This window comes from Mustelus asterias, chromosome 9 (assembly GCF_964213995.1).
Source record: "Mustelus asterias chromosome 9, sMusAst1.hap1.1, whole genome shotgun sequence".
Lineage (NCBI taxonomy): Eukaryota > Metazoa > Chordata > Chondrichthyes > Carcharhiniformes > Triakidae > Mustelus > Mustelus asterias.
Window position 1 is genome coordinate 16,531,151 of NC_135809.1, and position 251,936 is coordinate 16,783,086.

The following is a 251,936-nucleotide window of genomic DNA, read 5'->3' on the forward strand; positions in this document are numbered from 1 at the left end:
TGAATCCAGGTCCCTGGCGCTGTGAGGCAGCAGTGCTAACCACTGCGCTACCCTCCACCGTGCGCCCCTCTATGAGAAATAAATCCATTCTAACAAATCCTGGGTCAAGAGAAGAAATTTGAGATCTAGCTGTTGAGCAAATGTAGATTATAATGTGAAAACACAAGGATATGCACAGAAATCTGGTTTTATTGGTGGCACAGTGGTTAGCACTGCTGTCCCACAGCACCAGGAACCCGGGTTCACTTCCCGGCTTAGAAACATAGAAACATAGAAAAACTACAGCACAAAACAGGCCCTTCGGCCCCACAAGTTGTGCCGAACATATCCCTACCTTTTAGGCCTACCTATAACCCTCCATCCTATTAAGTCCCATGTACTCATCCAGGAGTCTCTTAAAAGACCCTATTGAGTTTGCCTCCACCACCACTGACGGCAGCCGATTCCATTCGCCCACCACCCTCTGTGTGAAAAACTTCCCCCTAACATTTCCTCTGTACCTACCCCCGAGCACCTTAAACCTGTGTCCTCTCGTAGCAGCCATTTCCACCCTGGGAAAAAGCCTCTGAGAGTCCACCCGATCTATGCCTCTCAACATCTTATAAACCTCTATTAGGTCTACTCTCATCCTACGTCTCTCCAAGGAGAAAAGACAGAGCTCCCTCAGCCTATCCTCATAAGGCATGCCACTCAATCCAGGCAACATGCTTGTAAATCTCCTCTGCACCCTTTCAATCTTTTCCACATCCTTCCTGTAATGAGGCAACCAGAACTGAGCACAGTACTCCAAGTGGGGTCTGACGAGGGTCTTATATAGCTGCATCATTATCCCCGGACTCCTAAACTCAATCCCTTGATTGATAAAGGCCAGCACACCATACGCCTTCTTAACCACCTCCTCCACCTGCGGGGCCGATTTTAGAGTCCTATGGACCCGGACCCCAAGGTCCTTCTGATCCTCTACAGTACTAAGAGTCTTTCCCTTTATATTGTACTCCTTCATCCCATTTGACCTGCCAAAATGGACCACTACGCATTTATCTGGGTTGAAGTCCATCTGCCACTTCTCCGCCCAGTCTTGCATCCTATCTATGTCCCTCTGTAACTTCTGACATCCCTCCAGACTATCCACAACCCCACCAACCTTCGTGTTGTCGGCAAACTTACCAACTCATCCCTCCACTTCCTCATCCAGGTCATTTATGAAAATGACAAACAGCAAGGGTCCCAGAACAGATCCCTGGGGCACACCACTGGTGACCAACCTCCATTTAGAAAAAGACCCATCTATACCCACTCTCTGCCTCCTTTGGGCAAGCCAGTTCTGGATCCACAGGGCAGCAGCCCCTTGGATCCCATGCCTTCTCACTTTTTCTAGAAGCCTTGCATGGGGGACCTTATCGAACGCCTTGCTAAAATCCATATAAACCACATCTACCACTTTCCCTTCGTCAATGTGTTTAGTCACATTTTCGAAGAACTCCACCAGGCTTGTAAGGCACGATCTGCCCTTGACAAAGCCATGCTGAGTATTCTTGAGCATACTAAACCTCTCTAAATGCTCATAAATCTTGTCCCTCAGGATCTTCTCCATCAGCTTACCAACCACTGAGGTTAGACTCACCGGTCGGTAATTTCCTGGGCTATCCCTATTCCCCTTCTTGAAAATAGGAACCACATCCGCAATCCTCCAATCCTCCGGCACCTCTCCCGTCTCCATCGACGACGCAAAGATCATCACCAGAGGCTCTGCAATCTCTTCCCTCGCCTCCCACAGTAACCTGGGGTAAATCCCATCCGGACCCGGCGACTTATCTATCTTGATGCCATTCAAAGATTCCAGCACAACCTCTTTGTTAAAGTCCACATACTCAATCTTTTCAGTCCACCGCAAGCCCGCATACATCCACCCAGGTCCTTCTCCTCTGTGAAAACCGAGGCACAATACTCATTAAGCACCTCTGCCATTTCTACTGGTTCCGTACAGATTTTCCCGCCTTCACCTTTTATAGGCCCTATTCCTTCATGTCTCATCCTTTTATTCTTCACATATTTATAGAACGCCTTAGGGTTTTCCTTAATCCTACTTGCCAAGGCCTTCTCGTGACCCCTTCTGCCTCTCCTAATTTCCTTCTTTAGTCCCTTCCTACAAGCCGTATACTCATCTAGATCCCTATCTTCGCCAAGCTCTCTGAACCTTTTGTATGCTTTCCTTTTCTTCTCAACTAAGTCCCGCACAGCTTTCGTGCACCACGGTTCCTTTAACCGACCAACTCCTCCCTGTCTGCTTGGAACGTTGTCCTGTAGAACTCTAGACAGACATTCCTTGAAAAACTGCCACCTCTCTTCAGTATATTTCCCCGAGAATACCTCCTTCCAATTTTGAATCGCTGTCCTTGTGGAGTGTGCACGTTTTCCCTTTGTCGACATGGGTTTCCTCCAGGTGCTCCGGTTTCCTCCCACAGTCTGAAAGACGTGTTGGTTAGGTGCATTGGCCATTCTAAATTCTCCCTCAGTGCACCCGAACAGGCACCGGTGGTGATTAGGGGATTTTCACAGTAACTTCATTGCAGTGTTAACGTAAGCCTACTTTTGAAACTAATAAATAAACTTTAAACTTTATTTAAGGCTTCAACATCACAACATGGTACTGTTGATGTGTACCGTTAATTTATGCAGTATAACTTTGTCGTTATACCGAACTCATGCAAAAAAAAAACCAACAGTAAAGAGAACAAGTTAACAGTTAAACAATTTCTGCTGCATTCTCCATGGCAACACCTATAAGACCATAAGACATAGGAGCAGAATTAGGCCACGCGGTCCATTGAGTCTGCTCCGCCATTCAATCATGGCTGATATTTTTCTCATCCCCATTCTTCTGCCTTTTCCCCATAACCCCTGATCAATCAAGAACCTATCTATCGCTGTCTTCAAGACACTCAATGACCTGGCCTCCACAGCCTTCTACGGCAAAAAGCTCCACAGATTCACTACTCTCTGGCTGAAGAAATTCCTCCTCATCTCTGTTTTAAAGGATCATCATTTTAGCCTGAGGTTGTGCCTTCTGGTTCTAGTTTTTCCTACTCATGGAAACATCCTCTCCACGTCCACTCTATCCAGGCCTCGCAGTATCCTGTAAGTTTCAATAAGATCCCCCCTCATCCTTCTAAACTCCAACGAGTACAGACCCAGAGTCTTCAACCGTTCCCCATACGACAAGTTTTAATTCCAGGGATCATTCTTGTCAATCCTCTGTCAAATCAAAGTCCACTTGTCAGCCAATCAGCACTTTCTTCTCATGCGGTATAAATTGTTCCTTTTATCTTGCTGTGCTGGCCTGATGAGTGCAAGATGAAAAGCTTTGATAGCATGTCTCTTTCTTTTCCAGCGCCAGTATAACTTAGTGAAGCTATCACAGAGAATAGAAGTTCAATCAAAGTTTAATTATGCAAGGTCCTGGGTTAAATCCTCATTTTCGATTTCATAAAACCAAGTTTTGATTGTCACATGTAGCTAATTGGGGGTGGATTGGAGTGGCTAACCTTCCAACATGCTATCACAGAAATTTTACATACCACGCTGCACAAATTATTTTTCTAATCTCAACCGTGGAGATTAACCAAGCAATGAGAGACTACATTATCCCATACTTTTCACTATATGCTCATGCAGGTGACAATAATAAATCAAATCAAAATCCCCAGGTGCAAATGTAGATTATAAAGGGCTGAATGGGCTTTATTTATGCTGAATACGTCTATGGTTAAAGTATCACAGGCTGATAGAATTCTGCCACAGAACCTCTGGAGGCTGATTATTCAGCAGCTTTGTTGGAGACCTAATAGTCAGAAACCCACTTTTGGCGGTGGATAGGGTGTAATGCATCTTCAATGAGAGGGACTCACATCCCTCATCAACGAAGAACTCCAATTGTGCAATTATTTCTAACTTCAGAGAATCATAGAATCCCTACAGTGTAGAAGGAGACCATTCGGCCCATTGAGTCTGCACCAAACACAATCCCACCCAGACCCTATTGCCGTAACCCCTCACCTCCAAACACCAGGGTTAATTTAGCAAAGCCAATCAACATAACCTGCACATCTTTGGAGCGTGGGAGGAAACCAGAGCACTCAGAGGAAACCCGCACAGACATGGGAAGAATATGCAAACTCCACACAGACGTTGATCCAAGGCCGGAATTGAACCCGGGTCCCTGGCACTGTGAGGCAGCAGTGCGAACCAATGTGCCACCATGCCACCCCATTGTGGAGGATGTGGGCTGTTTGCCTCATCTTGACTCATATATCCAGAAGCATGGTGTCCAATTGCTACTTCCATGTTTTTGCCTTCACTGCTGCACCCAGAAGTACATTCCATGTGTAAGTCACCTAGTGTTTGAAGAATTGCCATTTCACAAAATTGAACCTGTCGACACAATTTATTTTCAAGTAATTTTACGGACCGACTGAATCTTATCCATACTGGTCACCATCATATATCTCTAGAACATTGCCTATTAGATGCCTCCTTTCAAATCTAAAGTAGTTTTATTATTCCAGTCCTTTTTATATTCCAGTTTTCTGATTCTAATGGCTCATGGCTCTTCTCCAAACTTCTGAGTTTGCTATTTCTCTCAAGACTGGGCACAGTATTCAAGATGTAATTGAACCTTATACACTATATAATGGGAGCACAGATTCTATGTTCTATTGTTGAAACTGTATAGTTTAGTATTGTAATTGGTTTAGTGATTACAGTTCTTGTTTCGTAGAAGAATCGTAGAATCCATATAATACAGAAGGAAGCCATTTGGCCTATCAAGCCTGCACAGACAACAATCCTACCCAGGCCCTATCCCTGTAACCCAACATATTTACCCTACTAATTTCCCTGACACTAAGGGGCAATTTAGCATGGCCAATGCACCTAACCTACACATCTTTGGAGTGTGGGAGGAAACCAGAGCACCTGGAGGGAAACCCACGCAGACATGGGGAGAACGTGCAAACTCCACACAGACAGTGACCCGAGGCCGGAATTGAACCCGGGTCCCTGGCGCTGTGAGGCAGTTGTGCTAACCACTGATTGGACACGTTGAAAACGAAATATACTAAGATTCATGGGTGGGATTTTCTGGTTGTTCCCGCCAGTGGGATCTTCCAGTGCCACCACCAACTGCAACCCCTTGTCGTGAATTCCCCAGCAGCGGAGGGTGTGAACAACAGAAAGCCCCATTGGCAGCAGTGGGACCGGAAGATCCCACCGCCAGCCAATGGCAGGCCACCTTCAGCATCACAAAACACACTGCGGAGGGGTGGAATATCCCATCCATATGGCGGGATTTTCCAGTACTGCCCGCCATGAGACCGGAAATGCCCATCCGAGGTCAGTGGATCTTTCAACGGTCCGTCAAATTCCTGCAGCAGGTGGGACCAGAAAATTTACCCTTTATTTTAACCCAACCCTTTGCTTTTTCTATATTATATATGCAGGATCATCTATTTCACGCCCAGTAAACGACACTTAAATTTGATCTGCCATTGTTTTGTCCCGTTGCATACTGCATTTCGTAAACAGCCCTTTTTTGCGCAATCAGAGACACAGGGCGGATTTCTCCGGCTGTGCTGGTGCAAAAGCCAGAAATTCCTGCCCGACCGCCAATGGCATTTCACATTGTCCACAACTTGCCTGCTAAAATTCCAGTGGTGAGTGGGATGGGAGAATTCCTGCCATAAATACAAATTGCCCAGATTTTGACAAGTGCTTTTAGTCTCCAGTTTCTGCTCAACATCATTTTGATATTGCCGAACACAAAATCCATTGTGAACCAGCACAACTGGGCAATCTTTTAAAGCATAACTTAAAGAAAAATTGTTTTAAAAGTTATTCTGTGCTTGGTGACTTGTTGAGGTTTGGTTAAGACAGCTGAAAATGAAGTTGTTACAAAAAATAAGCAATTCAGTCAGCGCCAATCACTACCGGTGTAACCTGACTTTAAATGAATGAATATGAATTTAAAATGTACAAAAGCATTTGCTAGTTTTGTTGTGACACAGTGGTCAATTTCTTAGTAAATTAAGAAAAATATTCAGAAGCTGTTAAAAGCTTCTCTTAGTGTCCCTGCACCATTATGAGCCAGCTTAATTTTTAGTGGCCTCAAAAGGCCTGCTAACGAGCATAACTAATATTGTCATGAAAATGCTCTTTATCCCAAATTATTATTTTTAATCCACCGGCTAGAAATCTGAATTGAACTTTTAAAAACAGACTTTTAAAAAATACAGAAACTAAAGTGATTTGAACTCACAGCCCAGATGGCAATCCTAATTTGCATTATTCTACATTCCTCATATGGGCGGCACAGTGGCACAGTGGTTAGCACTGCTGCCTCACAGTGCCAGGGACCCTGGTTCGATTCCTGGCTTGGGTCACTGCCTGTGCGGAATGTGCAAGTTCTCTCCAGGTATGCGTGGGTTTCCTCCGGGTGCTCCGGTTTCCTCCCACAATCTGAAAGATGTGCTGGTTAGGTGCATTGTCCATGCTAAATTCTCCCTCAGTGTACCTGAACAGGCACTGGAGTGTGGTGACTCGGGGATTTTCACAGAAACTTCATTGCAGTGTTGTGACATTAATAAATAAACTTTAAACTTTCCCATTTATTTGAATGGAGTCAGTCTGTCTGCAAAACCCAAAGTCAATGACTTGAGGGGAGTGTGAATAGCTCACATCTCATTAGCAAGACATGAATGGCAATCACCTGAGATATTCCACTGTTGGTAACGAGATATTAAGATCAATTGTGCAGACTATGGGATCACAGCTAAATTAGCTTCCAGATATGAGCTAAGCAAGTCACTTTTGGATAACACAATGTGTTTTATTTATTTCCCATGGCAGTTGGAGAAGGAAGGTCACATGACAAGCCAAACTTTTGTATGTTTTAAACACAAGTTTTCTCAGCAGAACTGTGGACAAGTAGCTTAGAGAGAAGACTTAAGTGAGGTCTCTCCTGCCTCCTATTTTCTGCAACCTACCTGGTCAACTTTGAACCCTGTTTGCTGACTCTGACCAACCATGGATACCCTGCTGCAGACAGAGATTTCTTAAGTAAACCAGCACTGCCATGTCCCAAAGACAACCAACTCGGTCATCTACATCTTTAAATTGGAAGCACCAAGATAATCTTCATATGAGGAGCTCCAGATTGACAGCATCAAAACCCTGCAAACTTTATTCTTTATTTTATAAAGCTTATCTCTGCAGACACTATGACCAGAATTTTATCATCCCATCCGCCACGGGAATCGGAGCAGGCGAAGAGTGGACCATGGAAAGGTCCGTTGACCTTGGGCAGGATCTTACAGTTTCGGGATGAGCGAGGGTGTAAAACCCTGCCCTTTTTGTCTGTCCTTTGTTCATTTGTTTGTGCATGTATGTGTGTGCGTGCTGAAGTATTTTTAAATGGGATAGACAGTTCAACCTCCAGAGTACAATTGTGTGTTAACAATCGAATTCAGCCTGAAATCAACTGAGTCACCAAATTACACTCTGTATATTAATTTTATTTTTTTTCAGTGGAATCTAATTTGGCCGATCTATCCTTATTTTTATTCTTTCATGGGATGTGTGCATCGTTGGAAAGGCCAGCATTTGTTGCCCATTCTAAATTGCCCTTGAACTGAATAGCTTGCAAGGCCTTTTCAGAAGGCTGTTTAGAGTCAATCACATTGTGAGAACTTCAAGTACGTATCAATGTGTGTGCGTGAAAGTTGGTATTTTATTATTTTATTTAGATCAGTTTAAGTATAATAAAGCTAACCCCTTTTTTAAACTCAAGATAACCTGTCCTATTGATTCTTTCATGATCACAGTTAGTGGTTAGCACCGCTGCCTCACAGCGCCAGGGACCCGGGTTCGATTCCGGGCTTGGGCCACTGTCTGTGTGGAGCTTGCACGTTCTCCCCGTGTCTGCGTGGGTTTCCTCCGGGTGCTCTGGTTTCCTCCCACAGTCCAAAGATGTGTGGGTTAGGTTGAATGGCCATGCTAAATTGCCCCTTAGTGTCAGGGGGACTAGCTAGGGAAAATGCATGAGGTTATGGGAATAGGGCCTGGGTGGGATTGTGGTCGGTGTAGACTCGATGGGCTGTATGGCTTCCTTCTACACTGCAGGATTCTATGATACTATGGATTCTATGATTCTTTTCAACCAAAAAGAGAGGTCGAAGAGGAGACTCCTCCTCACCTGGTAGTAACAATAGAAACTCCCAATGGTAATCGATCCATCCTGGAAGCTTGGCCAACCTTGACGTTTTTAACCTAGTGCAAAAGATCACAGAAGCTCAAGTTGCTCTGAATGTCATTTGGACTGAAAATTCCATAATATCTTGTGCTGGTTCTGTTGATTTCAGGCAAATTGCACCAAAAAGAAATTCTGGGGACCAAATGGAAACACCAGACTGGTATTTCCTTGGAGTAACCTTTGAGAATCATCAGCTGCCATACATGGGAGGTAAATTTAATATATGTTAGATACGTTAGAGAGCTATGTTTAATCCAGAGATGTTTTATTATCAAGTGGGAGTAATGAATTGCTCTATCTGTCTTCCCTCTATTACAGTGTTGGCAACCTATGGCCCGGGGGCCACATGTGGCCCATCTCTGTTCTGAGTGCGGACCATGAGACATTTTGTTGACCGTTGCCCAGATGCAGGATTGCCACATTCTGCTGATTTCTGTCCACGTAGTCTTTTTCCTACCGGTATGACTGAAGTGATACGCATGTCAAGCAAGGGCAAGTGAAGTGAGGCGCGTGCTGATTCCACACTACATAGACTGTCAGAACTCTGCGCTCCCTTTGCATCCAAAATGTAACTATTTAGAGTCATAGAGATGTACAGCTGGATACAGGCCCTTCGGCCCAACTCATCCATGCTGACCATGTTTCCTAAACTAGACTAGTTCAATTTCTTTTGCTTCTCCCATTTGAACTTGATGATAGTATTATTAATATATAAATGATTAATCATTTTCTATAACTCATGTATTAAATGTAATTAATATTATTCATGGGGGTCATGGTTAGTGAACAAGTCCGATTTCAATCCCCCCGCCCACTGAAGTGAAGGAGGGCCACTCACCCAGGTTGCCCAACATTGTCCAATTAGCTCCCTTTGACTGTCTATCCAGTTCCTCCTTCTCCTGGAATTTTAATAATCATGACTCCAAAATGTCCAGTCCAAAAACATGCTCAAACATAAACTATATTCATTGAAATAATCTCATCATTATTGACACCATTGTTTCCTCCCATGATAATATGTATACCTGTTAACTCGATTAATAATGTCATGGATATCAAGACGTTTACACTATCTTCTCAGAGCACTGCACCAAGAAATTTAAGTAACTCTAATCCAAGAATGTTGAATATTTATTACGATCACTCTTTATATATACTGTCGTTGTTAAAGTATTGTCTGTTCTGTCAGAGTAAAATAACTAAGCGCTACAAAGTAAAACAATTAACTCACTGGCAAGTTTCCACTGTAAGTACATGGAAATGGAGATAGTGCTTTCATACCCTTAGAACTCCCAAAATGCTTCTGAGCCAATGAGTTACCCTGAAGCACAGTCATTTTTGTAATGTAGGCAAATATAGCAGCACAGCAGTCTTCCAAGCAGCAATGAGTTAAATGAAAGAATAATGGGCGGAATTCTCCCATCCCACCCGCCACTGGAATTTTAGTGGGCGGGTTGAGGAGAATGTGAAACACCATTGACGGTCGGGTGGGAATTTCTGGCTTTTAGACCAGTGCAGTAGGAGCATTCCACCCAATGTGTTTCAGTAGAAGTGGTTGAGGACTAAATGTTGGCCAATATTGTGGAAGAACTCCACCAATTCCTCTCCCCTTCTCACCAACTGCTCATCTTCAAATAGTGCCATGAGATGCTTTACAACCACCTGAGAGAGTAGAAAGGCCTCATTCAAAGTCAGCGTAGCATCCTCAGTAACTGTACTGAAATGTCATCTTAGATTAAGTGCTCAAGTCTCTAAAGTGGGGCTGGAACCCTTGAGGCAAAGGTGCTACCGCTGAACTGAGGTTGACACCTATAAAATTAAAACAAAAGATAAAAAAAAGATTTCAGTAGTATTGTCACTGTAGCGTTATATAATTCTTAAAAGTGTCAAGAATGAAATGTTCCAATGCATACAGACTCACTGTACAGCAGGTTATATAACCTCTGGTGATGTTGGCACTATGGAGTTAATTTTATAACTATAAGGGTTCATTTTCCTGTACATTGTTTACATTGCCAGTTTTGTATTGCCAGTAGTTTGTTGAATTTAGCAAACATAACATGCAGTATCAGAATGTCCTATCAGCAGGATCAGGTCAAGATGTCCCTTTCGTGCTGAACCAACAGAGTTTGCATGTGAAGGTTACAGATCAATACTGTTGATGCAGAAATCAATTCTTCACAGTTCTTCCTCAACACAAATATTAAAATATCTATAAAATGCATTTTCACAGGAAGAGGATAAATAAGCTGCAAGATCGGATGCTGATTTTAATTACTTGTTGATATTTCCCCAGTTGTCATTTTGTTGGGCTTTATGTAGAGTTCAATAGAAATGCAGCATTTTCATAAATTGAGTCGATGAAATTTCTTTGAAACTCAAATGATATCAATTTTTTTTAACACGTGACAGCTAAGATGTTCCAGGTCCGAGACTCTGGACTTGGGAATCTGGATTTTGTCATGCTCAAATGACACATGTAGAACCTTCTTGGAAGAGTATTTAGTTCATTCAGTTTGCATTTTGTGGCATGGGAAACTGGCAGAGAAAGGGAAGTTGTATTTGGTGGCCACCAACGTGATAAACAAATTATTAATCAGGCCACAATTCAAATCTCATACCAGAAGAGCTAGCTTTACCCCCACTACTCAACTCACCGCACAAAATGAGCAAATGATTAATACAAAGGCTTGCCTCAAGCTAAATTAATATTAAGATTCTGACTTTTTTTCATTGCAGCATTGAATCTTGGTTGTAGATTTAACTTCAGTTGCTATGGAGGTGCCATTTATGCACGAATATTTTCTTTCCCCCCAGAGGATTTTCCCCAATTTTCTTGGCTTGTTGAAGTTGCAGCAATTAAAATACTTAAAATGGAAATTACTTTGAGGGGATCTCACATACAATCATAAAATCATAAGATATGGAAGCAGAATTAGGCCATTCGACCCATCAAATCTTCTCCGCCATTCAATCACAGCTGATAAGTTTCTCAACCCCATTGTCCCGCCTTTTCCCCGTAACCTTTGATCCCCTTACCAATCAAGAACCTATCTATCTTTGTCTTAAATACACTCAATGATCTGGCCTCCACAGCCTCCTGTAGCGATGAACTCCATTGATTCACCACCTTCTGGCTGAAGAAATTCCTCTTCATCTCAGTTATAAAGGATCTTCCCTTTACTTTGAGGCTGTGCCCCCGGATCCCAATCTCTCCTACTAATGGAAACATCTTCCCAATGTCCACTCTAACCAGGCCTGTCAGTGACAACATGAGGAAGATAAGTTCACGTTCGGACACCAAATGCAGGTGCATGGTGTACTATCTACATTCAACAGTATCCTACAGCTTGCATTCATAGACACTTGTATCTAGGCATGCCAGATGAGTTATGTCTTTGTTGCTTCAACTTCTGGCTTATCAGAAAGTTGCTATTCCTCATATTGCCTCTCCAGGCTGACCGGCAGGTAACTTTTATTACAGAGAAGGCTCTCCACATAATTATGGTTACCATAGCAATAATATTTTAATTCTGCCAGATACTTCCACACCACTAAAGTGGACATCTGTTAAATAAGCCAGTCAGTCAACTCCAGATGCACTATTTAAGGGTAATACTTTCATCATGTTCCTTGTGAAAAGGCAACATCATCTGAACAGAACCTCCCCCATGAGGGAAGGTTGCCGAGAGTCTAGAGCTCAGGGGATGTGTATCCACATACCTACCAGGACTCCTCACGACAATCATATTGCCCACGTGAGCAGAAAGTGATGCTGTGCAGTTAACACTAAATTGCTGTGTGACTATAGAAACGCCATGATAAGTGAATGCGAGACGCACCTATGTTGGACTTGTACTCACCAATTCTTCAACTTAACTCAGAATCCCCTTTCCATGTACAACACTTGACTGAAAGAACAGCAGCTACTGTTTATTGCTGGCTGTTTAACTGAAATCCCTAATGCGTGTTCAAAATGGAAGAGTGAATTGTGGAGAACAGTGGAAATACAGGAAAAAGGAGCAGGAGAAGGCTATCCAGTCCTTTGAGTCTGCTCTGCCATTCACTATGATCATGGGTGATCCTATATTTCAACACCATAACACCTTAGCGTTTTTAAAGTCTAGAAACCTATCTATTTCCTTCTTAAATATATTTATGATGTAGAGATGTCGGCGTTGGACTAGGGAATGAACACCGTTCGACAATCACGCCTTCCTGTCGGGGAACACTTCAGCAGTCAAGGGCATTCAGCCTCTGATCTTTGGGTAAGCATTCTCCAAGGCGGCCTTCATGACACATGACAACACAGAATCGCTGAGCAGAAACTGATAGCCAAGTTCCGCACATGAGGACGGCCTCAACCGGGATCTTGGGTTCATGTCACACTATCTGTAACCCCCACGACTTGCAAAATCTCACTGATTGTCCTGACTTGAGACAATTTATACCTCTTTAACCTGTGCTTAACCCTCTCTCCATTCGCATTGTCTGTACCTGTAAAGACCTGATTCCTGTTAAGACTCACATTCCAACCATTATCTTGTAGATTGAGTCTGTGCCTATATATGCCCTGTTTGTGAACCCAAATCTTCACTCACCTGATGAAGGAGCAGCGATCTGAAAGCTTGTGCTACCAAATAAACCTGTTGAACTTTAACCTAGTGTTGTGAGACTTCTTACTGTAAATATATTTAGTGACTTGGCCTCCACAGTCTTCTGAGGTAGAGAATTTCACAGGTTCAGCACCCTCTGAGTGAAGATGTGTCACCTCATCTCAGTCCTAAGTGGTCTACTCCGTATTCTGAGACTGTGACCCCCTTGTCCTAGATGCCCCCTCTCCAGCCAGAAGAAACAACCCTGCATCTAGTCTGTCCAGCCCTGTCAGAATTGTAAACGTTTCAATTAGATCCCCTCTTATTCTTCTAAATTCCAGTGAACACAGGTCCAGTCAACCCAATCTCACCTCATACGACAAGGTGTTTGCTGCACTCCTGTATGGATCTTTTCTTATTTAAGGAGACCTAAGCTGCCACTACTTAAAGACTGCATGAACAAAAAAAAACAAGGTTTCTGCTCAATTTAGGTCAACTGCATCAAAACATTGACAAATGTGGCTGCTGTTCCAGAGAAATAGTAAGAAGTATTTGTCCTATTAGGCACTTCAAGATACCTGCAGAGTGGTGCAGAGCATGAGGAAGGTGAGCACACAAAGTGTCAATGATGTCTTCTGGGCAACGCCATGGGAGAAAAGGCACAAAGATGTGCCAACTGAAAAACAACTCACCCCACAATTATTTGTCATTTGGGCATTGTTTTGGTAATCTAAAATACTGCAGTTATTTTGAGGTCTTGAAAACTTCAAATCACAAAATTATCATTGCGTAATGTAAACTGTTGACTTCTTGCTGCCAAACAGTGATGATGCCTTTTATTTACCTTGTTTACCACGGGGTCTTGATAAAGCAAGTTCAATAAATTCACCAAACCACTTCAGTGTTACTGACGCACATTGAAGTGACCAGCTCCAGTTACATCTGTGCAGTCAAAGCAGAAATGAAGTGGCTGGCAATATTTTTTGTGTCAATTTATCTTACAGAATCTGTCATCAGGTGAGTGGTTTCTGAATTTCTTAAAAGTTATTAAAGTGAATGCAGCGTCCTGTGACAAATACTTATCTTGAACTATTCATTTGAGTGGAAGTAAGCTCACTTATGGAACTTTCCAGAAGAATGGATGAAGTCTGATTTTGAAGGTATAATGAACTTAGGAGTTGGTAGTTGATATTCTTGTCTTGTTTCCATCGAGATCATTAATGCATTTCTAAAAGCTCCGAGGTTAAACTGACTGGCCTGCAGTTGTTGGGTTTACACCATTTTTGGACAAGGATGTAGCATTTGTAATTCTTCAGTCCTCTGCTTCCATATCCAAGGAGGAAATGTTAGAAGAGGAGATGGAAAATCTCATGTGGTCCACGGGGTATACAGTTAACAAATCCAAATAAATAGTCGTAAATAGTTGTAATATATTACTAAAATATTTCAGGACTGCTGGTGTTTTCATCTCTTGTATGAGTGTAGCAAACATTGCGCTGATGAGATTAAGGTTATAGTGGGACTAGTGGGAATGGAGGGATACAAAAGAATGGTCTAGTTTGGACCAGGGAGCGGCGCGGGCTTGGAGGGCCGAAGGGCCTGTTCCTGTGCTGTATTGTTCTTTGTTCTTTGTTAAGATGTGGGGCAGAATTTTACGATAAGTTGTCAGAGTGTCAGGCTCTGACTGAATACTGGCCTGTTTCTCTCCAGATGCACAGCCGAAATTTCTGGCACTCCATGCAGACAAAATCGGGTTGCGGTTTACTCAGGTGGGGTGAGGGCCTGATAGAGCCAGCAACGCCGGCTCCACAGAGATTGGAGTGCCATCTTTAAAGGGCAGCCTAATCAGTGCTGGAATTAAACTCACCCCTCTCCCACACCTCAACAGACACAGAGGAACCCCCGTCTCCCACAAGCATCGCGGCAACCTCCACCACAGTACAGAAGCATTGGGGGCTCTCATCCCCACCCAGACGCCCACAACCACACAAGCATTGGGGGCTCTCTTCCCTGACCTGTGCCAGGGGCACTGCCCAGGCATATCCCTCTATACTTACCTCGGTGCCCCCAGCAGGGTCCCCTCGACTGAATCTCGTTCTTATAAAGCTGTTGTAAACTTCGCCGGCATGATGTGACGTCAGCGAGGTATGAATATTCAGCAAGGGGGCAATTATGTGGTGAGTGGCGAAGGGCTGGGAAAAGCTGGAAACGAGGGGCGGAATTCTCCAGCTGCGCTGGTCTAAAAGCCGGAAATTCCCGCCCGATTGTCAATGGCGTTCCACATTCTCCGCAACCCGCCCGCTAAAATTCCAGCGGGATGGGAGAATTCCAGCCGAGATCTAGCCGGTGAGAATCTTGTTTCCCGACTCTCGCAGATTTTTGCGCCCAAGTCGCTGTTTACACTTGCGGTGGATGCGAGCTCAAAATTGCACCCGTGATGGATTTTATTTAGACCTTACTGAGGCTGGCGAAAGGAAGCAGATCATCAATAGGCAGAGAATAAACATTATGTAAAGTGGGATTCCTACTGAGAAAGCCATCGTGCTGCCTCAAATACTGGCTTGATAATTCTCTGGGAAAACAATGTTTTCTAAGTGTATTGTATAAATCAGGGCCCAAATATAACGGTAACTAAATTCCGATACTTGGAACATTCTCATCTGAGTTGCCAGCTGATGCACTCAAATCCCACTGTGTTTACAAATCAGTGAACAAGCATTACTTAGCAGCCTCAACACATGGGTGAGAAAATCAACAGAAGGAACCGTAGCATTAAAATTACAACAGGGGACTGGATGTGAGAAAGAGCAAGACAAGGGTTTTAAAGATGATTTGAAAAAAAGAGACTGAATAAATCAAAGGAACCTACGGGAACATTCAGAGTTTTGTTATATTGCTGAAATTACCTACACTTTTCATTCAAATCAGGATTCATATACTATACAATGATTTTAGACTCAAAAGGTAACAAATTTGGAAATCGATTTTCTGGCTGTGGTGCTTCTTTTTTCAAGAGTATTTATGCTTATAACAAAATGATAAATTTGTGTGCTTATAAGTAAAACCAGATGTGGTTCACAGAATTTTGTATTTATTCATGGGATATGGGCATGACTGACTAGGCCATCATTTATTGCCCATCCCTAATTGCTCTTGAGAATGTATACATTTAAAATCTAAGTGACTGCATTTAAATTCTTTTTTGCCATGTTGAACTCTTGAAGTAAAGTTAAAGTTTATTTGTTCGTCACAAGTAGTCTTACATTAACACTGCAATGAAGTTACTGTGAAATTCCCCTAGTCGCCACACTCCGGCACCTGTTCGGGTCAACGCACCTACATTAGTATTCTGGGGTAATTACTCTAAAGGAACAATTTGATCCTCACATTTTGCTTTAAAACCTTGGGGTGATTTTGCAGCAATGTTACAGAGTCTGTCACGCTTTTAAAAGAGAAATGTTAGTGAAAGACGGTTGGCCTATGTAGTAAATTCCTTATACATGGGTTTGTGTGAAGATCTCCTGAGTCTCTTGTGCCAGCTGATTATGAGAATGAATAAGGGAGAGAAAGATGGAAAATAGAAAAATGTCAACTCTGACTAGACGTGCCAAGATATATGAACACAAGGGGGGTGTTTTCCCATCCCGCCCGCCACAGGAATCGTAGTGAGCAGTGGACGGACTTTGTAAAAGTCTGTTGACCTCGGGCAGGGTTTTCCAGTTTTGGAGCAAGTGCGGCTGGAGGTTCCTGCCCATATTGTCCACATCAACGCCTACCTTTTCAGTCAAAGAACGGGGTGGTGGCACAGTGGTTAACACTTCTGCCTCACAGCACCAGGAACCAAGGTTTGATTCCCGGCTTGCTTCACTGTCTGTGTGGAGTTTGCATGTTCTCCCCGTGTTTGTGTGGGTTTCCTCCCACAGTTCGAAAGACGTGCTGGTTAGGTGCACTGGCCATGCTAAATTCTCCTCAGTGTACTCGAACAGGCACCAGAGTGTGGCGACTAGGGGATTTTCACAGTAACTGCATTGCAGTGTTAATGTCAGCCTACTTGTGACGAATAAATAAACTTTAAGATGGCGGTACGGTGATGCAGTGGTTAGCACTGCTGCCTCACAGCACCAGGGACCCAGGTTCAATTCCCGCCTCGGGTCACTGTCTGTGTGGAGTTTGCACTTCCTCCCCATGTCTGCATGGGTTTCCTCTGGGTGCTCCGGTTTCCTCCCACAATACAAAGATGTGCGAGTTAAGTTGATTGGCCATGCTAAATTGACCCTAGTTTCAGGGGAATTAACAGGGTAAATGAGGGTTACAGGAATAGGACGTGGGTGAACAAAGAACAAAGAACAATACAGCACAGGAACAGGCCCTTCGGCCCTCCAAGCCCGTGCCGCTCCCCGGTCCAGGATTGAATCCTGAATCCAGGATCCCCGCCCAATTTTCCAGCCTATCTACATACCAATATCCTATCCACCGAGCTGTCCCTCACAGCTACGATGCTTTGTTCATTACAACCTATTAACTCACCCCCACCCCCCCATTTCAGACCATGTGATCTCCAGGGAGAGGCGAAAACCCAGAGTGAAAAACCCCAGGGCCAATATGGGGAAAGAAAATCTGGGAAATTCCTCTCCGACCCCCTGAGGCGATCGAAACGAGTCCAGGAGATCACAATGGCCCCGATCGGAAAATGCTTCCCAACCCTAGTCATTTCCACTTCCACGAACACCATATGAATTCCCTGCCCCCGAGACAGGTTCCCAACTATCCGCAGTCTCGCTCTGTACTGGCACCAGCAAGATGATCATAGAATGAAGCCTTGAAAGGAGAAACAAGGAACAATTAGCCCGCGCCGCTCCCTGGTCCAAACTAGACCACTCTTTTGTATCCCTCCATTCCCACTCCGTTCATATAGCTGTCTAGATAAGTCTTAAACGTTCCCAGTGTGTCCGCCTCCACCACCTTGCCCGGCAACACATTCCAGGCCCCCACGACCCTCTGTGTGAAATATGTCCTTCTGATATCTGTGTTAAACCTCCCCCCCTTCACCTTGAACCTATGACCCCTCGTGAACGTCACCACCGACCCGGGGAAAAGCTTCCCACCGTTCACCCTGCCTTTCATAATTTTATACACCTCTATTAAGTCTCCCCTCATCCTCCGTCTTTCCAAGGAGAACAACCCCAGTTTCCCCAATCTCTCCTCATAACCAAGCCCCTCCATACCAGGCAACATCCTGGTAAACCTCCTCTGTACTCTCTCCAAAGCCTCCACGTCCTTCTGGTAGTGTGGCGACCAGAACTGGACGCAGTATTCCAAATGCGGCCGAACCAACGTTCTATACATCTGCAACATCAGACCCCAACTTTTATACTCTATGCCCCGTCCTATAAAGGCAAGCATGCCATATGCCTTCTTCACCACCTTCTCCACCTGTGACGTCACCTTCAAAGATCTGTGGACTTGCACACCCAGGTCCCTCTGCGTCTCTACACCCTTTATGGTTCTTCCATTTATCGTGTAGCTCCTCCCTACATTCTTCCCACCAAAATGCATCACTTCGCATTTATCAGGATTGAACTCCATCTGCCATTTCCTTGCCCAAATTTCCAGCCTATCTATATCCTTCTGTAGCCTCTGACAATGTTCCTCACTATCTGCAAGTCCTGCCAGTTTTGTGTCGTCCGCAAACTTACTGATCACCCCAGTTACTCCTTCTTCCAGATCATTTATATAAATCACAAACAGCAGAGGTCCCAATACAGAGCCCTGCGGTACACCACTAGTCACAGGCCTCCAGCCGGAAAAAGACCCTTCCACTACCACCCTCTGTCTTCTATGACCAAGCCAGTTCTCCACCCATCTAGCCACCTCCCCCTTTATCCCATGGGATCCAACCTTTTTCACTAGCCTACCATGAGGGACTTTGTCAAACGCTTTACTAAAGTCCATATAGACAACATCCACGGCCCTTCCTTCGTCAACCATTTTGGTCACTTCTTCAAAAAACACCACCAGGTTAGTGAGGCATGACCTCCCTCTCACAAAACCATGTTGACTATCGTTAATGAGTTTATTCCTTTCTAAATGCGCATACATCCTATCTTTAAGAATCTTCTCCAACAACTTCCCCACCACGGACGTCAAGCTCACCGGCCTATAATTACCCGGGTTATCCTTCCTACCCTTCTTAAATAACGGGACCACATTGGCTATCCTCCAATCCTCTGGGACCTCACCTGTGTCCAGTGACGAGACAAAGATTTGCGTCAGAGGCCCAACAATTTCACCTCTCGTCTCCCTGAGCAGCCTTGGATAGATTCCATCAGGCCCTGGGGATTTGTCAGTCTTTATATTCTCTAACAAACCTAACACTTCCTCCTTTGTAATGGAGATTTTCTCCAACGGTTCAACACTCCCCTCCGAGACGCTCCCAGTCAACACATCCCTCTCCTTTGTGAATACCGACGCAAAGTATTCATTTAGGATCTCCCCTACCTCTTTGGGCTCCAAGCATAAGTCCCCACTTTTGTCCCTGAGAGGTCCGATTTTTTCCCTAACAACCCTTTTGTTCCTAACGTATGAATAAAATGCCTTGGGATTCTCCTTAATCCTGTCTGCCAAGAACATTTCGTGACCCCTTTTTGCTCTTCTAATTCCCCGTTTGAGTATTTTCCTACTTTCATTGTACTCCTCCAGAGCTCCCTCCGTTTTTAGCTGATTGGACCTAACATACGCCTCTCTTTTCCTTTTGACCAGTCCCTCAATTTCCCTGGTTATCCACGGTTCTCTAATCCTACCCTTCCTATCCTTCTTTTTTACAGGCACATGCTTGTCCTGTAGCCCTAACAACCGTTCCTTAAAAGACTGCCACATACCAGATGTGGATTTACCCTCAAACAGCCTCTCCCAATCAAGAGTTGCCAATTTCTGCCTGATCCCAATAAAGTTAGCCTTCCCCCAATCCAACACCTTACCCTTGGGACACCACTCATCCTTTTCCATCACTATCCTAAAGCTAACAGAATTGTGGTCACTATTTGCCACATGTTCCCCAACCAAAACTTTGAAGACCTGACCGGGCTCATTCCCCAGTACCAGGTCCAGTATAGCCCCCTCTCTAGTTGGGCTGTCCACATATTGTTCCAACGAACCCTCCTGTACACATTTTACAAATTCCTCCCCATCCAGAGTCCCTGCCCTCAGCGATTTCCAGTCTATACCAGGGAAATTGAAGTCTCCCACTACAACAACCCTATATTTCCTGCACCTATCCAGTATCTCCTGACATATCCATTCTTCCACTTCCCTTGGGCTGTTGGGGGGCCTGTAGTACACCCCCAACATAGTGACTGCGCCTTTCCTGTTTCTAAGCTCCACCCAGAGTGACTCGCTACACGACTCCTCCGAATTGTCCTCCCTCTGCACCGCTGTAATATGCTCTCCAACCAATACCGCTACTCCCCCACCTCTTTTGGCCCCTCCTCTGTCTCGCCTAAAACACTTGTACCCTGGAATATTCAGCTGCCAGTCCTGTCCCTCTTTCAACCAAGTCTCTGTCACCGCAACCACATCCAAATTCCTCGTGCGCATTAAGGCCCCAAGTTCGTCTGTTTTACCTGCTACGCTCCTTGCATTGAAGTATAAGCACTCCAGACCCCCAGGCTCAGTGAGGTCGTCCTCCCCCAGAGTGCTCTTCTTCTTTGCCAGCCTTGTCCCAGCCCCAAGCTCGTCCCCAGCCACCACACTTATAGACCTAATAGTTTGATCCCCACCCCCCTGCCATACTAGTTTAAACCCCCCCGAACTGCATTAGCAAAGCTCCCAGCCAGGATATTTGTGCCCTTCCAACTTAGTTGTGACCCCTCCCTCTTGTACAGGTGCCATCCTCTCCTGAAAACCTCCCATTGGTCTATGAAAATAAAGCCCTCCCTCCTGGACCAGTCCTTTAGCCAGGCATTCATTTGAACCAACTCCCTATTCTTAGCCTCACTGGCACGAGGCATTGGGAGCAGCCTAGAGATGGCCACCCTAGTGACCCTACTTTTTAACCTATTTCCCAAATGGGTGGGTTTGTGGTCAGTACAGACTCGATGGGCCCAATGGCCTCCTTCTGTACTGTAGGGATTCTATGATCTCAGGGCAGGGAGAATACTGGAGATCAACTGGAAATCTGAATTGGTAGCATTTTAATATAAGTGAAGAATGAATTATTGTGATCTGTAATTTGCATTTGTCCAAGAGTGATGTATTTAACTGAGAATTTAATGCATATTACAGGATTCCTCTAATCCGTTTTAAGACAATAAGAAGAGTCCTGAGAGAACGCAACAAACTCGAAGAATTTCTCCTGCAGCACAATTCAGAAGCCTTTGTCCGCAAATATAACAGCTGTTATCCTTCTGAAGTTTTCATGATTCGTGATGCTGGCATCACCCATGAGCATTTATCAAATTATATGGATGTAAGTTATCGTTAACATTGACTGGAGATAAAATGAGCTGTAAGTGCCAAAAATCTAAACTAAAGACAGAAAAATGCTGGCAAGAGCAAAATTTCAAACAATCTGTGTGGATAAACCTCATCAGGATCTGGGGCAATTTAATTTGGAAATGCCGGCGTTGGACTGGGGTAAACACAGTCAGGAATCTAACAACGCCAGGTTAAAGTCCAACAGGTTTATTTGGTAGCAAACGCCACTTGCAAAAGCTAGTGGCGTTTGCTACCAAATGAACCTGTTGGACTTTAACCTGGTGTTGTTAGACTCCTTACTGCAATTTAATTTCCCAGAGGTGTCCTAAAACAAATATAGACCTTATCATTAGTAGTGTATGTGGAAGGGAATTAACATCTGATTTAGAGCCATCCGAGATGTCTGAAAAACAACACTACTCAATTTCAGATCAGGTGGCTTTGAAGTGTCCTTAGGCTACAGGACATTGATCATTGACACTGGCCCTTGTTTTCCTATTTTAAGCCATTTTTATCCCCAAGCTCAAAAGACCAATTTCCTCTGGCTGTTCACAATAGGCAAGAGGACAAACCATTCTTAATGTGCCCATGGTTGCAAAACCCAAATCAAAACATTTACTGTTAAATGTGATTCCAAAATTGGGCAGCACTTGCTGAACAATGCTGAGTGTGCCAATAGCTACATTAACAACAAATTTAAGATAATCAGTTGAGCTCATAATGTGGCTCATTTACTCAAGCTAGAAATTACATAATTCTCTGCAAACAGCTTTATTCAAGCCTTACACCATTTTTTGTATTACATGGAAGAATGAAGAGCTTATAGTCCCCCATTAGCTTTCTTCATGGCAATATCTCAACCATCAGAGTCAATTGCCAACAAATCAGCACCTCCTTCTCCTGCAGCATAAATTGATGTGATTGTTTGAAATTTTACATGTTTGTCTTTATCCTGATGATAAGAGGAAAAGCTTCAGCAAAACATGCCTCTTTTCAGCAATAAGGGTTACAGTGTGGGACTCCATACCACAAGGAATAGTTGAGATGATTAATATAGGGGAAGTAAATGAGAACTTTTAGAAAGATTTGTTGATGGCCTTTGATGAAAAAGGATGGGAGAAAGGTCATGTGGAGCATAAGCATTGGCATGGACTGTTGGGTTAAATATGAGCATGCAAAATAGGAGCAGAGGTAGGCCATTTGGCCCCTCATGCCTGGCCCACCATTCAATAATATCATAGCTGATCTATTTATGTTTCCAGTTCCACATTCCCATCTATCCCCGCTGATCTAACCTCTGATTCCCTTGCCTAACAAGAATCTATCTACCTCCACCTTAAAAATATTCAATGACTCCACTTCCACCCCCTTCTGAGGTAGTGGGTTCCAAAGTCACACAACCCTCAGAGAAAAAAATTCTCATCTCTGTTTTATAAAGAACAAAGAAAATTACAGCACAGGAACAGGCCCTTGAGCCTACAAGCCTGCACCGACCATGCTGCCCGACTGAACTGAAACCCCCTACCCTTCCAGAAAGAACAAAGAAAAGGCAACAGCTAATTTTAAAATAGTGCCACCATAGCTCCAGACTCACCCACAAGAGTGAGCATCCTTTCCATGTCCATCTTGTTAAGACCGATCAGGAACATATCTACTTCAATCAAGCCACCCGTTGGGTGTTTCAGCCTGTTTTGTGTTGTATATACTTTGTAAAGAGAATTAGTGACCGTAACTAGTTTTACACACAGTCTATGTACAGGCTTCTAATGCAGTAAACATTTCCCTCTCATACTGTGATGTGTTGAATGTGTTGGAGACAAAATAAGTTCCAGGTCATCATGCTCAAGGTTATAATGTAGATGGTGCCATTGAATTACTTCTCTGTTTCACCCTGGAGTCAAACTTACTCTCAAGGTGATGTGGGATCTCCTCAGAAAGGATGTCCTCTATCACACCCAAAGAAATTAGTGCAAAGTTTGATAGCAAATTTGTCAGAAATCATAGGGGAATTTCACAGTAACTTCATTGCAGTGTTAATGTAAGCCTTACTTGTGACCTTTAAAAACTTTAAAAAACATTTAACTGGTTTTCACTATTGAAATGACATTACATATTCAATGAAATGTGTACTATGTGAGGTCTATGGGAGGACCATTTTCATGGTGTAGTTGCATACTGATATTTCAAGAACCATTCCTATGGAGAGCAGCCTATGTTCACCTCGGACTTTGGTGACTTTACCTATTCACATTTCCAATTGAATACATAAGGCTAGCAGTTGGCAAGATTCCAGTGTATATTGTTTTCACAACACTCCAGTTTGGAAATACCCTGCACCTACAAAGTTATCATGGTCAATATTAGCCTATATTTGCTGAAACATTTCCAGAGAAAATATTATGATTTGAACCAGCTTAGTGGGCAATTGACTTGGAGTATTATGCCAGTTTCATCTCACCTAGGATTCTCATCAGGCAGGGTATAACCTCAGCCTGAAGCATTGTTTCCATAACCTAAGGACATTATAAACTTAGATTTCAATATTTTTAACGTTAGGTGTGAGTAATATTGTGAGCCACAAATAATTCAACTCACTGAAGAGTGGGGATCTGTGAATGCGTGCAAATCAGAGCTCGTTGTTAAGTGTATTGTACAACTTGAGCTGATTGATTGCATAACCACACTGTCTAGATCAGAATCTTACAGGATGCTGTATATATAATAAATCGAAACATCTTGCACATTAGCTAAATTATATTCTCAGAGCTATTATCTTATTTTGCGCAACTGGTTAGGATTGCTATGTATCTGAAGGGAGGCAGTAATTTGATGACCATCCGTTATTGGGTTCAAACCTGATGACATTCTGGAAGTGACCAGCCTTGAGAATGAGGGCAGTAGCACTAAGACATTGGGAGAGCTTTCCTGTTCCTCTCCAATGCATATAAAGGTATTTTCTATAAACTTAAACCTTTTCCTCCCAACTGAAAACACAGACAAACTAGGAAATGAAGGGTATCAGTAAAAATTGTCCAAATTGGTCTTGTACACCTTACTGGTGCCAGAATTATTGATTTTTACTGGGATTTGAAAATTTTGAATGGGTTTTTCCTTCTGGGTTAGGGATCTCCTGTGCTACGGTGTAGCTCCCAAGAAAGCTACCCTAAAGTCATAACATAGGGAAAGAAATTATATTATCTTACACTAATTTCCTGGGTATGAAACAGACAGAGAGGTCTAATTAGACAGCCAATGTCCTCCACCAAAACAAAACATGTCTGACTCCACAATGGTTGTGGCATAGTACAGCCTCCTAAAACATATGTTAAGCTCCTTGAGTCTGCCAATTTGCTCCTTGAATCTGCTTATTTTGGAACGCAGTTTGGAAACTGATTTGTGCTGAATGGAGCAGGCATTGGGTCTATGCACACACAACAGTTGTTGTCTAATTTTAACCAAACAGCCTTGTCCTCCAGAAATTTCTTTACTGTATATTATTTGCAAAGCTCTAATCTGTAAAGTTATATTCAAGTTACTTTATATTTAGCTCACCCTCTTTTGTGTCCAGCTACTGTGTTCAGTTACCAGGATCCTGTGCGCACCTACTCTCTACAAGGGAACTGGGCTGCTTAGTTTGATCGGTGGTAGCCCTAGCGTAGACAGAGAGCGGTCTGGCAGAGGTGAGGATTCAAGAAGCACTTAGGATGAAAATAGATTGCAGCTGGTTCAACAGTCTAATCAGGAAGTTGAGGCTCTTGAAGTGTGTGTGAAGACAAGGGAATAAGTTTTCAGTGATGCCCAAGCATAAAATTGATCAATGAAGATCAGCTGCCCAATTTCCATTTTCATTTATCCAATTCACAAAAGCAATTTTATATCCAGCTGGCAATTCCAATGAATTAATCTGAGAATGGGAGGTAAGTGTAAATAGGGAGTAAAATTAGGAAACCTGAAGGTAGCATTTATAAATGATTTCCAAATAGAAGGAACAGAAGCCAGCATGGGAGCAGCTCAGTAGCATCTAATAAGAGATTATTAGGTGTTTTGAATATTTAATTTACTGTCAATATTTAAAATGTTGCCATGGTTTAATGTGTTTTTTGAACACTTAGGCCCAATATTATGGAGAGATTAGAATTGGAACTCCACCACAGGCATTTACTGTAGTATTTGACACTGGCTCATCTAATCTCTGGGTGCCTTCATCCTACTGCATCAGCGAGGCATGCCGTGAGTAAAACCAAAGTTACATTGATTCATATCCTACCAAACTAAATGATTCTATTTGATTTAAAACAAAAATGTTTAGAGTTGCAGCATGTTGCTGGTTTCAAGCCAACAGCACACGTGGCAATCCTGCTTTTCATTATTACAGAAACAAATCTGGATTCTGTTTAGTCATTCTGGGGCTTCACTGAGCAATGACCCATAGAATTCCTACAATGCAGCAGGAGGCCATTCAGCCCATCGACTCTGCATCAACTCTCCCAAAGAGCGCCTTTCAGCTCTTTGAGTATTAACCTCAACATTTAGTGTTGGCAGACAAGCCATTGTGAATGGCATCATAGCTGAGTTCAATCCTATCCTCATGCTATGTCCATGCACGTACACTTTCCAGCAGCTATCACTGGATAATGATCAAATGATATCCCTGGTTGCTATTTTCCCCCTATCCCAGCTCAGGACACTAAGGCTAATTGTAGTGTCTCTGGCTGAGATCAGCAGACTGGCCAATGAGATCATCAAACTGAGTAGCAATCCATAGTTCTATGGAATGGAAATACTAGTCTCCACATTATAATTGTTTCTTGTTTCTTCATAGAATTACATCAACGTTTTCAATCATTTTTCTCATCATCATATTCTCCCAGAGGAGACTCTTTTACCATACGATATGGCACTGGGCAACTTATGGGAGTGTTAGGTAAAGATAAAGTCACAGTAAGTTAGAATACAACTGTTATTAACTTGTGAAGAATCTCAATAATTACAACAGGAGATAAGCATAGTTTGTGTAAGTCCTGTACATGGATCTTAACAGAGTGACCCAAATGGACCAAGTGTCTTTTCTTATTCCTACGTCTTTATTATCCTCAATTAACAGGTTTTTATTTAAAACAAATCTAAACTGGAGAATGTGGACTATTAGATAATTGAAATGTATCTCCACAGTACCTTCACAGCTGTACTTATTTAATGAATGATGATAAATTTCTTTGCTGTCATATGTTAAAATGTTTTTAGTTTAAAAGTATCATAATCCACAACAATAAATTAACTTTTGAACCATCGCAAATGACCAGAAACTTTTATACAGGTAATTAGAAGGGACTATTAATTGAATATTAAAAGAATCTTGCTTTTGGACTTGTCTTTGCAGAAAAGAAATCATCAATACGGTAATGTTTAGAACATGCCCAGTGCTACACTGCATGATAGTCAAGGAATTTAGCCTAAATTAACTAGCATATTGCATTGGTGTTATTTCATATCTGCATATCTCCACAAGTACCATGAAGTCTCACTAATGCACTCTCTTCTGCTTCTTTATCCCTCTTACTCAATTTCATTTAACTTTATTAATTACCTGTACCTTTTCTGTTTCCCTTTGTTTTTTTTGTTTATGCCTCCCTTCCTCATTTATTGAGTTACCTTTCATAACTCCATCTACTTTGGAACAGTCTATTTTATTTTACTGTTCAGGTTCAACACAATGATTGTGGGATTGCAATTGTACCTCTTGCTAGTTACACTGTTACTGCCATGTATTCTATGTAGAAACATAGACATAGAAACATAGAAGATAGGAGCAGGAGGAGGCCATTATGACCCTTCAAGCTTGCTCCATCATTCATCATGATCATGGCTGATTGTCCAACTCAATAGCCTAATCCTGCTTTTCCCCCATAACCTTTGATCCCATTCGCCCCAAGTGCTATATCTCGGCATCTCTTGAATATGTTCAATGTTTTGGCATCAACTACTTCCTGTGGTATTGAATTCCACAGGCTCACCACTCTTTGGGTGAAGAAATGTCTGCTCATCTCCGTCCTAAATGGTCTACCCTGTATCCTCAGACTGTAACCTCTGGTCTGGACACACCCACCATCGGGAACATCCTCCCTCACCCTGTGAACCTGGACATTATTCTGCATATAAGGTGAAAATTGCATGAAGGCCAATGGAATAAATACCAAGATGGCATTTTCAACCAACTTCACCAATGTTTCTTTTTATTTAAACACATTAGTATGGTTGTTACTTCAAACTATTATATAGACACAATGACATGTAAGCAAAGGGTCTCCTAATGATTTTTTTCAGACTCCAACAACACATCCTTAAAAGCATGAAATAAAACTTGATTTCATGTAACATTCATGACTTGAAGGTGAAAATACCTAGCAGTTTGCAGGGTTCATATTTGTTGCATTTCAGCCTTACACACCTGTTATTGTTCCATTTTATTCTTTATAGATTGGAAACATTACTGTAAATGGACAAGAATTTGGGGAATCTGTCTATGAGCCAGGTTCAACATTTACTCTAGCACATTTTGATGGCATTTTAGGGCTAGGATATCCTTCTTTGGCTGAAGGTGGAGCCATTCCTGTGTTTGACAGAATGATGCACCAGGGACTGTTGGAAGAACCTATATTTTCTTTTCTAATAAACAGGTTTGTTTTACAGTTTGTTCTACATCTTATATAAAAGCAAATCCTGTTTAATCTTTACCGCAAATAAAATAAAAATTTGCATATGCTATCAAATTGCTCATGGTTTGCTGATGGATATGTTAATTTCTCTGAACATGAAAGCAACAGAATTGGCAGAAAAGCTTCAGAAATTTACTCTATGTAATCACCTAGTGGCCAGAGGCTGTAACACACTTAATGCAAAATTGAAAGGGAAGTCTATTGTTTAGAGTGTCTTCCTAAAACTGATTGATAGACATCAGAGGTTTTTTTCTGTCCATAGTACAATAAATAGCAAGATAATTCACACTAATATAATTGATTGGTAATACAGAACTTGAGCATTGCTGAAAAAAGAGACGTGCTGTCAAAATTTATCGTCTTGCACTCATCAAGACAGATATTCGCAAGAATACCAATTCTAAAGGGAACAACAATTTATACTGCACAAGAAGGGAGTGCTGATTGGTTGACAAGTGGACTCTGATTGGCAGAGGTGTTGCTATGGTGAATGTGCCAAAGCATAGTGAACTGCTAAGCTTTTGTTTAAATTCAAACCAAGCAGGTCAACTCTGATTGGTCAAGGCATTGTCATGGGGAATGAATCAGGGAATGGCTCTGAATCACATCAACTCAAAACATAGGATCCAACATTTGATGCCATTCCACAATGGGACAGTACTTGCTAAACAATCCTGATTGTGCTAAGAATTATACTGATAACCAATATAGCATTATCAGTCGGGGTCACAACATGGCTTACTTATGCCTGTGAGAAGCTACATATATTCACACACAGGACCCTATCGTTTGCAAATAGAAAGGGTATGTCTATGCATTGCGCCTTTTTCAACTAAGCAAAAGCTAGGAGACAGCCTTTTTCTCTGGTTCATTCCCTGTGACAATGTGAACAAAAGCTTGGCAGTTAGCATGCCCTGGTGCATTTTCCATGGCAATGTCTCCATCAATCAGAATCCATTTGCCAAACAACCACACTCTCTTCCCATGCAGTATAAATTGACATTCTCGTGAATATGTCCTGATGAGTACAAAGCAAAAAGCTTCAACAGCATGATTCTTTTTGCAGCAATACTAATATGCCATGGCTATTGTTAATAATTTCTCCATATGACAGCAAAACATGCATTCGCATGTACCCAAAGCAGCTCCAAACTGTATCTGATAGTGAGGCAGTTCACCTACAGGCAATAATAAAAGCACCTGCACATCATGATCCTGAAGTTACAGACAAACAGGCAGAAGAAGAATCATTGCAAACATGATCAGAATGACACTGATATGTTCTTATGAACCTCAAACTGCTAGCTATCTCTGCAAGGCAACAAATAATTTAATCTGCAATGTTGAATAATGATTTTGTTTTCTCTCAGGAAACTCATCATGGGAAATAATACCAGCGATTTGGTTTGGTAGCTGCAATTTATTTCCCTAGTCCTAAATTAACTCTTCTCCAAACTTAAATCTTAAATTTCTATCTTAGCAAGTTCTGTTTCCACAAGCCAGCCCTATCTTCCATACTGGTAATGGCAATAACACAAATGGTGCACACACATAGCATTTACACTCTTACTCTTAATTTAAACCAAATAATTGCGCAATGATGTGGAAGTTTGAGAGGGACCTTGACAGCATTGAAAATAAGAGCGGCACAAGTTTCTGAACCAATTGTACAAAGCAAGTTTGAGTCATGCTAATATAGAAATTCTGTTGTTCCATTTTTCACATGAAACTTTTTTTAAAAATTCTACGCTAACCCCATTTTTTATTTTTCTAGAGAAGCTGATAGTGAAAATGGTGGTGAATTGTGCTTGGGAGGCATCAACCACTCCAGCTACACAGGCTCAATTAATTGGGTCAGCATCTCCCAGAAGGGTTACTGGCAAATAGAAGTACAAAAGTAAGTGGCTGTGAAAGCACAGTGCCATTAATAATCGGGAAGGTGCTACAGTTGTGGGCAGTGTGCAATTATTGTTGATACATATCAATAGTATCTGGAAACTTCCACAATTGTTATTGTTAAGGAAGGCCATTTAACCTCTATAATCAATTGAATTATCCAAATGTAAGATAGATTCTTACTATTACCATAAATAGAAAAGGAACAGTGAATCCGAGTTAGGTTAGTCTTGGGAGCTTTCCATACATCTTTTTCAGTGCAAATGGAGTGACTACTCTGATATGTTACTCAGCCTAGGGATACAGTAGCATAGTGTTGATGTGGCTAGACTCGTAACCTAGAGGCCAGGACTAATGATCCAGAGACAAATCCAATTGCAGCAGCCATAGAAATTCAATTTGATCAATTAACTAGTTCTGGAATAAAAGCTAGGTCTGGATTTTTGCTCCTGGGTCAGGAGCATAGAGTCGGGACATTTCCGCCTCCACAAACCTGACCCGGGAGAAAGCAGCCTGGAAAGACGGATTTTTTTTCTGGGGTGGCGGGGTTCCCTGCAAGTCCAGCCCTCTGGTTGTCCAAATGAATCAACAAAGTTCAGACCTGCCCCTACCAGATCTAATCTGTGCATGTTGAATTTTTGTAAAACACGAATACACCCGTTCCGCCCCAGGCCCATTCCTATCCCTGCTGAATGGTAGGTGCTATATTGAGGGTGAGACTTCTGGGCTCAAGCATCTTCCACCATTTTCACCATGATGGAATGGCTCTCTCTCTCTCTATCATGATAAAAATCAAGGTCCTAGTATCAGTAATGATAACCATAAAACTACTGGACTGTCTGTCATGAAAACCCCTCCGGTTCATATTGTCCTTTAGGGAAGGAAATCTGTCATTCTTACCTGGGGTCTGGCCTACATGTGACTCCAGTCCCACAGCAATGTGGTTGACTCTAAACTGTTCTCTGACACAGCCAAACAAGCCCACATTACTACCTGTTCCACTAGTGGGAGAGATTAAAAATTGATATGAGGAGGAATTTCTTCAGCTAGAGGGTGGTGAATCTGTGGAGTTCATTGCCACAGAGGGCTGTGGAGGCCACGTCATTGAGTGTCTTTAGAACATAGAACATTACAGCGCAGTACAGGCCCTTCAGCCCTCGATGTTGCGCCGACCAGTGAAACCAATCTAAAGCCCCTCTAATCTACATTATTCCAATATCATCCATATGTCTATCCAATAACCATTTGAATGCTCTTAATGTTGACGAGTCCACTACTGCTGCAGGCAGGGCATTCCACGCCCTTACTACTCTCCGAGTAAAGAACCTACCTCTAACATCTGTCCTATATCTCTCACCCCTCAATTTAAAGCTATGTCCCCTCGTGTTAGCCATCACCATCCGAGGAAAAAGGCTCTCACTATCCACCCGATCTAATCCTCTGATCATCTTGTATGCCTCTATTAAGTCACCTCTTAACCTTCTTCTCTCTAACGAAAACAACCTCAAGTCCCTCAGCCTTTCCTCATACGATCTTCCCACCATACCAGGCAACATCCTGGTAAATCTCCTCTGCACCCTTTCCAATGCTTCCACATCTTTCCTATAATGCGGCGACCAGAACTGTATGCAATACTCCAAGTACGGCCGCACCAGAGTTTTGTACAGTTGCAACATGACCTCATGGCTCCGAAACTCAATCCCTCTACCAATAAAAGCTAACACACCGTTTGCCTTCTTAACAACCCTATCAACCTGGGTGCCAACTTTCAGGAATCTATGCACATGGACACCCAGATCTCTCTGTTCATCCACACTACCAAGTATTTTACCATTAGCCCAGTACTCTGTATTCATGTTACTCCTTCCAAAGTGAATCACCTCACACTTTTCCGCATTAAACTCCATTTGCCACGTCTCAGCCCAGCTCTGCAGCTTATCTATGTCCCTCTGTAACCTGCCACTTCCCTCCGCACTGACTACAACTCCACCACTTTAGTGTCATCTGCAAATTTACTAATCCATCCTTCTACGCCCTCATCCAGGTCATTTATAAAAATGACAAACAGCAGTGGTCCCAAAACAGATCCTTGCGGTACACCACTAGTAACTGAACTCCAGGATGAATATTTCCCACCAACCACCACCCTCTGTTTTCTTACAGCTAGCCAATTCCTGATCCAAACCACTAAATCACCCTCAATCCCATGTGTCCGTATTTTCTGCAACAGCTTACTATCAAACGCTTTGCTGAAATCCATATACACCACATCAATCACTTTACCCTCATCCACCTCTTTGGTCACCTTCTCAAAGAACTCAATAAGGTTTGTGAGGCACAACCTACCCTTCACAAAACCGTGCTGACTATCCCGAATCAAATTATTCCTTTCTAGATGATTATAAATCCTATCTCTTATAATCCTTTCCAAAACTTTGCCCACAACAGAAGTAAGGCTCACTGGTCTATAATTACCAGGGTTGTCCCTACTCCCCTTCTTGAACAAGGGGACAACATTTGCTATCCTCCAGTCTTCTGGCACTGTTCCTGTAAGAAGTTTAACAACACCAGGTTAAAGTCCAACAGGTTTATGAGGCACAACCTTTAACCTGGTGTTGTTAAACTTCTTACTGTGTTTACCCCAGTCCAACGCCGGCATCTCCACATCACTGTTCCTGTAGACAATAATGACACAAAGATCAAAGCCAAAGGCTCTGCAATCTCCTCTCTAGCCTCCCAGAGAATCCTAGGATAAATCCCATCCGGCCGAGGGAACTTATCTATTTTTACCATAGAACTATAGAACCATAGAAAATTATAGCTCAGAAACAGGCCTTTTGGCCCTTCTTGTCTGTGCCGAACCATTTTTTGCCGAGTCCCACTGACCTGCACTTGGACCATATCCCTCCACACTCCTCTCATCCATGAACCTGTCCAAGTTTTTCTTAAATGTTAAAAGTGACCCCCGCATTTACCACTTTATCCGGCAGCTCATTCCACACTCCCACCACTCTCTGCGTGAAGAAGCCCCCCCTAATATTCCCTTTAAACTTTTCTCCTTTCACCCTTAACCCATGCCCTCTGGTTTTTTTCTCCCCTAGCCTCAGCGGAAAAAGCCTGCTTGCATTCACTCTATCTATACCCATCAAAATCTTATACACCTCTATCAAATCTCCCCTCATTCTTCTACGCTCCAGGGAATAAAGTCCCAACCTATTCAATCTCTCTCTGTAACTCAGCTTCTCAAGTCCCGGCAACATCCTTGTGAACCTTCTCTGCACTCTTTCAACCTTATTTACATCCTTCCTGTAACTAGGTGACCAAAACTGTACACAATACTCCAAATTCGGCCTCACCAATGCCTTATATAACCTTACCATAACACTCCAACTTTTATACTCGATACTCCGATTTATAAAGGCCAATGTACCAAAGGCACTCTTTACGACCCTATCCACCTGTGACGTCACTTTTGGGGAATTCTGTACCTGTATTCCCAGATCCCTCTGTTCAACTGCACTCTTCAGAGTCCTACCATTTACCCTGTACGTTCTACTTTGGTTTGTCCTTCCAATGTGCAATATCTCACACTTGTCTGCGTTAAATTCCATTTGCCATTTTTCAGTCCATTTTTCTAGTTGGTCCAAATCTCTCTGCAAGCTTTGAAAACCTTCCTCACTGTCCACTACACCTCCAACCTTTGTATCATCAGCAAACTTGCTGATCCAATTTACCACATTATCATCCAGATCATTGATATAGATGACAAACAACAATGGACCCAACACCGATCCCTGCGGCACACCACTAGTCACAGGCCTCCACTCAGAGAAGCAATCCTTCACAACCACTCTCTGGCTTCTTCCATTGAGCCAGTGTCTAATCCAATTTACTACCTCCCCATGTATACCTAGCGACTGAACCTTCCTAACTAACCTCCCATGAGGGACCTTGTCAAAGGCCTTGCTGAAATCCAGGTAGACAACATCCACCGCCTTCCCTTCATCCACTTTCCTGGTAACCTCCTCGAAAAACTCTAATAGATTGGTCAAACATGACCTACCACGCACAAAGCCATGTTGACTCTCCCTAATAAGTCCCTGTCTATCCAAATATTTGTAGATCCTATCCCTTATCACACCTTCCAATAATTTGCCCACCACCGATGTCAAACTTACTGGCCTATAATTTCCCGGATTTCTTTTGGAACCTTTTTTAAACAACGGAACGACATGAGCCACCCTCCAATCATCCGGCACCTCCCCCGTGAATACTGACATTTTAAATATGTCTGCCAGGGCCCCTGCAAGTTCAACACTAGCTTCCCTCAAGGTCCGTGGGAATACCCTGTCTGGTCCTGGGGATTTATCCACTCTGATTTGCCTCAAGACAGCGAGCACCTCCTCCCCTTTAATCTGTAAAGGTTCCATGACCTCCCTACCTGTTTGCCCTATTTCCGTAGACTCCATGCCCATTTCCTCAGTAAATACGGACGCAAAAAAACCATTTAGTATCTCCCCCATCTCTTTTGGTTCCATACACAGTCTACCACTCTGGTCTTCTAGAGGACCAATTTTATCCCTCACTATCCTTTTGCTCCTAACATACCTATAGAAGCTCTTTGGATTTTCCTTCACTCTGTCTACCAAAGCAACCTCATGTCTTCTTTTAGCCCTCCTGATTTCCCTCTTAAGTAGCTTCTTGCACTTTTTATACTCCTCGAGCATCTGATCTGTTCCTTGCTGCCTGTACATTTCATACAACTCTCTCTTCCTCTTAATCAGTGTTACAATCTCCCTCGAGAACCAAGGTTCCTTATTCCTATTTACTTTGCCTTTAGTCCTGACAGGAACATACAAACTCTGCACTCTCAAAATTTCTCCTTTGAAGGCCTCCCACTTTCCATTTACATCCTTACCAGAGAACAGCCTGTGCCAATCCACACTTCCCAGATCCCTTCTCATTTCATCAAATTTGGCCTTTTTCCAGTTCAGAACTTCAACCCGAGGACCAGATCTATCCTTATCCATGATCAGGTTGAAACTAATGGCATTATGATCACTGGATCCAAAGTGTTCCCTCACACTCACATCCATCAGCTGCCCGAACTCATTTCCCAATAAGCGATCCAATATTGCATCCTCTCTAGTTGGCACCTCTATATACTGATGTAGAAAATTCTCCTGAACACATTTTACAAACTCTACCCCGTCTAAACCTTTAACAGTATGCGAGTCCCAATCTATATGTGGAAAATTAAAATCACCTACTATCACAACTTTGTGTTTCTTGCAGTTGTCAGCTATCTCTCCGCTGATTTGCTCCTCCAATTCTCGCTGACTATTGGGTGGTCTATAATACAACCCCATTAACATGGTCATACCTTTCCTGTTTCTCAGCTCCACCCATAGGGCCTCTGTAGACAAGCTCCCTAATCTATCCTGCCTGAGTACCGCTGTAACATTTTCCCTGACCAACAATGCCACCCCCCCACCTTTTATCCCTCTGCCACTATCCCGCCTGAAACATTGGAACCCTGGAACATTGAGCTGCCAGTCCTGCCCCTCCTGTAGCCAAGTTTCACTAATGGCTATAATGTCATATTTCCATGTGTCTATCCACGCCTTCAGCTCATCTGCCTTCCCCACAATACTCCTGGCATTGAAATAGACACACCTCAAAAGATTATTTCCACCACACTCACGCCTTCCATTTGTGATTTTGCTTGAACTAACCTGTCTTTTTACCCCTGCTCCACTATCTGCTCTGGCACTCTGGTTCCCATCCCCCTGCAAATCTAGTTTAAAAGCTCCCTAATAACGCCAGCAAATCTCCTTGCAAGTATATTGGTCCCCTTGTAGTTTAGGTGTAACCCGTCTCTCTTGTACAGGTCCCACCTGCCCCAGAAGAGGTCCCAATGATCCAAGAATTGGAAACCCTGCCTCCTGCACCAGTTCCTCAGCCACGTGTTCATCCGCCCAAGCATCCTACTCCTGCCCTCACTGGCATGTGGCTCAGGTAGCAATCCTGAGATTACTACCCTTGGGGTCCTGCTTTTTAACTTCCTTCCAAGCTCTTTGTACTCACTCTTTAGGACCTCCTCACTCTTCCTTCCCACGTCATTTGTACCGATGTGTACCACGACATCTGGCTGATCACCTTCCCACTTTAGAATGCTGTGCACGCGATCAGAGACATCGCTGACCTTGGCACCTGGGAGGCAACAAACCATGCGGGAGTCTCTGTCCCGACCACAGAACCTCCTGTCCGTACCTCTGACCATTGAGTCCCCTATCACTACTGCTCTCCTCTTCTTCATCCCACCCTTTTGCGCTTTCCAGAATTGCTAACACCTCCTGTTTATGAACCTCAATCCCGTCCAGTCCAACAGCCTGCATCTCAGTACTCCCCTCGACAACACTGTCCCTCTCCTGTGTGAATACCGATGAAAAATATTCATTTAGTGCCTCTCCTATCTCTTCAGACTCCCACGCACAACTTCCCACTACTGTCCTTGACTGGCCCTAATCTTACCCTAGTCATTCTTTTACTCCTGACATACCTATAGGAAGCTTTTGGGTTTTCCTTGATCCTACCTGCTTCTCATGTCCCCTCCTGGCTCTGAACTCTTTCTTTAGGTCCTTCCTGGCTAACTTGTAACTCTCAAGCGTCTTAACTGAGCCTTCACGTCTCATCTTAACATAAGTCTCCTTCTTCCTCTTCACAAGAGATTCAACCTCTTTAGTAAACCACTGTTCCCTCACACGACTGCTTCCTCCCTGCCTGACAGGTACATATTTATCGAGGACGCGAAGTAGCTGTTCCTTGAACAAGGTCCACATTACAATTGTGCCCATCCCCTGCAGTTTCCTTCCCCAACCTATGCCACCTAAATCTCGCCTAATCGTATCAAACTTTCCTTTCCCCCAGCTATAACTCTTGCCCTTCGGTATATACCTATCCCTTTCCATTGCTAAGGTAAACGTAATCGAATTGTGGTCACTATCACCAAAGTGCTCACCTACCTCCAAATCTAACACCTGGCCTGGTTCATTACCCAGTACCAAATCCAATGTGGCCTCGCCTCTTGTTGGTCTATCTACATACTGTGTCAGGAAGCCTTCCTGCACACATTGGACAAAAACTGACCCCTCTAAAGTACTCAAACTATAGCTTTTCCAGTCAATATTTGTAAAGTTAAAGTCCCCCATAACAACTACCCTGTTACTTTCGCTCCTATCCAGAATCATCTTTGCAATCCTTTCCTCTACATTTCTGGAACTTTTCGGAGGTCTATAAAAAATTCCCAACAGGGTGACCTCTCTTTTCCTGTTTCTAACCTCAGCCCAAACTACCTCAGTAGACAAGTCATCATCAAATGTCCTTTCTGCCAACTTAATACTGTCCTTGACTAACAATGCCACACCTCCCCCAACTTTTACCACCTTCCCTGCACTTACTGAAACATCTAAACCATGGAACCTGCAACAACCATTCCTGTCCCTGCTCTATCCATGTCTCCAAGATGGCCACAACATCGAAATCCCAGGTACCAACCCATGCTGCAAGCTCACCCACCTTATTCCGAATGCTCCTGGCGTTGAAGTATACACACTTCAAACCGCCTTCCTGCCTGCCAGTACACTCCTGAGACTCTGAAACCTCATCCATGACCTCACTACTCTCAACCTCAAAGAACAAAGAACAGTACAGCACAGGAAACAGGCCCTTCGGCCCTCCAAGCCTGTGCCGCTCCTTGGTCCAACTAGACCAATCGTTTGTATCCCTCCATTCCCAGGCTGCTCATGTGACTATCCAGGTAAGTCTTAAACGATGTCAGCGTGCCTGCCTCCACCACCCTACTTGGCAGCGCATTCCAGGCCCCCACCACCCTCTGTGTAAAAAACGTCCCTCTGATGTCTGAGTTATACTTCACCCCTCTCAGCTTGAGCCCGTGACCCCTCGTGATCGTCACCTCCGACCTGGGAAAAAGCTTCCCACTGTTCACCCTATCTATACCCTTCATAATCTTGTATACCTCTATTAGATCTCCCCTCATTCTCCGTCTCTCCAAGGAGAACAACCCCAGTCTACCCAATCTCTCCTCCATAGCTAAGACCCTCCATACCAGGCAACATCCTGGTAAACCTTCTCTGCACTCTCTCCAATGCCTCCACGTCCTTCTGGTAGTGCGGCGACCAGAACTGGACGCAGTACTCCAAATGTGGCCTAACCAGCGTTCTATACAGCTGCATCATCAGACTCCAGCTTTTATACTCTATACCCCGTCCTATAAAGGCAAGCATACCATATGCCTTCTTCACCACCTTCTCCACCTTCAAGGATTTGTGGACTTGCACACCTAGGTCCCTCTGTGTTTCTATACTCCTGATGACTCTGCCATTTATTGTATAACTCCTCCCTACATTATTTCTTCCAAAATGCATCACTTCGCATTTATCCGGATTAAATTCCATCTGCCACCTCTCCGCCCAATTTTCCAGCCTATCTATATCCTGCTGTATCGCCCGACAATGATCTTCGCTATCCGCAATTCCAGCCATCTTCGTGTCATCCGCAAACTTGCTGATTACACCAGTTACACCTTCTTCCAAATCATTTATATATATCACAAATAGCAGAGGTCCCAGTACAGAGCCCTGCGGAACACCACTGGTCACAGACCTCCAGCCGGAAAAAGACCCTTCGACCACTACCCTCTGTCTCCTATGGCCAAGCCAGTTCTCCACCCATCTAGCCACTTCTCCTTGTATCCCATGAGCCTTAACCTTCTTAACCAACCTGCCATGTGGGACTTTGTCAAATGCCTTACTGAAATCCATATAGACGACATCCACGGCCCTTCCTTCATCAACCGTTTTTGTCACTTCCTCAAAAAACTCCACCAAATTTGTAAGGCACGACCTCCCTCTTACAAAACCATGCTGTCTGTCACTAATGAGATTGTTCCGTTCTAAATGCAAATACATCCTGTCTCTAAGAATCCTCTCCAACAACTTCCCTACCACGGACGTCAAGCTCACCGGCCTATAATTTCCTGGGTTATCCCTGCTACCCTTCTTAAACAACGGGACCACATTCGCTATCCTCCAATCCTCAGGGACCTCACCCGTGTCCAAAGAAGCGACAAAGATTTCCGTCAGAGGCCCAGCAATTTCACCTCTCGTCTCCCTGAGCAGTCGAGGATAGATGCCATCAGGCCCTGGGGCTTTGTCAGTTTTAATGTTCCCTAAAAAACCTAACACTTCCTCTCTTGTAATGGAGATTTTCTCTAACGGGTCAACACCTCCCTCCGAGACACTCCCGGTTAACACGCCCCTCTCCTTCGTGAATACCGATGCAAAGTATTCATTTAGGATCTCCCCTATTCCCTTGGGTTCTAAGCATAATTCCCCTCCTTTGTCCCTGAGAGGTCCGATTTTCTCCCTGACAACTCTTTTGTTCCTAACGTATGAATAAAATGCCTTAGGATTCTCCTTAATCCTGCCTGCCAAGAACATCTCGTGACCTCTTTTTGCCCTTCTAACTCCCCGTTTGAGATCTTTCCTACTCTCTCTGTATTCCCCCAGAGCTCCATCTGTTTTCAGTTGCCTGGACTTAACGTACGCCTCCCTTTTCATTTTAATCAGATCCTGTACGCTGGAGCTACAATTCAGGTACCCACCCCCCTGCTGAATTAGTTTAAACCCTCCTGAAGAACATTAGCAAATTTCCCCCCCAAGATACTGGTACCCCTCTGGTTCAGGTGCAGACCATCCTGTTTTTTGAGGTCCCACCTACCCCAGAAAGAGCCCCAATTGTCCAGGTATCTGAAACCCTCCCTCCTGCACCATCCCTGTAACCACGTGTTCAACTGCTCTCTCCCTCCCTATTCCTCTCCTCACTATCACATGGCACGGGTAACAAACCAGAGATAACAACTTTGTTTGTTCTAGCCCTAAGCTTCCACCCTAACTCCCTGAATTTCTGCCTTACATCCCCATCCCTTTTCCTACCTATGTCTTGAGTGCCTATGTGAACCACAACTTGGGGCTGGTCCCCCTCCCCCTTAAGGATTTCGAAAACACGATCCAAGGCATCGCGGACTCTGGCTCCTGGGAGGCAACACGCCAACCGCGAGTCTCTCTCGTTCCCGCAGAATCTCCTATCCGTCCCTTTAACTATGGAGTCCCCAATGACTAATCCTCTACTCCTCTCCCCCCTTCCCTTCTGAGCAACAAGGACAGACTCTGAGCCAGTGACCTGTACACCATGGCTTACCCCTGCTAAGTCGTCCCCCCAAACAGCATCCAAAAGTGTACTATCCCCAATTTCTACTACATTTCTTTTTTCTCTCCCCACTTGAACGGCTCCCTGTACCATGGTGCTGTATCAGTTTGCTCATCCTCCCTTTCCCAACCCTTCTGAGCTCCCGGGCCGGACTCTGCACCGGAGGCACGGCCACTGTTGCTTCCCCCAGGTAGGCTGCTCCTCCCAACAGCACTCAAACAGGAGTACTTATTTTTAAGGGGCACAGCCACCGGGGTACTCTCTAGTACCTGACCTTTCCTCTTCCTAACTGTGATCCATGTGTCTTCCTCCCGTGGCCCCGGTGTGACCACCTGCCTGTAACTCCTATCTATCAGCTCTTCATTTTCCCTGACCAGACGAAGGTCAGCGAGCCGCAGCTCCAGTACCATAACGCGGTCCCTTAGGAGCTGCAGTTCGATGCAACCGGCGCAGATATGGACGTCCGGGAGGCGAGCTGACTCCAGGAACTCCCACATCCGACACCGAGAACAACAAACTGGACTTTCACTCATAATTCCCCTTTCTTCAAGTACACTGGTAAAACTATGAGATGAACCTAACATGCCTCGCCTGTTTCCGACTAAGCCCTTTGAGCCAAAGCCCTTCAGCCCTCACTCTGCTACCTGCTCACTCCGCTGCCCGCTAACGACGCTGCCCGCTGGGTAGTGCGGCCTGCTCTTAACCCTCCCACACTGAAAAAGAAACCTACACCCTTCCCACAATACCCCGCGGCTACTTCCCATTTGTACTTTAAAGTTTAAAAAAATAAAGCCCGCAAATAAAGTAACGTTAAAAGTCGATCTCTTACCCCAGACCCCTGCAACAAATCACTCCTCTTTGCCTCGCTATGGATGAACAACAAGACAGAGATAGATAGGTCCTTGATCGATAAGGGGATCAGGGGTTACGGGGAGAAGGCAGGATAGTGGGGATGAGAAAAATATCAGCCACGATTGAATGGTGGAGCAGACTCGATGGGCCGAATGGCCTAATTCTGCTCCTATAGCTTATGGTCTTATGTTCAAGGGCAATTAGGGATGGGCATTGAATGCTGGCCTTGCCAGTAATGCATGCATCTGTGAATGAATAAAAAAATTATAATTATCAGAGATGCAGATTTATTTATGATAATCAACTTATCTGAACATTTGACGAAGTGAAAGAATATGAGTTAAAACACAAATTGAAGATTTTCTTTGATATAGAAGCCAGGGTGTATCTATTACTGCAATAAGATACATTGGCATCAGTAAGCTTTTCTGAAGTACAACTGAATCCAATTATAAATGCCTTCAATTTGATCCATCCTGAATGAAGAATGAATGGTACAAATTAATTAAGAAATACTCTGGTGATGTCGCCAGATCATTGAAGTTGAATGTCTCAGCTGCTCTCGCAATACTAAGAAATATATTTTATTGAACAAATTAGGCAATGTAGCAATTTTTGATCTGTACCATTTCCTCCCCAAAAACAAATCTTTTCCTCTGGGTATAGGCTCTGCTCCTGCCTAAAGTAAAACACTATGGGCAGGACTTTAGTCCAGATGCAAATTCGATACACAAGGACTGTTTTGACTTTGGGAAATCTGGAGGGTTTATTGAAAGTCCTGCAGTTTAGGAGCTCCTAAAGTTGGGGGTGGGGGGGGTGGGGGGGGGGGGGGGGGGGGGGGGGGGAGGGAGAGGTGTTGTATTTCATCTCCATTAAAACCAGCAATGAATGGATTTGAGTCAGGTCCCTCAGATTTGTAATTTTTAACCTATATCATTATGCCAATTCACCCATTATTGGTAGTTAAGATTCAGCCCTATGATTTGTCAAGTACCAATGTGGAATCAAAACCTGTATCTGAATTAGTAGACATATTGGATGAATAGAGGTCCATATCCAATGCCTATGATTCAGAGATTACTTACATTTTGCAATGCTTTCTATTCAGTATAACATTTCGAGACAAAGTGATCTGTAGGAATAGGTGCACTGCAGTAGTTGACACTGGAACCTCTTTGATCGCTGGTCCTTACACCTCATTAAGAAAAATGTTTCCTGATCATCCCGAAATGGAGCTTGGCATGGGAGAGGTATGAATTTTAACCTGATGCTTGACCATATCCATTTGATTTTACAAGGCATAGGAATATAATTGTTCATGCAAATCAATACAAAACTTAAGTGATGTTTGAAGAATATGATATTTTGCAAATGGAGAGTTACCATTTTTTGAAGTATAACAGAAACACCAGTCTTAAACATTTATCTGCACTTTAATTAAGTTTGCCATTCAAACAATTTTCAAATGTAAATATAGATTGTGATGCTAGTTATGAAATTATTAATCATTTCTAGTATTTTTGTTCTTGGGTACTTAACTGTGGCATCCCCAACAAGCCTATTGATTGATGATTGTTCAGGATACAATCAACTATTAATCAGTTTTCAGAGCTTTAGTCAAATTCAATTGTTTTCAAGCCAATTAATATTGTATTTCTGGATTAAAATATGAATAGATATCAGGCTACTTAAAGGATGGCAACCATTGGCAGAAATGTCAATATTGGCTATTCACAATAGATCTGTAAATAAGTGTTTTGCATTGTGTGAAATTGTGACACTTAACTAGACAGATCCTAGCTGAGTTGATTTACTTATTCTATGTTATCGTCTGTCAATTTATTGTCAACATTTTTGCTGCTTTAATATAATACAACTTTTAAAAACCCAGTGCTTCTTGCTGTTTGCCATTAGGCAACAGCATTACATGGGTAATATCAATTATTTCCTTCAACTGAAGTTCCTGTTGTTAGTGGAATGTATTAAAGATTCCATAATATTTACTAACATTTTACAGACAACATATCAGCTTGAGGATGTAAAAATCATGGACAAAGATGGGGGTAAAGACCAGCAAGTTCATTTAGCCTCTCCTACTCTGACATAATGTCTTCACCTCCCTCCTTTCCCACCCACATAGACACACAACCTCCTGGATGAAGCAAGAGGGAAAAATAAATTGTGAGACAATTTGGGGAAAAAATCATAGAATCCCGACAGTGCAGAAGAAGGCCATTTGGCCCATCGAGTCTGCAATGACCACAATACTACCCAAGCCCTATTCCCGTAACCCCACATATTTATCCTGCCTGACACTAAGTGGCAATTTAACATGGCCAATCAACCTAACTTGCACATCTTTGGAGTGTTGGAGGAAACCGGAACACCCATGCAGACACTGGGAGAATGTGCAGACTCTGCACAGACAGTGAACCAAGGCTGGAATTGAACCTGGGTTCCTGGCGCTGTGAGGTAGCAATGCTTGCCACTGTGCCACCCATAATCTCTGTAAATATCTTTAAGATCTCTGAAGACGATCAAATAAGACTTATGGTGCCTGAGTATTACAATCCCCAGTGACCGACCTACCTTCTACATATAGATATCTTTGCCACTCTGAGGAATTTGTCCAGTGCTCACAGCAAATTGGCATGTGACAGAAATTTATTTCAGGGATCAATGATTTTCTGCAAAAAGTGCTTCCTCACATCATGCCCTGTTCTATTTATAGTTCCTATCTATATCACCCTAACCCACCTAGCTTTAATAACCTATCCACTAGTATTGTGTCTGGTCTTTTCATTTTCTTAAAGATCTCAATAGTATCTTCTCTAAAGTAAAATTCTCCATATTCTTAACCACTTGTGTCCTCACCAAGTATGTATGGGTGAAAGCACAATATTTCTTGCTTTATAATTAAACATTCTGGCAATAAACCCAAAGTGTTTTTACAACAGCCTTGCAGCATCCATTATGGAGTTTCAATGACCTGTGGACTATAACCCAAAATCCATCAGCACAAACAATCTTAAACTGTGTACTTGTGCTGGAGTTGTCCCTACACAAGTGGGACATACTTGACCATTGTATCTAAATTCTCTTGCCACCAATTATTTTCATCCATGGTCCTTACAGACACACATCTTTGTGTCATCTAAGAATTTGCGGACAGTTTTCAGACATCTGCCCCTAGATTTCTGGGTTAGAAAGATTTCTGCCAGATTCCTTTAGTGACTTGTCCCAGACAGAACCATTTACCAGTAAGAGCGACTTTTTGTTCACAGGAATGCATCAGTTCCACATCCAACAGAAAATCTGCCCACCAGTTGCACAGGACTCAATCTCATGCTGTAACCTTCTATGTTTTATCAAAAGCTTTTTGAAAATCAAGATTGATGATTTCAACCTGACTTCCAACTTTGCAATTTGCACAAAAAAATCCAACGATTCAGTAATCACACTGAGCTTCTCTAATAATCCTTCTTTGTCGAGGAGATTGTACAGTATACCATTAATGGTGCCCTTGCACAACTTTAATATAACCAAAGTTGTGTTCTTTTGAACAACTTGGGGTGAATTACGAGCCGGCAGCCCGATCTCTTTTATGATCAATAATTTTAGCCAGGATTATATCTGTGTCCACTTTGATAAAAATATAGACAGAAGGAAACTCTATCCTAAGTAAAGTTATTTAAATAGTGTAAAGATCTTTGAAGAGAACATTTTCATGCACAACTTGTTTCTTAATTGTCAGATTATGGCAGATTGCAAAAGACTACATATGCTGCCAAGTCTGACTTTCACTATTGGAGGAGTCGAATATACATTAGAAGGAGAAGACTATATTAAAAAGGTAGCTTTTTCATGTGGATTAATTTGCATTTTATTTCCATTAGAAAATATTACTACAAATAAAAATTGTGCAGTTCCTTGTAACATGTTCACTTTGACTTTTTGTTCTTCTATCACACAAGTTTCCTGACGAACATGCAGTGTGTCTATATGGAATCCAGGCAATAAATATATATTCTTCTAAAGGACCTCTTTGGATTCTGGGTGATGTTTTTCTTGCAAAGTTCTACACCATTTTTGACCGGAAAAATGATAGAGTGGGATTTGCTAAATCTCGTCATTCATTGAACAGAGAAGATTAAAACATCAGAAGTGACTTGTTCCTATTTATCTTTAGTAAACTTATCTTCAATTGTTCAGTACTATAATGCAATGTTTCATAGCATTTTTCAACAGAAAAATTAGTGACTCTGTTTTACTGAAATAAAACCAATCAATTTAAACTCTCAGGTTTCAGAGACTGTGTTCTACAGATAGATACAAAAAACATGGCTGAAGCACTTATAACCACCTTCCATCCAGAAGTGCCAAGTGGATGATCAGATTAATCTTGGTCTTCTCCTGAAGTGCCTAGCATCACAATGTACCAGACTTCAAACAGTATGATTCACTCCAGGTGATATCAAGAGAAAGCTGAAGGAACTAGATACAACTAAGGCTATGGGCCCTGACAACATTCCACTTGTAGGATTGAAGACAGAACTAGCTGTGCCCCAGCCAACTGTTCAGGTACAATTCCAAACTGGTATCTATCCAACAACGTGGAAAATTGCTCAATTATATCCTGTCAGTAAAAAGCAGGACAAATCCAGTTCAGGCAGTTACAACCCCATCAGTCTACCCTTAATTATCAGTGAATGGACGGTGTCATTGACAGTGCTATCAAGGAACACTTACTCAGCAATAACCTGCTCACCTATGCTCAGTTTTGGTTCCACCAGGGTCATTCATCTCCAGACCGCATTAAAGCCTTGGTCCAAACATGGACAAAAAAGCTGTATTGAAGAGGTGGGTCGAGGGCGGCCCTTGTTATGCAAAATTCTCCACTGGTTGGAGTCAATACCGAGCACAAGGAAAATGAATGTGCTTGTGGGAGGCCAAAATCTCAGTCCCAATAAACAGCTGCAAAAGATCCAAAGGATGATATTCTAGACCCAAATAGCTTCAGCTGTTTCTTCAGATGAGCTTATTCAATCATAAGGTCAGAAGTGGTGATGTTTTCAGGTTATTGCACAGTGTTCAGTGCAATTCAGAGTATTCAACTAACTCCTTTTGATATAAAGATAGGGATCTAGATGAGTATACGACTTGTAGGAAGGGACTAAAGAAGGAAATTAGGAGAGCCAGAAGGGGTCACGAGAAGGCATTGGCAGGTAGAATTAAGGAAAACCCTAAGGCGTTCTATAAATATGTGAAGAGTAAAAGGATGAGACGTGAAGGAATAGGGCCTATAAAAGGTGAAGGCAGGAAAATCTGTACAGAACCAGTAGAAATGGCAGAGGTGCTTAATGAGTATTTTGCCTCGGTTTTCACAGAGGAGAAGGACCTGGGTGGATGTACTGTGGGCTTGCGGTGGACTGAAAAGATTGAGTATGTGGACTTTAACAAAGAGGTGGCGCTGGAATCTTTGAATGGCATCAAGATAGATAAGTCACTGAGTCCGGATGGGATGTACCCCAGGTTACTGTGGGAGACGAGGGAAGAGATTGCAGAGCCTCTAGCGATGATCTTTGCGTCACCGATGGAGACGGGAGAGGTGCCGGAGGATTGTGGATGTGGTTCCTATTTTCGAGAAGGGGAATAGGGATAGCCCAGGAAATTACTGACCGGTGAGTCTAACCTCAGTGGTTGGTAAGCTGATGGAGAAGATCCTGAGGGACAAGATTTATGAGCATTTAGAGAGGTTTAGTATGCTCAAGAATACTCAGCATGGCTTTGTCAAAGGCAGATCGTGCCTTACGAGCCTGGTGGAGTTCTTCGAAAATGTGACTAAACACATTGACGAAGGGAAAGCGGTAGATGTGGTTTATATGGATTTTAGCAAGGCGTTCGATAAGGTCCCCCATGCAAGGCTTCTAGAAAAAGTGAGAGGGCATGAGATCCAAGGGGCTGCTGCCCTGTGGATCCAGAACTGGCTTGCCCAAAGGAGGCAGAGAGTGTGTATAGATGGGTCTTTTTTTAATTGGAGGTCGGTCACCAGTGGTGTGCCCCAGGGATCTGTTCTGGGACCCTTGCTGTTTGTCATTTTCATAAATGACCTGGATGAGGAAGTGGAGGGATGGGTTGGTAAGTTCGCCGACGACACGAAGGTTGGTGGGGTTGTGGATAGTCTGGAGGGATGTCAGAAGTTACAGAGGGACATAGACAGGATGCAAGACTGGGCGGAGAAGTGGCAGATGGACTTCAACCCAGATAAATGCGTAGTGGTCCATTTTGGCAGGTCAAATGGGATGAAGGAGTACAATATAAAGGGAAAGACTCTTAGTACTGTAGAGGATCAGAAGGACCTTGGGGTCCGGGTCCATAGGACTCTAAAATCGGCCCCGCAGGTGGAGGAGGTGGTTAAGAAGGCGTATGGTGTGCTGGCCTTTATCAATCGAGGGATTGAGTTTAGGAGTCCGGGGATAATGATGCAGCTATATAAGACCCTCGTCAGACCCCACTTGGAGTACTGTGCTCAGTTCTGGTCGCCTCATTACAGGAAGGATGTGGAAAAGATTGAAAGGGTGCAGAGGAGATTTACAAGGATGTTGCCTGGATTGAGTGGCATGCCTCATGAGGATAGGCTGAGGGAGCTCGGTCTTTTCTCCTTGGAGAGACGTTGGATGAGAGTAGACCTAATAGAGGTATATAAGATGTTGAGAGGCATAGATCGGGTGGACTCTCAGAGGCTTTTTCCCAGGGTGGAAATGGCTGCTACGAGAGGACACAGGTTTAAGGTGCTGGGGGGTAGGTACAGGGGAAATGTTAGGGGGAAGTTTTTCACACAGAGGGTGGTGGGCGAGTGGAATCGGCTGCCGTCGGTGGTGGTGGAGGCAAACTCAATAGGGTCTTTTAAGAGACTCCTGGATGAGGAGTCAATAGGAACACCACCAATTGCAAGTCACCCTCCAATCCACTCATTGGACTTAATAGGATGGAGGGTTATAAGTAGGCCTAAAAGGTAGGGATATGTTCGGCACAACTTGTGGGGCCCAAGGGCCTGTTTTGTGCTGTAGTTTTTCTATGTTTCTAAAGAGCATTATCGCCATTGAGTCCCCCATCATCGACATCCCTGGGATGACCAATGGGATGTTGGCCTATATTGCGAAGGGCATAGAATATAAAAGCAGGGATGTCTTGATGCACCTGTACAGGGCATTGGTGAGGCCGCAGCTGGAATACTGTGTGCAGTATTGGTCCCCTTATATGAGGAAGGATATATTGGCATTGGAGGGAGTGCAGAGAAGGTTCACCAGGTTGATACCGGAGATGAGGGGTTTGGATTATGAGGAGAGGCTGGGGAGATTGGGTTTGTACTCGTTGGAGTTTAGAAGGATGAGGGGGGATCTTATGGAGACTTATAAGATAATGCGGGGGCTGGATAGGGTGGAGGCGGAGAGATTCTTTCCACTTAGTAAGGAAGTTAAAACTAGAGGACACAGCCTCAAAATAAAGGGGGGTCGGTTTAAGACAGAGTTGAGGAGGAACTTCTTCTCCCAGAGGGTGGTGAATCTCTGGAATTCTCTGCCCACTGAGGTGGTGGAGGCTACCTCGCTGAATATGTTTAAAGCGCGGATGGATGGATTCCTGATCGGTAAGGGAATTAAGGGTTATGGGGATCAGGCGGGTAAGTGGTACTGATCCACGTCAGATCAGCCATGATCTTATTGAATGGCGGGGCAGGCTCGAGGGGCTAGATGGCCTACTCCTGCTCCTATTTCTTATGTTCTTATGTTCTTATGTACCAGACATTTAACTGAACCAGCCATTTAAATACTGTCAGTACAAGAGCACATTAAAGGTTAAGAATTCTGCAGCTTGTAACACACTTCTTGACTCCCTAAAGCCTGTCCACCATCGACAAGGCACAAGTCAAGAATGTGATCGAATAATCATCCACTTGTCTGGATGAGTCAGCTTCAAAACACTCAATAAGTTTAACATCATCCAGGATAAACATTGACCTGCACCCCATTCACCACATTAAACATTCATTCCCTCCCCCATTGATGCAGCAGTGTGTACCAGCAACAAGATGCACTGCAGCAACTTGCCAAAGCTCCTTCAACAGAACCTTCCAAACCCATGACATCTACCATTTAGGACAAGGGCGGCAGATGCACGGGAACACCACCAACTGCAAGTCACCCTCCAATCCACTTACCATCCTGACTTGGAACTAAATTGTTGTTCCTTCACTATCTATGAGTCAAAATCCTGGAACTCCCTCACTAACAGCACTGTGGGTGTAACTGGAGCAGCTTAAGAAGGCAGCTCACCACCACCTCCTCAAGGGAATCAGGAATGCCAACTAATGCTGGCATTGCCAGCGACACACATCCTATTAACAAATTGAAAAATATCCATTTCTTGAAGAAAGCCACTTTAGATTCAATTGCCAACTATTTTTGCTTTTGAGAATTTAAAGTGGATGGCCAAGGTCTATGGTGCAGGATACAGTTCCTACAGCAAAAAGAATGAGAAGATAAGGTAAATTATAGAAACATAGAAAAACTACAGCACAATACAGGCCCTTCAGCCCACAAAGTTGTGCCGAACATGTCCCTCCCTTAGTGATTACTAGGCTTACCTATAACCCTCTATCTTACTAAGTTCCATGTACTTATCTAAAAGTCTCTTAAAAGACCCTATCGAATCCTCCTCCACCACCGTTGCCGGCAGCCCATTCCACGCACCCACCACCCTCTGAGTGAAAAACTTACCCCTGACATCTCCTCTGTACCTACTCCCCAGCAGCTTAAACCTGTGTCCTCTTGTGGATTATAATGAAGTAATAATAACTGTACATGTGGTAGGAAACATCTGTGGACTGGGATCAAAGCAATGGTGGACCTCATCGACCACTTTATCTGGTAGTCATTTTCACATTCTAACCACCCTCTGAAGAAAGGAATTTCTGCTTATCTCCATTATTTCCAAACGTACTCTGTCCAGCCAGCCCATTCATCATTTTAAATATCTCTAAGACCTTCTCGAAGTCTTTTTTCAAAAGGAAAAAGCCCCAACCTGCCCAATCCTACCCAATAACTATATTTGATCAGTTCTGATACAATTCTTGTAAATATTATTTGCGCACCGTATTCTATAAGTAGGTGGCACAGTGGTCATCACTGCTGCCTCACAGCTCCAGGGACCTGGGTTTGATTCCCAGCTTGGGTCACTGTCTGTGCGGAGTCTGCACGTTCTCCCCGTGTCTGCGTGGGGGGTTTCCTCGGGCGCTCTGGTTTCCTCCCAAAGTCCAAAGGTGTGCGAGTTAGGTGTATTGGCCATGCTAAATTGCCCCTGAGTATCCCGGAGATGAGTTAGTTAGAGGCATTAGTGGGGTAAATGTGTGGGGTTACGGGAATAGGGGCTGGTTGGGATTTTGTTGGTACAGACTTGATGGGCTGATTGTGCTGATTGTGTACAGTCCTTCTGCACTGTAGGGATTCTATGAAAGTGTGGCCTGACCAGAGTCCAATAACTTCACTATTTATTAATTTTATAGTCCAAGAAATAACGAACAGAACTTTGTTAGAATTTTTAATTGCTTTGCTGACCTGTGATGCTGCTTTTGATGATTTGTTCATCTGTATCCCAGGATGCTTTTGCTTTTTACCCCATTCAGTTTCTTATTTGCTGAGGTTTAGATGATAATTCTGTTTTTCTTACCGAAGTGCATCACCTCACATTTATCTGTGTCAAAGTTAATTTGTCACTTAACTGCCCAGATTGCAAGTTTTCAAATATCTTTTTGTAACATGGACAAAGGAGCTGAACTCCGGAGGTGAGATGTGAGTGACTGCCCTTGGTATCAGGGCAGCATTTGATTGGGTGTGGCATCAAGGAGCCTTCATAAAACTGGAGTCAATGAGAATCAAGAGGAAAACTCTCGGCTGGTTGGAGTCATACCTAGCACAAAGGAAGATGGTTGTGGTGGCTGCAGGTTAATCATCTCAACTCCAGGACATCACTGCAGGGCTTGCTCAGGGTAATGTCCGAGGCCACCCATCTTCAACTGCTTCTTCAATGACCTCCCCACCATCATATGGTCAGAACTGGGGATGTTTACTGATGCCTGCACAACATTCAGCACCAATCATGACTCCTCAGATACTGAAACAGTCCATGGTCCAAATGTAGCAAGACCTCGACAATCTCCAGGCTTTGGCTGACAAGTGGCAAGTAACATTTGTGCAACATAAGTGGGTAGCATGGTGGCACAGTGGTTAGCACTGCTGCCTCACAGTGCCAGGAACCCAACTTCGATTCCAGCCTGGGTGACGGTCTGTGTAGAGTTTGCAAATTCTCCCTGTGTGTGGGTTTTCTTCGGGTGCTCCAGTTTCCTCCCACGCTCCAAAGATGTGCAGGTTAGGTGGATTGGCCATGCTAAATTGCCCCTTAGTGTAGGTTAGGGGGATTAGCGGGGTAAATACTTGAGGTTATGGGAATGGGGTAGGCCTGGGTGAGATGCTCTTTCGGAGAGTCAATGCAGACTCAATGGGCCGAATGGCCTCCTTCTGCACTGTAGGATTCTATGATTCTATGAAGTGCCAGGCAATAGCCATCTCCTTCAAGAGTGGATCTAACCATCGTCCCTTGACATTCAATAGCATTACCATCGCTAAATCCCCCATTATCAACATCCTTGGCATTACAATTGACCAAACACTAAACTAGACTAGCCATATAAATGGCTACAAAAGCAGGTTAGAGGCTTGGAATCCTGCGGCAAGTAATTCACCTCCTGACTCCCCAAAGCCTGTCCATAATCTACAAGGCTGCTTTGTCCTAGATGTGTCGAACTTCTTGAATGTTGTTGGAGCTGCATTCATTCAGGCATCCACTTGCCTGGATGAGTACAGCTCCAACAACATTCAAGAAGCTCGACACATCCAGGACAAAGCAGCCCAGTTGATCATTACCCCTTCCACAAACATTCAATCCCTCTACCACCGATGGAACAGTGGCAGCCAAATCTATCATCTATAAGGTGCGCTATAGAAACTCACCAAAGTTCCTTAGACAGCACCTTCGGAATCTATGACCATTACCATCTAGAATGACAATGGCAATAGACTCATAGGAACACCACCACCTGGAATCATAGGATCACAGAATCCCTATAGTGCAGAAGGAGGCCATTCAGCCCATTGAGTCTGTACTAGCTCTTTGAAAGAGTATCTTACTGAGCCCCACCGCCCTGCTCTATCCCATGGCTAATCCATCTAATCTACACATCTTGGGACACTAAGGGGCAATTTACCATGGCCAATCGATCTAACCTGCATGTCTTTGGACTGTGAGAGGAAACTGGAGCACCCACACTCCAATCACTCATCATCCTGACTTGGAAATATACCGCTGTTCCTTCAATGTTGCTGGGTCAAAATCCTGAAATTCCCTCCTTAACAGCACTGTGGGTTTACCTACACTTCAGGGAGTGCAGCAGCTCAAGAAGGCAACTCACCACCACCTTCTAAAGGGCAACTAGGGATGGGCAATAAATGCTGGCCTAGCCAATGATGTTCACATCCTGTAAAAACGAATTTTAAAAAATTATGAAGCATTCACCCTCAGCAATACTATTTACTAAAGTGAGAACGTTTCTGAATATGTGAAGAAAGATATAAAAAAGTAAGAATAGTTCCCTGAATGTAATGATGTGATTGCACTCCAGTAATTACCTACTTCTCAACTTCATGTGTCTTGAAGATAATTGTAATTCTTTTGGGATCTTTGCATACTGGTAATGCATGTTAACCATCTGCTCCCGTTTATGTTTCCACTTCATTTATATGCAGATGTAAACAATAGTACTTAGAAATAAACAGGATTACACCATTTTCCTCAAACTAATTCTCTTGAAACACTAATCCAGTTTTCTACTTTTAAACCATGTGTCTCCCATTATCAGGCCTCTGTTTTTCTATATCTACCAACAGTCACATTTTACCCTGCTTTACTTCAATGGAAATGAACAGATAGGGTAGATAGAAAAAAACACTCCAGAATTCTACCGCACTGCCCACCACAGGAATCGGAGCAGGCAAGGGGTGGACAACGCGAAGGCCCATTGACCTCAGGCGGGATTTTCCAGTCTCAGGTCGAGCAAGCCATAAAATCCCAGCTATCTCTGTTACTTGGGGCATCTTTCCTCCCAGTGGGCTGTTTTGATGATGTGCAGTGGCTCCATCTAGTGGTTTGGCCAAACATGATGATGTTCACAAAATGTTGGGGAACATTTTTTCTTCATGACATGTTTTTAAAATTTATTTACTAGTGTCACAAGTAGGCTTACATTAACACTGCAATGATGTTACTGTGAAAATTCCCTAGTCACCCTGCTCCGGCGCCTGTTTGGGTACACTGAGAGAGAATTTAACATGGCCAATGCACCTAACCAGCACGTCTTTCGGACTGTGGGAGGAAATCGGAGCACCCGGTGGAAACCCACGCAGACACAGAGAGAACATGCAGATTCCGCACAGACAGTGACCGAAGTCGGGAATCGAACCTGGGTCCCTGGCGCTGTGAAGCAGCAGTGCCAACCGCTGTGCCACTGTACCGCCATATGAGGAATGAGAGATGTAGAATAATGCAAATGCCATCTTGGGCGATGAGTTCAAATCACTTTATTTTCTGTATTTTTTAAAAGTCTGTTTTTAAAAGTTCAATTCAGATTTCTAGCTGGTGGATTAAAAATCATAATTTGGCATAAAGAGCCAATGACAATATTAGTTATGCTCATTAGCAGGCCTTTTGAGGAAACTAAAAATTAAGCCGGCGCATAATGGTGCAGAGACACCAAGAGAAGCTTTTAAAAGCTCCTGAATATTTTTCTTAATTTACTAGGAAATTAACCAGCATGTCTTTTGGACTGTGGGAGGAAACCCACGCAGACACAGGGAGAACGTGTAGACTCTACACAGACAATGACTTAAGTCAGGAATCAAACTCGGGTCCCTGGCATTGTGAGGCAGCAGTGCGAACTACTGTGATACCGTGCTGCCCTGTGTAAACCCATTTATAAAGCACAGGTTTACAATCTTGTTAAATATAATGCATGGAATAAATCTTCCCCCAGGTGAGTTTTCAAATCAATTACATCAAGCTAAATCATTCTAACTTGTATTTCATTGTCATCCAAAGCCCATAAGAAGTAGGCCATTTGGCCCATCGAGTCTGCTCTGCCTTTCAATGAGATCATAATTGATCTGATATAATAATCTTCATCTCCATTTTCCCACCTTATCTCAATAACTCTTGATTTCCTTCTGGACTAAAAATCAAAGCATTTTCAAATGTGATTTTTAAACAACATGGTTTTAACTAGAGCAGGACGTAGTTATTAAAGCTTTTTAAAAATTCATTCGTGAAACATGGGCATCGCTGGCCTAATGGGTGATGACCTTTATATCTAGAGGAATACAGAATCACAGAATTGTTACGGAACAGAAAGAGACTATTTGGCTCATCGTGTCTGCACCTGCTCTCCAAATGAGCGTCATGACTTTGTGTCATTCTGCTGCTTTTTCCCGTACCCCTGCACATTGTTCCTATTCAAGTGATCATCTAATGCCCTCTTAAATGCTTCGATTTAACCTGCCTCCACCACACTTCCAGGCAACGCATTCTAGACCCAAACGATTTGTTGTGTGAAAATTTTCTTTCTCACATCACATTTATATCTTTTGCAAATCACTTTAGATCTGTGCCCTCACGTTCTTGATCTTTTTAAGAGCGGGAACAATTTCTCCCTATCTATTCTGTCCAGTCTCCTCATGATTTTGAACACCTCTATCAAATCTCCTCTTCGCCTTCTTCTCTCCAAGGAGAACAGTCCCAACCTCTCAATCTATCCTCATAACTGAAGTTTCTCATCTCTGGAACCATTCTTGCAAACCTCTTCTGCATTCTCCCCAGTGCATTCACATCCTTCCTATAGTGTGGCACCTGGAACTGTACATAATATTTCAGCTGAGGTCTAACTAGTGTCTTGTGTAAGTTCAGCATAATCTCCTTGCTCTTGTTCTCTTTGCCCCATTAATAAAACTGAGAATATTATATGCTTTATTAACTCCTCTCTCCACCTGTCCTACCACCTTCAATGATCTATACACATATACAGCCAGGTCCCTCTGCTCCTGCACCTCTTTAAGAATTTTACCCTTTATTTTATATTGTCTCTCCATGTTCTTCTGACCAAAATGCATCATCTCCCACCTCTCCACATTGAACTTCATCTGCTACCTATCTGTCCACTCTGCCAACCTATCTATGTCCTTTTAAAGTTCTACACTGTCCTTTTTACTGTCATCCTCAAACTTTGAAACTGTCCCCTGCACACCAAGATCTATATCATTAATATATGTTAGGAAAAGCAAGGGTCCCAATACTATCCCCTGGGCAACACCACTACAAACCTTCCTCCAGCCCAATATATATCATAGAAGCCCTACAGTTCAGAAAGAGCCCATTGAGCCTGCATGGACCACAATCCCACCCAGGCCCTATCCCCATAACCCCACTTATCCACCCTGCTGGTCCCCTAAGGGGCAATTTACTATGGCCAATCAACCTAACCCACACATCTTTGGACTGTGGGAGGAAGCCAGAGCACCCGGAGGAAACCCACGCAGACACGGGGAAAATGTGCAAACTCCACACAGACAGTCACCCGAGGCCGGATTTGAACCCGGGTCCCTGGTGCTGTGCGGCAGCAGTGCTAACCACTGTGCCATTTACCATTACTCACTTTTCCCTAATATTCAGCCAACTTTGTACATATGTTGCTCCTGTCCCTTTTATTCCACGAGCTATAACTTTTCTCACAAGTCTGCTGTGTGGCATTGTATCAAATACCTTCTGAATGTTCATGAATAGAATACAAAAGGTAGAAGTCATGCTTCAGCTGTACAAAGCCCTGGCCAGACCACACAGAATGTACTGTCAGCAGTTCTGGGGATGACATTTTAGGAAAGACTTATTGGCGAGAGAGTGTAGCATAGATTTACCAGAATAATAACTGGATTCCAAGGGTTAAAGTACGAGGACAGATTACAGAAACTCGGCTTCCCTGGATTCAGAAGATGAAGGGATAATTTGATTGCAGCTTTCAAGATAGGGTAGATGGAAATAAACTATTTCTGTTAACTGGGGCATCTTGGAATAGGGACATTGTTGAAAGATTAGAGCCAGAGCTTTCAGGAGAGAAATTGGGAAACATATCTTCATGCAAAGGGTGGTAGAAGTTTGAAACTTGCTCCCAAATTGCCAAATGGCAATTTGTTTTGTGGATGTTGCTGGGCCAGAATTTATTGCCAATCCCTAATTGTCCTTGAGGGTTTAAGGGTCAACCACGTTACTGTGGACCTGGAGTCACATGTAGGCCAGACCAGGTAAAGATTGCTGATTTGCTTCCCTAAAGGATATTAGTGAACATGATGGTTTTTTATGACAATCGTTTCATGGTCATCATTAGACTTTTAAATTGAATTCAAATTTCACCAACTGCCCTGGTGGACGTTGAATCTGGATCCCCTGGGTCTCTGGATTATTAATCCAGTGACAATACCACTATCTCACTGCTTCTCTTGATTGATGCTAGATTAATTGTTAACTTTAAAAACTGAAGTTGCTACATTTTTGTTCGCAAAGGCATGTGTATGGTGATGGATAGGTCAGAGACCAGCCATGATCTCACTGAATAGTGGAACAGGTTTGAGAGGATAAATAGTCTACTTCAGTCCCCATGTTTCTATCAACATGCATATTTTCCAATTTATATACCGCAATATGATTGTCCATTTCATAAATCATTAACACATCATAATTATAGAACACAAAATTTTGCGCCAGAGATTATTAGCTAAAATTGATTTGGAAGCATGAATATGAAATTAGTTGGGAAATAATCGAAATCAGGGATTTGGCATAAAAGGCCAATGAGGAGACGGCGTATTTGGTGAGTAAATTGCTGATATTTTTGAAAGACTGAAAGCTCACCAGGAGACAAATCCAAAGTAGGTGCAAAACTGGCCGACTGCATGCTGGCCTGTGGCTCAAGTTAGATACAGTATTATGTCTTGTTTAAATGCTGTCAGTGAGCTGTGGCTGAAGTTCATTAATCAGGGATAAAGGCAGAAAATTGGCTGGCTGCCAGCCTGAGCTGGCCAGCAGGTCAGACCTGGCCTCGGGAGGAGTGAAATTGTATCCCGGGGTGAGCTTCCACCCAGCTGGCAGCAGTCAGAGTTCATGAGGAGTGTTTCTGGTATGTTGCTTTGAATGGCTCCCTGTGTCTCTTCAAGGATCACTGGTCGTCCAATGCCTGGCTCTACTAGGCAGAGTGTGCAAATCCACTGCACTCTACATTTGCATCTGAATTTCTGCTTAACTCTGCTCAGTTACAAAATAGATGGCAGAAATCCCTGGGCTATTCTACTGGCTGACATAATTGGAGCACATCTGGTTCATTTCTCTCCTGTGTAATAGTACCGCATGATAATTACAGAGGAATCCTTCAATGACTGTTTTCATTATAAATAAACAAAGTGGGCTGAAAATAACAAAATGTCACAGACAAAAGAGTAACTATTTTACACAGAAACAACTTCCACTATTACTTTCTTCTCGCTTTTGCCTTTGGGTTTCATCACTCACCATTAGTTAGCTGAGATAGTTGGCAGGCAACCAGCTCGGAGGCCTCTGCCAAGGATCAGGAGTTGATTGCTATGAGCAATATTCCTGCAGCTTAGGCTGAATTGACCTGGAATTTTCCTTTGCTGTGTGCCTGGAAGCACCTGATCTCAAATCGGTTCCTCCTTTTAATTGCACAGTCTAAACTAGGATCTCAATCTGCAAGAAGTTGCATTGGTATTAGTCATGAAAAATGAATGTGAGGTAATAAATTCAAGATAGTAACAGTAATAATGAAGTTTAACTGGATTATGAAAAGTGCTGGAACTGAGATACTGAATTCATCCTCAACATTTGTAGCACACAGTTGCTGTCCTCATGTTACAGAATTTATAATTTATTTTTGAAAAACATTTCTAGAAGTTATATACAGGTAGGCTGATGTGTGTAGAGGCAACAAGCCATCAATGAAATGGTAAAAACAATGAGTGGTTATAGAGGAACTGATGCCATGTAGCACTATATAATGGTATACAGCTTTAGTTCCTTCCTGTGTTACAGTTTGGCAGTGAATTGCCAGAAGAAAAAGTAAAATCCTTGCACCTCAAAATGAGAAGGAAAGGAGAGGGTGCAAAATATAGTGTTACAGTCTTGGCTAGGGTGTAGAGAAAGATCAACTTAATCTTAGGCAGGTCCATTCAAAAGTCTGATGGCAGCAGAAAAGAAGCTGTTCTTGAGTCGGTTGGTATCTGATCTCAGACTTTTGTATCTTTTTCCCGACGGAAGAAAGTGGAAGAGAGAATGTCTGGCATGCGTGGGGTTCTTGATTATGCTGGCTGCTTTTCTGAGGCAGCAGGAAGTGCTGACAAAGTCAATGGATGGGTGGCTGGTTTGTGTGATGGACTGGGCTACGTTCACAGCCCTTTGTAGTTTCTTGTGGTCTTGGTCAGAGCAGGAGCCATACCAAGCTGTGATACTTCCGGAAAGGATGCTTTCTATGGTGCATCTGTAAAAATTGGTAAGAGTCGCAGCGGACATGCCGAATTTCCTTAGCCTCCTGAGAAAGTAGAGGCATTGGTGGGCTTTTTTAACAATAGCGTCAGTGTGGAGGGACCAGGACAGGTTGTTGGTGACCTGGACACCTAGAAACTTGAAGCTCTCGACCATTTCCATTTCATCGCCTCAGTGATGAAGTTCCTCATTCAGTTTCTCATTTCCGGTAGTGTCTTGGTTCCCTAGTATTTCTGGGAGATTTTCTGTATCTTCCTCAAGGTAATTGTTTAGATTCTCTGCCATTTCCCTATTCTTCATTATAAATTCTCCGATCTCTGCCTAAAATGGAACTCAGTTTGTCCTTGATAATCATTTCCTTTTCACATACCTAAGTGTTTACGTTACTCACTAGCTTGCATTCATAATCTCTTTTCTCTTTCATTATTAGTGTTTTGGTCATCCTTTGCTGGATTCTGAATTGCTCCCAATCCTCGGGCTTACCACTTTTACCAGCAACCTTATAAGTCACTTCCTTTCATCTAATGCAATCCTTAACTTCTTTCATTGTCCATGGTTAATTCACCTTTCCTGTTAGTTTTTTTCTGTCTTAGTGGAATGTATATTTATTGCAGATAATGTAATTCTTCTTTAAGTCCTGGCTATTGCCTGTGTACGGTCAAATCCAAGAGTAGGAACTAACTACAGAGCAGTGATTGAAGGAGCAGCACGCCCAGGAAAGACAGAGCTGCTCCTCCATTCTCAGATTCTGTCTCTCCCATGCTAACTATTCCAATCAAAAACTCCTTCTCTTTTCATCTTGCTGCTTCTCCAGAGGCAAAGGCTGGAATTTTCCAGCCGTTAATGCTGACGGGATTTTCTGGTCCTGCCGACAGTGCACCCCTTCCATGGGTTTCCCGGCAGCTAGGGGTGCATTCAGTGGGAGCTTCTTTCAAAACAAACTTTACTTAACAATACAGTGTAACTATAACAAATGAATTAGCTTAACTTTTAACAGTTCAACAATACCTAAAATGAAAGGAAAAAATTCTAAATTTTAACTTAGCACTATGTCAGTTCCAATCAAGTGATATTTCTCTTAAAAAATACTTTAAAAACATTTAGCAAAACACAGACATGCTTGCTTTAACCTTTGTTAATAGTTTCAGAACTTTCAGAGAGAGAGAAAATCAGTTTCAGCAACTTGCAGAAGATCTCTGACTTCAAACAATTCCCAGCCAGAACTCTACTCTAAAACTAGTTAGCAAATTCAGGGTTATGAGGAGAGATTGGGGAAACTGGGGTTGTTCTCCTTGGAAAGACGGAGGATGAGGGGAGACTTAATAGAGGTGTATAAAATTATGAAAGGCATAGATAGGGTGAACGGTGGGAAGCTTTTCCCCGGGTCGGTGGTGACGTTCACGAGGGGTCATAGGTTCAAGGTGAAGGGGGGGAGGTTTAACACAGATATCAGAAGGACATATTTCACACAGAGGGTCGTGGGGGCCTGGAATGTGTTGCCGGGCAAGGTGGTGGAGGCGGACACACTGGGAACGTTTAAGACTTATCTAGACAGCTATATGAACGGAGTGGGAATGGAGGGATACAAAAGAGTGGTCTAGTCTGGACCAGGGAGCGGCGCGGGCTAATTGTTCCTTGTTTCTCCTTTCAAGGCTTCATTCTATGATCATCTTGCTGGTGCCAGTACAGAGCGAGACTGCGGATAGTTGGGAACCTGTCTCGGGGGCAGGGAATTCATATGGTGTTTGTGGAAGTGGAAATGACTAGGGTTGGGAAGCATTTCCCGATCAGGGCCATTGTGATCTCCTGGACTCGTTTCGATCGCCTCAGGGGGTCGGAGAGGAATTTCCCAGATTTTTTTTCCCCATATTGGCCCTGGGGTTTTTCACTCTGGGTTTTCGCCTCTCCCTGGAGATCACATGGTCTGGAATGGGGGGGTGGGGGTGAGTTAATAGGTTGTAATGAACAAAGCATCGTAGCTGTGAGGGACAGCTCGGTGGATAGGATATTGGTATGTAGATAGGCTGGAAAATTGGGCGGGGATCCTGGATTCAGGATTCAATCCTGGACCGGGGAGCGGCACGGGCTTGGAGGGCCGAAGGGCCTGTTCCTGTGCTATATTGTTCTTTGTTCTTTGTTGTTCTTTGATACTTGCTTTGACTTGTGTTAACAGCCCTGAAGCTTTCACAAAACTTCTGGAGAATGCGAGAGAGAGAGCCTCTTTTTTTCCCAACAGCTCCAGGCAGCAACTGGTTTTTAAAAAAAATGAAAATGAAATTGTTTTTCCTACATGCCTAACTCCTCCCATTTCTGGTAACACACAATACTGTCCCTGTGTACCTAACTCACCTTGTTAGTTTAATTTTAAAAACTCATTAAGACTCTGCTAAATAAATACTTACATGGCTAAAATGGGTATTACTTCTGAATGTTATAGCATAAGATTGACCTTGTAGACGGTTTTACTTTCTGAATTAGTATAATAAAGTTTATTTTGTTTGTTTAAAATCATGAGATCTCGTGGCTTTATTCTCCTAATTGGTAACTAGGATTTCAAATGTTGTGCATTTTACCAAAAAGTCATTGGCTCCTAACGGGATCATAACAATTTTGATTCAATTTATTATTGTCACATATATTGATATACAGTGAAAAGTATTGTTTCTTGTGCGCTATACAGACAAAGCACACCATTCACAGAGTACATAAGGGAGAAGGAAAAGAGAGGGTACAGATGGGTGGCATGGTGGTACAGTGGTTAGCACTGCTGCCTCACAGTGCCAGGGACCCAGGTTCAATTCCAGTCTCCTGTGACTGTGTGGATTTTGCACATTCTCCCCATGTCTGTGTGGGTTTCCTCTGGGTGTTCTGGTTTCCTCCCACACTCCAAACATGTGCAGGTTAGGTTGATTGGTCATGGAAAATTGCCCCTTAGTGTCAGGGGGACTAGCAGGGTAGACATGTGGGGTCACGGGGATAAGATCTGGGTGGGATTGTGGTCAGTGCAGGCTCGATGGGCCAAATGGCCTCCTTCTGCACTGTAGGGATTCTTTGAATCTATGAGTGTAATGTCATAGCTAGAGTGTGGAGAAACATCAACTTAATATAAGGTAAGTCCATTCAAAAGTCATGGTAGCAGGGAAGAAGCTGTTTTTGAGTCGGTTGGTACGTGATCTCAGAAATTTGTATCTTTTTCCTGACGGAAGAAGGTGGAAGAGAGTATGTCCGGGGTGCAGAGGGTCCTTCATTGTGCTGGCTGCTTTTCTGAGGCAGTGGGAAGTGTAGACAGAGTCAGTGGATGGGAGGCTGGTTTGCGTGATGGACTGAGCTACATTCACAACCCTTTGTAGTGATACATCCAAAAAGGATTTTCTATGGTGCATCTGTAAAAATTGGTGAGAGTCGTAGTGGACCTGCCGAATTTCCTTAATCTCCCGAGAAAGTAGAGGTGTTGGTGGGCTTTCTTAACTATAGCATTGATGTGTTGGGACCAGGACAGGTTGTTGGTGATCTGGACACCTGAAAACTTGAAACTCTCTCCCCTTCATCCCTATTGGTGTAGACAGGGGCATGTCCTCCACTATGCTTCCTGAAGTCGATGATGATCTTCATTTTATTGACATTGAGGGACGGATTATTGTCGTTGCACCATTTCACCAGATTCTCTAACAGTATGCATAATCCAGATTGTACAGTATGTATAATTCAGATGTATATATGTTACATATAAAATCTATACATGTAGGTGTTGTATGTACAAGACGTGGGTGCAATTTAGATGTGTATAAATGATACCTGTAGAAATTGTATATCAACTGTCCTTTAGAGAAGGAGATCTGCGTTCTTACCTGGTCAGGCCTACATGTGATTCCAAGCCACAGCAAAATGGTTGACTCTCGGGCAACTAGGGATGGGCAATAAATGTTGGCTAGCCAGCAAAGCCCATGTCTCACGAATGAATAATAAACAAAATAATTCAGAAATGAACATATACTGAACAAGCCAGAGCCAGAGACATTTGTTGAGGAAGGAGATATTGGCTGTAAAAGCGAATTTCCGTGGCCTGATCAAGCAATGAAGGTAATCCATGTGTGAAAAGAGACAAATGGAAATCCCATCGAAGAGCAGAACTTCTTGAAGGAGGGTTTTGTAGAAGAGAAAGGGCAATGAATTAAAAACGAATACAAGAGCAAAATACTCTTGGAAATCTGAAATAAAAATATACTCAGTAGGTTTGGAAGTATCTCTGGAGAGAAAAAACAGAGTTAGTGATGAACGAAAGTTCTGAGGAGGAGTCATTGACCTGAAACGTCAACTATTTTTTTCTCTATTCAAATGCTGCTGAATATTCCCAGCATTTTCAGTTTTTAATTAATATTTCTAGCATCCACAATATTTGACATATTAAAACTACAGGTATGGTCCTGCGCAACCGCAGAGGTGCGAGACTGCCAGTACTGCGCAGCCGTAAAGGTGGGGGGGGGGGGGGAGCAGTCGGCACTGCGCAGCCACAGATGTGGGGGAGGGTTAAAAAAACAGCCGGTACTGCGCAGCTGCAGAGGTGGGGGAAAGAATCAGACGGGATTGCGCAGCCGCAGAGATGAGGGGGGAAAACAGCCGATAATGCGCCGCGGGGGCGGGCGGCCGGCACCGCGCAACCACAAAGAAGGGAGGGAGGGAACAGCCGATACCGCGCAGCCGCAGAGATCGGGGAGGGAAACAGTTGGGAATACGTAGCCGTCGAGGGGGAGAGCCGGCACTGCGCAACCGCAACGAAGGACAGGAGGGAAGAAACAGCCGGCCCCGCGCAGCCGCAGTCGGTGGTTGGAGGTGTTGAAGTCTCGAAGCCGGGAGGGGAAACGGCGAAAGCAGGTGAAGGAAAGTTGAGTGTGGCCGGGATAACGATAGCGCGTCCGAGGTGAAAACACAATTATTGACTGCAACGTTGACTCTGAGATCCCCCCTCCCCCGCGTCGGTTTACGGTAAAGGTTTATTGTTTGGCAGGTGTCAGGTGAGGGAATGGCTGTGACGTTAAATGAAAGGTGTTTTTTTTTACCTGGAGAGTCCTGTGCAGCAGCATCCGCAGGGCCCTGTCCCTCTCGCGGATCCCGGGACCTGCCGCGCGCGCGACCAACGGTTTTAACGGTGCGACGTTCCATTCTTTTCCAACCTGGTTCCATCCAGGGGGAAAGTGGCGGGGGTTCTGATTTTTATGAATGGATCGAGTTGAGATGCCGCCAGCAACCGAGCCTTGTCAGCCCTTTGGGTGGAAAAGCCTCTGCCTCGCATCTCCTGCCGGCCTTATCTCAGCGGTCAGAGCCGCACTGCTGCCCGCTGCAAATTGACTGTCAGTTTATTGATGGTGCATCAGGTTGAACAAGCCATGTTTTTTTATATACCCCAGCGGTTTTTAAGAAGGAATCTGTTCTCTATTATGATGGGGGATTTCTTGTGTTTGTAAAAGCAGCCTTGATGAAAAGAGAGTATCACCTGCAAAGGATTTGCAGTTAATACTGTACGAGTTCTGGGATTTTGCAAATCTTTCTGTACATTGGCAGAGTGCTGCAGGCATCAGTTTCTTCATGTTGCAATCAGTTCACTGCAAACAAAAAAAACATACCCAGCCACTGCACATAATTTTGCATGCAATCACCGCACTGTTGGCAAATGTGTATGATGTATTAACAGTAGAAGTCACTGTACTGCTGTGTTGACAAGAAATGTATATGATATATTAACGGTATAAATGCAGTCACTATTGCTCTGTTGACAAGAAATGTGCATGATGTATTAACAGTATACATCCAGTCACCACTGCTCTTGACAAGAAATGTGTATATATTAACAGTATACAATTTCCTTTTGCTTTGAGTAGCTAACAGAATACTTAGATTGCTGGGTCATCCATCAATTTAACATATTCCCTTACAATGCAGTTGTGGTGTTTTGCATGTCCTTAAGTCCTTGCATACTCGTGGGAAGGCTTCACAGCAGTATTTGTTGACAAACCATCTGGTTTTTGAATTCACTCGATCTTTATTTATAAACCTCTTCCTCACGGCATGGAAGTACTGCCTGCTGTCGCATCTTTTCTCACAATATTCCTGTAGTTACTACCCATATTTATTTCTAATATGTTAGAATAAAGATTGTGTAACTGGGCTTTCATTTGTTGACGCTAATGTGGAACGCTTTGGCAACATATGTATGTATGCAAACTAAATTACATTCCAGAGCCCTTTATTTGTCCTTTATGTAATAGATGTCTTTGTATGTTGTATAAATGAACAAAAACTTAATAGTCGAGTAGAGCTGAAATTACATTGAAGGTTTGTAGAATTACATTGAGGCTTGATTCAGTGGAGGCAATAGGAGTGATGAGATTATCGCATTGCAATCTATACTGTGAATTTCCTTGTATTGGAATTGTAGAATATGCACCTTTTTTTGCTATTATTTGTAGTTTCTCTCATTGTGCTTCTGGGTCTTGTGTGATTCAACAATTGGTTACTTGGTAAGTTAAGTAAGAACCCTGGAGTTCAGGTGATGACTTTGTGAAGTTGTAGACCGTTTTTGATTACTGTGGTTGTCGCAGCAAACATTGATCTGTTAGAATTTAATGATTGCATAATTACTTATTACTAGGAAGTAATCTAAGCAATATTTGAGCAAAATATTTTAAGATATGTTCTAATTGGAGATTATTAATTTCTTCAAGATTTTTGGCCATAACCTCAATCAGGTTTCAGGTTGCCTTCTTGAAAGTGTGTATCCAGTCTTCGTGCCTTTGCCAAAGATTCTTGTGAAAAATAATTGCTGATCTAACTATATCTGTAGTCCAGTTGAATTTAATCAAAAGAGCCTCCTACCTCATTTAAAATAACCTATTGTTTTGAGGCAAGAAACATATTCTTCTTTAGTAGGAAATCATCAATAAAAAGAACATCAGTGTTATGTACCAATGTTCTACTGGAGTCTCACCTCTGATTCATTTTAAGAAATGATTATTCTGTACTATTATTGAAATTTGGTCAGATTTTAGTCTGGGTAATCAAAGGCAAAATAGGAAATACAATTTCATAGCAGGACAAACACCTCCTACATTTTCTATTAACTAGGAAGGCAAATGGAATATTGGTATTTATTGCTAATATTTGGGGTTGAAGTATGAAAATAGGGATGTCATGCTACAACTGTATATGGCATTCGTGAGACCACACCTAGAGCATTGTGTACAGTTTTGGTCTCACTTGAGGGATATACCTGCATTGGAGACAGTTCAGAGAGAGTTTACTGGGTTAATTCCCAGGATGAAGGGGTTATGAGGAAAGATTGAGCAGATGCTGTCTGCAGTCATTGGCATTTAAGGAGTGAGAGGTGATCTTATTGAAACAGATCCTGAGGGTGCTTGACAGGGTGGATGCTGAGAAAATGTTTCTTCTTGGGGGAACCTAGAACTAGGGGGAGCAATTTAAAATGAGGGATTTTGCATTTAAGATGGAAATGAGTTTGTTCACTGAGGGTCATTATTTTTTTGAAATTCTCTTCCAAAGACAGCAGTGGAGGCTAGAAATGTTTGATCTACAGGAAAATTGAGGGTTTATGAGGGCAGGCAGGAAAGTGGAGTTGAAACCACTATCAGATTATTCATGATCTAATTGAATGGTAGAGTGGGCTTGAGGGGCCATGTGACTGGTCCCTGCTCCTATTTCTCATGTTTTATCGAATTCGCGTCACAATGGGAAATATAAAAAACCATTACCTTTCTAGCAGTAGGATGTATTATTGGCTCTAAAAAAAAATTATATTATGAATAATATACTCCACCTTCATTATGGTCTTTTAAATATTAAAAAAAAACTTGAAGTCATTCATCCCATCTAGGACAACTGGTCTGAAGCCTGGTTAAAAAGTCTATTCTGTCTATCGTTGCCAGAGAAACAAGTAGCTGAAAAAGGATAGCTGCAGTTTTTCCCTTTCACTTTTCTGTATAATGTTTCTGTTTCATACAAATTTCAAAAATTGTTTTTGGTGTTAGGTTAGAATGTATTTTATTCTAAATTGCAATTTGCTTAATAGCCTGTCACCCTCTATAACATATGTATTTATATGAATGTATGTTTAATACTTTTTTTCCTTTTAATCTCTGCTCCACAGCGCCAGGGACCTGGGTTTGACTCTGGCCTTGGGTGGAGTTTGCACATTCTCCCCATGCGTTCCCTCTGAGTGCCCCGATTTCCTCCCACTGTCCAAAGATGTGCAGGTTTGGTGGATTGGCCATGCTAAATTGCTCCTTAGTGTCCGAAGATGTGTAGTTTAGGTGGATTAGCCATGGTAAATGTGCAGGGTTGTGAGGATAGAGCGAGGAGCAGGCCTGGGTAATATGCTGTTTCAGAGACTTGGTGCAGACTCAATGGGCTGAATGGCCGCTTGCACTGTTGGGATTCTTTGGTTCTGTTTTCGAGCCACTAATGCCATCTCTCTACGAGACGACTGTCTGAGAATGATACAAACCCTTGGTATCATAGTTTTGTATTTGATTCCTCCAGATGAGCTTATGACCACATTTGTTCTGCAACCCTGGCTATCAACTTCCATCACCATAACATTGCCCAACTCTGCCTTTCCTCAGTTTATTGGCAGCTTGAAACCTCATGCATGCCTTTATGCTTTTTGTTAACTTCAGACAAAACAATTCCAGTACTCTCCTGGTAAACTTCCCATCTTTGACTCTGTAAAAACTTGAACTCGTCCCAAACACTGCCCGTCTTCTAATATGCACTATTTCCCATACTTCAATTTTAATATTTTCATCCTTGTTTTAAAATTCTTCCATGGCCTCATCCCTTTCTATCTCAGTAACATCCTCCAACACTGTAAATCCCAGATCTTTGCATTCCTCCAATGTTGTCCTTTTAAGCATCCCTGATTTTAATCACTTCACTATTGGCTGCCTTGCCTTTCGCAGCCTCTGGTATCTAGGCTCTGGAATTTATTACTTTTAGCTCTCCAACTCCTTTCTCCTTTAAAACCTTCCTTTAAAAAGCATGTCTTTGACCAAACTTATGTGCTATTTTTCTTTTGTGGCTCATTTGAGGCTTTGCTAATTAAAAACACAAACCAAATTTTAAATGTGAAGTATGTTTTGCTGCTGGTAACGTCACTCTCTTCACTCCGTTCCTTTTAATGAAAGCTGGGAACTAAAAATTACAAGCACTGTGGCACTCCTGCTAACTGTGGTTTTACGTAGCAGGCTGCAGCTGCTCTTTCCTGGCGATTTGCAGCTTAAATGTGTATTTTTTTGGGGCAGTGATCGTCTTGATCATGTCTCACTTCATTAGATTTAGAGAAGGGTCAAAGGAGATGGGATTGATTTCTCGGTTGTTTAATATTTAATTTTGAAGTACCCCCCTGAGGAACTGTATATCTCTCTATCGACCTATATGCTTTGTATCTGCATCTATAATAAAAATCTTGGATTACATGCACTTTGTCACCTGACCTGTTGTATTTTTGCCACAATTTTTATTAAAACTTTCTACTGTAATTTTTAGTGTGCACATTTATAATGGATAATACTTTTGTAGGCTTGTCATAGTCTGATCACCACTGGCATGTAGTTGTCATTATGTTAGTGTGAAAAAATGTCCATTGGCAGTTACCAATATTTGTGTGGATATCAAATTTATAATGGAATTGTAAAAATAAGGCCAGAAGATGTAACTTAAAATTGTAGCTGGAATACACCTGAATGCTCTGGTCCAATAATCTCCAGCCCTCTAACTGTGCTTTACCTGAAGACTGTACTTGCTCTTACTTCCAAGGTGCACCATCATGGGAGACTTACTATTAATAAATTGAAACCTTGGAAATTCTGTAAAGGTGGTGGCACAACACCTTGTCTGAAGAGTTTTCTTTAAAATAAATAGGGACAATCACTTCGGAATGGTCCATTTTATAAAAATAACAAATTACTGCCACAGATACATTATTTTGAAGATATATCCTTTATGGTTTTGTTTTAATTTGCCAATATCATTTTGAAGCTGCAAGAATTGACTGCAGGTGATGGAAATGTCAGATTGGGCAACAACAAGTCATAAGCTGAAAATCTGATACTGTTGGAGCAGTGTAAAAGGGAGTTGTAATCTGCATGTCTTTGGAGGAATGTTTTATATGTTTGGAGGGGTGTCTTATATGATTTTAAGTGCCATTTCATTTCCTTTGGAATGATGTCTATCTACTTCATAAAACTTACTCAAAACATCCCTTTTTTCCTGTCAATTGTCACATTTTCAAAGTTTTTCCTGATCTCACACAGAAACTAATTTTAATTAATTCACACTGCTTCCTAAGTACTGTAGTGGTGAGATGTTTTCTATCTTGAAAGGACTATTTGCATTTGTAAACAGTGGTTTCTTTTAGATTCTAATTTTGCATTTGGTAATTGAGTGTTTATGCCAATGCTTTATACTGACTGTAAATAATTTATTTTCTATTCTTTGTGCTTTTAAATAAATAAAGAAGGCATGTAAGCTTGTATGACAGCTGACATTTGTAACATGTTGAAAGCAGGCACAGATAATGACTTGCAAATATTGGTTTAAAAAGTGCATATGATGATGAGAATTGATGTGTTTTGATACTTTGAAATTAGTATCATTAATTGCTAAAGTCGGTGTGTTAATTTTTTTTAGAAGATTCATAGGATTAAAGAGTAAATCAAAGCAAGTAGGGAAGAGATAGGAGATAGCAATTCAATTGTACTGTGGAAAATGTCCATTAATGGGGTCTGAGGGATAAAAGTAGAATTGCTACTGGAAGCTTGTTATCAGGAATGCAGCCAGCACTACTCTCATTATATACTGGCTGCACACTTGCATGAGATACTGCCTGTCACAAGCAAGCTGATAAGAGGGTGGAATCTTTTTCTGTTCATAAAATGTATCAAAACGGTGATAGGGCATAAACAAGGCATTGTGGGTGCAGTCTATGATATCTGGCAATGTGGAGAAGCCTGTCCCTGCTTCCCTCTATAAGGAAAAAGTTGTTTGTGTTCCTCCTTATGTTGTAATTTCTCTATTACAATGAGTAACAAACTGGGAGATGTCACTGATGTTGCCTATCTATTCTGAAAAGAGCCTGTTACATTAAAGCTAAAGGCCTTTGCAGACATAATGTGATAATATATGTTTCTGTAGAATGTTTTAAGATTTTATTTTCCAGTTAGTCAGTTTGTCTCGGAAACGTTCAGCTCAGATGCTGGACAGCACGATAATTACTCATTTTAGCCTGTGTAAGATTAATGGACTGTTGTTTATAAATGGAGATTTCCCCTGGGTTTTAATTAAAGAAATGGGAAGAGCTAGGTTTGTAGCAAGGAAACAGCTTTGTGTTTTCAGTTTGAGTTCAGTTGCTGACTGGAGCTGCTTCTCTCTGGAAGCTCCAAGGCTATTAACCCAAGTTAAAACGAATATATACCTGATTGTTAACTATATTTAGAAACATAGAATCCCTACATTGCAGAAGAAGGCCATTTAGCCCATCGAGACTGCACTGACAACAATCCCACTCGGGTCCCATCCCCATAACTCCACGTATTTACCCTGCTAATTCCCCAAATTTATACGTCTTGGGACACTAAGGGGCAATTTTATCATGGCCAATGTGACCTGCACATCTTTAGACATCTTTTTAAGTGGGTTTTATGTCTATAGACAGAATGTAGTTTATTTGGAACTGGAATAGTGATAAGTTAGAAATTAGAGTTGTTTCTTTTCATGTTTAAAGATTGTTCAACTGTCCAGAGTTAAACTGCCTCATTTTGTTAAAAGTTCTGCTTAACCTGTGTTGGGAGCTTGTTTTGATAAAGGATCCCTAATTTGTCAGTGAAATTACTCCTGGAGAGAAGCATCCTTTCCTCACATTTATGCCAAAATAGAAAAATTGTTGGGATCTAGTCTGGCTTCATAATATACCTTGGGGGTTCTGGCCTGAGACCCTAACAATTGGCAGTGCACTTATTCAAGGCTCTAGTTTTGACTGCAATACATGACATTACTTGGTGGTAGCCTCTTTCATGAAATAGAACTGCTGACGATGGTGGATGTGTTCACTGAAGACCTGTGTATTTATGGCTTCCTGTGCAGGCCCCTTGTCGTCGTCATCCTCCTCCTCCTCTTCCCAGTTGTGTTTGCTGCCTCCTGGCCATGCATTCTTATCCACCAGTCAAAATGGCACTATTACCAGATCATCCAAGACTGGGAAATGTTCTGTTTCCCAATTGTTATGAACTTTGCCTTTTAATTATTAATAATATCACAGACTATTGTGTGGAAATAAAGTATGACTTTAAAATCTGGATTGAATTATGTCGCGCACACCTTGGTCTAATTATCCCCTTCCTTTAACCCCAGCTAACATGAAGACCTCCCATGAGAAACTGGGATATCAGTTAGTGTATTGCGCTCATTGTCACAATGCTCAAATTCAGAATAATGCTTAGGAATTTAAAACAAAAACATGGCCAAGAATTCCGGTTGTAGTCTTGTGTAAAATAAAAATACTATAGCAGTTTTCTGGACCAGTTGTTGCATACCAATTGATGTTAAGTACATACATACTCCTCATCATTTACTGCTAGGGGGGGTGCGGTTTAAGATGGAGGAGAAAGGTCAAAATCGAAAGTTGCTGAACTCACTGACCAACTGGAAGTTGAGATGTTGCTCCTCCATCTTGCGCCGTGCTTCACTGGAGCATTGCAGCAGACCAAGGGTGGACATGTGGGTGTGAGAGCAAGCTGCTGAATTAAAATGACATGCAACAGGAAGGTTGCAGGTATGCTTGTGGACTGCGCAAAGCCATGATCTTATTGAATGACGGTGCAGGCTCAAAGGGCTGAATGGCCTACTGCTGCACCTAAGTCTATGTTCTTTGGTTTCTTGGATTAAAAACTTTCACAAAGCTGTTATTAAAAAGGCAGACCGAAAGGCCCTCCTTTTTAAAAAAAGTTTATTTATTAGTGTCACAAGTAGGCTTACATTAACACCGCAATGAAGTTACTGTGAAAATCCCCTAGTCACCACACTCCAGCGCCTGTTCGGGTAACTGAGGGAGAATTTGCAATCCACCTACCCAGCACGTCTTTTGGATTGTGGGAGGAAACCGGAGCACCCGGAGGAAACCCGTGCAGACTCCACTCAGACAGGATCCAAGCCGGCAATCGAACCTGGGTCCCTGGCGCTGTGAGGCAGCAGTGCTAACTACTGTGCTACCGTGCCTATGTTAGGTGTCAGTGCATCCAGAGATGCACTTCATTTATATTTCAGGTCCTTCCAGACAGAGCAAGTACTGAAACATAATTTTGTGTAAGTCAGGCCCCTGAAATCGAGTTGTAAGTTTCATAAATAGCTATTCATGAAGATGGCTAAGAGGACAATAAACATGTGCTTTCTTGAGTAATAGACATTTGAAGCCTTTTAGTGTTATGTTGCTTTCTTGTGTCCTGAATAGTTTGTAAAGACGCACAACAAATAATCCATAAAACACTGAAGTAACCTGGTCTGAAAGCAGACATTTGGTAAATATAAATATGTTAATGGAATGACATGTTTAATAGGCATTGAGCAAATTAAGAGTTTTGATATCTGCAATGAGTAATATAAGTACCTAATCAAGGTGTTTGAGAATCCATTAGTGTTAGGTTTTAGTAACATGAATCCTAAAATTAGATTACAGTTTTGGCTATTCTTGCAAAAGTACTGGTTCAATGGAATTCATTTATAATAGCTTGATCAGAATTTGAATGGGATAATGTAATCATAGAGTTCAGATTACTTTATTGCTCAAGCTCAATATTGAACCTTATGATCACCTGCACACCTCGTAATTACTTTCTCAGTGTCTATAGTGTTTGCAATCCATCTGGTCGGACAATGTACTGAACATGAATAAGGCAACATGTTTATTTTGTTTGCAACATTGTACTTTCAGCTCTTGTAATTTTGACTAAATTGAACTAATGTAAACACTTTTTTTCCTTCACTTTTCCTTTCCTGTGTAACTCATGCTGATGAATGGCGTCATGGGTGTTGGCCGCCCTTGATGACCTTGCCCAAGTGGTTATTCCTTGTTTAAACTAAATAATGAGTGTATTACAATCGCCTGACAATCAAACTTAATCTTGCCCTCAGCTGATATCAGTGTCCCCTCTTCAGTAGGTATTATTCAAAAGGAAGATAATGGACTGCAAAGCATTTTGACACTTACTGAGGCTGAGAAAGCTACCGAATAAGTGCAATTTTTTTCTTACTTTATACCAGTTGGATCTGTCATCAATTATGCCACAGCTGAGATTCCATCACGCTGTACAATTTAGGGATTGAAACTTGGAACCTCTTGGCCTATACCTCAATACCACACTAGAAAATCTGCTTACCCACTGAACTATTAGGGTGCACATCTTTCCATACGAATCACCAACAAAGCTGCGTATGTCCTTATTTTAATTGAATTACTTTTTTTTAATGCAATGTGAGCACACTGCTGAAAATGCCTGTATTTGTTGCCCAACCCTAATTGCCCTTGAATTAAGTGGCTTGCTAGACTATTTCTGACCAATGGGTAACCATATTGCTATGGGCCTGGAGTTGCATGTAGACTGGATAAGAATCACAGACTTCTGTCAGATTGCCTTCCCTAAAAGACATTGACCCAGATGAGCTTTTATGACAATTGATGACCGTTGTCATGGTCACCATTACTGAGACTTGTCTTTTAAAGTCTAGAATTATTACTTGAATTTAAATTCTACGAGCCGCCAAGGTGAGATATGAATCGATGTTCCCAGAACATGAACGTGAGCCTCTGGATTACCAGTCCAGTGATATTATAACCCCCCCCCCCCCCCCCTTATCTAAATATCATTGATTCACTGTGAACTAAAACGCCTGTGTTGCTGTGCAGTTTTTACAGTTCCATTGTAATACGAGTATTTTTAGGTTGCTGCATTAGTCAAAATCATATAACACAGGGATTCTCAAACCAGGATTTGTGACCACCTAGAGAGCCTCAAAAGATTTGCAGGTTTGCACCAATGTTTAGGCAAAAGTTGCCTGCTCTCCTGTAGATGTTAATTGACCTGTTTTGCAGTAGGTGTATTATTACGTAATTTGCCTTTTTAAAGAGGATGCTTTGATAGATCATGGTGAATTGTGCTGCATTAATTCCCAATCCTATGAAGGAGCTGTGTGATGTGTAGATAGAGCTATTTCAGCAGGAACAAGATTAATTTACAAAGAACAGGAAAAATAATTGTAAATGCATACTATGGCTACCAGACATGAATAACTTGATTCAAACATCAGTATTTTAAAAAACGAGTGATTTTGTGCTGAAGTGGCGATATTGTACATTAGAACTGTCCATGGAATCTTTGAGGCCCTCAGACATAAAATTGTCAATCATGAAATATATAAAGTCAAACAACACTTTGCTTTTTGCATTTGTATGATTAATCAGAAGCGAAGAGGTTGAGAACCCCTACTATAATATATGATCTCAGTATTGTAAAATGTGGAATTTCTACGAAGGGGTTAATTTATAAGCTTAATATGCAATTGATGTCAATAGAAAATATTTCAGGAGTTTTAGTTCATTTATAAAATGTTCATCAAGTAGTAATGTTTACTGCATTTGTACTTTTTAAAATAATTGGAGTCAGCTGAGATGTAATCTGCATGAACAGATTGAAATTTGCTGTTATGATTTTTTTCAGTGTCTGCACTGCGGATGCACTGCTCCGGTTTCCTGACCAATGTCTGACAGTGATTTGGCTTTGTTTAGCTTTTCAATTTACAATCTAGGCAATGATTTGAGTGAGCGAGAGGAGAAGAAAATGCAAGAACTGCTTGACCTTTTGGGCAGAAATGGAGGAGGCAGTGGTATGGTGGTAATGTCACTGGACTAATATCTCATATATGCTAGTGCTGTGGGGGCACTAGTTTGAATCCCACCACAACAGGTGGTGGAAAATAAATTCAGTTAACAAACCTGGGATCAAAAAGCTAGTCTTGATAATAGTGACCATGAATCATCATTATTGTAAAAACCCATCTGATTCACTGATGTCCACTTGACTCATGACCCACAGCAATGTGGTTGACCCTTAATGTCCTTTTGAAATGGTCTACCAACTTCAGTTGTATCAAACTGCTATGAAGATTAAAAGCATCGACCTAGGCATGGAAATGAAAATGGCAAACCCAACCCTGTCGACCCTGCAATTACATTTGAGGGCTTGTGCCAGAATTGGGAGAGTTGTCCCACAGACTAGTTAAGCAACAACCTGACATAACCATACTCCCCTGTGCCAGACACCATCTTCACCAGTAGAGAAGACAGCACAGTTGTATACAGCCAAGCGTTGTCCTGAGAGTCCTCAACATTGATTCTGGATTCCACGAAGTCTCATGTATGCTAACGCAACCATCTTTAGCAACTTCATCAATTATCTTCACTTCATCATAAGGTCAGAAGAAGGAATGTTGGTTGATGTTGTTTGTTGCATTATGTTTATCATTTGTGACTTTGCAGACAATGAAGCAGTCCATGTCCGTATTGCAACATGACTTGAACAGCAATTCGGGCTTGAACCGATAAATAGCAAGTAATACCTGTGCCACACAAATTCCAGGCAATGTTCATCTCCAACAAAAGAGAATCTAACTATTTTCCCCCTGACATTCAAAGATCTTACGATCATTGAATCCCCTACTATCAACATCTTGGGGGTTTCTGTTGAACAGGGTTGTTTTCTTTGCAGCAGAGATGGCTGAGGGGGGGACCTGATTGAGTGTATAAGATTGAGGGGTGTGGATAGGAAGCAGCTGTTCCCCTTAGTTGAAGGGTCAATAATGAGCGGACATAATTTTAAGGTGAGGGGCAGCACGGTGGCACAGTGGTTAGCACTGCTGTCTCACAGCACGTGGGACCCGGATTCGATTCCCGGCTTGGGTTACTGTCTGCGTGGAGTTTGCATGCTGATTAGGTGCATTGACCTGAACAGGCGCTGGAGTGTGGCGACTAGGAGAATTTCACAGTAACTTCATTGCAGTGTTAATGTAAGCCTTACTTGTGACTAATAAATAAACTTTACTTTAAAACTTTAAGGAGGTTTAGGAGGGGTCTGAGGAAAAAGCTCTTCATCCTGAGGGTGGTGGGAGACTGGCATGCACTGCCTGGGCGGATAGTGAAGGCAGGAAGCCTCACAACCACGAAGAAGTATGTGGGTGAGCACTTGGAATGTTATAACATTCAAGGTTATGGGCCAAGTGCTGGAAAGTGGGATTAGTAGACTTTGGGTAGTTTTGTCAGTACAGACTCTGCCGTGGGGCCTCTTATCTACTGTATGACTCCTGAAGAACTGGACCAGGCGCACACATACTGGCTACAAGGGCAAGTCAGAGGTTGGGAGTTCTGTGGCAAGTAACACACTTGCTTACTCCCCAAAGCCTGTCCACTTTCTACATAGCACAAATCAGGAGTGTGAAGGAATACTCTCCACTTGTCTGGATGAGCGCAGCTCCAACAACACTTGAGCTTGATACCATCCAGGGCAAAACATCCCACTTGATTACCAACATCTTGAACCTACATTCTTTCCACCAATGCACAGTGGTGTGAACCATCTACAGGCTGCACTGCATAAACTCTCCATGGTACCTTCAACAGCACCTTCCAAACCTGCACTCTCTATCATCTAGAAGGACAAGGCAGCAGATGCATGGGAACACCACCACAGGTTCCCCTCCAAGCCACTCACCATTCTGACTTGAAATTTTTATCATCGTTCCTTCACTGTCACTGGGTCAAAATCCTGGAACTCCCTGCACTGTGGGTGTACCTACACCACGTGGACGCCAGTGGTTCAGGAAAACAGCTCATCACCACCTTCTCAAAGGCAGTTGAGGATGGGCATCATACAATGTCACAAGTAGCCTTACATTATCACTGCAATGAAATTACGGTGAAAATCCCCTAATCGTCATACTCCGGCACTTGTTCAGTTACACTGGGAGAACTTTAGCATAACCAATGCACCTAATCAGCATCTAATCTTTCTAACTGTGGGAAGAAACCGGAGCACCCAGAAGAAACCCACGCAGATACTGGGAGAACGTGCAGACTCTGCACAGTGACCCAAGCCAGGAATCGAACCCAGGTGCTTGACACTGAGGTGCGGTGCTAACCACTGTGCCACCATGCTGCCCACCTATGCTGGCCTAGCCAGCAACATCCACATCCTGTAAATGATAATTTAAAAAGTTAATATTTTCAGTTCTACTTGGATTTGTGAGGATTTTGCTACCGATTTGGGAGGTTTATTCCAAGAACCTTTGCTCACTGATCTTGTAAAATTCACTTTGTTGGTTTGCAAACCAAGGTGCAGTAGTTATGGTACTTTGAGTAATCTTAAGAACTGAACTTATCCAGAGAGCCCGAGTTCAAACTGCATGGTACAGCTTGAGAACTTAAAAAGATTTTTAAAGTTTGGAAATTAAAAAAATTGGTATTAGTAAAAGTTCCTATGCAACTTTTGGATTGTTGTAAAAAGCCAACTGTTCCACTAATCATTTAGGGAATGCACCTCCTTGCCCAAATTGACCTATGCCTGATTCTATTCCCACGATAATTCTTAATTGCCCTCTGAAATGGCCTAGCAAGCCACTGAGTTGTACAGAGCAATTGGAATTGGGTAGAGCACCAACATTGACGAGATTTTTTAAAAAAGCTGCCTAGTCTGGATTCAGGAATCTCCTTCAGCACTAGGTTGAAATGCCCTATTTGATTTCAAAGTGACCTTTAAAAACAGATATGGACGGCAATCTAAAATCCCCAGAGTTGAACTGCCTTCCATCTTTTAAAAGTACTCCAAAAACTCTCCATTATTTTCAGCCAGAAAATGTGATGTGTTTTGGCTGATTCTTATGATTGAAAAAAGACGAGCTCTGTTTAATGAAATGCTAACAATTTTGGTATTTGAGCGAATTTTTGATTGAATTCAAATTGTTGAATTTTTTTTTAAAAAATGAGTTAATTTATGCAAACACCAAAGATCGAACTTGCCTGCTACTTGTCACTGAAGCACTCCTCCATTGCTGATTTCTCTTTTCGTTCTGACATGGGAAAGCATTTATGCCAATCCCTTCCCTAAAACACCACTGCTAATCAATGTTGTCGTAAACATTGTGGTAGTTACTGGGTTTTCTGTAGCTCTATTTTATTTACGTGGTGGTTATTGCATGCTACTTAAATTTCAAGTAGCTGGATCTACTGGTGTTTGTGTGCATCACGTAGGAGCACACACATTTTAGCTTTTTTAACAGCTTTTTTGTTGAGAAGGCACTTCTTTGAGGTACTTTTATTTTCCGATGCTGATTTATAGAATTTCCAAATAATTCGAGTTAGGGTGTTTGCATTTCACACCTGACCCTTTCTCACTTTTAGTGAAATTTGACTGAGTACAGTAGCATAAAATATAATGTGCTATTTCGGGATTAAAAAGTAAAGTAGAATCTTGATATTTTTCCATTTTAGAAGCTTCAGCTGTTATATTTACAACTTTTCTCTGGGGAAAGGGGGTGGGGAGTTATCTATTGAGGAATAACAAACGTTGTGGAATGTAGACTTTTATTCTTAGTAGCTACTTGAACCCATCGAAAGTGGTTATTCAAAGTACCAGGCTGTTATAGGATAGCATCATAGAATCCCTGCAGTGCAGAAGAGATCGTTCAGCTCATCATGTCTGCACCGACTCTGACAGAGTATCTTACCCAGTCCTCTCCCCCGCCCTATCCCCGTAACCCCACGCATCCACCTAACCTACACATCTTTGGACACTAAGAGACAATTTAGCATGGCCAATCCACCTTTGAACATCTGTAGATTGTGGGAGGAAAATGGAGCACCCGGAGGAAACCCATGCAGACACTGGAAGAATCCACACAGTCACCCAAGACTGGAATTGAAATGGGTTCCTGAAGCTTTGGGGCAGCACTGTGTCACCATGCTGTCGGTCTTGTGCAATGAAAGGTTAATATAAGCTGTAAATGTGGACACATCCAACAGAGTTGATCATTTAACTTGCTGCTACAGCTTTCACTCCTATGCACAGGGCTAAGTTTGATTGTGAATGATCTCCAATGGTAGAGAATCACAGATTATCCATTTAAAAAAAACTTTATTTACAAAGCTTTATATTGTACATTTCAAAGCACTTTACCATGAATAACTTTTTAGAATGAAATGCCTGTTATGTAGGCAAACCAAAGCAGTTATTTTGTGCACTGCACAATCGCCATAACCAGTCATTTATCTCACTACTGTTTATCAGCTTTTTGGTGTTATTTGAGGAAGGAATATTGGTTATCAGGGGAGCTCCTTGCTCTCTCCTGAATCGCAGAATCAGGTCTTTATACTAAACAGGCTTCTGTCTAATGCCTCAAATTAAATATACCAATCTTTCATACATCATTGTATTGGTAAGACTAGATTGTGTTGAAGTTCTGGAGTGAGTCTTCTTCCTTAGAAGCAAGAGTACTGCAATTCAGTTGTTATGATATGATTTTGCAGGTTTCTATTTCCTGTACATATTAAGTAGGAAATTCTTGACTGGATGGAATCATTGTCTGAATCAAGTTGCTTGCTCTGTACGAAAGAATAGCGCTGTGTTCATTCCATCTTGCTGACCAGCTCATTTAAGCCACTGCTGGAGTGGTAATCTTTAAACGAGTGGTTCCTTGCAGAATCAGTGATTTTCTTTTATAAATTTTATTTGACTTCAAATGGCTATTCAATAAACAGTAGACAGTTTACTTTGTAGCCTGTTTCATTCGCAGATTTTGTTTTTTTTATCAGTTTGTTGCATTATTGCTCTCTCTATCCTGCACCATAGTTCTCTGTTGCTGGGTAGCTCTCTTGTGTATCTGAAATTCCATGATGTATTATGATCCCTGTTGCCATTACAGTAACAAACAAAGCAGCTGAGTGGGGAAGACGCTTCTAATGGCTGTTCAAAAAATGAGCCTGTTTTCACTTGCGTGTGAAACCAACATAATTTTAATGTAAAACTTCTTCAAACACATGCTTTATCACAAGAAATGTAATGGGGAATTGTAGGATATAGGTCATGGTTTCTGGTTATTATTACAATTTATAGTGCTGAGCAGCCCATTAACTATAGTCACAAACAAGTTACATTTATTTATTTGCAGTTTTGTCTCCTGTTGGTAAATGCGTAGCCAGCATTTCATTGGGATATGTTCCATTCAATGAGGCATGGGCTAGCAAAACAGTAATACCATGTCACTGATCTTAGTTGATTAAAATCTAGACAGATTTTTGGTATGGCTTAATATAACAAAACTTTTTTAAATTGCTCATAAATTTGTAACCAATTTTTTCAGTGTTCTAAAACACATTACTTCCTCCCTTGTCATTGGAGCTTTAGTGGCTCAACTTTAGATATATTTTTTATAAAAAACTTTCACAAATATACTTTTTGGTTTTGGTGACTGATTCTGATAAGAGGTACAATTGAAACAGAAGAGTCAGGTGATCATATTTTTATTAACTCTTGAATTTGATGTGGAAAGTTGAACATTTACTAATAAGACATTCAGAGAGGAAAATAACTACACTGTCAAATCTCAAACTGGGTGAAAGAGTGATAGTAGCAAACAGTCAAGATTGACAAATTTTACTATTAAATCTGCAATGAACTGTTTAATCCCACCTGGTAAAAATGTATTAGCACATGTATGAAGCAATGTCTTGAATACAATCATCGTTTAGGATCGAATTTTTTAGATGAGGGTTTCCCACTCTGCTACCCAAAGAGTTGGTGGGGAACACATTCCTGCTGACCATGATAGCCCTGCAGCTATTTAATGTTCCATGGAGTGTTAATTGGTTAGAGATGGGGCTTCCAACAATGGAAGTCCCATCTGAGAATTGCCTGGCAGTCCAGTAGTCCCAGCAGCTGCAGTGGCCAGGACTTGAGACTACAAGTAATCCCCAAAGCTCAAGTCCCAGTGTCCAGGATCAAGACTTGCAGTCTGTTAAGTGTGGAGGTGTCTCACTGCAGGGATGGAGATGAGGCCCTGAGAAGTGGAAAGGGGGGAAGGGAGCATCTATGTTGGGTTTGGAGGGGTGGGGGGGCAGGCTTGATGGTGTGGTGGGCCCTTGAAAAAGGAATCCCCCTCCTTCCAGTCCGACACCTGAGCTGGATGACCTGCCAGGCTTCCACTCTTCCATAAACTCCTCCCCCAGCTTCAAAACTCAAGTGGGGTGAAGGTGTGTCCTAGACCTAGTCTCCCAGGACCATTTGGATCTACCCTGCTGAAAAATTCCCAATTCTACTTTCCACTTGTATTTTAATGATTTTGACTACCGTCTGGCTAGAATTCCTTTGTACACTGATCACTCTGTACAGAGACAATTGAGATTAGATGTTACTGATTGGGCAATTTGTGTATGCATATATAAAATGCCGCCTTGTCATACTGTTGTAAAAGACATTATACAGGCTTTAATTAAATTTTAAGTTTGAGTATCCTGGAACCCAAGTATTTACATAAACAAAAGCAAATTACTGCGGATGCTGGAATCTGAAACCAAAAGAGAAAATGCTGGAAAAGTTCAGCAGGTCTGGCAGCATCTGTATGGAGGGAAAAGAGCTGACATTTCGAGTCCAGATGACCCTTTGTTAAAGCTCTATTTATAGTAAGGAATCATCTAATGATGCTTCAGAGTCAATGATCTTCTTTAAAGAAAATTCATCAGGATGATCTAAAATTGTAGGCATGTTCAGAACCATTGGTTGAAAGTTGTGCTTAAAATTGCACTGGTTAGGTTACAGTTCAAGTTTCTATTAAAATGTGTTTGTATAATCAAAAACTTGTAATTTTCCATGAACCAGAACAATGGGTTATTGTAATAGAATATAGTTTTTTTGCAGATATTCCTCTATTTCACAGCATTAACTTGATGCAGTTACATTGGTACAGCTGAAATAAGTTTGTTAAAGAAAACATTTTAAATAGATGTCTAGTGTTCTACTGTGAGTAACCTGATTTTTAAATCACTTAAAATAACTATCTGAACTATTTACTAGTCAATAGTGCACTAGTCAGTTTCTGAGTCACTTGAATATTTAAAGTGTTTTAATGTGCCTAGTAATGTGTGCACTTAAGAAAATAAGCTCAATTTGAAGACCTTTCATCAGCACTCAGAAATGTGCCCTCTTTATGTTTTCATCTGTGGCTGGATTGAATTTCAGAAAATCGGTTTTAATTTTAGAAACTCATTCATGCTTGAGGTAATATGTTTAAGATTACCTGATCTTTCTTTCACATTGTTTGAGCTGATTTTGCCCAGATTGCGCTGATAAAACTAGTGAAACCATGTGTGTTTTTAAAAGTTTAAACCATTAAAATGAAGTTTTTGCTGGAGTTGTTGTGTTTAAGTCATACCCCACTCATATGACTTACTATCAAAATTGAATTTATATAAATCTCGCTAATAGTTTCAAAGCTGTGATTGTAGGAAAATTTAAGCGCTATTCATGACCATTAGCGATTTTATTGAAATGTGTTTGAGATCGATGGAAGAGAAAAGAAAACACTTAGTTTATGCTTTTGTGTGATTCAGTTGCTGTACAACATGCATTTACAACCTTAAGAATTTGACCAGGACCTTCCTAAAGTCAGGGCAAGGTCCATACAGACCATCACAGCACAAAATTAATTTCTAGCTTGTACAGACAGTAGTTACAGCCAAATTTAGAACAGTTGACCGAAATGCTAGCGACTGCAGCTGTTTATTTTTGCCATGCATTATCAAGAGCTTTGGAGAATCTGGCATAACTACTTGGTCCTATTGGTGATCTTAGCTGGTTACGAGGTTGTCTCTGACAAAACCCTTGCTGTTTCCTCATCTTCTAAGTAAATTGAATATAAGAATCAAAATGTGATATCTATAACAATTTGAATGGTGATGTTTGCTAAAACATTGATCTATATTTTTATTGTATCAACAGTATTCTGACTAATAGCTAGCTGACTAATAGTTAGCATACAGAGGGATCTAGGCATGCAGATCCACAGTTCCCTGAAAGTGGCAACTCAGGTGGTCAAGAAGGCGTACGGCATGCTGGCCTTCATTGGTCAGGGCGTTGAGTATAGGAATTGGAAAATCATGTTGCAGCTGTGGTTCGGCAGCATTTGGAGTATCCTGGTCGCCACACTACCGAAGGATGTTGATACATTGGAAAGGGCGCAGAAGAGATTTACCAGGATGCTGCCTGGTTTGGAGGATGTGGACTATGAAGAAAGGTTGAACAAACTTGGATTGTTTTCATTGGAGCGTCGGAGGATGAAGGAGGACCTGATAGAGGTTTACAAGATTATTACAGGTTTGGAGAGAGTGGATAGTCAGGGTCTTTTTCCCAGGGTCGAAGGGTCAATTACTTGGAGGCATAGGTGGAAAGTTTTTAAAAGAGATGTCAGGGGCAAGTTTTTCAGAGGATGGTGAGTGCCTCGAATGTGCTGCTGGAGGAGGTAGTGGAAGCAGATTCTACAACAACATTCAAGTGGCATCTAGATAGATACATGAATAGGCAGGGAATAGAGGGACATGGACCACGTAGAGGCAAGAAAATATTAGATTCGAGAGGCATCTGTGTCAGCACAGACTTAATGGGATGAAGGGCCTGTTCCTGTGCTGTACTGTTTGCTCTAGCTACGATTTGATGTCCTGAAAGGTGACTAATGCTTTAGAACCTCAATAGTGAGAGGAGACATTCAGGAGTGAAGAAAATTAGTCTGAAATTGGCTGTTAAAATTTTAATCTACTAATACTGGAGCTTCCATGTCACAGGTGCAACATTTATTTTTGTAACTATGCATTGGGAGTAGCACTGTGTAGCAGTAGAACTGCATCTTCCATGCATCACATTAACTATAATGATACATTAGTGAATATAAGGGTGGTATGACAGTCTTACAGTTTAGTTGTTGAATACCTTGATCTGCATGCCCTCTTGTAATTCACAAATGGAGAGAATATGACAAATATAGATTAAATTTGAAGAGGGACCCCCATTAGCTACATGAAGAACAATGGTCTTTGTGGTAGAAATACTAGTGTGATTGTGAAAACACATTCTTCACAAGTATTGCATCCCCGAAACCAGCTCAGTTGTCAACCAAGGAAATAAGGAAGGATTCCCTTTAATATACCATGATGTCAGGATGGTGACTTGTTGATTGTACTTTTTTCTATTGTGGCCACTTTGGTCTGTTGCATAATTTGAATTTCTGTTGCTATATCTCTTGGAATACCTTCGCTAATTCGGTCTCCTACTTGTTTGGTGTTTGTTTTGTACAGTCAAGTGCACTACCATTCCAGTATTAAGAGCTTGAAGACCACATTGAAAGTAGTTGGATTTTATCAGTGGCCTCATTTTCTCAAACTTTCTAAATTTACCTTTTTTCTTCATATACATAGGGCTTTATATAATGAACCCACTGCTATGGCAAGCAACACTCTTGAAGGCTTCCATGAAGTGAATTTAGCTTCACCTTCCTCTCCAGATTACTCTGAACTGGCTCAACTAGAGACTACAGAAACTGCCACATCAGGACTCTCTTATCACCCTCACTCACTAGTGAGCTCATCCCCAGTTCAAACCAGTACCCTGATTGCTGTAGACCTTCCAACACAACCAATTTATCCATCCTCTCAACATCTCAGCAGTGGAGAATCAAAAAATGTCAGGTATGTATAACTTCCAGGTTTAATTGTTAGCTTTTACTATGCTGCTGAATTGTTTTTTCGTAAAATCTATGATATTCTTGTTGAGAAAGCATAGGTTTAGGAGGAATAAGGGTGTTTTCTTTAGAATTAGAACTTAACCTTTATTTTGGCTATTTCCTTTTTAGCAGGTACAGTATCTGTTTAGTTTCAATGTCACACATTGATCTTCAATTTTAATGTTATTCTGGACCACTAGTAAAAGGTAACATTTGGCAAGCTTTAATAATGGGTAACTTAGTAAAGTGAAAGTGCAACTAAGACAGAAAGTCCCAGGAATGATCCCATAGGATGACCATAAATTTGACTAGTTGACTTTTAGTATCCTTCAGCAATAGAGAAGAAATGCCAGCTGGTTTCCCACTTTGGATTCTTATCTATCAGCAATCACTTCTATGCATAGCAGGTGAGGACTAGGTGATATTTGGTTGTGATATCCCCGATGGTAAATATAGCCTTGCCTCTAATTGCAAGCATATCGATTAAAATACATTTGTGTGAGGTACCAGATGGCCTTTATGGATCTATACCTTCGTCAATGTCAGTACCTTCAAAAGAAGAGCAGAGAAATTTGGTTTTTAAAAAAAATGGCAATTTGCTGAATAAGTGACATCCCTTTCAGGTCTCCTAAATACTTAGATTCATTACTGCTATAACTGTGCATTGCAAGTGCCTTTCATGCTGTTTTCAAAAGTCCAGGTGCATTAACTTTCTGCATTGTTGGTTTTCATTGCAGGAAGTTCTTTTGGTTCTGACTTTCACATCATCTTGCGTCATCTTAACTATGTTTGCCTATTCGAGACTTGACATTTAGAACATAGACATAGAACAGTACAGCACAGAACAGGCCCTTCGGCCCACGATGTTGTGCCGAGCTTTATCTGAAACCAAGATCAAGCTATCCCACTCCCTATCATCCTGGTGTGCTCCATGTGCCTATCCAATAACCGCTTAAATGTTCCTAAAGTGTGTGACTCCACTATCACTGCAGGCAGTCCATTCCACACCCCAACCACTCTCTGCGTAAAGAACCTACCTCTGATATCCTTCCTGTATCTCCCACCACGAACCCTATAGTTATGCCCCCTTATAATAGCTCCATCCACCCGAGGAAATAGTCTTTGAACGTTCACTCTATCTATCCCCTTCATCATTTTATAAACCTCTATTAAGTCTCCCCTCAGCCACCTCCGCTCCAGAGAGAACAGCCCTAGCTCCCTCAACCTTTCCTCATAAGACCTACCCTCCAAACCAGGCAGCATCCTGGTAAATCTCCTCTGCACTCTTTCCAGCGCTTCCACATCCTTCTTATAGTGAGGTGACCAGAACTGCACACAATATTCCAAATGTGGCCTCACCAAGGTCCTGTACAGTTGCAGCATAACCCCACGGCTCTTAAACTCCAACCCCCTGTTAATAAAAGCTAACACACTATAGGCCTTCTTCACAGCTCTATCCACTTGAGTGGCAACCTTTAGAGATCTGTGGATATGAACCCCAAGATCTCTCTGTTCCTCCACAGTCTTCAGAACCCTACCTTTGACCCTGTAATCCACATTTAAATTAGTCCTACCAAAATGAATCACCTCACATTTATCAGGGTTAAACTCCATTTGCCATTTTTCAGCGCAGCTTTGCATCCTATCTATGTCTCTTTGCAGCCTACAACAGCCCTCCACCTCATCCACTACTCCACCAATCTTGGTGTCATCAGCAAATTTACTGATCCACCCTTCAGCCCCCTCCTCTAAGTCATTAATAAAAATCACAAAGAGCAGAGGACCAAGCACTGATCCCTGCGGCACTCCGCTAGCAACCTGCCTCCAATCCGAAAATTTTCCATCGACCACCACCCTCTGTCTTCGATCAGACAGCCAGTTACCTATCCAATCAGCCAACTTTCCCTCTATCTCACACCTCCTCACTTTCATCATAAGCCGACCATGGGGGACCTTATCAAACGCCTTACTAAAACCCTTGTATATGACATCAACTGCCCTACCTTCATCAACACACTTAGTTACCTCCTCAAAAAATTCAATCAAATTTGTGAGGCACGACTTGCCCTTCACGAATCCGTGCTGACTATCCCGGATTAATCCGCATCTTTCTAAATGGTCATAAATCCCATCTCTAAGGACCTTTTCCATCAATTTACCAACCACCGAAGTAAGACTAACCAGTCTATAATTACCAGGGTCATTTCTATTCCCTTTCTTAAACAGAGGAACAACATTCGCCATTCTCCAGTCCTCTGGCACCATCCCCGTGGACAGCGAGGACCCAAAGATCAAAGCCAAAGGCTCTGCAATCTCATCCCTTGCCTCCCAAAGAATCCTAGGATACATTTCATCAGGCCCAGGGGACTTATCGACCTTCAGTTTATTCAAAACTGCCAGGACATCCTCCCTCCGAACATCTATTTCCTCCAGCCTATTAGCCTGTAACACCTTCTCTTCCTCAAAAACATGGCCCCTCTCCTTGGTGAACACTGAAGAAAAGTATTCATTCATCACCTCGCCTATCTCTACTGACTCCGTACACAAGTTCCCACTACTGTCCTTGACCAGCCCTAACCTCACCCTGGTCATCCTCACATAAGAGTAAAAAGCCTTGATCCGACCTGCCAAGGACTTCTCGTGTCCCCTCCTAGCTCTCCTAAGCCCCTTTTTCAGCTCATTCCTTGCTGACTTGTAACCCTCAATCGAGCCATCTGAACCTTGTTTCCTCATCCCTACATAAGCTTCCCTCTGTTTTGTTTTGTGGAGCTGTCAAATTCTAAAAGTGTGCCCTTGATCTAAGAGGTTCTGAAATTTTGTTCAAAATTTGCTTTTATGTATAACTGTAATAATGTTCCACGTACAGACTGTAGAAGTTTACAGTACTGAGACAGGCCATTGCTATGCTGCAGTAATCTGTTACTAATTTCACTCTGCGATTTATCCCTTTAATTCAATGGTTCTGTACAGTTTTGCACTTGGGCTGAAATCAGTTAGTTCATCTTAGTTCATTTTTAAAAACTAGGTGTTTGTCATTTTTTCATAATGTATTAATGATTCCAGCAATCCATTCTCAATATCATGCGCCACCTCTGGAGCAGTGCATGGCTCACCAAAACAGCAGGCAAGTGATATTGGCAACCATCGTGCAGAGGTGGAGTTTTTACAAGGTGTACTAGCAAATGAAGTGCAAGAAGATGCTGAGGATGCCTTGGGACAAAGCACAGACAGTCTGTCTCATTTGAGAAGTCCATTTGTGCTGGAAGTAAGGGAAAAAGGCTATGAAAGATTGAAGGAAGAACTTGCCAAGGCTCAAAGGGTAAGTAAGGTTATCTTTGCTTAATTGTCAAAGGTCAATTGTCAATGTAAAAGTAAGTGTATTTAAGGATTATTAGAAATGTTAGTCACAAAGTTTTAAGATCAGACTTCAATGCAGCTAATATGAATAGAGACTGAAGGTTTTGTTCATGACTTTATTTTTCTTTCTTCTGAGCATCATTGTTGGCACAAGGAGAAATCAGTAACATAATGATGATGTTAATGGGCTGGTAATTCAGATGCCCAGGCTAATGCTCTGGGGACACTGGTTTGAATTCCACCACAGTGGCTGGTGGAATATAAATTCAGTTAACAAATCTGGAATTAAAAAGCTAGTCTTTGTAATAGTGACCATAAAACCATTGTTGATTGGCATAAACACCCATCCTTTTAGGAAAGGAAATTGGCAGTCTTTAGCTGGTCTGACCTACATTTGATTCCAGACTCTCAGCAAAATGTTTGATTTTTAAATGCCTTCTGAAACGGCTAGCAAGCCACTCGGTGTATCAAACTACTACAAAGCCTATAAAAAGGAATGAAACCAGACGGAACACCCAGAAACGACAACAGCAAACCAAACCATATTGACTCCGCTTACCAATGTTTGGGGGCTTGTACCAAAAATGAGAGAGCTGTCTCAAAGACCAATCGAGCAACAACCTGACAGTCATTTTCATTGACTCATATATGTTACAGACAATGTCCCAGGTACCACTATCACCATCCCTGTGTGTGCCCTGCCCCACTGGCAAGGCAGACCCCACCAAAGTGGCGGCACAGTGGTACACAGTTGAGAGGGAATTGCCTTGGGAGTTGTAAACATCGATTCTAGACCCCATGAAGTCTCCATGGTGTCAGGTAAAACATGGACATGGAAACCTGCTGCTAACTACAATCTCGAGTTCTCCCTCCAGCTAATAAATCGATGGTCCTCCATGTTGAATACCACTTGGAAGAAGCACTTGAGAGTGGGTAGGGCATAGAACTGTACTCTGGGTGGAAGCTTTAGCACAGTGGTGGTATCATTGGGCTGATGATCTAGGGACCTAGGGTAAAGTTCTGGGAACTCAGGTTTGGATCCCGCCACAACAGAAGGTGAAATCTGGATTAAATAAAAATCTGGAATTAAAGTCTAATGACCATGAAACCACTTTCAATTGTTGTAAAAACCCATCTTGTTCACTAATGTCCTTTAGAGAAGGAAATCTACTGTCCTTACCTGTTCTGGCTTACATGTGATTCCAGATCCACAGCAATGTGATTGACTCTGAAATGTCCTAGCATGCTACTCAGCTCAAGGACAATTAGAAGGTGGGCAACAAATGGGGGCCCAGCTATTGATGCTCACATCCCATGAATGAATAAAAAGAAAACTTTAGTGTCCATCACCCAAGAGTGGCTTAGTTGCATCGCCACTGAATGAGCTGGCCGAGTCCTAAAGGACAGAGCTGCTGGATTCCGTCTGTGGCGGGTGGTGAGGGAACCAACAAGAGGTGAAAGCTACTTGACCTCATCCTCACCAATCTATGTACCATAGATGCATCTGTCCATGACAGTGTTGGTAGGAGTGACCACCATGCAGTCTTTGTGGAAACGATGTCCTATCTTCACACTGAGGATATCCTCCATGTTATGTGGTACTTTCATGGTACTAAATGGGATAGATGTCGAATAGATAAAGCCAATCATCTGGGCATCAGCAGCAGCAGAATTCTATGCAACCATAATCTATACCCATGTGACCCGGCATATCCTATACTGTTACCATCAAACCGGGGGGGGGGGGGATCAACCCTGTTGCAATGAAGGGTGCAGGAGGGCATGCCAAGATCAGCACCAGGCATATCTAAAAAGCTAATTAAGTTACAACACTTGACTACTTGAGTGCCAAACAGTGAAGCAGCATGTGAGAGACCGAGCTAAGTGATCCCACAACCAACAGATTAGATCGAAGCTTTGCAGTCCAGAATGGTGGTGGGCAATTAAATAGCCTAACGGGGGGAGAAGGCTCCCTAAATAGCCCCGTTCTCAATGTTCAATTCAGTTTTAGTGTCACAAGTAGGCTTACATTAACACTGCAATGAAGTTACTGCAATGAAGTTACTGCGAAAGTCCCTTAGTCACTACACTTCAGCGCCTATTTGGGTATGCTGAGTGAGAATTTAGCATGGCCAGTGCACCTAACCAGCAGATAAGGGGAAAACTCCACAGACAGGAATTTAACCCAGGTCCCTGGCATTGAGGCAGCAGTGCTTGCCACTGTGCCAATCTCCTGATAGGGAAGCCCAGTGCATCAGTGCAAAAGACAAGGCTGAAGCATTTGCAACTGTGTTCAGCCAGAAGTGCCAAGTTCATCTTTGCCTTCCCCTGAGGCCCCCAATGTCATAAATGCCAGTTTTAAGTCAATTTAATTTACTCTACATGCTATCGAGATGGCTGAAGACACTGGATACTGCAAAGGCTATGGACCCTAATGACATTCTGACAATAATACTGAAGACATGCTCCAAAACTATCTGAATTCTTAACCAAGATATTCAAGTACAGCTACAATACTGGCACCTATCCAGAAATGTGAAAAACAGCTCAGGTATGTCTTGCTGACAAAAAAAAACAAGACAAATCCAACCTGGCCTATTACTACCCCAATCAGTCTACTCTCGATTATTAGCAAAGCGATGGAAGGGGTCATCAACAGTGCTATCAAGCGGCACTTGTTCAGAAACAACTTGCTCACTGATGCTTAGTTTGGGTTCTGTTAGGGCGGCACGGTAGCACAGTGGTTAGCACTGCTGCTTCACAGCTCCAGAGACCTGGGTTCGAATCTCGGCTCGGGTCACTGTCTGTGTGGAGTTTGTATATTCTCCCTGTGTCTGCGTGGGTTTCCTCCGGGTTCTCCGGTTTCCTCCCACAGTCCAAAGATGTGTGGGCTACGTTGATTGGCCATTCTAAATTGCTCCTTAGTGTCCCGGGATGCATAGGTTAGAGGGATTAGTGGGTAAATATGTAGGGATAGGGCCTGGGTGGGATTGTGGTTGGTGCAAACTTGATGGGCCGAATGGCCTCTTTCTGCACTGTAGGATTCTATGACCTGGGTTCTGTCAGGTTGACCTGGCTTCTGATCCAATTGCAGCCTTGGTCCAAACATGGACAAGAGCTGATGAGGTGAGAGCGATTGCCTTTGGCATCAAGGCTGCATTCAAACAAGTGCAACATCAAGGAACCCTAGCAAACCCTAGTCAGTGGGAATCGGGGAAAACTCTCCACTGGTTAGAATCAGATCAAGCACAAAGAAAAAGGACATTGTTGGAGGTCAGTCTAGTGTCCTGAGGCCCAACCATCTTCAGCAACTACATCAATGACCTTCATCCATCATAAGGTGGGAAAGGGGATCTTCGCTGATGATTGCACATGTTGAGCATTATTCACGACTCTTAAGATGCTGAAGCTATACGTGCCCATATGCAACAAGACTGGGACAACATTCCGACTTGGCCTGATAAGTGACAAGTAACATTTGCACCCCACAAGTGCCAGGCAATAACCATCTCCATTAAGGTGTCTTTCAATGACATTACCATTTCTGAATCTCCTTCTGTCAATAACCTGGGCATTACATTGACCAGAAATTGAACTGGAGCAGGGTATAGGCTTGGAATTCTGCACAGAGTAATTCAGCACCTGATTCCCCAAAGCCTGTCTATCATCTACAAGGCACAAGCGAGGAATGTGATGGAATGCTCTCAACCTGTGTGGATCAGTGGAATTCCAGCAATGCTGAAGATGCATCCGGAACAAAGCAACCTATTTGGCACACCATCCGACACCTTCACCTTCCACCACTGATGCACAGTGGCAGCAGTGTGTATCATGTGCATGATGCAATATTATAACTCACAACAGCTCCTTCAACAGCACTTCCTGGACCAATGACCTCCACCACCGAGAAGGACAAAGGTCAGCAGGTGCATGGGAACGCCACTACCTGTAATTTCCCTTGAGCCACACACACTAGTCTGACTTGGAACTATTTCACCATTCCTTCACTGTCCCTGGGTCAAAATCCTGGAACTCCCTCCCTAACAGCACTGGGTGTACCTGCACCACATGCTACAGCGGTTCAGGCAGACAGCTGGCCACCACCTTCTTGAGGGTAATTAGGGGTGGGCCGTATAAATGTTAGTCTTGCTAGTGATGCCCATCTCCATGAAAGAGTGAAAAAGACGATAGATTGAGCAATGGCTGTGCAAATGGGAAGTTTCGTCCCTTTACATTTTAGTTTTCTTTCCAGTACTGGATGAGCAGAAAATTCGTCCAATTAAATATTGGGAAGCTGAAGTTTTTATTTTAAGTCTCTGTTCAAAACTCTGTTCCCTAGCTGCCAACTGCATCCCTCCTCCTCAACAACTATCTGAGACTAAATCAGTCTGTTTGTAACTTGTTTATTTGACCATGAGATGAGCTTCCAAACACACTCACTCAGACTGCTGTTTTCCACCTTTGAAACTTCACCCCTACATCAGCTCATCTGTTGCTGAAACCCTCTATTTGTGCTTTTGTTACCTTTAGTCTTGTCTGTTCCCTAGTACTCTGAGCTGGCCTCCCACATTTGCCTCCCCTCATCTCTGTAAGCTCCTCCAGTTCCACAATCCTCTGAGATATCTGCTCTCATCTAAATCTTGTCTCTTGAGCATCCCAAATTCTTTTTTAATTCCTCCTTTGCCTTCAATTGCAACTCTCTGGCCCTACACCCCCGTGCCTTCCTTTAGGTCACCTGATCTAAATCACCATGTTTTGTTTTATAATTGTCTTGTGAATCACTTTGTGATGTTCCATTATGATAGAGGTGTCATATAAATTTAATATTTCATGGCAAAGTTGCTGTAATTCTTGATGAGAATTACCAGTGTAATGGAGCAAAATAATTGACAGGTGCACATAGCTTTGTTACACTAATATCCTCATGTGTACATGAGTTCATAAAACAATTCTGTTATATAGAAACAGTTGTCACCTTTGAATGTAATTTTTACAGTAGTGAAACAGCCTGGTGCAGTTGATGATTTAATAATGTAGCCATTATAAGAACACTTTTACTGATTAACAAAAGCACATTTCAAAATGGTAATAGTCAATCCAACTTTGCAAATATATAAAGGATGTATATAATTGAAGGAGTTAGCTGCCTGATGTGCCACGCATACTTAGTCGGTACTTGACATTTATGGTTATTTTTATGTTTAGGTTAAGCTAATTAGCACAAGTCTCATAGCCGCAAGGTTGTATTCTCACCTTGGGCAAAAATATCAAATGAAATGGAAGCAGTTTCTTCACCCTATATAATGTTTTGTATGTAGCCCTTCTGCGAATTTGAGGTTAAAATTGGCAACTGAAAAAGACAACTTTTTCTATTGTTCAGTAAATCTACTAATAGTTTGAATTGATTTATTGTCACATGTATTAGTATACAGTGGAAAGTATTGTTTCTTGCGCGCTATACAGACACAGCATACGATACGTAGAGAAGGAAAGGAAAGGGTGCAGAATGTAGTGTTACAGTCATAGCTAGGGTGTAGAGAAAGATCAACTTAATGCAAGGTAGGTCCATTCAAAAGTCTGATGGTAGAAGCTATTCTTGAGTCGGTTGGTACGTGTCCTCGGGAAGTGAAAATCTCCTCTCTTGAACGTTCAAATGTTCAGATAAAGTTATAAAAATTGCATGTTTTTTGTAGTAGGACAGCTTATAAATTATTAAAAGGTAATTATCTGTAATTGCTGCATTACAGGAGTTGAAACTAAAAGATGAAGAATGTGAGCGATTATCCAAAGTTAGAGACCAGTTGGGCCAAGAACTAGAAGAACTTACGGCTAGTTTATTTGAGGTTTGTATTAACCAGTACAAGCTGGACCTTGGCCATATTGAATGGAACTGATTCTATTGAATGTATAATTCAATTTATCCATGCCTTTACAAAACTTCAGTTTTGTGCACTACTGTCAAGTGAAATTGAGTTTCAAATGTGCTTCCCTCCTGCAAATACCTAGACTTGGTTGAACTGATTACTGAGTCGGGACAGTTTTTTTCTAGAATTAGATTTTTGGAATTGACCAGGGAACAGACCTGTTATGGCTAGAGGGATCATCAATAGATCTCCTTGTGGAGTAAGAGTCCCCCTACTGAGCAAGTGGAGGTTCGTCCAAGAGAAAAGGTGCAGCTGGAGTTTAACAGCTATATCTACTATGGCAGCAGCCAAAGAACACGTGGGCTTGACCTGTAGCTGCAGATGCTGTGCTTTATTCACCATGTAAATAAAGGGTGTTGGTAACGGAAGATTGGCCTCAGCAAGATTATTACAGTACCAAATTAGATTTGCTGGTGGATAACAAACTAAAGTAAAACTGGATTGAGTAAACACACAAACCATGGAGAGTATTCAAAAAACATTTGGTACAATCTGTATCCCGAAAAGACACAGGCTCCACGTTTAGTTAAGTAACCAAGGTCAATAATAATGAGGTATGTAACATTATGAAGATAAAAAGCAAATGCAAGGGAAAGTGGATTCGGAGAGCTGTCAAGCCAATAATAGTTTACAATTTTAAGAGGTGCAAAAATGGAAAATAAACTTGTAAGGGATATCCAAACTAACCACAAACATTTTTAGAAATGTATTATGTGAAAGAGAGTGGCAGAGAGTAATGTGGGCCCATTGAAGAAAGATGCGAGACTGTAATGAGTAGTATGGAAATGGGAGCCTAGTTAAGAGTTCTTTGCATTCCTTTTTGCAATGGTGAAAGAAGACAACATACCAGTTGTATAGGGTAAACTTAAAAAAATGTCAAGGTGAGGGATTTAAGATCAGTGGATTTAGTACCATTGAAGAAAGTAATGGGACTAAAGATGGATATTTCCTAAATTGCTTTGAGGCTGACCTGTTTTACCATCTGTTACTTAATATCAAGACCAATAGTGTCCTGACTGAAGTAGGTTCCATGACCAGTTATTCTATGATCATGTTGCACCCTTTATAGATTTCTGAGTCGATGCCTCGTAAATCTCTTCCTGCACGTTTCCTAGAGTTAACTACAAAGTTATTGCTCCCTGTTTTCTCTTAACTGAGTAGAGTGCATTAATCTTGCATTTTATCCCTTTTTTCATTTTATCTGTACCAGACAAAATTATTTCATCTGTTATATTCATTTCACACAAAATGAATAAGAACAAAGAAAAATACAGCACAGGAACTGGCCCTTCGGCCCTCCTAAGCCTATGCTGATCATGATGCCCGAACTTCTGCCCTTACTTGGTCCGTATCCCTCTATTCCCTCCCTATTCATGTACCCATCCAGATGCCTCTTAAATGTTGCTAATGTCTGCTTCCACCACCTCCTCTGGCAGCGTATTCCAGACAACCACCATACTCTGCATGGAAAAACTTCCCCTGCACATCTCCCTTAAACTTCCCCCTCTCACCTTGAACCTGTGCCCTCTTGGAATTGACACTTCCACCCTTGGAACAAGTGTCCCACTCGCCACCTTGTCTATGCCTCTCATAATTTTGTAGACCTCTAAGATCTCCCCTCAGCCTCTGTCTTTCTAGTGAAAACCATCCTAGTTGATTCAACCTCTCCTCATAGCCATCGCCCTTGAGACCAGGTAACATCCTGGTGAACCTTCTTTGCACTCCAAAGTTTCCACGTCCTTTTGGTAGTGTGGTGACCAGAACTACACACACTACTCCAAATGTGGCCTAACCAAGGTTTTATATAGCTGCAACATGATTTGCCAACTCTTGTACTCAATGCCCCGGCTGATGAAGGCAAGCTTGCCATATGCCTTCTTAATCACCTTGGCCATCTGTGCTGCCACTTTTAGGGAACTGTGGACCTGCACGCCTAGATCCTTCTATGTTAATGTTCCTAAGGGTTTTGCCATTTACAGTATAGTTCACACCTAAATTTGATCCTCCAAAATGTATTACCTCGTATTTGTCCGGATTAAACTCCATCTGTCATTTCTGTGCCCAAGTCCCCAATCTACCTATATCCTGTTGTATCCTCTGACAATCTCCGGCACTATCAGCAACTCTACTAATCTTCATGTCATTCCCAAACTTATTAATAAGACCACCCACATTATCCTCCAGATCATTTATATATACTATAAACAACATAGGTCCCAGCACTGATTCATGTAGAACATCATTCGCTACAGAACTCCATTCTGAATAACACCCTTCCACCGCTACTCAGTCTTCTATAACCAAGCCAGTTCTGTATCCATTGAGCCAGCCCACTCCAAACCTATGTAATTTTAGTTTTTGTACCAATCTGCCATGTGGGGCCTTGACAAGTGCCTTATTAAAGTCCATTTAAACTACATCCACAGCCCTTCCCTCATCAATTATCATTGTCACCTCTTCAAAAACTCAATCAAGTTGACGAGACATGACCTTCTCTGTGCAAAATAATGTTGCCTATCACTAACTAGTCAATTTTCTTCCAAATGTGCATATATCCTATCCCTCAGTGTTTCCACCAAAAACAGCCCCCCCCCCCCCCCCCCCCTCAAATGATGTCAGGCTCCTGTAATTTCCTGGATTATCCCTGCTTCCTTTCTTAAACAAGGGAACAACATTGGTTATTCTCCAGTCCTCTGGAACCTCGTTTGTGGTCAAAGAGGATGTGAAGGTATGTTAAAAGGCCCCAGCTATTTCTCCCCTCGCCTCCTGCAGTAACTTGTGATAGATCCCATCCGGGCTGCTTCGATATACTGACATTCTCTAGTGCGTTCACGCACCTACCCCTGACCTCGACATCCATCATGTCCTTATCCTTGGTGAATACCGATCCGAAGTACTCACTGAGGATTACCCACTTCCTGTGGCTCCACGCGTAACTTCTCTCCATTGTCCTTGAGTGGGCCTACTCTTTCTCGTGCTACCCTCTTACTCCTAAAAATGCTTCAATGTTTCCCAATTTGGCTTTTCTACGTCTGTATATTAAAACAATGTTCCTGTACTTTTACCTAACCAGTGTCATTGTTGAACTAAGGCTCTAAGATAACATGGAGTTTTAGAACATAGAACCGTACAGCACACGAACAGCCCCTTTGGCCCACAATGTTGTGCTGAACATGATGCCAAATTAAACTAATCCCTTCTGCCTGCCTTTGGCCCATATCCCTCTATTCCATGCATATTCATGTGCTTGTCTAAAAGCCCCTTAAATGCCCTATTGTATATGCCTATGCCACCACTCCTGGCAGCGCGTTCTAGACACCTACCATTGTCTGTGTCTTAAAAAAACGTAACCCTCACATCTTTAAATGTTCCCCCTCACCTTAAGTGCATGCTCCCTAGTATTACACATTTCAACTCTGGGGGAAAAAGATTCTGACTTTCAACCCTTTCTCTAGAAAGGACTTCGTAGTCGTCTATTCTATCCCCAAGACTGAGCATTTGGCAGGCCAACCTCTTAATGCAGAAATGTTTTCACCTGCTGTTATGTGATCTGACATCTGGGAGGTAGCAGACCAAATGTGACCCAGGGCAGAGCTGCAAAACTGGCTATCCATCCCCTTAATCATAGAATTCTTTACACCTAGGGCCCTATTTTACCATTTTGAGCCTAAGTGCCGAATCTGGGCGTCAAATAGATCCGCGCCTGGAATCCTCTTTCCAGCGCGCCCATACGCGTTTTGCCAGCTCCGGCCAGATCCGCGCTGTGTGTGGGGCTTAGCACTGGTGGACCAATCGGAGCTTTGAACTGCGCATGTGCAGTTCGAAAAAAATCTGACAGTGCGTGCCCGGGCATGAAAGAAAAAAGCAGAAGGCGGCTCTCTGACGTTCATCCTCTGGTTGGGGCGGGGTGGGGGAGTGTGTGACTGGTCATCCCCTGGGGGGAGGGGAGGGGGTGTGACCTCTCATCCGTCTGGTCGGGGGGGGGGGGGGGGGGTCGGGTCGGCTGCCAGTCTGTGGCCGATGCCTCCTGGCACCATCACTGGTACACTACCAGCCACAGATTACTCTTCCCTGCAGGTGCGAGAGAGCGGGAGAGATGGCTGTGGCTGGTAGCGTACCAGTGATGGTGTATCCCTTTACACTGTGGAATCGGCCAGTTCTGCTCCACCTTCTTAGCGAGGAATCGCTTCATCCTGAAGGTTTCGTGGAATGGCATGGCCTCACGTCCACTCTGGCAGGAGGCATCGGCCACAGACTGGCAGCCAACCCGCCTCCCCCCCGCCCCCCCCCCCCCCCCCCCCCCGACCAGAGGATGAGATGCCGCACACCCCCCCCCCCCCCCCTCCCCCCACACACACACACACACACACACACAGGGGATGAGACGTCACACCCCCTCTTCTCCTCCCGCCCTGACCAGAGGATGATCTGGGTCAGAGCCATTGCAGTCTCTGACCCCGCTCTTCGGAGGCTGCAGCGGCAACTTCAGACTTTTATTTTGCAGGTTGGTAACAGCGCAGACGCGGACCGGGCCAGAAGACAGTAAAGTGGTATTTGGCGGTGGAGTTGGGCGCGTGGTTCATTAAGTCTATTTAAATACATGCAAATGCAGTTAAATCGTCGGGCCGCCCGATATCCCCCGCACCCGAATCGGGTGTCGGTAAAGGCGCGAACTGCTCGGAATCGGGTGCAGATTGCGTTAAAGGCCCGACGCCCAACTTTACCGCGGGTGCTAAGTTTTGGTAAAATCAGGCCCCTAATCTTGTTCTTCTCACTAGTATTTGATTTTTCCCCATTGATAACACCTTGCTGATTTGTTGCTATTAATTCCATATTTTAAGGACCAAACAAAAATGTAATTTGCATGTTGGTACAGTTTAGGGTGTCCTTTTGAGTTTGGTGTTGGGACATGAGCCTATTGAGTACCAGAGGGGGCTTGAGGGAATATATGGACAACTGCTTCTCCTCTTTGTTTTTAATGAGCTTTAATAGGACTGATTTTAAGAAGAGCTTATGTTTGTAAGATTTCACAATCTTGATCACCTTGAAATCTACTGGGTACGGACACCCGATGATTTAATTATCAAAACGATTTTTTGAGTTCAGTTAATAGACACAATATGATACATAAAAAACAGCAGTAGTCAATCAGCAGTCTTTGGTTCTTGTCCTCTTTTCTGGATCTTTTCTTGTCTTGTCCTTTCCTGGGACATGCTAACAATGTCCAAAACTGTCCTTCTTTAAGCTCTTAAGGGGATCCAGCAACCTAATTGGTCTATGCTGACATAATTTAGTCCAAAGTTTGTGCAGAGTTCAGCACGTACACCTAGCTTTTTATCTCAGCAACAACCTTAGAGTCCACATTTTGACCTCGGTCATCCAATTTTGGCTTGCTTTGTGACACAGTTGTTGTCAAAAAGCTTAATTCCCTTCATTTTAACAGCATGTATAATATAATAGAGTAAGGTAAGGAAAACACTTGAATAAGCTTTCTAAAAGCTTATTTTTCTGTGCTGTAAATGTTCTACATCTAATCATGCTCTGATGATCCTGTACTGTTTGACGCTAGCATTGGCTTTCTGAAATGGATGCAGTGTTCCATTTTCCAGGGCATGCAGAGACACAAACTCAATTGAGTTTGTCTCTGTATGCCCTGTTTGTGAGCATTTCTCCACTCCACCTGACGAAGGGGCAGCGCTCCGAAAGCCAGTGGCATTTGCTACCAAATAAACCTGTTGGACTTTAACCTGTTGTTGTTAAACTTCTTACTGTGTTTACCCCAGTCCAACGCCGGCATCTCCACATCATGTCTTCCAAGAGGTACAGAAAAGCTTAATCCATTGTTCACTTTAATTCCTAATACTAAAGGTTATATGCTGAAACATATGAGTAATGAACTACATATTTGCAACACATGACACTTCCATCAAATTTGAATCAAGGATGAAAATGCTTTGCTGCTGGTGAAAAAATGTGGATTTTTAAAAGTACTTTTTATGAAACAAAATTAGCATTCTTGGAACTTGTTCTCTTTAAGGAAATAACACATTTAAAAGTCCTCATTTTGCTCTTGCTTTTAAGGAAGCTCATAAAATGGTACGAGAAGCAAATGTCAAACAAGCTGCAGCAGAGAAACAGCTAAAAGAAGCACAAGGCAAGGTAACTGCTTGGCCATTATTATGAAATTTAGTACAACTTTCCAAGGACTGTTTCATAATTGTAAGTTTTTTAGCGATTAATTTTCATATTCATTGGACATAATTTTTAAAACATTTTCATCAAATGTGACTTTTCTGTTCTCTATTTTGGTCTGAGCCTGATTCATCTTTTATGAACTTTTGTTTTTGAATTCATAGAATGTTTGTCAATTATTTTATAAAAATATGTAAGCAAAGTTAAGCTAAAGCAGCCCCATATTTTTAAATTGAAAAGCAGAATACCATGAATGCTGAAAATCTGAACCAAAAACAAAAAATGCCTGAAAAGACTCAATGGGTTGGGCAGCATCTGTGTAGATAGAAACAGGGTTAATGTTTGAAGTCCGTGTTCTTTCACCAGAATTGGGAGAAGTTAGAGACAAAAAGGAGTGAGTGGAACAGCACCTTATCTTTCAATTTGGCACACTACAGCTTTTTGCACTCAACATTGACTTCAACAATTTAAGACCCTAAACTCTGTCCCCTATTTTATTTCTTTGCTTGTTTTGTTTTTTTATTCTTCAGTTAACAGCACCCGCTCTTGGCACACCTCTTGTTTCTTTTCTTGCCCCATCACCTTTGACCCTGGAGGACTAATATTTCTGTCATTGAGCCTCTCTTGTCTTTCACCCAGTTCCAGACCTTCCTTTTGTCCTTGTCCCAGCCCTTGCTTAAAATGACAATGTACTTACAATTACAATCTAATTATCTCAACATCTCTAACTTTCACAGTTCTGATGAAGCATCAACTCTGTTTCTCTACACAGATGCTCCCTAACCTGAGATTCATCCCAGCATTTTCTGTTTCTGCTTGTCCCGTAAATTTGAGCCAACAATTTAATTATTTTGCTTTTATTTAATAGATTGACGTACTGCAAGCTGAAGTGGCAGCATTGAAAACACTAGTCCAGTCCTCGTCACCAACATCACCTACCAAGGAGTTTCAGCCGAATACAAAAGCACATTTTAAAAAAGGACATGCTCGAAATAAAAGTACAAGTGCTATGGCTAGCAACAGCCAAGAGCTGAATGTGATGCAACCTATTGTAAGAGATTGTAAAGAGGTAAGTTGTTTTAAAGTTTTTCAAAAATAAGTTTTGAGTAACATGAGGGTCAATGACTGATGAGTAATCAAATGGCTCCAATTCGATGTCCAAAGTTAATTGTAATACCAAGATTCATGGTTAATAATTATGTTAATTGAAAACTCCAGTCGAATCATGAGTGGCATTACTCAACATGTTGCATGAGCTCTCCTCATCCTTCTTGATCTTTGTGCAACCTTTGGCATGGTCAACCACAGCATCATACGTCAACATCTTTCTTCTGTGAGATGGTTCTTCTCTTGCCTAGCCAATAAAGTCCAGAGAGGTGAACTACTTGACCCCCATAATTTTCTTTACCATCCCTCCCACCTACCAAAATCTATGGTTGGCCCCTTTTATTCTCATGTACACAGTGTTGTTTCTTGGCTGAAATCTAGTTCCACATGTACCTTGCCAACATTCAACTTTACCTCACTATCACCTCTTCAAACCCTCCACTGCCATTCTGTTGTCAATCTGCTTTTCTGACGATCTGTTCTAGATTAGCTGCAATTTAAATGTTAGGAAAGATAACCAAATTGTTATCTTGAACTTTGTCACCTATTCCATTCCCTTTCTTGGGCTGAACCACACTGTATGCAAGATTGGCATCCTATTTTGTTTCACTCATGGGCTAGGGGTATCACTAGCTTGGCCAGCATTTATTGTCCATCCCTAAAATGCCAGTAAAGCCATTTCAGAGGGCATTTTCAGGAGACAACTACATGGGTCTGGAGTAACATGTATGTCCTATGATTTTTAACAACAATTGACAATGGTCATCATTAGACTGTTAATTCCAGATTTCCTTTTTAAGTTCACCATTCTCCATGAGTCCCTAAAGCATTATCCTGGGTCTCTGGATCACTAGTCTAGTGACAATATCAGTAAGGCACCACCTCCCTTATTTGACTGATCTGAGCTTTTGACCCCCATGCCCAGCTCTGTGATATCGCTTATCTCTGTAATTATCTCAACTCATCTATTAAAACCTTCATTTGCAATTTTCTTACCTCCAGAATCAGCAATTCTGTTCCTCTCTTGACCAGCCTTTTGTCTTTCAAACTGTATAAATTTGAATTCTCATAAAACTCTGCTGTCTGTATCAAAACCTGTTCATCCATCATCCATGGTGTTGCTGATTTACTTTGGTGCTCGTTCCACCAATGCCTAATATTTAAAATTCTCATTCTTTGTGTTCATATCTCACCCCTGTCCCTAACTCTGTATTGCTGCTACCCTTCAAGAATTCTCTTATTCCCTAATTCATTCCGTGGTCTCTGTGCCTCTCTACCTGGGGCTGCACCTTTGACTATCTAGAATCCAAAGTCTGGAGTTTCCTCTGAAACTTCTCCTTTCAGAGTTATTAAACTTACCCGTCTTAAAATCTTCTTTGTCTCTGTTTCAACTTTTATCTGATTTATGTTACTGTGAAGCACCTGGGACATTTTTCTAGCTTACTGTAAAAACAAAACTTAGATCTGATCTTGTTCGAGGAAGAAAGCTTATCGAGGAGTGTTTTAATTTTTGCTCAACAAATATAGTCTACCATCCGAGTGCTTTTAGTTAGAATGAAAACCCTTGCATCTATGTGCTTATCAGGATCTTGGCACCAGGTAAATTCCTGTGATTTTCTTTGAATTGTGCCATTTGATTTTTTTTACATCCCATCTGAGAGGACAGACAGTGCTTCATATGAACATACACACAAGGAGCGGGAGTGGGCCATTCAGTCTCAAGCCTGCTCTGCCATTTAATAAGGTCATGGCTGATCTGATAACCCCAAATCTACATCCTGCCAATCCCAAACAGCTTATCACCCCCTTGCTTACCAAGAATCTATCCACCTCTGCCTTAAACATATTCAAAGACTCTACTTGCACAACCTTTTTCAGGAAGGGCATTCCAAAGACTCATGACCCTCTGAGTGAAAAGAAAATTGCATAATTTCTATTTTAAATGGATGATCCCTTATTTTTAAGCAGTGACCCCCAGTTCTAAATTTTGCCACAACAGGAAACATCAGCTTCATGTCCACCCTGACCAGACCCCTCAGAATCTTATGTTTCAATCAAATTGCCTCTTGCGCTTCTAAACTCCAGTGGATACAAGCTTAGCCTCCTAACCTTCCCTCCTAAGACAACCCACCCATTCCAGGTATTAGTCTTGTAAACGTTCTCTGAACTGCTTCCAATGCATTTACACCCATCCTTAAATAAAGTGACTCACTCGGGCCCAGATCTAAGTACAACTGAAGCATAACTTCCTGGTGAACTTAAAAAGGAAATCTGGAATTAACAGTCTAATGATGACCATTGTCAATTGTTGTTAAAAATCATAGGACATACATGTTACTCCAGACCCATGTAGTTGTCTCCTGAAAATGCCCTCTGAAATGGCTTTACTGGCATTTTAGGGATGGACAATAAATGCTGGCCAAGCTAGTGATGCCCCTAGCCCATGAGTGAAACAAAATAGGATGCCAATCTTGCATACAGTGTGGTTCAGCCCAAGAAAGGGAATGGAATAGGTGACAAAGTTCAAGATAACAATTTGGTTATCTTTCCTAACATTTAAATTGCAGCTAATCTAGAACAGATCTAAGTACAACTGAAGCATAACTTCCTGATGTTTGTATTCAATTTCTCTCTCAAGTTGTAACATTCTATTAGCTTTCCTAGTTACTTGCTGTACCTGCATACTAGCCTTTTGTGATTCATGTGCTAGGACAGTGTGATCCCTCTGCACCTCCAAGCTCTGCAATTTTTCATCATTTAGATAATATGCCTCTTTCAATTTCATACTTTCTCACATTATACTCCATTTGCCAGACCTTTGCCCACTCACTTAACCTATCTATCTATATCTTTTTGTAGCCTTGGCTTAACATCTCAACAAAGCAACACCTCAAAATGCAGCACTCCCTCTGGAGTATTAACATAGTTTGTGGAGTAGGCTGTGAACCTGCAATTTCTGACTCTGTGCCAAGTATGTATCACTGAGCTGGGACTGACTGTATTAGTTGAAGTACAGCATAGTCTCAAATTTGAAAAGTGGCTTTCTAGTTTGGATGTGAAATTTACATTATGCAGCTGCACAAAAGCTTTGCTCCTATCCCAATCAAAGTAGCTGCATTTGCTACAATCTTCACACATTCCGTTGTAGTTCTGGAAGTAAATTAAGAGTTGAGTTAACAGTCTATATAGCAAAGTTTAATTGCAACTTCAAAAAAAAAATCAAAGACAGTTTTAACAATTAATAAATAAATAGTTTTGAACTATCCAAAGTTAGGAATTAGCAATTTGCTTTCACTTTTACTGACAGTCTATTGTGTAAATTTGAATAAGGTTGATTCGCTTCTGTTTGGTGAATTTAAAGCATGGAAAGAAGAACCAACAATCGATAGAACTTGCTGCTTTTTAGACCGAGTTTATAAAGAAGATATCTATCCTTGCTTGACGTTTTCAAAAAGTGAGGTAAGAACAAGCACAAATCAACAATATAGTTAAAACTAATAAAGTTAGTAATGTAGAAACTGAAATCAGAGGTGCTTATTTTGTAGGTTGTGCTTAAAGGTGAATCTAGGCTTATTTAGTTCTAATGTATTTTGATCAGAGGGCATCCCAAGTAGAATGATTCTGTAAATGTATTTTAGGTCAGTGGTTTTGTTGCTAGATTGGCAATCTCAATGTTATGAGTTCAAATCCTACAATAGCAAATTGAACTATTTTCTCATTTCTAACTTGTGCACCAAAAATATAATCATGTAATTAAACAGCTGCTATTCACTAATATCCTTCAGAGATCAGACTAAGGCGATCTTAGTCAATTCTACAAAGTTGTCCTCCTCAACATCAATGGACTTATGCTGAAGTTAGGAGCACTGTCTAAGAAAAGACTATTGATGTGTAAATCTATTGACCTCAGTTTTGAAAGTTTCAACTGACTTAGCGCCCCCACAGATTTTTGTGGAGACAGTTCCAGGTGTTTACTATGCAGTCAAATGTTGAATTGGATTCAAATATTCATTTTGAAAAGTTTTTTTTATCGTAATCAAAATTTAAGATGAAGAAATGCTGACTTGATGTAATAAGTTAAACATTTTTTTTTAGATTGTAAAAATGATCTTTCCCTCTTCTGCAGCTGGCTTCAACGATTCTTGAAGCAGTGGAAGGTAATACGCTTAGCATTGAACCAGTTGGATTTCAGCCTCTTCCTGTTGTGAAAGCTTCTGCACTGGAGTGTGGAGGACCCAAGTAAGTTAAACTTGAATTTTCCTACTTTTCATTTTTGAATGTTAGTCCTGCAATTATTTTGATTTGATTGGGGGAAAATTTATGTACTTTTCTTTTTATAAGTTTCAGTAATTGATGGAGGATCCAAGACGTGGTGGCCATTTTTAATTACTTTTGGTCAATAGATATCAGAAACCAAATCAGAAGACAAGAATTCAATGTGTTAAATAATTCATTGAATGTAAAAATGCAGCTAGAGGAGGTTATCTGCACCATCTGAGTTACTTGAAATTATTAATGGAATAATTGGTATTCTTTAATTTTTTTTTACTATTTGATTTTACATTTTGCATCAGGATATTTGTTTAACTTCACCACTGGGGATTGGTGTGAGTAAGATGTTTGGGGATAACCAATACAAAAGAATTTTGTACTGCGCATGGTGGGTTCTTGATGTATTGGACTTTCTTGGGTATCAACTTTTGAATTTTTCATTTTAAAATATAACTTTAATATCTATATGGTCCAATATTAACATTTTTGAATATGTGCACACTACCTTTTGTCAGCTTTTTCCATTTAAAAACATCCATGTTCACATTTCTAATAAAACTATCTATATTGTCATGTTGTAATAACTCTCCTGCCAATGGTATAACTGTGGAACTTCAGTCTTGTTTCCTATCTCCTCAGCCTATACTGTACTAATATGCTCCAACCAACTCTACTTCCCTGCTTCCCAGGTTACTTTAAGGTGTGTTATTTAACTTGTGTCTTTCTTGAAAATGGAAACTGAATTATGCTTGGTCCAACTGTCCTCCGCTTTCTAACACCATCATTCAATGATTACATCTGGTCTTGATTTCCCATATAAAAAGCCACAGTCAATTAAAAATCATGTGTCTGCATGTGGTTCCTGTCTACAAAATTTCCTGTTATGTTTTTCATTAACCTTTTTTCTATTATTGTTACTTACATGCACAAGTAAGTTGCTTATGTAAATGATTCATGGTAATCGTACAATCTGACCATAGAGTGGTCTGCATATATCGCTCAAGATACTTTGTGAAAATTGTCTCACCTGTGTTACGATATTAGAAATGATCAAATTGTATACATCTATGAGACACAGATTCAGATTGCTAACCCCAATGAGACATGGTACAAAACATATATAAATGAAGTTTTTCTTTTATTTCAATTAGGTTTATTTTTTAAAAAAGCATGTTTGGACTTTGTTTGCTTTCAAAATTATTTGAGGGATAAATATGTTCCGTTTTGAGAGATTATTAGGTTATTAACCAGAATGCTAATTATAAAATCTAACTATTGTTTGAAACTAACACTTAACTTATGAGAAAGCTATCTAGTACAGTAGGAAAACTTAGAACTAAGGCAAAGTGTGGAGTGATGCCGAGGTAGAAGGATTCTGGGATGTTATGTCAAGTTTTATAAGCAGCTAAAAGACCTTTCTTGTGTCAGCTTAAAGCAGGCATGTTTCCCTCTGAGATATGAGCCCAGAGGATGTAAAAAGCCTTGAGATGCAGTGGTAAATATGAAGACACAATTGAGAGGTTAGCATCAGCCACACAAACTATTCTGGTTAGTCAGGTAACACATACTAAACTGTGGGGCTAAAGGTGATTGGGTATTGGGAGGGGTTAATTGATAAGAGTCAGGATAGAAGAGGCCCTCCTGATCAGTTTCACATAGTAGTGAAATCTAGAATGAAGAAAACAAGACAAGAGGTGAGGGACAGAGGGGTTGCGAGGAGAGATAACGAGAGAGAGAGAAGCTTGAAGGTCAAAAGCTGCAAGAATAGTAAGTCATTGTGTACCTAGAATAATACAGAAAGTATAAAGCCTGCATTAAACTTTAAATCACTGCCCAAGTTGTTTCCCCAAGAACCTAATGAACATATTCTGACTTTATTTCATTAAAGCTGTCTCACAACTGGATTTTGTGGCCAGTGCATTCCCATAACTATTCGAGACTCGGAACTCCTAAAAACAAAACTGCCGCCTTGAGATTTAAGATGGTTTTGTATGTATTCCTGTACATGTGCTTAGGGAACTTACTGATCCATAGTATTTAGTCGATTTTATTGTTCAAGCAAAGTACCAGTGTATATCACCTCTTAAAGCTTGCAATTAAAATCATCTCCCTCATATGTTGATTCATTTTTAAAATTTTAACATAAGCATTGAACATAGAACATAGAACAGTACAGCACAGAACAGGCCCTTCGGCCCACGATGTTGTGCCGACCTTCATCTGAAACCAAGATCAAGCTATCCCACTCCCTACCATCCTGGTGTGCTCCATGTGCCTATCCAATAACCGCTTAAATGTTCCTAAAGTGTCTGACTCCACTATCACTGCAGGCAGTCCATTCCACACCCCAACCACTCTCTGCGTGAAGAACCTACCTCTGATATCCTTCCTATATCTCCCACCATGAACCCTATAGTTATGCCCCCTTGTAATAGCTCCATCCACCCGAGGAAATAGTCTTTGAACGTTCACTCGATCTATCCCCTTCATCATTTTATAAACCTCTATTAAGTCTCCCCTCAATCTCCTCCGCTCCAGAGAGAACAGCCCCAGCTCCCTCAACCTTTCCTCATAAGACCGACACTCCAAACCAGGCAGCATCCTGGTAAATCTCCTCTGCACTCTTTCCAGCGCTTCCACATCCTTCTTATAGTGAGGTGACCAGAACTGCACGCAATATTCCAAATGCGGTCTCACCAAGGTCCTGTACAGTTGCAGCATAACCCCACGGCTCTTAAACTCCAACCCCCTGTTAATAAAAGCTAACACACGATAGGCCTTCTTCACAGCTCTATCCACTTGAGTGGCAACCTTTAGAGATCTGTGGATATGGACCCCAAGATCTCTCTGTTCCTCCACAGTCTTCAGAACCCTACCTTTGACCCTGTAATCCACATTTAAATTAGTCCTACCAAAATGAATCACCTCACATTTATCAGGGTTAAACTCCATTTGCCATTTTTCAGCCCAGCTTTGCATCCTATCTATGTCTCTTTGCAGCCTACAACACTCCTCCACCTCATCCACTACTCCACCAATCTTGGTGTCATCAGCAAATTTACTGACCCACCCTTCAGCCCCCTCCTCTAAGTCATTAATAAAAATCACAAAGAGCAGAGGACCAAGCACCGATCCCTGCGGCACTCCGCTAGCAACCTGCCTCCAGTCCGAAAATTTTCCATCGACCACCACCCTCTGTCTTCGATCAGACAGCCAGTTACCTATCCAATCGGCCAACTTTCCCTCTATCCCACACCTCCTTACTTTCATCATAAGCCGACCATGGGGGACCTTATCAAACGCCTTACTAAAATCCATGTATATGACATCAACCGCCCTACCTTCATCAGCACACCTAGTTACCTCCTCAAAAAATTCTATCAAATTTGTGAGGCACGATTTGCCCTTCACGAATCCGTGCTGACTATCCCGGATTAATCCGCATCTTTCTAAATGGTCGTAAATCCCATCCCTAAGGACCTTTTCCATCAATTTACCAACCACCGAAGTCAGACTAACGGGTCTATAATTACCAGGGTCATTTCTATTCCCTTTCTTAAACAGAGGAACAACATTTGCCACTCTCCAGTCCTCTGGCACCATCCCCGTGGACAGCGAGGACCCAAAGATCAAAGCCAAAGGCTCTGCAATCTCATCCCTCGCCTCCCAAAGAATCCTAGGATACATTTCATCAGGCCCAGGGGACTTATCGACCTTCAGTTTATTCAAAACTGCCAATACATCCTCCCTCCGAACATCTATTTCCTCCAGCCTATTAGCCAGTAACACCTTCTCTTCCTCAAAAACATGGCCCCTCTCCTTGGTGAACACTGAAAAAAAGTATTCATTCATCACCTCGCCTATCTCTACTGATTCCATACACAAGTTCCCACCACTGTCCTTGACCGGCCCTAACCTCACCCTGGTCATTCTTTTATTCCTCACATAAGAGTAAAAAGCCTTGGGGTTTTCCTTGATCCGACCCGCCAAGGACTTCTCATGTCCCCTCCTAGCTCTCCCCAGCCCCTTTTTCAGCTCGTTCCTTGCTAACCTGTAACCCTCAGTCGAGCCATCTGAACCTTGTTTCCTCATCCCTACATAAGCTTCCCTCTTCCTTTTCACAAGACATTCCACCTCATTTGTGAACCACGGTTCCCTCACTCGGCCATTTCCTCCCTGCCTGACAGGGACATACCTATCAAGGACACCCAGTATTTGTTCCTTGAAAAAGTTCCACTTTTCATCAATGCCTTTCCCTGACAGTTTCTGTTCCCATCTTATGCCCCCTAATTCTTGCCTAATCGCATCATAATTACCTCTCCCCCAATTGTAAGCCTTGCCCTGCCGTCCGGCCCTATCCCTCTCCATTGCAATAACAAAAGACACCGAATTGTGGTCACTATCTCCAAAGTTCTCTCCCACAACCAAATCTAACACTTGGCCCGGTTCATTTCCCAGTACCAAATCCAATGTGGCCTCACCCCTTGTCGGCCTATCCACATATTGTGTCAGGAAACCCTCCTGCACACACTGCACAAAAAGTGCCCCATCCAAACTATTTGACCTACAAAGGTTCCAATCAATATTTGGAAAGTTAAAGTCCCCCATGACAACTACCCTGTGACCCCCACACGTATCCATAATCTGCTTAGCAATTTCTTCCTCCACATCTCTATTACTATTTGGGGGCCTATAGTAAACTCCTAGCAACGTGACCGCTCCTTTCCTGTTTCTAACTGCAGCCCATATTACCTCAGTGTGCATATCCCCCTCAAAGTGCTTTTCCGCAGCCGTTAAACTATCCTTGATTAACAATGCTACTCCTCCACCTCTTATACCAGCTTCCCTACACTTACTGAAACATCTATACCCCGGAACGTCCAACAACCATTCCTGTCCTTGTTCTACCCACGTCTCCGTAATGGCCACAACATCGTAGTCCCAAGTAGCAATCCACGCCCCAAGTTCATCCACCTTGTTCCGGATGCTCCTTGCATTGAAGTAGACACACTTCAACCCATCTTCCTGTCTACCGGTACCCACCCTTGACCTTGATACCTTCCCCAATACCTCACCACCCTCAACACTGACTTCTGGACTACAACTCCTTTTCCCACTCCCCTGACAAATTAGTTTAAATCCCCCTGAAGAGCCGTAGCAAATTTCCCTCCCAGGATATTGGTGCCCCTCTGGTTCAGGTGCACCCCGTCCTGTTTGTAGAGGTCCCACCTTCCCCAGAACGTGTTTCAATTATCCACGTATCTGAAACCCTCCCTCCTGCACCATCCCTGCAACCACATGTTTAAGTGCACTCTCTCCCTGTTCCTCAACTCGCTATCACGTGGCACCGGTAGCGTATCAGAGATGACCACATGTTTTGTCTTTGCTCTCAGCTTCCAGCCGAGCTCCCGAAATTCCTGTTTTAAATCCCCGTCCCTTCTCTTACCTATGTCGTTGGTACCAATGTGTACCACGACTTGTGACTGTTTCCCCTCCCCCTTAAGAATCCGGAAAACACGGTCCGAGACGTCACGGACCCTGGCATCCGGTAGGCAACAAACCATCCTCGAGTCTCTTTTGCTGCCACAGAACCTCCTATCTATCCCTCTAACTAACGAGTCCCCAATAACTATTGCCCTCCCACTCTCCTCCTTACCCTCCTGAGCCACAGGGACGGACTCAGTGCCGGAGATCCTCTCACTGCGGCTCACCACTGGTATGTCGTCCCCCTCGACCGTATCCAAAGCGGAATACTTATTGCTAAGGGGAACGACCACAGGGGATCCCTGCACCGACTGCTTCTTCCCAGCCCCTCTCATCGTCACCCATCTATTTTCATTCCGCGGAGTAACTGTATCCCTGAAGCTTCTGTCTATGGCCATCTCTGCATCCCTAATGATCCTAAGTTCCTCCAACTCCAGCTCCAGTTCCCTTACACGGTTTTGGAGGAGCTGCAGATGGATGCACTTCTCACAGGTATAATCAGCAGGGACACTGACGTCGTCCCTCACCTCGAACATAGTGCAAGAGGAACATTGCACTGCCTTCACACCCATCCCCTCTAGATACCTTGCCAGTACCAGGTAGAAACAGCAAAAAATGAATTAACTCACCCCTGCTCGCCCAAGCCCTGTGAGCCAAAGCCCTACAGCTTTCACTCTGCCTCCTGCTCACTCAAGCCCTGTGAGCCAAAGCCCTACAGCTTTCACTCTGCCTCCTGCTCACTCAAGCCCTGTGAGCCAAAGCCCTACAGCTTTCACTCTGCCTCCTGCTCACTCTGCTGCCCGCTAACGACGCTGCCTGCTCAAAAGTGCGGCCTACTTTTAAACCCTCCAAAAACCTTCCCAGACTCCTGCTGGGCCCACTTCCTGTTTTAAAAAAAACCTCCGATTTTTTACACAAATTTAACTTAAAATAAATAAATAAATGTAGTGAACAAACCAACTGCCTTCTCCTCAGCCTGGTCCTGTGGAACAGTTAATCCATGAGTTTGGTTACAAAAACCACTAATAAAATCAATGAGATTTTCTGGGCCAAGTACTTGGGGAGAAAATAGGCACCTAAATATATTGTTGCTATCATCTTTAACAAAGACGCTTTTTTTAGATATTGGTGGATTATGGGAAGACTTTTCTGTGCTCTATATCTATGCCTGTGATCAGTCATTGGATTCAAAACCATATCCCTATTGATTAGTTCATTTTTTAATTAAACTGGTTTATTGTGGTAATTAAAAATTCAGAAATGCTGGAAATACTTAGATTAGGCAGCATCTGTGGGTTGGGGTGGGAGTGGAAAGGAAGAGAAATAGGACAAATCGCAAGGTCTATGACCATTTGTAAGATAGGAGAGATTAAAATAACAAAAGGGACATTTCCCTCCCTGACACCCTGGTCCACTCCACAAATTCCCCCAACAGCATCTCGCCTTCCCATGACATCTTGCAAGCAAGCGCAGGAGATTCAATACCTGCTATTTACTCCCTCCCTTCTCCACCCTAAGCCTCAAAAGCTCCTTCCAGATGAAATGGTGATTTACGTGTACTTCTTTCAATTTAGTAAACTACATTTATGATCTCTGTAATGGTTTTAATTTTTGAACCTGAAAGCCCAGGTATTTACTAAATGAATGAAGCCATACATTTAAACAAAAGAATCTTGCGACACCAAAAGTCAAAGAGCTTGATCTATGATAAACACTTTGTCGTTACTTTAAAAACAAATGTCTTAACTCCACTTTCCTTCTATACACATTAATCCTGTGTCCCCAAACCCTCAAATTTGATACCAACAAAACTGTCTACAGTTTATGTAGTGTAAATGGGCTGAGATTTCTTGGACCTTCTGTTTACTTCCAGTAGGATTGGCCCTTCAAATCTCTTTCAACTGTTCTAAGGCTCCAAATTCACCCTCCAACATTGGCATCTCTGACGTCTTAAGCATAGCGATTCAGGTCAGAACTCTCCCGATTCTGTACTCTTTCAGGAATTTTTGCATCTAAAACTGTCTCTCCCTCCCTCACCTCAGCTTGGCTATACCAGAAATTCTATTCACTGTTAATAGGTTCTTTTAGTTAAGAAGAGTTTTAGCTCCTTTTGCCAACAGTAGAATTTCGAGCAAATTTTGCCGAAAAACGGTTTCCTTCACTCCAGATTGTTCTAAACTCCCAAACTAATACTGTTTGAACTGAGAACCATCCTTAAGAACTTTTCCTGACACTTAGATTGCTTCTAGTCTGCTCACCTCTATAATTAACTTGTTGACCCTTTTTTTCCCCATTGTTCATCCCCCAGGTCGCCAGGTCCCATGATCATTTACTGAATCCAGCTGTTTTATTTAACCAGAAATCCAATCCCAGTTTTAAAGAGACAAGCAAACCTATTTTTAAAAAAGTTACGTTCCCACCCAAGACCACATGTTCACAATGCAGTTTGCTCAATATTGGGGAGACCAAATGTAATCAGGTGACTGCTTTGTGGAACATCTCCATTCAGTCAGCAAGTATGACCTCAGACGTCTGGTCACCGTGTCATTTTAATTCTTCACCTTGTTCCTGTGCTGACTCTCTGTCCTCAAGCTTCCTGCAGTGTTCAATAAATCTCAATGCAAGCACCTCTTCTTTTGATTAGGCACATGGCACCCTTGCTGACTCAACATTAAGCGCAATAATTTCAAACCGTAACCTCTGTCCCATTTTGTTTCCTTTATCTTGTCTGCCTTTGATTTTATTTTGCTTTTGGATGGCAGCAGTTGATCATTTTGTTGCTTATACCCCAAGTCACCAATCTTGTTTCTTTTCTTGTCCTATCACTGCTTCCTTTGGCCTTCACCTTCCACCATATTGCAGATTTTCCCACCCTCCCCAGTCCCACTGCCCTGGACCTTGGATGCTCTGGCCCATTAACTCTATTTCTCAGTCTAAAGATACTGTGCTGAATATGTGCTGAATATTTTCAGAACTTTGTTTTCATTTCAGATTATATTTGCTGTTTTCATTTCAGATTTCCAGCATCCACAGTATTTTGCCCTTTGTATTAGGTTTCCTGTGGTGTTAGTCATGAGTAGCTCAGGCTAAGAGCATGCATGGAATGCTGAAGAATCTTGATTATGCATGTCAAAAGTCAATGAAATTAAGACATTTAGCATGATTGTACCCTATGGCATGTGGCAAATGTAACCTTTTTAATCTCGTAGATTTGTATCCAGGTTGCATTGGTATATTATGTACAGGAATTTACTTTGTATTCTAAACTGGCTGATTCAGTGAACAATTGATCAACCGACAATTTGATCTCAACTTCACAAATTCAATAACAATTTTAAAGCCACTGTTTTCAAAGCTTATGACGATATTTCTAAATCTGTGTTGTTTACTTAAAGAGCTTGGCATTAAATATAAACATCTGCTCCCTCCACTACTTTGTGTACCTGGCTGCAATGTGTTCTTTCTACAGCATGCACTGTAGCATCCCACCAAGGCTTCATTGGCAGCATCTCCATAACCTGTGATCTCCACCAGTTAGAAGGACAAGGGGAGTAGATAAATTGGAACATCATCCCCCTCCATGTCACATACCAATCTCATGTGGTCATACATCCCCATTTGTTCATTGCTATTGGGCTGAATTCCTGAAACTATGTACCTCAACAGTGTTGTAAGAAGAGCACGTTGATTGCAACAGTTCCCAAACAACTTCCCAAAGGCAACTATGATTAGTCAATAAATGCTGAACTTGTCAGCAATGACCATATCCCAAGAATGATTTTTAAAAATGACATTTATTTCAATCTCCGTGTTGGGACATTTGTGTGTGTTTGTCACTCATCCTATGTTGTATTTTGTAATGTACCACTTTTCACTGCTGCTTGTATTTGGCTATATATGCACTCTTGCTTTACATACATTTGTATAATTTTGCGTTCTATTTAAATATATCGACACCATTTTTAGCAAGTATCCCACCACATGTAGAATCTTTCTAAAAAGCTGAAGTTTCTTAAAGAATCTGCAGAACGAATTTTGATTAACGGAACTGATTTGAGCTTATGATTCAACCTTTCTACAAATGGAATGGAATGAAATAAGACCAAAAAATTAGCCATGCTTAAAGAGATGCATTTTATTTTAGCAAAGATGAATATTCCTTTGATTCGTACAATTTAGAGATTCTGGATAAATGAAAATTTGAGTAAAACCGTACAATTTTTCTATTGCAGTTGGTGAGCCCCAGTATGTCTAACTGACTAGTTTGCATTTCTTTGTTGTTCTGCAGTCTAAAATTAACAAGAAGTCAGTGAGTTGTTGAAAATCTGAAACAATATTTTACATGAACACAGATTCTTCAACAAATGTTCAATAATCACGTGAATAGAAGTTGCCATCTCATGGCAGAAACAAATGTGTGACTTTTTTGTTCACTCTAATGAATAAGGCTTTGTGCTCTTAGTTATTTTTCTAGGGTAGGTTACCTCCCTTATTTCCCCAGAGCAGAAGAGTTCAGTTGCCATTTATTGGTATTCTTTTTACTACCAAATGGTTCAACTGGTGTTCTGAAGATTTTTTTTTTTTGACAACATCAAGGAGGTTTTCTTTGAAGCTTTTCAGATTTGATGTATTTATCAATGTCCTTGGAACATTTCCTGTACGTATTTTAGAGTCCCTTTAAAGCTGGTCTATTCCTGGCTTTAAAGTTGTTGCATGGTACATCGTTAAAAGCATGTTTTTGGTGTCTTCCTTTGTTGCAAAACATTACATCGTTGTATTTAGACTAAATACAGGTCAACCATTTCCAGGATAATTAATTCAATCAGGATGTTGAAGTTTGATTTATTGTGCCCAGATTCAGACATTGCTTAGAGTTTTGCTCAACATCTCTCACTCTAGGTGAAATAAACTGGAAATATTTATGAATAATTGAGGCACAGTCGGGGTCACTCAAGGTTGCCAAGGCAATAATTAGAGTTATACAGGCCAGGAGTGTCCTGAACCTGACTTTCAGCTTCAGTATAAGAATTAGAAACAGGAATAGGCCGTATAGTCCCTTGAGCCTGTTCTACTATTCAGCGTTATGGCTGACCCTCAGCCTTGAGTCCGCTTCACTGCCACTCCCCATGTCCCTTGATGCCCTGAGCAGCCAAAGATCTCCGTCCCAGCCTTGCAGAGCAATAGAGGACCCTCCTGTGTAGAGAATTCCAAAGATTCGCAACCTTATGAGTGAAGAAATTTCTCCTAATCTCAGTCTTTAATGATCAGTCCCTCATCAGGAGAATGTGCCCCCATGTTTTAGATTCCCCAGGCATGGGAATTGATCTTCATGTCCATCCTGTCAAGTCCCTTCAGAATTTTGTACGTTTCAATGATATCATCTCTTCTAATCTCCAGGGAATATAGGTTCAATTTACTCAGTCTCTCATCAGAGCACATCTCATCCCAGGAATCAATCTAGTGATCATTTGCAGTACTGCCTCCACTGCAAGAATATCCTTTCTTCAGTATAAAGACCAGAATTGTGAACAGTCCTGCACAAAGTTTAATTTCCCCAAAACCCTCTACAACTGTAGCAAGATTTCCTTATTCTCGTACTCCAAATCCCTTGCAATAAAGGCCAAATGTGCTATTTGCCTTCACTAGTGCTTGCTATACCTGTAAGCTAACTTGTTCTTTGTACGTACATCCAAGTTCCTCTGAACACCATCATTTACAAATTTCATGCCTTTAAAAATATAATTCTGCTTTTCTATTTCTACTAGAAAAATAATTAATCGCTCCAGATCTGTAATTGTGTTGCCCACTTTCTGCCCCCCTCATAGCTTACATTTCCACCAAGCTTTGTCATCAGCAAACTTTAATATATTACTTTTGATCTCTTAATCTGTCATCAGGGTGGGTTATAAACAGCTAAGATCTCAGCACTCCTCTTTGTGGCACTCTATTTACAGCCTGCCAACTTGAAAATGCCCTGTTAATCCCTATTCTTTGCTTCCTGTCAGTCGACCAATCTAACCATGCTAACATATCCCCAACATGATGAGTCCTTGTCTTGGGTATTAACTTTTTGTGTGACATCTTGCCTTTTGCAAATCCAAATATACTATATCTAATGCTTCCCCTTTTACTACCCTAATAGTTTATATCCTTAAAATATTTGTGAAGCATTATTTCCCTTTATAAAATGCACGTTGACTTTGTCTGATCATACTAAGATTTTCCTGAAATCTGATGTCAGGCTAAATGGCTTCCTGTTTTTTTTTTCTGTCCACTAGTGTTAGGGTGCTATAATTGGTTTCAGAGTCCCTAGCTTTGAGATACCAGTGCGTCCTACGCATTGCCCAAAAGAAAGTGAGCAATGGCATCAGGTTGTCAGATTAGGAAGCAAAACAGTATAACATATGGATGTGGATTAAGAACCATTTGGACCTTTTTCATCAATGCTTCAGAGTCTAATTGCCCCTGCTCGCAGGTAAATCAGTTCCAAAATACATACTGTAATAACATGAATTTTACAGTCAGTAGTGAAAAGACAGCACTTGCTATTCACCTGGCTGCCCATTACCCTTGATGTATTTTGTGGGTTAGAGCGCAGACTTGCTCTAATCCAGCATTTGATCCAGCTTTTGCCCACTGAACAGGAGTATTAATACAGTATTAAAGAATGATCTGACCTGTGAGGAAGCTCACAGGAAGAAAATTGTGCAGGAAGAAAAATAAAGATTGGGAAAAGTAGATGGGATTAATAGAGAGAAATAAAAGAGATGGTAGAATTTAATTTTTGATATATTGTGATACTGTGCCTTTAAGAAATGTATTTGTCATGTTTCTGTGCAGAATGTTTTAGCAGCCCCTTCCATTTTATCAGTGCCATGGGGTCTATATCTGGCAGCCTTATCTTGTTACTGCATCCGCATATTTGCTCCAAATTGCTGAAATATTTGTTTTAATCTGGACTAATACTGTTCTGTTCTTGGTGTTTTCCTGGAGTTTTGCAGAGTAGAGTTTGATTAGGCTAATTGACAAGGAACAAATCATGTGACTGAGTGGAGCTAGGCTTACACAGCAAAATCGACTCAGTTGCTTTGTGGGAGCTGGGGAAAGAAGAAGTAGCTCAGTGTCTCTGGAGACTGGGGTCTTCCAGAGACACAGTAAGAAGTCTAACAACACCAGGTTAAAGTCCAACAGGTTTATTTGATAGCAAAAGCCACTAGCTTTCGGAACAGGCTGTCCCTTCATCAGGTGGGTGGGAGTTCTGATTACAAACAGGGCACAAAGACACAAACTCAATTTACATGAATAATGATTGGAATGTGAGTCTTTACAGCTAATCAAGTCTTAAAGGTACAGACAATGTGAGTGAAGGGAGCATTAAGCACAGGTTAAAGAGATGTGTATTGTCTCCAGACAGGACAGCTAGTGAGATTTTGCACATCCAGGCAGGTTGTGGGGGTTACAGATAGTGTGACATGAACCCAATATCCCGGTTGAGGCCATCCTCATGTGTGCGGAACCTGACTATCAATCTCTGCTCAGCGACTCTGCGCTGTCGTGTGTCGTGAAGGCTGCCTTGGAGAACGCTTACCCGGAGATCAGAGGCTGAATGCCTGTGACCGCTGAAGTGTTCCCCAACAGGAAGAGAACAGTCTTGCCTGGTGATTGTCGAGCGGTGTTCATTCATCCGTTGTCGTAGCGTCTGCATGGTTTCCCCAATGTACCATGTCTCAGGACATCCTTTCCTGCAGCGTAACAGGTAGACAACGTTGGCCGAGTTGCAAGTGTATGTACCGTGTACCTGGTGGATGGTGTTTTCGCGTGAGATGATGGCATCCGTGCCGATGCTCCGGCACGTCTTGCAGGGGTTGCTGTGGCAGGGTTGTGTGGTGCCGTGGTCACTGTTCTCCTGAAGGCTGGGTAGTTTGCTGCAGACAATGGTCTGTTTGAGGTTGTGCGGTTGTTTGAAAGCAAGAAATGGGGGTGTGGGGATGGCCTTGGCGAGATGTTCGTCTTCTTCAATGACATGTTGAAGGCTCCGGTGGAGATGTCGTAGCTTCTCCGCTCCGGGAAAGTACTGGATGACGAAGGGTACTCTGTCCACCGTGTCCCGTGTTTGTCTTCTGAGGAGGTCGGTGCAGTTTTGTCCTTGTGGCACGTCGGAACTGTCGATCGATGAGTCGAGCGCCATATCCTGTTCTTATGAGGGCACCTTTCAGCGTCTGGAGGTGTCCGTTGCGATCGTCCTCATCCGAGCAGATCCTGTGTATACGGAGGGCTTGGCCGTAGGGGATGGCTTCTTTAACGTGTTTAGGGTGGAAGCTGGAGAAGTGGAGCAGTGAGGTGCTGAGGTGACCGTCCTTACTGGAGAGTTCAGAATGTGAATGATGGTCTGACTTATGTGACCACAGTCACAATTTGAACTGTTAGAAGCTTGTGTACATATCTCCCATGGCCTGTCCCCAAGTGGCTGAAGGTTGGCTATATTTTCTGTGGAATATTGAAACTTGGGACTTCAGCACTCTGGTCAGTTGCCAGGTTGCAGTTGGTCATGTTTTGAGCACTTGCTGGTTGGCTTCATTGGGATGTGGTGCTGTCATCACTTTGCAGAGTGAGTGTGTTCCAGTAAGGGCTACAGAATTTCAGACAAGTGTGTGGGTTTTCCTTTGCAGCCCAATGTCACTGGGAGCATATTATTTTGCAGTGTTGTGGCTCAGCTCTTACACGAGGCTCACGGGTGCTCAACTAAATTAAGCTATGCTGATGATAATGGAGATAATAATGACACCTATTAAACTAGCCTGATTGCCAGTCCTATTGAATATAGTTCTTCTGACAGCAGGCAACAAATCATCTTAACCTGTTGTTTGAGGTGCAAAGCATACTACATCTTGGTATGTTTGAAGATGTGCTGAATCCACCAAGCCACGGTCTTGGCTCAAGGCATCCATTGGACAGTAATTATAAGGAACCTAGATACTACCCCTAGATAGAAAAATAGCTAATGACACACATGCCAGTCCAGCTGCTAGGGCATGATCTCCCAAGCCATCTGTAAGGTTAATCGTTTCAGATGTGCGGTGTTCAAATATACTGCAATAGCAATAAATGGGGCCTTTATGACTACAGTCCCCTGTCCCCACTCTCTCTCTTCCATCCCACTTTTGACTTAACCGTCATAATAAATAAATAGTATACAAAGTGTCAACACTATAATTGGGCTGCCACTCGTCAGCTTCATAATCAACAGTTTTACTAACCAAAGCATCCCTTGTGGGGGTGCTCCCTTGGAGTGAGCCTGTTAAGAATATTGTATTAGCTTCTAGTCTTGAATTATTTCAAAAGCCAAATATAGATCAGTCTGCTGAATGGGTAACCTCAGAATAGAGTCTTCTGTGTCAACATCCAGGTGAATGCTCTAGGATATTTTGCCTCACCACCATGCGTATGGATGCGAAGATAGATCTAGATTATTAATCACTTATGGGTTAGATTTTACCTAGATTTGACAGCAATGTTCCTCAAGTAATAACCACTTGAATGGGACTCTCCCTCGGTGGTTATCATCTATAAAAGTCCAAACAGTCAAACTTGGATATATCTGAAGAAATGTGTATACAAAGGAAGAGCATTGCAGAACTGTTCAATTGTGTAACTAGACCTAAAAAGACACGTGAAGGACTGGGGCTCCTCTCTGGTTGTTAAGCTAACTTTTGCTTGAATCTTTATTTGCCCGAGTGTTTTTGAAGTAACAACAGGTGATATGACATGCCTCCTCACTCATCACCAGACAGGTTTGCATATTACGCAAAGTGCATCTCCTGGAATAATGTGCTTGCTTTTGATGAACTTTACAAAGCTTAAACAAAGACGTGGATGTACGTTTTACCTTTCATAAACTAAAATCCTAAAGTGCTTTACAGTTATTGAAGTACTTTTGAAGCGTAGTCACTGTTTGTGAAATAGGTAGCCAATTTGCACAGAGCAAGTCCCACAAACAGCGATGTGAAGTGACCAATCCCGTGCTCTTCATAATGGTGCCATGGCATCTTTTATGTTAACCCAAAAGGGCAGTTGGGGCCTTAGTTAAAGATTTAATCTAAAAGACTGCACCTTCAATGCTATAATGAAATGTCCGTCTTAATTTTGTACTTAAGGTTGTATTTGAATCTATATTTTTCTCACCCTGAGGATAAAGTACTGCAAATTAGCCATGACTGACTCATTATTGTCTTAAATTTAAATATAGCTCGGGGTCCAAGCTAGTCTAAAAGTCTTTAACTCTTTAGAAACCCACTGCCTGATTACATATATTAAAATAATAATTACTATTTCTATGTGGATGAAAGAGGAGCAATGTCAGATTACCTGCTATGGGAAGACTGATTATTTAAAGAAATCCAGCTTCTAACTGCAAAGTTTCTTCTAGTCCATGCTTTCTGATCTATTGGTATTATTGGGGGATTTGTTTACTGCTTATTTTCATTTCTATTACTTGAGGAGCATTGTTGTTAATTCTGAGTAAGTTCTAACCCATAACAAGCCATGTCGCGAAATAGAATGGGCTAGATCAGCAGTGAAATAAATCATAGAATAATTGCAGCACAGAAAGATGCCATCAAGGCCTAAGTTTACAAAAGTTTGATGGCACTATATCCTCTCTACAATTATGACAATTTGTATTTATATGGGGGTAAAACTTCTTCAAAAGAATGACGAGGACTGTTTTTATTGCAGCTAAAATTAACATTTGAACACATTTTCAAAAGCCTGTTGTTACCTATAATGAGGTTAACTATTAAATCTGTCAATTTGGTGGTGAGGGTAGTTTTTATAAATATAGTTTATCAAATTTATTTTGCATGAAACACAAAAATCTCATCTTTATTCTTGCTTTTCATTTTATGTTTTGCTGAAGCTGCTTTTCTTTCTTCCTGTTGTTTTGCATCCTGACGTTTTTTCCTCACTTCTCTGTATAGTGGACGGAAAGCTGAAATTGTAAAGTAAGTTATTTTTGCACTTGATATTGAATCCTTCTCTCGAGAAAGCCAATATTAATTTAGCTGCCTCTTTAAGGTTTACTCTAGTAACAAACAAAACATTGGCATACAAAATTGTGCTTTATTACAGACAATTATTTTCAGGTAATCCACAAGGCTGGGTAATGAAGCTGCTGGGCATCTAGATTAACAGGGCTGCAAGTTGTGAATTCTTAGGCAAGAATGGCGCTTCAAAATTATTAAATTGTAGTTTAAAACCCTATTATTTTTCAGAAAACTTCCTCACTAGGGTACGTTAATCTGGGTTCACCGATATGTTCTATACTCGCTCATTGTTTTGTTATTGAGTGTGTTGATCATTGAGAAAATAAACCAGTATTGAAAGACCTATGTTATGACTTATAATGGTAGTGATAACTGTACATAGTGTCCAAATCTTTTATTAGCGCAATAGAAGCTAATGAAAATTTGGGTTCAATTAGCTCAACCGTTTGTTGATCAGATGGCACAGTGGTTAGCAATGCTGCCTCACAGCACCAGGCCCGGGTTCAATTCCAGCTTTGGGCGTCTGTGTGGAGTTTGCCTCCCCGTGTCAGCGTGGGTTTCCTCTGGGTACTCTTGTTTCTTCCCACGGTCCAAAGATGTGCAAATTAGGTGGATTGGCCATGCTAAATTGTCCCTTTATATCCCAAGATGTGTAGGTTAGGGGAGTTAGTGGGGTAAATATTTGAGCTTACGGGGTAGGGCATGGGTAAGATGCTCTGTCGGAGAGTTGGTGCAAACTCAGTGGGCCAAATGGCTCCCTTCTGCACTGTAGAGATTCTATGATGTCAGGTAGATGTGGGATCAGTTCCCCTCATTTGTGGAGAAAGGTAGTTCAGGTTTGCACTTCTGACTGATAGCCAATCCCTCCTGTTGGAAAGTGGGTGGACATTGGGTGAGAATAGGACAGACTCTGTTCTGGTGCCAACTGTTATAAAGTAGCTACCACTTATTGGATTTACATGAAGAACAATAATTTATAGACAGTATGAATTCAATTTGGATGCATTGTCCCTTCTGAGGAATCCATGCCGTTTATGATGCCTGTTTGATAAAGTGATTGACCTGCAGTTTATCCTGTTCAACAGGTAAGGTAGCATCAGTAAAAATTACTTTGTAGGATTGTAAAAACGTAGCTGACTTGCATCATTTAGCGATTGAAACCTGCCATCTTTACTCTGTTTAACCTATCTGTGACTCGGGTCCAACACCAAGCTGGTTGATTCTTATTTGTCTTCTGAAATAGTCAAGCAAGCCATTGGCTGTCTCATTAATTTTTGCTCCAGTGGCAATTTTTTTTTTGTAACACAGATGCTGGACCTTTTGGAAATCGATCTTTAAAATCTTGAAACTTCCCATTATTGAAACCATTTGATAGCTTGAATCAAAAATCTTCCATGCCAGATTGTTCTGCACATTTTACATTTCTTTAAATCATTTTGTATCCGAACTGATTTCAGTTGTGGAAGAGACCTATTTTTCCCATTTAATTTCTTCCATGCAGAGCTAAAGCAGTTAGATTAAAGGAATAATCAAGAAATTTATCTTTCGTGCCATGGCAGCAAAAGGGAAAGTATTTTAAGAGTCTTCTGTTTACCCAGTGATTTCACATTAAAAAGCAATTAACTAAATGAGAAACATTTTGTGATGCCCCAAGGAAATGTTAAAAGTTTGTTTTTTAAGCGTGCGTGCCCATCCGCAGTAATTTGCTTTTATCCGTTCCCATATAATGCTTGTTTGGAATGGTGGAATACACAGGGATGCAGGCCATCTGGCAATTTTACAGGAGGCAACATTCTTGAGTAATTTTTCACAGTTCACTAACTTAATTACTAATTATCAATGTTATCACATAAAACAAACCAATCAGAAAAGTTGTGTTTTGAATGCAAACTCTTCCCTTATAACAATACAACCGTACTTAAGATCAAGACATTAGCAGCTTGAAGTTGAGCATCGGATTCGGGCACTTGTGCTTCAGATTTGTCACATTAAAATATTGTTGTATTTGTGATCCATTGATAGAATTCATCCATCTTTTAATAGAAATGTTGATATTTGTATTTATGCTATACAAATTAATATTCTAATAAACTGAGTTACTCAAATAACAAAATCAGTGTTTTTCTTTTTGAAGCGGAGTCACTAGTTAAGCAGAACAGATTCCTCAAAATATCTTCCCATATGCTGTTGTGTGCAGATCATTTACTCCACTATCCTAAAAATCTAGTTGCTATAGATGTGGCATAGGAAAAGTTGCATGAAATGTACCAATTTAAAAAAAGTCCTGCCATATTTCAGAAACAAGGCAGAAGGGAAAAACAAGAAACAGAGAACCATTTTGTCAAGACACTAGACCAGCATCATTAGAATGAGTAGATGGTGTAGTAAGTATGTTATTGGATTAGCAAGCTGGCACTTTGATAGTTTGAAGCGTTTTAAAAGAAACCTGGAAGGAAAACCTGGCAGCAGTAAAAGGAAAACATGAAACTTGATTTTCTTTGTGGAAACTCAGCTGGTTTGTTAATTTTTAAGGATTGAAACCGGTCATTACCTGGTCTGGCTATATGTGACTCCAGTTCCAAACCATTATGGTTGACTTTTATTGCCTGCTGAAATGGCCTCGTGAGCCACTTAGTTGTATCAAACTGCTCAATGCACCACTATCACCTCCTTGAGGTAACGAGGGATGGGCAATAAATGATGGATTTGTCAGTGATGCCCACTTGATGAGGATTATTTTTTAAAAAGGCTATACTACACTTTTTTTTAAAGAGGTGAAAGATTCTCCTCTCATTTGCAGGGACTTACCTGGACTTTTACCTAGGGTGGAATATTCTCTTTGTTTCACAGATGGTTGAAAATCAAGGGCAGAGGAAACCAAAGGGAGTGTTAATCCCAACATAGGGAACTTGGTGATCAGCAAATTGTTCATGGTAATTAATCTATCTGGATAAAACATGGGCAGAAGGTGCATGGGAACACCATCACCTCTAAGTTCAATTCCAAACTCCACATTATCCAGACTTGGACATATATAACCATTTCTGCAAAGTCATTTGGACAAAATCTTGGAACTGCCTACCTCACAGCTTTGTGGGAGTTCTTCACCACATGGACTGCAGTGGTGCAAGAAGGTGGCTCACCGCCACCACCTCGAGGGCAACTGAGGTTGGACAATAAATTTGGCCTTTCTAGTGATGTCCATATTCTGAGAATGAACAAAATAAACATCAGGAATTTGGTGTCAGGACATTAAATGCTATCAAATTCATATACACCAAGATCCTAATATTTAAATAATTTGGTCAGTAAGTGCCTTGAATCACTCTTTCATTAAGGCAAGCACTTAATTTGCTCTTTCAAATCAGGCTTTTCTCACTATTGGATTTGTTGGAAATCGGAAAAGTGAGCGATCCTCCTAAGTTTCCAGTTTTGGTGTGATATTTAAATATATATTTATCCATTCTCCGACTTTTGCTTTAACATGTTATTTCCTGTGCTGTAATGTCACTAAAGTGACCAATTGATCATCAGTGATTAAGTTTTTTTGATCATGATTACACAATGTGATACAAATTTGCCTTATCAACTTTCTTTTTCTACTATATTCTTTTCCCACAGAAAGTGTGCCCTGAGTGGTCAAACTAAAACTTGTAAACACAGAATTAAATTGGGAGATTCCAGTAGCTACTACTATGTTTCACCATTTTGTAGATACAGGGTAAGGAATGATGTGCTTTCTGTACATTTATAAAGCATCATTGTACTTTAGAAAATACTGCAAACCAGATAAAAATTCCTATAATTCTGGTACAAATGAAAATATTTTGTGATTTTTCTGTCTTGCCCTCCAGATTATGTCTGTATGCAACTTCTTCACTTATATTCGATATATTCAGCAGGGCCTGGTTAAACAGCAAGATGGTAAGTGATTATTTTGAAAACACCAATTGTAATTAAACCTTATTTTAGTGGCTATTAAGAACATCTTATTGCCATTTGAGGGTCTGCTGATATAGTTTTATAATCAGAGGCAGATTACGAGCATGCCATGCTGCACAGTGCTAAGGTCCCAAAACACACATGGAACTTTTAATTGGTTGTGGTGTCTAGCACTGATATTGCTATTTTCAAAAACAGTAGAAATGTGGATATAGAGGCTAAAATAGAAAATGAAACGATTGTAGAGAAGCTCCTTCCCTTGCAGAGAAATGCATTTAGACCCTTGCTAATCTAATTAGATTAAGAAGCACTCTTCACTCCTCTTTCCCAAGTTCATACAAGTACATTCTACTTTCTCATGCAACTACCTCACTCCCTTTCTTCTTCTCATTCAACTTCCCACCATCTATCTTAATTCCTGTTGGTGTCTTTTTTCCTTGCCTACCGCCACACTTAATGCAGGAACTATTTTTATTTTCAATTCATGTTGAGATTCTTAATGAACAATAAAAATAGCTTGCAGTTATGTGGGCCTTTCATTTCAAAAAACATTCCAGGCTTTTCAGAGAACCATAATCAGACAGAAATAGTTGCCAAGTGAAAGCAGATTGTTAGCAGGGAAGCTTTAACGTGGGATTATATTCATTGGAGTTTAGGAGGTTGAGGGGAGATCTGATAGAAACTTACAAGATAATGAACGGCTTAGATAGGATGGACGTAGGGAAGTTGTTTCCATTAGCAGGGGAGACTAGGACGCGGGGGCACAGCCTTAGAATAAAAGGGAGTCACTTTAGAACAGAGATGAGGAGAAATTTCTTCAGCCAGAGAGTGGTGGGTCTGTGGAATTCATTGCCACAGAGGGCTGTGGAAGCCGAGACGTTGAGCGTCTTCAAGACAGAAATTGATAAATTCTTGATTTCTCGAGGAATTAAGGGCTATTGGGAGAGAGCGGGTAAATGGAGTTGAAATCAACCATGATTGAATGGTGGAGTGGACTCGATGGGCCGAATGGCCTTACTTCCGCTCCTATGTCTTATGGTCTTATGGTCTTATGGTCTAACACGAATGTAGGTGTTAAAGAGAGACTTACAGGCATAAGGGAACGCAGAGAGCTTTGGGGAGAGAATTTCAGAGTTCTGTGTCGAGCTGGCCTCTGGTAGGGTGGAATACAGAGGAGGGATATGAAAGAGACCACAGTTGAAGTAAAGGATGTAGAACTGGTGAGGTTTGTGTGGTAGAGAAAGATATGGCAGTGAAGGGATTAAAATGCGAGGATGAGATTTTTAAATTGGAAATGTGGGAGACGACGTAGATCAGAAAACGTGAGTGATGAATGTGAAATAAGATATGGGCAGAAGAGCTTTGGAAGAGTTGAGTTTATGAATGGTTAAAAGTACTCGCATCATATCTGAAGCTGTCTATCAGGGTGTCAGCAGCAAATAGGCTGAGGCAGGATTGAAGGTTGGTGTTGTCATTGAGTTGGAAGCAGGCAGTTGTTGGGATGGAGAGGCTAATTGATGGGAATCACACATCAGTGTTGGTGCTGAGATGTTGAATATTTGGTTTCAACTTCAGACAGTGCTTTAGAAGGCTATTTAATTGGTGTGAATACAGTGTTTGTGATTGGACTTAATTATGATGCAACATCCCAAATGCTTAAGTAGAGTGAATTGTAATTTATCCATGACTGGATGTGGAGTAAACAGGATGACAACACAGGGGGTGGAGGCCATTGAGAGATTGATGCAGCTCTGTGTATAGAAAAGCTGGCCTCAATATTAACACCCTTCCCCACCCAATGACAGACAGAAGAGAAGAGGGTGATGCAAGGATTAAACATTATAAAACTGTGAATGTACCTCCAGCCTGCTTCGAATGTGCCTATCACCATATCAGGTTTTTTATTCTTTCATGGGGCGTGGGTGTTGCTGACAAAGCCAGTATTTGGTGCCCCTCCCCAATTGCCTTTGACAAGATGGTGGTGAGTCACCTTCTTAAACCGCTGCAGTCCCTGTGATGTAGGTACTCTCATAGTGCTGTTAGGAAGCCAGATTTCAATTCAGTGACAGTGAAGAAATGGTAATTTTGTTTCAAGTCGGAAGAGCGCGTGGCTTGGAGGGGAACTTTAATTTGGTGGTGTTACTGTGTGTTTGCTGAACTGTGTTATGAATGTTATAAACCATCTAGTTCACAGTGGTTGTGGGTTTGGAAGGTGCTGTCAAAGGATTGGTGAGTTGATGTACTGCATTTTGTATGCAGTACACACTGGTGTCATTGTGCCTCAGTAGTAGAGGGAATGAATGTTGGTGAATATTGGACAGTGTCGGGGTACTTCAGAGTTGTTTGAGCCACACTCATCCAGGCAAGTGGAGAGTATTTTATCACACTTCTGACTTGGTCTTGTAGATGGACAAGTTTAAGTAGTCAGGAAATGTTATATGCCTTTGAATTCCCGGTCTCTGACCTGCTTTTATAGCCACAGCATTCATATGGCTTGTCCGGTTCAGTTTTTGGTTATTGATGCCCCCCAGGATATTGATCATGGGGGATTCAGCAAAGGTAATGTCATTGAATGTCAAGGGTGATAGTTAGATTCCCTCTTGTTGGAGATAGTCATTGCCTGGCACTTGTGTGGCACAATGCTACTCCTGTTGTGGCCAATATATTTATATGGCTTGTCCAGTTCAGTTTCTGTATCCTCTTGTCTTCCTTGCCCTAAGTTGCAGGGCTCATGTTTTCAGGTGATGTCACCAAGGATAGGTTGATACAGGAGAAAAGATAGATTTTTTTGGGACTCCATGGGGAACTGGGTGGAAGGAGAAGCTGCTGATGTATGTATCCGAGCTAATATTGGATAGATAAGCGCAGACGGTTGGCTGTATGGACAATGGAAGACTGCCATTGGCAAACAGTAGTAGTCTGTGTCAAAGGCTGCAGAGAAGTTTGATAGGATATGATAGGATAGTGTAGCTTGTCACAGTAACACAGCATGGCATTTGTGACTTTGATTCAGACCATTTCAGTTTTATGGTAGGGCACAAACATGAATGGCAAGTTCCAACAAGTTTTGGGAACAATGGATAGGTTTGGAAAGTGACACCATGTTTGAGGACTAAAATCAAAGCAAAATACTGCAGATGCTGGAGATCAGAAATAAAAACAAAATGCTGGAAAACTCAGCATCTGTGGAGAGAGAAACCGAGTTAATGTTTTGAGTTCAATTTGACATCTTTGGAACTCCAGACTTGGATGCTGTCAGACCTGCTGAGGTTTTCCAATATTTTTGAGGAATTTGGACAGTGATAGAGGTGGGATATTGGATGATAGAATAGTCAAGGATAAGATTTTTGTGGTGTGATGGCCATTTTGAAAGTGAAGAGAACAGCATCAGAGGAAAAGGAACCAGCTCGTCAGCTACTATGGGTATTACGAAAGGAAGTTGGTTGCTTGGCAGTTTTAATTAGATTGGTGGAACAGGTGGTAAATCTTGTGGACACGATGTGTAGGATGTGAGGGGAGATGGAAAAAAAACTAGAGAGAGATTCCGGTTCGGTGCGAGGGCAGAGTGAAGTTTTGGGAAAATATTGCCTGGTGTATAAGAGGATGGAGGATGAGGCAGAGGCTGCTGAATCTCAAACTTGGGGATGGAAAAGTCCATGAGCTCCTCTCACTTGCTGGAGGTGAAGATGATCAGTGAGCACTTTTGCCAGAATAGATCAAGGATCAATTGCGTTTGATGTTCTGTAGCTGATAGATGGCTAAATCATTGATTCACCAGATATTTTCGAGCCTATGACCGTGGATTTGAGGGAGCAAATCTAGTTTTTTAGACATAGACATAGAATAGCACAGTACAGGCCCTTCGGCCCTCGATGTTGTGCCGAGCTTTGACCGAAACCAAGATCAAGCTATCCCACTCCCTATCATTCTGGTGTGCTCCATGTGCCTATCCAATAACTGCTTGAAAGTTCCTAAAGTGTCTGACTCCACTATCACAGCAGACAGTCCATTCCACATCCCAACCACTCTGAGTACAGAACCTACCTCGGACATCCCTCCTATATCTCCCACCATGAACCTTATAGTTATACCCCCTAGTAACAGCTACATCCACCCGAGGAAATAGTCTCTGAACGTCCACTCTATCAATCCCCCTCATCATCTTATAAACCTCTATTAAGTCTCCTCTCATCCTCCTCCGCTCTAAAGAGAAAAGCCCTAGCTCCTTCAACCTTTCCTCATAAGACCTACCCTCCAAACCAGGCATCATCCTGGTAAATCTCCTTTGCACTCTCTCCAATGCTTCCACATCCTCCTTATAGTGAGGTGACCAGAACTGCACACAATATTCCAAATGTGGTCTCACCAAGGTCCTGTACAGTTGCAGCTTAACCCCACGGCTCTTCAATTCAAACCCCCTGTTAATAAACACTAACACACTATAGGCCTCCTTCACGGCTCTATCCACTTGAGTGGCAACCTTCAGAGATCTGTGGATATGAACCCCAAGATCTCTCTGTTCCTCCACATTCCTCAGAACCCTACCGTTGACCTTGTAATCCGCATTCAAATTTGTCCTTCCAAAATGAATCACCTCGCACTTATCAGGGTTAAACTCCATCTGCCATTTTTCGGCCCAGCTCTGCATCATATCAATGTCCCTTTGCAGCCCTCCACCTCATCCACTGCTCCACCAATCTTGGTGTCATCAGCAAATTTACTGACCCACCCTTCAGCCCTCTCCTCCAAGTCATTGATAAAAATCACAAATAGTAGAGGACCCAGCACTGATCCCTGTGGTACACCGCTGGTAACTGTTCTCCAGTCTGAAAATTTTCCATCCACCATCACCCTCTGTCTTCTATGAGATAGCCAGTTACTTATCCAATCAGCCAAATTTCCCTCTATCCCACACCTCCTTACTTTCTTCATGAGCCGACCATGGGGGACCTTATCAAACACCTTACTAAAATCCATGTATATGACATCAACTGCTCTACCTTCATCTACACACTTAGTTACCTCCTCAAAGAATTCAATCAAATTTCTGAGGCAAGACTTACCCTTCACGAATCCGTGTTGACTATCCCGAATTAAGCTGCATCTTTCTTAATGGTCATAAATCCTATCCCTCAGGACCTTTTCCATTAACTTACCGACCATCGAAGTAAGACTAACCGGCTTATAATTACCAGGGTCATTCCTATTTCCTTTCTTGAACAGAGGAACAACATTCGCCACTCTCCAGTCCTCTGGCACTATCCCCGTGGACAGTGAGGACCCAAAGATCAAAGCCAAAGGCTCTGCAACCTCCTCCCTTGCCTCCCAAAGAATCCTAGGATATATCTCATCTGGCCCAGGGGACTTATCGACCTTCAGGTTTTTCAAAATTGCCAATACATCCTCCCTCAGAACATTTACCTCCTCCAGCCTATCGGCCTGTATCTCACACTCATCCTCAAAAACATGGCCCCCCTCCTTGGTGAACACTGAAGAAAAGTATTCATTCATCGCCTCTCCTATCTCTTCTGACTCCATGCACAAGTTCCCACTACTGTCCTTGACTGGCCCTAACCTCACCCTGGTCATTCTTTTATTTCTCACATAAGAGTAAAAAGCCTTGGGGTTTTCCTTGATCCGACCTGCCAAGGACTTCTCATACCCCCTCCTAGCTCTCCTAAGTCCTTTTTTTTTAGCTCGTTCCTTGCTAACTTGTAACTCTCAATCGACCCAACTGAAACTTGTTTTCTCATCTTACATACGCTTCCTTTTTCCTCTTGACAAGACATTCAACCTCTTCTGTAAACCATGGTTCCCTCACACGGCCATTTCTTCCCTGCCTGACAGGGACATGCCTATCAAGGACATGCAGTATTTGTTCCTTGAACAAGCTCCACTTTTCATTTGTGCCTTCCCCTGACAGTTTCTGTTCCCATCTTATGCTCCCTAATTCTTGCCTAATCGCATCATAATTACCCCTCCCCCAATTATAAACCTTGCCCTGCCGTATAGCCCTATCCCTCTTCATTGCAATAATGAAAGACACCGAATTGTGGTCACTATCTCCAAAATGCTCTCCCACAACCAAATCTAACACTTGGCTCGGTTCGTTACCCAGTACCAAATCCAATGTAGCCCCACCTCTTGTCGGCCTATCCACATATTGCGTCAGGAAACCCTCCTGCACACACTGTACAAAAACTGCCCCATCCGAACTATTCGACCTATAAAGGTTCCAATCAATATTTGGAAAATTAAAGTCACCAATGACAACTACCCTGTGACCTCCACACCTATCCATAATCTGCTTTGCAATTTCTTCCTCCACATCTCTATTACTATTTGGGGGCCTGTAGAAAACTCCTAACAACGTGACCGCTCCTTTCCTATTTCTAACCTCAGCCCATATTACCTCAGTAGGCAGATCCCCCTCGAACTGCATTTCTGCAGCTGTTAAACTATCCTTGATTAACAATGCTACTCCTCCACCTCTTTTACCACCTTCCCTACTCTTACTGAATCATCTATACCCCGGAACTTCCAACAACCATTCCTGTCCCTGTTCTAACCATGTCTCAGTAATGGCCACAACATTGTAGTCCCAAGTACCAATCCACGCTCCAAGTTCACCTACCTTATTCCGGATGCTCCTTGCATTGAAGTACACACACTTCAACCCACCTTCCTGTCTGCCGGTACACTCCTGCGACCTTGATACCTTCCTCAGTACCTCATGACACTCAACATTGCTTCTGGACTACAGCTCCTTTTCCCATCCCCCTAACAAATTAGTTTAAGCCCCCTCGAAGAGCCGTAACAAATTTCCCTCCAGGATCTTGGTGCCCCTCTGGTTCTGGTGCAACCCGTCCTGTTTGTACAGGTCCCACCTTCCCCAGAATGTGTTCCAATTATCTATGTAACTGAAACCCTCCCTCCTATACCATCCCTGCAGCCACGTGTTTATCTGCACTCTCTCCCTGTTCCTCAACTCGCTATCACGTGGCACCGGCAACAAACCAGAGATGACAACATGGTTTGTCTTGGCTCTCAGCTTCCACTCTAGCTCCCTAAATTCCTGTTTTAAATCCCCGTCCCTTCTCTTACCTATGTCGTTGGTACCGATGTGTACCACGACTTGTTGTTCCCCTTCCCCCTTAAGGATCCTGAAAACACGGTCCGAGACATCACGGACCCTGGCACCCGGGAGGCAACATGCCACCCGTGAGTCTCTTTCGCTGCCACAGAACCTCCTATCTGTCCCTCTAACTAACGAGTCCCCAATAACTATTGTTCTCCTGCTCTCCCCTCTTCCCTTCTGAGCCACAGGGACGGACTCAGTGCTGGAGATCCGGTCACCGTGGCTTACCACTGGTAGGTCGTCCCCGTCAACTGTATCCAAAGTAGTATACCTGTTGCTGAGGAGAGCGGCCACAGGGGATCCCTGTACTGACTGCTTCCTCCCAGCCCCTCTCACCGTCACCCATCTATCTTCATTCCTCGGAGTAACTACATCCAAAAAGCTTCTATCTATGTACTCCTCTGCCTCCCGAATGATCCGAAGTTCATCCAGCTCCAGCTCCAGTTCCCTAATGCGGTTTTTGAGGAGCTGGAAATGGGTGCACTTCCCACAGGTGAAATCAGCAGGTACACTGATGACGTCCCTCACCTCAAACATTCTGCAGGAGGAACATTGCACTGCCTTCCCTTCCATCCCCTCTAGATAACTTGCTGATACAACAAGAAAAAGAAAGAAAGAGCCTACCTGCTCTCACTTATTAGTCACAAATAGTCTTACATTAATACTGCAATGAGGTTACTGTGAAAATCCCCTAGTTGCCACACTCCGGTGCCTGTTTGGGTACACTGAGGGAGAATTTGGCATGGCCAGTTCACCTAACCTGCACCTCTTTTGGACTGTAGGAGGAAACCGGAGCACCCGGAGGAAACCTACGCAGTGACCCAAGCCGGGAATTGAACCTGGGTCACTGGCGATGTGAGGCAGCAGTGCTAACACATGCAATGGTGAATTAAAGGGGGAGCTAAAGGTGCAGATCAATGGCTTCGGAAAGGTTTTGGTGAATGGATGGTTGGAAAGTAGACAGTTGTAAGTGCAGTAGTAAGTGACTTGGCAGAGAATTTATTCAAGGGACTGATGCAAAAGAAGGTGTGGTTTCTGCTTTAGCCTCATCACTTCAGGCTGCCACTCCGCTCTCACCTCTTAGTTTATTTAGCAATTGATTATTATTTGAATGAATAGGAATGTTGCTGCAACAACATTTAGTTTTTTTATATTTATAATTTTCCTGCAAGATATTGTTTTGAAAACTTGACGTTCAATTATACTTGAAGTTATGACCTGCCTTGTGTACACTGAATATGTGAAAAAATTGAGATTACTGTACTTAATGTATTTATGCATCTCATGAAAATTCCTCCAGTCATACTGTATAGTTGAAAACCTATCTGGAGCACAAGTGACTCTTATTAAGAGGAATGTACATTGCAATCTTGGTCATTTTATGCTTTTTATATTCTGTTTTTACAGTTGAACAAATGTTTTGGGAAGTGATGCATCTGAGGAAGGAAATGTCACTAGCCAAACTGGGATTTTACAAGGAGGAACTCTGAGATCCAATTGCTGGAAAAAAAAAAATGCATGAGCTTTAATGAGTGATCAACAATAATGTGGTTTCTAAGACTTTATTTTCCAAATATTTATTTCTCTTCTAGTAGGCCTGCCATCTCTGGTTTCTTCTTTTCAGCAGCTGCACTTAAGTGCGGAAAGGGTAATTTTGACAAACAGCAAGAGACTGAAAAATATTTTTTTCTGTCTACAAGCTTTTAGTTTCAGACATTTGAATACTGTGTTGAATATTTGCAACTGTATCAGTGGCATTGCGTAGAAACCAAATTTTGGGTGTAATGAAAGCAGCTGAAATAAATGTTGACCTCAGTTATTTGTTATGCAACATGTTTGCAAGAAAAATGAATGCTTTGTGTGTGCTGGCTTTCTGTTATATAGTATATTTTAAAATAGCTTGACTGGATGTGTGGTTTTCATTCTCTGAATAGCAAATCAACCTTTTCATCATTTGAATTCAACTTCATTTAATAATGGTTGAGTTATTGATTTCACATTGTGCACTTTAAATACAGTGTATTTTCTAAGAACAACACTTTATAATTCAAATCTATAGCAAATCTAAGACAAATTGAGACATGAAAGGGACTAATATGAAATGCATTAATGATACATTACTGTAACATTCTATAAATGCACTAAATTACAATAAATATGTCTGATAAATGTTAGTTTGCAGTTTTGAAGATTATCTGCATAGAAAGCTTTTCATATAGTGGAAATTCTGATGCTGCAAAATAACAGGAGAAATTGATGAAATTTTTGAAATATTTGGGAGTGTGCTATCTTGTCATTTTAATAGTTTCTATTTTTATGCTTCACCATGACACAATTTCTAAAGGAATTTTGTTCCGTTCTCATTTTTCATCATCAATTACATAGATGTCCCTCTCTCAAACTGTTGTCAGTTGGTAGGGGTTTAAGCAATAATCAATTCTTAACTTTACATCCAGCGGTTTAAAAAGAAAACAAATGTCTTTGTCATTGACAAAATCTGCCTGCTTGGGCCTATGTTGACAACAGTTGATTGTTTCTTTGCCATCTTTCTGAACAGGAATAAACTGAGGGTGCAAAAGAATGGTTTTTAGTTTCTTACCAGTTTTAAAACCTTTATCAATAAAACACAGAAGAAAATTCTGCATGTAGGAAGCATTTTAGCCAGCAGAAATCTTTTAATTTGTTGATTTTTGGTCATCAATAATTTGGATGATACCGATTTCATTTTTTTTTTGTTCTGCACAATGTCACTTCTCCATGTATTTTTCAATTATATCCTCGTGACAATAGGAATGCTGCTGTGACATTTGGAAAGTTTTGGTACTTAAGACCCTGAGTTTTTCTGAAGCCGAGTTAATTACAGTGCTTTCACATCACGGCTCCTGGTTTTCAGGGAGTCTGATACAACATTGAGGAGTTTGAGGACAATCACTTCCTTCAGGATGGCAAAATTTCAGGAAGAAACAACTCTGGTGTAACTACTAACTGTTGGCTTTAGAAAAGATTAACTAATGCTTAAAAGTTGGCCTTATGCCTGCTTTCTCTGTGCATGCTCTGTCTAAAAGGAGGGGCTGATAAATTTATAATGTGCCAAGAACCACTTTTAAAAAAATAGTGTTAACACTAAGCAGCAACAATGGTCAATTAAGTTTTCAGTGTAAAAGACTACCAAGCCCTAACAATATTGGAGAAAAACTATAATGGACTCATCACTGAAAGAACTTTGTTTCTGGCTATCAAAGTATTTAATAGCCTTGATTTTCAAGAGGGAAGGCTAAGAGTGAGAAAAGTGCAACAGAGCCCAGTAACAGGCAATGAATCCAGCAAGGCTGGGAAATGTAGAGGCTATACCAATTTTAACAGCAGTGTCTTGTATAAATTGATCTCTACAGAGTCCTGCATTCAGTGCCCAGCAGTCAATAGGGTAGGGAAAGGTCTTGGCAGGAACTGGAAGGTGAAGCAGTTGCTTGGCAAAGTTGGGATTGGCTGGGAGAGGTTGGTGTATGGGGTTAGGTTCATGGCCATAGAATCTGCCTAAGATTGGAAAAGGGATTAGCCTGGCATAGTGGGGGTCAAGGGCTTCCACATGAGGTTTAGATCAGTACTTTCTGTAACTCCAAGGACCACTCAGCTCCTGACCTCATTAAAGATTTGGTTCAAACATGGACAAAAGAGCTGAACTCAGATGAAGTGAGAGTGACTATCCTTGACATCAAGACAGTATTTGACCAATTATACAATAGGAGCTCCAGCAAAACAGAAGTCAGTGGGAATAAGGGGGAAAACCCTCCACTGGTTGGAGTCATACCTAGCACAAAGGAAGATGGCTGTGGTTGTTGGAGGTCAGTCTTTTCAGTCCCAGTACATCACTGTAGAAGCTCCTCAAGGTAGTGTCCTGAGGTCCAACCATCTTCAGCTGCTTCATCATTAGGTGAGAAGTGAGGATGTTCGCTGATGATCATTCACGGCTCTTCAGATACTGAAGCAGTGTCTGCCCATTGGCAGCAAGACCTGGACAAATTCAGGCTTAGTTTAATAAGTGGCAAGAAACATTAGTGCCACGCAAGTCCCAAGCAATGACCATCTCCAACGAGAGAGAATCCTATCATCTCTCCTTGATACTCAGTGCAGGATTCAGTGATGATAATTGCATTATCAACAACCTGGAGGTACCATTGACCAGAAACTGAACTGGACGAGCCACATAAATACTATTGGATGGGTGTAGCACCAACAACACCCAAGGAAGTTGACATCATCCAAGACAAGTCAACACACTTAATTGGTACCCCAACCACCATCTTAAAGATTCACTCCCTCCACCACTAGTGCAGCAATGTGTGCCATCTGCAAGATATGCTGCAGCAACTCACCGAGTGCTCCTTCAACAGCACCTTTCAAACCCTTGAAGGACAAGGGCAACCAATGAACTACCTGCAAGTTCACTTTCAAGTCACACCATCCTGACTTGGAACTAACTATATTGCAGTTCCTTCACCATTGCTGGGTCAAAATCCTACAACACAGCAGTTTGAGAATATGGCTCACCACCACCTTCTCGAGGGCGATGCAAACTGGCCTAGCCAGTGACAGCCACATCCTGTGAAAGAATTAGCAACTGTAGGCCTATGAGGATACATAAAATATAACTTTTAAACTTGATTTCTGATCCACTTCTGGCCTACCTACCCCTGCTAAACCTGTTACTTTCCCTCTGTATCCTGATATTGACTTGCTCTTTTGAATCAACAGGTTATTAAATATTTAAAAATCCCTAGGAACAGTTTACTACCCAAGTCCTAACTTTCGGCTGCCCAATTGATTCATTTTAACATAGAAACAAAGAAAAACTACAGCACAAAACAAACCCTTCGGCCCCACAAGTTGTGCTGAACATATCCTTACCTTTTAGGCCTACCTATAACCCTCCATCCTATTAAGTCCCATGTACTCATCCAGGAGTCTCTTAAAAGACCCTATTGAGTTTGCCTCCACCACCACTGACGGCAGCCGATTCCATTCGCCCACCACCCTCTGTGTGAAAAACTTCCCCCTAACATTTCCTCTGTACCTACCCCCCAGCACCTTAAACCTGTGTCCTCTCGTAGCTGCCATTTCCACCCTGGGATAAAGCCTCAGAGTCCACACGATCTATGCCTCTCAACATCTTATATACCCTCGATTAGGTCTCCTCTCATCCTATGTTTCTCCAAGGAGAAAAGACCGAGCTCCCTCAGCCTATCCTCATAAGGCATGCCACTCAATCCAGGCAACATCCTTGTAAATCTCCTCTGCACCCTTTCAATCTTTTCCACATCCTTCCTGTAATGAGGCGACCAGAACTGAGCACAGTACTCCAAGTGGGGTCTGACGAGGGTCTTATATAGCTGCATCATTATCCCCGGACTCCTAAACTCAATCCCTCGATTGATAAAGGCCAGCACACCATATGCCTTCTTAACCACCTCCTCCACCTGCGGGGCCGATTTTAGAGTCCTATGGACCCGGACCCCAAGGTCCTTCTGATCCTCTACGGTACTAAGAGTCTTTCCCTTAATATTGTACTCCTTCATCCCATCTAACCTGCCAAAATGGACCACTACGCATTTATCTGGGTTGAAGTCCATCTGCCACTTCTCTGCCCAGTCTTGCATCCTATCAATGTCCCTCTGTAACTTCTGACATCCCTCCAGACTATCCACAACCCCACCAACCTTCGTGTCGTCGGCGAACTTACCAACCCATCCCTCCACTTCCTCATCCAGGTCATTTATGAAAATGACAAACAGCAAGGGTCCCAGAACAGATCCCAGGGGACCACTACTGGTGACCGACCTCCATTTAGAAAAAGACCCATCTATACCCACTCTCTGCCTCCTTTGGGCAAGCCAGTTCTGGATCCACAGGGCAGCAGCCCCTTGGATCCCATGCCCTCTCACTTTTTCTAGAAGCCTTGCATGGGGGACCTTATCGAACGCCTTTCTAAAATCCATATAAACCACATCTACCGCTTTCCCTTCGTCAATGTGTTTAGTCACATTTTTGAAGAACTCCACCAAGCCTTTGACAAAGCCATGCTGGGTATTCTTGAGCATACTAAACATCTCTAAATGCTCATAAATCTTGTCCCTCAGGATCTTCTCCATCAGCTTACCAACCACTGAGGTTAGACTCACCAGTCGGTAATTTCCTGGGCTATCCCTATTCCCCTTCTTGAAAATAGGAACCACATCCCCAATCCTCCGGCACCTCTCCCGTCTCCATCGATGACGCAAAGATCATCGCCAGAGGCTCTGCAATCTCTTCCCTCGCCTCCCACAGTAACCTGGGGTACATCCCATCTGGACCCGGCGACTTATCTATCTTGATGCCATTCAAAGACTCCAGCACAACCTCTTTGTTAAAGTCCACATACTCAATCTTTTCAGTCCACCGCAAGCCCGATGCAAATGCAGCAGTTTCTTAACTCGCGGGGGTGCTGGCAGTGAGTTGTCATTTCCACAAGACTCACAGTGGAATGGTGCAAATCATCCAGCAGTTCGTGACAATTCTCCGATATGCCCTGCCACTGCTCCCAGCAAGAACGGAGAATTTAACGCTCAGTCAAAATACAAGGATGAGTAGTGTTTCCTTGAGTATAGAAGATTGAGGCTGAGGTGAATAAAATGTTCAAATGAAATGATGGTGTAGATATGGAGGAACTATTTCCTCTGGTGGGGAACCCAGAACAAGGAGTCATAGAGGTTTACAGCACGGAAACAGGCCCTTTCATCCAACTTGTCCACGTCGCCCTTTTTTTTTTAAACCCCGAAGCTGGTCCCAATTGCCCACATTTGGCCTATATCCCTTTATACCCATCTTACCCATGTAATTGTCTAAATGCTTTTTAAAAGACAAAGTTATACCTGCTTCTACTACTATCTCTGGCAGCTTGTTCCAGACACTCGCCACCCTCTGTGTGGAAAAAATTGCCCCTCTGGACACTTTTGTATCTCTCCCCTCTCACAAACCTATGCCCTCTAGTTTTAGACTCCCCTACCTTTGGGAAAAGATATTGACTAGCTGATCTATGTCTCTCATTATTTTATAGACCTCTATAAGATCACCCCTCAGCCTTCTACGCTCCAGAGAAAAAAATCCCAGTCTATCCAGCCTCTCCTTATAACACAAACCATCAAGGCCCGGTAGCATCCTAGTAAATCTTTTCTGCACTCTTTCTAGTTTAATAATATCCTTTCTATAATAGAGTGATCAGAACTGTACACAGTATTCTAAGTGTGGCCTTACCAATGTCTTAGTCATCCCAACTCATAGAATCATAGAAACCCTACAGTGCAGAAGGAGGCCATTCGGCCCATCGAGTCTGCACCGACCACAATCCCACCCAGGCCCTACCCCCACATATTTTTACCCGCTACTCCCTCTAACCTACACATCCCAGGACTCTAAGGGGCAATTTTTAACCTGGCCAATCAACCTAACCCGCACATCTTTGGACTGTGGGAGGAAACTGGAGCACCCGGAGGAAACCCACGCAGACACGAGGAGAATGTGCAAACTCCACACAGACAGTGACCCGAGCCGGGAATCGAACCCAGGACCCTGGAGCTGTGAAGCAGCAGTGCTAACCACTGTGCTACCGTGCCGCCCTGTATTCAATGTTCTGACCAATGAAACCAAGCAGGCTGAAAGCCGCCTTCACCACTCTGTCCACCTGTGACTCCACTTTCAAGGAGCTATGAAGTTGAGATACCGATCAGCCATTATTTAATTTAATGGCAGACAGGGACTGACTGACTCCTTTATTACTAATATTCCTAACTATGGACTTGGGTGTGCAATTGTGCTGGGTTGGTGTGCTTGCATTTATATAGCTCCTTTCACATCAAAACTTCCACACAAAATGGATGCTTGCCAGAGTTTGTTGCTTTCTATCAGCAAATGTTTACAACTCAATGGAGTACAGTTGAATAGGGGGTCATTTAACCACTCCCCATTGCAGAGCTTCTAACCATTTTCCATGGAAAAAATATTCGGACTTTGAAAATGGTGCAAGTTTTGGGTAAGAGTTAGTGGGCAAGTTGTAGAATTGTGCTAACTCGTATTCCATTGTTGGGAGTTACTTCCAACTGAACTTTACATTTTTCTTAAACCCTAGTTTTGTGCTTCTGTACTTGCCAGACTGCAAATGTCTATCTAATGGGAGGATGTTTAGGGGCTGGCAAGCAGAGCGCTCCACTTATGTTCCTTGTTTATTTTCAGGATTAAGTAAACTGCAGGTGCACACTCATTCAATTGCAATGTACCTGTGGCCTGGGCAACACCCTGATGCAAGAGAATGTGATGTCAATGCCTAAGCGTAAATCATACACGAGCATTTAAGGATTCTTTTGCATTCGATGTGAAATGTATAAATAAACAAGAAAAGACATCTCACAACATTGCTGGCAGGACAGAAAGATAAATTGTATTGGGATAGCTAACACTTCCAATTTTGTCATCCTCCCAAGAAAATAGCTTATCAAGTTCAGTAATTTGGTACATACATTAGCAGATGCTTACTTTTGGAATATTGACAAATGGTGCATTGGAGAACCGAGCGTGTGAATACTAGGCCCCGGCCTTTGCTACCATAAAATGTTTTTAAAAATTAACATTTCTATTCTAAATTTTTTCTTCATAATTTGTTAATTCAATTTTGAAAATAAGTTATCAGTCTCATTACTTATTAGTTCTTGTCTGCATTCCCTCCCTCTTTTGTATCTCTCTATCAGCGATGATATGACCTTGGTAGCTATGAAACGAGCAGTGTAGTTTAACAAAGTGCACCATTTATGTTACATAATAGTTTCACTGCCCTATGCAATAAAATTGAATTGCTGTATTCTGCCTGTACAGTAATAAATAAGTAAAAGGTTTGAAGGTACTGATCAAAGGTCTCCAGTAATAAGAATGAGGAAAGATTTTGTGTACTAAGTGGGCTTGTTGAGGCTTTCTACAGAGGGCTTATTTAAGATCATTTATCACATTGGTGTAGTGCGCCTCAAAATGAAGATCTGTCAATTTTTCTGTCAAACTTTACTCTTGATGATACAATAACTGGGCAAAGGTAAATGTTGTAGAAAGATTGAACGTAACGACACCAAATCCGGAAATGTTCGCCATAGGAGCATGCCTCTTGACCAGTTTGCCGAATGAAAAATGGGAGTGTATTTTTTTCTGAACAGCTGAAGAACCCGCAAATTTGTCAAAGTGTTTTTTGGAAAGAGTTTCAGGTTCGTGTTCTAGTCAAACTTATGACATGGATGTCTTAGGAGAAAATGAAGCACTGCAGCAGTTTTTTAAAGGTAAGAAGGTCCATGATTTTTCTTTTGTGACGAGCTCTTGAACTATCAACTTTAGAAAAGTTTGTTTGTCCTTTTAAGCCATTTTGACTTTTTGTGTATTTAGTGCAAATTGGCACAATTTTCAGAATGACCATCTGGAATGGTCAGAGAGTAGAACTTGAAAGGCATGTTTGAGGGGCGGAAGGGTGTATGCAGATTATCTGGATTGCCAATTTATATGTTGTTTCCTTCTAACAAACATGTTAGTCCACCCTGTGTTCTCAAATTGTACAGATGGATTATTTTAGGTTGTGGAGGATTAGTTACTTGTAAAAAAAAAAATGGGAATGGAGGAAGAGAACAGATGGCAGGTCTACCTGAATAAAGCATCTACTTCAGTTTTTGATAAGTTTTAATTTGTCTCATTGGATCACAGTGTAACCAGCATCTTGGGGGACCTTTGTGAGAAATCCACAGAAGTTGTGTTAGGTGGCATCAGTCACTTGGGTTCAAAGCGTGGTGTGCCTGACCACATTTCACCTGTTTTATATGGACTGTACTTACTGGGAATATTAGGCTGCAAGATATATTTTATAACTTGTGTTATCCTTACAAGTCTGTGTATATCTGTAAAAGGTATAGCTGGGACGAAGGAATGGTGTATTATAATTAATCTTTTCTTGTTTAATAAATGTTTTATTTTGTTAAAAGTTAATCGGCAATTGTATAACTCTGCTCATTCGTGTCTCTAAAAAAAAGTTAGTATCTATCAAAGTTAGGATCAATTAAACTAGGTTCCATCCTGAAATCTGACCAGTAGTAGCATCAGCGGGGATCGTGACAAATATAATAGCAGGACTTCATTAGAATTTTTGTCCTTGGTTTTGCACACTGGCAGTTAATCAGATTGACAGGCTGAACAATGCCTGGCAAAAGGTCTGCCTGTACAAGGCCAGCGAGCTGAGGATCGGAAAGGAGGGAGGGAGAGATCATGGGATGGAGGAAGGAGATCGGAGGGAAGGAAGAGATTATAGGAGGTGAAAGATGTTTGCAGTGTGCATTCTGGCTATCAGATTGTGGATGAGTGTTGGTTAATCATAGGAACATGAGTAGACCATTTGGTCCTTTCTTCAATCTGATCCAATAAGATCATGTGACCAATGATCTGTGACCAAACTCCATATACTCATCTCAACCCTGTATCTTTTCATATCTTCGGTTAACAGAAATCTTAAAATTGATTTGGCATGAATTGCTGTTCGTGAAATAAAGTCCCAAACCTCTATTACCCATTGTATCTAGGACTGGGGGACAATCGGCCAAAATAGATTCTCTCCATCTACCTTATCTGTTCTACCAAGAACAAAGAACATAGGAACAGGCCCTTTGGCCCACCAAGCCTGCACCAATTCATGATGCCTTTCTAAACTAAGGACCTTATGCTCTATGCTGTCCATATTCCTCTATTCCCTGCCTATTCATGTGTCTGTCAAGATGCCTTTTAAACATTGCTATTGTAGTTGCTTCTACCACCTCTTCTGGCAGTGCATTCCAGGTACTCGCCACACTCTGCAAAAATAAACTTGCCTCTTGCATCTCCTTTAAACTTTCCCCGCTTTTACCTTAACCTTTGTCTCCTAGTAAATGACATTTCTACACTGGGAATAAGACTCAAACTATCCATTTCATCCATGCCTTTCATTAGTTTGTAAATTTCTATCCGGTCACCCCCCAGCCTCCGACGTTCAAGTGAAAACAAACCAAGTTTGTCCAATTTCTCCTCATAGTTAATACCCTACAAACCAGGTATCATTCTGGTAAACCTCCTCTGCACCCTCTCCAAAGTCTCCACATCCTTCTGGTAGTGTTATTCCCAGTAAGTACAATCCATGTAAAACAGGTGACCCTAGTTTTTATTATCTTTCCTAATAATTTAACCTGTGACTGGGTATCATTTTGGTAAACCTATGCTGCATTCTATTCAAGACCAATACAATCATCTTAAGATCTTGATCCCAGAACGGAACTGAACTCTCAGTATTTCAGGTGTAATTTAATGTGGGCCTTGTGTAAGTGAAGCATAGCTTCTACTGCCTTGTATTCTATTCCTCTCGCCAAAAAGATTAGCATACCTATTGATGATTTTCTGTAACTGTTCATGACACTTTAATAATTAAGGTACATGAACCCCCAAGTCTATTTGGATTTTTAGTGTTCCTAACTTTCCACCACTTAGAAAATCACTCTTCTATCCTTTTAGATCCAAAGTGTATAACCTCACAATTGCCAAGTTTGAAATCCATTTGCCTCAATTTTGCACATTCATTTAGGTTGTCAATATCTTGGTAATATTATGCTTCCCGAAAGGCCTCTTCTTGTGCTGCACTGTTCTTTGTTCTTTATAGAACAGATAAGGTAGACGGAGAGAATCTATTTTGGCCGTATTTTTTGAAATGCCACCTTTCCATCTCATCATCTAAGCTGTTAACAAATACAGTGAATAGTTGTATAATCACAAGTCACATACTGCTCTGTCTCCAGCTGCTCAGCCAGTTTTCAAACCTGGTCAATAATTTGCCTTCAGTTCCATGAGCTTCAATTTTAGCTATAGTCTCTGAGGAACTTTATCAAATGGCTTCTGAAAGTCAGTATAAATAATAAAATTGGGCAGCACGGTGGCACAGTGGTTAGCACAGCTGTCTCATAACGCCAGGGACCTGGGTTCGATTCCCGGCTCAGGTCACTGTGTGGAGTTTGCATGTTCTGCCTGTGTTTGCGTGGGTTTCCTCCGGGTGCTCCAGTTTCCTCCCATAGTCCAAAGATTAGGTGGATTGGCCATGCTAAATTGCTCCTTCATGTCAGGGGGTCTAGCTAGGGTAAATGCAGGGGGTTATGGGGATACGGCCTGGGTGGAATTGTGGTCGGTGCAGACTTGATGGGCTGAATAGCCGCCTGCACTGTAGGATTACATGATTCTAATAGACATTTTCCCGTTAACTACTTGAAACAGCTCTTCAAAAAATTAAATCATGTTCATTCGAGGTGACTGATCCTTTACAAATCAGCCCAAGCCTGGTTATTGTCCAGACCTTGTTACATTTGGACATGAAAAGCTTCAGTCTCTGGGGAGTCGCGAATGCTGCTGAATATTGTGCCATCATCAGCAAATATCCCCACTTCTGACCTGATGATGGAAGGAAGGTCATTGATGAAGCAGCTGAAGATGATTGTGCCACGGACACTACCCTGAGGAATTCCTGAGTGTCCTTGAACTGAGACGATTGCCACAGTCATTTTCTTTTCTGTGAGGTTTGGCTCCAACCAGCAGAGGCTTTCCCGCTAATTCCCTTTGACTTCAGTTTTGCTTGATCTTTTTGAAGGCACATTCGATCAAATGCTGCATTAATCTCAAGGGCTATCACACTCACCTCATTTTTGGAATTCAGTTCTTTTGTCCATGTTTGAACCAAGGCTCTAATGAGGTCAGGGGCTGAGTGACCCTATCAGAACCCAAACTGAGCATCAGTGAGCAGGTATTGCTAAGCTAGTGCCACTTGATCGTGCTGTTGATGACCCTTTCCATCATTTTACTGATAATTGAGAATAGACTGATGGGTGGTAATTGGCTGGGTTAGATTTGTCCTGCGTTTTGTGTACAGGACATCCCTGGGCAATTTTCCCATGTTGCCATGTAGATTCCAGTGGTGTAGCTGCGCTGGAATTGCTTGGTGAGGGACGATCCTTTAAAACATGCCCTCATGCACTCTTCATTGAACCAGGGTTGATCCCTGGCTTGATGGCAATGGTAAAGTGGGGATATGCCAGGCCACTAAGTTACAGATTGTGGTTGAGTACAATTATGCTGCTGCTGATGGCCCTCACATGTAGGCCAGACCAGGCGTGGATAGTGGATTTCCTTCCCGAAAGGACATTAGTGAATAAGATGGGTTTTTAGGACAATGATTAATGGTTTCATGGTCATCATTAGACTCTGAATTACTTTTTAAAAAATTCACAATCCACCATCTGTGCTGGCATTACCCCGAGTTTCTGGATTACCACTATGACAATAGTGAAAATACCACTATGCCACTGCTCCCTGGCTGCTAAAACCTTTGGCAGAGAACCTTGTTAACATGTCATATTTACTTAAATGCATACTGAGATTCCATCCCCTCAACCAGAGTGTCTCTGAAGGCCTCAGAATCCTGCTCATTTTTTTGATTTTTTCCATCTCTTCTGAATTATTATCTACAATGATTTTCTTGGCTGCTACTTGTCCGCGGTTATGCTGATCAGATTCTCCAGTGGTGAATTAGTTGCATGAAAAGGTTTTTTTTAATAAGAAAGATAGCAAATTGAATGATTACATGACAACGCATAGACATAGATTCCAAAATTATAGCAGCTATGTGGACAGATAGGTATGCTATTAAGCAAATGAATGATCTTTAGTGCCTTTGTATTATAAAATGAACTTATTTGTGCAAAAGAGCAGTGGCTTATTTTTCTCTCTTTAGGTCAGGATCTCAGTGGAGCACTAGAGAATTCTTGTGTTGACACCAGTATGCTGGAAGCATACATTAGTAATGACCTGGATCCAGGAGCCATGTAAGTAGTTTGGTGATAACTTGGGGAAGTAATATTTTAATGGCATTTCTGATTCATTTTGTGTGCCTATTAACTTGACCTTTGAATTGCAATTGTTATTTCACCCTCATTATGTTTATCATTCATCATGATATTTGAGTCATAGAGGTGTGTGTAGAACCTCCATCAATTAAATTATTTCTGATCTGTAAATGAGTGTTGGCTCAAGTGGAGCATAGACACCCACGTGGACTGATTAGGCTGAATGGCGTGTTTCTGTGCTTTAAATTCCATGTAGGCTGAATATAGAAAGTTCAGAGGGAAGTGAGAGGCAAAGAAAGTGTGAAGAGAATAGCAGCTAACATAAAAGGGAATCCAAACGTCTTCACTGGCATATAAATAGTAAAATGTTAGTAAGGGGAGGGGTGGGGCCAAAAAGGGGGTCCACACTTTGAGAAAGAGGACATGGCTGAAGCGCTACATGAGGACTCGACATCTATCTTTACCAAGGAAGGGTACTGCAGGAATCATGGTGAATAAGGCAATAGTTGAGATACTAATTGCCTGGACAAAAAATATCGGTAAAGAAGAGTTTTAGAAAGGCTGGCTGTTGATAAAGGTGAAAAGTTACCAGAACTGGATGCTGAGGGTGGAGTAAGGCCGGATATTGCAGAGATGCTGGCCATAGTGAAATGATAACCTGGGACAATATGAGCACTTATTTGAAGAAATGTAAATTAATTGAGGAAAGCTGGCATGGATTTGAAAGGCAATTACTGTTTGACCTGAATTTTAGATAAGTAACAGGGAGAGTTGATGAGGGTAATGTGGTCGATGTGATCAATATGGACTTCACTAAGTTAAGTATAAGTTTTATTTATTAGTCACAAGTAGGCTTATATTAACACTGCAATGAAGTTACTGTGAAAATCCCCAGTCACCACACTCTGGCGCCTGTTCAGGTACACTGAGGGAGAATTTAGCACGGCCAATCCAACACATTTTTCGGATTGTGGGAGGAAACCGGAGCATCGGGAGGAAACCCACGCAGACACGGAGAACGTGCAAACTCCACACAGACAGTGACCCAAGCCGGGGATCGAACCCGGGTCCCTGGCGCTGAGAGGCAGCAGTGCTAACCACCGTGCCACCGAAAGTCATTTGATAAATAAGTTTGCCAGCAAAATTGAAATCTATGGAATAAAATGGACAGTGGTAGCATGGATACATAGTCAGCTGACTGGCAGGGAATGGAGAGTAATGGTGTAGGTGTACAGTGGAGTTCCCAGGGATTGGTACTCAGATCACTGCTCCTCTTGATACATATTGATGACCTGCCTTCTGAAGTCTAGGTCACAATTTCAAAATTTGCACATGACCGAAAACTATGAACTGAAGAGGATAATGATGAACATCAAAAGGCTATTGGCAGGCTGGTGGAACGGGAGAACACACGGCAGATGAAATTTGATGCAGAGAAGTGTGAAGTGATACATTTTGATAGGAATAATGAGGAGAGGCAACATAAACAAAGGGTACATTCTGAAAGGGATGCAGGAATAAAGACACCTGAGAATATATGGGCACAAATTGTTGAAGGTAGCAGGGCACGCTGAGAAAGTGGTTAAAAAGGCATCTGTGATCCTGGGCTTGAAAAAAAAATAGAGGCATCAAGCAAGGAAGTTCTGACAAACCTTTATAAAATTCTTGTTTGGTTTCAACTGGAATATTATGTCCAATTTTAGGAATGATTTGAAGGGATCAGAGAAGATGCAGAAAATGGTTCCTGGGATGAGGCACTTCAGTTATAATAAATTAGAGGAGTGGGGGTTGTCCACCTCAAAGTACAATGGGGTCAAAAGAGAAGTTGGACCCAATAATGGAAGGGATGGAAATCAGACACTGATTTAAAGTGATTGGGAAAAGAGCCAAATGCAACTCGTGGTACATTTTAAAAATTATGTAGAGTGGTTAGGATTTGGAAATACATTGCCTGAGAGGGCGGTGGAGGCATGTTCAATCGTGGTTTTAAAAAGGAAATGGGATAAGCACCTGAAGAGAGAGAATTTGGAGCACTATGGGGAAAGTGCTGGCAGTAGAACTAGCTAAATTACTCTAGCAGAAAGCTGGCATGGAATAGAAGGGCTGAATGGTCTTCTGTGCTGTAACCTATGATTCTGTAATTTTGTGGAACATGTTAAATTGTTCCACTTGTAGTTTATTTGCAGTGTATACTTGCTCACTTTTCCTAAAGGGAGTGATTGATGCAGTGTATGGTTTCAACACTCCAGAGTCTTGCCCATGACCACTGTGAACCTGGAAAGTGGGTGTTGGGCGGTTACCTCACTGTGCTATGGATAAGCAATGGGAAAATCACAGCCACGCTTCATCTTGTCCTCAATTTTGTATTATTTGGTGATCAGGAATGGGATTCCTGCATTTTCATCTTTTGCTTGCTTTACCCTATGTACACTGAGGCAGATTTTGTTGCCCCCTCTGCTGTTGGGCTCAGACCAGGAATAACCTGGCATATTCTTAGTTTCTGACTTAGTACTACATCAGGCATTTACTTAAACATAAGTGGGGTCTAAGTCCATCACGTTCTGGAAGTACTGTTATTTGTCCCACTATATTGTACTCTGGAGTCAGAAGTGATCTATGCAACATGGGCATGTTTGTATTGATGTGAAGCAAGAAAAAGTGCTCAAACACAACAAAATGTTTGATTTGAGTGTACATTACCAAAAAGTAAAACATTTCTCTGTCAATGCAGTACTTTACCAGATTCACCACCAGATTCTGTTTCGGAGCACTGTTCGCCTCCACAGATGACAGGTATGTGACTTTTCCGTACAAGATGACTAATGTTGCATTTTCTATGTAAAACAAGGCTTTGGAATGGGCACGAGTATGTAATATGTAAGTTAGTGTAAACGTATCATAACGCTTATCATGGAAATGCTTGTTTCTTTGGTCTCATCGTACATAAAAGATACAAGGTTTGAAAGGTGATTTTGTGGTAATTACTTAAATAATTTGCCTTCGTGCCACTAATCCATCTCTTCTGTTTCTCCTGGTCTCAAATTTCAGCATTGGACCTCACTTCTATCTGTCCTATTCGTTTCTCTTTACATTCTACTGCCAATCTCAACACATCTGCTTCACCCTGTGACCTTGATATCCTGTTGACTTTCTCTCTTGCATTGCCACAGATGATGCCCCCTAAATTCTACTCATACCTGGGTTTAAAATAATCCCCAGAACCTTACAGCCCACTTCTCAACCAAGCTTTTAGTCTCCCCTACTAGTACATCTTTCTTTGGCTTTGTTGTAATCTTTGTCTGAAGTGCCTTAGCATGCTTTATGTTAATGATGCCATATCAGTACAAATTGCTGTTGTATACGATTTGTAGCTTCTATCCATGTCTGCGTCGGTTTCCTGCACATTCTACAGTTTCCTCCCACAGTTCAAAGATGTGTAGGTTAGATGGATTGTCAAAATGTGCCACTTAATGTCCAAAGATATGTAGGTTCGATGGATTAGTCATGGTAAATGTCAGGACTACGGGGATAGGGAGGGGAGGTGATGTTGGGCCTGGGTAAGATGCCCTTTTGGAGATTTGGTGCAGACTCAATGGACTGAATGGCCTCTTTCTGCACTGTAGGGACTCTGATTCTAATTTCTGAATTATTAGTCCAGGTCCCTGGATTACTAGGACTACTGTTTCTATTTCACTGGAGCAGGGAAGCCAAGACGAGGTTAGATGGAGGTTATTAACATTGTGAAGAGTTTGACAGAGTTAATATTGAAAATCAGTTTGGAGGAGGGGTAGTCATCAATTTAACATGGTCACTGAATGACAACAGAGGTTAAGAGGAATTTTTTCTTTTGTAAAGATTTGTTGGACTTTGAAATACTCTCCAGTAGATACTGACTGTAACAGGACTGCTGCATCTTTAGAGAGAAAATTGAATAGTTAACAGAGGATTTCAGGGCTTTGGATCGAGATCAGAGCAGTGGGAATAGTTTTGAACTGTGTAGATATGGAACCGGCATAGATATCATGGGTCAAATGACCTTCTGTTGATTACTTTGCATGTGGCTGTCAAATTTAAGATGTTCATTTAGTTTTCACCTGCCTCATCACACTCCAGTTTATATGAAAAATGCTTTGCAATGAGATGATGCTGGAATAACTTTATATTTTATTCAGATGTGCAGTGTAGTGGTACAAGAGGAGCTGGAATTAATTCCCAAATGGGACAGCCTTCTTCAATGAGCCATCCAAAAGCTCCGTGTAGATATGGTGAGCTGGTGCTCCCCACTCATTCTAACTTGCCAAAACAACACACGCAATTTAGACTTCAGGAAAGTTTTGTGAAACCCGATGTAAATACGCCTGTAAGCAACAGTTCGATGCAGCCCAGCTATGTCGGTGGGCCAATTCTTCCAGTTCAAGAGAACACCTATCACCACCCTGAGTGAGTAACTTTCATTTAAATATTAAAACAGTATTTACATTTCAGTTTGTATTCCATTATCTGGGGCATTTAAACAAAATCTAATTAATTTGTAGTTCTCAACATTCACTTGTTGCATTTTAGCTCATTGAAGTGCATTTGATTTAAAAGCAAGCAAATGAATTAAATGTCCAGTCTGGAAGTAATAAATGCAAAGTTTTTGTACTGAGCAATTGATTCCAGAAAGTTACAATTATGCAACTTGTATTCTACAAATATTTGACAAATTCTTGTGTCCTAGAATTTTGATGCCACATTCAAGGAAGAGGAAATGTTCAAACCTATGTGACAATATTACTGATCATACCTGGAGTGATGTTCAAAGTCAAGAAGGCACCAGTAGGTATATTCAGGATGCATTTTGATTTTTGTTTTGTTTGAATTTGTCCATTGCTGAAAAGTATGGAGAATTTCTTTAATGCAATTTTGAAGAGATGCTCGGATAAATTTTCTGTAAAGCTATCTGTACCTTCTAAAAGAGTTGCTTGGTATTTGACAATGAAATGGTCAACACGTGTAACTGAACAATTCCATCCATGTGTTCCCAATGATGGAGTCAGCCTTTATTGCTGCAGTTGCCTGTATTGGAAATGGACCAGGTCAAAGATTGCTTTAACAGCAAGTATAGAATAGCAAAGTATTTTTTAAGAGGCGTGCAGTTTTCAAATGTTGATGGTCAGAGGGGCTTGGGTATGTTCATACAAGGAACACAGAAAGCTAGCATGCAGGTACAGCAAGTGATTAGGAAAGCAAATGACATGATAACTTTTACTGCAAGGCAATTGGAGTACAGGAATATGAAAATCTTGCTATAATTGTACAATTGTGAGACCACACAGTGGAGTATGGTGCTCAAATTTGCCCTCCATGGGAGAATATAATTACATTGGAGGGGGTGCAGCAAAGCTTCACTAGATTGGTTCCTAGATGCGAGAAATAGAAACATACATTGAAACATAGAAACGAGAAGCAGGAGTAGACCATTTGGCCATTCAAACCTGCTCCACCATTCATTTTGATCATGGCTGATCATATTCAAATCCTGATCATCCTCCTTAACCCCTCCCCCTTTTCCCTTAGCCCCAAGAGTGATATCTAATTTCTTCTTGAAATCAGACAGCGTTTTAGCCTCAACTACTTTCTGTGGTAGTGAATTCCACACATTCACCACTCTCTGGTTGAAGAAATTTCTCCTCACCTCAGCTCTAAAAGGTTTACCCCTTATCCTCAAACTATGACCCCTTGTCCTGGACTCTCCTGCCATCGGGAACATTCTTTCTGAATCGACTCTGTCTAACCCTGCTAGAATTTGATAAGTTTCTAAGAGATCCCCTCTCACTCTTCTAAACTCTAATGAGTACAATCGTAACCGACTTGGTCTCTCATATGATATACCTGCCATCCCAGGAATCAGCCTGGTAAACCTTCATTGTACTCCCTCTACAGCAAGGACATCATTCCTCCAATAAAGACACCAAAACTGCACACAATACTCTAGGTGTGGCCTCACCAATGTTCTATATAATTGCAGTATATATATTTTTTTAATTCTAAGATGCGATAATGGTTAAATTTGGGTCTATATCAATTGGAGTTTAGAAGAATATGAGATGATCTTATTGATATGTACAAGATTCTGAAGTGACTTGACAGGGTAGACAGGTATTGTTTCTCCTGGCTGGAGAATCTAAAATACAGGACACAACCCTGAATAAGGGAGTTGATCATATGTGATTGAGATGAGAAGTTTGTTCACTCATTGAGTTGAGAATATTTGGAATTCTCTACCTCAGAGGGTTGCAGATGCTCCATTGTTAAGTGTATTCCAAGTTGGTACAGGTAGATTTTTGCATTGTCAGGAAATGAAAGGATTTGGGAGCGGGAAACTGAATTGAAGGGGATCATCTTGAATGTCTGAGCAGGATCAAGGGCCATGTGGTCTACTCCTGCTATTTCCTATGGCTCATGACTCCAATTTACCCAGCATGCATACATTGAGAGTGGCACTTCCACATGAAATCTGATAGAACAGACCTTTCGCGTACAATATTTCTGATCCCTGGACTCCTCCGGAGGAGTCCTGACAGAGCAGCTCACAAGACGTGTGCTGGTCTGATGCACAATCTTCTCAACATGAGGGAATAGTCCTTGCCACTAACAATCAGGGAAGAAGTCGAGGATCAGGAGCACAAGAATGATAAGGCGGAAGAGGAGAAGGTGGAGGCTGAACCCAGACAACCCTTTTCTACTTGGGCTGTACTTGAAGAACTAATTCAAGTGTGATGCCAATCCAATTCCCCGTTCATCAATACTCCAACACTCCTTACTTCCCTTATGACATTGTCCTCTTGGGCCCAGCGTAAAAATAAAAGCCGACATAAAATACAAATTCCAGTCAAAATTTATAAATTAAATCATGCTCTATTGCAAACGAAATCAAACTCATCACCCTTCGTGCCTGACTTCTGTGTGCATTTATCTGTATTCATATGAGTGGCTGATGGAAGGCTGTTGACTTTCGGTGGAAGGGACCACAGAAGGCCTTGGAAAACAACCTAGGGCAAGTTGAGGCATTGGCTATCAGATATTGCCTTGATGATTGCTTCCACAATGTGTTGATGGAGATGGCCACCAGTTCCATACTTGAAAGGATGGGCTCCGGGCTCCAAGTTCTGCATAAAGCCTGTGCTAAGTTGGTGTAGGATACCTCTATGCTCCTTGATATTGGAGGCAGGGTTTCTGGTGTGCTTCCTAATGCATCAAACATTTTGATGTGGTTCTCTCCCCACAAATGCTGCCAGACCTGCTGAGTTTATCCAGCATTTTTTGTTCTTATTTAACATCCATGCGGCTGTATTTGAACTGCAGAAAACCCATTCGTAGTTCTCAATGTCTCAACAGTCTTCATCAGTAATTAGCCTATGAAGTTTGGAGGCCCCAGGCACGATCCTCAATTTGTGCTGAATTAGTTCATCTTTTCAATTCTATTCTAGTGTTTGTAGCAAAAAAAATCACCATTGCAAAATTGTTCAAAGGAAATGTAATAGCTATTTTAATTTGATTAATAAATGTGTTATTAATTTGTAATTGTATGTTGTACCTACAACTGATCATAGTCCATGGAAAGAGGTTAGGTGTGCATGATCAAAACATTGGGAAAGACAAAAGAGGAGTAAGAAAGAACAATGTTGGTGTTTTGCATCTAAGTGGGAAGGCAAAAGCTCTGCAACTGGTAAGAGAAAGGGAAATGAGATGCAGAAATCGCAGGCAAGTAAATCATAGAATCCTACAGTGCAGAAAGAGGCCATTCGGCCCATCGGGTCTGCACCAACCACAATCCCACCCAGGCCCTATCCCCATATCCCTACATATTTATCCACTAATCCCTCTAACCTATGTATTCCGGGACACTAAGGGGCAATTTAGAATGGCCAATCAACCTAGCCCGCACATCTTTGGACTGTGGGAGGAAACCGGAGTACCTGGAGGAAACCCATGCAGACACAAGGAGAATGTGCAAACTCCACGCAGACAGTGACACGAGCCGGGAATCGAACCCAGGTCCCTGGAGCTGTGAAGCAGCAGTGCTAGCCACTGTGCTACCGTGCTGCCCCTAAAGACAAGTTTCACCCACTGATTTATGTTTATTTATTTGTCACAAGTTGGCTGACATTCACACTATAATGAAGTTACTGTGAAAATCCCCTAGTCACCACACTCCGGCATCTGTTTGGGTACACTGAGGGAGAATTTAAGGTAAGTAAGTAAGAAGTAAGGTGAAGGTGGGAAACAGCTGGACCACAGAGTAAAAACCAGTAAGTGTGAGATAATGAGTTTAAGTTTATTTATTAGTGTCATTAGTGGGCTTACATTAACACTGCAATGAAGTTATTGTGAAAATCCCCTTTTCGCCACACTCTGGCGCCTGTTCGGATATACTGAGGGAGAATTTTAGCATCTAACCAGCACATCTTTCGGACTCTGGGAGGAAACCTGGAGGAAACCCACACAAATGGGAGAATGTGCAGATTCCGCACAGACCCAAGCCAGGAATCGAACCTGGGTCTCTGGCGCTGTGAGGCAGCAGTGCTAACCACTATGCCACCGTGCTGCCTTTGAATTTAGACACAATCAAATGTGGCCTCAATCCAATATTCTATCATCTTTTGATGATGTATCTAATATGAACTTTGATAATGGAGCTTTTCATAAATAGCTTCCGTTATAATTGTGTATGGCACTAATTTCCTTTAATGGGATCATTGCATGTATCTTTTAGTATTTGTTTAGTCAAATTTTTATTAAATCTTCCCGTGTAACTTTTTGAAGTGCAAACTGGTGATCTGTGGTACACCCAGTGACGCTTGCTTTCATTTTATCGCATTTCTCTGTATAATCAAGCAAATTGGATGCACTTTCAGTTTGAAGATTTAGAACCAACATCATGTCTCTTTTAACATTAAAAAAAATGGCTAGACCAGCATTTATTGCCTTTGAGAAGGTGGTGGTGAGCAACGTTTTTGAACCACTGCAGTCCATGTAGTGTAGGTACACCCATGATGCTGTTAGAGAGGGTATTTCAGATTTTTGACTCGGCGATAGTGAAGGAACAGCAATATATTTTCAATTCCGGATGGTGTGAGGCTTGGAGGGGAACTTCCAGGTGGTTTCAGACTGTTTTATCTTCTGTGGACTATTAGTTTAATCTTCAGTGAAATATTAACTCAGAAGGAAATATTCTCAGGCAGAATTTGTATTTGCATATTCACATTTATTTTCTCAAAGATTCCGGAGAACACAGTATTGATGTCAATAGTTACGATATTGATGGTCAGAATGGAGTTTCGATGGACTGGGGTTCTCCATGTTTAAAATGGCATCCTTTTCAACCCAATCACTGGGCAACTTTGTATGACAGTAGTTGCAATGAATTGTAAGTACCCATTATATATTTATTTTTGGCTCCCAAGTTTAAACATTTTTTTCACCAACTTTTTAAGTGCCACAGATGGCAAAACATCTTACCCCCAGACTTCATTTTCATAATATTGTGAAGCTTTCAACATCAGCGTTATTACTTTGTAAAATCTACAGCAAACTCTGGCATCACACATACCCAGTTAAACATGGAAATCCAGAGCTTGCTGCCAGAGATGACCAATTCTACCTCAGGACATGCTGTTATAAACTTCGCCAACAAAATCAACGCAATCACTGATTTTGTATGAACCAATTCATGCTGTGAAAAAAAAATATTCAAAATTTAAGTCTTGTCCAAATAATATTTGCTGCTTTTAATTGCTGAAAAAAGAGACATGCTGTCAAAGCTTTTTGTCTTGCACTCATCAGGACAGGTTCACAAGAATACAATTGTAAAGGGAACAACAATTTATACTGCATGAGAAGAACATGCTGATTGGTTGGCAAGTGGACTCTGACTGATAAAGACATTTTTATGGAGAATGCACCAGGGAACAGTTAACTGCCAAACCTTTTGTTTAAATTCAAACCAGGTGGGTCAACCCTGGTCAAGGCATTGCCATGAGGAATAAAGCAGGAAAAAGCCCCAAGCTTTTGTTTAGTGGAAAAAGGTGTAATGCATGGCGTTACTCCTTCTGTCTGCAAAAGACAGGGCTGTGTGTGTGAATAATATGAAGCTTCTAACAAGAATAAGTGAGTCACACTAAGTCTGCAACAGCTTACTGATTACACAATTTTTTATTACTTTAACCGAGAACTTTTAAGATTAATGGTATATTAGGACACTCATACATTGACCTATGTCTTTAATATGATGTTAACTGCACTTTAATAATTTGACTAAGGACCAAGCAAAATCCAATTTTATCCTTATCACTTGTTATGTGATAGATTTGAAAAAATGGATCACAGCTCTAGGAATTGCTGGAATCTTAATCCCTGCTACAAAGTGCTTTAAAAATATTCCATGTGTTCAATTTAATTTTTGATCATTACACTGTAAGTCATGATTATTAATGTATGCATATACAATTATATATTTTTTGTGTTTCTATTTTAATTAGACCTACTCCAGGCTATCAAGTAGATGCGGACAAAGGATTCAATTTTTCAACAGCAGATGATTCATTTGTTTGCCAAAAGAAGAACCATTTTCAGCTCACAATTCATATCGGTTTGATTGGATGTCCAAAATATGTTAAAACGCCTCTAGGCCTTAAACCAGTTGAAACATTCTTCTTGAAAATTTTAGGAGTAAAGGCAAGTTTCAAAATTAGGTTTGCTTCTGCAGTTCCATTTTAACATTTAAATAATTAGTATGCAAGCCTCTAAAACGTAAAGCTTATTCACAATTATAGCATGAGTGTACAGAGGGAGCAATAATAGAAATTAGACTTTGTTTAATTTTGCATCCTAATCCTTTATAGCAAACCTTCTATGTCAAATTATTTTAAAATTTTGGTATTAAACATGAATTTAGTTTTAACAGAGACTACCTATGAAAGTAATGCACTGGTGTGAAAAATTCACACACTAGCAGATTTAGAACTGAAAAATTAAAGAAATGCAATCCTGGGAGTTTGATGTACTCACTATCGTTCAAACCTCCCTTTCAAAGTAAACACTTCTCGTAGATCACAAGGCCAGGTCACTAAAGGCCTGTTGACCTAAATTCCTTGAGCACCATTTTTAATTATTCTAATTGTTAAACTGAAATTCTGACTTTGATACATCACCAGCAAACAAATGTTGAATGCAAGCGATAGCGACAAAATGAAATCTGCACTTTTTGTTTTACATGATTGCTTCTAATCAATGATTGTTTGATAATATAGCCGTTAAAATGATTAAGCACAAAAGGAGGCCATTGGCCTGTGATGAGTCTGCTGGCTGTCTGCAAGAACAGTGCCACTCGCTCTCATTGCTCATTCACCATTCCTCTTCAGAGAATGATTGAATTTTAATATTATAATTGAAGTATCTATGATGTTTTCATACTATGTTAATTTTGTGTCACACAGCATAGCCTGTGGAGGCCCTAACTGTGATTAAAGTATTACAGTATTCAATTTTTACTGCACACAGGTTGAGGCCACAAATCAGGTGATCACCATTGAACAATCTCAATCAGACCGGAGCAAGAAACCTTTCAAGCCAGTCAGGTAAAATGATTGATAGGAGGGTTTTTTTTTTAAAACAAAAGAGATGGAAGATATTTTCTGAGGTAATTTACCTTTCCAACTTGCGCTGTGGCCTGGATTTTACAATAAAAACAATGGCCATCAGCACTGACTATTTGAAAGAGTAAATCAGACAGCAACATCCAGCAAAACGCACTTGAAGTTAAATGCAGAATTCAGGAAGATGTTGTCTTTGTTACCCTGTTCCTCCAAAACCTTTGCTTCATCAGGGTCTTGTGGAAAAACATGACGAGGGCGTGAAGTTGCAGTATTTACCTGCTCGATACATGCTAAACTCACCAGAAAGGCTGAGGGCTTGTTCATTCAGCTGCTAGTGAATTTTTAACAATGTATAAAGTTAATTACAAAATAACTTTGCATAAGTGGAGTCCCATTCTTTCAGATTTTACTGATTTTTGGACATTTTAAATAGAAACATTTAACATTTTCTTTCTTCGCCTCTGTTATTTTTAGTGCACATTTTGCTTCAAATATTCTAAATTACACTTCTTGATCGAACTCTGCATCTCTCAGTAAGATGATTAGTTGATTAGACACATCTTTACTTGTGCTGTTCACACAGGTCCATGATCCCTTAGAGAGGGTGTTGTGCTGATTTGGATTTTTAATTACTGAAGCTCCTCGTATGAATTCTAAATTCTATGGACAATTTTTAAAATTAATGTTTACATTACGCTTACTTAACACTGCAATGAAGTTACTGTGAAAATCCCCTAGTCGCCACACTCTGGCGCCTGTTCGGGTACACTGACGGAGAATTTAGCATGGCCAGTGCACCTAACCAGAACTACGTTTGGACTGTAGGAGGAAACCAGAGTACCTGGAGGAAACCCACGCAGACACAAGGCGAACGTGCAGACTCCACGCAGACAGTGACCAAGCAGGGAATCAAACTCGGGTCCCTGGTGCTGTGATGCAGCAGTGCTAACCACTGTGCTACCCTGCCACCCATAAGTGAAATGACGAGTGTCATTCATTCACCGTGACTGCAAAATCCAGGCCAATGTATTCACCCAGTGAATAACTGCAATGTACGTTTTCATTCTTGGCGTTGCTGATGCCAGGCAGCAGCAGCCAGGCAACAATTGACTTCTAAAACCCCTGAGTGAGATGGGATTGTTGTCCATTGTTCCCACTTCTGATCCCTAATGGAATTAATCAGGATTCAGCTTCTGTACAATTCCTTGCTACATTTCTGAGCACTATAACAATTCTATGAGATGTTGGAAGAGGACAGGCATCTATGAAACTGTAGCCTAGTTGATGCCATCAAGAGAAAATCTGGGCCATTGTTCCTCCCACTTCGGGCAACAAAGCTGTACTTTGGAGCTGCTATGTTCGTTTAATGGACATAATGTAAATGAGGCACATCATACAATCCTGCCTTACTTTTACTGAGGGCTGTGCACACAGAATCTGGACACATTTCATTTTGCTTCCCTGAGGGATTGATATTTATGCTGGTTAAGTAGACCAGCAAAGTTCTTCCCCACTGTCAGACTTTGTTTAGGACACAGTTTAGGTGTGCAGCAGTGTTATATCATGTTTTCTTTTATTGAAGTTATGTTGGTACAACCTGAATTCAGGTTGCAAATCATACAATAGTGACAGTAGTTGGTTGTGTTTTATATCCTGAATTTCCCATTAAGACATCAAGGTGTGGTTCTGATTTTTAAAGTAGGACAGAGGTTCACATTTTCTTATACTATTTCTGCGGCTCAGAAAAAGTCTTTTCCTATCATTGGAACTATAAGGAATATTTCCAACATACACTGTTCATAATGCTCATCCTGTATAATGGCTTTAAAATTGGCTGTGTCAGACTGACCTGTTTAATTTAGCTACTTTTTGGAGAAGGAAAAATTGGAAATCCTGAAAACGGAAAATGATGAAAGTACATTGTACATCAACAACTGAAAGGAGAAATAAGTTAACACTTTAGGTAGAATCCCTTCATCCAAAATTGCTTATCCAAAAGCTTTTACCAAAATATGATATATATAGTTTCGCCCTCCATATAATGACACACCTTTTGCATATTTTATAGCATTTTCTACTCCTTTTGAATTTTTGTAACTTTCCATATTTTCTCTTTGTGTACTCAGTTTGTTCCCACCCATGTTGGTGCTGTTCTCTATAGGGTCTGGAATGAAATCTGTTTCTCTGTTGCTTCCATGTCAAGGGTTGTACTTACAATTTCCGTTCTGTAACCATTTCCTCGATTGAGAATTTTAGCTGCTTCAATAGACCCTTTTTACAGTGCTTTTTTTACAAGTCTCCCAGTTCATTCCCACCCTCTAAATTGTGAAACATTTTAAATAAAAATATCACCTGAAAATAATGTTCAAAATAAATGGAATGGCAGAAAACCAGAGAGAATCAGATAGACAGATAGTGGTGCAAAGCAGAAATAGGTGCATTGAAACCAGTGTCACACCATCATCGTTGATACTCTTGGCATTGCAAGCAAAAGCTAATGAATTTGTTGGTGTTAACGTACTTTTAAATATCAGGAACGTTGAAGATATGGGAAATAATTTAATTTGAGAAGAACACAATAGTTCTGTGTTTGCAACCGATAAATTTAAGAAAACATTGAAGCTACAATTACGGCATTGGTACAAAGAAGCTTCCACTTCACAATGCTGGAGTAGCAATATAATTTTATAGTTAGGTTACGCACTGATTTTGCAGAGATCGCGGCTCCAGTGCAATGCGAAAGGCAGGGAACATTTCAAACCAATCTGCAATTAATTCAAACGTGTGAAGATTTCAACCCACACTATTAAAACATTCAAAACATAACAGCTGAGAGAAGAGCTCTCTACATGCGTGGTTTTTATCTGAGTAGCTTTGATGATGCTGGTCTGCAAGTTATTATGAAAGTAGCACATTCGGTAAAATGCCAATCAATCACCTCACCTTTTACATAGAATGCTTCATGGTTTAGATTGAATTCAATGTTTCTTTTAAAGGATTGATTTGCCGGGACACCAAACCACAAAAATCACTTTAGGAAGATTGCACTTTGGTGAAACAACAGCAAATAACATGAGGAAGAAAGGCAAACCTAATCCTGATCAAAGGTACAAGTGATCCATATATAACAAAAATATATAGATAGTTGTAAAACGTTTACTGCATGGATATGTTATTTAACATCCTCCAGTAATTGCAACTTTAAAAAAAGGATCCAAGCAAAATATTAACTACTTTTTCAGATTCTGATACATCTCCAGTGTGTTTTGTTTTTAATCACAAATTTTGTTGTGTCGAATACGAATGATTTTTAAAAAAGGGTTCACTTGTTATGGTCAGTATTGAACAATGAGTGATGGTTGTTTTAATAGGAATCTCTCCTTTCTTTAGATACTTTAAGCTTGTCGTTGGTCTGTATGTTGCCAGCCAAAACCAGAATTATTTATTAGCAGCTCACACATCTGAAAGAATAATTGTGCGGGTAAGTATATTGAAATTCAGTTGCATTCAAGAAAGCAGTTTTAAATATATTTAAATTTATTATTATAGTTAAAACTTAAAAGTGATTCGCATGGATATCCTGCACATGAGTCCAGGCATGGTCCCCCACCCCAGGTTATACTTACCCCGAGCTTGTTATACTGGCAGGTTATACTTGCCCCCTAGCTTGTTCCCCTTGACTGCCTCACATTTTTAAATACCTGTTGTAAATCTCACCGATGTGACGTCACATTGGCGAGGAGGGATTATTTATGTGGGGGGGAATATATGGCAGGGAAGCCAATAATTGTATTCAAATTTATTAAAATGTATTTAAATAAGGGGCGTGAGCTTCGTGACGTTACCGGGGAGGGGAAAACTGACGAGAATCTTGTTTACTGATTCTCATGAGATTTATTTTGCCCACGTCACCGTTTACGCTCAGAGTGAGCATGGGTGGAGAATTGCCCCCATAATGGAGCTATAACAGTTGTCAAGGTCTTTCAACATCATTTCAATCCTTTTATCACATTTTTGCCTTTGAACACAAGAACGTGTGTTCTTTTAAGTAACAATAGTTCTGTTGCTGTTATATCAAGCCTGCAGCAGCTGATGGTTGAGTCCAACACACTGTGTGGTATTAGCCTGCATTTATTTTACTTAACACAATGGAGTGAAGTTACTTCCTCATGTTATAAACTCTTGTCTTCACATGTTACTGTTACTATGAGTTTGGTATTCATATTATAAGATAACATTATCAATAGATTGCATAGAAATAATATGCCAGTAAGCAAAGGTTTCCTGAGATCAGCCAGTTATTGTGATGGCTGTTACACAGGAAGGGATTTAGAGCCTGCACACTCCGTCTGCAGATATGGCAGCACGTGCTTAAAATCCGGAGAGTGCGATTCGTGCTAGCGAGTTTCCGAATTCTGATCTTGCCGGAGAGAAACACATCAGTTTTCTCGCCGGAGACTAGACCCTTGTCATTTTTTTGGTAAGACTTCGTCCGAGGACTGTAAAGTTTATTTTAAAAGTATCAACATCTGCAAGGACAAACACGGTTCAGGTGAAGAATAATTAATTATCTGTTATCAAAATTTTGTACAAAATTGTTACTTTGATTTTCTAGGATGTTGCAGCTACATAATATCTAAAATGACTAGTCAGGAATTTGAGGGTAACTGTTTTCACCTTGACACCTTCCAGGCTTCAAATCCTAGTCAGTTTGAAAATGACCGTGAAGTAACGTGGCAAAGAGGACAGACTGCCAACACAGTTGTCTGTCACGGCCAAGTGGGAATCAACACAGACACTCCAGACGAGGCATTGGTTGTGTGTGGCAATGTAAAGGTGATGGGGGCAGTCATGCATCCATCTGACAAACGAGCTAAACAGAATATCCATGAGGTGAGTAATTATAACGCATGTACCGTGGTCAAAGGATACCAAGATTTTCCTTGCCAGTGCAATGATCAATTCTGTTTTATTATGAAAAGTGGTACTTTCTTTCACCACCCCCCACTCCGCCCCTCAATCCCCAGCCTACCTCTGTGAAATCTTTGAGGCAAGCCATTTATATGTTTTTTGGCAGGTTTCTGGTGGCATACACAACTGTGCTTAAGTGACTTTACCATGGGAGTGAGGGAGGAAATGGCTGTGGCTGAAGTAGCTTAAAAGCACAGACGCCCTCGAAGAAGGAGAAAATGCAGATCTCATGGTGTTCAAAATTCAACAATGCAGATCTTTCTTTCCTTCTTCCAATGCTGTTATGGACAAACATCACAGCTAAATTTCTACAATGTGCATAAGGCTATAATGTATCAAAATTTTTTGTTGTGTAGGTTGATACTACTGAGCAACTAAAGCGGATAACACAAATGAGGCTAGTTGAGTATGATTACAAGCCTGACTTTGCATCAGAAATGGGAGTAGATCGTCCTCATGAAACTGGTAATGCAACTCTAGTTTTATTAATCATTCTGAAAATGTTCAGTAGAGTATCTCCTTTTTAAGCTTTCATGAAAATGTCAATTTGGTTTGATGATAGCATTTAAAAGCTGAACGCTCTGTACATTTTGCAGTATACATGAACACGCGTTCCAGTGCGATGAACATCTAAATAAGGAGTAGGGCAGATCCCAAAATGTAGAATCATAGAAATCCTACAGTGCAGAAAGAGGCCATTCGGCCCATTGAGTCTGCACCGACCATAATCCCGCCCAGGCCCTATTCCCGTAATCCCACATATTTACCCTGCTAATCCCCCTGACACTAAGGGGCAATTTAGCATGGCCAATCCACCTAACCCGCACATCTTTGGACTGTGGGAGAAAACCGGAGCATGCGGAGGAAACCCACGGAGAGAATGTGCAAACTCAACGCAGTGACTCCAGGCTGGAATTGAACCTGGGTCCCTGGCGCTGTGTGGCAGTAGTGCTTGCCACTGTGCCGCCCCGGTTGTATAATCTGCCTCTATTTGTCTAGTAATTGCACAATTGGCATGTCACAACAGGAAAACATACATTGTGCTGACCTGATGGTCATAAACCTGTTAAATGGTGAAACAGACTAAAGGCATTGAAGACCGAATCCCGTTCCAATGTGTGAGATATTTTCATGCGAGAAGATCTGTTGGTTTCTCTGCAACTAGAATTTAGAATTTTAAATTTTGCTTCATCATTTTGAGTAATGATCCAATTCAGTTCATTCTTATTTGATGTTTGATACCACTCATTTTATAAGTGCATTCACTTTCAGAAATAGCTGAAATGGATATGCTTCATCTTTGCTGAAGTCTCAGTACATTTTCTTTTATTCTTGGGACTTGGGTGTTGCTGGCTGGCCAACATTTATTGCCTATCCCTAGTTGTCCAAGGGCAGTTGAGTCAAACACATTGATGTGGCTCTAGAGTAGGCCTGACCAGGTAAGGATGGCAGATTTCCTTCCCTAAAGGACATTAGTGAACCAGATGGGTTTTTTCAACAATGGTTTCATGGTCATCGGTAGATTCTTAATTCGAAATATTTTTTTATTGAATTCAAATTCCACTATCTGCTGCGGCGGAATTCAAACCCGGGTCCTCAGAATATTAGCTGAGTTTCTGGATTAATAGTCTAGCGATAATACCACTAGGCCATGCCCCCCCCACCCCCCCAAATATTTTACAAAGTGTAACTGGGTACCATTCATCATTTGTAATGATGTATTCTTGGTTGGTAACTCTGGGATTTTCAAACATTTATTTGTGCTTATCTATTGTTTGGTGGAATAGTAAAATTGATCACTCTTCTGCTAATATGACATATATAGAATAGAATAGAAACCCTACAGTGCAGAAGGAGGCCATTCGGCCCATCGAGTCTGCACCGACCACAATCCCACCCAGGCCCTACCCCCACATATTTACCCGCTAGTCCCTGTAACCTACGCATCAGGACTCTAAGGGGCAATTTTTAACCTGGCCAATCAACCTAACCCGCACATCTTTGGACTGTGGGAGGAAACCGGAGCACCCGGAGGAAACCCACGCAGACACGAGGAGAATGTGCAAACTCCACACAGACAGTGACCCGAGCTGGGAATCGAACCCGGGACCCTGGAGCTGTGAAGCAGCAGTGCTAACAACTGTGCTACCGTGCCGTGCCGACATCTTTCCATTTGATCCTCTTAATCCATCATGGAAAAGCATAGCGAAGGCGGAGGCCAGGAACTATTAATGCCAGATTAATGGGATACATGGCTAAGGGCCATTAATAATGGATTAATGGGTTACATGGCCAAGGGCTATTAATGACGGATTAATGGGATACATGGTCTGGGACTATTTATAACAGATTATGGTGGCACAGTGTTTGGCACTGCTGCCTCACAGCGCAAGGGACCCGGGTTCGATTCCCAACTTGGGTCACTGTCTGTACAGAGTCTGCATGTTCTCCTCGTGACCTCCCACAGTCCAAAAGACGTGCTGGTTAGGTGCATTGGCCATGCTAAATTCTCCCTCAATGTACCCTAACATGTGCCCAAGTGTGGCGACTGGGGGATTTTCACAGTAACTTCATTGCAGTGCTAATGTAAGCCTATGACACTAATACAAATAAAAAAAATTTAAAATAAAATTAATGGGATACATGGCCAGGGACTATTAATGGGATAGAACATAGAACATAGAACATAGACCAGTACAGCACAGAACAGGCCCTTTGGCCCACGATGTGCCGAGCTTTATCTGAAACCAAGATCAAGCTATCCCACTCCCTATCATCCTGGTGTGCTCCATGTGCCTATCCAATAACCGCTTAAATGTTCCTAAAGTGTCTGACTCCACTATCACTGCAGGCAGTCCATTCCACACCCCAACCACTCTCTATGTAAAGAACCTACCTTTGATATCCTTCCTGTATCTCCCACCACGAACCCTATAGTTATGCCCCCTTGTAATAGCTCCATCCACCCGAGGAAATAGTCTTTGAACGTTCACGATAGGAAAGGTAAAGTTGCTTCAATTTATAGACTTTAGTCAGTGCCAAATTATAACCATTTATCTGCAGTGAGAGACTTTTCCCATTTAATTTAACCTTTTGTTGGCCTTGCAAATAGTTTTCTCCCAAATATTTTCATTGCTATGATGCAGAATGCATTTTTTTATTTTTGCTTTTGCTAAATAAAAGCATCCTCACTTTTCTGGAAGTCCAAGATTAGAGGTCATAAATATTAAATCCAATAAGAAATTCAGATGAGACTTTACCCAGTGGTGAGAATGCGGAACTCTTCACTACGTGGAGTGCTTGAGGTGGAATTCATAAATGCACTTAAGGAGAAACTAGTTTAGTAAATAAAGAAGAATATGCTGATAGGGTCGTGCTTGTGTTTTTTTGACTTGGTTGGATTTTTGATATTGGTATTTAATTTGTTTAAGTGAAATTGGAGTGTTTATTTTGATATGCAAAGAAGAGTGATACCGTCAGTATAAAATTTGATCATGTAGCAAAGTGACACTATGGGCCCTATTTTACCAAAAATTGAAATCGCGGTAAAGTCGGGTGTCAGGCCTTTAACGTGCTCTGCACCCGAATCCGAGCAGATCGCGGCTTTACCGACACCCGATTCAGGCACGGGTCCGGTCCGCGCCCGAATCGGGCGGCCTGACGATTTAAATGCATTAGTATGCATTTAAATCGACTTAATGAACCGCGTGCCCAATTCTACCGCCAAATCCCACTTTACCGTCTTCTGGTCCGTTCTGAATCCGCGTTGTAAGCGACCTGCAGAATAAAAATCCGAAGCGGATTTCTATTCTGCAGGGGAACCTCTGAAGCCCATCCTCCTCGACCATCCTTCGCAGGCCCCCCCGGCAGACCCCCCCCCCCCCCTCCCCCAACCCCCCCCCCAGGATCAGACCCCCCTGGGAGGCAGGCCCCCCTCGGCAGAGCACACCCCCAACCTACCTCGATCGCTGGTCCCCCTCCACCATCCTTCTGACCTGCAGTCCTTCGAGAGCCTGCAGCACCTTCCGCTGGCCTCCGCCAGAGGAGGGGGGCGGGCTCAGATGGATCTCTGGTTGGGGGGGAGAGGATGGACTTGGGAGAATCTTGCAAACTGAAAATAATGTAGCATCTTCTTTGTGCTGCCTAATTATCTATGGGAAAGGTAATTAAACTACAATGTCCTAGGGAGCAATTAGTGACCATTTGTGATCTGTAACTGGATTGTTGATGTCCCTGTAGCCATGAGCCAGGTGCTCAAATGTTCAGAGTCATGTGGTGAACTTGGAAGAATTGGCCCCGTGGTAGAACTTGGTTGGAAATAAGATTCAAGGAGATTACTAAATCTGGGAAATCAACCATAGCGAAAAGAAGTTTGTATTGGCAACTCTTCTCTCACATTCCATGGCAGATGTACCCCTACTTATGAATGTGATTTGCATGGGCAACGTTGGATGCAGCTAATCTGCCTCTGGAACAGCCTTGGATCCTTTCTTTCTTTCTTGTTTTCATCTGAACATTGCACAGAATTAGAGGAATTCCCTTTGGAAGATAATGTCAAAGTTATAATCGCAGGAACTAAAAACCTGACAGTCAAAAATTTGGGAAAATATTTCAAAAATACATATCCTCCCCATCCATATTTTGAAATATTTACCCAAATTTTTGACTGTCAGGTTTTTAGTTCCTCCGTCCGGAGCCGGCAAAAAGCGTATGGGCGCGCTGCAAAGAGAATTCCGGGCTCGGATCTCTATTACGCCTGGATCCGGCCCTTAGACTCCAAATGGTAAAATAGGGCCCTATGGGTGGGACTTACCGGCCGCGCTCACCCCAAGACCTGAAAATCCCAAGGTCAATGGATCTTAGCATGGTCTGTGTCCCGCCCACTACAATTCCCGTGGCGGGCGGGACAGGAGAATTCCGCCCTGTGTTGCTAGGGTTTGCTGTACCAATGATATTTAAACTGGACTTTCTTTATGTATGACCACCTTGGAGATTAGACTGTAAAAGTTTAGACTATTGAATCAGTATCAGTTTAAAAACCAATTGTTTTAAATTATGTTATCTTGTACTGTAAATGTTTTATAACGGCTTAGAAACATTGCTGATAAGATTTACACATTGCAGGATGTATTCAAACACTGCAAGCATTACATCCAATGGTCTTTGTTTTAAACAGGTATGATAGCACAGGAAGTGAAGGAAATCCTGCCATCAGCTGTAAGGGAGGTTGGGGATGTGACCTACACCAATGGCGATAAAATCGAGAATTTCCTCATGATTGACAAAGTAATAGAATTTAGAATTTCTAATATTTGTGATTGATTTATAACCTGAAATATTGGCAGTTCTTTGTGTTTCAATCTATAGACTCTTTTACGTTTCGAATGTTAGCAGTGAAATCAAAGTTGAGGCTCGCAATGTTTAATTCTTTGAAAAGCTACCTTAAGGCATGTTAGTTATTAAAATTATTTGATTATACCCTACCTATTAAAGATCTGCAAAAAGACCATACAAGACAATGATTGTAACTCTAATTTGCATTTCATAGGTGAGAATCCAATCCAACTCATGGGATTCACAATGAAATAAAAGCTTGGATGACATGCTACAACATTTAGATATGTCTAATGAACAAATGAAAGTAGATTTATAAAGTGTCTTTCACGTCTTAACCATTTTCATAACTTTTCTGTTTAAATTCTCATTGTGAAGTATGTGTAATTAAATTACTGGCTTGCTCAAGCTAGTTAGTTTTCTGAAGTTGATACCCAAGGTGTAATTGGTGGTATGTTCAACATTCTCCTTTCTTTTCATCAAGGCTATATTTCTACTCTCCCTATTAGGAAAATATCCTTTCAAGTTCTAAATATCAAAGAACAAAGAAAATTACAGCACAGGAACAGGCCCTTCGGTCGTCCAAGCCTGCGCCAACCATGCTGCCCAACTGAACTAAAGCCCCCTACCCTTCCTTTCTTGTTCGGGAGATTGACTAGGTTAGGATTGTTTTCGCTGGAGTTTGGACGAATGAGGGGGGAATCTCATAGAGACTTATAAAATTCTAACATGACTAGACAGGGTAGATGCAGGGAGGATATTCCCGATGGTGGGGATGTCCAGAACCAGAGATCATAGTCTGAGGATTCGGGGTAGACCATTTGGGACAGAGATGAGGAGACATTTCTTCACCCAAAGAGTGGTGAGTCTGTGGAATTCATTACCACAGGAAGTAGTTGATGCCAAAACATTGAATGTATTCAAGAGGCGGCTGGATATAGCATTTGGGGTGAATGGGATCAAAGATTATGAGGAGAAAACAGGATTAGGCTATTGAGTTGGATGATCAGCCATGATCGTAATGAATGGCGGAGCAGGCTCGAACGGCCAAATGGCCTCCTCCTGCTCCTATCTTCTTTGTTTCTAAATGGTCCAAGTAAGACCGACGACTGAGGATCAGATCTTTTCCATGGGATGTGGGCATCGCTGGCAAGGACAGCATTTATTTCCCATTCCAATTTGCCCTTGAGAAGGTGGTGGTGAACTGTCTCTTGAACTTCTGCAGTCCACGTGGTGGAGGTAGACCCACATTGATGTTAGGGAGGGAGTTCCAAGATTTTGACCCAGTGACTGTGAAGGAATTCCAAAGTTTATATGGTGTGTGACTTAGAGGGGAACTTTCATGTGGTGGTGTTCCACCAATATTGCTGCCCTTATCCTTCTAGGTGGTAGAAATCGCAGGTTCGGAAGATGCTGTTGAAAGATCCTTGGTGAGTTGCTGCAGTGCATCGTATACATTGTACACACTGCTGTCACTGTGCGTCAGAGGTGGGGGAAGTGAAAGGGTTCAAATCAAGCAAGCTGCTTTGTTCTAGATGTTGAACTTCTTGAGTGTTGTTGGAGCTGCACTCATCCAGGCAAGTGGAGAGTATTCCACCATGCTGCTGACTTGTGCTTTGTAGATTCTTGGACAAGCTCTGTGAATCAGTAGATGAATTACTGTCCACAGAATTCCCAGAGTCTGATGCAGCAACAATAGTCCAGTTCAGTTTCTGGTCAATGGTCACCCTCAGGATGTTGATAGTGGGGGCTTAATGATAGTGATTTCATTGAATGCCAAGAGGCGATAGTCATTTCCTGGCACTTGTATGACATGAATGTAACTTGCCATTTATTATCCCAGATCTAAAAGTTGTCCAGGTCTTGCTGTATATGGGCACACATGTCTTCAGTATCTGAAGAGTCATGAATGGTGCTGAACATGAACATCAGCAACCATTCCCACTTCTAACTTTATGATGGAAGAAAGGTCACTGATGAAGCAGCTAAAAATGGTTGGGTCTAGAACACTACCCTGAGGACTGAGATGATTCACCTCCACTAACCACAACCATCTTCCTTTGTGCTACTCATAACTCCAAACAGTGGAGAGCTTTCCCCCGATTCCCAATGACACCTTTTTAGTTGGGGCTCCTTGATGCCACACCCTGTCAATGTTGACTTGATGTCAAGAGCAGTCACTCTGATCTCTCATCTTTTGTTCATGTTTGGATCAAGGTTGTAATGAGACTAGGAGCTAAGTGGTCCTGACTGAACCCAGATCATCAGTGAGCAAGTTGTTGCTGAGTAAATGCCCTTTGTTAGCAGTGATCATGACAACTTTCATCACTTTGCTAATGATCAAAAGTAATTGGGCCGGATTGGATTTGTCCTGCTTTTTGTGTACAGGACATACCTGGGCAGCGTTCTACATTGTCGGGCAGATGCTGGTGTTGTAGCTGTACTGGAACAGCTTGGCTGGGGGCATGTTTAGTTCTGGAGCACAGTGCTGGCATATTCTCAGGTCCCATAATAGGCTTTGTATAATCCAGTGATATCAACCATTTCTAGATATCATGTGGAATTAATTGAACTGGCTGAGGACTGGTATCTGTGATTCTGGGGACCTCAGGAGGAGGCTGAGATGGATCATCCGTTCAAGACTTCTGGCTGAAGATAGTTGCAAGTTAATGTTGAGGACTCGCAGGCTATCCTGGTTTCCAATCTTAGTAAATCAATAAATTTACTTTGATATTGCCATTGGCTGCTGAAAATCCACAAATAGGGAACATCTTTAGTCCAATGGCTGCAGTAAAGACAGCTTAAATCTTCTCCATGTTTGCAAGATGTCTAATTGGTAGCTAGTAATTTTATTCTTCCTAATGTGCCGAATTCTGTACTTCTGTTAGATGAAGAAATATGTTTTCCTTCTGTAGGAACAAATTTTCATGGAGAATGTTGGAGCAGTGAAAGAGTTATGCAAGTTGACTGACAACTTTGAAAAAAGAATTCAAGAGTTAGAAATCTGGAATAAAAATCTCGCCAAACTGAAGCGGTTTGGGAGCATGAAATCCACGATAAGTGAGAAAAATAGGAGTAGGTGGGTGTATTTACTTTTCGGTTTATGACCTGTACTGATGAACCGTGTAAAAGAGAAAGCAACACTTATGTGGCATTACATGGGTACATTCACTGAAGAAAGTGGCACTTGACCATGCAAGAATTTCCCAGGTCCTGTGGGTGAGCTAGTAGGTGATGGCTGAAGTACAAATAAAGCCACTAAAATAACCATGTGCGTTCCTGAGTTTGGGAGGGAAACATATCCTTGAAGTCCCCATTCACTTTTGTTGTCAATGTTTGGTGCTGGAAGTAGTTGTAGAAGACTGATGTGAAGAGGATTAAAAATAGTCCAAGATCACTCGCTGGGTAATCTCCCACACTAAAATGACCTGGGAAATACCAGAGGCAGCCCCAGGTCTGTGGAGCTGTATAAACATTCTTTGTCTATGCGGAAAAAGAGGAGTGAAGAAAACATGTTACTCGAGTGGAAAAATAAAATTAAGAAGAAAAGTTTCACTTTATTTGACAATGTTTTTCTATTACCATTGTAGCATACGAGCCATAAATCTAGAGTGCTGCACCCCCCACCACCAATGCCAGTGAGAACAGAGAATCTAGGACTCGACCAAATTTCCATTCTCAGCAGCGGGACTGGAGAGTCCCAGTCGCGAACAAGGTCGAAGAATCCTGGTCACTGTTACCATAATATGTTGCTTCACTAAAATAATCATTAATTGGTATTTCTAACTAACTTGCTATAAAGTATTTTATATTCGAGTTTGTTACATCATTGACTTTTTTTAAGCTGTGTGAAGCAACACATTAATAATTCACTTGATCACCTTGTGAGCCCACAATATCGACTGCATTCTTTCTTTGAGCACAAACAGTAGCTTTTTCTTTTTTTTTACCTTCCCTTTCTCTCCTCAGTGTTATAGTAGTCTCAGAAGAGCAGTGAACGTCCTGCTGAATGCTTCTTTTTACTCTGGGACAAGTTGGAGTTTTCTTTTGGCCCTTTTCCCTGGCTTGTATTTTTACATCCTGCCAACTACAAATGTTAAATTATTAATTTAAAAATAATTATTTATCCTGGGAATGAAGGAACCATTCAAGGTCATAACCACTGCTAATTCACTTCTGTGAATTCCCGCACCGTTCACTCTTTCATCCTGTTTGTATCCTGTCTTTTAAAAAAATGTTATTATTTGTTACTCACCCCAACAGATTTCATTTCTAGATCCCTGTGTGACTAATTCCAAGACTCCATCTTCAGTTCATATACTGAATTGCAGATGAGTGCGATTCTTAAAACAGTCTCAAGTCTGCCCCGGAATAGAAAAGTACTTTTTTCAACATATATCAACAGAAAGCATGATTAGCATTTAGTTCAATATGACACTTTTAAACATTGCAATCTCTTAAAACCTAGTTTATGATGCATTATATATGACTTCTCCAATTGTCATACTCAGTGGGATTTATACAGGTACTTTCCTGGCCTTGTGATTCTGATGTAGAGTAAAAAATTGAAATATGTTTTTTGCAAAACTTTTTAACTATTGCCAATGGAGTAAAGTTGCTTCCTTATAGATTTTTGTCTTGCCCTATAAAAAGAAAACAAAATAAAGCAATGTTGTTGTGTATCTAGTAAAAGGACTGCTTAAATTAAGATTTGTTGACTTTTACAGCATATTTGGGCGGACATCCATCGTGATACCATCAGAAAAACCTGTTATGGCCAAACGCAAGGTATGTGAGAGTAGAAACAAGTTGTATTGTTTAGTCAATTCCTCAATGCAGTGATGAACTGTTGCCTGGGGAACCCTGCACATGTCCTGATGGATCCCTGGAAGGAGCCGGATGTGTAGAAGTTAATTGCTATGGTAAACTACGGTGCCACTGGCATTAGGTGTCCACAGCGTCCCAGTGTTCACAGTTCTTTCTGCATCATCATGCACAGGTCAATGCCAAACTCCCTTGACTGCCACAGCCATTGTTGGCATTGGTGTTTTGACTTCTGGAGGTAGTTCAGGCATGTCCTGAAATCTATGCACCATGATTGGCCCTGTCTTGGTGAGGGAACACGCTACTACTGCACTCAGCAACTTCTGTGGTTTGCCCAGTGGCTGGCCCTCTTGCTGTAGCTGTCCTTTTCCCTCTGCACCAGCATTCCTCCATATGGCTGTCCAATAGAACTGTTTGGAGGAGTTACAGCCTGCTGTTTATCCCCTTTGGTCATGCACTGCCCTTGCAGAGAGGTTCCCTGGTTTCCAAGCCTTGTTAATACTCTTGGTCCCTGTGGCATTGTGCCAATGCTTACCCTGCTGAGAAGTACCACAATCCAAAACCTCTGCTCCTCAGAGATGATCCATTGTCTCTTGTCGTCTCAGTTCCTCAGAGATGACCCAGTCCTGATTTTACACATCCTTCCCCTTGCCTTTAGCCATCTTAAGCAAGCCATGTTAAACTCCACCCTTGATTTATTTGCCTCAATTGGACAATAGGAAAAGAGTGTAAATTCTGCTAAGCAAGTTCAAATCTTAGTGATGACTGAAAAGGTCCATGTTTAAATTGTACAAAAGGATTTTTAAAAATGCCACTAAAAGCACTCAGACTAAAGTGAGTTACAAGGCACCAGTACATGGATTAGGTTCTGATAACATTATAAATCATTTCAGCATTGTATGATAAAAATCATCATGACTTCCAGAAATATTATGTCATTGGAATACATTCTTTTGTGTTACTCTATTGAAGGTGAAATTCAGTGGAAGTATTTTATTCCAACTTTGACAAAACTTTTAGTTATTTCCTTATCACAGGAAAATGCTATACCATATTTGGAATAGTGTTTAATGGTTTCATCGCTTAACAATATTAATTTTCTTATTGGAAGTATTTCATTCTTTGCATCTTTTGAGCTACTTGTGAAATGAGGTCTTTTTAAAAAAATCTGTGGAGGTTTCTGATGTTAGAAACTTGGTTAAGGCAAAAGCATTTCTACATTTTTATTATTTGTCATCCAGGCCTACCTTCCCAAGAGAGGTGACTGTTCTTTCCATAAGATTTTCCATATTGTCATCATGGCTTTATTGGGACTCATGGCCTTTTGGTAAGCAACTAAACTAAGTATACATTATACAGCATTTTGTCATCAAAGTTCTGCATTTGTAGCTCCCAGGTTCAGGCCGATGGCTGTACCTCAGTCTGCTGTTCAACTCTATCCCTTTGTGGTCTTAGCCAGGGCAAAAAATACATTTGTAACTTGCTACTCTGCTTCTGTCTTCCCATTTGCTGTGCCCTGGATGGGAGGACAAGCAACTGGATGCTCTTGAATCCATCAATTACATCTATGAGAAAGAAGGGGTATATCTGCACAGACGAACCCATCCTCTGTTTCACCCTCCTGGAATGCATTGAACTTCCTCTCGCAGGGGTTACTGTAGTGTGCATTGTTGTGTTTAATATCCATCCATAGTGCAGAATATGGTAGTATGTTTAATACCACTAAAGTTGAAACTATAAGATGGATCAAAATAAAGTAGTGTTTAGGTATTGATCTTGCATTTTATTAAAGTCTGTAGATTATAGAAGAAAGTAAAGTCTGAGGGAACTAAAGGTTCCACAGTTTTAAGAATTATGAAAATAAATGAATTTGAGTCGGGTATGTTTAGGACAGTGTATTTAGAGTTTAAAGGGAACAATAGAATCCTTACTATTGAAGGATAATTGTGAAGTGCCATTTTATTTCCTGCTTCTAAATTATTTTAAGAGCTTGGAGAAAGATTATTGACCTAATAGCGTTTATTTGATTTGTGAGATCTTGAGACTTATATGTTTCAACATGAACACTATATTAGTAGTCTTTACGTGCAGATCCCAGTTACTGCCATGCATGGTGCTGCTGCCATGCAGGTAGATTCCTTCGAGACTATTCTGAGAGTCTATTACCATGTGACTTTACACATCATACAGTGGGTGGTGCTATTCTACAGTCCCATGTTAACCCTTTCTCTGCTGAGCACTTTTACATTACAATGGCATGCAGGCACACACAACAGATGTCTGGTTAAATGTATAGCCAGTGAAAAAAATGTGTACCACAGTCTTACCTTGCACCAATGGTGATCTTTTCAATTTAACACCCATAGCAAAAACAAAAGATAATAGTTTATAAAATTACTAAAAGATTAGCAAACCTTAATTTGTCAACAAAAATCCCTCTACAGGAGGGCATGACTACAGTCGTGTCTAGGAGAAGAATTCATTTTTGTTTTATCTATTAAACGTTGAAAAGATATGGTTGTCTTCTCCTGTTTGCTTTGTGCATCTCCAGGACCTGTTTTGATTAACTAAGATTTTGAAATATGCTAACATGTTCACTGCCGTATTCTGAATTAAAATAGCATTTGCCCATATGGACTCTCTGCTGCCATTTTTATTTGTTTCCAATGTAAAATAGGATCACTGGATGAATCGGAGAAATTTGTTGCTGATACTGGTTATCAGGTCATTTTTTACACTGTGAAATGAAATGTCACTCTAGTTATGTTAGTTGTCAATTCAATTACAGCAGCGTTGATGTCAATGGAAACCTTTTGCGTTTCTTGACAGGCAGAGCATGTACATATTGCTATTGTAGTGGCTGTATAAATCTCATTAAATGAGTAGTATTTTTAATTTGTATGATCCAATCTATTTATATCATTAAAATTAAGTTTGTGTTTCAACATTAAAAGGTGTGTACAAGTTTGGCCTTCCCCGACCTCATTTTAACAGCAAAGGCTCTGATATTTTGGATCCCTTGTGTAGGTCACTGCCATCCTGTCTGATTATAGTTTGGTCTGTTATATTTTCATAAGTTATTACATTTGAACAATATACCGGCTTTGACAATAGTTAGCAACAGTGGAAAATAGAACTTCTAATTGGAATAGTTTTGAGCACAAGTAAGTTGTCAGTTGAACCTTTATTTACTTGTAAGCTAAATTGACTACATATATGAGGAAAGATAATTGCTTATGAACAAAGAGATTGTTTCTCATTGGTTTAAATAACATATGCTTTTTCTGACAGTGTGATTTTGATATCTGCACTTTACGTACTAACATTGAATGAAGAAAGAAGTGTCGTTAACAATCTCAATGAAAGGTAAATTCTTTGTAAAATGTTCCCTGCTTCTACCTATAAGTTTCTGCTCTCTACAGTACCACCTACTCGTGTGATTGACCGTACTGCTATTTCTGACAGAATGAAAGGCAGCTCTTTAGTTTGTGATATACTTGCTTTGAAGAAAATAAATTTCAGTTTTCCTGCAAATGTGTTAACACTAGTAATTTTACTGTTGCAGCTATATTTCAGAGACTTTTACAACAAAGGAACATACCACCTTTACTCCATATACAACGTTGCCAGGTAAATTGTTTCACTGAATGCATTTGGTGTGTTACGTGAAAAAAACTTTATTGTAACTTACATGGTTTGCCCATTTTATTCTGTAGCAGAGAATGCGAGTTCAGTTTATACAACAGCAAACACTGAAATTCCCTGGCCTGAAGTAAGCTTCTGTAATATCCTGCCTTGTGTCACTGTACAATGTTGTGGGCTTCAATCACAAAGAAAGAGAATCTCTAATCGTCAGGGAAATAGGGGAATCACCAAAAAACATCATCTCGTGCGAAATCTTTTACAATCAGGTAAGATTTTATGACTCCCTAATACTCTTTAAAAATAAAAGTATTTTACATTTTGTTGGGGAAATTCATAGTAGGTTAGAGAAATTTCAAATAATCAGGGATTCAAGTTACTAATAAAATACTAACACTTAAGCTTAGATTAGATTTATAAACTAACAGGGGAACATACCGTTATGTAACGTCTACATAAAGACACAGAAACACAGTCAAAGATTTAACTAAGTATGAGATTTGAACAAGTATTTCTGATTTAAACATGTATTTTGGATCTTTGAAAATGTATTTTAGCTGTATGTTTAAGAAATCTGTACACTTTAGCCAAAAGCAGGTTAACACAAAGCTTAATGGGGTAAGAGGTATATTGAGATGAACCACATTCTTTAGGACAATGAAACTACAGAATGTGCAAGTTCTTATCAACAGCAAATACTAGCAGTAAGGTCATCTCAGCCCCTTCATGAATAAGGTAGTTCATATTGTGCAGCTAAAGCAGGTCTTCTCGGTCCCATTATGAATAGGATAATTCACATTGACCAGATAAGGCAGGTCTTTCTTATCAATAAAGTTGTTCATGATAAAATAGGCCTTTTCAGACATGGGAATGTACATCTGTCTGGCTTGCTCATTGACGTAAGCAAGAGTTGATGGGAACCTTAACTTTGACCTTTGTTGCCAAGTGTCAGAGGTTGCTGAGCAACAGAGGAAGCATCCTGATTCTACGGACCAATGAAACCCCATGAAGTCAAAGGGTAAAATGCAATTGGCTAAAATACATGATGGCTATTAACTGTGATAGATTTGTATTGAAAATGACTGGTTCAAAACTAACTGAAGGTGGGAAATGTAGACTTGAGAAATGTATATTTGACCCCTCTGATGCACTGTAACCTCAGAGTGGTATTGGAATGCTCAAGGCCTTCTCACATAGACAGGCATTGGACTGCCCAATGCTCATTCTCCCATCGATCATTGGTCAATAAAGATACGACTTTAACCAGAACACTGGCTTTTGTGAGTCTTTGTATTGGCTGAAGTTTTGGTGATACCTAGCCTCCAGGGAGCCCCTCAACACAAAAATTATGCTTTTTTTCCCCCCTCAGTACATTGATAACTTATGGCAGGTAGGTATTTGTATTTCCATTGAACATAAAAGCCTGTAACATGATCAATTTGAAGTGTATCTGTTACTAGTGCATAATGAAGGTTCCTTCACTCTTCTGTATAGGGATGGGTGAAAACAGACTACGGTCACTTGCCCTACTTAGCCCTTCCTGTTTGTTTAAGTATAATTGCAAAGAGACCTTTGCTCGCATCATATCCTAGACCCTGGGATCTTGGAACACGTTAAACTTTCATAATGCAGTGAATGATAGAGACAGTATAAATGGAGAAGACCACAGTTTATTATGCTCCAAGAATGTTACTGTCTTAAAATATTTACTTTGAGGAAATATTTGAAGAACATTTCACTACAATGATTTAATGAGATGTCCGACTGTCACACCAGTATAATTTCTCTTGGGTTTCTTTTTTTCTGCTCTCTTAGTAAGCACCAGAGAGACATTTGTAATAAATCTGCACTGTGTCCCTCCAGCAGTGAAGCTTTACGGTGCTTTATACAGGAAGTAATTTAGGAACATTTAGTAGAAATGGAGGCGGAAAAGCTTTATGCAAAGACTAAGTTCTATAACACAAGTTAAGAAAAAAATATGAATAATGCACCCTTTTGAATTATTTATTACTGTTGCCACAAACCAAAAAAGATTCTTCTCCACAATGAATTTTTAATGTGGAGAACTTGATAACAAAAGCCATTCAGAGAGAAATAAAGCTGTGTATCGTACCACTTGTTTAGAAAACCACAAATATATTTTAATCTCGATGTTGAGGCTTCACTTTCAACTTTAATAGTTAGATTTCTATTCGTCGACAAACAGGTGAGATTTGGTTCTGAAGGAACCCTTTCAGTAGTTTCCCCCCTCTCACTGAAAGTAATGAAAGAAGAGAGGAAAAAAATGTGGGCATGTAATATTTTCTTATCTTACCAGGTTTTAAATGAAATGAGAAATATGTAACAGGATATATGGAAGCGATTCATATTTCAGTTTCAGCTGAATTCTTGTCCTGATCTTCCGTCCCACCAGCTTCCTATTCATCGGATCATCTTCTGCCACTCCCATCACCTCCAGTATAATACCATCACCAAACAAGCTACCACTCCCTTCCCCTATAGCATTCTGAAGGGATCTTTCCGTCTGTGACACCCTGATTCGCTGCTCAGTCACCCAACACCCACTCTGTTTTTCCTACTGTACCTCTCCATGTAAGCACAGGAGATGCACCACTTCTCCTGTTATCTCTTCTCTTCTCACCATACCTTTCAAGTGACAAAGCAATTTACTTGTGCTACTTTCTATTTAGAATATTGAATTCACTGCTCACAGCGTGATCTCCCCTCCACTGGGGAGACCAAACGCAGACTGGATGACCGTTTGTGGGGGCACCTCCACTCTGTCCACAAGTGTGACCCTTAATCCTTCTTTTGCTCCCACTTTGACTTTTCTGTCCTTGACCTGCCACAATGTTCCAATGGAGCTCAACGCAATATGAAGAAACAGCACTTCATCGTTTGACCAGACGCTTTGCAACCTTCTGGATTCAACTTCTGAGTTCAATAATTTTGGATCACGACCTCCTCCCCCTTTTGTTTTGTTTTCTTTGCTGGCTTGGTTGTTTTCCTCTTGTCTTTAATTCCCCTTACTTGACTTTCAGAAGGCAGCTATTGTGCCATTCTACCTCCTCTAGACACATCTTTAGTTCCTTTATTATCCCATTATTACTCGGTTTGGCTTTGAACCAGGAAAACTTTTTTCTTTTCATCTCTCCCACTCTCCACCATCTCTCCATCTTATTACAGACCTTCCCTTTTGTTGTTCTTCCCACGCTCCCTACCACCAACCCCCTTCACCTGCTCAAAACTTTCTATGTTTATAACATTTATGATGAATGATGACAGACCTGAAACATTAACTGTTTTTCTCTGACAGATGTTGCTAGAACTGCTGAGTATTTCCAGCCTTTTCTGTTTTTACTTCTGGTTCCCAGCATCCACGGTATTTTGGTTTTGTTTCGGTGACTGAATCCATCTCTAATCCTGGTAATTGTGAGGCTGAAACAGATTGCCCTCAGCCTTGGCATCACATTTGTTGCTGAGATGAGCAAGTGATGGCACATCTGTTTCATCAGTAAGAGTGTATACTTCCACCTCCGTAACATTGCCTGACTCCAAACTTGCCTCAATTCATCTGCTGCTGAAACACACATATGTTCCTTTCTTACCTGTGGACTTGACTTTTCCAACTCCCTTCTGATCAGCCTCCCACTTCCCACTCTTTGTAAACATGAGGTCATCCAAAACTCTTGTGTCCTAACTTACACCAAGTTTTGTTCACTCATCACCTCTTTGCTCCCTGAGCCACGTTGGCTCCTAGCTAGACCATGCCTTGACTTTTAAATTCCCATCCTCGTTTCAAATTACTTTGTGATCTCACTCCAACTTATTTCTGTAATCTCCTGCAGCCCTACAACCCTCTTAAATATCTGCATTCCTACAATTCCTGGGCTCTTGAGCATCCTGATTTCAGTCATTCTACCTTTGGATGCTGTGCCTTCAGTTGCCTGGGCTCTAAGCTCCTATGTTCTCCCTAAAGCATTCTGCGGCTTGACCTCTCTTTCCCCTAAGATGCTGCTTAAAAACCTACTTGTTGACGAAGCATTTGGTCATCTTCCCTAAGCATTGAATTGAATCACTACAGTGTAGAAGGAGGCCATTCAGCCCATTGAGTCTGCACCAACTCTTGCCCAGGCCCTATCCCCGTAACCACATGTATTTTACCCTGCCAATCCCTTTAACCTATATATATCTTGGGACACTAAGGGGCAGTTTAGCATGACCAATCAACCTGACCCGCACATCTTTGGAAATCGGAGCATCCAGAGGAAACCCACGTAGACACAGGGAGAACGTGCAAACTCCACACCGACAGTCACCCGAGGCCAAAATTAAACCCGGGTTCCTGGCGCTGAGAGGCAACAATGCTAACCACTCTGCCACCGTGTCACCTCGTAATCTCCTTGTGTGGTTTAATGTGCAATTTTGTTAATGCTCCTGTGAAACCCCTTGAAGAATTTTACTTGTGTGAAAGATGCTATATAAATATAAGCTGTAATTGTTCATATATTTGAATGACTGATCCTACCCATTAGATTTTTAACTCTTTTTTGACTATTGGCCGTTGTAGAGCATAAAAGCCATTGAAACTGGTGCTAGATGTTTGCACAACATCTATTTTTCTCTCCACCAAGACAAGTTCTACGTATTATGTTCAATTCCAGGCATATATTTTTAATACATGCATTCCCTTAGATCACAGCGAAGCTTATAATGTGAATTGCATTGATAAAATTTAGAGATAAGATGTTGAATTCTTTTTTCAGAACTGACAAGCCAAGTAACCAATATGAAGGAAATGAATAATGGTGATTGTAAGTGAAAATCTTAGTTTTCACCTGCTCAACAAGCAGATGATTTATTTTTAAAGAAAGATAAATATTCTAGGTAATAGGATAAAATACAATAAGCATTGACTATCTAGTAATTTAGTTTTATTTTTCCTAAACTATTTGATGCAATTCCAAATGGATTTTCCCTCATACTCAAATTTGAGAATTAGCATACAGTAAATCATAGGCCAGGAATTTATGTACAATATCACCACTAAGTTCCAGCAAGGAAGTCAACCACTCTTATGGAACAGCAAAGGTGTTTATAAATATAGTAAGATAAAGGGTGGGATTCTCTACCCCCTCCCCTGCCCTTGCAGTGAGTTTGCTGGTGGCAGAGGCAGCTTACTATTGGCCACTGGCAGGATCTTCCAGTCCCGCCAATGTCTGCGCCGTTTTGTGTGGCTCACCCATCCCACTGCCGGGGAACTCACCATAAGTAGTTGCCTTTGGAAGATTCTGCTGGTGGGAAGGGCTGGAAAATCCTGCCAAAAAGTGGATTAAAGACAGTTAATGCTCTGATGGACAATAGGAAACACCACTGGATATTGTATACAATGATAATAAGCAGATATGAGCTGGGTTTATACAGCACTTCCAACTTTACAGCGCCCAGTCAGTATTCAATTATGTCTGAAATGGACCTTCAACCCACAACTTTCTGATTTGGGCAAGAATACCTCAACTAAGCTGAAACTTGAATATTAACAATATTAAGTTTAAGTTAAGTTTATTTATTTCCCAGAGGAAACCCACACAGACACGGGGAGGACATGCAGACTCCACACAGACAGTGACCCAAGCTGGGAATCGAACCCGGGTCCCTGGCACTGTGAGGCAGCAGTCCCACCGTGCCGCCAACTATCCCAATTGGGATAGGGCCTGGGTAGGATTGTCGGTACAGGCTCACTGGGCTGAATGGCCTCCCTCTGTACTGTAGGGATTCTATGATAGTCAAACATATGTTAGAATAATCTCTGGTGTAAAAGTTTTGAAGGGTCGAATACTCTTTCCTCAAAGAAATTAATTGAAGTTGCTTTGTGGTATCAATCTTTCATTGTCCTGCTGTACAAATGCAAATATAATTTTTATTTCTACTGGTATTTAAATTTGAGATCTGTAAAGACGTTTGTGTGTCGCTATCAAAAAGGGCAATTTTAAACACATTTTTGTACTGAAGTTGTCAGAATTCAGAGTTTGAAGAGTTGTTAGAGTTCAGTAGCATTTCACTGACTTTGGTTTGTTTTTGATATTAATAGGGTTTGACACATCTGTTCGATCATTAAAGGTTATGGAAAGCCAACAACTTATTGATCACCGTTACTATGCCAAAGGAATTCATTGTGGGTTAGTTACTTTAACATATCATTGGCAAAATCTTTTAATGTAATTTGACAAAAGGCAATTAAATACTAATATTTTAATTCATATTTTTTATTGTTACACCACAAGTCTTTCCTAATTCATAGTTGCAGACTAGAAAACCTCAGAGCAATGCTTAATGGAATTTAACTTGCACATGGCAACTTGGACAATCTTAGCAGGTCATACAACTATTTAACTTTCTCTGACTGGAGTGTACGTTTTCCCTGTTCAAAACCTATTTTTTCCTGATTACATTCCTGCGTTTCTTAGCTTTCATATTTTTCAGTTTTGTAGCCATTTTTCTTATTAATCTTCTACATATTTCCAACATTCTTTGTTTTAATTTCCAGCATTTCTGCTTTTAATTTTCACTTGCATGGTTGGTAGTTCAAGTGATAGGACCATTGTCACTCTAACCTGCTTAACATGCTGATTCTTGTATGTTGATTCTTAGTCCGTCTATAGCATGGATTGCCAGCGGCGCGCTCTCACTTGGCAGAGGGGTTCAATTGAGAGATACCTTTCAGGGAAATGGATGATTGAAACCCAAGTGTTTCTTTTTCAAATTTGGACTTTAGTTGCAAAACCAAATATCTGTACCAGGTGAAAATCCACAAACAAGAAGCGAGAATAGCATTTTTCCTTTTATTGGTATGTGAGAGACTCCTAATAAAAAGTTAATATTTATTTATTGAATTCAAAGAAAAGTCCTGCATAAAAATTGATTGAGGATCAAACTGAAAGTGACAGGAGTAGATAATCAAATTCCATCAGTGGCTTCTGAGACTGTGGAGGTTTGCGGAATGAAACAGGCTAGGGCAAATTAACAGAGCTTTACGTCTTGGACTGATAGCCTGGAGATCCGCAACATTACCTCCGAAGTAAGAAGTGAAAACTTCAAGAATTCTGAAGTGGTATAATATCCATCTGGTTAGTAACTGCCTTTGAGATTTCACCATAAGAACTGAGAACATGATTGCAAGTTGTTCACAGCCTGAAGGAGCAACAAGAGTTTGGACAGAATGGCTCCAGAACTTTCAAAAGGCTGTGGAAATTCAGTCGATTGAAACCTTCAAGATGGAGATCAATAGGTTTTTGTTAGGTAACGATAGAGAGAAATGGACCCAAGACACCTAAATAACGTTGAAATGCAGATCGACCATGATCTAACTGAATAGCAGATTGGGGAGACTGGCTGACTTAATCCTGTTCTATGTTCCTTTCTATACATCTTATATTTATGTTTGTATGTGGACATGACGTAATGAGAACATGTGACATATCTTTGCTGAAGCATGCTGGCGATATCTTCATATTCTGTTTTACTCTGCTAAAAATAGTTTTTCCATTGTTACAAAATAGCCATGTTATGTGACTTGTCCTCGTCTGCAGTCACTTGCAACTATACTGGACAATGCAGTAACATTCCACTAAAGGACTTCATCTCTCATTTTAATGATCAAGACTTGGTACCTGACTTTTGGAATAACTTCACTTAAGCTTGTTTTACTGTTAAAGCGGTTTTTACTCTCTATTTTATTCATATCATGACATTGTTTGGCTATAGAATACAAAGTTTAGTAGCTTTCTTTGTGGTTTGCATGACTGATAAAGGTTCTCATTTTTCTCCACGTATCATTCAGGAATGGCAACTACAGCTACATAATTCCAATCAACAAATATACTCCCGTGAATATGAGAATTACTTTGGAAATGAAGTAAGTACAATTATAAAATTTCATTATTTATTTTCTTCACAAACCAAATCCCAACAAACTTGTATGTACCAATATTAATTGGCAATCCGACCGCCTTAGAGTTTGCCACAGATTAAACTTAATTCATTTCAAATCACAGATTTGAATTATTTAGTAAGAGTCTAAGAGTTCTAAGGGGCTGGAATTTATTTAAGGATATTCAGAAGTTGTTGAATTATGTTGACTAATTTTATTTTGGCTTTGGAACCATAACTTGTATTTCATAGAATCCTTACAGTACAGAATGAGGCCATTTGGCCCATCGGGTCCGCACGGACAACAATCCCACCCAGGCCTTATCCCCGTGACCCTTCATATTTACCCCGCTAATCCCTTTAGACTAAGCAAGAGGGACACTAAGGGGCAATTTAACATGGCCAATCAACCTAACTTGCACATCTTTGGACTTTCAATAGATCACAACAAGATAGCTGCTCTGCTACATACAAAACCCTGAACCAGAATCAGGTTGTCTATGAATATTTTGGCACTATGTTCCTCATGAACATGCTGTGTGTTAACAGGGGCAAGATGGCGCCCATCTGGCCGCGCTCCAGCCCTGAATCGAGCAGCACTCCGCACCAGCGGGGTCAGCTACCCCAGGCCAACCAGTGATCCATGGCGCTAAGGTATTGTTACTTTTAGACGGGATTCTGACTTAGAGGTGTTCAGTCATAACCTCACATTCAGTAACTTCGCACCATTGGCGCCTCAGCCAGGCACATACACCAAATGTCTGAACCTGCAGTTCCCCTCGTACTGTGCAGGATTACTATTGTAAGGATCAAAAAGTGATGTTGCTATGAACACTTAGCCGCCACAAGCCAGTTATCGCTGTGGTAACTTTTCTGACACCTCCTGCTTAAAACCCAAAAGGTCAGAAGGATCGTGAGGCTCCGCTTTCACGGTCTTTCATACTGAAAATCAAGATCAAGCGAGCTTTTGCCCCTCTGCTCCATGGGAGGTTTCTGTCCTCCCTGAGCTCACCTTAGGATACCTGCATTACAGTGCAACAGGTGTACTGCCCCAGTCAAACTCCCCACCTGCCACTGTCCGTGGAGCTGGTCGCGCCCCTCTGCCCCCGACCAGATGTGAGAACCCCTCTGGGCTCACCTCCCTGCTCCACCAGGTAAGTGAAAAAATGATTACGTAGTGGTATTTCACCGGCGGCCAAGGTCTCCCCACTTATTCTACACCACTCGTGTCTCTTCACAGTGCCTGACTAGAATCAAGCTCAACAGGGTCTTCTATCCCCACTGATTCTGCCAAGCTCGTTTCCTTGGCTGTGGTTTCGCTAGATAAGGACATAAGAGCATAAGAAATAGGAGCAGGAGTAGGCCATCTAGCCCCTCGAGCCTGCCCCGCCATTCAATAAGATCATGGCTGATCTGAAGTGGATCAGTTCCACTTACCCTCCTGATCCCCATAACCCCTAATTCCCTTACCGATCAGGAATCCATCTATCCGTGATTTAAACCTATTCAACGAGGTAGCCTCCACCACTTCAGTGGGCAGAGAATTCCAGAGATTCACCACCCTCTGAGAGAAGAAGTTCCTCCTCAACTCTGTCCTAAACTGACCCCCCTTTATTTTGAGGCTGTGCCCTCTAGTTCTAGCTTCCTTTCTAAGTGGAAAGAATCTCTTCACCTCTACCCTATCCAGCCCCTTCATTATCTTGTAGTCTCTATAAGATCCCCACTCAGCCTTCTAAATTCCAACGAGTACAAACCCAATCTGCTCAGTCTCTCCTCATAATCAACACCCCTCATCTCTGGTATCAACCTGGTGAACCTTCTCTGCACTCCCTCCAAGGCCAATATATCCTCCCGCAAATAAGGGGACCAATACTGCACACAGTATTCCAGCTGCGGCCTCACCAATGCCCTGTACAGATGCAGCAAGACATCTCTGCTTTTATATTCTATCCCCCTTGCAATATAGGCCAACATCCCATTTGCCTTCTTGATCACCTGTTGCACCTGCAGACTATGGCCAGCCGACTGGTTAGTTCAGCAAAACCCTTAAAGTTCTTAATGTCAGGAAACTTCATCAACTGTTCATTCTGTTTATGTCATTTACCTCTGGCACCTATTACAAATCCAAAGAATTTAACCTTCGGAACCTCTAGTCAAATCCGTGATTTCTTCTATTAGATGGTTATACTTTCCTACTTTTTCTTCCCAAGCTCTCTCTAGGGAATTCTTATTATCCTCAAACCGTATGTCACATCAACCACCGTCACCTTGTTCTCTTTACAAATTAAGATATCCGGCTTGAATAGCTGCTTATTAGTAGTTCTTATGAGGTTCCAGGAACATTTTAAAATGTTTTATAGCAAAGTCCTTCAGTAACTGTAGAATTTTGTTGTGTCTGTAAATCCCGGCCTTTTTAACATATGGGCAATATCCAGAGATATGCCCGACCGTTTTGTTGGCAGTGTTACATCTCCTGCATAATGTATTCCCGATAGATAAAAACTTCCTTGTTGGATAAGTATTGTTACAACGTAAGAGAGTGTTGATTAAAATTAGATTCCTTAAAACAATTAATTTGCAGCCAGTGATTTGACACTGGATCATCAAGGAAAGAGGAGATACCAATCCCCTGATAATTTAAGTGCTTCCAATTTACGCCAATTCAGGGAAGGTTCTTCCTTAAATCCTTCTGTCCTAATTAGGGCACCACAGGGATCCAGGGCCTTCACCTCCTTGATGACTTTGTCTACTTCAATATACATAGCAGTATCCGTGTATAAATTTTCAATCAATTGAATCATTTTTCCAGGCAGTCCTACCCTTTTTAGACTTTTCATAATTAATGCATACTCAGAGTCAAACGCCTTCGCAAGGTCAATTAAAAACTCCTCCTTATGACCTTTCCTTAATGGCTTAATTATGTCATCCTCCATGTTATGAGTGGAGACAGGTAAAAATGTCTGAGAGCCCACAGGTAAGGCTCCCCTGTCACCACATTTGCAGACGCATCTTTAGTACTTGGCATTCTTGGTCTGTAGTGAGCAGTCAACCAGAATGGGGATGTTTATACACCAGTTACCATCCCTACCGGAATGATTATCAGCTTCTGCCGGAACCGTCATCACTGTCTTCGCTAAAACGCTACCTATAGGAGGAAAATTGGTTTCCGCGAACCACCCAACCTACATGGCTTTGCACAGTCGGATTTCGTCGTCTTGATAAAGTTTAGGAAATCTCTCTAAAACCAAACCTGGAAATAAAGAGAACATCTAAATCCTAGGAAGACGTTACCAGTAGCACCATGTGGAGGTACAGACTTGACCTTGGTTAAAAACAACCCCACAAAAATCCCAAAGTCATAGTTAATCCTGCCGTTTAACCGCACTTCATTAGATTTCTTCACTTTGACATTCAGAGCACTGGACAGAAATCCCATCGTGTCAACACCTGTCTGCGGCCTTTGCGATGCTTTGTTTTAATTAAACAGTTGGATTCCCCTGGTCTGCACCAGTTCTAAGTCAACTGTTAGGTGCCGGATGAGGCCACCCGCCTGTTGGGGAGGTCGAAAGGCACCGCAGCTGGGAAGATCCGCAGGAAGGACCTGGCGTGCATCCAGAGTTGACACCGCCCCGGAGGGCAGCGCCTCGTCCAGCTGCGGCACGCGCCCAGCCCCGCTTCGCATCCCAGCCCGACCGACCCAGCCCTTAGAGCCAATCCTTATCCAGAAGTTAGGGATCTGACTTGCTGACTTCCCTTGCCTACATTGTTCCAATATGCCAGAAGCTGTTCACCTTGGAGACCTGCTACGGATATGGGTACGGTCCGGCGCGAGACTTACACCATCTCCCCCGGATTTTCAAAGGCCAGCAAGAGCTCACTGGACGCCGCTGGAACTGCGACACTTTCCAAGGCACAGGCCCCTCTCTCGAGGCGAACCCATTCCAGGGTGCCCTGCCTTTCACAAAGAAAAGAGAATTCTCTCCAGAGGGCTCTCTCTCTCTGGGGCTCCTGCCAGCTTCTCTGGGATTGTTTGCGTTACCGCACTGGTTTTTTCAGAATTTGTTTAATTATTCTATGCAAATGAACTGTTATTGTATAATATTTGATATTTCAAATTAGTAATTCTATACAGTACTGCTTAAACACCATTACTAATAACAGTCTAGGTTCCTTTCAGAAGGCAGTTCTTCAATTAAAATGAACCCTAACCTTGCCTATGGCGCACTTCTTTGTTTTCTAGCTGCCAATTGTTTTGTATGATCTGCAGATGAAAGTTGGACTGTTTTGTGCATAGATAGAAGATCAGAAAATTGTAATTTTCAAAAAGTGCAAACAAATGCCTCGGGTTCATGAATATTAAAGTGGATCTCTTTATGAGGCTGATTTGTTCATACTACAGCATTTAATTAATAGGAAGTGGAATAGCCATTCCCAGACTTCATGCCTTTTGCTCTACTGCAGTTGTGCTGTCCTTGCCTTTTCCTCATTGGAGAAAAAGTCTAAAACTTTGATCAACTGTGTTTAAGGAATGTGTGTTAGAAATACTGCTGGACAGACCACCGTCTAATCCACTCTGTGATCAACATTAATGTAACCTCAAAGCAGCGACGGCAACAGAAACAATGCCACAGAAAAGTCAATGCTGAGGCACTCAAAGACCCTGATAAGAGAGCCCTATTTAGCCAACACCTCATTGACAACCTCATGTCTGCCAGTGACCCAGAGATGCAAAGTGTCTACGGCACCTGATCTGCCCTCAAGGCCTTCATAATCAGCACCTGTGAAGAGATGTCTGGTCACTTGACCAGGAAACACCAAGGGTGGAATTTTCCCATCACAGGAATTATAGCGGGCAGGACACGGACCATGTAAAGGTCCGTTGACCTCGGGCAAGATTTTCCAATCTTGGGCTGAGCACGGCCGGAAAATTCCGCCTTGAGACTGGTTCAATGAGAACAACCAGGAGATCCAGAGGCTGATAAATTGCAAGTGCAAGGCATTTCTGAACCTGAAACAGCAACCCAATCCGAGAGCAAGAAAGCAGCTCTACAGGGTGCTGAAGACAGAGGTCCAGCAAAACTTCCGCAACCTGGTGAGTAGAAAGCAGTTAGCCGACAACCATGACATGCTTTAGTGTAGTCAAGGTCACCGACAGCCCAAGCACCCAATGTCCCACCCCACTGCTAGCCAAGAATGGGAAGGTGCTTCTCAAGAACAGGGAGGCAGTAAACGTCCACTGGAAGGAGCAAGCCAGGGGATCTCAGAGACCCTGCAATCGTGACCATCTTCAAGGAAGGTGACCGGTAACTAGAGGAATTTCCCTGCTATCGGCCGCAGAGATAGTCACCACAAGATCTTTATTGCCTTCTCCTGTGGCTGAAGTTCCTCCAGAGTTGCAATGCAGATTCTGCCCACATAGGGACACAACAGACATGACCCACAACACATGGCAGCTACAAGAGAAATTCAGAAAGCAGCACTAACCCTTGTATATGGTCTTCTTTGACCTCAAAAAGGCCTTCAGCACTGTCAACTGTGAAGGATTATGGAGCATTCTCAGTTTCAGCTGTGCCCAAATGTTTGTCACCATCTTCTGCCTGCTCCATGATGCATGCAAGCCTGACCCTGACCAACAAATCCACCACAGACTCAATTCACATATGGACTTGGGTCAAGCAATGTGTGACATTGCATTGATGCTCTTCTCAATCTTCCTTGCTGCAATGCTCCATCTCCCCCTCAGCAAACCACTCACTGGTGGAGCTAAACTATAGAACAAACTGGAGTCTGTTCAACCTCGGCTGCCTGCAAGCCAGATCCAAGGTTGTCCCATCTCTTGTTATTGAACGACGGTAGCACAGTGGTTAGCACTGCTGCTTCACAGCTCCAGGGACCTGGGTTCGATTCCCGGCTTGGGTCACTGTCTGTGTGGAGTTTGCACATTCTCCTCGTGTCTGCATGGGTTTCCTCCGGATGCTCCGGTTTCCTCCCACAGTCCAAAGATGTGCGGGTTAGGTTGATTGGCCATGCTAAAAATTGCCCTTAGTGTCCTGAGGTTAGAGGGATTGGCGGTTAAATATGTAGGGATATGGGGGTAGGGCCTGGGTGGGATTGTGGTCGGTGCAGACTCGATTGGCCAAATGGCCTCTTTCTGTACTGTAGGGTTTCTATGATTCTATTTCTATGATTCTAACAGTATGCAGATGGTGCATGCATCTGCATGCTCTAGCAAGGCCTAGCTCCAAGCCAGTGTCAACACCTTCACTGAGACATACAAGAGCATGGGCCTTGCACTAAACATCCGTAAAGTTCTCTACCAACCTGCCCCGCCCAACAGCATTGTGTCCCTCTATCCTGGGTTATCAAAGTTCACTATGAGGCCTTTGACAAAGTGGATCACTTTCCTTACCTTAGGCAGGCCACGTTGTCCTGTTGCCTGACACAAGATCCCTGAAACAAGCGTTCCATTCAGAGCTTCTACACGGCAAGCAAAGAAACCCTTCAAGGACACTTTCAAAGCCTCCTTGGTTTCCAAAGTTATCCCCAATGACACCTACGAATCCCTTGCCCAAGACAACCCAAAGTGGAGGAAAGGTATCCAGCAAGGAGCTGAATACCTCAAGATTCATTGCCAAGAACCAGGTGTAGCCAAGTGTCAACAGTGAAAGGAGCGAGTGACAACCTGGGCACTCCACCCATCTGCTCTTCCAATCACCATCTTCCCCACCTGTGACCGAGGCCGTAGGTCGCGGATTGGATTCCTCAGTCATCTGAGAACCTGTTTTTAGTGCGGGCGCAAGCCATCCTCGCCTCCAAGGGACTACCTTAGAGAAGAAGTTATACATTATACGTTATTTGATGCTAAAATGTTAACCTATTTATACTTTGCAGCACCACAGCACCTTTGATTGTTTACAAATGTTTGGTGAACCTTGGCGGGACTTGTGTCAAATCTGTAAGCAGTGGAACTAAAATGGATGGTTCACAAGAAATGTCACAGGTAACTTATTATTCCAGTGCTCTTGTAGAATATGTTTAAATACTGAATGAAATTTCAGAATAATCTTTGCTGACGAAATGTTTGTCAGAGCTTTTCATCAATTGATGACCACAGCTAATGACATATTATACTCGTACAACACTTTAACTTAAATATCTCTAATGGAACTTCACAGAGGGGTTCTCCTTTTATCTGCGGGTTAAATTTGCGAGCCACTGCATTACCTCCCAATAGCCTTGCCCCTTGAAGACTCTTCTTATGACCCCAGCCACCACATGTGTCAGACAATCTTGGGTCCAGTCTATTGCCTCTGGAGTCACAACTGTCTGCAGCTCCAGTAATAATAAACAAGAGGCCTGCAGGCCTGCCACCGGGCCTATTAGATGTATGCTGCACCATGATCATGCCTTGATTTAGCAAGATGATAAAGGTTATTGGGGGGGCGGGGGGGGGGGGGGGAGGGGGTGGTGGAAACGATCTTTTTTCTACAGCTTTTATGTCAGACAGTCAATAGACATGGGGTGGAGAAAAGTAGTGAAGAGGTGGTGATGAATAGTGAACTGCATTGTTTCACTAACATACACACCAAAGGTGACCCACATTTCTGAAGCATTTCAGTAAGAAAGAGGAAGGACTCGGAGATCCTTGATGAGAGGACTATCAAGTAGATGGAGGAGGAGCACTTATAAGTTCATAAGGTATAGGAGCAGAATTAGGCCATTTGGCCCATTGAGTCCACTCCACCATTCATCATGGCTGATATGCTCCTCTTCCCCATTTTCCTGCCTTCTCCCCATAACCCTTCAACCCATTTACGAAATAAAAATATCTCAAACTCCTCAAATTTACTCACTGTCCCAGCATCCACCACACTTTGGGGTAGTTAATTCCACAGATTCACAACCCTTTGGGGGAAGTAGTTTTTCCTCAACTCAGTTTTAAATTTGCTACCCCTTATCCTAAGACTTCGACCCCTTGACCTAGAATGCCCCACCAGCGGAAACATCCGCTCCACGTCTACTTTATCCAAACCTTTTATCATCTTGTATACCTCAATTTGATCTCCCCTCATTCTTCTAAATTCCAGAGAGTATAAGCTCAAACGGTTCAATCTGTCTCCATATGACAACCCCCTCATCTCTGGAATCAATCTAGTGAACCTCCTCTGAACTGCCTCCAATGCCACTACATCTTTCCTCAAATAAGAGGACCACAACTGTGCAAAATACTCCAGGTGCGTTCTCACCAATGCCTTGTATAGTTGCAACAATACTTCCTTACCTTTATATTCCATTCCTTTAGCTATAAATGCCTCCATTCCATTTGCTTTCTTTATTATCTGCTGTACCTGCATGCTAGTTTTCTGTGACACATGAACGAGGACACCCAGATCCTTCTGCATCAGAGCACCCTGAAATCTCTCCCCATTTAGATAATAAGTCGCCTTCCCATTTTTCCGACCAAAATGCATGACCTCACACTTAAACACGTTAAACTCCATCTGCCACATTTTGGCCCACTCTCCTAACCTATCTATATCCATTTGTAAGGTTCTTAGTTCCTCATTGCAATTTACTGTCCTGCCTATTTTTGTGTTATCTGCAAATTTGGCTGTAGAGCCTTCTTTTCCTGTATCCAAGTCATTAATATAGATTGTCAATAGCTGGAGCCCAAAGACCAAACCGTGTGGCACCCCACTAATTACTACTTGCCATCCAGAAAAAAAAACATTTATCCCAACTCTGTCTTCTGTCGATCGGCCAGTCATCTATTCAAGCTAATAAATTACCCCTAATCCCATGTGATCTAACCTTGTGAATTAACCTTTTGTGCGGCACCTTATCAAACGCCTTCCGGAAGTCCGGATATACTACATCGACAGGATCTCCATTATCCACTTTGCTCGTTACATCCTCAAAGAACTCTAACAAATTCATCAAACATGATTTGCCTTTCATAACACCATGCTGACTCTGATGGATAGCGTTTTGACTTTCCAAATATCCTGATATTGCTTCCTTGATAATTGATTCTAACACTTCCCCAACAAGAATGATCCCTGGAATGTTCACGAGAATGATCCCTGAAATGAGGAGCTTGTCGTATGAGGAACGGTTGAGAACTCTGGGTCTGTACTCATTGGAGTTTAGAAGGATGAGGGGGATCTTATTGAAACTTACAGGATACTGCGAGGCCTGGATAGAGTGGACGTGGAGAGGATGTTTCCACTAGTAGGAAAAACTAGAACCAGAGAGCACAACCTCAGGCTAAAGGGACAATCGTTTAAAACAGAGATGAGGAGAAATTTCTTCAGCCAGAGAGTGGTGAATCTGTGGAACTCTTTGCCGCAGAAGGCTGTGGAGGCTAGGTCATTGAGTGTCTTTAAAACAGAGATAGATAGGTTCTTGATTAATAAGGGGATCAGGGGTTATGGGGAAAACACAGTAAGAAGTTTAACAACACCAGGTTAAAGTCCAACAGGTTTATTTGGTAGCAAAAGCCACAGCAAAAGCTGTGTGTGGCTTTTGCTACCAAATAAACCTGTTGGACTTTAACCTGGTGTTGTTAAACTTCTTACTGTGTTTACCCCAGTCCAACGCCGGCATCTCCACATTATGGGGAAAAGGCAGGAGAATGGGGATGAGAAAAAAATCAGCCATGATTGAATGGCGGAGCGAGTGGCCGAATTCTGCTCCTATGTCTTATGGTCTAACAGATGTTAAACTGACTGTCTGAAATTTCCCACATTTTGCCACCCACCCTTTTTGAATAAGGGTGTTACATTAGCATTTTTACAACCGATTGGACCTTTCCCGTGTCCAGGGAATTTTGGAATATTAGAACCAATAGATCCACTATCTTCACCGCCACTTCCTTTAATACCCTAGGATGCACGCCATCAGGCCCCGGGGACTTATCTGCCCTCAATCCCAATAGTTTGCTGAGTACCTTTTCCCTATCGATGTTGATTGTTCTAAGTTCTACCCTTTCTATTACCTCAGACTTGTCCCTATAGGAATGCTACTAGTGTCCTCCACCATGAAAACTGAGGCAAAGTATTGATTTAGCATCTCTGCCATTTCAGTATTCCCTACTATTAACTCTCCAGTTTCATCTTCCAAGGGACCAATATTCATCCTTGTGACTCTCTTCCCTTTTATACACCTATAGAAGCTTCTGCTACCCTTCTTGATATTTTGTGCTAGTTTTCTTTTGTAATTTACCTTAGCTTTTTTTATTACTTTTTTAGTATCCCTTTATTTATGTTTGAAAGTTTCCCAATCTTCCAGCCTGCCACTGGCCTTTGCAATATGGTATACCTTAGTTTTTGTCTTTATATTGTTCCTTGACCTCCTTGTTTAGCCATGGCTGTTTTTTTTTTACCATCTTCTTCATTGGGATACATTTGAGTTGTGAGGACTTGAGTATCTCCTTAAACAACTGCCACTGCTCATTCACTGTCCTACCTTTTAGCTTTCCTGCCCACTCTACTTGGGCCAAATCTATCCTCATGCCTATGTAATTTCCTTTGTTTAATTCCAGAACGCTAATCTCCCCCAAACTGAATTTTCAATTCTATCATACTATGGTCACTACTCCCTAGATGATCCTTAACTATGAGGTCATCAATTAATCCCTCCTCATTACACAATACCAAGTCCAGAGTAGCCTGCTGTCTGGTTGGTTCCACAACATACTGTTCCAAGAAACAATCTCTAATACATTCAATGAATTCTGCCTCCAGGCTATCCTTGCCAATTTGAATCTTCCAATCTATGTGCATATTAAAATCATCCATGATTATTGCTGTACCTTTCTTGCAAGTCCCCAGTATTTCCTGGTTTATACTGTGCCCCACTGCAGAAGTACTGCTTGGGGACCTATAGAATACTCCTACCAAGTACTTCTTCCCTTTGCTATTTCTTCTTTTTACCCAGACTGATTCCACATGCTTATATCATTTCTCATTACAGCACTGATCCCTTCCTTCACCAGCAAAGCTACACCACCTCCTTTTCCTTTCAGTCTATCTTTCCAAAATACTGAGTACTCTTGAATACTCAATTCTCAGACCTGGTCTCCTTGTAACCATGGGCCCTATTTTACCATTTTAATTCTAACTGCTAGGCAGACTTGAAACTGGGAGTGTTTCAGATCCGACTTTTAGACCTGTTCTCGGGCGCCCCCATACGTGCTCTCCCTGAAAAATATCAGCAATTCTGAATCGCGCTGTAGAAGCCTGTGGGTGGGGCTTAACGCGCCCAACACATTGCAACTCCGATCGGAGCCTTTTTTGGAAGGCTCCCCTGCCACATCACTCCCGGGCCGGATAATGCCTCCCCTTGGCCCCACAGACATTGCTCCACCCGCACAACATTACTGACCCACTTATCCCCACCCAGCCCCCCCACTACCCAGACCACGGCCCCCTGCCCCCCTCCCCCCCCCCCCCCCACCTGAGCACATGCAGAGTGGCAGTGCACCCATCCTACCCCTGCCCCCCCCACCAGAGAGTCATCTGACCCCCTCCCTCCCCTCCACTAGAGATCCATCTGACCTGCCTCGTCCCACCCACCAGAGAGTCATATGACCCACCTGCCCCCCCGCCCCCCTCAGCACCACCAGAGAGCCATTTACCCACCTCCCCACCACCACCACCACCACCGACCTGAGTCAGAGAGCCACTGGAAGCTCTGAACTTACCTCTTCAGAAGCTGGAGTGCTCGAATTGGACCTTTGAGAACCATGTCTGTTTTGTGCCGAATCTGGATGGGCGAACGTGGTGATAAAGGGGGAAGTGCCAATAAGTTTGGGCGTGCAGCCCATTAAGTCAATTTAAATGTATGCAAATGCATTTAAATTGACGTCGTGCCCGTTTTGGGTTTGGTCCCGACGGTGGCCATTTTCGGCCCTTGGTAAAAAGGGAACCGGCGCGAATCCCGCTACTTGCTTCATGCCCAACTTTACCAAGTTTTCGCACCCGACAACGGGCGCAACGTGATGGTAAAATCGGGTCCATGTCTCAGTACTCGCCACCAAATCATACTCTTCTGTTTCTATTTGCGCCGTTAACTCATTAATTTTGTTCTGAATGCTTCGTGCATTTAGATACAAATCTTTAAAATTTCCTGGTAAATTTCCCTATTCTTTTATAATTTCTTGGTGCATAAAGACATTCACCCATTCTGTCCCTCTTTTATTGTATGGTAACCATATGCCACATCGCTAACCTGCACTCACACCTCCTCCTTCAATTTGGGTTTTCTAATTTCCCCTACAACTGAACCCTCCCTCCCCCGATTCAGTTTAAAGCCCTATCTACAGCCCTAGTTATGCAATTTGCTAGGACTCTGGTCCCAGCAGTGCTGGATTTAGGCATAAGCTAAACAAGCTACAGCTTAGGGCCTCACCATCCGCAGGGGCCTCACAAAATTTCAGAAGGTTTACAATGAAGAGAACATTTAAGAGCGGATACCAGAAAAGAAAAAGAAAGCACCAGCTTGAAGAGCAACTCAAAAAATTACCAAAATCTATGAGAGAGATCAAGCCAGCCAAATGATAAATATGTAATCAGTAAATGCATTCATTTGAAAATAATTTGTATTTTTCACTTTAAATACCTTGCTATTAAATAATTAAAAGGCATAATTATGTTTTCAATTTTTTTGTGGCAATCCAAGGTCCTGTTTTGGTACGCACCTTTGTGAGATCTTTTGGTGTAACTTTTTAACAAGGGGCCTCCAAGCTTTATATAGCTTAAGGCCTCACCAAGTCTAAATCCGGCACTGGGTCCCAGCATGATTCAGATGAAGACCATCCCATCGAAACAGGTCCTTTCTTCCCCAGTACTGGTACCATGTCCCATGAATTCAAACCCATTTCTCCACGCCAATCTTTAAGCTACGCATTTACCTGTTTAATCTTATTGACCCTGTGCCAATTAGCTTGTGGCTCAGGTAGTAATTCAGAGATCATTATCTTTTTTGGTTCTGCTTTTTAATTTAGCTCCTAACTGTTCATACTTCCTTTGCAGAACCTCTGCTCTTGGTATATCTATGTTGTTGGTACTTATATGGACCACGACAACTGGATCTTTGCTCTCCCACTCCAGGTTCCTCTGTAGCCCAGATGAGATATCCTGAACCCGAGCACCAGGCAGGCAACACAACCTTCGGGACTCTTGATCCTGGTCACAGAGAACAGTGTCTAAATCCCTAACTATACTATCCCCAATTACAACTACATTTCTTTTCTCTCCCCCCACTTGAATGGCTCCCTGCACCATGGTGCTGCGGTCAGTTGCCTCATCCTCCCTGCAGTCCCTGTTCCCGTCCACACGGAGCAAGAATCTCGAACCTGTTGGACAAGGGCTGAGGCTTTTGATCCCTCAACCTACCTCACTCACAGCCACATCCTCCTGTCCCTGGCCACCAGCCGAATTCAAGTTAGTTACTCTAAGGGGTGTGACTGCCTCCTGAAACACAGCATCCAGCTAACTCCCCCTCCCTGATATGTTGCAGTGTCCAAAGCTCAGATGCTAACTCGTCAACTCTGAGCCAGAATTCCTCGAGCAACCAACACTTATTGCAGATGTGGTCACTGGGAACCACAATGGGGTCCACCAGCTCCCACATCATGCAGGAACAACACATCGCCTGACCATCTGTCCCTATTTTATTTAATTAGTTTTGAATTTGTTTTTTAAAATTTTTAAACTTTTTTGTATTTCTGCTTTATTATCTCAATCTGAATGCAACTTATAACCAGTAATTTAGCACAGATTCAAATTTAGCAGATTCCCTATTAGCCAATCAAATCACAGCCTTACTGCGACGTCACTTTTCACCCCCCCCCCCCCCAGTCAAAACACTCCGAACTCAGAATCCTTTACCTTCTCAAAAGCTCTCTGGCTCGCACCCACTCAGCTGCTGAAATCATTTACCAGCCAATCACTTACCTGCTGACTGTGATGTCATGGTTCGATTTCTTTTTACCCCTCGAGTCTCCCTCGCAGGTCTGCCTCTCCGTGCCTCCCGAAGATGAGCACCTCTTTCCCCTCAGCACCGAATTCCCACTCGGCTCCAAATTCCCGATACCCTCACTCTGGCTAAATCTCACTCCAGCTGCAGTCTCTCTCCCACTGGCGTATGCAGACACACTGGCTGTGACTTGGTCTGGATAGGTAAGAATGGAAATAGGCAATCCACAGAGCAAGACAATGGAGGAGAAGATGGCCTGGTCAAATGCTGTTGAGAAGAGGAGGAGAACTATACAGAATCACAATCTCAAGGGATATCATTCATGATTGAATTAAAACATTATTCAAAAAATAGTAGCAAGACATTTGGAAAATCACTATGCAATCAAGCAGAGTCAAACATGGTTTTATGAAAGCAACATTGTTATAGAAATATTCATTAGAGTTCTTGAAGCATGCAATGTGAAGAGTAAATAAAGGGAACCAGTGACTGAGTTATGTAGTTAGGTTTGCTGATTACACAAAGCTAGGAAGGAATATAAATTGTGAGGAAGAAAAACTGGACAGTAGATAACTTGGGGAAGTGAGGCTATTCACTTTGGCGGGGTGGGGGGGGGAAGAAATTCTGCTTTTCTAATCTTAGGAAGATATGAAACTTGTAAATATTGAATTTCTGAGATTGTTGTGTGTACAAAGAAAACAAAGTTAACATGACGTCCCATAAACAACTATAGAATCACAGAATTGTTGTGCACAGGAGGTGGTCATTTGGTATTTAGTTCTCCAAACATACAGTTGACCTGGTGCTATTTCACCTGCTTTTTTCCTATACCCCTTCACATTCTTCCTTTCCAGATAATAATCTAATTTCCTCTTGAATACTTTGATTGAACCTGCTTCCAACAGACTCTCAGGCAGTGTGTTCTAGAACTTAACCATGCACTTTGTGGGGGGAAAAAAGTTTCCCTCATGTTGCCATTTCTTCTTTTTCCAGTTATTTTAAATCTCTGCCTGCCCTTTGTCTTTAATTGTTCTGCATATTTGGCCCGGAATGTGTCTCTTGCTCTAATCTGTCATACATGTGCACTGACATTTTACAAGCTCTACATTTCTACACTTGTCTATTGCTTTCCTGAACATAAGCTCCTCCTCTTTCAGTAGACTTTCTCTCTCTGATGGGTCTCCTATATCAAAGAGGATTCTATCCTTGATTAGATCATCTTTTAGCTGTCCACATTCATATGATTCTGCAAGTTGTGTTCTGCAGTCGCATGCTGTTCAGTGGTTGCATGGGTTCATTTTCACCTTGAGCTCTAGTGTTGAATATATAATGCTCTTACGTAACATTCACTTAGGCTTCAAAGCACTCATTAAAGGCTTTCAAAATCTCTTCAAACTGTTTTCTTTGTCAGTTAGGTGTGAGGTAGTATGCAATTTAGAGCAGTCTCTCCCCAACAGTGTTAGAAGTGTGGCCACTCTTACCAGTACTTGTTTGTTAGCTAAATCTGTTGTAAGCTCATTGTTTTGCCATTGCAAGAGGAAAAACTGCCAGTTTTACCACATATTGCCTTTCATTTCTACTGGAGCTGGGAGTTGAAGTTTTAGTGCCATGTTCGCTCACCAAATATTTTGCTTGCAACCTCCAGTACGTATTTGCTTTTCCTTGAGCTTTTTCAGCAACTTTTAGCAGATTTGAACATTTCTGTGTGGCTTCTGGGCAGCATTTCCAGAATTTCTCTATTTTATCTCTCTTTCCTGACACCACACTTTGTGTTTAAAGACTGCAGACCTTCTTGATGCTTTCTTGGTTAGAGGGCAGGATTTTCTGTCTGTGCTTGCCCCAAGACTGGAAAATCCCACTCAAGGTCAACGGACCTTTGCATGGTCCTGTCCCGCCCACTATGATTCCCGTGGCAGGCAGGATGGGAAAATCCCGCCCAGAGTCTTTTTTGAACTCATTCAGAGTGACAGCTTACAGTGAGACTGCTGCATGACGGAGGTCACATGAATGCGGCGAATCAGATAGGACATGTATGTTACGTTTCAGAACCTAAACAGTCCCCATATCTAATGAAGGATATATTTATTGCTTTGGAGGCAGTACAGTGAAGGTTAATTGGTCATTGGGATGAGAATGTTGTCCTATGATAGGCTGAGTAAATTGGGCCTGGAGTTTATAAAAATCAGATATGATCTCATTGAAACATACAGGATTCTGAAGAGGATTAGACACCGAGAGGTTGTTTCTCCTGATTGGGAATCTTGCACATGGAGGCACAGTCTCAGAGTGACAGGTCAATCATTTAGAATTGTGATGAGGCGAATTTTCTTCACTTGAGGGTTGTGAATGCTTGGAATTCACTGAGGGTTGTGGATGCTCCATTGTTGGGCATATTCAAGGCTAAAATCAAGCGACCTTTGTTCTCTCAGATTCATGGGCTATGGGAGCAGATAGGAAAGTGGAGTTGATTTAGGAGATCAATAATGATCGTATTGAATGGCAGAGCAGACTCAAAGGATCATATCTACTCAAGCTCTTATTTCTTATGTTATTGTGTATGCACATATAAATCACGCAATTGGACTGCTGGAAATAACAAAAATGTACTGACTGAAGTAATTGGTTACTTTGAAATATTTAAGTAATTTAACGTTATTTTTATTGGTTTATTTAAAATGTATTTTGTACCTCTTAATGCGCATTGCAGTCCTTTTCAATTAATTTTTAAATATTCCTGCAGGGATATCAACATTTCTGGTTCCTGCCAGTGGCACATCTACAGGACTGTACATATCATTTCCGTGTTGTAGCACCAGTAAGTCAATCTATTATCATGTTAGTATAATCTATACTGCAGCACTTGTATGGATCTGTGCTGTTCTTTTATCTGTTTAATCATTGAGCATTCTTTATTGTACAGGGGCTAGCAGATTGCAGAACAAATCAGAACTTCGCTGGGACATTCTTTACAGATTACTACTTTTACTTTTATCGAAAATGTAGCTAATTCAGTAGAACAAATCCTACATACGAATTGACTTTGGGCTTACTGAAGTACCATCCTTTAGTGTAGAGTTTCATGTAGTTCCATAAATATGTCTGTTTGGCACATGTTAATCTGCCAGTTTAATTCTTTAAGATGTAAAGTTACCCATGTTACATGTTGGCTTATGATTCTTGTCACCTCAAGTTATCTGAAGGGCAGCACCAGCATCAAATAGGAATGGATAAGAATCTGAAAAGCAGCACACTTCTACACGGGACCTTTATTTTAAATGAATTGCCAAGAGTGGAAATAAATTTTGACAGTATTTAATTTTTTTTACTTCTGTAAAGTTTATAGATTAATAAAAATGTAACTGACTAAATGCGTCTCCAACTGACTGAAGTTTTTCACTATGCAGTATTTCAGTACAAACTGCATTAGCACTAACATTCTAGAAAGCATAAACTTCTGTAAACTCTTCACTCTAAAAAGTTTGCGTGCTTTACTAAGTTAGAAGGTATAATTAAGCAAGGAGACAACAGCAGAAAATTCCAAATGGTATAGCGTGAGTGAATGGAGCAAGATAGAGTATAAGAAAAAGTGAGAAAGTACACTTTAGCAGATGAGAGTCATGTATAATCAAATTAATGGAGCATGGGAGGAGGGTGTGGATAAAGGGTTGTTTTGATCTGGTACACAAGATTTAGCCCATGGGTGCAAAATGCAAACAGTAAGTTAATGGGAGTATAAAATGTAAATACTGTATTGGCATGTACCACCTGCAGTTGAGTAGAGCACTAGTTTGAATTCATTTGGAACATTGCTTTCAGTTTTGGGCACTCCGCTCTAGAAACATAGAATGACAAAGCTCCAAAGGAAGATATTCAGCTTGTCTTGCATGTCACTGACTCTTTGACAAAGCTATCAAATTAGTCCCGCTCCTCTCTTTCCCCAGGGCAAATTTTCCCTCAAGTGTTTATCCCATTCTCTCTCTTTTGAAATTTATCATTGTATCTGCTTTGCACTATCTTTCATCACTTACCAAAATGAATCACCTCACATTTCATTCCATTAAATTTCATCTACCACATGTCTTCCTATTTCATCAATCCACCTGTACTCCTGAATTACGCTATATCCTCCTAATTGTTAATTTGTGCCACCTGCAGACTTTAAAATTATGCTTTACATACTCAAATCCAGATCAATAATAAATATATCCTGGATAGGTTTTATTGGGTCTGTAAGGTGTGCCCTAATGATTCACTGGTATAATGTCTTGGATGAAGCAAGGAACGTAGCTATGGCAACAACCTGGGTAGCATTCTCTAAAGATAAGAATAAAGAATGATCTGCTTATAGTGTTTAAGGACATTTTCAATGCAGCCAAAAGATTTTATTATGGAAATCCAGACTAACATAACTGTCCCAGAAATCCATAGTTGCAGAATCAGTCAAAAGAGAGACAATTACTTATCTGGGAACTAAGATTATTCAGTGACTATGGAGATGAGGTTTGTGATGGCAGAATTCCTGTGACTAATAAAATGAAGTAGCAGGCTGAATGATTTGTTATGTTTTGTTCCCCTACCAATTACAATACTTGAGGTGTATTTAGTGAACCGGGAGCCAAAATGAACAGCTTAAGGTTGTTGGTCATGATTCAAAATGATGAAGTACAGGTTGCCAGAATGACCAGAATCACTTAGTCTTGGCATGAGAATCAGAGGTAAAACAAGCTGGAAAGGATTGGGAAGTGCTGCAGTAATCCAGATTGGCATCAATTTGGCACAGTTAGATGTGTTGAACAATTTGTATTTAGAAATGATATTTTGCAGTAAAGAAAGAGACAGCTGATCAGGAGTAGCAAGGAAATAGTAGTGTCCTGGAATTATGAGAGTCAGTGGAGAAACCAAACTTAAAGGGAATAATAATTACAATTACGTTCAGGTGTGTTCATCAGCTAACCATCCCAAAATCGAATAGACTAGCCTTTAATTTCAGTGGGAATTGGTGATGTTTTGGGACGGAACAAAATACCACGCTAGAACTATGTACCAGGAACTGTGTTTGAATAAAAGTGGCACAATCAGTACGCTGTTAATAAAGAAACTAATTATGGAACAACAGTTCTATGCATCTTTTAAAATCAAGGTTTAGATGTAACCCATCCCCATGCATTACAACCTTATTTTACAGAACACCCTTTTCTTCGGACAAGCCACTGTGCAGACTAATTGAAAATGCAATGCAAGTCCACTAGAGGGCTTAATGTAATTCTAAAATAAGACAAAAACGCGTTGATTTTGTGAGCAAGGATAAATTGTAGCGACTGTTTGACCCTGTTAAGAAGCAAATGGCAAATGTCTTAGTGGATAGAAGTCCCACCTGGTACAGAACTAAGCCAAATAAACCAGAAGGTTCCAGGTTCAATTCCCAATATGAACTGCGTTAATTGATCTCAGCAGGACAGCAGTCAGACTGCTACAATCAATGTCATTGAGCTATGAAGGAAAAAGTCAGCAAAGATTAATTTTCCAGATTGTTATCCAGTGACCCTTCCTGGAACAAGCTGTATCTGGATATCAGGTGAGAATTGGTTTGCCCGTGATATCCTCCATCCCTTCACTGACTGTGCAGTGCATGAGAATACTGTTTTGATGAAGTATAAGGTTATTAGTGTTTATGGAACTGAGGGCAATTGAACCAATTGCAGTGGTGGGGGAGGGCATGGAAAGAGAAATGAGTTATATTTAAAGAGTGCCTGTTTAATTATGTACAATTGAATATTTACTGTCAAATCCTACTTGTTTAAGTGTGAGGAAAAGTTACAAATGAGATATCCTGACGTTGGTCTTCAGGTAAATGCTGGAATCAAGTATTAAGGAAGACTAAACAATACATTTACAAAAATCATAGTATGGTCAGGCAAAGTCGACATAGTTTTATGAAAGGGAAATACTGTTTGACAAATTTTTGAGGATGTAACCAGTTAAGTACATAGTATTTGATGTAGTAAACTTTGAGATCAAAAAGCATTCGATAAGGTGCCACACAAAGGTTAATACTGTTGTGAAAATTCGGTCCATGATGCATATGTTTTAGAATATAACTTGGATTGGAGGGTCAAGTGTTTTTTAAAAATTCATTCATGGGATAGGAGTGTCACTGACTAGGCCAGCATTTGTTGCCCGTCCCTAATTGCCCTTGAGAAAGATGTGGTGAGCTGCCTTCTTGAATCACTGCAGTCCATGTGCTGTAGGAACACACAGTGCCAATAGTTAGGGAGCTTTCAGGATTTTGATCCAGCGACAGTGAAGAAACAGTGATATAGTACCTAGTCAGGATGGTGTGTGACTTGGAGAGGAACCTGCAGTTGGTGGTATTCCCTTACATCTGCCACCATTGTCCTTAAATATAAGGTAAGTGGCATCTGATTGAGAAACTGGTTATAACTCAGCTGCAAATGCAATTCAAACAAACCTGGGTTTTGTTATACTTAAAAGACAACCTATATTTATCTTGCACGGTCATGGGTGAAGTCACAAAAGCTATATGCAATAGGGGGTTCTTGTATCTTGGTTTAACATAGCCAGAAGGTCAGTGCTTCAATAAAAGACTTAAACTATGTATATAGTTTCCAAACAAAAGGAAGCTGAATGCGGCTTTGAAATGTGAAGTTTCTTCATGGAGTCAGGAAGTTTGGAGAAAGGTCGTAAACTTCCATTAGCAAAATAAATTATTAATATGGGTTAGAGTCAAAGAGTATCATTGAGGGTAGGATAATTCATTTAGATATCTGTTTGAGAACTTCACAAAGCATACAATATTGTCATAGAGATGGACTGGGATTGCAAGGTTTCGTTCAACTTATCTGTTTGTTTGCTGATGGAAGCAAGCAGTTCAGTTTGGGAAAGGGCAGAGGCAGTAGCTTTGGTGTAGATTGCATCTCTCCAGATTGAGAGAGTTGACAGGAGGTGATAGTTAGGTCCGTGCTAGCTTGAGGCAAGCGGTCTATAAAAGAGAAGTGTCCTGATAATTAGAGGCAGGAATGCAGTTTTGTGAATCCCAGGGAAGGCAGTCTTGGGAGGAGAGACTGAACCATCAGGAGGTGAGAGCAGTCATCAAGGCAGTGTGACTCACAGCGGCTATTGAGCGAATTCAGAGGCTAGATCTTTGAAAGTGAAAAGTTAAATTCGCTTGTGAGTTTAATGAGATATTGAGATTCTTGGTGATCACTGATGTTCAGTGAGATGCTGAGAGACCTGTGGGATCTGCCTTGGTCCTATTTGCCACTTAATGTGCAGTATGGTGTGTTTGATCACAATTTGCTTGTTAATTCATATTTGCCTCATGTCAATTCTGAAAGTTAGAGTATAATATTGACATTGTAGATTATTTTTCTTTTTTGACCTTGTAAAGTTTATTGTGTTTGTTTAAAACTGTGCATTTTTATGACTTCATTCTCTTAGTGGGTAACTGGGATTGCAAACTTTGTGTGCTTTAAACAAAAAGCTACTGATCCTTAAACGGATTGTACATAAATTGGGGGCTCTTGCAGGATTCTGAAATCACAGACAACTAAAGCTGCTGGTACTTGCTGAGGTTAAGGCTGGTACGATTTACAATACCTATTGAAAAGCTGAAATAGAGAGCCCAGTAGTTTGGATGATGAGTCAATTGCCATTCCGAGCTTTGATATCATGAAGAATCTTCAGCTGGTGTTTAAATTCACTGAGGACAGAATTGAGAGATATTTTATCTTTTTTGAAAAGGTGATGATAAGTTACAGTCACCAAATGACACTCATTTTGCAGAGCAGTTTGGTCGGGAAAGCTATGGATGTGTATTCTAGTCTTTCAATCTGCACCTTCACAATTCCAGGAAGCATTATTGGACCTTTGGGTGAAGCAAGAGAAGACTGTGGAACTACACACCATTAGACTCAGCAACTTTAGTAGATCAGGAGCAAGAATTCTGGCAGATTTATCGTGGTTTTTAATGTCTGGCTGCTGAAGCCAATTGCGAACCTTTGACATCAATCCCAGCTAAGATTGTGTGATCAGGGTCAAATTTGCATCTTTACTCAATGAATCACTGGGAGGCATCTCTATGTATGCAACATTAGTTGTTATCTGTAGGTTATACTTTTTACAAGATTTGTGATCAAATTTCATGATCTCTGCTTTAGTCAGAAAAACACATTTCTTGAATTATGCATAAACTTAAAAGTAGGTAAAGCTAAATAAATTTTTAAACCCTTGCAATTCCCCAATAAGATGACAGTAACTGAAAATAAGCTATATTCGGCAATTTTCTATTCAAAATACAATGAAAGCCTCTAAAAAATTTGTACTATTTTTTATTATAAATTGCATCCTATTGTTCCCACATCAAATGGTGCAATTATTTTAGTGTATGCTTGCATTAAATTTTTCTTTGCCATTTTAACTGGTGTTGATCAATTTTTTTAAAACTGTTCAAAGTTGCCAGTTAAGTAGAAGAGTAATTTGATATGCACATATTAACTATTCAAAAGATAATATCGCTAACAGCAATTTCCAGCCTCTTATTGACATTAACTATCACTTTTCCCCATAATGATGTCGGAGCTTTTGTGAAATTTTTAATTGTCCTTGGAGCATTTGCTAATTCTGCGTCATGCTCGACAATTCTATTATTTTGTATCAGCAACAAGTTATGTAGTCTTCATTAAAGATAATTATCATTTGACAAATACCAGTAAAGTGATTATGCTCCGGTGGAAATCAGAAACAAATTGAACACAATTAAATACAATTAAAGAAGATTGTGACATTAGGATGTGTACTTTTTCTGACACATTATGAGGAGAGTTAAATTATCCATGAAATATTAAAGATTTATCATGATAGCTTTGCTATGTTTCCATTCAGGAAACCTTCGGGACTCAGGCATGCATGTTGCTGGCAATGGCAATACATTTATCAAAGTCCTCAGTGAAATCAACTATTTTAGCAGTGATTGTCCACTAGCTTAAGTAATTTGTTAGATAAATCCTGTGGATCCTTTTGGGTAAACACAGTCCATGCAGCCCACAGCGGACATGATTACAAATTCGCCGTTGGAAAAGAATATGGGCAGCACAGTGGCACATGGGTGGCAAGGTGGTTAACACTGTTGCCTCACAGCGCCAACAACCCAGGTTTGATTCCAGCCTTGGGTGACTTTGTGGTTGTCCTCCCCGTGTCTATGTGGGTTTCAAAGAACAAAGAACAAAGAACAATACAGCACAGGAACAGGCCCTTCGGCCCTCCAAGCCCGCGCCGCTCCCCGGTCCAGGATTGAATCCTGAATCCAGGATCCCCGCCCAATTTTCCAGCCTATCTACATACCAATATCCTATCCACCGAGCTGTCCCTCACAGCTACGATGCTTTGTTCATTACAACCTATTAACTTACCCCCACCCCCCCATTCCAGACCATGTGATCTCCAGGGAGAGGCGAAAACCCAGAGTGAAAAACCCCAGGGCCAATATGGGGAAAAAAAATCTGGGAAATTCCTCTCCGACCCCCTGAGGCGATCGAAACGAGTCCAGGAGATCACAATGGCCCCGATCGGAAAATGCTTCCCAACCCTAGTCATTTCCACTTCCACGAACACCATATGAATTCCCTGCCCCCGAGACAGGTTCCCAACTATCCGCAGTCTCACTCTGTACTGGCCCAGCAAGATGATCATAGAATGAAGCCTTGAAACGAGAAACCAGGAACAATTAGCCTGCGCCGCTCCCTGGTCCAAACTAGACCACTCTTTTGTATCCCTCCATTCCCACTCCGTTCATATAGCTGTCTAGATAAGTCTTAAACGTTCCCAGTGTGTCCGCCTCCACCACCTTGCCCGGCAACACATTCCAGGCCCCCACAACCCTCTGTGTGAAATATGTCCTTCTGATATCTGTGTTAAACCTCCCCCCCTTCACCTTGAACCTATGACCCCTCGTGAACGTCACCACCGACCCGGGGAAAAGCTTCCCACCGTTCACCCTATCTATGCCTTTCATAATTTTATACACCTCTATTAAGTCTCCCCTCATCCTCCGTCTTTCCAAGGAGAACAACCCCAGTTTCCCCAATCTCTCCTCATAACCAAGCCCCTCCATACCAGGCAACATCCTGGTAAACCTCCTCTGTACTCTCTCCAAAGCCTCCACGTCCTTCTGGTAGTGTGGCGACCAGAACTGGACGCAGTATTCCAAATGCGGCCGAACCAACGTTCTATACATCTGCAACATCAGACCCCAACTTTTATACTCTATGCCCCGTCCTATAAAGGCAAGCATGCCATATGCCTTCTTCACCACCTTCTCCACCTGTGACGTCACCTTCAAAGATCTGTGGACTTGCACACCCAGGTCCCTCTGCGTCTCTACACCCTTTATGGTTCTTCCATTTATCGTGTAGCTCCTCCCTACATTATTCCCACCAAAATCCATCTGCCATTTCTTTGCCCAAATTTCCAGCCTATCTATATCCTTCTGTAGCCTCTGACAATGTTCCTCACTATCTGCAAGTCCTGCCAGTTTTGTGTCGTCCGCAAACTTACTGATCACCCCAGTTACTCCTTCTTCCAGATCATTTATATAAATCACAAACAGCAGAGGTCCCAATACAGAGCCCTGCGGTACACCACTAGTCACAGGCCTCCAGCCTGTGTGCTCCGGTTTCCTCCCACAGTCCAAAGATTCGCAGGTTAGGCAGATTGGCCATGCCAAATTGCCCTTCAGTGTCCAATGATAATGGGGTTAGGTGGATTAGCCATGATAAATGCGCAGGGTTATGGGGATAGGGCCTGTGTAAGATGCTCTTTTGGAGAGTCAGTGCCAACACAATGGTCCGAATGACCTCTTTCTGCAATTGTAGGAATTCTATCGATCAACAAAGGTTGCAAGTTTTTTCCTCTGAGCAAGTTAGTTTAATAACGCATTTAAAACATTTCCAGAAATAATCCACAAGATTTTTACCATTTTATGTATATTTGGATTAAATTCAGAAATATTTATCAGCTCAAAACCAAATAGAGATAAACTGCAACCTGCATTTATGAAGTGCATTTAATGCAGAAAAGATCCCATGGTGCTCTACGGAAGGAGAAGAAAAAGACAACAGATAAAGGAAGAGATGCTGCATGGAAGGAGAGTTGGAAGTCTCTGAAAAAATGGGTGTTAAGAAAGATTTTGAAGGTGAAAAGAGATTGAGGGATTCGGCAAAGTACCACCAAACTGTGAAGGCTGAAATGGCTGAAGGTCTGTACAGTATATACAGAAGGCCAGAGTCAGGGGTATAGGACGGAAGTATAGCATCCAAGGCAGGTGGATTCTGACAAAGAAGGGTGGAGCAATGGAGGAATTTGAAGAGAGGATTCTTCAGCAAGGATTGAAGAACAAGTCAGCTTCGTGTATGAGTTTTGAATAAGTATGGAGGTGTGCAAGGATGACATTGAAGAAATTGAGTTTGGAGATGACAGGAGCTTTACAAAGCATTACAGTGACTGGGGTTGAAGTCGAGGTATTGATGAGAAATGTTGCGGGGGCGGGGGGGGTGGGTTTGGGAATAAGCAGTCTGCAAGGTGGGTAACAAGTGAATTTACCAGAGCTGAGATGATGAGATATTACTGTATTTAAGAACACAATTTCATATCAAAGTACCAAATAAAATGTGGCCCTATTGTCTTAGCTGTTTTTGTAGGGGTTATCGTAATTATTTTGTTTGGGTTTCCTTGCTCATCAATGGTTGCACAGTAATCGGAGAGCATCATCTTTTGAATGGACCTAGCCTGCTTTAAGTTGATCTTTCTCTCCACCCTAGCTATGACTGTAACACTACATTCTGCACGCTCTCCTTTCCTTCTCTATGAACGGTATGCTTTGTCTGTAAAGCACGCAAGAAACAATACTTTTCACTGTGTACTAATACATGTGACAATAATAAATCAAATCAAAATAAAATTGCAGCTCATTCTCAATCACTTTCTTCAACAGCTGCTAATTATATGGCCAGTTGGGTTCTTAAACAATATTGGGCTAGACATCGCTACTATTCTTTTGAGGTTTAAATGTTATTCTTGGCTCTGAAACATGGGACTAGTTTCCTAATTTGTCCAAGATATTTGACCTGTTCCATTATTCATGGTTGTGTTGACTGTAATCAAGGCAAGGTTTCAGCTTCTTTGTAAATTCCTGCGCCACACTTCAAAATAAAATACTGAGAAAGAAAGCCATTTCATTGTACAAGGAAACTCTGCCAACAATGTACAATAATGATCAACACAAGAGTCGTAGATTTTGACTAATAGAAATCAAACATTTTTAACAGGAATAGAAGTTTAGACATTTCTTCCTGGCTGGTGATTGCAGCTTAATATTTTGCAAGAAATTTTATATATGCAAAATTCTCTTACCAAAGAGACTCGGGACTCTGACCTCATTCTGGATGTAGCAACAATGAAATTTTGTGGTCTTAAGACACATTTACCTTGGCACCTTACATTTGTTTTTATGTAATGACTATCTTTACTTTAGCAGAATAATATATTTTGTATTCTATGGTAAAGTCCCTGTAAACCAATGTATCATCAGACTTACTATGGGCAATGCCAATTAGCAGATCAGCTAGTGATAGGATAAAAGAATATTTATGTATGCATTTCCTGTCCATTGCATGAACACTGGGATATATTTCCTGATGGGATACTTATCAAGATAAAACCTAACCTTTCATTTTAATTCCTTGCCAAGGAATCAGATAGTTTATGACCAGGAGTGAACACTCCAGATTGTCTCACTGAACTGACGTACACCAACCAGTTCAGATTATATTAGCTATTGCATAACCAACCTCCCACTATGATCTGCACAAGCTACTAAGTGACCCTAATTAATCCTTTCTTACCAATTATCAAGTAACAAATTAATGAACATCAATACTAACAAGTGTCAACCCTGTTTCAATGGGTGGAACCCTTGTCCTTGAGTCACAAAGTTCCAAGTTCAAATCCCACTCCAGGCTTGGAGCACAAAAATTAAGGCTGACCTTCCATGCAGTAATTACTGAAGGAATACTACATTGTTGGAAGTATTTTTTTTTTGGATGAGATGTTAAACGTCAGCTGGATGTTTACATCCCATGACACTATTTTGTAGAAGAGCAGGAGGTCGGCGCATGCGAAGTGGCCCCTGTCTGCCGGCCTCCCAATTGCTGGCCAGCCCCACGACCCCCGCACCGCCGGCCGCATGACTCCCTCCCCCCCCCCCCCCACCCCACGGCCCGATCGCTGGCCCCCCCAACCATGTCCCTGCCCAGCCCCAACCCCTCCTCCTCCTCCACCCCCCCCCACACACACACACACAGATAGCCATACAGACTGATGGCCAGCCCCAATTGCAGACCTCCCTCTTGTCACTCAGCCCAAAATGCAGAGTGGCAGTGGGACCCCCACCCCCACAGGTCGTGTTCCACCCTCCGAGGCCCTGGCCACCATTAGGCCCCACATCCTATGCCCAGTGGGCAGTGCCAAGGTGACAATGCCACAGGGACATCCCCCACCGGCGTCTAACTCTCTGGGGAGCCTCAGTTGCCCTTCACTCCAGCGGGGTTGGTCCGCCAGCTCCCCACAAGTGGGGAACTATACTAAATCCCACTGGAGTGAATCACTCCTGGCGAGGCAGGGTGAAGAGAGAGGCTAGTGGGCCAGGAGACTTCAGTCCCAGGCCCGCTTATGATATTGAAATTACATTAGGCAGCTCCGCACCGATTTCTGGCACAGAGCTGACGGTGCTGGAAATCCAGCACTGGGAAACATGTGGAGGCCGTGGCGCCCAGCGGGGAGCCCGCGAAACAGCCTCAGCTAGAGTCTCCCAGCCGGCTGCACTACAAAAGCAACGCAGTGGGACAGGAGAATCGTCCCCAACATTGTTGACTACATTAAAGCCTCTGAGGTTCTTCTTCATAATGAGTCCAGATCTTGTATGACACCTCATCCTTCTCGACAGATGAACTGGTTGACATATTTACATCTGGGAGGATAGTGTTGGCTTTCTCAGGCATCAGAGTGATTAATCTCCATCTGTCAGACTGCTAGCCCTTACTCTTGGATCCTCTGCTGTTGGATAAATGGACTTTTCACACTGGTGAAATAGCTGGCTTAAATCACCCTTCCCAAAGATCTCAGTTGCTCTTTCTGGTTTTATGAAGACACTCTTCTGCATATATTACAAAAAAAACTGATGATGAAGCCTGAACTCAGGTGTCAAAAACACCATCTGGTATATCTTTAACTTCTGGAAAGAAAACTCTGCAAATTTTATTGATAATCCAAGTGAAGTGTTACAGAATTCCACCCTTCTGGTGTAAATCACCAAATATTTCATACCTTCATTGACCACTAAATATAGACACATAAACAAGGTCATTTTAATAATAAAAACAAAAGGTTTTAAAGAACCTGGTCGTCTGCCAGCATCTGTGGAGAGAGAAGCAGAGGACATTTCAAATCCAATATGACTCTTTGTCAGAACAGGTCATTTTAATTCCTAGAATCAGCCTTTTGCTGACAAAGGGCTTCACACAGGTATTTATCATCTCCCTTAATGAAACATCTCTTGCCTCATGGCATTGAAGGCTCGTCTTCTATTCCTGGTAAAGAATATTTGGTTTGTATAATCTTTTATGATTAACTTGCATTAACTCTTACCTTTCCTGGCATTTATATTGACTGCATTTTGAGGTTACGTTTAGGACAATAAATGGGGAATAGCTCCTATACCTTCACATCACATGTAACTATAAGCACTAAGCAAACTTAGAACCATAGATTCCCTACAGTGCAGAAGGAAGACATTTGGCCCATTGAGTCTGCATTGACTCTCCGAAAGAGCATCCCGCCCAAGCCATTCCCTCTGCCCTATCCCCATAACCCCATGCAGATACTGTGGCTAATCCACCTAACTTGCACATCTTTGGACTGTGGGATGAAATCCATGCAGACACAGAAAGAACTTACAAAATCCACAGTCACCCAAGGCTGGAATTGAACCCGGATCCTTGGCACTATAAGGCAGCAGTGCTAACCACTGTGCCACCATGTCATCATAAACCTCTTCCATCTGATTGGCTAATCAGTGAATTGCACAGAAACCGGCCATTCATTAGTCTACACTCGTGCTTATGCTACAGACGTGCTTCCTTCTATCTTTCTTCACTTCATCCTATCAACTTATTCTTCAATTCCTTTCCATGTGCCGTACTTATCCGCCTTCTCCTTGAATACATCTATGTTGTTACCAGCAACTACTTTGAATTCTTCCTATGAACTTTTAGGACAGTCACTTGAAATATAAAGAAGACACTTTCCAATCAACACAACACACTTCATTAACACTAATCAGACTCGCTTTAGAGTAATTGAAAAATTAACCTTGACAGTAATAATTTAAGAAAATATCATTAATGTATTTCCAATGTATAATTAATTCCATTGCTGGAAACAGAATAATTAAACTCTATGTTTAATTAAATGAGGCTTACACTGATGAATTTAAGTAAAACTCACATCAGTGTCTTGAAATGCTTCCTATTTTTAAATTGCAAATTATTTAGTAATGTACATTTTCTAATGCAAGTTCCACAAGGCATCAAACCTAGTTTCAACAATATGTTGGGTTTATAATGGCGCTTTATGTTTTGTTGTTTCGTTGCTGTCTGAATGTATTTTGCATCATTTGCATATCAATACTACTACAGTTGCTCTGTAATCTGGTAATGTTACGATGGTGGAGTTGAAGCAGCTCCAAAGAAATCCAGCCTTAGCGACAGATAAAATATTCATTACTCCGCTCCGGAACCAAATATTCCAGTGAACTAGAATTACTTTCAGATTTTTTATTTTTAAGTAATTTTATCTATTTACAGAGGAAATGCATTCCCCATTTCCAGTCCTCGGTCCTCATCATTACTCTCTCTGTTGTTGGTATTGCACATCAGGTCCTTCCTTTCAACATACTCCTTTGGTTTGACAACTGTTGCATGATCTGCTCTGTGCACGAGCTAACTGTTCTCTTCCTCAGTCAGCTTTACATTTATTGACCAATATCATGCTGATGAACAAATGCTTGATGTGACATGTGACACATGTACTTCGTGTGACATGTGTTGGATGTGAGTTTTGTAGTTTACCATTTGGTGATTTATGTTTCATAGTTCTTTTTCTGAAAGTTAACTTCCATTTAGTGAAGTCCATGCTGGTGTTGTTCAGAATTTAAAATATTACACACACCAGGGTTAACAAATAAAACAAGTACCACCGAAAAATCTGTTTGCATGACCTTTCAAGGGTTAATTATTTCTAATTAACATTATTTGCCCACATAATTAAGCTTAATTGAAATATCTTCATTTGTACTCTGGTATAATAATCATTCTAAAGGCTTGTTATTTAGAACCGTATCATTACTTTGCTACTCATGTTTTGTTTTGTGTGTTTTAAAAATAATGATGCAGAATTCTCAACAAGATATTTGACCAAGAATGGATGTTGCTACCTGTAAGTTAAGTTGTATGTCTCAAAATTTAACAAAATTTAAATCCCTGTCTGTTTTTCCAGGTACTAATCCCAAACTGCTACAGTTCAAAGTTTCTATAAGGAAAGGAAAATAGTTTGATAATCTTTAGGTCATATCTAAATTATTTTCTTTTGGATACAATTGTAATTGGATGATAATTTGGACCAGCCATCTTGGGAATAGACTTTTAGTTCCTGCATATTCCTTAAGGATGAAGGTTAAGTATGACAAGTTTTGGGAGCCTTGGGTAACGAGAGATATTGTGAGACTAGTCAAAGAGAAAAAGGAAGCATTTGTCAAAGCTAGGAGGCAGGGAACACACGAAGCAAGTATGGAATACAAAGAAAGTAGAAAGAAACTTAAGCAAGGAATAAGGAGGGCTAAAAAGGGTCACAAAAAGTCATTGGCCAGCAGGATTAAGGAAAATCCCAAGGCTTTTTTACATATATAAAGAGCAAGAGGGTAGCCAGGGAGAGGGGTGGCCCACTCAAGGACAGGACAGGGGAGGGAATCTCTGCGTGGAAATGGGTGAGGTATTAAATGAGTACTTTGCGTCAGTATTCACCAAATAGAAGGACTTGGTGGATAATGAATCTGGGAAAGGGTATGTAGATAGTTTGAGTCATGTGGAGATCAAAAAGAAACATTCAGGTAGACAAGTCCCCAGGGCTTGATGGGATATATCCAAAATACTGAGAGAGGCAAAAGAGAAAATTGCTGGGGCCTTGAGAGAAATCTTTGTACTGGCTACAGGGGAGGTCCCCAAGGATTGGAGAATAGCCAATGTTGTTCCTTTGTTTAAGAAGGGTAGCAAGAATATTCCAGGTAATTACAGGCCGGTGAGCCTTATGTCAGTGGTAGGGGAATTATTGGAGTGGATTCTTCGAGACAGGATTTACTCCCACTTGGAAATAAGTGGACATATTAGTGAGAGGTAACATGGTTTTGTGAAAGGGAGGTCATATCTCACTAACTTGATTGAGTTTTTCGAGGAAGTGGCGAAGATGATTGATGAGGGTAGGGCAGTGGATGTTGTCTACATGGACTTCAATAAGGTCTTTGACAAGGTCCCTCATGACAGACTGGTGCAGAAGGTGAAGTAGCATGGGATCAGAGGTGAGCTGGTAAAATGGATACAGGACTGGCACGGTCATAGAAGTGGAGATGCCGGCGTTGGACTGGGGTAAACACAGTAAGAAGTTTAACAACACCAGGTTAAAGTCCAACAGGTTTATTTGGTAGCAAAAGCCACACAAGCTTTCGAAGCTCTAAGACTCATAGAAGACAGAGTATAGCAGTGGAAGGGTGCATTTCTGAATGAGGGCTATGACACGTGGTGTTCCTCAGGGATCAGTGCTGGGACTTTTGCTGTTTGTAATATATATAAATGATTTGGAGGAAAATGTAACTGGTTTGATTAGTAAGTTTGCAGATTACACAAAGGTTGGTGGATTTGCGGATAGCGATGAGGACCATCAGAGGATACAGCAGTATATAAATCAGTTGGAGCCTTGGGCGGAGAGATAGCAGATGGAGTTTAATCTGGACAAATGTAAGGTAATGCATTTTGGAAGGTCTAATACAGATAGGAAATATACAGTAAATGGCAGAACCCTTAAGAGTATTGATAGGTAGAGGGATCTGGGTGCACAAGTACACAGGTCACAGAAAGTGGCAACGTAGGTGAAGAAGGTAGTCAAGAAGGCATACGGCATGCTTGCTTCATCGGCCGGGGTATTGAGTTTAAAAATTGGCAAGTCATGTTGCAGCTTTATAGAACCTTAGTTAGGCCGCACTTGGAATATAGTGTTCAATTCTGATTGCCACACTACCAGAAAGATGTAGAGGCTTTGAAGGGGATACGGAAAAGATTTACCAGGCTGTTGCCTGGTATGGAGGGCATTAGCTATGAGGAGAGGTTGGAGAAACTTGGTTTGTTTTCCCTGGAGCGACGGAGGTTGAGGGGCGACTTGATAGAAATCTACAAAATTATGAGGGGCATGGACAGAGTGGATAGTCAGAAACTTTTTCCCAGGGTGGAAGAGTCAATTACTAGGGGGCATAGATTTAAGGTGCGAAGGGCAAGGTTTAAAGGAGATGTACAAGGCAAGTATTTTACACAGAGGTTGGTGGGTGCTGGAACTTGCTGCCGGGGGAGGTAGTGGAAGCAGATACGATAGTGACTTTTAAGGGGCATCTTGACAAATACATGAATAGGATGGGAATGGAGGGATATGGTCCCCTGAAAGGTAGGGGGTTTTAGTTCAGTCGGGCAGCATGGTCGTTGCAGGCTTGGAGGGCCAAAGGGCCTGTTCCTGTGCTGCAATTTTCTTTGTTCTAATAATTATTCTTTCATCTGTCCGCTGTCATTCTGCACTGGCCACATTTGAAACTGCTTAGATTACAGGGCGGCACGGTGGCCCAGTGGTTAGCACTGCTGCCTCACAACACCAGGGACCCAGGTTGAATTCCCAGCTTGGGTCACTGTCTGTCTGGAGTTCACATGTTCTCCCCGTGTCTGTGTGGATTTCCTCTGGGTGCTCCGGTTTCCTCCCACAGTCTAAAGATGGGCGGGTAGGTGGATTGCCCATGCTAAATTGCCCCTCGGTGTCAGGGGGACTGGTTAGGGTAGGTGTATGGGGTTATGGGTATAGGGTCTGGGTGGGACTGTGGTCGTTGTAGACCCGATGGACCAAATGTCCTCCTTCTACACTGTATGATTCTATGATTTGTCTAGTATTCAGTAGATCTTCTTTGGTAAGGGAGGTTGTTGAACATCAATTGAAAATTTTACAGGATTGGGGCTCAAATACAGGAGGTACATTTTCTGACGCAGGCAATATTTTCTAATAGTAAGAAATGGGGACAAAACTTAACAAAAAGAAAATTCAGGGCAACTTTATATTATGATTTGTAGTTGCAGGTGCAGATTTGGATGTGGAGTTCAATGGTGGGAGTGGATAATCTATAGTGGTTGAAGTTTAAAGGGACGTAAACTATTAAAGGAAGCAATAGCACAATATGAGGCCCATTAGTACCTGTCTGGCTCTTGGAATAAGCTAAGCAATTAGTTCCACTTCCCCGCTCTTTCCCCTTGGCACTGTATTTTTTTCCTTCAAGTATTTATCCGATTCCCTTTTGAAAGTTTTCAAAGTGTCAGAAAAATAAATTGCAGTCTTGATAAAAGTTATTGCAACCCATTCACATAGTTAGAACATTACATCTTTCAGATCCCTTGTCCATCTCATGGGATAACACCACACCAATGGCACATGGAGAGGCATCACAGGTGAACACCAGTTCCTTGGTGTACTAACCAGTTCAAAGAATGCAGGAATTGCTTTACTCTTTTTAATGTTTCTATCTGGGGAGTCTTCCAAAGACCAAAGCTGATTATGAAAGGGTGCTAATAATAGTTATGTTTGCTAAAAAAAAAATGCCGATAGTAGTTTACCATTCCCAAAATGACTTGAGCTCAGATGTGTTTTTGGGGGCCGATGCCTCCTTTGAGGTCTTGACCTTGCTTTCCATGGGTGTAATCCTTGTGAATCTACACGTTACCTCAGGTAGGTTACCTCAATGACCTGAAAATTACATTTCTCCTTGAGGTGAATTCCAGCCTCTGGAAATCTCCTCGGCACTTCCTCTAAGTTTGCTAGATGTTCAGCTTCTGTTGATCCAGTTATCCAGTGCTTGTTTAAAATTTATATCGACAAGTAATCTTCATTAAGCCACCTCATTATTCACTCTGCAGACTAATCTGTCCCGTAACATGTCATTCAAGGTGGCTCCAAAATTGCATTACTCTGATGCCTGTTACCATTTAGTGATATGAGTAACTATCATTTCACCTGGGATTCTCCCTTTTGAATTAAACTTGAATCTCTGGAGTATGACTGATGGATTAGACTAGAAATGTAACTTCATCAATTCCACGAGCTCACTGAATGATTTTGAGTTGGGCATGCTTGAGGCTGAGAGACAATGAATCAGATCATAAGTTTGGGTTCCACATGCACTCAGGAGATTTGCCCCTAAAAAGAGGTCAGGAGATTTGCCTTATGCTTTGCCTCCTCCCCTATTTCATTTGCTTGAAAGTAATACCCAAACATAGGAATTAGGAGCAAGAGTAGGCAATGCAGCCCTTCGAGCCCATTCTGCCCTTCTATATGATCATGGCTGATCTCTATCTCATCCTAACTCCGCTTCCCTGCCTTTTCCCCATAGCCCTTTATCCCATTTTTGATCAAACATTTATCTATCTCTTTCTTGAATCCATTGATTGATTCTGCATCCATTGCACTCTGAGGTAGTGAGTTCCATAGATTCACAACCCTCTGTGAGAAGTAGCTGCTTCTTATCTCTGTCTTGAACCTCCCCCCTCTTACTCTACAACTACGACCTCTTGTCCTCGACTGTTCTAGAAGGGGGAACGTTTGGTTAACATTTACTTTATCAATCCCGTTGAGTATTCTATATACCTCAATCTACAAAATGTTCTCAAAATAGTCCTCACTCCCACAAATGCTGCGTTTATTGCAGAAACCCTCTGGATGGAGGGAGTTCCAGGAGGCAGCTTTGGAGGTTGTGGATAGGGGTGGTATGCCAGCAGCTAGGCACCAGAAGACAGTATGTTGAAATCTCGGCTCTGCTACCACCTCTGAGGCAGCTTTTCTTGGGGATGATGTGGAGATGCCGGCGTTGGACTGGGTTGGCACAGTCAGAAGTCTCACAACACCAGGTTAAAGTCCAACAGGTTTATTTGGTAGCACGAGCTTTTGGCGTGTTGCCCCTTCATCAGGTGAGTGATTACTTGGGGATGACGGTTACTTGCCCAGAAGGAACAACTTATCAATTAAGACCATTATAGGAGCGACTAAACTACATTTTCCTTGGATAGTGGCAGGCACCTTCCCCCACACCCTCCACCCTGTTGTTTGTGCAGCTTGTCTGGGGGGCAAGAACCCCACAAGAAGTCACAGCAGCATGAAATGAGAATAAAGAGTGATCTCGAAATGAACCTTACAGGTTTCATTCAGCAAATGACCGGCTAATATTTTCAAGTGGAAGGATTTCACCAGCAGACACATCCATCTGCTAGTTGTGGACATTAGGTTTTGTTTGCTGGTTTGTGGTGCTCTCTCCTTCTCCATTTACCCTTCCCTCCAGTCACTCTGGCCTTTCCGCTTCTGACGCCGTTCCTCATCGAAAGACACACTGTCGGCTGAGACCCCAAAATGGTCCCGGTGCCCAATAGTTCCCTAAATGGCTCTCCAGAAAAAATACTCCCCAAGTGTTCGCGCAGAAAGCAGGGTTTCCGTCACAATTCCGGCAAAGTCCCGACGACAGAACAGAAGCAGCTCCATGGAAACCTCCGGCCCTATATGGTGTGGATTTTTAATTGAAAGTTGCACACGACTGCTGTCCAGCTGCTCCGTAAATTTCCCAAGGAGAACGGAGCAGATGAATGACTCCTTGGCAAACAGTCGTGAGCTTCTCTTTTACACTTCAAAATAATTTGATCTGTCAGGCAATAAAACACGTTGGCTTTCACCTTCCTTTGATGAATAGGATTAGATTAGTTTAAAATGCAACCACTATGTCAAGCACCGGCGAACTAGACACAAAGTCAAACAGCTTTTGTGGGTTGTGTAATGGAGGCAAACCACATAAATCAATTCATCACAGACAAAAAAATGTGGACTACTTTGCGTCCTGGTCCTGATGCCTCCCCCTCCAAGACCTAAGGCTATGACATTGGGTTTGAAAGGATTCCATTTTAATATCATTAATTTGATGAGTGCCCAGTTAAGTTAGCCATTGATCAGGGAGGTTTCCATCTATCATAGATAGAAATTCTAGTCAGGTAAGAACTCAGTTGAGCGAAAAAAGGAGCCAATGGGTGGAATTTTATGGCCTCGCTTGTTCTGGAACCGTAAAAGCCCACCCCAGGTCAACGGACCTTCCCATTGTCCGCCCCTTGCCCATTCCAATTCCCATTGAGGGCGGGGTGGTAAATTCAATGTTTCAGCAGTAGTGGAGAGGGAGGGGAGAATTGGCAACCTGATCTTACTTTTCTAATCAAAATCATTTTGGAGCAACTTTCTCTGATAAAGATATAAAGCTATTCTGAGCGTCAGGTTATTTTGTTGTTAAGCTACAGGGAAAAAATCCATTGAGGGCAGCCAATTTACGCACAGCAAGATCCCACAAATATAAATGAGGTAAATGTGTTTTGATGACATTGACCGAGATATATGCATTGGTCCGGACACTGGGGAAACCTGCTTGCTCTTCTTCAGACTAGTGCTATGGAATTTTTTACAATTGCCCTGGCAGGACCCTGGGTTAATGTCACATTTGAAAGATGCCACCTCTGATAGTGTAGCACTACCTCACTACTGTACTGTCGCTGAAGTCCCTGGAGACGTACTTTGCCCTGCAGTCTTCTCGCCCAGAGCTGTAAAGTGCTGCCCCTGGGTCTGGCATGCGCCTACAAGGAATTTCTCAATGTGTGATCATTTAGCTGATCACTACCAGGTGGTAACAAGACAGCTACAATTATATTCACCAGCCTTTGGATTCAGGGTGGGGAAGAGGGACATGGGGTGTGGATCCAGTGAGGGAAGAGCGGGGGGGGCGGAAGAGGTGTAACAATCTTCCTTTTTGACTGTTTAGTCGCTCACCAAGACAATGTCCACACACTCAGCGTGGATGCTGTCGATCTTCCTGTGTTAACTGTACCATAGACGCACAGTTAGGCACTGCATTGGGATAATGATTGCCTGATTTGATGTCTCTGGCTTTATGCTTAAAATCCCAAGATGCTAACTTTTTTTGATTATTTCTATTAATTTGCCCGGTGGCAGTGGGACACGATATTGTATGGTGACTGCTGGATGGAAAACTGTATCCACCGCATCAGATAGATATTGCAGAAAAATAAAGTAATAAAAATGATAAAATTGAAAAAAAATTGTATGGTCCTCAATGTAATTTTACTTCACATAGGGTCCAAGAAATCTATCCAAAATAAAACCAAAATACTGCAATTGCTGGATATCTGAAATAAAAACAGAAAATGGAAGATCACAGACTTGAAATGTTAACCAACAAAAAATTTATCGCTGTCCGTTACTTTCTTTTTGGTTTATTTGAGAATGTTCACAAATTTTGAGGAAAATTTGTTTTGTTCCTTGAAGCTACTTCTCTAAATGCTCTTCACAATACAAAAGGCATGTGGCAGATTATCTTGAAATGCAGAATGTAATAAAATGTTAACCTAATCTTTGTGGCTGAAATTAAGTGTTCATAATTGTGGCAAAACAAATGATTGTTGAACGTATTCATTGAAGCTGCATTAAATGTTAATCTGCCAGAATTGTTCTGAGCACAGAGGTTTCCAAATACTGCAACAGATGGATGAGTCTATGAGAAGAACACAACATCTTGCTGCTCCAGTTTAGGTACACATAGGTTCCTCCTTCTGCCAATCCCATTCATAATGCAGACATGCTCGATTTTGAACCAAAATATTTCAATAAAATCATATTCATCGTGTTGCAAATATCTAGTTCATCATTTACTTGTTTTAGAATACAACATTTAGTTTTGGGAATTAAAGTTTTAACTAGATAAATGTAAGGCATTAAGATTGAGAAACTGATGAGCGACCCTGAAGTAAATTCAATTCAAACAAGCATGAAGTTAATTGCAGTTAAAAGCTAACCTGCGTTTATTTTACGAGGTCACTGATTAATTTCTAATCCTCTTGGTAGAGACAGGGTTTTTGTCATTAACTCCATAAATGTGGCTTTACTTGTATGGGATCCAGATTCTAAGAATTGCGTTGAAGGCAAAATAATTAATTTTGCACTTCAGTTTGAATTGGCCCAAAACGCACCACATTTCTTTAGAGATTGTGATTCAGGGTAGAGCCTTGCTAATAAACAACGTTTGTTTAATTTCTCCATGTGTGTTTGCTGACAGGAGCAAGCAGTTCAGTCTTGGAACAGACAGGCAATCGCAGCTTTGCTGTGGTGTATACTGCATCTCACCAGGTTGAGAAAGCCACAGCAGCTGTTTGCCAGTTAGGCCTGCACTTTTTTTAAATATTTGTTCATTGGATGTGGTGTCACTGGCTGGGCCAGCATTTATTGCCCATCCCTGAGGGCATTAAGAGTCAACCACATTGCTGTAGATCTCGGGTCACGTGTCAGCCAGACCAGATAAGGACAACCGCTTTCCTTCCTCAAAAGGACAAAAGTGAACATCAACAATGGTTTCATGGTCATCATTAGACTTTTAATTCCAGATTTTGATTTAATTCAAATTTCACTATCTGCCAAAATGGGATTTGAACCTGTGACCCCAGAGCATTACCCTGGATCTCTGGATTACTTGTCCAGCAACAATTCCACTGTGTCACTGCCTCCCCAAGCAGATATAATCTTAACTTCATCACTCGCTGCATGAAAGGTAGGTGTAGGCTCAATCCCAGTTTGGATTTCATGGGGGAAAAGCAGCTGGAAGATTTTCCCTAGCTGTAGTTAGTGGAAGAGATTCACAGTAGTCCTCATAGAGCCTCGTGGCGGAAGATAGCCATGACGTGGAGATGTCGGTGTTGGACTGGGGTGGACACAGTAAGAAGTCTCACAACACCAGGTTAAAGTCCAACAGGTTTATTTGGAATCACGAGCTTTCAGAGCGCTGATCCTTCATCAGGCGAGTCACCAGATGAAGAAGCAGCGCTCCGAAAGCTCGTGATTCCAAATAAAGCTGTTGGATTTTAACCTGGTGTTGTGAGACTTCTTACTGTGTTGAGAAGAGTTAGTTTGGAAAGTGCTGTACAGAAGCTGTGAGAGCAGACTGGATAAAACAGTCAGTGTATATCCAAAACCTGAACAAGGAACTGAAGAGTTCACAGTTAGGAAAGTCGTAGAATCCCTACAGTGCAGAAGGAGGCCATTCGGCCAATCGAGCCTGCACCAACCACAATCCCACCCAGGTCCTATCCCCATAACCCCACATATTTACCCCTCTAATCCCTCTAACCTATGCATCCCAGGACACTAGGGGGCAATTTAGCATGGCCAATCAGCCTAACCCGCACATCTTTGGACAGTTGTGAGGCCTTTAAAGGAAATTGGAGGATTGCTTAGCCAAAAGCTAATGCAAAGATCCCCAAGTCAAGAAGTAGCTAGAATATGAAGAAGAATTAAAAGTAAATTCTCCTTTTCGGTTGGTCCCAGGAAAGGTGAATGAAACTTTGAGATTTCAGAAGGTAAAGGAGATTTACTGGTGGGGGCTGGGGGCAGTAAAAATCTGAGTTTGTAGCATGTCTTTTGTTAAGAAAACATGAAATCCTCTGGTATAGGTTTGTTGGTTAATTGCTGGGTATTTGGATTTCTTTAAATGTTAACTATCCCGAACAGGATCACAACAATGATCAGAAAATATATGTGCACTACAGTACACTTTGCTTTTCAGAACTTTAACATTCTTGCAGCAAAATAGAGAGGGATGAATATTTCCATATTTTTACACCTTTCTCAGTTTTTTGCTTTTGACTATTACGAGATACCCTTGTTCACATGACTCTCCCAAGCAAAGAGGATGTGCCGAAGGCTTTTTCCAGGAACCGTGTGTACCATACTCTGTGTGTATGGGCGTGAGAGGGATGATTGATCTGAGTATTTGCATGCAGAAAAAACAGAAATTATTTTGCAGTGGTAATGATGGTTGTATTGCAACTGTAGAACTGACAGCAGCTACATCATATGTAGTTAAACACAGAAACCTGGGATGCTGCAAGTGATTCTCTGCTCCTTCACACAATGAATCTTGATAAATAAGGGGATCAGGGGTTATGGGGAAAAGGCAGGAGAATGGGGATGAGAAAAATATCAGCCATGATTGAATGGTGGAGCAGACTCGATGGGCCGAGTGGCCTAATTCTGCTCCTATGTCTTATGGTCTTAATGTACTGGTGTAGTGCCGGGGGGGCAGCAGTCTTTAAAAATTATTTGAACTGACATCAACACCCCCATCTACATTATAAAGATGCTTGTGGTTTGGGTGCTGAAGATCATTTCCCACAATATTTTGACAGGGCCCACACAGCATCACCCAATGATAGCTAAGTGATGGCAAAAGACGTGTGGTTGATCAAAACATAAAGGCAAAATGCTGTGGACGCTGGAATCTGAAACAAAAACAGTAAAAGCTGGAAAATCTCAGCAGGTCTGACAGCATCTGTGGGGAGAGAATAGAGCCAACGTTTTGAGTCTAGATGACCCTTCATCAGAGCTAAGAGCAAAGAGAATCAGCAGAGATTCATACTGAGGGTGGTGGGGAGGTGGAATGGGACAAAGGGAATGTAAATAACATACTGTCTTCTGGTGCCTTACTTGTGACTAATAAATAAATTTTAACTTCTTACAAAGAGTAAACCAGGAAGCAAAATGCACTGATTATCATTCACTTGATTTAAATTTTGCAGAGAGCAGAATAGAGATTGGAAGATACACATGGGAAGAAGGTAGGGCGGCACGGTAGCGCAGTGGTAAGCACTGCTGCTTCACAGCTCCAGGGTCCCGGGTTCGATTCCCGGCTCGGGTCACTGTCTGTGTGGAGTTTGCACATTCTCCTCGTGTCTGCGTGGGTTTCCACCGGGTCCTCCGGTTTCCTCCCACAGTCCAAAGATGTGCGGGTTAGGTTGATTGGCCAGGTTAAAAATTGCCCCTTAGAATCCTAAGATGCGTAGGTTAGAGGGATTAGTGGGTAAAATATGTGGGGGTAGGGCCTGGGTGGGATTGTGGTCGGTGCAGAGTCGATGGGCCGAATGGCCTCCTTCTGCACTGTAGGGTTTCTATGATTTCTATGAAGGTAGGACGATGAAACGAGAACCAAAATCATTAACATTAACACTGCAATGAAGTTACTGTGAAATTCCCCTAGTCGCCACAGTCCGGCATCTGTTCGGGTCAATGCACCTAACCAGCACGTCTTTCAGAATGTGGGAAAAAACCCACGCAGACACAGGGAACACATGCAGACTCCGCACAGATGCCAGGAATCGAACCCGGGTCCCTGGCGCTGTGAAGCCGCAGTGCTAGCCACTGTGCCACCCTGAAGAATTATTCATCATGATTGGCAGCTTAGTCTGCTTAATGACATCATTGTTGATGGACATCTGGAGATTCCCTTGGTTTGGCACAAGATACAAATCGCTGTCGGAAAAGGAGAGAATTCACACCGCAGAGATTGTCAAATCTTCGTGGACAGCTTCCTTTGAGGTCAGCAATGAGCATCATCACTTTGCCTGTGACCATAAAATCAGTGCCATTGATATTTCTTTCTCATATCTGATATTAAAATGTAAATATTCATCAAAGTTAGGAAAACTGCTTTGATAACTGAAGAGATCGTGACAGTAAAAGGAAGTGATAAGATTTAAGTAAAATCATATAACAAATTTCCTTTAATGTTATAATTGATGTTTTTACAGTCGGGTGCTCTATCTAATTTAAATGGTTGCATGTGCTTCATTATCAACTAACATGTAAAGCAACAGAGTTCGATCAATTCTTGTATTATCACCTTCTGCAGAAGTGTGTTCTGATGCAAATGAACAAGAATTAACAACTTGTGTTGCACCCAGTTAATTGTGATAGAATAGTAGATCTATGCTTGTTACATTACATACCAGCAGTTTATAAATGTACATAATGTATTGAGTCTTCCTTGGGTCTATACGCATTAAAATTTTATCTGTTTATAACGAAGCTTTCTCATAGTAACCCTTAGACGTTTTGCAGCTTTAATGAAGGACTGGAACCAGCTCGGTTGGATTTAATTACAAGGGTAGATTTTTATTTCTGCACATTACGTTGCAAAACGTTTTTCTACAAAATGTAATAAAACATATGCTGCACCCAACATTTTCTGGAAGTCAGCAACAATTTGCATTCTTGGCATGGCTTTAATGTAAAGAGAATGTTCCAAAGAGCTTTACAATTAGTCATAAGACACACACATGCTAAGCAAGAATGGAGAGTTCAGGAAAGGCGGTTGAAGGGCTTGGTCAAAATGATAGGTTCTGAAGATTTTGAAGAAGAATGTCAAAAGAGCTTCAAAAAGGAAGGGGCGGCACGATAGCACAGTGGGCGGCACAGTAGCACAGTGGGCAGTATGGTGACACAGTGGTTAGCACTGCTGCTTCATAGCGCCAGGGACCCGGGTTCGATTCCTGGCTTGGGTCACTGTCTGTGTGCAGTTTGCATGTTCTCCCCGTATCTGCGTGGGTTTCCTGTGGGTGCTCCGGTTTCCTCCCACATTCCGAAAGATGTGCTGGTTAGGTGCATTGACCCGAACAGGCGCTGGAGTGTGGCAACTAGGGGAATTTCACAGTAACTTCATTGCAGTGTTAATGTAAGCCTTACTTGTGACTAATAATTTAACTTTGTCTTTACATAAAGTGATCTTTCATCACTTTAGGAAGTCCCAAAAAACATTTACAGTCGATTAACTACATTTGGAATGCAGTCACTGTTTTAATGTTAGAGAGGATCTTCAAAAGTATCAAAAACAGAAAATGCTGGAAAATCTCAGCAGGTCTGACAGCATCTGTGGAGAGAGAACCAATGTTTCGAGTCAACATTTCGAGTCTGGATGACCCTTCGTTAGAGCTTCAAAAGTATCAACTTGAGGTGACTCAAAAATCACCAATGGTGAAATAAAAGCAAAGAGGGGGAATGCACAGAAGCTGGAGTCAAAGGAATGCCAAGAGGCTAATAGGCTGGAGGGACCAAACATTTGGGTGGGACAAGGCCATGGAGATATTTATTGAACATAACAAGGATTTTATAAATATATTGGCAGACAGTGAGCCAGTGTAGGGGAGCGATGAGGGGAATGGTAGGCAAATAGAAAAGACATGTGCAGCATATAGAAACATAGAAACCCTACAGTGCAGAAGGAGGCCATTCGGCCCATCGACTCTGCACCGACCACAATCCCACCCAGCCCCTTCCCCCACATATTTACCCGCTAATCCCTCTCACCTACGCATCTCAGAATTCTAAGGGGCAATTTTTAACCTGGCCAATCAACCTCACCCGCACATCTTTGGACTGTGGGAGGAAACCGGAGCACCCGGAGGAAACCCACGCAGACACGAGGAGAATGTGCAAACTCCACACAGACAGTGACCCGAGCCGGGAATCGAACCTGGGACCCTGGAGCTGTGAAGCAGCAGTGCTAACCACTGTGCTACCGTGCCGCCCTCCACTGTGCTACCGTGCTATGTGCAATATAATTTACGAAGAATGAGACCAGCAAGAAAAGTGAAGTTGAGTTTCGATGTAATTAAGGCATATTACTTTCTTTCTTCTTTCATGGGATGTGGGCATCACTGGCAAGGTCAGCATTTGTTAACCCACCCCTAATTTTCCTTGAACTGAGTGGCTTGCTATACCATTTCTAGGATCAGTTAAGAGACAACCATATTTTTGTGGGTGTAAAACCACATGTAGGCCAGACCAGGTAAGGATGGCAGATTTCCTTCTCTAAAAGGCATTTGCAAATCAGATCTGTCTTTACAACAATCAATGATACTTTCATAGTCACCATTACTGAGATTAGTTTTATATTCCAGATCTATTAACTAAGCTCTAATTCTACGAACTGCTGTGATTGGATTTGAACCCATGTCCCAGAGCATTAGCTGGGTTTCTGGATTACTAATCCTGCAATATTATGGCAATGCAACCATTTCTCCACATGTAAGGGTTTCAGAGGTGAGGGGGGAAAACATGCAATGTTGTGGAATGGAAACCTTTGGTTTCCTTGTTTTCCACAATAAATTAACAACCATACTATCCATTCATTCTTCTGTCAAGTGGTGGGAGTAGTATTGTTTATGTTCCTTGATGAATTCACTTGGCATATGATCCTAGCCAGTTTAATTACTTCCACATTGTCTGCCTAAAATCACAAATGTTACCTATTCGAGGAAGCCAGATTGCTACAGTCAGTTTAGAGTAGGATTCAAACTGATTTGGGAATCTATTGTTCTGCACTGAATGGGCCGTGTACATCTCTGTTCTCAATCTGACTCCAGGGTGTCTTGCAATGTTCTCTTTTAGCTGGGACAGTAGCATAGTCCATCCCTCCTGGGCTTTGATTTGGTTTAAGACTGTGAACTATTTTAATATCGGGCACTCAGCAAACATGTTTCGTATGTTTAAGTGGGTTTGTGATCTATGTCATTCGTTTTTGATGGAAATGTCACTCCTGACAGTCCATTTCAGTTAAATATCGGCACTCTCTGTGATCTCTCCTCTACAGTAAGATTGTTATATTGTCAAATTGTTAGCTGGGGCTGGTAATTTGAAGCCAGACACTGAAAGGGATTTGAGTACTGTACGGCTGAAGATGCAGGATGCCAATCATATTTTCAAATGTATATGGTTAGAATTTCCAATATGAAATTGGGATCTTACTTTAAAGGTTGTAATGATTGGAATATTCTGGGTCATTAGACTGTTAATGAGGCCCATCGAAACCTTACAGATGTGCCTGTATTTCTCATTATTTAAATAACATTCATTTGTCTCTAAGCTATCTTGTTGATTCCTTCGCTTGTTATTATGGTAGTTGATGGAAGAATATTTTTGAACGGTTGCAAAGAAGCTTGTATAACTTGGACAGCTGCCGACATGCAAGAGTGGAGTGTAAACCCATTTAAGTGCAAATGTGCAAAATTGAACACCAATCCTTGTGAATGGAATTCTGTTCAATTCACCTTCAAGAGATTTTGAGGGTGAAATTCAGCTTTGATGGGAGCTCAGCTTGGGCTAATGGAATGAGAAATTCAGCGTGGTGTGTAACGGAAGGCCAATTTCCTGTCACCCATTTTTATGCTCCAGCTGAAGTTAAATTTTGCCACTTTGCGCCTTCTCATATGTAAAACCTATTGACGTGAGTATGTGATTGATTGAGCAGGATTTATTTTCACAAGAGGAACCAGGGAAGGGCAATAAATGCTGGTCAGTCAGTAACATCCATGTCCCACAAATGAATTATAAAAAATGCAATCAAACAAAGATCAAACATTAACTGGACAATTCCTCCTTTGTCAATTCCCCAAGGTTAAGTATCTGTTCTGATTAAATAATGTTGTAGAACTTCAGCTATACCCAATCGTTTTAACAAATAAATGCCTATTTATGATTTCAGTGAACGCTTTGTTCTCCAAGGCGGCCTTCAAAACACACAACAAGACAGAATCGTCGAGCAGAAACTGATAGCCAAGTTACGCACACATGAGGATGGCCTCAATCGGGATCTTGGGTTCATGTCACATTGCATATAACCCCCACCATTTGGCCTGGGCTTGCAAAATCCTACTAACTGTCCAGGCTTGAGACAATTCACACCTCTCTTCACTCGCATTGTCTGTACCTGTAAAGACTTGATTACCTGTAAAGACTCGCATTCCAACCATTATCTTGCAATTGTGTCTTTGCCTATATATGCCGTGTTTGTGAACCCACCTCTCCACTCACCTGATGAAGGACCAGCGCTCCCAAAGCTCGTGATTGCAAATAAATCTGTTGGACTTTAGCCTGGTGTTGTGAGACTTCTTACTGTGCCCACCCTAGTCCAATGCCGGCATCTCCACATAATGTCTGCAATAGTAGGGATGAAAAAGATTTTAAGATTGCTTGTCCTTGGATTTCCCACTTGGATATCAAGACATTTTGCAGGAACAAAAGGCAGGATAATGCCTTAGTGAGCATGTGGTAAATCAATAATATAAACAGAAAGTGTTGGGAAAACTCAGCAGGTCTGGCAGCATCTGTGAAAAGAGAGACATAGTTATCGCTTCAGGTTGGTGATCAGGTTTCCAGTACCTGCAGTACTTTTTTCTTGTGTAAATTGGTACGTCTTTATATATGGATTTTTTAAAAAACTGAGAATACTAAAACTGCACGGTTTTGCAACAAGAAATGCCCATAAAGGGTTAATTAACAATTTCAATGATTGCTGTAGTGGATCTCAGAAATTCCTTTAAATAAAAGTCTCTAGATTCTTACAGAAAGCATTACTGTTAGAAAGGGACAGATGATAAGAGAGGAACAGTGCTGACCCATTACAAAGGAACAAGGTCTTAGTTCAAGTGATGCTCATGTCTTATTTAGTAAGAAATTGTTGTTGCGTGAGTCATTCACGGAAAGCTAATTAGGTAAAAGCAAAGATTGATGGTACGTTTATTGTGTTAAGGGGTGTAACATATGCTCCATATGAAGACAGCCTGAGAAGCTGTACCTTATCCTTCAGTGCATTATTTATGAACTGAGAGACTTATAAGAAATACTGACTGTAGAGTTAGCAATATTAGAAGAGAAGGGTAGTTCACGGGAGTTAATGGTGAGATAAAAGCAGAGAACGTCTTCAAGAAGCATCTTGTGAAAAAGCAAGGAAGGTGTCATGGAAACTAAAAAAGAGGTTGGTAATTAGTATTCAATAAATTATTGGATAAAACTAATCAACAACTCTGGAAATTTGCAAAAATTGTAAAAAGTAATGGACACTTTGGAAAAAGAAGGTTGAAGCCTTGTTCTTAGCAAAATGAGAAGAAAATAGATGGGGGTTGTACAAATTACTTTGTGGGCATAATTATTAAATTATCTATATATAATCCACACAATGACTGTTAAAATATTCGCAGATTACTTCCAACTTGATAGAATGATGGGGAAGAATGAAAGAGACATTTAAGTATGTCCTGTCCGTGTTTGTTTAAAAGTCGCACAATTTTGGAGTTAATTTTTGATTACCCTGATTTAAGTTTGCCTGGGGGCACTGAAAAAGACACTTGTAGGTTAAGCACTCAAGTGCTGATTAGAATCAATTTTCACGGAGCTGTTTCTCAGGGCTCCAAGTAACCACTTCCACCGAAGGTGTGGCATGTGCTAGCTGACACACAATGGTGCATTTCAGGATGGTTCAGAGACTGAGTGATAGGGCACACAGGCTCTTGGATGCAGCACTGCGGGACCTAATGGAAGAGTTTGGGAGCATGAGGAATGTCCTGTATCTGACAGGGTAGCCATGATGTGGAGATGCCGGCGTTGGACTGGGGGTGGCACAGTAAGAAGTCTCACAACACCAGGTTAAAGTCCAACAGGTTTATTTGGAATTACAAGCTTTCGGAGGGCTGCTCCTTCATCAGGTGAGACCTGATGAAGGAGCAGCACTCCGAAAGCTCGTGATTCCAAATAAACCTGTTGGACTTTAACCTGGTGTTGTAAGACTTCTTACTCTGACAGGGTAGAGGGAAGGAAGCCTATTTTGCCCTCTTGTCCTCCACTCCTACAGCAGCTGGTGCTATTCTGCCTGGCTTTGCCTCGTTCACCCATTCCTCCTCCAGCCTCAGGTAATCCCTAGCAAGATGCCCCAGGCACACCCTTTTTGCTCCCATAAGGTATCCAATGAGATGGTGTAACATAGCATTCACTCACACAGAACAGAGAGCGTTGGTGAAATCTTGATAAAGTGCCCCAGAAAGTTTTGCCAAGGTGCCTCAAAAATCTTCCTCAAACCTCCAGCAGCATGTGAACAATGAAAGCTGATCATAACTTTCAAGTAGTAATTGAAAGCCTCAACAATTATTTCTTTACTACAGTTCCGCTGGTCACTGTTAGGTGAGGTTATTAAATGACGCACCAAAATGCTGTGCAGCCTCTTTAATGAATGCCAGCAGGCATCTTCAGCAGTCTTAATGTGGCTGTGGGTGACCTATTTTTAGTAGAGGCTTCAACTCCTTTACCATGATGACATCTTGCGCTAAGTGCAGGCTAAACCGCATTGTGACCAGTTTGGAGGATCATTTCCACCTGCCCACACTACCAGGAATCACCCCATTAGAAATAGTAGTGTTCTTTTACAGAGCATCGACAGAAGGATTGAAATAATTTATCATGCAGTAATAATTAGAATAGAAAACCTGTATCAACAGACATGTTGGGAATTTTGCTTAGGGTTGGGTCTTTTTAATTGCCATAGTTGAGTCTGGAGATATGACCAATGAAGACATGTACTGCATGACTTTGTTTGAGTCAAGTCTTTGGCATTTCTGATTGGACCAGTATGAATAGTCCTTATCCTCTGCAAGGGCTGACTTTTGCAAGGACATAGATTGACCTTGACAATTTTTCACATAAACAGCACCAACCCATGCCAGCTTGCAACTATCATTCATCAAAAGCACAAGAACTTCAGGAAAGCTATTTGGATTTAATTTCAGAGACTATTAAATGAATCATTGGTGCTATCTGATGGCATAACATCCCCATTGAGAAAGGGTGGAATTTTCCAGCCCTTTTTGCTGCCAGGATCTTCTGTTCCCGGTGAAGGCTAATCTCTGCGGCGGGTTCCCTGACAGCAGGGCAGGCAGGACATGCAAAACACTATAGACTTTGGTGGGACCAGAAGAGCGGCCAGTGGCAAGACACCTCCTCCACCATAGGAGAACATGCTGAAGGGGGTTGGAAAATACCGGCCTAAGTCTTGACAAACCACACTATTAAGTTGGTCATTCTTGCTTTGTTTAATTTTTTTATGTGTACAGTAAAGTTTGTTTTTGTTTAAAAATGTGAAGTGTTACGGCGTAGTTCTTTCTGGGCATTCAAATTCCTCTTTAAACGTTAACCGTCTCTAAGAAGATCGTAATGTCCCATTCACATTAATACGTCAATTCATTTTTCCTGCAAACAGCATGTAATTTAAAATGTACAAAGACTTCTTAAGATGCATTTGTGAATGTAAGCTCTTGAAGATTTAATTCCAAAAGTCGAGAATTAATCGAATTAATTTGTAAAATAATGTAATCTTCAAAGAAACATCTGCATTCTCTCTTCAAAGACAAGAATTCTTTCACAGAATCACCATTGAAGCAAAGTGAGACTGCTGATACAGATGTCTTTCATCTCCAATTTCAATGAAACATATGGAGATCTAGTTTTATAACTGTGCTTTTCAGAGCACCTGGTCTTATCGGGAGTGCAAGCTTTTGACAGTAAACCTAAAATTCATGAGGACCCAAGTGTTTTTATGGGAGCCTTGAACAAAATCAGTGAGGCTGAAAATGAAACAGATAATGATGATGATGCTCTTTCAGATGCATTTGAAAAGTACCATCCCCTAAGGGAAAGTTTCACAAGTAATATTCTGTTTAGGGAAGAAAAGAATCAGAAAAAAAAACCATGCTTATCGTTTACAAAAGGTTGGCACGGTGGCACAGTGGTTAGCACAGCTGCCTCACAGCACCGGGGACCCGGGTTCAATTCCTGCCTTGGGTGGCTGTCTGTGTGGAGTTTGCACGTTCTCCCCATGTCTGCGGGAGTTTCCTCTTGATGCTCTGGTTTCCTCCCATGGTCCACACTTGTGCAGGTTGTGGTGAACCGCTGTTACTATAAGTATGTACCTGGACACACCCATGCTGCACCTGGCCCGAGTCTCCTCCCTTTCCACCTGGGACCCCTACCTTTCCATCCAGAGTGGGGTATAAAGGTGATGGTCCCTCCTCCTTGCCTCAGTTCAGACCAGGCCAGCTACAAGGGAGTGCTCCTGTTCTCAGTGAATAAAAGCCTATTAGTTTTCCCTCACTCTCAGTAGTCTCCGTGTCATAATTGATAGTGCATCACAGGTTAGATGGATTGGCCACACTAAATTGCCCTTTAGTGTCCATAAACGTGTAGCTAAATGTAGGTGGGTTATGGGGATTGGGGAAGGTGGGATGCCCTTTTGGAGAGTCAGTGCATATTCTTTCTACACTGTAGTGATTCTATGGGATACAATATTGTATTTCTGATGCATTTCCCCCATCTGATTTGATTTGTATTTCAGTTATATTGAGTATATATTAATTGTAATTAATTTGTTGGGGTGGCAGGATGGGGAGGGGGGGGGGGATGCGAGTGGGAGGGAATTCTCTGCTTAAATACTTTTGTTGAAGGTTACTGCTTGATTGGTGATGTAGTTAGCTACTGATTCAACTTATCAAGGACAAGGGTGGAGTGACGAGATAACAGCATATGTCCAGATGGTTTATGCAACAGTCCAGATGGTAAAGCGCTGTGAGGAGATTACCTGATTATCTTTTAACAGCCCATATTACAAGCGAACAGAGCCTTAGTGACGGATGCTCCCTTGAGGTAGAAAATCTATTTTTTTGTCATCTTTATGTTCTGCAATCTAATCTCTTTAATGTGGGGGACACCAATCTAGAGTCTCTGAACTTGTCCAGAAGGTTAGGGGATGTTCTTCATGTCCACCTCCTGTTCAGGGCTTCTCAACTGTGGATAAGAATAACACAATGTTCTTTGTTCACTTGTTAGTAAAAGTTTTGCCGTCACGGTGACTTAAGGCTGAATGGCTGCCATCTGTGCTTGAAGCCAGAGTGAACAAGAGTCATTTTATTTTTATGTCTCTCCTATTTGGGGGTGCCTCAGGGTTTATTGGGATGAGGGCATTCAAATTCATGCAGCTGAGCTCTGGGACTGATTCCTGATGGTTAAGGTCAAACACCAGAGCATGCGTTACCATCTAATAGTACAGCAATATAGTCACTAGAGTCAGGAGGGACACAAACCTTCAGCAAGGCATGTTAGGCAGGGAAGGTGTGGGCAAAACAACTTTCAACAGGGTCCTCCTCTTGATAAAATACCTAGAACATGACCTGGTCATTACGATCACCCTGTTCCACCAGAGGCGCAAGCAGAAAAACTCATGGCAACACGCTCACTCCCAAGTCTTGGCACCTAATAGACTATATCATACTCTGAGCAAGGGACTGCAAAGATGTCCACATCACGCACGCCAGGACCGGACCTTACGACTACTGGACTGACCACCAGGTGATGGTAAGTAATCCACTTACCATCACCATCACCCTGGTCCCAAACTGGCAGAGGCAGAAAAGACTCTGCCTCAGGACTCAAAAACCCTGAGAAGAAATTTCCTACTCAGTTGGCGCCTCACAGCTAACCTGGCGACAACCAATGAGCTAGAGCCACAGAATGCCCACAGCGTCTGGTCCATCTTAAAAGCCGCCACAGTCAGCACCTGTGAGGAGACGCTCGGGCTATCAACCAGGATACACAAGACTGGTTCGATGAGATCAGCTGATCTAGGATCTCCTTGACTGCAAATGCAACCCTAACCCTAACCCTAACTCTGGCAGCACAACCAAAACCCGAGCGAGAGGAAACAGCGGGCATCTGAAGTCCGAGGTGCAACAAAGAACCCACGACCTAAAGAACAGATGGTGGATGGAAAGAGCGCTGGAGACTCCGCAGCTTGCCAACAATCATGATGTGTGCAATTCTTCAGCGCAATTAAAACCATCAATGGTCCAAGTATCCCGGGACCCACCTCACTGAGAGCCAAAAACAGAGAGGTTCTCATCAAAGACAGAGGCAGTCAACGCCTGCTGGAGAGAACATTTCGAGGACCTCTTCAACCAAGGTGCAGCCTTTGACGCAAGTGCCCTCGACACCATTCCACAATACGCTATCCACCACCATCTCAGCGCAACCCCAGCTCACCATGAGGTCAAAAAAGCCATCCGAGAGCTGAAAAACAACAAGGCCTCCAGCGCAAATGGAATCCCCGCTGAAAGATTAAAATGCAGCGGAAAGGCACTCTCGACAAGAATCCACAACCTCATCACCCTTGTCTAGAAGGAAGAGAGCATGCCGGGAGATCTCAGAGCTGCCTTAATTGTGACCATCTTCCAGAAAGGAGACAGGATCGATTATGGAAATTACAGAGGGATTTCCATTCTCTCCACCACAGGAAAAGTCATCACAAGAATCCTCCTCATCCGCCTCCTCCCAGTGGCTGAAGATCTCCTCTTTGAGTCTCAGTGCAGCTTTCGCCCATCAAGAGGCACAATGGACACAATCTTCAGTGCATGACAAATCCAGGAAAAGTGCAGGGAGCAGCATCAACCTCTGTAAATGGCCTCCTTCGATCTTGCAAAGGCCTTCGGCTCTGTCAACCATGAGGAATTGTGGAACACTCTCTTCAAATTCAGTTGCCCACAGAAATTCATCACCATTCTCCGCCTGCTCCCTGATGACATCCCAAGCCATGATCCTCCCCAACAGAACCACCACAGACCCATTACGAGTGCAAACTGGGGTTAAACAGGGCTGCGTCATCGCACCAATGCTCTTCTCCATCTTCCTCCCAACAACACTCCACCCCATCACCTTGAAGCTTCCTGCTGGAATGGAGTTAACCTACCAGAAAAATAGGAAACTGTTCATCCTCTGATCCCTGCAGGCCAGAACCAAGACTACCCCAACTTTTGTCATCGAGTTGCAGTATACAAATGACGGGTGTGTGTGTGTGTATATGCACACTCAGAGGCCAAGCTACAAACCATCATCAACGCATTCACTCAGGCTTATGAAAGAATGAGCCTTAGACTAAACATCCAGAATACAAAGGTACTCTACCAGCCCGCTCCTGCCACACAAAATGCCCCCTGGCCATCAAGATCCCGGTGAGCCCATGAACAACTTCGGGAGCCTCCTCTTAGCGTGCGAGACATTGATGAGGAAATTCAGCATCGACTCCAATGGGCCAGTGCAGTCTTCGGGTCACCTGAGGAACAGAGTGTCCGAAGACCAAGACCTCAAATCCAGCACCAAGCTCATGGTCTACAGAGCAGCCGTGGTCCCCACCCTCCTGTATGCATCAGAAACATGGATAATGTACAGCAGATACTTCAAATCCCTAGAGAGTTATCACCAATGTTGCCTCTGCAAAATCCTGCAAATCCACTGGCAGGATAGGTGTACCGATGTTAATTTCCTCTCCCAGGCCAATATCCCCAGCATCAAGGCACTGGTTGGTCACACTCAACCAGCTGCGAAGGATGGACCACATTGTCTGCATGCCTGACAAAACATTCCTGAAACAAGTGCTCTACCTGAGCTCCACAATGGTAAGCGATCACTCGGAGGGCAGAGGAAACTCTACAAGGGCACTTTGAATGCTTCCCTAAATCAATGCAACATTCCCATCGACACGATTCAAGTGTAGAATCATTGCAGTTCAGCATGATCCTTCATTTTCAGCACTGGTTTTCAGATAATGTTTAGGAATGAAATTCTGGGATCTACCTGATCTTCTCGCTGACTTAACCAACTCTGGGGGAAATACACATGGAATTGTCCTTGATTTTGACATCACTCTCTATGACTAGTTGCTCTCATTAATAAAATTATACTATTCTACTAACTCCCATAGGTTTATGTTCTTCGGTATGTACTTCCAGAGACTAAGATGTGTCACACATGCAAGATGTGAGCAAAATGGCAACACTTTGGCCTCCCAATCAAAAGGCGTGTGTTTAAAACCCACTCTAGTGCAGTACTGAGACAGGGCTGTCCTGTCAGCGGCGTTGTCTTTGGATAAGACGTTAAACTGAGGCGCCCCTTACCCTCTCAGGTGGATGTGAAGGAACCCATGTCAGTGGTTGAAGCAGAGAAGTGGAGTGCTTTCCGGTAGCCTGGCCAATAATTATACATCACTAAATCTTGATATCTGGACATTATAACACTGAGGTTTGGGGAACTTGCTGTGCAAATGCTGTCACATTTCTTGTATCACAATAGTGACTTCACTCACTTCAGGATTGTTTCACTGGATGCAAAGTATTTGGGAGTGAAGTCAAAAACGATGCTACATAAACGCAAATCTTTAAGTTCTGAGAATATTTGGCTTAATAAGGCTGGTAAATGACTAATTGGGTCGAATATTGTATTCTCTTTGCATATCGTCCCCTCTTTATAGTTTATATTTTTAATTTTATACTCTTTTGATTGATGATTGGCAATATTTGTCCTGGTATAATCTTATTAGCTGTGAGAAGGATACGCTGATAAAGTTGAATGGCTTCAAGAAGGAGATAGATATATTTCTAATTAAAAAAAGGGATAAGGGGATATGGGGAACAGGTGGGGAGGTGGATTTGAGACCAGGGAGAGATCAAATAGCGGAATAGCGGAGCAGGCTGAATTTGCCTACTTCTGCTCCTAATTCCTGTGTTCCTATAAAGTTGGATGAAGTAAGGCCAGAGGAGGCTTGCGTGGAGCATAAACACCAGTCTAGACTAGCTGAGTTCAAAGACATGTTTCTCTGCTGCAAACTCTACAAGTGTATGCCATCAACATAGTATGCTGTTTGAGCAATCTTTTAAAATACTGACAAGTATTATTCACTTTGACATAAATCTGTATCTACAAATAAGGCACAATATGTAGAATATGAGTCTACCTCCTATTCAATAATTTAAACAGAATCAGCTACAGCCAAGTACTTACTATCCAAGCACATTCACAGCCATCTATCCACACATCAATCTTTGCAACATTCTAATATGTTTGAATCTGCATGCTGCTGATTCAACAGTTTAATATTAATTTATTTATACGGTGTACCAGAGAGAAGTCACTTGTAAGGTTTTCAATGAATTTACTATTCTGTTTCATGGAAATATTACAACTAAAATAATGTTATTATTCTTTCCAGTATGTTGTTTAATACAGGATACATCTATACATCTCTGTGAAATGGGCACCTAATGTAAGTAATTGCAAATTGACTGAGATCAGCCAGGGTTCAGGCAGTTTACTGACTCACACTATTGGTGGACAACAGTTGCCACTATGTTTTTAGTTTATAGACTCTGCTTACTTGTTAGTTACATATGCAAGAAGTGGCCTTTTTAAAAAAGAAATCAGATTTTGTGGACCAAATAATGCTGATTAAGTTTCTCATTGCAAACGGTGTAATAATATATGTGAACTACCGGTGAGTTCAGTTTGATTTCAACGTCAGAAACTTTATATCTTGGCTCAGATATCACAATGAACAGCTAATTCATTTTGTCTCAATAATCAAGACCTACTTTATCAACACTCACTGCTCATTTCTGCCTTCATGTGGTAGCCAACATTTTTGGCCTTTGGGATTTTCTTAAGTTAACATGAAAATAGTTAGCAGATTAATGTTTTTTTTTCCAATAGGCTCAGGATGAATTGCTTGGTTCGATGAAAGGCCATGCTGTTTTGAGAGGGCATTGGCCTGATTCCCAAAAATGGGCGCACAGAAAGCAACAAGAACTTGAAGGGCTGAGGTACAAGAATTTCCGTCACACCACTGTATCTTTGTGTTAATGGAATGATTGTAAAATTGTCTACACATTTTAAATGATTAATACTCCTCACCCAGTACATATAGGTAACAGAAGAAACAAAGTTCCTTTGCTTCTTGAACTAGAAGCATGTGATAAATCTATGGATGTAATGCATTGTAGTATCATAATAAATGGTCTGTCTGACATAAATTGCAAAAGCATAAGTTAAACATGTGCATTTCATCTTTTTTCAAAATTCGTTATATGATAATTAGAAGTACACAACACGAGCATACGAAACACATATATTTGTATAAATATTATTTTTTACATATACTGGAATACATTTTGAATATATATTCAAACTGGAATATATATCCATACTAGAAAGTATATTGAAGATCACAATTGTGGAAAAGGGAGAATCCATCTCAGCTTTTCCATCCAGAATGGTCTAAAGTCCTCCTGTTGCAACATCCAATTGCTTCTTAAGCAATTACATTTTCACCTGCATTCAGGAGCCCATTCCATGTGTAGCTCACTATTTATGTTAAGACGTATAGAATTGTAGATACTTATAGGACAGAAGGAGGCCATTTGGCCAATTGTGTCCGTGCTGGTCATAGAAGAGCTATCCAATCTAATAAGAGTTTCCAGCTCTTGGTCTATAGCCTTTTAAGTCCTGGCACTTCAAATACATAGTCAAGCTCTTATTTAAAAATTCTATAAGCACTTCTACCTCTATCATATTTTCAAGCTGTGAGTTCCAGTCGCCTTCTCTCCATCCTTAGGGTAAAAGAAATTTCTTAATTCCCCTCTAATCTCCCTATCAGTCATTAAATTATTGGTGATTGCTCATGGGGGTGCTAAGGGAAATAAGTCTTTCCTATCCACCTATCCAACTCCCTCACAATTTTAGACGGATCAATTAAATCTCACCTCTGCCACTGCCCCAGTTGAAAATCTCACTCCTGGTTTATCTGTGTCCTTTTCCATAATCATGCTACATCTACATGGATCACTATCAAAATGTTCTCCCTTTGATACTCCTTCCACCTGCATATCTTCATTTCCTAAAGTTCAGACAGAACTGGCACCTTCTCTTGATGGACTTGCTACATACTGGGTAAAAAAGTCTTCACGAAAGCTTTTTAAGAATTCTGTGCCTGTATATTTACACTGATTTTATCTAAATTATTAGGATAGTTGAAATCCCATACTATTACAGCCTTGTTGCTTTTGCACTCATCAGTCCTAAATTTGTTTTTGTGCTAGCTTGAATTTGTTACATAAAATCACATTTTCATAGAATAAAAACTAAAACGCACAAAACAAGTTATTCAAGAATTATTAGAACTTAAGTGATTTCAGTTTAAAATTATTTAGGCCTTTTAGCATTGGTTTATTTGACCTGCAGCATGTATTAGTCATAGGATTTTACATTGCTTCTGTATATAAATTAATCAGTGAAGGGGAAGAAGAGGAAATGGATGGAAAAGAATTGCAGAGGCCCACAGAGGCACATCAAAAAGAGGAATACCTTTTCCTAAAGGAGGTAAGATATGAACATCTTCTGACTGCACCTGATCTACACGATTGTTGAACATAGCATGAAATATTAAGAGATCAGAAATTACAAGAAGGATTTATTTTAAAGTTAATGCATCCCTATCACACATCATGTGGCTCAGGGATGTTAACATCATTCAGTGTTGGAACTCACTGGTAACCTATTTTGGATTGATAATTATTGTGAACGCTTTCTGCCTTAATTACACCTGGCATTTGAATTGAAATTAGTGGAAAAACCTGGCCTTCAAACAAGTTTACTTTCAATGCATAGTCATCTAGTGCCTCCATACTCTGGCACAATTTTAGTTCCATTTCATATGCAAAGTAAAAGTAGTCTTAAAAATAGTATAAACATAAGCATGATTGGCAGCTTGTTAGCTACAGATGAAGAGAAGCTTGCATCTCATTGCTGTTTGAAATGCAGAAGTCCTGGGATTTTGATGTTTGGAATGTATTTAACATTTCCATAAAATCAGCATGGCCATTAACTTGGAAAAGTCCCCTTTTTAATTTTTGGAAAAACGGATTTTTTAATCACATGTGAAGTTGGCTATGCTTACCACTCCAATTTGCCAAGGAATGTGACAGAATTATCTGATGAGGAAATGCTTCATCCGAAGTGGTAAATAGTTACTTTCCCTCCATCATAAGGTCAGAAGTGAGGATGTTTGCTGGTGATTGCACAATGTTCACTGCTTCAGATACTGAAGCAGTCCATGTCCAAATGCAGCGAGACTTGGACAATATCCAGGTTTGGGCTGACAAGTGGGAAGTAACCTTTGCACCACACAAGTGCCAGGCAATGACCATCTCCAACAAGAGAGAATCTAACCATTTCCCTTTTGACATTCAATGGCATCACCATTGCTGAATGCCCCACTATCGATATCCTAGGGGTTATCACGGATCAGAAGCTGAACTACACTAGTCATATAAATACTGTGGCTACCAAAGCAGATCAGAGGCTGAGAATTCAGTGGCGAGTAACTCACCTCCTGATTCCCCAAAGCCTGTCCACCATCTATAAGGCACAAGTCAGATGGAATACTCTCCTCTTGCCTGGATGAGTGCAGCTCCACCAACACTCAAAAAGCTCAATACCATCCAGGACAAAACAGCCTGTTTGATTGGCACTTATCCGCCACCTTCAACATTCACTAACTCCTCTGTCATTTCCTCATTTCCCATTATTATTTTCCCAGCATCATTCTCTAAAGAGCCTTTGTTTACTTTGGCTTCTTCTTTTTCATATATTTAAAGAAGGTCTTACTGTTTATTTTTATATTACTCCACCACTGATACACATCTATAAGATGCACTGCAGAAACTCACCAAGGCTCATTTGACAGCACCTTCCAAACCTGTGACCTCTACCACTTGGAAGGAAAAGAGCAACAGATGCATGGGAACATTTACATCTTTCCTTAAGTAGGGCGACAAATACTGTACACAATACTCCAGGAGTATGCAGTGAGTTAGCATAATGGAAGATGTGTGTAAAAGTTGGTCAGAGTAAATTTGAAGAGATGTGCTTTAGAAAGTTAGAAAATTAATTTAAAACATTTGACAAGACTATGGAGAAGGTGGCTTCCCCCCTCCCCCCACCACCCCAGCAGGTTCAGAGACCTGGGGGGCGGGGGGAAGTGGGGAGGCGAGAATTTAAAATTTCATGGATGGGGTGGAAGGCCTTCAGTGGAAAGCCCTCCCATGCCCCTATTAAGGCCCTTAAATGGCCGATTGTGTGTGTGTGTGTGTGCGCGTGTGTGTCAGCCAGAGCTTTCTCATATCCCCTTTTTGCATTCCTAATTGCTTTCTTAAGCTCCACCTTGCACTTTCTATACCTCACTCATGCCTCCACTGATTTGCTAATGGTTGAGTGCAATCACAATGTCATCAGTTACATCTTATTACAATCCTAGTAACAAATTAGAAATAGTACAAACTGCTTGAGCAACTGAGGGCTAAAAGCCTCTGGTCTCCATACAGTTTGGATAACCTCAACGGAAATGAGGTGGGGTCTGGGTGTGGGGAGGGTCACTGCTCCTTCAAATGAACTAACTGGACAGATAGAAAAGGCAACCCAGTACTGTACATTTAATTCTGTGTCTGTTTCTGCTCAACCATTAAATCCTCAAACATCAATTATCGACATTTCCAGGTTTGAGAAGGGCCATATCACCATGGGCTTTTACTCTGTTCTTCATGATTCTCCATTACACACATTGCGCCGTCTTCTAATCAATTTCCCACCAAACTTTGATATGAACTTGTCACTGAAGATCAAGGTTAACAGGAGTTTAACTTACGCCCAGTCGCATTGTCACAGCCAATTTCAGATGGACATCTTCACCCTTTGGGGCAGGTAATTCTCATTGTAGCTGATTAAATGCAGCAACATGATTTTCACAATGATCAGTAAAAGGTCCAAATACGCCGGAGTTAATTTAAATACCAGAGCATTTGCATACAACTCTGAAAATTACACAGAAATCCCTTTGTCAATGCTACTGAGATCAGAAGGGAGATTAGTTATAGTCATGTGAAAAGCTTTTCCATTTACTGTTCCGCTCCAAGTCACATCATCCTGATTTGGAACTATGTTGCCGTTCCTTCAATGTTGCTGGAACTCCCTTCCTAACAGCATTGTGGGTGTACCTACACAATAGGGAGTGCAGTGGTTCAAGAAGGCAGCTCACCACCACCTTCTCGAGGGCAATTAGGGATGGGCAATAAATGCTGGCCCGTCAGCAATGCCCACATCCTGTGAATTAATTTTTTAAAATATGTATAGTTGTGTGTGTACGTGTGTGGTGAGAGTGTTGGTGCTTTGACAAAGGGGACAGAAAACCTGGAAAACTTACCCAACACCTGCTTCCATGCCCACATGTCTGCCTGTGGCCTGCTGTAATGTTCCAGTGAAGCTCAACGCAAACTGGAGGAACAGCATCTCATCTTCCGCTCGGCACGTTACAGCCTTCCAGTCTCAACATCGAATTCAACAACTTCAGATGATTAGCTCTACCCCACCTTGGCCCCCTTGTTTTCATTTTATTTAATTTTTAACTGTTTTCTACCTTTTATTTCTTTATTATCTTTCTTTATTTTTCTTCCCCCCCCCATTCTTTACCCCTATGTTATCCCCCCTTTTCTCAATTTTACCTCTCTCCCACCCATCTCCCCCCTCCCCCCACATCTTCATCTGTCACAGTTTACCCTCTGATTTCAGCTTCTCTGCCGTTTGGCCTTTCACACCTTCCATTCTCTCTATGGGCTGCCATTGGCAGCCTTTCCCCTTGTTTTTGTGGCTTTGACTCATCTTTCATTCCCTCACCCTGCAGTATAAATATCTCCCACTTTCTATGCCTTTTAGCTTTGACAAAGGGTCATCTGGACTCAAAACGTAAACTCTTTCCTCTCCTTACAGATGCTGCCGGACCTGCTGAGATTTTCCAGTATTTTCTCTTTTGGTCTCTCCGCTGGAAAACTTTTCTATTGTCGGATTGAAACACAGGAAAGATACAGTGCAAAACAATGAGTTACTGGAATTGACAGAAAATATGTTCAGGATAATGTATTGGAGTTTGTGAGTGCATTTGCGAGTAAACTCATTAACTAAACTGCATCTGGCTTTAAAATGTTTGTATATTTAAAGTTTATTTATTACTCACAAGTAAGGCTTACAGTAACAATGAAGTTACTGTGAAATTCCCCTAGTTGCCACAGTCCAGCGCCTGTTTGGTCAATGCACCTAATCATATTTTCTTTACTCTGTGCTGCAACAGGTCTGGCTAAAGCTCTGAAGCAATGATAATAACTGAGGAATGATTTGCCATGCAGCAGCTACTGCAAATTTATATGAATTCTCTTTTTGCTGCTTCCTCAAAAATGTTTTAATCATTTAATCACTGCCTCCTAACCACGTTCCAAACTCATATTACAACAAAAGGTTGCTGTTAACGTAAGAACAAAGATATACAGGTTAGGTTGATTGGCCATGCTAAATTGGCCCTTGGTGTCAGGGGATTAGCAGGGTAAAGAGGTGGGGTTACGGGAATAGTCCTGGGTGAGACTGTGGTTGGTGCAGACTCAATAGGCTGAATGGCCTCCTTCTGCACCGTGGGGACTCTATGGATTCTATTCTATGAACATATGTTTATGAATGATCAGTGGATTTTTAAAAATTAAAAGCCTTTTTGAAACTTTTAAATACAAATAATCAAATAATTAATCACAAGCTAATATTAATACAGTGGGCTGGGTTTTACATTTCTCGCTGGAGTGAGGGAGGCAGAGTGGAAACTGAGTGATCCACTTGTTTCCTCCCCCATCAAATTTCCATGACCTTCATCCCTGCAGTCTCTGCTCATCCTATCAAGTGCTAGATGACAATTAGTGGCTGTCAGGTGGGAAGGAGGCAAATTATAACTCCAGTAGGAGCTCCACGCCCTATTGACACCCTAGTCTGGAATGACTTGTGGCAGGAGCTTGCCAGCCCTTTTAATCATTTTCCCAATGACAGAAGTTGAGCCAACTGGATTATGGTTACTTGTTTTTTGGCTCCCTTCCTTTTTGAATAAAGATGTTACATTGGCTGTATTCCAATCCTTTGGGACTTTTCCAGAATTTATAGATTCTTGGAACATTGGTACCAGTACATCCCCTATCTCTATAGCTTCTTCCTTTAATATCCTAGGATGCAATCTATCAGGTCCAGGGGATTTATCGGGCTTTAACCCATTAGTTTCCCGATGTACTTTCTCTTTAGCGATAGTTATTGTATTTACTTAATCCCCCTTTTTGCCCCTTGATTATTTAGTATTTTTGGAATGTTATTAATGTCTGCCACTAGAAGACTGACACAAAGAACTTATTTAACTCCTCTGCCATTTCCTTGTTCCCATTATTATTTTCCCAGTCTCATTTTCTAAGGTGCCATTGTTTACTGACACCTTACTGACTGGCAGAAGGCAGAGAGTGGGGATAAATGTACTTTTTCAGGATGGCAGCCGGTGACTAGTGTTGTGCCTCCGGGGTCAGTGCTGGCACCACAACTTTTCACAATATACATTAACAATTTGGAGAAAGGAACTGAAGGTACTGTTGCTACGTTTGCGGATGATACAAAGATACGTAGAGGGACAGATAGTATTGAGGAAGCAGGGGGGCTGCAGAAGGACTTGGACAGGTTAGGAAAGTGGGCAAAGAAGTGACAGATGGAATACAATGTGGAAAAGTGTGAGGTTATGCACTTTGGAAGGAGGAATGGAGGCATAGACTATTTTCTAAAGGGGAAAATGCTGAGGAAATCAGAAATACAAAGGGACTTGGGAGTCATTGTTCAAGATTCTCTTAAGGTTAACGTCCAGGTTCAGTCGGCAGTTAGGAAGGCAAATGCAATGTTAGCATTCATGTCGAGAGGGCTAGAATACAAGAGCAGGGATGTACTTCTGAGGCTGTATAAGGCTCTGGCCAGACCCCGTTTGGAGAATTGTGAGCAGTTTTGGGTCCCATATCTAAGGAAGGATGTGCTGGGTTGGAAAGGGTCCAGAGGAGGTTCACAAGAATGATCCCTGGAATGAAGAGCTTGTCGTATGAGGAACGGTTGAGGACTCTGGGTCTGTACTCGGAGTTTAGAAGGATGAGGGGGGATCTTATTGAAACTTACAGGATTCTGCGAGGCCTGGATAGTGTGGACGTGGAGAGGATGTTTCCACCAGTAGGAAAAACTAGAACCAGAGGGCACAATCTCAGGCTAAAGGGACGATCCTTTAAAACAGAGGTGAGGAGGAATTTCTTCAGCCAGACAGTGGTGAATCTGTGGAACTCTGCCGCAGAAGGCTGTGGAGGCCAGGTCATTGAGTGTCTTTAAGACAGAGATAGATAGGTTCTTGATGAATCAAGGGATCAGGGGTTATGGGGAAAAGGCAGGAGAATGGGGATGAGAAAAATTTCAGCCATGATTGAATGGTGGAGCAGACTCGATGGGCCGACTGGCCTAATTCTGCTCCTATGTCTTATGGTCTTACTTTGGCATCTCTCTTCCTTCTTATATAGTTAAAGAAGCTCTTGCTGTTCATTTTAGTATTACTTGCTAGTTTATTCTCATAGTTTATCTTCTCCCGCTTTATTATTTTTTGGTCATCATTTGTTGGTTTTTAAGATTTTCCCAATCCTCTGCTTTACAGTTATTTTTGCCACTTTTGTTCCTTTTGGTGTAAAACTATCCTTGACTTCCTTGGTTAATTTATCCCTTCCTAGAATCCTCCTTCCTCACTGGGATATATCATTGTTTAAGTTTATTTATTAGTCACAAGTAAGGCTTACATTAACACTGCAACAAAGTTACTGTGAAAATCCCCTTGCCGCCACACTCTGACGCCTGTTCGGATACACAGAGGGAGAATTTAGCATGGCCAATGCACCTAACCAGCACGTCTTTGGACTGTGGGAGGAAAGCAGACCACCCAGAAGAAACTCACACAGACACGGGGAGAACGTGCAGACTCCGCACCGACAATGACCCAAGCCAGGAATCGAACTGGGTCCCCAACGCTATGAGGCAGCAGTGCTAACCACTGTGCCATCGTGCCGTCCTGAGTCATTAGCTATGTTCATAAATGTCTGCTGTTGCTAATCAATTGTCCTGTCTGCTGAACTCCTTTCCCAGTTCACTCCATCCAACTCTGCCCTCAATCCTTTGTTATTATCCTTATTTAAGTTCATTACAGTTATTTCTGATTCATGTTTCTCACTCTCGCTGCTCATGGTCACTGTTTCCTAGGGGATCTTTTACTCTGAGATTGCTTATTAAACCTACCTCATTACACATTACCATTAAGGGGAAGCAATGGCCTAGTGGTATTATCACTGGACTATTAATCAGAAACTCAACTAATGTTCAGGGGACAAAGGTTTGAATCCCGCCATGGCAGATGATGGAATTTGAATTGAATAAAAAATAAAATCTGGAATTAAGAATCTACTGATGATAAACCATTGTTGAATGCTGGAAAAACCCATTTAGTTCACTAATGTCCTCGAGAGAAAAAAATCTGCCGTCCTTACCTGGTCTGGCCTACATGTGACTCCAGAGTCACAGCAATGTGGTTGACTCTCAACTGCCCTCGGGCAACTAGGGATGGGCAATAAATGCTGGCCAGCCCATGTTCCACAAATGAATTTTTAAAAAATCCAAATTAGCTGGATCCACAACATATTGTTCTCGGAAACTGTCCTAAACATACAATTCTTCCTCATGTTTGCCTCTGACAATTTTATTTTCCCAATTCAAATAAAGATTAAAGTTGCCCATGATTAATGTACTACCTTTTTTACATGGCCTCATTATCTCCTGATTTATTCTCAGTTCTACAGTATAGCTACTGTTAGGGGCAGGCTACTTCCACCAGTGGCTGGGGGGGGGGAGCGATTCTCCCAAAAGCGCTGAATTGTTGGGAAAAGTGTTCTAAATCACGACTGTTTTGTCAGTTCAACTTCTCACTCGAATCTTCCCACTCTGTGCACTGCAGAGATCCCAGTCCTGAATCTCATTAAAAATCCAGGGGGGCGGGGCCTATTCACACCAGAGTTTCTCAGTTCTGGAACTCTGTGCATGCGCAGTGGTCCCGATCTGTCAGTCTCCCCATTTGCTGGCCAGCCCAGGACCCCCGCAGTGCTGCCCCTCCAGCCCCCCCCACAGCCCAATCGCGGCCCCCACAACAATTCCCGGGACAGCCCTGACACCCCCACCCTGGAGTGCTCCGATGTCCAGCCCAATCCCCCAGCAGTGGCGATCCCCCCACCCCTCTCACCTCGGCAGAGACCCCCCCACTGACCCCGCCCCCAGGGTCAGACCCCCTTGGGGAGGCAGGCCCCCCCCAGCAGACCATCCCCTGCCCCCACCGGCCCATGCCAATTGCTACCTTCCCTCCAGCCCAGGCCCAGACCGATCCGCATGCAGGGTGGCAGCGGGACCTTCCACCCCCACCAATTGCCCCTAGGCCCTGCCCACAATAGGACGAACCCCCTTGGCACTGCCTGATGCCCGATGAGCAGTGCCAAGATACCCCCTGGACATAGGCACTTTGCCCCTTGGGCAGTGCCAGGGGGCAGAGGCTGGCACTGCCAAGGTGCCCATGGCCAGGGGGGACCATCCCCGCTGCCCGACCCCCTGGGGGGCCCCGATTGCCCCCTTTCATTCTGGCGGGGTCGCACACTAGTTCCCCGAACGTGGGGAGCTACTCTAAACCCTGCTGGAATGAAGTATTCCTGGCGGGGTAGGAGATTCAATCGGGACTGGCAAGTTCCCAATAATGAAATGTAAAACATATTTAAAATACATTAAAAAGAGATTCAAATGATTTACCTGACTTCTCGCCGGTTCCCAGCGTGGTCTGGTCTCCGACTGTTCTCCAGCTCTGGGAGATGCGCATGCATTCCCGGCGCATGTGCAAATTCCGGAACAAGGCCGGCGACGTGCATCTCCCATCCCGACCTGCCAGAAAAGTTGCGGGTCGCGATGGGAGAATCGCCCCCATGACTTCTTACCTCCACCCAGACGGATTCTACGTAATCCAATCCAAGATCATTTCTTGCTATCATACTTATTCCACCTTGTACTAACAAAACTACTCCACCACCCTTTCCTTGCGGCCTGTCTTTATGAAGTCACATACCCCTGAATATTTAGTTCCCAGCTTTGATCTCCTTGTAACCACATCTCTGTAATGGTTGTAAGATCATAGTCATTAACCTCAATGGATGCCATTAATTCATTTATTTTGTGCTAAATACTATATGCATTTATGTAAAAAGTGTTAATTTTGCCTTTATGCCATTTTTCCCCCTTTGACCCTACTTAATGTTTTTTTATGTTTGTATACTCTTCCCCTTCTTGACACACTCCGGGTATCATCACATAAATCACTATCTTGCAATGTTGTCATATCTTTTTTGCTTTGTAAGCCTACATATCCTCACTCCAGAACCATCCCTCCCTCTATGTAGTTAAAGTCCCTCTCTTCTTCTCCAGTTATGTGATTTTCAAGAACACTGGTCCCAGCATAGTTCAGATGTAGGCCATCCCAATGGTACAGCCCCCACTTCCCCAATATTGATGCCAGTG

At 41.9% G+C, this 251,936-nt stretch overlaps 3 protein-coding genes and 1 pseudogene across 13 annotated transcripts; 3 read left to right on the top strand and 1 right to left on the bottom strand.

Moving 5' to 3' along the window:
• The first annotated feature begins 13,817 nt into the window (after window positions 1-13,817).
• LOC144498523 (cathepsin E-like) lies at window positions 13,818-45,402 on the top strand. 2 transcript variants are annotated; one of them, XM_078219770.1, is made up of 9 exons: window positions 13,818-13,917; window positions 21,181-21,364; window positions 25,485-25,602; window positions 26,195-26,313; window positions 27,850-28,049; window positions 29,863-29,985; window positions 42,235-42,376; window positions 44,881-44,979; window positions 45,101-45,402. In XM_078219770.1, the coding sequence occupies exons 1-9, from the start codon at window positions 13,862-13,864 to the stop codon at window positions 45,278-45,280; spliced, it is 1,221 nt and encodes a 406-aa protein (XP_078075896.1). In that variant the 5' UTR covers window positions 13,818-13,861; the 3' UTR covers window positions 45,281-45,402. The 2 variants fall into 2 exon arrangements, with proteins under 2 accessions (XP_078075896.1, XP_078075897.1); XM_078219771.1 differs by lacking the exon at window positions 26,195-26,313 and having other exon boundaries at window positions 27,944-28,049.
• Window positions 45,403-63,378: 17,976 nt separating this feature from the next.
• Window positions 63,379-135,733, top strand: rab3ip (RAB3A interacting protein (rabin3)). Of its 10 annotated transcripts, none has more exons than XM_078219762.1 (12): window positions 63,379-63,711; window positions 84,397-84,666; window positions 87,765-88,020; window positions 93,806-93,901; window positions 100,064-100,141; window positions 101,043-101,243; window positions 104,612-104,740; window positions 105,408-105,520; window positions 122,014-122,037; window positions 125,701-125,800; window positions 125,934-126,003; window positions 134,567-135,733. In XM_078219762.1, exons 2-12 carry the CDS (start codon window positions 84,422-84,424, stop codon window positions 134,647-134,649), a joined length of 1,395 nt encoding a protein of 464 aa, XP_078075888.1. In that variant the 5' UTR covers window positions 63,379-63,711; window positions 84,397-84,421; the 3' UTR covers window positions 134,650-135,733. The 10 variants fall into 10 exon arrangements, with proteins under 10 accessions (XP_078075888.1, XP_078075895.1, XP_078075892.1 ...); XM_078219761.1 differs by having other exon boundaries at window positions 63,410-63,701; XM_078219760.1 differs by having other exon boundaries at window positions 63,426-63,747.
• Window positions 135,734-142,460: 6,727 nt separating this feature from the next.
• myrfl (myelin regulatory factor like) lies at window positions 142,461-202,583 on the top strand. Its single transcript, XM_078221079.1, has 25 exons — window positions 142,461-142,506; window positions 147,006-147,096; window positions 149,849-149,910; window positions 151,290-151,557; window positions 151,838-151,935; window positions 156,382-156,529; window positions 157,641-157,836; window positions 158,662-158,738; window positions 161,753-161,863; window positions 162,147-162,237; window positions 163,449-163,649; window positions 164,084-164,192; window positions 168,904-169,013; window positions 171,977-172,140; window positions 173,789-173,849; window positions 175,127-175,212; window positions 177,177-177,251; window positions 177,451-177,515; window positions 177,602-177,796; window positions 182,294-182,341; window positions 183,619-183,706; window positions 185,368-185,442; window positions 192,348-192,456; window positions 202,177-202,251; window positions 202,357-202,583. The coding sequence occupies exons 1-25, from the start codon at window positions 142,461-142,463 to the stop codon at window positions 202,441-202,443; spliced, it is 2,736 nt and encodes a 911-aa protein (XP_078077205.1). The 3' UTR covers window positions 202,444-202,583.
• LOC144499362 (28S ribosomal RNA) lies at window positions 185,869-189,227 on the bottom strand (annotated as a pseudogene).
• Window positions 202,584-251,936: the final 49,353 nt, after the last annotated feature.

Coding starts and splice junctions, on each gene's coding strand:
- myrfl (XM_078221079.1), top strand. CDS start 142,461: ATGGATGTCTTAGGAGAAAATGAAGCACTGCAGCAGTTTTTTAAAG. Junction 142,507..147,005: donor ACTGCAGCAGTTTTTTAAAG/GTAAGAAGGTCC, acceptor TTCTCTCTTTAG/GTCAGGATCTCAGTGGAGCA. Junction 156,530..157,640: donor GACAGTAGTTGCAATGAATT/GTAAGTACCCAT, acceptor TATTTTAATTAG/ACCTACTCCAGGCTATCAAG.
- LOC144498523 (XM_078219770.1), top strand. CDS start 13,862: ATGAAGTGGCTGGCAATATTTTTTGTGTCAATTTATCTTACAGAATCT. Junction 25,603..26,194: donor CTGCATCAGCGAGGCATGCC/GTGAGTAAAACC, acceptor GTTTCTTCATAG/AATTACATCAACGTTTTCAA. Junction 44,980..45,100: donor GAGAAGACTATATTAAAAAG/GTAGCTTTTTCA, acceptor CTATCACACAAG/TTTCCTGACGAACATGCAGT.
- rab3ip (XM_078219762.1), top strand. CDS start 84,422: ATGGCAAGCAACACTCTTGAAGGCTTCCATGAAGTGAATTTAGCTTCA. Junction 88,021..93,805: donor AACTTGCCAAGGCTCAAAGG/GTAAGTAAGGTT, acceptor GCTGCATTACAG/GAGTTGAAACTAAAAGATGA. Junction 122,038..125,700: donor CGGAAAGCTGAAATTGTAAA/GTAAGTTATTTT, acceptor CTTTTCCCACAG/AAAGTGTGCCCTGAGTGGTC.